The sequence below is a fragment of the Rhinopithecus roxellana genome, chromosome 13 (assembly GCF_007565055.1).
Source record: "Rhinopithecus roxellana isolate Shanxi Qingling chromosome 13, ASM756505v1, whole genome shotgun sequence".
Classification (NCBI taxonomy): Eukaryota; Metazoa; Chordata; class Mammalia; order Primates; family Cercopithecidae; genus Rhinopithecus; species Rhinopithecus roxellana.
The window spans coordinates 108,997,694-109,275,179 of NC_044561.1; the positions used below are offsets into that span (position 1 = coordinate 108,997,694).

The 277,486-nt window shown below is 48.6% G+C and overlaps 5 protein-coding genes across 13 annotated transcripts; 1 reads left to right on the plus strand and 4 right to left on the minus strand.

Annotated features, from left to right (window-relative positions):
- The first annotated feature begins 985 nt into the window (after nt 1-985).
- Nucleotides 986-7,795, plus strand: RAB5IF (RAB5 interacting factor). Of its 2 annotated transcripts, XM_010386579.2 has the most exons (4): nt 986-1,385; nt 2,751-2,854; nt 4,553-4,682; nt 7,251-7,795. In XM_010386579.2, exons 1-4 carry the CDS (start codon nt 1,272-1,274, stop codon nt 7,290-7,292), a joined length of 390 nt encoding a protein of 129 aa, XP_010384881.1. In that variant the 5' UTR covers nt 986-1,271; the 3' UTR covers nt 7,293-7,795. The 2 variants fall into 2 exon arrangements, with proteins under 2 accessions (XP_010384881.1, XP_010384882.1); XM_010386580.2 differs by lacking the exon at nt 4,553-4,682.
- Nucleotides 7,796-9,035: 1,240 nt separating this feature from the next.
- Nucleotides 9,036-44,444, minus strand: SLA2 (Src like adaptor 2). The gene is made up of 8 exons (XM_010386584.2): nt 44,080-44,444; nt 38,742-38,875; nt 31,918-32,017; nt 30,917-31,003; nt 29,971-30,074; nt 10,795-10,944; nt 9,859-9,991; nt 9,036-9,542 (listed from the first exon to the last, which is right to left on the minus strand). Exons 2-8 carry the CDS (start codon nt 38,830-38,832, stop codon nt 9,422-9,424), a joined length of 786 nt encoding a protein of 261 aa, XP_010384886.1. The 5' UTR covers nt 38,833-38,875; nt 44,080-44,444; the 3' UTR covers nt 9,036-9,421.
- A 5,960-nt stretch (nt 44,445-50,404) lies between these two features.
- Nucleotides 50,405-149,789, minus strand: NDRG3 (NDRG family member 3). 2 transcript variants are annotated; one of them, XM_030915606.1, is made up of 16 exons: nt 149,707-149,789; nt 123,993-124,097; nt 106,857-106,892; nt 89,093-89,198; nt 87,883-88,003; nt 84,109-84,171; nt 82,122-82,182; nt 80,082-80,168; nt 72,144-72,200; nt 65,905-66,008; nt 64,860-64,925; nt 64,686-64,737; nt 59,654-59,701; nt 55,461-55,496; nt 55,323-55,374; nt 50,405-52,332 (listed from the first exon to the last, which is right to left on the minus strand). In XM_030915606.1, exons 2-16 carry the CDS (start codon nt 124,047-124,049, stop codon nt 52,151-52,153), a joined length of 1,128 nt encoding a protein of 375 aa, XP_030771466.1. In that variant the 5' UTR covers nt 124,050-124,097; nt 149,707-149,789; the 3' UTR covers nt 50,405-52,150. The 2 variants fall into 2 exon arrangements, with proteins under 2 accessions (XP_030771466.1, XP_030771464.1); XM_030915604.1 differs by lacking the exon at nt 149,707-149,789 and adding an exon at nt 136,878-136,916.
- Nucleotides 149,790-158,969: 9,180 nt separating this feature from the next.
- DSN1 (DSN1 component of MIS12 kinetochore complex) lies at nt 158,970-180,821 on the minus strand. Of its 7 annotated transcripts, none has more exons than XM_030915696.1 (12): nt 180,671-180,788; nt 180,208-180,331; nt 178,129-178,177; nt 177,580-177,684; nt 174,451-174,524; nt 173,244-173,316; nt 170,330-170,417; nt 166,942-167,001; nt 166,472-166,546; nt 163,475-163,622; nt 162,246-162,333; nt 158,970-160,065 (listed from the first exon to the last, which is right to left on the minus strand). In XM_030915696.1, exons 2-12 carry the CDS (start codon nt 180,253-180,255, stop codon nt 159,962-159,964), a joined length of 912 nt encoding a protein of 303 aa, XP_030771556.1. In that variant the 5' UTR covers nt 180,256-180,331; nt 180,671-180,788; the 3' UTR covers nt 158,970-159,961. The 7 variants fall into 7 exon arrangements, with proteins under 7 accessions (XP_030771556.1, XP_030771555.1, XP_030771557.1 ...); XM_030915695.1 differs by having other exon boundaries at nt 177,580-177,900; XM_030915697.1 differs by lacking the exon at nt 180,208-180,331 and having other exon boundaries at nt 180,671-180,800.
- A 6,040-nt stretch (nt 180,822-186,861) lies between these two features.
- Nucleotides 186,862-271,484, minus strand: SOGA1 (suppressor of glucose, autophagy associated 1). Its single transcript, XM_010355316.2, has 15 exons — nt 270,531-271,484; nt 246,558-246,782; nt 236,214-236,372; nt 224,504-224,566; nt 222,159-223,340; nt 219,760-219,900; nt 217,074-217,199; nt 215,607-215,837; nt 212,739-212,843; nt 211,620-211,787; nt 209,755-210,006; nt 203,551-203,622; nt 202,983-203,053; nt 199,357-200,707; nt 186,862-193,909 (listed from the first exon to the last, which is right to left on the minus strand). Exons 1-15 carry the CDS (start codon nt 271,215-271,217, stop codon nt 193,757-193,759), a joined length of 4,986 nt encoding a protein of 1,661 aa, XP_010353618.2. The 5' UTR covers nt 271,218-271,484; the 3' UTR covers nt 186,862-193,756.
- Nucleotides 271,485-277,486: the final 6,002 nt, after the last annotated feature.

Below are 277,486 nucleotides of genomic sequence, written 5' to 3' on the forward strand. Positions count from 1 at the left end.
AAGATGGGCGGATTGCCTGAGCTCAGGAGTTCGAGACCAGCCTGGGTAACATGGCGAAACCCCCCTCTCTACTAAAATACAAAAAAAAAATCAGTGGACCGTGGTGGCGGGCGGCTATAATCCCAGCTACGTGGGAGGCTGAGGCACGAGAATCGCTTGAACCTGGGAGGTGGAGATTGCCGTGAGCGGAGACCGTGCCGTCTCAAAAAAAAATCCACTGTCCAGAAGAGATGTGCCTTGGTCTCTGGACTTACCAACACAGTGCGCCTGGCACCAACTGGAGGGCTTGTTCAAACATCGGAAGGAGCCCCATCCCCAGGGGTTCTGAGTCAGAAGTGTGGAATGGGGGCCGAGAACCTGCCACCCTATCCAGTTCCCAGGTGATGCGGCCGCTGCTGCTCTGGAAGCTCATTTTGTGAAGCACTGACGCAGCACATGGTGAGGACGCTGTATGTGAACACTCAGATATCTTGACACCTAACCCAATTCTTGTATTTGCCGCTCAGGAGTCCCCGGTTGGGTCCACATTGCTATACGGCTTCAGAAACTCATTTCCTCTTTTGGGGTCTCAGGGCTCTCGTGTGCCAAAAGAGTGTGCTGGGCAAGATGAGATGCTTAGGTATTACAGAAGAGTTAACATCTTGAACAAGGCCCTACAGAACTTGCAGGGTTAGGGGAGAAAATAAACGGGCTAAATCCTGCGGGGCAGCTTGGGGCTACCCTGGAGCAAGGTCTGGGCTCAGCTGGCGTGTAGATCGCAAGGAAAGGTAGAGCCGCTCCTGCCCCACTCGCTGCTCGAGGGGCAGCTGTGGCCGACTGTGCGACGCTGACGTCCAGCCTCGGTTTTCCCCTACCTCCTCGGTCTCCACAGCGCCTCCTGGCGCCCATGTCACCGTTCTATCAAGATTGTCCCTTCCCTCACACTTTACCGCGAGCCTGGCAGAGGCTGACGTCATTTCCGCCACGAGTAGCGCGCTTGCGCCAAGGCGATGGTTGCGCTTTCACTCGGACGGCTGCGCGGCTGCCAATTGGCTGCGTGAGCACGTCGGCGAGAGGTCGCACGACACTGTGCCGCCCCTCCCTTCGCGGCGCCTGCTCTGTAGAGCCAGCGGAGCCGGGTAGCTTGGCCAGGTGAGGGGAACCGCGGCGCGCCGCAGGACCGGACCGCTGAGCCTGCAGCCGACCCGCGCCGTGACCCGCGACCCTAGACCCCGACTCCCTTTGGCTCAGCCCGCGCGCCCCAGGCCCGGCCCGGGCGGCGCGACGGGAGGATGAGCGGCGGGCGGCGGAAGGAGGAGCCGTCTCAGCCGCAGCTGGCCAACGGGGCCCTCAAAGTCTCCGTCTGGAGCAAGGTTCTGCGGAGCGACGCGGCCTGGGAGGACAAGGTACGGTGGAGCCCGAACAGGGCGCGGGCGCGAGGAGCCGGCTGGGACTCGGGGAACGGGAAGACTGGCCTGGGCCTGCCCTCTCCCCCGTTCCGGCGCTATCGAGTAGGGCAGTGGGGCGGGTGGCCCAAGGGTGTCAGAACAAACTTGGCGGGCACTGGGCGGACAGCTGGGCTTGAAGCTCCCCGAAGGGTGGCCTAAGGGTGAAGCCCCCTAGTTATGCGGAATTGATGAGGAGTGGGGAGAGGCTTTGTCATCCGCGGGCAGGGCTTGTGCCTGAACGGGGAAAGGGAGCTGAATTCGATTCGGCCTCTGCCTTTTATGTGCAGTAGGGTTTTGAGTAAGTTACTTGTCTCTTTCGAATTAACTAGCACAAACTAACACTAACAGACTTCTACTGAGAATGCTTTCTACGTGCCAGGTGCTCTCCTTGCGGAATCTAAGTCAGAATAGCTCTGAAGTGGGGGTACTGTGGTGCGTTAAAGCCTTTTGCACATAGTGAGGCTCGCTAATCTTGAGCTGTTGTTGCCTGTTGAATGAAAAGGACCGAATACTTTGATAAGCATGAGTCAAGAGGGGAGACTGAGACCACTCACTGGGTGAGTGTGAGGTGTCAGGGTAGAGAAATGCCACCAAATACGTGCGAGAATTGGTTGGGACTTCAGGACGTTCTTACTCGTCCCATTCGGAGGATGCTTCGTAACTCTGCTCCATGATCGGGAAGGGGTAATCACAAACCTCTTGATTCCAGGTAGTTTGGAAAGAGTATTATATTTGCAGTCATTTCTTTGGTTTTCTCGGCTGCTGAAGGGGGATTTTCCTTCCTGAAGTTCCTGTAAGGGGGGATGGGAGGCACTTCCTGAAGGTGCCCTTGCTCTGCCCCCAGCCCTGCCCAACTCTTGCAAAACCTGCAGTCTCTAATCTGCTGTGTCATTTTTTTCTTTTCTTGTGTAAGGACTGGTTTCTGGAATCCAGGGCAGGTCCGAAACCAGTCGTCTTCTGTGTTCTTCCATGAAACTTAAATATGCTGGCACCTGACTCCAGCATTTTTGCTTCTAATCCATATGTGCGGCCAGTAGCACGATTACTATCACAATCATTTCATTACAGGTCATATTATATATGCAGCTCTAGAATTTTAATTTAGAGCATAGATTCTGGAAGTGATCGCTTAATGATGTCTAAATGTATCATTTCTACCACATTTTAGTGTAAGTAAGAGATGAAGCAGGAAGCACATACCGTTGCCTTTGGGGGAAACAAATTTCCTGGATGTGTTTAGCGGAAAGGTTTAACATTCCCCCCTCTGGCTGTACTGTGGCACCCACCCCCAGATAATTCTTGCATTTTCTGTCTTTTCTACAGGATGAATTTTTAGATGTGATCTACTGGTTCCGACAGATCATTGCTGTGGTCCTGGGTGTCATTTGGGGAGTTTTACCATTACGAGGTTTCTTGGGAATAGCAGGGTAAGTCTTGGGTATCTTACATTTTCATGGTATCATTTCTTTTTAAATAGAGGCTTTTTTTCCTGTTATAGGAAAGGCCATTGCTGCTCTGGAGCTGTGTGTGTGTGTGTGATGAATAGAGCAAAGCAGCGGCCCTACCATGGCACTCCTGGGTCTGGTGCACCACTCCTCAGGAGCATCTCAGGTCGGGCAGGTTACCTTCCTGCCTTCCTGAAGGCTGGGCCAGTCCATTCATTCATGGGTCTAAAGTGACCTCCTGCAAGAGGCTATCACATTACTTGTTGGTGGCATGCCCTCTAATTCTGCTGTGACCTTTGTTCCCGTGCAAGTTTGGGAAGTAGGAACTTCTGTATTTGACGACCATTTCCCTTGTGCCTGGCACTATGCTTAATGTGCTAAACCTTGGCTTTGGCAGAAGTTATTTCAGGTCCCTTCATTTTGTTTTTTTGAGATAGGGCCCCACTTTATCGCCCAGGTGGGAGCCCAGTGGCACCATCACGGCTGACTGCAGCCTTGACCTCCTGGATTCAAATGATTTTCCTGCCTCAGCCACCTAAGTAACTGGAACTACAGGCGTGGGCCACAACACTTGGCTGATTTTTTAAAATTTTATAGAGACAAGGTTTTTCTACATTGCCCAGGCTGGTCTTGAACTTCTGGGCTCAAGTGATCCTCCTTCCTCGGCCTCTCAAAGTGTTGGGATTACAGGCATGAGTCAGAATGTCTGGCCTAGGTCCCTCTTTTTTTTTTTTTTTGAGACGGAGTCTTGCTCTGGCGCCCAGGCAGGAGTGCACTGGCATGATCTCAGCTCACTGCAACTTCCACCTCTCAGGTTCAAGCAATTCTCCTGCCTCAGACTCCCAAGTAGCTGGGACTACAGGTGCCCGCCAACATGCCCGGCTTATTTTTTTGTATTTTTAGTAGAGACGGTTTCGCCATGTTGGCTGGGCTGGTCTTGAACTCCTGACCTCAGGTGATCCGCCTACCTTGGCCTCCCAAAGTGCTGGGATTACAGGCATGAGCCACCGTGCCTAGCTCATTGCTGTTCCTAGCCCCGTAATTGATGGTGAGCTGAGAGCAGGAACAGTCATCTTCACATCTGCATCCCGTAGCAGTAACAGACAGTGGATATCCAGAAATGGTCTCCCACGGGGAGCTGTACGGGGGTATGCTGTTGCCTGCTCAACTAGGCTGTGAAGCAGCGGCTTCACGTGTGTTTCTCCCTTAGCCTCCCCCTAGCTGGAGCTACCTGGAGGCCCATGTCAGGTCCTGTTTGGGACAGCTCAGCAGCCATTCTGTCTTACTTCAAGGGGCTTTTGAGAACTATATAATACACACACACACACTATATACTTATATATGGAGTTTCGCTGTTGCCCAGGCTGGAGTGCAGTGGAATAATTTTGGCTCACTGCAGCCTCTCTGCCTCTGGGTTCAAGCAGTTCTCCTGCCTCAGCCTCCTGAACAGCTGGGATTACAGGTACCCACCACAATGCCCTGCTAGTTTTTATATTTTTAGTAGAGACAGGGTTTCATCCTGTTGGCCAGGCTGTTCTCGAACTCCTGACCACAAGTGATCCACCTACCTCAGCCTCCCAAAGTGCTGGGATAACAGGCGTGAGCCACCATGCCTGGCCCCAGGTTCTGAGTCTTCTAATCTTACAGTTTATGTTTGGTACTTGTTCTCTCTTGCTCTAGATTCTGCCTGATCAATGCAGGAGTCCTGTACCTCTACTTCAGCAATTATCTACAGATTGATGAGGAAGAATATGGCGGCACGTGGGAGCTCACGAAAGAAGGGTTTATGACCTCTTTTGCCTTGTTCATGGTATGTGTAGCTGATAGTTTTACAACAGGTACTGTTCATTTCATGAGGTGTCACTTACAGGAGGGGACCCCACTGATTGAGTTACACTATGTGAACAGGGTGCTGTTTTTCTAAAGGCTTCTGAGGCTTAGGGCCATGGCCTGTGTTGAGCCACATCCCAGAAGATGTGGTCTGAAATACTGTACAGTCCCCTGTAATGTGTAAATCCAGGGCCCATCATCAGCTTCTACATCTGATTCTCAACCCTGGCTACATACTAGAAACTAGGAGGGCCGAGCACGGTGGCTCAGGCCTGTAATCTCAGCATTTTGGGAGGCCAAGGCAGGCAAATTACCTGAGATCAGGAGTTCAAAATCACCCTGGCCAACATGGTGAAATCCCATCTCTACTAAAAATACAAAAAATTAGTTGGGCGTGGTGGCGGGCACCTGTAATCCCAGCTACTTGGGAGGCCAAGGCATGAGAATCACTTGAACCTGGGAGGCAGAGGTTGCAGCAAGCTGAAATCACGCCATCGCATTCCAGCCTGGGCAACAAGAGGGAAACTCCACCTCCAAAAAGAAACTAGGAAATATTTTTCATAATAGCTAAAAAGTACAAACAATCCAAATGACCATCGCTTGATGAATGGATAGGATAATATATATCCATACAGTAGAATGTTATTTGGTCTTAAAAAGGAATGAAGTGGCCCGGCACGATGGCTCACACGTGTAATCCCAGCACTTTGGGAGGCTGAGGCGGGCGGATCACAAGGTCAGGAGATCGAGACCATCGTGGCTAACAAGGTGAAACCCTGTCTCTACTAAAAAAATTAGCCAGGCATGGTGGTGGGTGCCTGTAGTCCCAGCTACTGGGGAGGCTGAGACAGGAGAATGGTGTGAACCCGGGAGGTGGAGCTTGCAGTGAGCCAAGATTGCGCTGCTGCACTCTAGCCTGGGAGACAGAGCAAGACTATCTCAAAAAAAAAAAAAAAAAAAAAAAAAAAAAGGAATGAAGTACCGATACATGCTGTATAACATGGATGAACCTTGAAACATTATGCTAAGTGGAAGAATCCAGATACAAAAGACCACATATTGTGTGATTCTATATGCAAAATCTCCCAGTGAGCAAATCCATTGAGGCAAAAAGTATATTAGTGCTTGCCAGTGGCTGGGAGGAGGGGAGTAGCTGATAAAGGAAACAGGCTCTTTTTGGAGTAATGTTTTAAAATCAGTGGTGATGTTTGCACACCTGTGCCCATACAGAAAACTTCTGAACTGTATACTATTATTTTTTTTGACATAGGGTCTCACCCTTTAACCCAGGCTGGAGTGCAGTGGCACAATCTTGGCTTACTGCAGACTCCGCCTCCTGGGCTCAAGTGATCCTCCCACCTCAGTCTCCCCAGTAGTTGGGACTACAGGCGTGAGCCACCATGCCTGGATAGTTTTTGTATTTTTAGTAGAAATGGGGTTTCATTATGTTGGCCAGGCTGGTCTCAAACTTCTGACCTCAAGTGATCCGCCTGCTTCCGCCTCCCAAAGTACTGGGATTACAGGTGTGAGCCACCACGCCCAGCCCGTTTTTTTTTGAGACAGAGTCTCGCTGTGTCGCCCAGGCTGGAGTATAGTGGCCGGGATCTCAGCTAGCTGCAAGCTCCGCCTCCCGGGTTTACGCCATTCTCCTGCCTCAGCCTCCCGAGTAGCTGGGACTACAGGTGCCCGCCACCTCGCCCAGCTAGTATTTTGTATTTTTTTAAATAGAGACGGGGTTTCACCGTGTTAGCCAGGATGGTCTTGATCTGACCTCGTGATCCACCCGTCTCGGCCTCCCAAAGTGCTGGGATTACAGGCTTAAGCCACCGCGCCCTGCCCATTTTTTTAAAAATTATACTCATGGCCTGGCATGGTAGCTCATGCCTGTAATTACAACACTATAGGAGGCTGAGGCAGGCAGACTGCTTGAGTCCAGGAGTTTGAGACCAGCCTGGGCAATATGGTGAAACCCATCTCTACAGGGGGGGAAAAAAATTAGCCAGGACTGGTGGTGTGTACCTGTTGAGTCCCAGCAGGATTTAAAAAAAAAAAAAAACCTTACGTGTCCAGACTCTAATCCAAACCAATAAAATCTTCTGAGAGGTATTGCTGGGGCATCTATATGTTTTTTAAAGAACCAGGAGATTACAATGGGTAGCCAAGGTTTGAGAATCACTGCTTTGATATGCAGCTGACAAATTATGATGGTGTTTTCACACTGGTAGTTGCAGCACCTGCTAGCAGGGTAGTATGCTTTACTTGAATCATTTCCACCTCTGTATCTCAATTCCCTGGGCCTGGGGTTGCCATTTGGTAGGGGAGGAGCTTATCAGGAGTTCCTTTGCAAGTGCAGGTGGGCAGTCCTGGGCTCTGTTAGTAACAGTGTGATTTCAGTGAAATTTTAACTTAGACTCCCCAAGCTGATTGTGCAATGGATAGCCCCGGGAGAGTGCCCCGTGTTTACATTCTCATCTGGCATTTTTGTTTTGTGGAATCAGGGCTTATGTTAACCCAGGTGACCTATGAACAGTGCTTGTCTCCTCACTAGGTCATCTGGATCATCTTTTACACTGCCATTCATTATGACTGATGGTGTACAGCTCCCAGCTGCTCCCTATCCAGTCCAAAGGACCCTCTTGATTACAGCACAGGAACTTGATAGTTGGGGAACCCCAGCCCCTTGGAACTTGGAAGACCCATGTTTCCTGGACCGCGAATCAGTGTGTTGGGCATCAGTGTTTTCTGCAAGGGTTGTGACCTGAAACTTTTTAAAAACCACGCACCTTTGGAGAAGCATTTCTGAATTTATCCGTCACCAACCATTTCTTCTTGGATACCGTCAAGTAACAGCTGTTTGCCAAGTGGAGCTGTCATTTAATTTGATGCACCTCTGGATTCAGATGAAACATTAAATTGTCTTCCTTGATTCTCCATCAGGTGTACAGTTTTTAAACTATCAGTGGCATTTCAAGTCTTCTGAAACAGCATGACTGTATGTGTGTGGTCCATAGCACAGTACAGGCAGCATCTAATAACAGTGTCCATTGTAGAATGTTTTCAGATACTTGAATAAATCAAATCTTTAATTGAGAACCTGTTGATGATACCTGATAAAGCCTTTCCCACCCCACCTGTAGCTTGGGAACCCAGTAGGAACACTCGAGGTGGTACCTCCCACCCCATCCCTCTTTCTTCCACTCCGTGCTCCCTTAGCAGATCCAGCAGACCTCTTTCTCTTTATGGGGGCAGCAGGGAAATCAAGGGCTGGATTTGGTGTAGGCTGTGGCCTCAGTCTTGGCATTGTGGAGAGAGGGCTTAGCACCTTCTGATGCCCCTGCCCAGCACTGAGGTGCCTGGCCTCACTGCAGTGTGCTAGACTTAAGAGGTGTTATTTTGTATTTGGCCACAAGATGGCAAGGCCAGTGTGCTAGGGAATACTAAGCCACAAAATGAAATAGAGATCTGAAAGCTAGGCTGGGTGCGGTCGCTTACACCTGTAATCCCAGCACTTTGGGAGGCCAAGGCAGGTGGATCACCTGAGGTCAGGAGTTCGAAACCAGCCTGGACAACATGGTGAAACCCCATCTCTATTAAAAATACAAAAAAATTAGCTAGGCATAGTGGTGTGCACCTGTAATCCCAGCTACTCTGGAGGCTGAGGCAGGAGAATTGTTTGAATCCAGGAGATGGAGGTTGCAGTGAGCTGAGATCGTGCCATTGTACTCCAGCCTGGGCAACAGAGCAAGACTCCGTCTCAGGAAAAAAAAAAAGCTGGGGCTGTTGTCCTCAGTGGGGGACATTTTGAGGACTTAGACTGTCAGAAGTCTTTCTCTTTGCTCTGGAGGTCAAGTAGAGGCTGGAGCACCTACGATCTGCTGCTACGGTAAGACATCATCTCAGTTTTCCTTTCCCTTCTAGGCCACAGTCCTATCTTCTGAGGTATGGTGGTGGTCTCAACGAGACTTGTAAATTTCCTGAAAATGATTTTCTCACAGAAGCTAGGGGTTGTTTCTACCTTGTGGGTGGGGCCTGGTTAACGGGGGGATGTAGAACGGGGCTCAGCAGGCAGGGCATCCAGATGGTACTGGAAACAAACTCAAGAACTGACTAAGTCAGACCCCCAGGAGGTTTACTCTTTTTTTTTTTTTTTTTTTTTTTTTTTTGAGACGGAGTCTCGCTCTGTGGCCCAGGCTGGAGTGCAGTGGCCGGATCTCAGCTCACTGCATGCTCCGCCTCCCGGGTTTATGCCATTCTCCCGCCTCAGCCTCCAGAGTAGCTGGGACTACAGGCGCCCGCCACCTCGCCCGGCTAGTTTTTTGTATTTTTAGTAGAGACGGGGTTTCACCGTGTTCGCCAGGATGGTCTCGATCTCCTGACCTCGTGATCCGCCCGTCTCGGCCTCCCAAAGTGCTGGGATTACAGGCTTGAGCCACTGCGCCCGGCCAGATTTACTCTCTTTTTGGAACCCTGGCCCTGGTCCCAACTTCTCTGCATTTGGACTAGAGGTCGCAGATGGGATCATGGCACTGGGAGGAGGTAGGTGACTTCTTAGGGCCAAGAGAGGAAAGAGCAAGGGTATAGGTGGGACCCTGGATGCACCTCTGTGTCCCAGCCCTCCCTCACTGAGTGCACAGCCTTGCCTCTGGGGTGTTCAGGTGGCTGGGCTGAATTGGGGTTCTAGGTGTGCAGTCTTGGTTTCCCTTTCGGCCTCTTTTGGGCTTAGGCATCATCCAAAGAGACAGCCTCCTCATTCAGGCTGATGTAGGAGCTGAGGGACTCCCGGAGACCCTCACTGAGAAGAGACTCCTCCCCTGTGGCAACTTCAGAAAACAGGAGGGAGCTGTGGACAAAGGAAGAGAATTGGGTCAAGGAGCCTATTCCTCCTCCCTGCACTCACTACACACAAAAATGCACTGTTCTCAAAACCCCTCACTCCTGATGAGGACCTCATGGGGCTCCCCAGTTCCCTATCAGATCAGCTTCCCCAGCCCCACCTGCCGAGCCTGGGCTCTGCTCCAGGAGTTGAGTCAGTGTGCCCTGGCTTCAGCTGCCAGGTGTCCCTGAGTGTGACAGGTACATTCGGGTTGTGGTTCCCAGGAGTGAGTCCTTCTAACTCTTGGTCCTGCTTTCATGTTTCCAGGAGTCCCCGACTTTACCTGTCCAGCTCTTTCCAGTTGAGTGGTGTCCTCTGTACAGTCACAGGTAGGGGTATATCTTTGCTAGGGAGCGGGCCAGCCCTCTGCAGGACACAGGGCTCCTTGAGGAGGCAGCAGATGTCATCCGCCAGCTCTGAGGAAGAGACCTCCATCCCTGACATGGCCGACTCCACCCTACTTCTCCCCAACAGCCCTCATCCTGACAGCCCTCCACACTTGGCAGGAGGGGGCATGGTTACAAAAGAGTGACAGGACATGAGCCCCAAGCTGTTGGTTTAATGGAGACAGATGCACTCAAAGGTCTTTCTGGGCTAACTTTTGGGAGACAATCACTGTATGATTTAGGGTGAGTTCATGGACCTCTTGAGCTCAAGTTTCTGGTTAGGAAATTGCTTTGGGAAGAAGAACGCTAAGGAATGCTCAGTCTACTACTGTCTACTCCCGCACGGAGTGACCTACAGAAAACGCCTGAGTTTTCACGAGAGTGCTCTTCCCTCTCTGCCCCCTGACGCTGTGCCCAGTGACTGCATCTTCCAGTGTCCGTCGAAGGACCGGCATCAGGAAGTACTAAGGAGAGTCAGGATTGAATCCCACAGAGCAGCAGCTCTGGATCCAGTTCCTGTGGAGAGAACTCCACCTGCTGCCAGGGGCTTTGAATCAGAACCAGAGTGGTAGGCAAGATACTGACCTGAGCCTACTGACCTGAGCCTACAAGATACTGACCTGAGCCTACCTGTGGCTTTTCTGCTAGGGCATGAGGTGAAGACAAGGCTCCCAGCCTGCATTTCTTGGCATGGGGACTGGTGTGAAAATAGGGGAGGCCTCTCTCATGTCTGTCTGAATACTCCATAGCAGGTAAAATATCCGAGGACACCACTGCCTGCTCCTCCCCACAGACTATCCCAGCCTACTCCTGGGGGCAGGGAAAGGCCATACCAGAGTAATGGTCCACCAGGGCCTGGAGTGAGGGGAAGGTGAGGCGCGGTGAGATGTACAGCCAGCCATTGTCAAGGCTCTGGATCCTGTAGTGTCTGATTCGGTCCCAGGATGCAGGGCGGCTGAGGCGGACTGACAGGGAGTAAGAGCCTGAGGAGAAAGAGGTCCGGGGTGGCGCTGAGGCCCTGCTGGGACTCAGCGCCACCCAGGTTGGGAAATGATAGGCAACATGGCCATGGGGCCCTGGCAGAAGGGAAGTGTCTTGGGCAGAAGCAGGACAAAGACTTGCTCTCTCGGTCATCAATAACATGTTCATAATAGATGGGGGTCTTGTGAGGGTGAAATCAAATCACACACAGAGCTCTCAGTACAGGGTCTGGCACCGTGTGAATGAACATTCAGTGTTGGCTGTTCTTTTTTTTTTTTTTTTTTTTTTGAGACGGAGTCTTGCTCTGTCGCCCGAGCTGGAGTGCAGTGGCCGGATCTCAGCTCACTGCAAGCTCCCTCTCCCGGGTTTATGCCATTCTCCTGCCTCAGCCTCCAGAGTAGCTGGGACTACAGGTGCCCGCCAACTCGCCCGGCTCGTTTTTTGTATTTTTTTTAGTAGAGACGGGGTTTCACCGTGTTAGCCAGGATGGTCTCGATCTCCTGACCTCGTGATCCGCCCGTCTCGGCCTCCCAAAGTGCTGGGATTACAGGCTTGACCCACCGCACCCAGCGTGTATTGGCTGTTCTTACAAAAACTCAGGTGGCAGATGTGTTAGGATGCAAAAACACTATCAAGATGCTGGCAAGGAAGTGGAGAAGTAGGACCTCCCACCCTGCTGGTAGAAGAGAAATTAGTGGCCGGGCGCGGTGGCTCAAGCCTGTAATCCCAGCACTTTGGGAGGCCGAGACGGGCGGATCATGAGGTCAGGAGATCGAGACCATCCTGGCTAATACGGTGAAACCCCGTCTCTACTAAAAAATACAAAAAACTAGCCGGGCGATGAGGCGGGCGCCTGTAGTCCCAGCTACTCGGGAGGCTGAGACAGGAGAATGGCGTGAACCCGGGAGGCGGAGCTTGCAGTGAGCTGAGATCCGGCCACTGCACTCCAGCCTGGGCGGCAGAGCGAGACTCCGTCTCAAAAAAAAAAAAAAAAAAAAAAAAAAAAAAAAAAAAAAAAAAAAAAAAAGAAGAGAAATTAGTACAAGCCATCTTGGAAATAGTTTGGCATTAGCTAGATGAGCTGAACATGCACGTACCTTACAACCCAGCAGTTCTACCCAGGCACATTACCTCAGAAGCACACAGGTAAGAATATGCACAGCAGCATTGTTTGTAAAAGTCAAAAATGGGCCAGGTGTGGTGGCTCACACCTGTAATCCCAGCACTTAGGGAGGCCGAGGCGGGCAGATCACAAGGTCAGGAGATTGAGACCATCCTGGCTAACACGATGAAACCCTGTCTCTATGAAAAAATACAAAAAATTTGCTGGGCGTGGTGGTGGGCGCCTGTAGTCCCAGCTACTCAGGAGGATGAAGCAGGAGAATGGCATGAACCCGGGAGGCGGAGCTTGCAGCGAGCCGAGATCACACCACTGCACTCCAGCCTGGGCGACAGAGGGAGACTCTGTCTCAAAACAAAAGTCAAAAACTGCAAACAACCCATTTGTGCTCAAGAGTAGAACTGTGGATTATAGAGTGTAGTACTATACAGCAGTTAAAATTAATAACTGCTACATATATAGGCATAAGGAAATCTTGGAAATAAGCAGAAAAACATTACAGAGCATACATTCAGCCTGATTCTATTTAAAGTTCAAAGACAGCCAACTGACATTATATGTTGCACAGGCACACACGGCAAAGCTCTGAAGAAAAGCAACTGTATGATTAACAGTGCAGCATGAGAGGGGGCTACAAAGGGCTTGTTAGGTAATTTCGGCTGGCAAGTAGGCACATGGATGTCAGTTTTATTACTGCTCCTCAACCTATATGTATACATTACATACACTGATGCATGTGACAGAGTTTTGCCAGTTTTGCATGTTTCATTTTTTCATTTTTTATTTGTGTGTGTGTGTGTGTGTGTGTGTGTGTGTGGAGACAAGAGTCTCCTTCTGTCGCCCAGGCTGGAGTGCAGTGGCACAATCTCGGCTCACTGCAACCTCTGCCTCCCAGGTTGAAGCGATTCTCCTGCCTCAGCCTCCTGAGTAGCTGGGACTACAGGCGCCCGCCACCATGCCTGGCTAATTTTTTGTATTTTTTTTTTTTTTTTTTTTGAGACAGAGTCTCGCTATGTTGCCCAGGCTGGAGCGCAGTGGCTGGTTCTCAGCTCACTGCAAGCTCCGCCTCCCGGGTTCACACCATTTTCCTGCCTCAGCCTCCCGAGTAGCTGGGACTACAGGCGCCGCCACATCGCCCGGCTAGTTTTTTGTATTTTTAGTAGAGACGGGGTTTCTTTTTTTTTTTTTTTTTGAGACGGAGTCTCGCTGTGTCGCCCAGGCTGGAGTGCAGTGGCACGATCTCGGCTCACTGCAAGCTCCGCCTCCCGGGTTCACGCCATTCTCCTGCCTCAGCCTCCCGAGTAGCTGGGACTACAGGTGCCCGCCACCGGCACCAGACGGGGTTTCACCATGTTAGCCAGGATGGTCTCGATCTCCTGACCTCGTGATCCGCCCTTCTCGGCCTCCCAAAGTGCTGGGATTACAGGCTTGAGCCACTGCGCCCGGCCAATTTTTTGTATTTTTAGTAGAGACGGGGTTTCACCATATTTGCCAGGCTGGTCTGGAAATCCTGACCTTGTGATCCACCTGCCTCGAGATTACAGGTATGAGCCACTGCACCCAACCAGATTTTTTTTTTTTTTTTTTTTGAGACAGAGTCTCGCTCCGTCACCTAGGCTGGAGTGCAGTGGCCGGCTCTCAGCTCACTGCAAGCTCCACCTCCCGGGTTCACGCCATTCTCCTGCCTCAGCCTCCAGAGTAGCTGGGACTACAGGCGCCCGCCACCTCGCCCGGCTAGTTTTTTGTATTTTTTAGTAGAGACGGGGTTTCACCGTGTTAGCCAGGATGGTCTCGATCTCCCGACCTCGTGATCCGCCCGTCTCGGCCTCCCAAAGTGCTGGGATTACAGGCTTGAGCCACCACGCCCGGCCCCAACCAGATTTTAATTTATTTTTAGAGCCATGCTCTCGCTCTCTTGCCCGGATGGCGTGCAGTGGCATGATGACGGCTCTCGGGCTCAAACAATCCTACTGCCTCAGCCTCCTGAGTAGCTGGGATTACAGGCATGAGCCACTGTGCCTGGCCATATAAGCACATTTAAAATATTGAAACAGGCTGGGCACAGTGGCTCACCCCAGTCATCTCAGTTTGAGACCAGCCTGGCCAACGTGGTGAACCCTGTCTCTACTAAAATACCAAAGATAGCTGGGTGTGGTGGCACACACCTGTAGTCCCAACTACTCGGAAGGCTGAGGCAGGAGAATCACTTGAACCCAGGAGGTGGAGGTTGCAGTGAGCTGAGATTGTGCCACTGCACTCCAGCCTTGGCAACAGAGCAAGACTCCATCTCAAATAAATAAATAAACAAACAAACCAAGGCTGGTGACAGGCACGGTGGTTCACGCCTGTAATCCCAACACTTTGGGAGGTCGAGATGGGCAGATCACCTGAGGTCAGGAGTTTGAGAACAGCCTGGTCAAGATGGCGAAACCGTGTCTCTACTAAAAATACAAAAAAAAAAAAAAAAATTAGCCAGGTGTGGTGGCGTGCACCTGTAGTCCCAGTTACTTGGGAGGCTGAGGCAGGAGAATTGCTTGAACCCGGGAGACAGAGGTTGCAGTTAGCCAAGATTGCACCACTGCACTCCAGCCTGGGCAGCACAGCAAGACTCCCTCTCAATTAAACAACAACAAAAAAGGCTGGGTGCAGTGGCTCAAGCCTGTAATCCCAGCACTTTGGGAGGCTGAGGTGGGCGGATCACAGGTCAGGAGAGCGAGACCATCCTGGCTAACACGGTGAAACCCTGTCTCCACTAAAAATTCAAAAAATTAGCCGGGCGTGGTGGTGGGCGCCTGTAGTCCCAGCTGCTGGGAGGTTAAGGCAGGAGAATGGTGTGAACCCAGGAGGCGGAGCTTGCAGTGAGCCAGGATCATGCCACTGCACTCCAGCCTGGGTGAGAGAGCAAGACTCCGTCTCAAAATAAATAAATAAATAAAAATAATAAAATAAATAAAATAAAAACAAGGCCAGCAGGCAGAGTGTCAAGCCTGTAGTCCCAGCTACTCAGAAGGCTGAGGCAGGGGGATCACTTGAGCCCGGGAGGCAAAGGTCGCGGTAAGCCAAGATTGTGTCATCCAGTCTGGATGACAGAGTGAGACCTTGTCTCAAAAAAAAAAAAAAAAAATTAAAGGCTAAAAGTAAAAAGATGGAAAAAAGTATTCAGACAACCATAAGTAAGCTAGAATGGCTTATTCTTGAACCTGGTACCGGGAGGTTGCAGTGAGCCAAGATCATGCCACTGCACTCCAGTCTGGGAGACAGAGCGAGATTCCACCTCAATAAAAAATAAATAAAAACAAGGCTGGGCACGGTGGCTCAAGCCTGTAATCCAAGTACTTTGGGAGGCTGAGGCGGGCAAATCACGAGGTCAGGAGTTCAAGACCAGCCTGGTTAACACGGTGAAACCCCGTCTCTACTAAAAATACAAAAATTAGCTGGGCGTGGTGGTGGGCGCCTGTAATCCCAGCTACGCAGGAAGCTGAGGCAGGAGAATCATTTGAACCTGGGAGGCAGAAGTTGCAGAGAGCCAAGATCTCGCCACTGCACTCCAGCTTGGGCAACAGAGCGAGACTCCATCTCAAAAAAAAATAGATAAAATAAAGAAGATACAGAAGAATATAATTTGAGAGACCTTTGAAAAGTATGGCAAGATTAAAACCATAGAAGTTATGGAAGACAGGCAGAGTGGAAAAAAGGATTTGCTTTTGTAACTTTTGATAATCAAGATACAGTTGATAAAACTGTTCAGAAATATCACTTTTTTTTTTTCTTTGAGACAGAGTCTCGGACTGTCGACCAGGCTGGAGTGCAGTGGTGCAATCTAGGTTTACTGCACCCTCTGCCTCCCAGGTTCAAGGGATTCTCCTGCCTCAGCCTCCTGAGTAGCTGGGATTACAGGCGCGTACCACCACGCCCAGCTAATTTTTGCGTTTTTAGTAGACATGGGGTTTCACTGTGTTGGTCAGGCTGGTCTCGAACTCCTGACCTCATGATCTGCCCACCTAGGCCTCCCAAAGTGCTGGGATTACAGTGCCATGTTTTTTTGTTTTTTTGTTTTTTTTTTGAGACGGAGTCTCGCTCTGTTGCCCAGGCGGGAGTGCAGTGGCCAGATCTCAGCTCACTGCAAGCTCCGCCTCCTGGGTTTATGCCATTCTCCTGCCTCAGCCTCCTGAGTAGCTGGGACTACAGGTGCCCGCCACCTCGCCCGGCTAGTTTTTTGTATTTTTTTTTTTTTTTTTTTTTTTTGAGACGGAGTCTCGCTCTGTCGCCCGGGCTGGAGTGCAGTGGCCGGATCTCAGCTCACTGCAAGCTCCGCCTCCCGGGTTTACGCCATTCTCCTGCCTCAGCCTCCCGAGTAACTGGGACTACAGGCGCCCGCCACCTCGCCCAGCTAGTTTTTTTGTATTTTTTTTTAGTAGAGACGGGGTTTCACCATGTTAGCCAGGATGGTCTCGATCTCCTGACCTCGTGATCTGCCCGTCTCGGCCTCCCAAAGTGCTGGGATTACAGGCTTGAGCCACCGCGCCCGGCCAGTTTTTTGTATTTTTTAGTAGAGACGGGGTTTCACCGTGTTAGCCAGGATGGTCTCAATCTCCTGACCTCGTGATCCACCCGTCTCGGCCTCCCAAATTGCTGGGATTACAGGCTTGAGCCACCGCGCCCGGCCTACAGTGCCATGTTTTATGTCAAATCAAATTGGTTGATTGCATTATTCAAGTCTTCTATATCCCTATTGTTTGAGCCACTGCACCCAGCCAGAAATACTACACTGTTAATTGGCGTAATTGTGAAGTGAAAAAGGTCCTTAGTAAACAAGAGATGTAGTCTGCTGTATGGCAAAGTGGTCATGGAGGTGGACCTGGCAATTTTATAGGTTACAGAGGAAACTTTGGAGGTGGTAGAGGTAATTTTGACCGTGGTGGAAACTTTGGTGGAAGAGAAGGCTGTGGTGGTGGAGGTGGCGGCAGCAGAGGTAGTTATGGAGGAGGTGATGGGGTGGAGGTGGCAGCAGCAGAGGTAGTTATGGAGGAGGTGATGGGTGGGAGGTGGCAGCAGCAGAGGTAGTTATGGAGGAGGTGATGTTGGTATCAATGATGGTGAGCCTGCTTATAGCAGCAGAGGGGGCTATGGTGATGGTGGAGCAAGATATGAAAACCAAGGTGGTAGATATGGTGGTGGTGGCGGAGAATATGATGGTTACAATGAAGGAGGAAATTTTGGCGCTGGTAGCTATGGTGGTGGTGGGAACTGTGATTTTAGCAATTATAGTAGACAACAGCAATCAAATTATGGACCTATGAAAGGGGGTAGTTGGCCGGGCCCAGTGGCTCACACCTGTAATCCCAGCACTTTAGGAGGCCGAGGTGGGTGGATCACGAGGTCAGGAGTTCAAGACCAGCCTGGCCAAGACGGTGAAACCCCATCTCTACTAAAAATACAAAAAATTACCGGGCGTGGTGGTGCGTGCCTGTAATCCCAGCTACTTGGGAGGCTGAGGCAGAGAATTTCTTGAACCCAGGAGGCAGAGGTTGCAGTGAGCCGAGACTGTGCCACTGCACTCCAGCCTGGGCGACAGAGTGAGACTCTGTCTCAAAAAAAAAAAAAAGAAAGAAAGAAAGGGGGTAGTTTTGGTGGAAGAATCTCAGGCAGTGCCTATGCTGGTACTTATGGATCTAGTGGTGGAAGTGGTAAATATAGTAGCAGAAGGTTCTAAAAACAGCAGAAAAAGGCTATAGGTTTTTTTTTTTTTTTTTTTTTGAGATGGAGTCTTGCTGTGTCACCAGGCTGGAGTGCAGTGGCACGATCTCGGCTCACTGCAACCTCCTGGGTTCAAGGGATTCTCCTGCCTCAGCCTCCCAAGTAGCTGGGACTACAGGGATGCAACACCACGCCCAGCTAATTTTTAGTAGAGATGGGGTTTCAACATGTTGGCCAGGATGTTCTCGTGATCATCCACCTCATGATCCACCCACCTCGGCCTCCCAAAATGCTGGGATTACAGGTGTGAGCCACTGCACCTGGCCAATTTTTTGTATTTTTAGTAGAGTCGGGGTTTCACCATGTTGGCCAGGCTGGTCTCCAATCCCTCACCTCAGGTAATCCACCCGTCTCGGCCTCCCAAAGTGGTGGGATTACAGGCCTGAGCCATCGCGCCCAGCCAGGGCTACAGTTCTTAGCAGGAGAGAGAGAGCAAGGAGTTGTCAGGAAAGCTGCAGGTTACTTGGAGACAGTAGTTCCAAATGCGTTAGAGGAACTTTAAAAATCCTCCAAAGAAGGAACGATGGTCCATCATCAGAAAAGTTACTGCAGCTTCAATAGGAAACCCTTCTTGTGCAGGACTGTCAGAGCCGCAGTTTGCCAAAAGTGCAGCGATTGATTAATATAATATAGTGTTGTAGCCTTTTCTTTATATCAGGTATATTGCCCTGTAAATTGTGGTAGTGGTACCAGGAATAAAAAATTAAGGAATTTTTAACTTTTCAAATTAAGAAAAAGATAACATGATGACCAAATTGGCTTTTTCCCAGGAATGCAGAGTTGACGTAAAAACTGAACATCACAGCCGGGCGCGGTGGCTCACTCCTGTAATCCCAGCACTTTGGGAGGCCAAGGCAGGTGGATCACGAAGTCAGGAGTTTGAGACCAGCCTGGCCAAGATAGTGAAACCCCATCTCTACTAAAAATAAAAAAATTAGGCCGGGCGCGGTGGCTCAAGCCTGTAATCCCAGCACTTTGGGAGGCCGAGACGGGCGGATCACGAGGTCAGGAGATCGAGACCATCCTGGCTAACACGGTGAAACCCCGTCTCTACTAAAAAGACAAAAAAAAAACTAGCCGGGCGAGGTGGCGGCGCCTGTAGTCCCAGCTACTCGGGAGGCTGAGGCAGGAGAATGGCGTGAACCCGGGAGGCGGAGCTTGCAGTGAGCTGAGATCCGGCCACTGCACTCCAGTCTGGGTGACAGAGCAAGACTCCGTCTCAAAAAAAAAAAAAAAAAAAAAAAAAAAAATTAGCCGGGCATGGTGGCAGACACCTGTAATCACAGCTACTGGGGAGGCTGAGGCAGGAGAATCGCTTGAACCCGGGAGGCAGAGGTTGCAGTGAGCTGTGATTGCGCCACTGCACTCCAGCCTGGGTGACAGAGCAAGACTCCATCTCAAAAAAAAAAAAAGAAAAAAACCCACAAAAAACAAAAACCGAACATCACTTGCTTAACAATAAGGATAAATGTAAAATTAAAATTTATTTACAAAATAAGAACTGAACATTGGCCAGGGACAATGGCTAATGACCGTAATCTAAGAACTTTGGGAGGCTGAGGTGGGAGAATCACTTAAGGCCAGCCAGGAATTTGAGACGAGCCTGGGTAACATGGTGAGAGTCTGTCTTTACAAAAAATTTAAAAATTAGTCAGGCATGGTGGTGCATGCCTGTGGTCCCAGCTACTCCAGAGGCTGAGGCAGGAGAATTGTTCAAGCCTGTGACATTGAGGCTGCAGTGAGCCATGACTGTGCCACTACACTCCAGCCTAGCCAACAGAGCAAGACCCTGGCTCAATCAATCAATAACTAAACATTGGCCGGTGGGGTGGCTCACACCTGTAATCCCAGCACTTTGGGAGGCCGAGGCAGGAAGATCACCTGAGGCCAGGAGTTCAAGACCAGTCTGGCCAACATGGTGAAACCCCATCTGTACAAAAATAGAAAAATTAGCCGGGCATAATGGTGGGCACCTGTAATCTCAGGTACTCCAGAGGCTGAGGCAGGAGCATTGTTTGAACCCAGGAGGCAGAGGTTGCAGTGAGCCAAGATTGGGCCACGGCACTCCAGCCTGGGTGACAGAGTGACATTACATCTCAAAAAAAAAAAAAAAATCTGGCCGGGCGCGGTGGCTCAAGCCTGTAATCCCAGCACTTTGGGAGGCCGAGGCGGGTGGATCACGAGGTCAGGAGATCAAGACCCTCCTGGCTAACACGGTGAAACCCCGTCTCTACTAAAAATACAAAAAAAACTAGCCGGGCGAGGTGGCGGGCGCCTGTAGTCCCAGCTACTCGGAGGCTGAGGCGGGAGAATGGCGGGAACCCGGGAGGTGGAGCTTGCAGTGAGCCTAGATCGCGCCACTGCACTCCAGCCTGGGCGACAGAGCGAGACTCCGTCTCAAAAAAAAAAAAAAAAAAAAAATCTATAACATACTTCATGGGATTATTTTCCATCTAAGATTGGGAACGAAGCAACAATGTTCTTACCACGTCTACTCAGTGTTGCACCAAAGGCCCTAACAAGTGCAGTAAGACAAGAAAAAGAAATGTAAAGTATATGGATTGGAAAATAAAATACAGCTACGTTTACTTACAGATAACACAATCATATACAGTTAATCCTAAGGAATCTGCCAAAAAGCTACTACAACTAAAAGTAGATTTAGCAAGGTGGCCCAGAGTCAATATGCTTTGAGAAGTGCAGTGACCCCAGCAGGGTCTCTGCTTCCTTTTCTTTGTTATCTTTGCCTGACTGAGAGCTCTTTGACCTTTGTACCTTTAATTTTTTTTTCTTTTTCTTTTTTAGAGACAGTTTCACTATGTTGCTCAGGCAGGCTTCAAACTCCTGGGCTCGAGTGATCCTGTTGCCTCAGCCTCCCAAGTAGCTGGGCCTCTAGGTGTGCACCACCACGCCCGGCCTGTATTCTGTACCTTTGAGAAGAGTCTCTTCTTGAACTGTGCTGTAACCCTGAAAAAATTCTGTGGTTGGGAATGGGCTAAATATTTGAAAATAGGCCCAGAAGGCCAACCAACCCAGCTGAGCTAGTGACCAAGACCTTATATCTTTTGCATGGTTCTTGAACCACCCCACCCCAGCCACTGTCACCAGTTACTAGAATCAGAAAGGGTGGCTACACTTGGGATCTGGTCTCAGGGATAAAGAGGTCAGGGGTCATCCATCCCTGATTGCTTCCTCTCTCTCAGCCTCACATCCAGCCCAACAGAAAGCCCTATTGGGTGTGGTCAGAACACACAATAAGAACAGCTAAGAACCGACCACTTCTCACCTGGACAGAGCCTGCTGCAGCTTCCTGCGTGGCTTCCTCTCTTCGCAGCAGGCAGGAGGAGTCAGGTCGTCTCACTCCCCTGCTCAGAATCCTCCCTGTCACACTTCAAGTCAATCCCAAGTCCTCTCCCTGGAAAGGCTCTGTGTGACCTGACTCCCAACTCCCCACTCCCCTCGTCCTGTCTCCTGTGGCCGCCTGCTGAGGACGCACGCGCCTCCCTAAGGCCTGTGCTCACACTCACACCCTGGCACTCTGTGTCCTCTGAACACTGCTTTATTTCCTCTTGGCACTTATCACTCTCACATTCTTTTCTTATTTGTTTACTGTCCACCTTGCCAACTAGATTGTGGGCAGGAATCTTGCTTTTCATACTGCAGAATCTCCGGTTTTCTGAACAGTGCCTGGCACAGAGTCAGCACACAGTATCTGTTTGTTGAATGAATGACTGAGTCTCTGTGATAAACACTCGGATGGAGCCACGATGACAAGCAGTTTTAAAGGAGAGCGCATCACCATTTGCACTCCTACTGTCTGTGAGCACAGATGGTGCTGGGAATGATTCTTGAAGGCCTATCATTGCACGATTTGCAGCAAACACATATTGAGCATTTACTAAGCCCTACCCTGCCCTGGGGACAGAAGGCCCACCCAGAGCCAGCCCTCAGCTGAAGACGGAGTGCTGTGGGGCACACAGGTCCAGGTGACTGATGGGGGAGCAGGTCACTAGGGGTAATGGGGAGGTGACTTTGGTTCTGTCTTTGGAACTGATGCTACAAACGGCCTGAATCTTCCTGTTTGGGGGGCAGTCTCCCCCAGCTCTTCATCCTCTCTCCCCCTCTCAACGTGCATAGGTGTGCGCACCTGCTCATTCATTTATTCAGTAAACATCTGCTGAGCACCCACTACATGCTGGACACTCTGCTCTGGGCCCAGACACAGGTATGAAATCATCACACTCGGGGGAAATAAGTGCTGTCTTGTCAGCACATCCACAGCTAGGATTTTCCTTAATGGTCCTCATTTCAAGTATGTAGTTTCTGTATTATTCTCATCAGACTATGTCCCCAGATTTTTTTTTTTTTTTTTTTTTTTTTTTTTTTTTTTTTTGAGACAGAGTTTTGCTCTTGTTCCTTAGGCTGGAGTGCAATTGCACAATCTCAGCTCATTGCACCCTCCACCTCCTGTGTTCAAGCAATTCTCCTGCCTCAGCCTCCTGAGTAGCTGGGATTATAGGCACCTGCCACCATGCCTGACTAATTTTTTTGTATTTTTAATAGAGACGGGGTTTCACCATGTTAGCCAGGCTGGCCTCGAACTCCTGACCTCAGGTGATCCACCCACCTTGGCCTCTCAAAGTGTTGGGATTACAGGCGTGAGCCACCGTGCCCAGCCATGATTTTGTTTCAGGAAATAAATTTAGCCAGCTGTGGTGGCTCACACCTGTAATCCCAGCACTTGGGAAGTCTGAGGTGGGAAGATCGCTTGAGCCCAAGAGTTCAAGACCAGCCTGGCAACACAGTGAGATCCTGTCTCTAAAAAAATATTTTAAAGTTAGGCATGGTGGTGCACCCCCCTGTAGTTTCAGCTTCTCAAGAAGCTGAGGTGGGAGGATCACTTGAGCCCAGAAGTTCAAGACTGCAGTGAACCATGATTGTGCCACTGTCCTCCAACCTGGGCAATAGAGTGAGATCCTGTCTCAAAAAAAAAAAAAAAAAGCTGGGTGTGGTGGCTCATGCCAGTAATCCCAGCACTTTGGGAGGCCAAGGTGGCTGATCTTCTGAGGTCAGGAGTTTGAGACCAGCCTGGGCAACATAGCAGAATGCTGTTTCTATTCAAAATACAAAAATACCTGGGCCAGGCACGGTGGCTCATGCCTGTAATCTTAGCACTTTGGGAAGCCAAGGTGGGTGGATCACTTGAGGTCAGGAGTTCAAGACCAGCCAGAGCAACATAGCAAAACTCCGTCTTAAAAAAAAAAATACAGGCCGGGCGTGGTGGCTCATACCTGTAATCCCAGCACTTTGGGAGGCCGAGGCGGGCAGATCACGAGGTCAGGAAATTGAGGTCATCCTGGCTAACACGGTGAAACCCCATCTCTACTAAAAATACAAAAAATTATCCAGGCGTGGTGGCGGGCACCTGTAGTCCCAGCTACTAGGGAGGCTGAGGCAGGAGAATGGCGTGAACCCGGGAGGCGGAGCTTGCAGTGAGCTGAGATTGTGCCACTGCACTCCAGCCTGGGTGACAGAGGTTCCGTCTCAAAAAAAAAATTACAGCTGGGCACAGTGGCTCATGCCTGTAATCCCAGCACTTTGCGATGCCAAGGCGGGCAGATCACAAGGTCAAGAGATCAAGACCATCCTGGCCAACATGGTGAAACCCTGTCTCTACTAAAAATACAATAATTAGCTGGGTGTGGTAGCATGCGCCTGTAATCCTAGCTACTCGGGAGGCTGAGGCAGGAGAATTGCTTGAACCCGGGAGGTGTAGGTTGAAGTGAGCCGAGATCGTGCCACTGCACTCCAGCCAGATGACAGAACAAGACTCTGTCTCAAAAAAACCCACAAAAATTAGCCAGGCATGGTAGCATATATACCTGTAGTCCCAGCTACTCAGGAGGCTGAGGTGGGAGAATCGCTTGAGCCTGGGAGGCGGAGGTTGCAGTGAGCCAAGATAGTGCCACCGCACTCCAGCTTGGGTGACCCTGTCTAAAAAAAAGAGAGAGAAAGAAAAGAAAAAAAATAAACCTATTATAGCTACAGAAGAGGTCTTTTCAAGATGCTATGGGAGTTGAGAACAAAGATTGACATAGTCTGGGCAGGCGATAATCTGGGAAGGCGATGGTCTGGGTAGACGATGGTCTGGGTAGACGATGGTCTGGGTAGGCGATGGGCTGAGACGGCGATGGTCTGGGAAGGTCCCATTGGAACGAATGGCGAAGGATGAGTGTGAGTTTGCCGTGAGGAGAAGCAGAGGGCAGGCTTTCCAGATGGAGGGAGGGGTATGTGTAAGGATGCAGTGGTAGAAAGAACAAGGTATGTTTACAGAGTGGCTGGTGGACAGAGGGTCCAGAGGGAACAGTGGAAGCTGTGGCTGGATGCGGGGCCTAGAGGAGGACCCACCAGAAAGAAAGGCAAAGTATAAGTTCCTGATTTCAGAAAGCTCCGGCAGGCGTAGGCAACATCACCTCTGGGACCTCTGGGGTCAGGTATTCCAGTGACGATGCTGGGAGGGGCTATGAGAGATCAGATCAGGAGCTGTGTGTGGGAAGTGGGCCTAGCAGGACCCTCCTGAACCTTCTCTGCTGAGGCCTCTGAGAAGCTTTGGGGATGCTGAATCTTGCACCCTCCACTGTCTGCACCCTGAGGACAAAAGCCATGACTTAGCGGGCCTGACTCAGAGGAGATGCTCAGTAAGTGTTTCCCAACTGAAAGTGGACAGAGGTGAGCCCCACGGGGGCAGGAACGACGTCTTGCTCATCAATCTCCCTTACAGTGCCTGACGCAGAACAGATATACAGCAGGACAGCCAGGTAGGGCTGCTGCTGGGGCCTGTCCCCAACCCTCTGCTGACCTCTGCACAATCCTGTGACCTCCACGAAGTCTTCCAGGCACCCTTCACCGACCAAGATTTGGGACCTGAGTAGAGCCTGGCCATGGCTGTCCCGAGGCCTGTCATATAGCCAGGTATGCCAGAAGGACTTGGGAAGATGGGGTCTTCCCGCTCCGGACTCTGAGTAGTGTTCCTGGTAGCTCACGGCCCCAGATCTTCCTCCTTGGTCCACACACAGGCTTGAAGCCCCTGTGGAATCAGTGCCTTTGGGCCAATGAAAAGCTGATCCTGGCATTGCTCGCTCACTCGGTCAATGGCTAATTCCCATTATATAAGACAAGAGCATACTGTAAAATACATTATCTCTTATTACTTCATTCTGGGTTCCCTAGATTGGAACTCTGTTTTCAAACTCAAGAGAACAGTAGAACCATCCAGAGAGCTTGTCCAAGAAGCAGATTTCTGACCTCTGCCCCCAAAAGTCTGATTTAGTTAGGTCTGCGGTGGGGCCCACGAGTCGACAGTGTCGACAAGTTTCCCTGATGATTTCTGTACACTCAAGTCTGAGAACCACTGTTCTCTGAGGTCACTTGGGCCCCTAGAGTCACTGCGGTGTCAAACCACAGTATAGAAGTTTACACTGTGACCCAGGACACACCTTATAAAAAATCTGAAACAAAAGTTTTATGACACAGTATTTACCCCAACCATGGTCATGTTCTCTGCTCAGTTTCACTACAAACACGCACTGGTCCAGACCCACTAAATTAGTGGGTTCTGACCCTGGCTACCCATCAGAATCACCTGGGCAGCTTTTACAGTGTGCAGGCCACAGCCCTGATCGGTGAGTCAGAAACCCTGGAGGTGGGGTACAGGCATCAGTAGTTGATTTATTGAATTTATTTATTTATGTATTTATTTTTAAGAGACAGGGTCTTGGTCTGTCACCCAGGCTGGAGTCCAGTGGTGTGATCATAGCTCACTGCAGCATCGACCTCTTGGGCTTAAGTAATTCTCCTGCCTCAGCTTCCCAAGTAGCTGAGACAACAGGCACATGCCGCCACACCTGGCTAACTTAAAAATTTTTTTTTTTTTTTAAAGAGATGGGGGTCTCCCTTTGTTGCCCAGGCTGGTTTTGAACTCCTGGGCTCAAGTGATCCTCCTGCCTTGGCCTCACAACATGCTGGGATTACAGGTGTGAGACACTGCACATGGCCCCGAAACTGATTCTTGTCCCACAAATTGACCATGACCTGCAGGAAAACTTTACCTTTCCTGAAAAATTGGCAAATCCTTTTTTTCTTTCCCTGTTCACGTTTTTCATCTTCCTCTTTGATAAGAAGAGCTGCATATTGATCCATCCCCTTTTGGAGTTGACTATGGGGACCTGGATAATTAGTCCCAGTAATTATGTGGATTTTTTTTTTTTTTTTTTTTTTTTTGGAGACACAGTCTCACTCTGTCACCCAGGCTAGAGTGCAGTGGTGCCATCTCGGCTCACTGCAACCTCCACCTCCCAGGTTCAAGCAATTCTCCAGCCTCAGCCTCCTGAGTAGCTGGGATTACAGGCACTCGCCATCACACCCGGCTAATTTTTTTGTATTTTTAGTAGAGATGAGGTTTCGCCATGTTGGCCAGGCTGGTCTCAAACTCCTGACCTCAGGTGATCCACCCACCTTGGCCTCCCAAAGTGCTGGGATTGCAGGTGAGAGCCACTGCGCCCGGCCTTATGTGGATCTTATGGGTCTTTAAAGATCTTCCTGGATCCGGCCGGGCACGGCGGGCTGCTCACGCCTGCAATCCCAGCACTTTGGGAGGCCAAGGTGGGTGGATCATCTGAGGTCAGGAGTTTGAGACCAGCCTGGCCAACATGGCAAAACCCCGTTTCTACTAAAAATACAAAAAAAAATAGCCCGATATGTTGCCTCATGCCTATAATCCCAGCACTTTGGGAGGCTGAGGCGGGTCAATCACCTGAGGTCAGGAGTTTGAGACCAGCCTGAGCAACATGATAAAACCCTGTCTCTACTAAAAACACAAAAATTAGTTGGGCATGGTGGCACGTGCCTGTCATCCCAGCTACTCAGGAGGTTGAGGCAGGAGACTCACTTCAACCCAAAAGGTAGAGGTTGCAGTGAGCCAAGATTGCGCCACTGCACTCCAGCCTGGGCAACAGAGTAAAACTCTGTCTCAAAAAAATAATAATTACCCCGGTGTGGTAGCACACGCCTGTAATCCCAGCTACCAGGGAGGCTGAGGCATGAGAATCACTTGAACCCAGGAGGCGGAGGCTGCACTGAGCCAAAATGTGCCACTTCACTCCAGCCTGGGTGACACAGTGAGACTGTCTCAAAAAAAAAAAAAAAAAAAAAAAAAAATTCATGGATCCATACAGCTTTCTCCTCTATCACTCACACGGTTTTGTCTTTGCGTCTGTGCCTTCTTAGGTAAGGGGCAGAGTGGCCATAAAGGCCGGCCACTATATTCTTGGGGCTGAACCAGGCCAGAGAATGGGCCAGGGGTGGGGCAGCTGAGCACTGAGCACTTCCTGTGGCTTCTCAAGCTCCGGGGGACAGTCTGCAGTGGGGCCCTGCTCCACTCCGCACCGCTGCTGTGGTTTCCTGTTTGCAGCTGCTGTGCTGGGCTGGCCTCCCCAGCCCCTCTACCAGCATATGGATGTATGTGAGGTGGGGGTGCTGATGCTACCTAGAAAATAGCAGGAGGGGCCTCGGAGAGGTCAACCCAGGAGCGCCCAAGGGCAAGGGAGGAGACGCAAAGAAGCTGGAGAGGGTCCTGGGGGGGAGACTGAGGCAGAGAACAAAGGGTCCCCACAGACTCTCACAGTTGGTTCCTATCAAGGCGGGCACCAGGAGGTCTGTCCGCTCCTGATACCTCCTTTCCTGGTCTGTCACTGTGCTTGCAGTGCCAACATTACTGCCCCATGTGGGCCTTTCTTGGGGGCCTGGAGTGAGAGGAGCTGTGGCTGAGTTTGAATCCTGGCTCTGCACTTACTAGCTGTGTTTCCCCAGGCAAACTATTTCTCTTCTCTAAGCCTCAGTTCTTCCATCTGTAAAATGAAGACAATGGGAGTACAATCCCCACATATTGTTTTAAGTCACTTAAAGGGTTTAACACAAATGTGGGTGCTGCTGCTCCTTCAACCTCCCTCCTTGCCTCTACCTTAAGGGACTCGGGCAGCAGCTCAGAGGGAGGCAGGGTCATCAAAGAGACTATCAATCAACTTTGTGTTTTCATTGCAAAAGGCCCTGCACCTGGGGTGGGAGACGTCCCACATTAATGTGTGATGTGGCACGTCCCTACCCCTCTGTGGGCCTATTTTTCAGTCTGTACAGTGGGGAGAGGAGGATCCATGAGGTGACTTCCAATGGGTTTCTAGCTCTGACTGGCTACTGACCCAAGAGATCCTGTCACTGTTTTAACGTTTTGCCAAGAGATCAGAATCATGTTGTGTCTTGGGGAGGGAGGAATCCCGCCTAGTCAGTGCAGGGAAATTCTGTGACTATACTCTATTAAAAATCCTAGTTGCCAATATATTGGCTGAGCCTAGATACCTATTGTGGGCCATTCACATTCACTTTTATTTTTTGAAGATGGAGTCTGGTTCTGTTGCCCAGGCTGGAGTGCAGTGATGCAATCATGGCTCACTGCATCCTGGAACTCCTGGGCTCAAGCGATCCTCCCGCCTCAGCCTCCCAAGTAGCTCAGACTACAGGGAGGCACCACCATGCCTCACTACATTTTAAATTTTTTTGTAGAGAAGTTGTCTCATTATGTTGGCTAGGCTGGTCTCAAATTCCTGAGCACAAGTGATTCTCCCACCTCAGCTTCCCAAAGTGCTGGGATTACAAGTGTGAGCCACAGTGCCCCGCCCGTATTCATTTTTAGAAATGCAGATTTTTGCTCTATTGCTGATAGGCTCTCATGGCAGCAACATGGCAGACAACGGCCAGACTGCTCGACACCAAGGCTAGGAACTCTAGCCCTTCACATCTGGCCTTCTGCCTGCCCCGCCCTCAAGTCATATCACACTTGGCTCTTGGCATTGGAGGGGCAAGCCCTGGCATGACTGTGAATCTCAAACAGAGATTCTGTGCCATGGAACACTGGCATCCAGTGACCTAGGAGCTCTCAGAACAGGGACCATGTCCACCTCCCTCAGCAGAGATGCCTAAGGCCTGACATACACAGTAGGTCCTGTCCTTCCCTGAAGGCTCCCCACATCGTAGGTGCTGGAGAAGCATTTGCTGAATGAACGAACATAGAGTGAATATTACAGGTGCTGCATGATGAAACGCTCCTGCGTTCAGAAACACTTGGGAAATGCCCAGTTAGGCAAGCGCGACGCCTTAAGAAGTCTTGTGTTAACACGGATTATGAACCTCTCAGAGAAGGATGATTTTCGGTATCCTCTAAACTGACCCCCCATCTCCTCTATTTCTAAGCAGGTGGCCCACAGAACACACTCAGAGAGTCCCTGTAATGAATCCTCTCGTCTCCCCCAAAGCACACGCCCAGCACTGTGTCTCTGCTGAGGAGCAGCCCCAGTGCCTTGGGAGAAAACCCAAGCTTCTCAGCCCGCCATCCAAGGCCTCTATGCTGGAGCCTTGCTCACTTCTAACCTCCTATCGTCCTGAGGTGCAGCCCCCTGGCCCACCCCAGCACCAATGTGTCTTGTTGCCCGGGATCCTGTGGGAACATCCTTCAAGTTTCCACTCACGGCCCACTCCTCCATGAAGCCTCCCTTGATTGCTCGAAAGTTAGCTGCCTCTCCTCTGCTTTCATGGCCTGTCTCCATCTCCCCAAGCCTGGGCCCCACATGGCTCATATGGGCAGGACATGGAGCTGGGGCTCAGGAAATCTTAGTTGACTGAGGAGTCAGGCAAAGCCTATTTTCTGGGCTGCACCTGCAGTCATATATCTGTGGGCTCCTTTCTTTCTTTCTTTCTTTTTTTGAGACACAGTCTCGCTCTGTCACCCAGGCTGGACTGCAGTGGCCAGATCTCCACTCACTGCAAGCTCCGCCTCCTGGGATTCCACCATTCTCCTGCCTCAGCCTCCGGAGTAGTGGGACTACAGGCGCCCGCCACCACTGCCGGCTAATTTTTTGTATTTTTGGTAGAGACGGGGTTTCACCGTGTTGGCCAGGATGGTCTCGATCTCCTGACCTCGCGATCCGCCCGCCTCGGCCTCCCAAACTGCTGGGATTACAGGCTTGAGCCACCGCGCCCAGCCAGGGCTCCTTTCTGAGACCTCCACGCAGGGAGGGCCTGGGCTGGCGCTGAGCTTACCCACCTCTCCTGGTCTGGCTCTCCCGGATGAGGAAGGCCCCTCCAGGGTTCCCAGGTAACAACAGCAGTTCCTCAGCTTTCTCCCTGCTTAGGCCCTCATACAGCCACCTGGAGGAGTGAGAGAGAGGGACAAGGGACAGGGTTAGCCTGGAGGAAGAGGGAAGCCAGGATTTTACCACCGCCTCTGAGTGACCCTCACACGGCCCTCCCTCTCTAGGCCTCAAAGTTCTACCTGTTCCACGAAGAGCTGGGCTCAGGGTCTCGGAGGCCCACACCATCTTTGTCCTCCTAGTCCTGGCTCCAGGGTCCTGGCAGGACAAACTCATGGGGACAGCCTCAGCTTTCTCTGCCTGGAGACCTCATTCCCAAGTAACCTGGGCTGGTCCCAGCCTCTCTGCTATCCCTGCTCAGTGCCCGCAGCACCCTGATTCTATCCACTCACCTTTCTAAGCCCCACCTTTCCAAGAGCTGCCCCTGTGATTTTTTCTTTTTTAATTGAGACAGGCTCCTGCTGTGTGGCCTAGACTGGAGTGCAGTGGCGCAATCATGGTTCACCACAGCCTTGACGTTCCAGGCTCGGGCGATCCTCCCACCTCAGCCTCCCTAGTAGCTGGGACCACAGGTGCGCACCACTGTGCCAGGCCCTCACAGGGCATGCTCCCATCTCCTATTTGGACTTTTCAGCGTTTTCCACCATGAGATCCTGGCAACCTCCAAAGCTCAGAGTTCCACACCTCCTCTATGGGCCTTCCCAGGCCCCTCCCTTGGTTCCGACGTCTCACAGGCCAACCTGTGCTAGGATGAGCTGTCTGCCCCTCTTGAGGGCAGGGCCTCGGTTCAATTCTCCTCTATCCTCAGCTTTGCTCAGCACAGAGCCGCGCTTAAAGGGGAGCTCTTGTGGGAAGAGAAAGCAGGAAGCTCCGCAAGGCAGGCCTGGGGTGGGAACTCACCCATGGGAGACTTTGGCCACGTGGACGCTGGGGATGTTGTACTCTCTGCCTGAGACTTCAGACAGCACCGCCCACCAGTCTCCATCCCTGGAGAGAGAAAAGAGTTGGGGTACCTTTTTCAGATGAGCCAAGGCCCCAAGAACTGCACATTCAGGGTTGGCAAGGAGCCTCTCAGGCTGGGTCCTGCAGCCACCTGTCGCCTGTTTCCCAGGCTTCCCTGCACTAGCCTGTCCAGGTAGCTCCTGAGTCAGGGCTGGGGCCAGTGGTAAATGGCACGACTCCAGGCTCCCTGCTACAGGGCACTGCCCACCCACGCTTCTCCCTGTGGGGCTGTCCAGCCGCCTGAAATTCCACCACAGGGTTTCTGTGAGCACTTCAGCAAAGGCTCGTGCTTTTCTACCTGGGGAAGGGCCCCTTCTCCCGGGACAGCATCTCTATTCCTTCCTTCCTTCATTTATTTTTATTTTTTGAGACAGAGTTTTGCTCTTGTCGCCCAGGGTGGAGTACAATGGTGTGATCTCAGCTCACTGCAACCTCCGCCTCCCAGGTTCAAGCGATTCTCATGCCTCAGCCTCCCGAGTAGCTGGGATTACAGGCGCCCGCCACCAAACCTGGCTAATTTTTGTATTTTTAGTAGAGACAGGGTTTCACCATGTTGGCCAGGCTGGTCTCAAACTCCTGACCTCAGGTGATCTGCCTACCTCGGCCTCCCAAAGTGCTGGGATTACAGGTGTGAGCTACCACACGTGGCCCATTCATTTATTTTTAAAGAGAGAGTCTTGCTGTCACCCAAGCTGAAGTGCACTGGCCTGATCATAGCTCACTGCAGTCTTGAACTCCCGAGTTCAAGCGATTCTCCCACCTAAGCCTTCCAGACAGCTGGGACTACAGGCACACACCACCATGCCTGGCTCTATTAGTGACACCTGGGACTACAGGCATGCCCCACCATGCCTGGCTCAATTAGTGCATATTCAGGTACCCAGTGCCCATGGACTTACTCAGAGATGATGGTCAATGGCTCCCCGAGTCTCAGTGACAGCTCGGCTGGGCAACCTGCTGGGAAACTGCCCAGGGCCACAGCTGTGGCCTTGCTTCTCTCTAGATGGAGGGACAGAAATGGTCACCCACTTAGCTAGCCCTGCTCCATGTGTGAGGTCTAGTGGAGTCTGGCCTGGGTCTGGCTCCCAGCATCAGCCCTCCACAAGCACCCTGACGGAGTTCCATCCACTTCCTAAGAGGGCCACCCTGGAATCAAGCTTTTCCAGCAGAGCTTTGCAGGGCCCTGACAGTGCCCAGACAGAGAGAAAGAAAGAAAAAAATTAGCAATTGGGTTGTGCTCCATCAGCACCGCACATAGTCTGAGCGATAGGGCAAGATCCTATCTCTAAAAATTAGGCTCGATGAAGCCTTGACCTCCTGGGTGCAAATCCTCCAGCCTCAGCCTCCTGAGTGGCTGGGACTACAGGTGTGCACCACTACACCCGGCTAATTTAAAACAATTGTTTAGTAGAGATGAGGTCTCGCTCTGTTGCCCAGGACATGATGGCCATGAGGCTCAGGATGTGGTGACCATAAGGCCCAATTTCAAGGTTGGGCCTCAGGCGGCAAGGGCAACCTCAGCACAGGACCCATGCCCTCACCCACCCCAGAGGGCAGCCTGCTCAGGCCAGCCAGACTCCCTATGACTGCCGAGCCTTGTAGCCTGAAAATCCAGCTTTCAGCAGCTGCTGAAGGCCACCTCACTGTACCCTAGTGCCCTCCCTTCTTCCCCGTTGTCCTATCTCTGTAAGGATTCCTGAGACACTTGTAGCACATAAACGCGTTAAGTATGAGAAGCAGCAGGGTCAGCAAGAAGGGTCCATCTGCATCCTAGATGCCCTGTAGGAAGCAAGGTCTTAGAGGACTCTGGTCCTGTAAGATGGAGCTGGGACCCCAGGAAGTGGGGCAGGGGATGCAAACGAGCAGACAAGGATGTGGGGGTTGGGTGGGGGCACCGTGTGGGCTGAAGGGCCTGTGCTCCAGGTGGGCATGGGAAGAGTGAGGCTGATTCTGGAAATGGACTAGTTCCTCCATATCCTCCCAGATACATGTGGAGACCCCTGCAGTGAACCCAGCCTGGAGAGCTCCCCAGGGGTCTCTCCTCTGAGGTCTTTGCAGCATAAGGCCTGGCCATTCCACAGTGCAGGGAAATGTCTGATGCTTGGACAAATGATGCACATCTTGTGACAGGTGCTCTCTGATGAGAATGGGAAAATGTGGCCTGAGAGGGCCCCTTCCCCTCCTGGAAGCCCTGGCCTTGCACCCCTGGGGGCAGCCACCCAGCTGCATACACTACATTGTCCCCCTGAATGGCCTCACTCTGCCTGGCTGACTTACCTTCATCCATTTCCCAACTGAAATATCCCTTCTTCCAGGAAGCCTTCCCTGACCAGCCACTTCTGCACACACTCTTGGTCAGAATCCCTTAAAACATACTGCCACCAAAATCTAAGTTCTAGTTGGTTATTGCTTTAGCACCTGTCCCTGGGGTTCAACTGTCCCTGAAGGCATGGACTGTGCCAGTCTTGTCTACTCGTGTGTCCCCAGGTCCTGTCACAAGGCCTGGCATGTGGTAGATATAAAGTGGTTGCGAGAGGCTGGGCGTGGGGGCTCATGCCTGCAATCTCAGCACTTTGGGAGGCCGAGGCACGTGGATCACCTGAGGTTGGGAGTTTGAGCCCAGCATGACCAACATGGTAAAACCTCATCTCTACTAAAAATACAAAATTAGCCCGGTGTGGTGGCGCATGCCTGTAATCCGAGCTACTTTGGAGGCTGAGGCAGGAGAATCACTTGAACCTGGGAGACAGAGGTTGCAGTGAGCCGAGATCACACCATTGCACTCCAGCCTGGGCAACAAGAGCTAAACTCCATCTCAAAAAGAAAAAAAAAAAAAAAAAAAAAAAGGTTGCAAGACTGACCGGCTGCGGTGACTCACGCCTGTAATTCCAGCACTTTGGGAGGCCGAGGCGGGCACATAGCCTGAGGTCAGAAGTTCCAGACCAGCCTGGCCCATGTGGAGAAACCCTGTCTCTAATAAAAATACAAAAATTAGCCAGGCATGGTGGCGGGCGCCTGTAATCCCAGCTACTCAGGAGGCTGAGACAGGAGAGGCGGAGGTTGCAGTGAGCCGACATTGCACCACTGCACTCCAGCGTGGGCAACACAGCAAGGTTCCGTCTCCAAAAAAAAAGAAAAGAAAATGTGCTTCAATCTGTTTTACTGCAGTGACAGATTAATAGCTTGGTTGGCAGAATTTACTCACAATTTAAATAATTTTTCTTTGAGGTAAGTAAATCTGCTCGGAATTGTCTTGGCTCATCAGTGTTTGCTTGTCAGCATTTTCTGTAACTGAAATAGAAGTGAGGTGACCCTTGTTCTATTAGTCAAGATCTACCTCTAAGGCGTGTTTTTTTGTTGTTGTTTGGTTTTTTTTTGAGATGGAGTCTCGCTCTGTCACCCAGGCTGGAGTGCAGTGGTGCAATCTTGGTTCACTGCAACCTCTGCCTTCCAGGTTCAAGCGATTCTCCTACCTCAGCCTCCTGAGTCCACGCCCGGCTACTTTTTGTTTTGTTTTTTTATTATTTTTTTTGAGACGGAGTCTCACTCTGTCGCCGGGGCTGGAGTGCAGTGGCCGGATCTCAGCTCACTGCAAGCTCCGCCTCCCGGGTTCACTACATTCTCCTGCCTCAGCCTTCCGAGTAGCTGGGACTACAGGCTCCCGCCACCTCGCCCAGCTAGTTTTTTGTATTTTTTAGTAGAGACGGGGTTTCACAGTGTTAGCCAGGATGGTCTCGATCTCCTGACCTCGTGATCCACCCGTCTCGGCCTCCCAAAGTGCTGGGATTACAGGCTTGAGCCACCGCGCCCAGCCTACTTTTTGTATTTTTAGTAGAGATGAGGTGTCACCATGTTAGTCAGGCTGGTCTCGAACTCCTGACCTCGTGATCTGCCTGCCTTGGCCTCCCAGAGTGCTGGGATTACAGACGTGAACCACTGCGCCCAGCCTACCTCTAAGGTTTTAATCGTTCTGAGCCCAGTACTCTTGTTTGAAATGTCCAGCTATAAACTTTGCTACATATTTGTAGGCACAGTGATGTTATTTCTTCAATGTAGGCTCATATACTGTGAAGTTTGCTTTTTTTTTTTTGAGATAGTCCCGCTCTGTCGCCGAGGCTAGAGTGCAGTGGCACGATCTAGGCTCACTGCAATCTTGACTTCCCAGGTTCAAGCGATTCTCCTCAAGGACCTCAGCCTCCTGAGTAGCTGGGATTACAGGCACATACCACCATGCCTGGCTAATTTTTTTTGTACTTTTAGTAGAGACAGATTTCTCCATGTTGTCCAGGCTGGTCTCAAACTCTTTTTTTTTTTTTTTTTTTTTTTTTGAGACGGAGTCTCGCTCTGTTGCCCGGGCTGGAGTGCTGTGGCCAGATCTCAGCTCACTGCAAGCTCTGCCTCCCGTGTTTATGCCATTCTCCTGCCTCAGCCTCCCGAGTAGCTGGGACTATAGGCGCCGCCACCTCGCCCGGCTAGTTTTTTTTTGTATTTTTTAGTAGAGATGGGCTTTCACTATGTTAGCCAGGATGGTCTCGATCTCCTGACCTCGTGATCCACCCGTCTCGGCCTCCCAAAGTGCTGGGATTACAGGCTTGAGCCACCGCGCCCGGTCTCAAACTCTTGATCTCAGGTCTGCCTGCCTTGGCCTCTTTTTTTTTTTTTTTTTTTGACACGGAGTCTCACACCCAGCCTGGACTGCAATGGCATGATCTTGGCTCACTGCAACCTCCACCTCCTGGATTCAAGCGATTCTCCTGCCTCAGCCTCCCAAGTAGCTGGGATTACAGGTACCCACTACCACGCCTGGCTAATTTTTTGTATTTTTAGTAGAGATGGGGTTTCACTATGTTGGCCAGGTTGATCTCGAATTCCTGACCTCATGATCTGCCCTCCTTGGCCTCTTAAAGTGCTGGGATTACAGGCATGAGCCACCACGCCTGGCCTGAAGTGTGCCTTTTTTAGTCAGCTCCATAAAACAGTGTGCTAAGATTTTCACATCTTTAATTATCACATGGTTGAGGAGAGTTCTACATTACAAATGAAAAACTTGAGATGGGGAATTTAGGCGATTTATTGTTTTGCTTTGTTTTTTGTTTTTGTTTTTTTTTTTTGAGACAGAGTCTTGCTCTGTCCCCCAGGATGGAGTGCAGTGGTGTAATCTCGGCTCACTACAACCTCTGATTCCCAGGTTTAAGAAATTCTCCTGTCTCAGCCTCCAGAGTAGCTGGGACTACAGGTGCATGCCACCATGCCTGGCTAACTTTTGTATTTTTAGTAGAGACAGGGTTTTACCATATTGGTCGAGCTGGTCTCAAATTCCCGAGCTCAGGTGATCCACCTGCCTCAGCCTCCCAAAGTGCTGGGATTTACAGGCATAAGCCACCACCCCTAACCAATTTAGGTGATTTAACCAAAGTCCCAGTAGCAAATCTTGCACAAAAGCCATATAAGGCACATGTCCCTAGGCTCTGTCCAGGGGAGCGAGGAAATACACCGTGAAGGAGTGTGATCTTGTTATCTGTCTAGTTGATTTTATGTGTCATTGTGGCTAGGCCACACAACCCAGATATTTGGTCAAATACCAGTCTAGATGTTGCTGTGAATGAGATTGAATTTATTTATTTTTTTGAGACGAAGTCTCGCTCTTGTTGCCCAGGCTGGAGTGCAGGTGCAGTGGTGCGATCTTGGCTCACTGCAAACTCTGCCTCCCAGGTTCAAGTGATTCTCCTGCCTCAGCCTCCCAAGTAGCTGGGATTACAGGTGTGCGCCACCATGCTTGGCTAATTTTGTATTTTTAGTAGAGATGGGGTTTCACCATGTTGGTCAGGCTGGTCTCAAACTCCCAACCTCAGGTGATCCACCCACCTCGGTCTCCCAAAGTGCTGGCATTACAGGCGTGAGCCACTGCGCTCAGCCGAGATTGAATTTAAATCAGTAGACCAAGTAACGCAGATGACCCTCCATAATGTGAGTGGGCCTCACGCAATCAGCTGAAGGTCATAAAAGAACAAGACTGACGTCCTTTGAGGAAGAGGGAATTCTGCCTCCAGACTGTGGTTGGACTCAGGACCACAGAATCAGCTCTTCCCTGGGTCTCCAGTCTGCCCTGCCGATTTCAGACTTACAGCCTCCACAATCGTGTGAGCCAGCTCCTCAAAACAAAATCTCTATACACACACACACACACACACACACACCCACACACCACCTATTGGTTCTATTTCTCTGGAGAACCCTAATACATTATTGAAATCCCAATCAAGGTGTGACTTGAGAAAGGATTTCTGGCCTGTTTGGGGGAACAAGAAATAGACCTGGGGCCATAGTTCCAACATCAAAATACCAGAATTGCTAGGATATTTTTATTGTTCAACTGTCCTAGAAACTGGGAGTTTTAGTCAAGACTATATTAGAAATTCATGGTTACAGACTCAGCATATGCATTGTCTATGCTATTTTTCTACCATTAAGACAGTCCTGGCAAGGGCCAGGCATGGTGGCTCATGCCTGAAATCTCAGCACTTTGGGAGGCCAAGGCAGGAGGATCACTTGACCCCAAGAGTTCAAGACCAGCCTGGGCAACATAGGGAGACTCCATCTCTACAAAAACATTTAAAATGTAGCCAGGCATGGTGACATGTGCCCGTAGTCCCAGCTACTTGAGAGGCTGAGGTAGGAGGATCGCTTGAGTCTGAGAGGTTCAAGATGCAGTAAGCCATGATCACGCCACTGCACTCTGGCCTGGGTGACAGAGCAAGATCATGCATTAAAAAAAAAAAAAAAAAAAGCACAAAAATAAAAAAGACAGCCCTAATGTCATTTCAGGTAATTTCACAGTACCTGTCAGGTCCACTAGAACAGTATAGCAGAACTTTCTACAACAATAGAAATGTTCTGTAATGCTGTGCTGTCTAACAAGGTGGTCACTTGCTACATGTGCTATCAAGCACTTACTTAAAATAAATGTGGCTGGGGTGATGAAAGACTTTTTTTTTTTTTTTTTTTTTTTTTGGTGAGACAGATTCTCACTCTGTTGCCCAGGCTGGAGTGCAGTGGCATGATCTCGGCTCACTGCAACCTCTGCCTCCCGGGTTCAAGTGATTCTCTTGCCTCAGCCTCCTAAGTAGCTGGGATTACAGGTGCCTGCCACCATGACTGGCTAATTTTTGTATTTTTAGTAGAGACAGGGTTTTACCATGTTGGCCAGGCTGATCTTGAACTCCTGACCTCAGGTGATCTGCCTGCCTTGGCCTCCCAAAGTGCGGGATTACAGGCATGAACTACCGTGACTGACCCTGGCCTAAAATTTTAAATTTAAGCAGTTGCGTGTGGCTGGTGGCTACTGCAATGGACAGTGCAGCTCTAGGGGGCTGCAGAGGTGGGGCTGGCCGGCTCGGTGTTTGGATAAACAACTTGTTGAGAAGGAGGGAAGCCTTGGGAAATGCCTGGGGGTCTACCATGCCTCCTGGTTTAATATTCTAGTCAGTGCCTATTGCTTTCTCCTATTTTCTCATTTACCCCATTGTTTACTATTCTTACTGCTAAGGTGGGCTCTATAGGAGCAGGGATCCTGCTGTATGGCTCAGTAGGCAGGGCCTGGTATGCAGTAGGCCCTCAGTGGTGCTTATGCTGTGTTGGAGCTGTTGGCTAGGAAGGCCCACAGAGGCAGTGAAGTCTACTACTGTGTGGGAAGGGCCTGGCTGTCACAGGCCCCGAGGCCTACCTGCTTCCATGGTCACAGGTCCCTGGCCTTGGACAGAGGGACTCAAGCTTGGGCTTGGCAGGGATTTTCTTCTGCTGGGCAGACTTCCCATTATTCCTCAGCAGAGCACTCAGAAGCACATCATCAAGGGAAATCTGAAAGAGACACAGTGATGAGGACAGAGCCGAGGCTTCTGGCCCAATCTCAGATAACTCTCCCTCCCCAGATCGGCCCTGGCTATCTCCTCACAGAGCATGTGAATGACTTCCCTCCGGTAGGGCCAGGCTCCAGCCTCTGAAGGCTTCCTGCACATTGGACACTGTTTTCTCCACATCTCATCTTTTTTATGCCGCAACAGGCTCAACTTTTTCTTTCTGGAGCCCTGCTTAGGTCCCTCCCATGGGCAGTTACGCCCTCTCCTCTCCTTCAGCCCTGTTTGGATCCTATTCTTCCTTCCCCAGGAAGCCTTCCCTGCCCCTAGCCTTTGTTGATCACTCCTTTGACTTCCTATGGCTCACTTAGAACCCTTTCTCTGACCAGGGATCACATTCTGCTATGGGTGGGAGGGGACAATGACAGGACAGTGAGCTCCCTCCAGGCATACCAGGACCTGTGGCTTGGATCAGAGGTCTGCAAGGAGGGCTGGGTGTGGTGGTTCATGCCTGTAATCCCAGCACTTTGGGAGGCTGAGGCAGGTGGATGACCTGAGGTCAGGAGTTCAAGACCAGCCTGACCAATATGGTGAAACCTCATCTCTACTAAAAATACAAAGATGAGCTGGGCGTGGTGGCATGCACCTGTAGTCCCAGCTACTCAGGAGGGAGGCTAAGATAGGAGAATTGCTTGAACCTGGGAGACAGAGGTTGCAATGAGCCAAGATCAAGTCACTGCACTCCAGCCTAGGTGACAGAGCGAGACTCCCTCTCAAAAAAAAAAAAAAAAAAAAAAAAAAAAGAGGTCTGCAAGGGGGATCTGAGCAGGCTTGAGAGATGGTGTCGCAGCAAGCCACGGTGACACGGATACACTTATTGGTGTCACAGGGCCAAGTAAGAGTACCTGTCTCAGCCTCCTGAGTTGCTGGGATTATAGGCCTGAGCCACCAGGCCCCGTACTTTAAGAGGCCAAGTACTTAATCCCAGCACTTTAAGAGGCTGAGGAGGGTAGATTGCTTGAGCTTAGGAGTTCCAGGCCAGCCTGGCCAGCATGGCGAAATCTAGTCTCTATAAAAGAAACCACAAAAATTAGCCGGCTGTGGTGGTACACACCTGTAATCCCAGCTATTCGGGAGGCTGAGGTGGGAGGGCAGGAGGATTGCTTGAGCTTGGGAGGTGGAGTTCACAGTGAGCCAAGATCATACTATTGCACTCCAGCCTGGGCAACAGAGTGAGATGCTGTCTCAAAAAAAAAAAAAAAAAAGTACCAGGGGTTGTATGATGCAGTGATGACTTGCAAGGCTTTGGGGGACTGACTGTTGAGCCACTTCCCCTCTCTGTGCCTCCTTTTCCTCATCTGAAAAATGGGGATAACAACACTCAACATACAGGTCCGAGAGATAACGCACATGAAAACCCTGGCCAGCCCCCTGTTTCCTTTACCACGTCCTGAATGTCACTTCATCAGAGGCCTCTCCTGGGAGCCTCCCCAGGAGGTCTCGCTCCGTCACCCAGGCTAGATTGTAGTGGTGCAGTCCTAGCTCATTGCACCCTTGAACTCCTGGGTTCAGGGGATCCTCCCACCTCAGCCTCCCAAGTAGCTGGGATCACAGGCATTAGCCACCACACCCAGCCTCTTTGCAAGTTTTTTTTTTTTTTTTTTGAGACAGAGTTTTACTCTTGTTGCCCAAGCTGGAGTACAATAGCGCGATCTCGGCTCACCACAACCTCTGCCTCCTGGCTTCAAGTGATTCTCCTTCCTCAGCCTCCCGAGTAGCTGGGATTACAGGCATGCGCCACCACGCCCGGCCAATTTTGTATTTTCAGTAGAGACAGGGTTTCTCCATATTGGTCAGGGTGGTCTCGAACTCCCGACCTCAGGCGATCCGCCCACCTCAGCCTCCCAAAGTGCTGGGATTACAGGTGCGAGCCACTGCGCCCAGCCCTTTTACTTTTTTTTTTTTTTTTTTTGAGATGGAGTCTCGCTCTGTCGCCCAGGCTGGAGTGCAGTGGCCGGATCTCAGCTCACTGCAAGCTCCGCCTCCCGGGTTTACGCCATTCTCCTGCCTCAGCCTCCCGAGTAGCTGGGACTACAGGCGCCCGCCACCTCGCCCGGCTAGTTTTTTGTATTTTTTAGTAGAGACGGGGTTTCACTGTGTTAGCCAGGATGGTCTCGATCTCCTGACCTCGTGATCCACCCGTCTCGGCCTCCCAAAGTGCTGGGATTACAGGCTTGAGCCACCGCGCCTGGCCCTTTTACTTTTTTTTAAGTTATGGGCTCTCGCCATGTTGCCTAGGCTGTTCTTGAACTCCTGGGCTCCATCAATCCTCCCACCTCAGCTTCCCAAAGACCTGGGATTACAGGTGTGAGCCATGGGACCCAGCCTCTTGGGAAGTTTTCATCATTCATTTTAGAGTTTACTTCTTTAATCTGCCACTATCTTGTAACTGCATGAGGACAAGAACTTCTTTTGTTTGCCTATTACTCAGCATTTAGGGAAGCACTCAGCACACATTAACTAAATGAGACTGTTAGCTCTTCGGACAGGTGTCTTATCCTTAGAATAGTTTAAATCCCCAGATTTCCAGGGTAGTGCTGATTTTTCCAAACACTGTATTAAAGTGTTTGGGGAGTGGGAGGCAGAGCTTTGTATTTCTTTTCGGATGGTTTCATTCTTTTCAGTAGGGACAAGGCACAATTACACATTTGGCCCAGTTCAGCTGGTATTCATGGAGTTCCTGCTCTGTGTCAGGCACCTGCCAAGCGCTGGCAGTCCCTGGAGGGGAACCCATGCTCCTTACTCTGGAGGAGCTCACTGAATGGGGTGGTGACAGAGTGGGCTCCTTCCTGGATGAGGATGGGTGTCCATTAATATCATGGAGTGATTTCTGTGGCCTCCTGGGCCAGTCCTGTCTGGGGAGTAAAGATCCTACCTTAGCGGATGGAACAGCCTCTCTGTTCTTCAGCCTCATGTCGTTGACATAGGAATAACAATACCTGGGCCGGGTGCGGTGGCTCACTCCTGTAATCGCCAGCACTTTGGGAGGCTGAGGCGAGCAGATCACATGAGGTCAGGAGTTTGAGACCAGCCTGGCCAACATGGTGAAACCCTGTCTTTACTAAAAATACAAAAATGAGCCGGGTGTGGTGGTGGTTGCCTGTAATCCCAGCTACTTGAGAGGCTGCGGCAAAAGAATTGCTTGAACCTGGGAGGCAGGGGCTGCAGTGAGCCGAGATTGTGCCACTGCACTGCAGCCTGGGTGACAGAGTGAGACTCTCTACCCGCCCTGCCGCAAAACAAACAAACAAACAAACAAACAAACAAACACCCAATACCTGCTTGCTGCTGCCTCCCTATGGGGAGTTCAGCATTCATCTGGAAGGGACCTCTTGAACACAGAATGGGCATATGGCATGGAAATGAGTCCTGACAGCCACTTCCTGCTCAGAGTTTTAGGATCCTGCAGCCTGGGTACACTGAAATGGTGCTGCTGTTCTTGAGGAGGTTTTTTGTTTTTGTTTTACATTATTGGGGTCTTGCTGTGTTGCCCAGGCTGGTCTTGAACTCCTGGGCTCAAGCGATCCTCCTGAGGAGGAATTTTACAAACCCAAGACCAGGAAACCCCAGGGAGAGAACCTCTGGCTTGGGTAGCGTGAGTACCCACTTGAACCTGGTTGGAGCTGTGTGGCCTCAGGCAAAGCATGCAAGCTTCCTGCATCTCATCTGTGAATGAGGTGCACCACAGGCGCCACAGGGCTGTGGGGAGAGTTGCAGGAGTCCGGCACAGAGTGGGTGCTCAGTAAGGCTTAGTTTCCTTTCCCCTCCTTCAGGAAGACCACAGTCACCACCTGCAATAGACTGAGAGACTCCTTCCTGCCGCAGGTGGAGCTGGGGGCTGGGCCCAAAGGCAGAGCCAGGGGAGCTGTACTCAGGCTGGAAGCCTCCCCAAAGTCTCTGCAGCTCCCTTCACCTGGTCAAGGACTTGGTCAGGTCAAGGCCAATAAGCCCCTGGGGGCAAAATAAAGACCATGCGATAGGCCAGCCTAGGAGGAGGCAGTATTAGCCACAACTTTTATAAGACAGCATCTAATCAATAACTACACAAATTTTTGAAAATCTTACTATGTGCCAGGCACTTTCCGGAGGACATGAGGTTATCAGGTGAAAGGAAAAAGTTAGTCAACGGCAGCCGAGATCAGCTCACTGCCCAGAATATTGGTTGTTTTTTTTTTTCAATGTCTCACTTGGGCCCCATTTCAGATACAGTGACCAACTCCCTGAGAGGACAACCTTGTGCTTCTGGTCACATAGCCCATTCGTGCAGGGCTGGGCCTGCTGTCATGTGTATTTTGTGCTTCTGAAGATCATTTTTCAGTAGTGGGTGTAAGAGTGATGAATTTGACCAGGCACGGTGGCTCATGCCTATAATCCCAGCAATTCAGGAGGCTGAGACAGGAGGATTGCTCGAGGCCAGGAGTTTGAGACCAGCCTGGGCAACATAGTGAGACCTCCCCCCGGCCCCCGCCATCTCTACAAAAATATAACAAATTAGCTGGGTATGGTGGTACATGCCTGTAGTCTCAGCTACTTGGGAGCCTAAGGTGGGAGGATCCCGTGAACCCAGGAGTTCAAGGGTGCAATGAGCTAGGACTGCACCACTACACTTGAGCCCAGGGGTTCAAGTCTATAGTCATGATTATGCTGCCGCACTCCAGCCTGGGTGACAGAACGAGACCCCAACTCAACAAAAAACAATAATGAATTTGGATCGAGTTAAAGGGAGATCTCTCCCTTTCTTTCCACTGAGAAATATCACCCTTTTGAGAGTGAGATTTCACTGTAGGCTCTCTAGCTGAACTGTCTTGAGAGATGATAGCCCTCACATTCCTGCCTTTGGAGTCTCACTGCAGCGCAGAGAGGGGCCCAAAGTCACACAGCAAATGTGCAACTGAGATGGGACTAGGACGGGCGTGAAGACAAGCTGCAGGGAAGAGCGTAAGCTCCAAGAGGCAGTCAAAGGTGGAGCAGGTGGGTCTTGGTTCTTCTGGGACCCCCAGAAAACACCCCTCTTTACAGCCACTCTCCCTTCTCCTTCAGCTGTTTTTTTCCCAATGGCAAATAAAGCCCAGACCCAGTCTGAGCCGGGGAGACCATTCTTCCTCACCTGGCTCTAGGCCATCCGAGAACAAAAGCAAGCATACTTACTGGTTTGTCATCACAGGCTTGGGAAGATGGCTCTGCTGAGACGCATGCTCTGGCTGGACAGGTTGGGGCCCCTTCTGGAAGCCTGCCAGTGTCCTTGGTCCTAGGACCCAGAACTCTCTCAGCCTGGAAGGAGCTTCAGAGAGAGGCTAGGTGTCGGTTTGGGTAGCTCAGCATCCGTCTGCAGTCAGCAGTTTGTACAGCAGGGATGGATCAGCTGCCCCATGCTCCTGAGGGATTCTGGATTGGGGAACCCTCCCAAGCACAGCCGAGCCAGGGAAGGAAGGCCCAGGGCCCTTTGAGCTCTGTCACAGAGACACAGGCGTGGGGTCCTTGGAGCTCTAGCTCCGACTGCAGACTCTGTGGTTCTCACAACCACCCGTTTCCTCTGACGGCATCACAGACCATGGAGGAGCCACCTTCCCCGAGTTCCTGTTTCTAGGGGAGCAGCTGCTGCCTTGTCATGATCCTGGAGCAAAAGGTTTTTCTCTGGCTTTGTGGCATGGTCTTGTCCAAGGAACACAGGACTGAGGAAAATGAGCAGGAGTTCCCATGCTGGCCTGACCATAACAATCACTCAACCGGGCTTAACTGTAGTAATTTCTGGGATCTCCCAAACCTTCTAAATCCAAGTCACCAGACAGGGAGCCCAGGAATCTAAATTTTAAACCAAGAGATTCCCTTGACTGCCGAGTTTGGGAAGCAGTGCCTTCTCAACCTTTAGTGTGCATAGAAATCACCTGGAGATCTTGTTAAACTGCAGGCTCTGATTCAGAAGGTCTGGGGCGGAGTTCAATATTTTGCATTTCTAATAAGCTCCCAGGTGACCCCCATGTTGCCAGTCTGGGGACACTCTGAATAGCAGTATCTGGGCAGTGGTCTCCAAGTGTGGTCCCTAGACCAGCAGCCTCAGCGGGAATTTGTTAGACATGCAAATTCTCAGGCTGCATCCCAGATCCACGGAATCACACTCTGGGGGTAGGCCCGGCAATCTGTTTTCATGCTTCCAGGTGATTCCAATGCATGCCCAGGCTTGATTTTTTAACAGGGTCTTGCTTTGTCACCCAGGATAGAGTGCAGTGGCACAATCATAGCTCAGTGCAGCCTTGACCCAGGCTCAAGTAATCCTCCCTTCTCAGCCTTGAGTAGCTAGGACTACAGGTGTGCACCAGCACTCATGGCTAATTTTAACATTTTTTTGTAGAGATGAGGTTTCACTGTGCTGCCTAGGCTGGTCTCAAACTCCTGGCTTCAATTGATCCTCCTGCCTCCGCCTCCCTAAGTGTTGGGATTACAAGCATGAGCCACAGTCCGTGGCCAAGCTTGAGAGTCACTGGTCTAGGATAAAGAATGTGACTCCGGCTGAATTGTCTTTGATCAGTGTGTTACCTTCAGTCCCACCTTTCATTAAGATTTAACCACACCCTCTTGCTGCTTCCCCATTAGGGGGATTAGTACTCCTGGAGACAAAGGGCCCTCTGCACTGAAATGACTCCTGACTCCAGCTCAGCCCATGCAGCCTTTTCTGGGGCCTTGCCAGCTAGAGCACTCCTGCTCAGGTTCTCCATTGATCCTGGGGAAGGCTGGTTTGACTTGTATCTTTGTAGGCACTTGGCATAGCGAGCTGAAGGAGCCCGAGTGGAGGCACACTTCTGCACGAAAGTTCTAATCAGGATGTTAGAATGGGTGACAGCCACTCAGGGACGTAGGCCTTGGCTTGAGCCCACCTTCCCACTCCTGCTGCCAAACAACTCTAATGCCCGTCTTCTTACGACAGGCAAATTTCCAAAACAAGCCTCAAGGTGCAGTTCATGAATGAGGCAGGAAGTAGGGAATCTCTGGTCTCTTCTTAAAACAATCCCACTGCATAACTCTCCTTTTCTACTTAGGGAAGCACCTAAGAATTACAAAATTTAAAATCCTAGGTCTTCCACTAAGAAATATGCACTGGTGTTCCTCCCTGGCTCCTGGCTAGAGCTCTTAAAACCCTTCTAATTTCCTCGGTGACAGAAGTGTTTTCTGTTCTAATGAGGCAACACTTGGTGGGCTCCTGGATGGGGAGCGGTCACTAGAAAGACAAAGCCATCATTATGAGCTTGGAGCTTTCAGTCCCACCCTCATCCTCTGGAGTAGGGAGAGGAGCTGGAGATTGAGTTAATAATTGATAATGCTTATGTGATGAAGCTTCCATAAAAATCCCTAAAGTACGAGGTTCAGAGAGCTTCCAGGTTGGTGACACATCCAGCACACCAGAAGGATGGCACACTCCAACTCCCTGAGACCCCTCCAGATTTTGCTCTACGTTTTTTTTTTTTTTTTTTTTTTTTAAAGACGGAGTCTTGCTATGTTGCCCAGACTGGAGTGCAGTGGCACAATTTAGGCTCACTGCATCCTTTGCTTCCAGGGTTCAAGTGATCCTCTTGCCTCAGCCTCCCGAGTAGCAGGGATTACAGGTGCCCACCATCATGCCCAGTTAATTTTTGTATTTTTAGTAGAGATGGGTTTCATCATGTTAGCCAGGCTGGTCTCGAACTCCTGACCTCAGGGGATCCACCCGCGTTGGCTTCCTAAACTGCTGGGATTACAGGCTTGAGCCACTGTGTCCAGCCTCCTACATATTTTTTTTTGTTTGAGACAGAGTTTTGCTCTTGTTGCCCAGGCTGGAGTGCAATGGCACGATCTCGGCAACTTCTGCCTCCTGGGTTTAAGTGATTCTCCTGCCTCAGCCTCCCAAGTAGCTGGGATTACAGGCATCTGCCACCATGCCCGGCTAATTTTTGTATTTTTAGTAGAGACAGGATTTCACCATGTTGACCAGCCTCGAACTCTTGACCTTGTGATCCACCTGCCTTGGCCTCCCAAAGTGCTGGGATTACAGGTGTGAGCCACCACACCCGGCCCTATATACTTCTTTTTTTTTTTTTTTTTTTTTGAGACGGAGTCTTGCTCTGTTGCCCGGGCTAGAGTGCAGTGGCCGGATCTCAGCTCACTGCAAGCTCCGCCTCCCGGGTTTACGCCATTCTCCTGCCTCAGCCTCCGGAGTAGCTGGGACTACAGGCGCCCGCCACCTCGCCCGGCTAGTTTTTTTGTATTTTTTAGTAGAGACGGGGTTTCACAGTGTTAGCCAGGATGGTCTCGATCTCCTGACCTCGTGATCCGCCCGTCTCGGCCTCCCAAAGTGCTGGGATTACAGGCTTGAGCCACCGCGCCCGGCGCTATATACTTCTTTATCTGGGCATTTACCTGTTGTATCCTTTATCGTATGGTTTTTTTTTTTTTTTTTTTTTTTTGAGACGGAGTCTTGCTCTGTCACCCAGGTTGGAGTGCAGTGGCACGATCTTGGCTCACTGCAAGCTCTGCCTTCCGGGTTCACGCCATTCTCCTGCCTCAGCCTCCTGAGTAGCTGGGACTACAGGTGCCCGCCACCAGGCCCAGCTAATTTTTTGTATTTTTAGTAGAGATGGGGTTTCACCGTGTTAGCCAGGATGGTTTTCATCTCCTGACCTCATGATCACTATATTGCCCAGGCTGGTCTTGAACTCCTGGGTTCAAGTGATCCTCTTCCTCCCAAAGTGCTAGGATTACTGGTGTGAGCCACCACATCCAGCCTCATATCCTTTTTAATAATAAACCAGTAAATTCAGTGTTTCCCTGAGTTCTGTGAGCCATCCTAGCAAACTATCAAACCTGAGGGAGGGGGTCCGATTTGTAGCCAGGGTGGACAGAAGTATGAATAACCTGGGGATCCAGTGCTTGCAACTGGCATCTGAAGCAGGTCTTGTGGGCCTGAACCCTTAACCTGTAGGGTCTGTGCTAACGCCAGGAAGCTGGAGTCATAATTTAGGACACCTACTCCGTGTCTGGGGTGTTGGAGAATTGGTTGGTATGGGAAAAAAGCTCATACATTTGGTCACAGAAGTGTTGGAATTGTTGAGTGTAGTGGAGGAAACTGTTTCCCATACAGCCACTTACTAGTTTTGTGACCATTTACAAACTAGTTATCTCTGGACCCGCTTCTGCATCCATAAAATGGGAATAGCATGTATCTCACTGGGTCAATAGAAGGAAATTTATAGGAAGGCATTAAGGGCCTGGCCTATATATAGATGCTCAATAAAGGGCTGATTCCCACACCTGTAATCCTAGCATTTTGGGAGGCTAAGGCAAGATCACTTGAGGTCAGGAGTTCAAGTCCAGCCTGGGCAACAAAGTGATACCCTGTCTCTACAAAAAATAAAACATTAGCTAGGCATGGTGGTGCATGCCTATAGTCTGTTACTCAAGAGGCTGAAGTGGGAGGATGGCTTGAGCCCAGGAGTTTGAGGCTGCAGTGAGCTATGATTACACCACTACCATCCAGCTTGGGTGACAAAGCAAGACACTGTTTAAAAAAAAAAAAAAAGTCCCAGCGCAGTAGCTCATGCCTGTAATCTCAGCACTTTGGGAAGCTGAGGCAGGCAGATCACTGAAAGTCAGGAGTTCCAGACCAGCATGGTCAACATGGCGAAACCCCATCTCTACAAAAAATTAGCTGGGCGTGGCAGCACATGCCTGTAGTCCCAGGACTCGGGAGGCTGAGACAGGAGAATTGCTTGAACCTAGGAGGTGGAGGTTGCAGTGAGTGGATATCGTGCCACTGCAGTCCAGCCTGGGCGACAGAGCGAGACTCCATGTCAAAACAAAACATAACAAAACAAAAAAAGGGCAACTGAGGCCATCAGATCAATTCCTTCCCATGTCAGCATTCTGTGGACCATTGGCCTGCATTGTAAGGCTTCAGCTTGGTAATCTTTATCTGTTCACATACATTTGTTTCAACTCCTCTGCCAGAATGGGCAGGGTCCATGTCATTTTTTTTTTTTTTTTTTTTTTTTGAGACAGTCTTGCTCTGCTGCCCAGGCTGGAGTGCAGTGGTGCTATCTCTGCTGTCTGCAAGCTCTGACTCCCGGGTTCATGCCATTCTCCTGCCTCAGCCTCCCAAGTAGCTGGGACTACAGGTGCCCGCCACCACGGCCGACTAATTTTTTGTATTTTTAGTAGAGATGGGGTTTCACTGTATTAGCCAGGATGGTCTCGATCTCCTGACCTTGTGATTCACCCGCCTCGGCCTCCCAAAGTGCTGGGATTACTGGCGTGAGCCACTGCACTCTGTGGTCCATGTCATTTTTTATGAGTGCCTCTCACAGATGTAGCACTCCACATGCACTTTTGCTGGCACTTGCCCCTGGGTCATTGAAAACTCATCTGAGATGGTGGTCTCCTAAAATTATTTTTTTTTTTGAGAAGGAGTCTCACTCTTGTTGCCCAGGCTGGAGTGCGATGGTGCAATCTTGGCTCACTGCAACCTCCACCTCCCGGGTTCAAGTGATTCTCCTGTCTCAGCCTCCCGAGTAGATGGGATTACAGGCACATGCCACTACACTCGGCTAATTTTTTTTTTTTTTTTTTTTGTACTTTTAGTAGAGATGGGGTTTCATGATATTGGTCAGGCTGGTCTTGAACTCCTGAACTCCGGTGATCCGCCTGCCTCGGCCTCCCAAAGTGCTGGGAATACAGGAGTAATCTGTTTTTTTTTTTTTTTTTGAGACACAGTCTCGCTCTGTAGCCCAGGCTAGAGTGCAGTGGTGTGATCTTAGCTCATGGCAACCTCCAGCTCCTGGGTTCAAGTGATTCTCCTGCCTCAGCCTTCCAAGTAGCTGGGATTACAGGCACACACCACCATGTCCGGCTAATTTTTGTATTTTTAGTAGAAACAGGGCTTCACCATGTTGGCCTGGCTGGTCTTTTAACTCCTGTCCTCAAGTGATCCGCCCACCTCGGCCTCCCAGAGTGCTGGGATTACAGGTGTGAGCCACCGCACCCGGTCTGAAATTATTCTTGATGGTACAAATATAGCCATCTCTGGAGAAACACAGGCTGGTCTCTTAGAGGAACCCAGATAAGTGGTTGCAGATGATTAAATGAGAAGTGAGACTCCGCAATCCCACACAGGTGGTAGAGCTGTGACGTGGACAACTTTCTCAAGACTTCAGCTTCTCCTCCATCACAAACAATACTGTCAGGTTTCTCACGATTTTTGGCTTCAGGGAAATATAGACACATCAGATAGAATTCTGCATAATTCCCTAGGATTTGATCCTGGCTGGAGTTACTGGCTATATGACCTTGGGCAAATGATTTATCATCAGGCTTCATTTCCTCCTATAAATGGACAGTGTTGCTTGGTGGATAAGCAATCACATGTGAAAATGCCAACACAGAACCAGCATACAGCAACTCGTCCCGCCTTGAACCCCAGTGAATGGCTTGAAAGAAATACCACCAGCAATCAGGTAACAATGAGACATATACAGCTTTATTTAATAATCTGTAAAAAGTCATACTCTGGCAGAGTGATGCATTCCTTATCTCGGCAGAAAGCAGTGTGTCTGAAAAGCCCCTTCCCAAGATTTGGAACTGTGTAACCCTGAGCTTACATCTCAATGCTCCCAAGAGCTGGGCTCTTGCTATGTGGCAGTTGGTCTCCACAGTTCTCACCCTCCAGCAATACTCTCTGTCTTGCTGTGACTCCCTCACTTAACTGTAGACAGGAGGCTGAAAACAACTTTACCTGGACAGGGCTGCCCCTACAGAGTGGCCCTTTCCCTCCTGCAAAAGGGAGTTCACGGGATTAACAGTCTTTCTGATGGCTGGGCAAAATGACTCATGCCTGTAATCCCAGCACTTTGGGAGGTTGAGGCGGGCGGATCACCTGAGGTCAGGAGTTTGAGACGAGCCTGGCCAACATGGTGAAACTCCATCTCTACTGAAAATACGTAACTTAGCTGGGCGTGGTGGCAGGTGCCTGTAGTCCTAGCTACTCGGGAGGCTGAGGCAGGAGAATCGCTTGAACCCAGGGGGCAGAGGGTGAGCCAAGTTTGCGCCATTGCACTCCAGCCTGGGTGACAGAACGAGACTGTCTCAAAAAAAAAAAGACTCTGAGAAATGGGTTCTGTATCAATTTAATTTGGCTTCCATTACATCTACTGAAATCAAGGCCATACTTATTAAACATGATACTATGTTAATGACTGTTCCTCTTCCCCTACCCATTTCTCCACCATCTACATGCTTTTTAGGCCATACCTCTCCCCTCTCTGGGAACTGAGGAATGGAGATACTCTCCATCATAGACCTAAGAGGCACTTCTTGTGGATATGTGGATGTCCAGTATAAGATACTGCAGCGACAGCAGTTTTGCTTTTCAGAGCAGAGGCCTGACATTTTGTTTCCACCTTCCTGTGCTAAGAGAGTCCAGTAATTAAGCCACATTCACTCCTTGGAAAAAACTCTGTGTTGTATCGGAACCTCACCGATGGTTCATGGGCTTCCAGCAGAATATATTCCTCCCTTTTATTTATAGAAGAGTATACAGAAATTCATCTGGACAGAAGGAGTCTCTCTATGTAATAGGCACCCTTCTACTATTGCTCACAATCAATCAATGGTCCAGATGGCAATTATGATTTTCCACATTCCTCAGAGCTGCTCTCTCCTGAAATCACTCTGCAAATTTTGTTGAACAATTTGCAAACAAAAGAGAATGCAGTGGCCTACCCAACCTAGAAATCTATTCTGCCTAATTCCCTTAAAAACACCATTGAGAATGCAAAATAAGTCCCTTTTTTGTTTTTTTGCAGAAGCACTACAAGAAAGCGTGTCTAAAACCACAGAACTATGCACACACAAACAGAGACACACGTGCTCGCACACACACAGAGTTGGGATCAAAGAATCTTATCCGATACATAGTTGGGGGAGCACGGGAAAAAGCTGGCAAGAGGGGAGATGGAGAGATCTGATCGGCTAAAGATGTTGGAATGTTACAGTATGGCATGGAAGTGGTTCCTGGGCTATACAAAAAAGGGGGTGGGCAGGCAGAGAGAATGATAAATCCAGGCTACTAGAGAGAGGTTCAGTGGCCATGCATGAGTTAAAGATAGTAGAGGCCAGTTTACATGGATGAAATGTTATATTATGGAGTGGTCATTTGAAGAAGGATGGACTTGCAATGGTCCAGGGGATGAGCATCTGCTTAGCAGGACACCTCCATGGTCTGGTGTCTGTCCAGGACATCAGGGGACTCACAGGATTCTTGAGTTCCATCTGACTGATTGCTGGTGACAGACCGGCTGAAGGGACTTTCTCCAGAGCCGAGGCTACTCGAGGTTGAGTGGGTTCGTGATCGGGCGAGCCGAGTCATGCTGGCAGATGGTACTGTAACAGAGAACCAAGGGGACTAGAAGGTAAAGCCCCAGTTAGGCCCAGCTAACCTAGGAGTCTCACCAAAGGCTTTATGTTTAGCTTTTCCGACTCATTTACAATGACACCCAGGACAAGATATAGCCATCCCCATTTTGTATTATTTGCTCTAGGTGAGTGGTGATATGTGAGGCCACTTTAATCCTTTAGATCTGGTTGGAATCTCAGCTGATTGTAGTCACCCCAGAACAAGGGGAAACCCTAAGTCCAGAGTATGGCCTCTTAGCTATGCCCACACCATTCAGACAGTGACAGAATGGAGGCTTTGGGAACCCAAACAGGTAACCAAAACCTACAGTGCATGCAAGACTAAACCAAAAGAAAAGAAAGACAAACACACAAGTATGAAGGTGTTTCACAAACACAGTGCAAGCTCGATACAACGAGACTACCATCCGTGTCCACAGGCTACCTTGCTACCAGGGAGGAGATGTGTAGGATGGTGCAGGTGAAGGGGAGGGCGGGTTGGCTTGGAGCTGACATCAACACAGGGATGAGATACAGGTTGCCAGGGATGGAGGAGCTCTGGGGGTAGGTGTTAAACTCAGACTCCTGTTCTGCCACTGCTTGACTCTAAGGTCCTTCCAGCTTGGCTAGGACTGGGCCTTACCTGGCATATAGCCTCCCTGCCTATCGTCCTGGGCAGCAGCCACTCCCCTAGCTGTATTTCAATGCTGGGGTCAAAAGGTGCTATCATCTGCAGAGTTCTCTGGGCACAGGCTCTGACCCTCCTATTTAGAGCCAAGGCTGTCCTTGGATTCCTATGTCTGGAGGTTAATTCAAGGATTAGTAGGTGGCGGTGGAAGATAGGCCCTGCCTATCAAGTTTCAGCTGCTGCTGTGACCCTGGATTTAGGATGACAAGAGGAGGCTGCCCCTTACAACCAGATCCTTTCTTCCTCCTGGGAGACCAGGGCTGGACCTGTAGGCTAAATCTCTTGGGGCGTACTGAGCCACGTTCTATCGGGCTCTCACTGCACAGTAAGACCGCGGACATGCTGCAGCCAGCCAGTGCAGCCAGGAGAGACTGGAAGGCGGGGCGGGGCCAGCACAGAGGAAGGTACCTGACTCGGTGCTCAGGTGACTGAGCTGCACATACAGGACTGGAAGCAGGATGGACACAGGAAAAGGCAGGTTAGTGATCCGAGACTGCCAAGTGGCAACCTCAGCTGCCTGGTAGACACTGACAGAATACTCTAAGCCAGGGATAAACTTTTATCTTAAGCTCCCAGAGAGGAGGTGAGGCTGACAAGATACTTCAATAACATCTCAAATGTTACTTTCCTCAACTAGACAAAGGCAATTGTTTTCCCCTTGCCTATCAACAGTCATCTTGCTTTGGATCAGAAGTGGGCTGGAAGATCAGCTATTTCATAGGAAAAGGATAAGAATGGGATAGGAGAGGGGCTCCTGGTCCTCCCAGTGAGCCACAGAGCTGTGGGTGTGGGCTCGGTTGGTAGCAGCTCACAGGCAAGGATGACAGAGCCACTTAAGACAAGACATACATGGTCTGCCTGGGAGGTACAGGGCTGCACCCAGGGCCCAGCTGCACAGAGCAGCTGACCAGGCAGCTCTCCAATGACCATTATCCACACTAATACCAAAGACAGAGGAAAAATCACCCTACTGGGTAAGGAGCTCTGTGCCTGGGTGAAAGAGTTTTTTTTTTTTTTTTTTTGAGACGGAGTCTCGCTCTGTCGCCCAGGCTGGAGTGCAGTGGCCGGATCTCAGCTCACTGCAAGCTCCGCCTCCCGGGTTCACGCCATTCTCCTGCCTCAGCCTCCCGAGTAGCTGGGACTACAGGCGCCCGCCACCACGCCCGGCTAGTTTTTTGTATTTTTTAGTAGAGACGGGGTTTCACCGTGTTAGCCAGGATGGTCTCGATCTCCTGACCTCGTGATCCGCCCGTCTCGGCCTCCCAAAGTGCTGGGATTACAGGCTTGAGCCACCGCGCCCGGCCAGCTGAGTTTTTCTTAAAACTCCAAGAAAGGAGCAAGTGTAGATAATTCTGTGACCATGAGAAAGCTCAGGGGTCTTACAAGAGACCAGGACAATGGAAGGTGATATGGACACACCCTTGGACTTGCTCTAAAACACTCTCCAAGTTCATCTCCTGGAGTGGAGGAGACTTTACCAAGGATACTGCCCTTTTCTCCTGCGTCTCCGTTTCATTTCTCTTGGTCAGGAGTTATTAACCAGCTGAGTTTAAATGCAAATCATAATTTCAGATCCACAGCTAGGACAGCCTAAGCTGCAGGGGTTCAAAATTGGGCTTTGGAGTCAGACTGCCAGGGTTTGAACATGGCCCTGCAGCTGAATTTTTACCCTTGGTAATGTGCTTAGTCTCTCTGAGCCTCAGTTTCTTCTTCTATAAAATGGCACTAATAACAGAATGACCTCTTAGATTAAGAATATATAGGCTGGGTGTGGTAGCTCACGCCTGTAATCCCAGCACTTTGGGAGGCCGAGGAAGGCAGATCACGAGGTCAAGAGATCAAGACCATCCTGGCCAACATGGTGAAACTCTGTCTCTCCTAAAAATACAAAAATTAGCTGGGCATGGTGGCAGGTGCCTGTAGTCCCAGCTACTTGGGAGGCTGAGGCAGGAGAATCGCTTGAACCCAGGAGGCGGAGGTTGCAGTGAGCCGAGATCACACCACTGCACTCCAGCCTGGCGACAGAGTGACATTCCGTCTCAAAAAAAAAAAACCAAAAAAACAAAAAAACAAAAAACAAAAGAATATATAGTGCCTGATAAAAGTAAGTGCTGAGTGTTAGCTTCTCATAAATATGGACAAATCAGTGTTCCATAACCATTTCAGTTTCTACTTTGCTTAAGGCTAGCTGCCACAGAGGTTATATCTCAGGAATTGTGGGCTCCCAGATGTGAAACTGGTCCCCAATAATCCTAAATTGTTGCTAGATAGAAAGTTGTATACTACTCACTGTAGCCCATTCCCTGCAAAAAGTACTTGAAGGCCTCGGTGAGCTTCCCAGGCTGGGGGGATAAAACAAGAGGGCATTAATCTTCACACAGACAGAGAGGCAGAATTAAATGGGTGTTTAAAAAAAAAATTTCCTTACCTGCACTACCTGGGGCAGTCCCCCACAGTCTGCCATCTAGAAAAGGAAAAATATGCAAGTCAGCTGGGACTTACCCTTAAGAGAATTGCTCTGAACACCCCAAGTCCTTTCAAAGAGAACAAGATCGAATTCTAGGTTTTAACGTTTAACTGCAAGTCATACAAACATTTATAACCTTGGATGAAAATCTGATATCATTATTACATACTTATTTATCAATAAGACTGAAGCCCTGACTTTCAGGCCCATGGTGGGAATTTTCTGTTGAGGTGATAGTGAAGTTAACCACTATTCTCAACCATGAAAAGCACCTGAAGAATGTTCCTTTCAGAGCCCTCAAACAGTGTGACCCTAACTTCTCAGTGCATCGTGCTTTCCAAGTCCCATTTCAACTCTACATTATCTTTCCTCCATGAGTAAGGACACTCAGCCATCAGGAGCTGATACTGATTCAGCCGGCTCGCTCAGTCAGTTACTTTCCTCTAATAGCTGGGTTTGGTAATGCTGCTTTTCACTTCATAAACATTTACAGCTGGTTATTCTCATGCGTCCAAGGATTTCTAGGATATGGCTTCATTAGTGTGTGCTGGAATTACCTGAAGGACTTGTTAAAACTCAGATTCTTGGATTCCTGTCCCAGAGATTCTGATTTGATAGGTTTGGGGTATGGTTCATGATCATGCATTTCTGGCCAGGCGTGGTGGCTCACATCTGTAATCCCAGCACTTTGGGAGGCCGAGGCAGGGGGATCACCTGAGGTCAAGAGTTCCAGACCAGCCTGGCCAACATGGTGAAACTCCATCTCTACTAAAAATACAAAAATTGGCCGGGCGTGGTGGCTCACACCTGTAATCCCAGCACTTTGGGAGGCCGAGGCGGGTGGATCACGAGGTCAGGAGATCGAGACCATCCTGGCTAACACGGTGAAACTCCGTCTCTACTAAAAATATAAAAAATTAGCCGGGTATGGTGGTAGGCACCTGTGGTCCCAGCTACTTGGGAGGCTGAGGCAGGAGAATGGCGTGAACCCTGGAGGCGGAGCTTGTGGTGAGCCGAGATGGAGCCACTGCACTCCAGCCTGGGTGACAGAGCGAGACTCTGTCTCAAAAAAACAAAAACAAACAAAAAAAAACAAAAATTAACCAGGCATGGTGGCACACACCTGTAGTCCCAGCTACTCTGGAGGCTGACACAGAAGAATCGCTTGAACTCAGGAGGCAAAGGTTGCAGTGAGCCAAGATCATGCCACTGCACTCCAACCTGGGCAACAGAGAGTCCATCTCCAAAAAAAAAAAAAAAAAAAAAAAAAAATAGAACTTACAGTTCTAATAAGCTCCCAGGTGGTCTGAATCTACTATCCACAGTAAAGCATTTTTAGGGCATGCTGGCCCCAGGCCTGCTCTCTTTTTTCCTACTGTTACGCACTCTGGGCTCAGATGATATCCTATTCAGGCTGACTGGCTTTTTTTAAAAAGGAACATGAACCCCATGGTTTCAATTCACTAGCATCAAAACTTATTATGAGGAGGGACTACAACTGAGGAGACTGCCACAGAAGACACAGAAGTTTGAGATTAACGAGGGAGAGGCCTCTGAAAATTCTAAGCATAAGATTACAAACAAACATTTAATCTAACAAATATACAAAAAACCAAACCAGCACAGGCTGTATTTTCATGAAGTTTAGGAGCTGAAACCTGATTGGAATATAGAACGGTTCCCACATGCAGAGAGAATACTGGAAGAAACTATTTCCAAGTTTCTCTATCAAACTATATCAAAAATGATTTGAGAATCGGTTCAATCTGCCATAAGAGTTATCCACTCTATTCTATGGTGTTATAGATGGGCATTTTTGCCCAAAAATAACTATGTCTATGGTTATTGTAGGGTTTAGTTTTCTGCGTTTGAATATTGATTCAAACCTGAAGTGAGAAACTAGTTTGAAACTACAAACTTAAAAAAAAAATTTTTTTTAAGAGATAAAGTCTCGCTCTTGTTGCCCAGGCTGGAGTGCAATGGCACAATCTCAGCTCACTGCAACCTCTGCCTCCCAGGTTCAAGCGATTCTCCTGCCTCAGTCTGTGGAGTAGCTGGGATTACAGGCACCCAGCATCATGCCTGGCTAATTTTTGTATTTAGTAGAGATGAGGTTTCATCATGTTGGGCAGGCTGGTCTTGAACTCCTGGCCTCAGCCTCCCAAAGTGTTGGGATTACAGGCGTGAGCCACCATGCCTGGCCCCTCCCCCAAATTTTTAGACCAGCCCATCAATTGCCTGGAGGGCAGAACATTTTGAATGTGGTCACCTCAAAGCATTAACCTCACATTAGATTTTTAGGAACTACAGGCTATTTCTGGTAACAGCACTTCCCTTTCAAACACACTTCAAAGAGAAAAGGAAGACGGCAGAGGTTTTTCAGACTGAAAATGTAGCAGTAAGCAACATATGATCAGCACTGAAATCTACAGTAGTCCAAGTACAAGCTAGAAGGTCAGCTACCTAAACACTTTAGTAGAGGCTCTAGGAAAAGCTAGGTTGAAACAATAACAGGTAGAAATTCTTGCCTCCTATATACTCAAAAGTGGGAGACACTTGATACTATCTCTAGATATTTAGCATAAGAGTTGGTCTGTATTTGCCCTAAGAGAAAGAAAATGCATACACCCTCATCATGAGAATTGTTACTGAAAGCTTCCTTACCAACAGAGCAGGACTTTGCATATAAAGAATTTACATCCATTATGTTAATTCTCACAACATTAAATAATGTTGACAAAGTTTTTTTTTTTTTTTTTTTTTTTTTTTGAGACAGGGTTTCACTCTGTCACCTAGACTGGAGCCCAGCGTCAGGAGCACAAATCCTCGAATTCCTGGGCTCAAGGAATCCTCTTGCCTCAGCTTCCTGAGTAGCTGGGGCCACAGATGTGCACCACCAAGCCCAGCTAATTTTCTTACTGTTTTTGTAGAGACAGAGTCTCACTATGTTGCCCAGACTGCTCTCGAACTCCTGGCCTCCCACCTCTGCCTTCCAAAGCGCTGGGATTATAGGTGTGAGCCACTGCACCCAGCCAAAGTTTTTAGTTACATGGGAAAGGCTATGTCATAAAGTTGAGGAAAACATACAGGGTTGTAAATACTCTCTGACAGGGTGTCACTCTGTCACCCAGGCTGGTCTCAAACTCCTGGACTCAAGCGATCCGCCCACCTCAGCCCCCCAAAGTGTTGGGATTATAGGCATGAGCCACCGTGCCTAGCCCCTCTCTAATTTTAATGATGTAAAAATGTATAGGAAAAAGACAGCAATATTTTACCAGAGGTTTGGGTGATAGGATTACGAATAATTTAAATTTATTTTATTCCATATTCTTTCCTCTTTTTTGCAATGTTTTACAATGAGAACATAGTCAGGAAAACAGCTTTATTTTATTTTATTTGTTTATTTATTTTTGAGATGGAGTCTCACTCTGTCGCCCAGGCTAGAGTGCAGTGGTGTGATCTCGGCTCACTGCAACCTCTGCCTCCCGGATTCAAGTGATTCTCCTGCCTCAGCCTCCCAGGTAGCTGGGACTACAGGTGTGTGCCACCATGCCCAGTTAATTTTTGTATTTTTAGTAGAGATGGGGTTTCACCATATTGGCTAGGCTGGTCTCAAACTCCTGACCTCATGATCCACGTGCCTCAGCCTCCCAAAGTGCTGAGATTACAGGTGTGAGCCACTGCACCTGGCGAAAAGCATAATTTCAAAAAGAGAATGAAGGCTGGGCGTGGTGGCTCACACCTGTAATCCCAGCACTTTGGGAGGCCAAGGTGGGTGGATCACAAGGTCAGGAGACTGAGACCATCCTGGCTAACATGGCTAACATGGTGAAACCTCGTCTCTACTGAAAATACGAAAAATTAGCTGGGGGTGGTGGTGGGCACCTGTATTCCCAGCTACTCAGGAGGCTGATGCAGGAGAATCGCTTGAACCCGGGAGGTGGAGGTTGCAGTGAGCCGAGATCGTGCCACTGCACTCCAGCCTGGGTGACAGAGCAAGACTCTGTCTCAAAAAAAAAAAAAAAAAAAAAAAAAAAAACGAAGAGAATGAGATAACCAAAGAGAGGGAAGCTTTGCTTCTTTCTGGGCAATTATTCCAATGATTAATCTGAAGCATATATAAGGGTTGGAAGTGAGGGAAGAAGACACATTACCTTTAGCAAAGTTGTATTTACAGGGTTCAGGCGGGAATTGCATTCGACCTAAAATTTAAAAAAAAGGAGAAAATAATTTTATGAGTTGCTAGGAAAAAAAATGAAATAGCTCGGCATGAGAATGATCTTGCAAGATCAACAGCTCAGTTTGCAGAAGGCTGAACCAGCCAAAGAGATTACCAAAATACATAATGGGAGATATATTTATATGATATACTTTGATATTTCTGAGCAGATCTAAAAATTGAACTTATCTAATTTTCGGAATCAGTTATGTGTCTTTAAAAAACTACAAGCTGAATCTAAGTCTTCCTACTGACTAGCTATGTAACATGAAAGAAGGTTACCTTACTTCTTTGAAAAATGGACTGGACCGTGAGTCCTCTCCTGCTGGAATCTCTTTAATGGCTTCTGAGCACAACTGGTTCTAATGGCTAAGCCCTGGGCACCTCCCTTGCCTCACTTTTCACCTTTTTCCTTAGTGGGTTTGCCATTCTTTATATCCTCACTCTTTTCCATCTCAAGGTCTTGGCTATCCAGTCCAAAGTTGAACTCTTCTCATTTTTCTCTTATGGAGTCATTTAATTAAGAATCGCCGGGTGCGGTGGCTCAAGCCTGTAATCCCAGCACTTTGGGAGGCCGAGACGGGCGGATCACGAGGTCAGGAGATCGAGACCATCCTGGCTAACACGGTGAAACCCCGTCTCTACTAAAAAATACAAAAAACTAGCCAGGCGAGGTGGCAGGCGCCTGTAGTCCCAGCTACACGGGAGGCTGAGGCAGGAGAATGGCGGGAACCCGGGAGGCGGAGCTTGCAGTGAGCTGAGATCTGGCCACTGCACTCCAGCCTGGGTGACAGAGCGAGACTCCGTCTCAAAAAAAAAAAAAAAAAAAAAAAAAAAAAAAAAAAAAAAAAAGAATCGTAGCCCTGTGCATTCACATGTCTGATATCCTGCACCCTTGTGTTCATGAAGGCAGAGATGTCAAAGAAAATGTTCTGGGGAGACAATCTCGGTTTCGCATTGTTTTAGAGCTATTTTGATCAACTGGATCTCTCCGTTTATATGTTTGCTAAGAACACACATATAAAACCTGTGCTCAGAATCTGGATCCAGCAGGGTGAAATATGTAATACAAAGCAAAATGAAACCACTGCAAACACTTCGCAACTGAGCTGAGTGAACACAGAAAGGAGTGGGATTTCTACAGGTAGATAAAGGGAAAGGGTGAGTGCTTGAGTGCTTCCAGAATCAAGGCAAAAGCATAAGCAAAGCCCCAGGAGTGGGAACGGAACAGCTACCGAGGCAAGTGTGAGGTGAGGTAGACTGTAGGTGAGGCTGGGGCACAGGCTGGAGCTGACTGTGGAAGGCAGGATGCCACAGAAGGTGTCTGAAGTGACAGGATTTGAGTTGTTTTAGGAGAGCAGTGGCCTACATGATAGACTGCAGTAGCAGCAAGCAGTGGTTAAAATTACCTAAGCAAGACCCAGTAATCCAGATGAACTTTTACTCTGGGGATTGCGGGTGGGGGGGTATACAAAACTCTTCTAAAATCAGGGATGATATAAAAGTCAGGATCACCGAATTGGAGTTTTGATTTGCTCTATACAAAGGACAATGCAGGCAGTGACAAACGAATGTACCCATTCACTAGAGAATGTGCATTAACTCTAAAACGTAGAATTTAAAAACTGGATCCCTAACTGCTAGGTACAGTGCTTAGAATACAGTAGATAGACTATAAATACTTTCTGGAAGAAAGAACTCTCAAATCTGGATTTAATATAATCAATCATGCTCTCCTTGGTTCACTACTTTGCAATTTCTACATTATATAAGAAGTCTTGATACCTAGTAGACCAACCAGAATCACTGTGGGTTTTTGTTGTTGTTGCTGTTGTTTTGTTTTGTTTTCTTTGAGATGGAGTCTTGTTTTCTCACCCAGGCTGGGGTGCAGTGGCACGATCTCAGCTCCCTGAAACCTCCGCCTCCTGGGTTCAAGCAATTCTCCCACCAAGGAGCTGGGATTACAGGTGTGTGCCATCACGCTCAGCTCGTTTTTGTATTTTCAGTAGAGACAGGGTTTTGCCATGTTGGCCAGGCTGCTCTTGAACTCCTGGCCTCAGGTGATCCGCCCATCTCGGCCTCCCAAAGTGCTGGGATTACAGGCATGAGCCACAACCACTGTTTTTTGACATCTACTCTCTCCCCGGCTGCCTGAATGCACTCAGTCTTACTCATTTTCATATTCTTCATAGCAGAGTAAACAGGAGATGCTCAAAATATGATGTTGAATGAATAAGTAAGCAAGAATAGTTACTGACAATGACTAGAATTTGTAGAATTTCTTTTTCCTCTTCAATGCATGGATATTCCTCTTAATCCCTACACACTTGTGGGATAAAATGCTCTGGCAGGGGAACTAGGTTTGACTGCGTATGAAAGAGCATCTACTTGTGGTATAGACAGGGCTGCAGAATTCTCATGAACACTGAAGGTGTGGAAATCAGAAAGAGGAAGAGCCCTTATCTACATGGCCAAATTAATACAGTCTTGAAAAATAACTGCAAAGGTTGCTTTAAGTCCACACAGTTTTAAAAAGGCAAATAACTAGATACAAGATGAACAGAAATACTTAGCATTATAAGGAAATTCTGATTAAGGATATTTTCTAAAAATATTTTCCTGTATTAAGTATATATATTCATTTTTAAATGTTTTTGATAGTTTAGAAGCATGTATCTCCACCTTTTTAGCCAGAAAACAGTGACCTTTATAAAGTTCCTTCTTGATAAATTGGGGTCACCTCTATAACCTTTTTACCTCTGGGGAATGTTTTTTGAGGAAGGGGAACTGAGCGTTACTGGCCTCTATGGGAAGTCATGCCACGTATTTCACACCAGACACGGAGTGTTTTACAGGACAGTTCAGGGAGATGCGAATGTATCCTTTCACATCTGCATATTCTCACCCTACAAACATTTCCCCACTCTACAAACCTTCTCAACTATGTCTACACCTCTGATTATTTGTTAGACTTCCTTTCCAAAAAACTTCACTCCATAATGTTTTGCTCTATTTAGGGCAAAGAAATCAAGTAATTTCACAGAGATATTTAGTTAAGTTATACATGCTGTAGGAAACACATAATAAGACATATGAAAAACTATCAACTTCATTTATAATCAAATAAATGCAAATTAAAACAGTGAGATACTATTTTTAACCTATCGAATTAACTACTAATAAAAAAAGATTCGATGCTAGACAGTGTGCAGTGAAACAGGCATGCTTATACAGTGCTGGTGGCAATATACTGGTGTATTATTTCTGGAAAGGAACCTGGCAAAATGTATTAAAGACTTTGTAAAGATTTATAATTTTGGACACATTAATTCTACTTCTGGAAATCCATCCCAAGGAAATAATAAAAGATTCAAAGATTTCCTAAGGATGTCCAACAGTATCATTATTTTTATTTTTATTTATTTTTTTGAGACAGAGTGTCTCTCTGTCTCACCCAGGCTGGAGTGCAGTGGTGCGATCTTGGCTCGCTGCAGCCTCTGACTCCCAGGTTTGAGCGATTCTCCTGTCTCAGCCTCCTAAGTAGCTGGGAATACAGGGGCATGCCACCACACCCGGCTAATTTTTTGTATTTTTAGTAGAGATGGGGTTTCACCATGTTGCCCAGGCTGGTCTTGAACTCCTGACCTCAAGTGATCCACCCACCTCAATCTCCCAAAGTGCTGGGACTATAGGCATGAGCCACCGCACCTGGCCAACAGTAACATTAATAGTGCAAAATCGGAATTAATCAACACAAGAAAAAAGTTAAATAATGGTACACCTAAAGAAATACTGATTCTATAATGGAAAAATGCTATCAATAGTGTTAAGTCAGGCCCCCAAATCTTGTATATTTAATATAATCAGGTCTACATAAGGCAAAAAATAATACTCTGTCTTTAGGTAATAGGATTATGATTTTCCCCTCATCCTTCTATTTTTAAATTTTCTTCATATTTTCTACAATGAGCATATATCACTTTTATCCATGTGCTATGTCCTTCAGAAGGAGGCAGAGGTGGCCTTCCAGCCTGCTGGATTTATGGTGGTAATCTATTCCAGATTAGAGGCTGAGGTTCTCAGAAATCTGACAACAAGTAAATGGTGCTTTAGTTGTACTACTTGCCACAAAGTGAACTACACAACACAAAGCAATCAAGAAAAAAACTGATCCCAGCTAATGAAATCTAATGATGAATTAATTTTCCAAAATGTATGACAAAGAGCAAACTCTGATATGTGCAATCAGAAAGAACAAAAACTAGTATTTACTGACTGTTTCTAGTGTGTCAGCAGTGTGCTACATACTTTTTTTTGAGACAGGGTCTCACTCTGTCACCCAGGCTGGAGTGCAGTGGCGCAATCATGGCTCACTGCAGCCTTGACCTCCTGAGCTCAAGCAATCCTCCTACCTCAGCCTCCAGAGTAGCTGGGACTACAGACTGTCACCATGCCAGCTAATTTTTTTTTTATTTTATTTTTTGAGATGGAGTCTCGCTCTGTTGCCCAGGCTGGAGTGCAGTGGCGTGATCTTGGCTCACTGCAAGCTCCGCCTCCTGGGTTCACACCATTCTCCTGCCTTGGCCTCCCGAGTAGCTGGGACTATAGGTGCCCGCCACCATGCCCGGCTAATTTTTTGTATTTTCAGTAGCGATGGGGTTTCACCGTGTTAACCAGGGTGGTCTTAATCTCCTGACCTCGTGATCCGCCCACCTCGGCCTCCCAAAGTGCTGGGATTAGAGGCGTGAGCCACGGCACCCGGCCATGCCAGCTAATTTTTTTAAAAAAATTGTAGAGTTAGGGTCCCACTGTGTTGCCCAGGCTAATCTCAAACTCTTGAGCTCAAGTGATCCTCCTGCCTCAGCCTCCCAAAGTGTTGGGAATATAGGCGTAAGTCACTGCACCCGGCCTATACGTCTTATTACATTTTGATCTCATTCATCTTCACAGCATGAGGATGTACTTACCACAGCCTCAACTGCAGGTGAATTGTCCCCTACCACCAGTAAAGTAGAACACCTAGGTAGGCAAAGTAAGAGGTGTCACTCAGCAAACAGGCACATAAATTCCACTGAACACCAAATTAGTCTATGAAAGGCAAAGATATTTGGCAAGTCAGCTGAGGAAACTGAGGAACTTACTTTAGTGTTTTTGATGTGTTCTCATTTTGGCCCAGTATGGGTCTTTTGATCTCCAGGTCTCTGCGTCTAGAAAAACAAAGCAGAAGCAATGCCCTTTTTGAGTAAAGTCATAGCAACTCAGGTTATTTTCTGGTCATAAACACCAAAATTTATCAAGGAATGTGAAACTATCTTTTCTTCACACCTGAGAAGGGAAGAGGCCTGTGACTTGGTTCCTGAGTTGCCACTTCAGTGGCATCTGGTACGGAGCAGGAAGGAGGCTCCTGGCTTAACCCTGAAGGACTCTTTGGGATGCTACAAGGAGACAGCCTCAACACCCAGCAGCAACACCACTGAAACTCTCAAGTCCTAAGTGTTTAATTAATTTATTTTTTTGAGACAGAGTCTCAGTCTGTCACCCAGGCTGGAGTGTAGTGGCACGATCTCAGCTCACTGCAATCTCTGCCTCCCGGGTTCAAGCGATTCTCCTGCCTCAGCCTCCCAAGTAGGTGAGACTACAGGTGCCCGCCACAATGCCTGGCTAATTTTTGTATTTTTGTAGAGATGGGGTTTCACTATGTTGGCCAGGCTGGTCTTGAACTCCTGACCTTGAGATCCGCCTGCCTCGGCCTCCCAAAGTGCTGGGATTATAGGCGTGAGCCACTGCGCCTGGCCCTAAGTGTTTAATTTACAGGAATAAATTCCTTAAGAGAAGAGAATGATTTACACTTTGAGGAGGAGGGAGGGGTGTTTTCCTTGTAACTGAGTTTAGCACAGGGTTTAATCTTTCTGATTTCAACTAAAAATAGGGAGGCTCTGTTACATAGAGGAAAGAGCTAGAGAGACAAGGTTCAAAATCTGGCTTCACTCCTTACTGGCTGTATAACTTTGGTTAAGTTGATCCATTTCCTCAATCTTTGTCCATGTTTCTAGAAAGCCAGAAGGGGCTCACATTTTCACCTCAGAGAAGCTCATCCCAAGATTAGATACAGTCCTCTCTCCTTCTCCCGCCCTCCTCTTTTTAGAGCTGTTTACAGTTAAGTGAAGAAATAGGAAAAAACTATACCCATTGTAGGAATTCAAGAAGAGCTGCAGGTTGTATTGGTTGATGTCTTGGGCAATATGCATTCTGTAGGCTTGGATCAGGTCCAGGTTGGCCTGTAACTCTTCCTAGAACAATTTAAAGAAGACATGGGCAAGCTTTTGAGCTCCAGAATAAGTCCATCTTGTTTGGTTTGCATTTTCATTACCACGAGTCAAATCGTGCAGCTCATGATGGGAACTGGGGCAGAGCCTGGGGACTACTGATGTGCTCGTAGGCTGAATGGCTGATGATTTGCATTAGACTGGTTCAGTGTCATATTCTGTGTCAGATGAGGGCAGCAAAGGATTCAAGTACTAGTTGTGGAACTTAGGTCACCTCATCACTCTGAACCCTGATTTCTTTGTGTGTTTTTTTAATGTTCTGCCATTCTTCACAAAAACGGAGATACTATAAAATGAAGACAATAACCAGCTATCTGACAAGGCTGTTTTAAAGATTAAGTAAGAAAAGTTATAGAAACATATAAACCACAAAGTGTAAAACAAATGGAGCGTAACATTTCTTTTTTTATGAGACGGAGTCTTGCTCAGTCACCCAGACTGAGCAATGGCGCAGTCTCAGCTCACTGCAACCTCCACTTCCCGGGTTCAAGCGATTCTGCTGCCTCAGCCTCCTGAGTAGCTGGGATTAGGGACATGCACCACTACGCTCAGCTCATTTTTTTGTATTTTTAGTAGAGACAGGGTCTCACCATGTTGGCCACACTGGTCTTGAACTCTTGACCTCAAGTGATCTGCTGCACCTGGCTACATTTCTTTTAATAACCATAAATCTGTGCAATTAACTTATCTATATCTTCAATGATATAATCAGCATATTACCTATCTATATTTACCACCATTTAATATTATACACTGTATAATTATATTCCATTGTGTTTATGACACTTTATTGATTTAGTAATTCATTATTTATTTTAATCTTTTAAATTTTATTTCAGAGACGGGGACTCACTATGCTGCTCAGGCTGGAGTGCAGTGGCGATTCACAGGCACTATCATAAGGTATTGCAGCTTGGAACTCCTGGGCTCAAGCGATCCTCCTGCTTCAGCCTCCTGGGGAGCTGTGACAACAGGCACACTCAACTGTGCCTGGCTGATTTATTTTAATCTTACTACCAATACTTTTAAAGGCATAAAATACGAGAGAAACAAAATGGTCTATACAGTGAAAAGTCTCCCTCTCCACCACCCACTGTTTAATGGTCACTCTGTTGCTGGCCTTCTCAGATGTCATCTGAGCTACACACATACATCATTAAGCAGTTTTAAGCAGAAAGGAAAATTCTTGCATTGGAGGAAAGAAATAATATCAGGGATAATTAAGAAGTCTGGCCGGGCGCGGTGGCTCAAGCCTGTAATCCCAGCACTTTGGGAGGCCGAGACGGGCGGATCACGAGGTCAGGAGATCGAGACCATCCTGGCTAATACGGTGAAACCCCGTCTCTACTAAAAAATACAAAAAACTAGCCGGGCGACGAGGCGGGCGCCTGTAGTCCCAGCTACTCGGGAGGCTGAGACAGGAGAATGGTGTGAACCCGGGAGGTGGAGCTTGCAGTGAGCTGAGAGCCGGCCACTGCACTCCAGCCTGGGCGGCAGAGCAAGACTCCGTCTCAAAAAAAAAAGAAAAAAAACAAAAGAAGTCTGTTAATCCAGGGCAACGTGTAAAGTTCACCACCAAGCCTTGTTAGAGAAACACAGATATGGAAAAACTTTCTTCACATTTTCACAACCATGTGGATGAAATGAACCCAGAATACAGTTGGAAACTGACAAGAGTCTACCTGAAACTGAAGGGTACGTGAATCACTACTAGAAAAGTTTGTGAGAGCCCCAGTCTCATTCTAAAGATATTATAAGAAAAGTTAATACCAAATGATAGGCCAGGTGTGGTGGCTCATGCGTGTAATCCCAGCACTTTGGAAGGCTGAGGCAGGAGGATCTCTTGAGGCCAGGAGTTTGAGACCAGCGTGGGCTAAGGTAGCGAGACCCCCATCTCTACAAAAAATTTTAAAACTAGCTTAGTGTGGTGGTACATGCCTGTAATACTAGCTACTCAGGAGGCTGAAGGAGGAGGATGGCTTGAGCCTAGGAGGTCGAGGCTGTAGCAAACTAAGATGGCACCACTGCACTCCATCCTGGACAACAGAGCAAGGCCCTGTCTCAACAAACAAACAAATAAACAGACTCCCATGTTTTTAAAAACACAAATTATAGTCCTCTAGACATTGTTCTACACTTGCTTTCCCTTGTAAAGTATGGTAAAGATCATTCCTTATCCGGATATACAGAGCTATCTCATTTATTTACACTACCTGTCTTCCCACATCCTTGCTAGTACAAACGTATTTTTAATTTTATTCTCTTATTGGTGAAGTTGAACATTATTCATGTTTAAAAACCATGTTTGTTTCCATTTCAAAGTAATATAAGCATTAACTTGTTACATGTTTTAAAATTTATTTTTAATTTTTATTATCTTTTTTTTTTTTTTTGTGACGGAGTCTCGCTCTGTTGCCCAGGCTGGAGTGCAGTGGCCAGATCTCAGCTCACTGCAAGCTCTGCCTCCCGGGTTTACGCCATTCTCCTGCCTCAGCCTCCCGAGTAACTGCGACTACAGGCGCCCACCACATCGCCCGGCTAGTTTTTTTGTATTTTTTTAGTAGAGACGGGGTTTCACCGTGTTAGCCAGGATGGTCTTCATCTCCTGACCTCGTAATCCACCCGTCTCGGCCTCCCAAAGTGCTGGGATTACAGGCTTGAGCCACTGCGCCGGGCCTTATTATCTTTTTGACTGGTCAAGAGCAGTAGTGAGAAAGGGGAAAGAGTAGAACAGGGAATTCAATCTGTAACTAACTGTGAACAATCAATTCAGATAATTCCCTACCTTCAGACCAGCCTGGATGCTTAAATTTTAAATGAACTCTTCAGTCTTATGAAAATCCACTGTGGGCCGGGCGCGGTGGCTCAAACCTGTAATCCCAGCACTTTGGGAGGCCGAGACGGGCGGATCACGAGGTCAGGAGATCGAGACCATCCTGGCTAACACGGTGAAACCCCGTCTCTACTAAAAAATACAAAAAACTAGCCGGGCGAGGTGGCGGGCGCCTGTAGTCCCAGCTACTCGGGAGGCTGAGGCAGGAGAATGGCGTAAACCTGGGGGGCGGAGCTTGCAGTGAGCTGAGATCTGGCCACTGCACTCCAGCCTGGGCGACAGAGCAAGACTCCGTCTCAAAAAAAAGAAGAAAAAAAAAAAAAAAAAAAAAAAGAAAATCCACTGTGATCTCATATGTTTTAAATTAAACATATATTTTATATATATATGTAGATACATAGTTTTATATATACATAGTTATATATAGAGAAATTGTGTATATATATATATATTACTCTCTATATATAGTGAGGATGTTCTTGCTTTTTGGAAATTATTAAATACTGGTCTTAGCTTTCCCCTCAGAGGCCTATATGAAGTAGTATTTCTTTTTGCTATGTTGCCCAGGACGGTCTCAAACTCTGGGCTCAAGTGATCCTCCCATCACAGCCTCCCAAGTAGCTGGGACCACAGGCATGTGCTACTAAGCCCAGCTGATTTTTGAATATTTTTTTTTTTTTTTTGAGACAGAGTTTTGCTCGTTGCCCAGGCTGGAGTGCAATGGCGCGATCTTGGCTCAATGTAACCTTCGCCTCCTGGGTTCAAGCAATTCTCCTGCCTCAGCCACCCAGTAGCTGGGATTACAGGCATGCACCACCACACCGGGCTAATTTTGTTTTTTTTGTTTTTTTTTCCCCGAGATGGAGTCTTGCTCTGTCGTCCAGAGCTGGGGTGCAGTGGTGCAATCTCAGCTCACTGCAACCTCTGCCTCCTGGGTTCAAGCAATTCTCCTGCCTCAGCCTTCCGAGTAGCTGGTACTACAGGCATGTGCCACCACACCTGGCTAATTTTTTTGTATTTTTAGTAGAGGCAGGGTTTCACCATGTTGGCCAGGCTGGTCTTGAACTCCTGACCTTGTGATCCACCTGCCTGGGCCTCCCAAAGTGCTGGGATTACAGGTGTGAGCCACCGTGCCCAGCCTAATTTTGTATTTTTAGTAGAGACAGGGTTTCTCCATGTTGGTCAGGCTAGACTCAAACTCCTGACCTCAGGTGATCCACCTGCCTTGGCCTCCCAAAATGCTGGGATTACAGGTGTGAGCCATGGCACCCGGCCAATTTTTGAATTTTTATAAAGACAGGGTCCCATTATGGGGAACCTGCCTCAGCCTCCCAGGTAGCTGGCGCTATAGGCATATGCCACCACGCCCCGCTAATTTTTGTATTTTTAGTATTGATAGAGTTTCGCCATGTTGGCCGGGCTGGTCTCAAACACCTGACCTCAAGTGATCTGCCCACCTCGGCCTCCCAAAGTGCTGGATTACAGACGTGGAAGCACTGCGCCCGACCCCTAATTTGTAGTATATTAATACAATGAACTGCTGCTACACAGTAATATAAAAGAATGAACTACTGACACATGGAATGACATGGATGAATCTTAAGACAGTATGTTGAGCAAAAGAAGCCAGACTCAGAGAAGTAAACACTCTGTTATTCCATTTATATGAAGTTTAAGAACAGTCAAAATTAATCTATGGAGGTAACAGAATAGTGAAAACCTTGTTTGGGGTGGGGAATTATTGAGTGGGAAAGGATAATGAGTAAACCTTTGTGGGGTGATGAAAATGTTTTATTTGTGTTCTGGGTGGTAGTTACAAGAAACTATACATCAGGCCGGGCGCGGTGGCTCACGCCTGTAATCCCAGCACTTTGGGAGACCGAGATGGGTGGATCACGAGGTCAGGAGATCGAGACCATCCTGGCTAACACCGTGAAACCCCGTCTCTACTAAAAAATACAAAAAACTAGCCGGGCGAGGTGGCGGGCGCCTGTAGTCCCAGCTACTCGGGAGGCTGAGCCAGGAGAATGGCGTGAACCCGGGAGGCGGAGCTTGTAGTGAGCTGAGATCCGGCCACTGCACTCCAGCCTGGGCGATAGAGCGAGGCTCCGTCTCAAAAAAAAAAAAAAAAAAAGAAACTATACATCAGTAAATGGTCACTGAGATGCACTTAGGATGTGTGCATTACACTATGTATAAGAATCACCTCAATTAAAGAGAGGGCAAGATGGAGGCAAAACCCAAAGGAGTCAGCTGGAAGAATTAAAGTGGTTGCCACTAAAAAGCAGAATATGGGGTAGGTGGCAGATTCTTTGTAATAAGCCCTGTAGATCTTCTCTACTCTAAAATATATGTGAATTTGTAACTTTGATAAAAATATGATGAAATAAAAGACTATGGACTTTGGACTTAGCCTGACCTGGATTCAAATGTCAGCTCCACACTTACCATCTGGACAGTGGTGGCAAGTTATGTGGCCTCTCTGGTCTTTGGTTTCCCTATCTTAAAATCAGACTAATAGAACCATGTAAAACACAACTTGGTTTGCACATCTAAAGTACTTATAAATAATCAGTACTCGGTAACTGCTAGTTTTCTTCCCATCTGCCATTTTCCTTCAGATAGTATTTTAAAATAAGCAGATTACAATTGAGCACCCACTCTCGTCTCCCTATTCCAGACACCTCACAGCTCTCTGACCTCACTGCTCATTTACTCCATCACTCCTTTGTCGGTCACCCAACTCACTTTTCCCTTTCAAGGGTCCCCCTCACCTACCAGTTAAGCTCCCTCCCCTACCCAGCAATTATGTACACGATAACTGCCACTTTCTGTGAAGACTTCGGTTTCCTCACCAGTTGAAAAACACGGGGCGTGAACAAGATAATCTCTAAGCTTCTTTCAGCACTATTATATCACGGTTTTCCTCCCTGAAATTTCTATTTCTGTGAAGCCTTTCCCAGACCTCCTAATGGCTCTAAAGATGTCTGGGGAGGCATGTGATGTCAAACATTAACAGATGGCATGCTACTTACAGGAACAGGTAGCAGGAGATGCTATCTTCTCTCATAGCTCCACATGTCAACTGCCATGTGGCAATGGGTTAAAGATTCACCTTTGCAGGGCCACATGCCTTTCAGATTACATTGGAACTGTTATTTACTAGGGTCAGGTAAATTCTAAGGCAACCCTTCTTTCCTGAGGTAAAATAAGAATTTGCATGCAAACCAATAAACACAGCTCTTCTGGGTGGAACAGGTACTTACCGGCCCAAAGTGATGAGCCAAAATAATGTCCACAACATTGGTTGTCAGGCCAGAGAGCTGAAAAGATAAAAAACTCTGTGTTAAGAATGTAAGCATATGCAAAAATTTATCAAGCTACCCAATTAAAATGAGTGCACTTTATTATATATGTTATCTCTTAAAAAACAAATGAAAAACCCTTGGCCGGGCACGGTGGCTCACACCTGTAATCCCAGCACTTTGGGAGGCTAAGATGGGCGGACCATGGTCAGGAGATCGAGACCATCCTGGCTAACACGGTGAAACCCCCTCTCTACTAAAAATACAAAAAAGTTAGCAGGGCGTGATGGCAGGTGCCTGTAGTTCCAGCTACTTGGGAGGCTGAAGTAGGAGAATGGCATGAACCCGGGAGGCGGATCTTGCAGTGAGCCGAGATTGTGCCACTGCACTCCAGCCTGGGCAACAGAGTGAGACTCTGTCTCAGAAAAAAAGAGAAGGCCGGGCACAGTGGCTCAAGCCTATAATCCCAGCACTTTGGGAGGCCGAGACGGGCGGATCACGAGGTCAGGAGATCGAGACCATCCTGGCTAATACGGTGAAACCCTGTCTCTACTTAAAAATACAAAAAACTAGCTGGGCGACGAGGCGGGCGCCTGTAGTCCCAGCTACTCGGGAGGCTGAGGCAGGAGAATGGCGTAAACCCGGGAGGCGGAGCTTGCAGTGAGCTGAGATCTGGCCACTGCACTCCAGCCTGGGTGGCAGAGCAAGACTCCGTCTCAAAAAAAAAAAAAAAAAAAAAAAAGAGAGAGAGAAAAACCCCACAATTCAGTGTTATACATTTTCATGGTTTCAAAGAAACACAGAGACGAGAAACAAGTCAGAAAAAACTGTCTCCTTTCCAGGGTGATAATAAAGCCTGCTGTGAAATAGGGGACTGGAAGAGACACTGAACATTCCTTCTTTGAAAGCCTGAGACCTAGACCTCATGGCTGTTTGATATTTTATTCCTGTCTATATTTCCATATTTACACTGGACTTATGGTTGATAAGGACTAACTTAATCACTCCCATGACTTCCAAGAGACAAAAACAACTTTTTTCTCTTTCTTCCAGTTTTTGCTATCTTCATTTCAGGAAATAGGAGGAAATGAGTTGTTTACAGAATGTTCTTGAGTTTTAAACATTTTTCTCCTAATTTTTCCCATTTCAAAATGATGCATCTCACAGTCTAATAAATGCAGCAATCTGTGTAAATCCGCATACTGTAGTCTATTTTCAGAAAAATTTCTAACTCAAATTATGTTGCTGATTCTCGTTAAGCCTTCTTCCTTGGTTTTATGCTGAACTCGTACAGCTGATCAGGGGTGAAGTACTGAATTGGGGGTAGGCATGGAGAAGAGGCGCTAAGGGAGACAGACATGGCTATGCCTGGAGTAGGATCATATAGTCCCAGAAAGAAGTCCCGAAATCTTTGCATAGGTTATCAGTGATGCACAGGTTATGAACTAGAAAATCAGGCCGGGTGTGGTGGCTCACACCTGTAATCCCAGCACTTTGGGAGGCCAAGGCCAGCGGATCACCTGAGGTTAGGAGTTTGAGACCAGGCTGACCAACATGGTGAAAGCCCGTCTCTACTAAAAATATACAAATTAGTCAGGCGTGGTGGCACGCGCCTGTAGTCCCAGCTACTCGGAAGGCTAAGGAAGGAGAATCACTTGAACCCAGGAGGTGGAGGTTGCAGCGAGCTGAGATTGTGCCACTGCACTCCAGCCTTGACAACAGAGCAAGACTCCGTCTAAAAAAAAAAAAAATTGTACCCACATACTAAGTAAGAATTAGGACACATTTGGTTGATTGACTGACAGGGTCTTGCTCTGTCACCCAGGCTGGAGTGCAGTGGCGCCATCATAGCTCACTGCAGCCTTGACCTCCCAGGCTCAAGCGTCTTCTGGCCTCAGCCACCCAAGTAGCTGGGACTACAGGTACGCACCACCACACCAGGCTAATTTTTAAATTTTTTATAGTGACAAGGTCTCACTATGTTGCCCAGGGTAGTCCTGAACTCCTGAGCTCAAGCAATGCTCCTGCCTCACCCTCCCAAAGTGCTGGGATTAGCAGTGTGAAACACTGCACCCAGCCAGGACAAATTTTTAAAAAGCCAGGCTGGCCGGGCGCGGTGGCTCAAGCCTGTAATCCCAGCACTTTGGGAGGCCGAGACGGGCGGATCACGAGGTCAGGAGATCGAGACCATCCTGGCTAACACGGTGAAACCCCGTCTCTACTAAAAATACAAAAACTAGCCGGGCGAGGTGGCGGGCGCCTGTAGTCCCAGCTACTCGGGAGGCTGAGGCAGGAGAATGGCGTAAACCCGGGAGGCGGAGCTTGCAGTGAGCTGAGATCTGGCCACTGCACTCCAGTCCGGGCGACAGAGCGAGACTCCGCCTCAAAAAAAAAACAAAAAAAAGCCAGGCTGTGAGAAGGAATTTCCACAGCATCTGGCGATACTACTGTTAATGTGTTTTAGCTAAGAAATACCTCATTTCTCAAAAATGTAAACATAGGAAGAAATGGATATTTAGAGTGCAGTTTGCTGGTGACTAGAATATTTTAACAGTTTTAATAAAAATATGCTTATCACAGAAAATTATGAAAAAACAATACAAAAGAAATCATGTTTGTTTTCTCTTTTTTTTTTGAGACTGGGTCTTGTTCTCTTCTTCCGTCACCCAGGCTGGAGTGAAGTGGCGCAATCCAGGCTCACTGCAACCTTCACCTCCCAGGTTCAAGTGGCTCTCCAACCTCAGCTCCCAAGTAGCTGGGACCACAGGTGTGCACCACCATATCTGGCTATGTTTCTGTATTTTTAGTAGAGATGGACTTCACCATGTTGGCCAGGTGGCCAGGCTGGTCTTGAACTCCTGACCTCAAGTGATCCGCCCACTTTAATGAATGCTTCAAAGCATTAAAACAATGCTTTAATGAATATTCTGGGTCTGCAACCCTCTTACTAGCAAAGTAATTTTAAGCAAATAATTTCTCTGTAGGATAGTAATAGTACCAATGGATTGTCCTGAGGATGAAAAGGTTAAGTATATCTAAAACATTTGGCTGGGCACGGGGGCTCACACCTGTAATCCTAGCAGTTTGGGAAGCTGAGACGGGCAGATCATGAAGTCACGAGTTAGAGACCAGCCTGATCAACATGGTGAAACCCCGTCTCTACTAAAAATACAAAAATTAGCTGGGCGTGGTGGCATGCATCTGTAATCCTGGCTACAGAGGAGGCTGAGGCAGGAGAATCACTTGAATCCGGGAGACAGAGAGTACAGTGAGCTGAGATCATGCCATTGCACACTCCAGCCTGGGCAACAAGAGTGAAACTCCTTCTCAAAAAAAAAAAAAAAAAAAAAAATTTAAGAACAGTACCAGGTACACAGTAAGCACTACATAGGTGTTACATTAAAAAAAAATTATTATCCATCTCTTTAAATCCTTTTGTTTGTTTGCTTGTTTTTTGAGATGGAGTCTCGCTGAGTCACCCAGGCTGGATGGAATGCAGTGGTACAATCTCGGCTCACTGCAAACTTCGCCTCCTGGGTTCAAGTGATTCTCCTGCCTCAGCCTCCCCAGTAGCTGGGAATATAGGTGTGTGCCACCATGTCCAGCTAATTTTTGTATTTTTAGTAGAGACGGGGTTTCACCATGTTGGTCAGGCTGGTCTCCTGACCTCAGGTGATCTGCCCACCTCGACCTCCCAAAGTGCTGGGATTACAGGAGTGAGCCATCACGCTCTGCCCTCTTTAAATCTTTTTAAAGATCACTAACTACCTTTCAAAAAAGTTCCTAGTTATCGACTTATTGAATCTCATGGTTTGAGTATCAATAAAGCTTTTTTTTTTTTTAAGATAAGGTCTCTCTCTGTCGCCCAGGCAGGACTGCAGTAGCATGATCATGGCTCACTGCAGCCTTGAACACCTGGGTTCAAGAAATCCTTTCCCTGGCCGGGCGCGGTGGCTCAAGCCTGTAATCTCAGCACTTTGGGAGGCCGAGACGGGTGGATCACGAGGTCAGGAGATCGAGACCATCCTGGCTAACACGGTGAAACCCGTCTCTACTAAAAATACAAAAAACTAGCCGGGCGAGGTGGTGGGCGCCTGTAGTCCCAGCTACTCAGGAGGCTGAGACAGGAGCATGGCATAAACCTGGGAGGCGGGGCTTGCAGTGAGCTGAGATCCGGCCACTGCACTCCAGCCTGGGTGACAGAGCGAGACTCCGTCTCAGAATAAAAAAAAAAAAAAAAAAATCCTTTCCCTTCCCTTCAGCCTACCGAGTAGCTGGGACTACAAGCACGTACCACCTTTTACATTTTTGTAGAGACAAAGTCTTGTTCTGTTGACGAGGCTGGTCTTAAACTCCTGGACTCAAGCGATCCTCCTGCCTTGGCCTCCCAAAGTGCTATGACTACAGGCATGAGTCACCATGCCCAGCCAGATCCTTTTTTTTTTTCGAGACAGGGTCTGTCTCTGTCACCCAGGCTGGAGTCCAGTGGCATGATCATGGCTCACTACAGCCTTGACCTGCTGGGTTCAAGCATTCTTCCCACCTCAGCTTACTGAGTAGCTGGAACCACAGACGTGTGCCACCACAACTGGGTTTTTTTATTTTTGAGACAGTCTTGTCTGCTGCCCAGGCTTGGAGTACAGTGGCACGATCTTGACTCACTGCAACCTCCGCCTCCCAGGTTCAAGTGATTCTCCTGCCTCACCCTCCCAAAGTGCTGGGATTATGGGCGTGAGCCACGTGTGTGGCCTAACATTGAATTATTTTTAGCATAGGTGAATTGAATGCAAGTGATGGCAGTGGCTGCTGCCATCATGCTGTGTGGCTGGGGCTGCACACTCCACGGAGCTGGTGGAAGTCCCACCCCTTCTGGGTTGCTGCAGACCCAGGCCTCCTGCTCTATGGAGCAAGCAGGATCCCCGCCCTCCTGGGCAGGGCTACAGCTGCCCAAACTGCAGCTGTGGATCTCAGCCTCCCTGTGCTCTTGGGGGAACCAGGAACAGTGAGGATTTGCCCTCCCAGGTGCAGCTGCAGCCAATGTGCCTTTGGCTTCAGACCTGGGCCTCTGGCTCCGGGAAGCAGGCGGGAGCTGGGCCCCTGCCGAGCTGGTGGGTTGGGAGCTCCCAGGTGCAGTTGCAGCCGCACTCCCAGGCGCAGGACCAGGGCATCTCTGCAGCCTGCACCCTTGGGTGCCCCAGGAAGGACCCCTGCAAGCCCCAGGGCCATGAATGGAGCAGGACACAGACAGAATCCTGGGCAGATGGGGGCGGGGTTCCCGGTAAGGTCCCATCCTCAGGCCAGGGAGGCCCTGAAGGCTGGGGGCTGCATTGCCAGTCACCCAGACCAGAGTGGGGACTTGTGGCACCTCTTCCTGGCCTGCCCATGGCCTCTCATGGACCAATCAGCATGCACTTCCTTCCTTCTGAGGTCCATAAAAGCCCTGGGCTCAGCCAGAGCAGGGTACAGGATGGTCAGAGGATGAAGAAGGTAGAGAGACTGGACAATCAGCTGCAGAGAGGAATACACACTCCATTGAGAGCTACAGAGACGACCTGCTGTCAGAGAGGAGCTACTCGCTCTGCTGAGAGCTCCAGAGACCTGCAGAGAAGTCGGAAAGACTTGCCTGTGGAAAGGAGCCACCCTTTCCAGGGCCTCCTGTCTGCCAAACGCTGAAAACTCGACTGGACGACCTGCCTACAGAGAGAGAGGAGCTACCCATTCCTCTGAGCTGTTCTAACACTAAATAAAACTCTTCTTCACCCTTCACTTATTTGTGTACCTCATTCTTCCTGCATGCAGGACAGGAACTCGGGCAAAGGCGCTATGGCCACAGAAGTTTCTGGCTAGACACCCCAGAGATCCCATAACACGAGGGATATAATTTTTTCTTTATTCCCACTTTTTTCTTTTTAAAAAATGTCCTCTCCCAACAGAATCGCCCATTTTTTACTCTGGTTTGGGGCTGGGACTGGGAGTGCTTATATTTGTAAAGTCATTAGCATTTCCCTTTAGTTTCCTATCTCCTTGAATGGATTTTAGAGGTTACATTCCTTCCTTTTTCAGTTAGCAAACATCAGCAATTCACATGTCTTTGGAATCTGTAGCAAAGATAAGGTGTTGGGGTTCACTGTAGAGTGATTCATTCATTTCATTCAGTAAGAAAGTGAAAATGCAAACTATAGACTAGGAGAAGCTATTTGAGATACATGCACCCAGGACTCACATGCAGAATATTTTTTAAAGTGGAAGCGGAATAAGAGTGAGGGCAAAAGACTTTAACAAACACTTCACAAGAGGATATTCAAGAAAAGATGCTTGACATCACTGCCCCTTAGGGAGATGCAAATTAAAACCCAGGATTGGCCGGGGGCAGTAGCTCACATCTGTAATCCCAGCACTTCGGAAGGCTGAGGCAGGTGGATCACAAGGTCAGGAGTTCAAGACCAGCCTGGCCAAGATGGTGAAACACCATCTCTACTAAAAATACAAAAATTAGCCAAGCATGGTGGCGGGTGCCTGTGATCCCAGCTACTCGGGAGGCTGAGGCTGAGAGTTGCTTGAACCTGGGAGGCAGAGGTTGCAGTGAGCTGAGATCATGCCACTGCACTCCAGCCTGGGCAACAAAGGGAGACTCCGTCTCAAATAAACAACAACAACAACAAACAGGATTATCTATCTATAAGCATAGCTTAAAATTTAAAAGATTATGGCCAGGCGCGTTGGCTCAAGCCTGTAATCCCAGCACTTTGGGAGGCCGAGACGGGTGGATCACGAGGTCAGGAGATCGAGACTATCCTGGCTAACACGGTGAAACCCCGTCTCTACTAAAAAATACAAAAAAACTAGCTGGGCGTGGTGGCGGGCGCCTGTAGTCCCAGCTACTCGGGAGGCTGAGGCAGGAGAATGGCGTGAACCCGGGAGGCGGAGCTTGCAGTGAGCTGAAGTGAGCTGAGATCCGGCCACTGCACTCCAGCCTGGGCGGCAGAGCGAGACTCCATCTCAAAAAAAAAAATTTAAAAGATGATATAATTAAAAATTCTTATTTTAATGATGAAAACTATTTTGGTCATGGAAAACATAAAAACAAACTAATATTACAAATAAAACTGCTTGTTGTTTACTAAAATTAAAAGTACTTATAATATCAAATGTTGGTGATGTGGAGCAACTGAAACTTTCACACACTGCTGGTGTGTAAATGGTCAAATACTTTGAAGACATTTCATTTATTTTATTTTTATTTTTATTTTTTTTGAGACAGAGTCTCCCTCTGTGGCCCAGGCTGTCATGCAGTGGCACGATCTCAGCTTACCACAAACTCCACCTCCTGGGTTCAAGCAATTCTCCTGCCTCAGCCTCCTGAGTAGCTGGGTTTACAGATGTGTACCACCATGCCCCACACCTGGCTAATTTTCGTATTTTTAGTAGAGACAGGGTTTTGCCATGTTGGCCAGGCTAGTCTTGAATTCCTGATCTCAGGTGATCCGCCCACCTCGGCTTCCCAAAGTGCTGGGATTACAGGAATGAGTTATCATGCCTGGCCTTGGTCAAATACTTTGGAAAATTGTTTGACAATATCTACTAAAGCTAAACATACAACTGCCCTATGACTCAGCAATTTCACTCCTAGGTATAAACCCAAAAGAAATAAATGTGTATCTCTACTAAAAGACATAAGGAATATGCACAGCACCTTTACTCATAAGATCCAAATAACAGAAACAACTCGTTCTGTGTATTCACATAATAGGTTACTAAAGTACAGTTAAGGGTAAAAATGTTAAGTATACAGCTTGAAGACTGTTTACCCTTAACTGTATATATACCTCAATGAAAAATTGGTAAGCTGTTTTGAGATGGGCGAAGATGAGCCGATGGACACCTTCATGTGGTACTTACTTTGGAAGCTGCCCAGTCAATCCAGCCTATTGCGCAAGGGTCAACATTAATGAGCACAAGGCCTTCCACAAGCTCTGGATGGTTGAGCTGAAAGATGAGGCAAAGACAACAGTATGAAAGCTACACTCCCAAAGTTCTTCTAAATAGGTGGAACGTGATTGATCAATTCTTTCTTACATGACTTAACGCTTCACATTTGAAAGTAAAACTACAAAGAAGGAGAACATGTGGAAAAATAGCTCTTGAAATCTGACTTAGCATCTGGAAACCAGTTTCTGGTTTTACTATCAAATTACTTATTTTACTATCAAATTATCTTGCCTTGCAAAGATCTATATGCAGTTGTTCAGCTCATGGTGGATCTTTCTCATTGGGAAAGTGCTGTTGGCACAAGCGGCTGCTCCACATTCATATATCTTTGTTCTCAACAGGGGCTTCTAAAGCTTTTTTTTTTCCCCGAAACCACCTGAACAGTTTATATCATCCTCAGAAGACTCTCCTATCACTGAAGAGGTATTGAAAAAAATAATGATAATAATTTCTGGCTGGTCACAGTGGCTCACGCCTGTAATCTCAGCACTTTGGGTGGGTGAAGGGGAGGATCATGATGTCAGGAGTTAGAGACCAGTCTGACCAACATGGTGAAACCCCACCTCTACTAAAAATACAAAAATTAGCCAGGAGTATTGGCGGGCGCCTGTAATCCCAGCTACTCAGGAGGCTGAGGCAGGAGAATCACTTAAACCCGGGAGGCAGAGGTTGCAGAGAGCCAAGATTGTGCCATTGCACTCCAGGCTGGGCGACAGAGCAAGGCTCCGTCTCAGAAAAAAAAAAATTTCTTTAAAACGAGTTCTAGCTCTCTAGCTTATTTAATCAATTTATTTATTTATTTTGAGACAAAGTTTCACTCTTGCTGCCCAGGCTGGTGCAGTGATGCAATCTCAGCTCACTACAACCGTGGCTTCCAGGATTCATGCAATTCTCCTGCCTCAGCCTCCCAAGTAGCTAGGATTACAGGTACCCGTCACCACGCCTGGCTAATTTTTGTATTTTTAGTGGAGATGGAGTTTCACTATGTTGGCCAGGCTGGTCCAAACTGCCGACCTCAGGTGATCTGCCCACGTCAAACTCCCAAAGTGCTAGGATTACAAGCGTGGGCCACTGCGCCCAGCCCCTAGCCTACTTTTTTTCTCTTACTACAGTGATTACATTCACCGTAGAAAATTTGATAAGCAGAGAAATTATAAAAAGCAGAAAATAGGCCGGGCGCGGTGGCTCAAACCTGTAATCCCAGCACTTCGGGACGCCGAGATGGGTGGATCACGAGGTCAGGAGATCGAGACCATCCTGGCTAACACGGTGAAACCCCGTCTCTACTAAAAAATACAAAACACTAGCCAGGCGAGGTAGCGGGCGCCTGTAGTCCCAGCTACTCAGGAGGCTGAGGCAGGAGAATGGCCTGAACCTGGGAGGCAGAGCTTGCAGTGAGCTGAGATCTGGCCACTGCACTCCAGCCTGGGCGACAGAGCAAGACTCTGTCTCAAAAAAACAAAACAAAACAAAACAAAACAAAACAAAACAAGCAGAAAATAAAATTTCACAATTTCACATTATCTTACCACACATCAATCCATTAATATTTTTTTGGTACATTTTCTTCCAGTCCTTTCCTACAGTTATGACAAACTTTATGTTTTGTCATATTCTATTCTATACTAACTTTTTTGTTAACATTATAATGTATGCAAACCATGTATCATATAAAGCTTTTCATAAACTTAATTTTAATGGCTGTACAAAATTCCATTATAAGCAGCACCTAGGAATGGCTTTTTATTGATGATGTACTGTCCCCATTTATGATTTTTCAAGTATTATAAGTACAAAGCAAGGCTTTATACAACCTGCATCTAAAGCTGACAGAAGTTACAGAAAAATTGACATAAGTCCCAGAATACTGCCTGGTCATTTAACACAGCGTAATAGCTGTGACCTAGGCAGTGCCTCAAGCATGTTGAGGCTAATCCTCTATATACTTACTGCAAATCTGCTGAGGATGTAAGCTCCAGCTCCAACTCCAATTCCAATGATGCTTTTCAGGCTGTGAATGGGACATAATGACAAATGACAGAGTCAACTTCATTTGCAGGCAGCACTGCATAACTGAAAGCATATAACCTGGGTTGAAATCCTGGCTCTGATATTTATTAGATGTGAGAATTTGGGCAAGTGCTTTTTTCCTTTTCCCAACTTCTGAGCCTCGGTTCCTTCCCTATCCATAAAACAAGGGTCCCAGCTGGGCGCAGTGGTTCATGCCTGTAATCCTCATGCCTGTAATTCAGCACTTTTGGGAGGCTGAGGCAGGTGGATCATGAGGTCGGAAGATCAAGACCATCCTGGCCAACATGGTGAAACCCCGTCTCTACTAAAATACAAAAAATTAGCCAGGCATGGTGGCGTGTGCCTGTAGTCCCAGCTAAACAGGAGGCTGAGGCAGGAGAATCGTTTGAACCCGGGAGGCGGAGGCTGCAGTGAGCCAAGAGCACGCCACTGCACTCCAACCTGGTGACACAGTGAGACTCTGTCTCAAAAACAACAACAACAAAGATCCCACCACCTACTTTCAAGTTGGTTTTAATGGTTAAATAACATATAACTAAGGCTGGGGGCGGTGGTTCACGCCTATGATCCCAGGACTGAGAGGCCAAGGCGGGTGGATCACTGAAGGTCAGGAGTTCAAGACCAGCCTGGCCAACATGATGAAACCCTGTCTCTACTAAAAATACAAAAAAAATTAGCCAGGCATGGTGGCCTGTGCCTATAATCCCAGCTAAATGGGAGGCTGAGGCAGGAAAATCGTTTGAACCTGGGAGGCAGAGGTTGCAGTGAGCCAAGATCGCACCACTACACTCCAGCCTGGGCAACGGAATCAGACTCCATCTTAAAAAAAAAAAAAGTAATATATATACACATATATATATACACAAACACACATACACACGCACATACACACACACACACACACATATATACAACTGAAACTTGGGAGTTATCCTTGGTAGCTTACTGTCAGTATCCAACCCATCAGCAAGTCAGTGGAGTCCACCTCCAGAATATATCCATCTATCTACTACTATCTACTTCAATCATCCCCAACAGCAGCATCCAGTACCATGCTATCATTATCTCTTGCCTGGACTATTGTTAAGTTTAACTGTTCTCCCTGCTTTCTCTCTCTGATTCCTCTCCAAAGCATTCTCTTCATAGTGAGATGAACCCTTTAAAAAAAATTTAAGGCTGGGCGCGGTGGCTCAAGCCTGTAATCCCAGCACTTTGGGAGGCCGAGATGGGCGGATCACGAGGTCAGGAGATCGAGACCATCCGGGCTAACACTGTGAAACCCCGTCTCTACTAAAAAAAATACAAAAAACTAGCCGGTCGAGGTGGCGGGCGCCTGTAGTCCCAGCTACTCGGGAGGCTGAGGCAGGAGAATGCCGTGACCCAGGAGGCGGAGCTTGCAGTGAGCTGAGATCCGGCCACTGCACTCCAGCCCGGGCGACAGAGTGAGACTCCGTCTCAAAAAAAAAAAAAAAAAAAAAAATTTTAAACAGCTTTATTTTTATTTTTTAGATACAGGGTGTCACTGTTACTCAGGCTGGAGTGCAGGGGTGGGATCACAACTCACTGTAGCCTCAAACTCCTGTCATTAAGTGATCTTCCCACCACTGGGCCCAGCTCAAGGTAGATTTCTAAATCTTCTAGGTCTCAGCGTATGTGCCACCTTCCTAGAGAGGAATTCCCTCACTAGCCTTACTAATGTAGATCCTGCCCTTATTCTCTATCACAACACCCCCACTGACTTATTTTATAAAACTTTATTATTTGTTTGCTTTCTTGTTACCCCACTAAGCTCTAGAAGGACAGTGACTACTGTTTTCCTAACCATCGAATCCTCTGAAACAGACACTAAAGAATTTACCATAGAAAGTCAATAAAAACTGCACGAAAGACTACAGAATGAACCTACCTTAGGTGGGTAAGAACAGGAGGCAGCATTTCGGCCAGCTCATCCATTGTGGGGTACTGATACCTGAAATCCAGAAGGATATCTCCTGAATTAGAAAGTACTCATAATTCCCAGTTACTAGAACAGCTGGAAAGGTACAGAAGTCTTAGACAAAAGGCTGGGCCCAATGGCTCATGCCTATAATCCCAGCACTTTGGGATACCGAGGTGGGCAGATCACCTGAGGTTGGGAGTTCGAGACCAGCCTGACCAACATGGAGAAACCCCATCTCTACTAAAAATACAAAATTAGCCAGGCATGGTGGTGCATGCCTGTAATCCCAGCTACTCGGGAGGCTGAGGCAGGAGAATCGCTTGAGTATGGGAGGTGGAGGTTGCATTGAGCAGAAATCACACTATTGTACTCCAGCCTGGGCAACAAAAGCGAAATTTTGCCCCCCTCCAAAAAAAAAAAGAAATCTTAGATAAAAGCATTTCCTTTTACCAAAGGCTCAAAGGTGGTGATGTGGTACCTGAAAATGATTGTGGCATATTGTGTAACTCTCTACAACTGCCATGCTAAGGAGAAAGTAAAAGAATCCACTATTTCTATATGCTAACGAGCAGCCCTTGGGACCAGAGGGTGCCACATGAAAAGAATTAGTAACAGGGTTCTCTCTTAGGGTGTTTCCAAACCTCTAGCAATCACTTCAGTTGGAGTCCAGGCTCAGTAAACCTCTGTCAGTAAGAGTCAACTCAGAAAGTGGGTCTTGGTCTACTGCTATATTTAGACAACTAAATGCAAAAATAAACAAAGGTTTTCTAGTTATGGGCACACAGTTACAAACCCTTAGCATGAATGCTTATTTGTTTCACTTAGGCAGAGAATAATATAGTTATTTTTAAAAATTTATTATTAAATTTTTAAGAGACATGGTCTCACTCTGTCACCCAGGCTGGAGTGCAGTGGTGAAATCATAGCTCACTATAACCTTGAACTCTGGGGCTCAAGCTATCCTCCTGCCTCAGTCTCCTGTGTAGCTGGGACTACAGGCGCGTGCCACCATGCCTGGCTAATTTTTCAATTTTTTGTAGAGATGGAGTCATGCTATGTTGCCAGGGCTGGTCTTGAATTCCCGGCCTCAGGTGATCCTCCTACCTCGGCCTAACAAAGTGCTAGAACTACAGGTGTGAGCCACTGTGTCTGGCATGGTTATTTTACTGTTTTTGAATTTGGTTCATAGTATGAACCATATGATCCTAAAATGTTCGAGCAAGCCCAGGAACAGACCCAGATCAGAATTCTTAGAAAAGTAGTAAGCATCTGACTGGGAGTGTTGGCTCACGCCTGTAATCCCAACACTTTTGGAGGCTGAGGCAAGCAGATTGCTTGAGACCAGGAGTTCGAGACCAGCCTGAGCAACAGGGCAAAACCCTGTCTCTACAGAAAATACAAAAATTGGCTGGGCGCGGTGGCTCACGCCTGTAATCCCAGCACTTTGGGAGGCCGAGGCAGGCGGATCACGAGGTCAGGAGATCGAGACCATCCTGGCTAACACAGTGAAACCCCATCTCTACTAAAAACACAAAAAATTAGCCAGGAGTCATGGCAGGTGCCTGTAGTCACAGCTACCTGGGAGGCTGAGACAGGAGAATGCTGTGAACCCGGGATGTGGAGCTTCCAGTGAGCGGAGATCTCGCCACTGCACTCCAGTCTGGGAGACAGAGCAGGACTCCGTCTCAAAAAAGAAAAAAGAAAAGAAAAGAAAAGAAAATACAAAAATTAGCTGGACGTGTTGAAAATGCAAAAATTAGCCGAGTGTGTTGGTGCACACTTGTAGTCCCAGCTAGTAGGGAGGCTGAGATGGGAGGATCACTTGAGCCCAGGAGGTTGAGGCTGCAGTGAGCCATGATCACACCACTGTACTCCAGCCTGGGAAACAAAGCAATATCCTATCTCAAAAAAAATAAATAAATAAAATAAAGCGATTACAGAATTGAAGATGGAATTGATCCTAAGATGACCACTTACATATGAGGCAGTATCTGTTCTACATCTGACAGGGAAGTCAGCCCGCCTCTGCCTGAACACTTAAGGGATGGTGTGCTGTGGAACCATTTGTGCACAAAATAGAAAAAAGGAACTGGATCCAAATCTTGCTGGATATAAACTGACCACTGGCCAATTTGCATTATAGAGTCAGAACAGCACAGATTCTGGCACCAGACTGTGTTCAAATCTTAGTTCTGCCACTTATTTGTTATGTAATGTTAGCCATGTTACTTAATTTTTCTGGGCCTCAGTTTCCTCACTTATAAAATGGGAATAATAGTAAACTTATCCCATAGGGTTATGAGGAGTAAATGAGTTAACAAATGTAAAGCATCTAAAGCAGTGTCTGGAACATGGTTTGAGTACTATTTAAGTATTAGCTATTATTTGTCTGCAATTGTCTATTTCCCAGCAGTCACTGGCCAAAGGCAGCTCTGGAGATGAGTGAAAGGAGAGGGGAAGAATTAGCATTCCACAGTGTGTGCGCTCACTCCTCCTAAGGTCTTCTCAATAAGCACACCGTCCAGGGAACAAATAGGTAGGGAGCCTGTAACTCTGCCCTGCAAAGCAGACATAGGAGGAAGCTGAGAGTGCCAAAGCCAATCAATTGGCCCACACCTCTATCTGCCAGGACAGCCTCTCAGAAAAAATAGTTACACAGATAGTCAAATTTCCATTATCAGATTGAGAGTCAAATTTCCATTATCAGGATGGGGAGATGCTCCCAGGAAAGCTCAGAAGTACCTGAATTTGGGCCTAGGTAGTTGGGAGTTTCGAGGAAGGACACAAAAATGACAGTTTTGTTTTGTTTTGTTTTGTTTTGTTTCTGGGGACAGGGTCTTGCTCAGTCACCCAGGCACTGCAGCCTCAATCTTCTGGGCTCAAGTGATCCTCCCACCACAGCCTCCCAAGCAGATGGGAACACAGGTGAACACCACCATGCCTGGCTGGCTAATTTTTAAATTTTTTGTAGAGACAAGGTCTTCCTATGTTATCCAGGCTGGTCTTTTTTTTTTCTTGTTTTTTTTTTTTGAGACGGAGTCTCTTGCTCCGATGCCCAGGCTGGAGTGCAGTGGCGCGATCTTGGCTCACTGCAAGCTCTGCCTCCCGGGTCCAGGCCATTCTCCTGCCTCAGCCTCCCGAGTAGCTGGAACTACAGGCACCTGCCACCATGCCCGGCTAGTTTTTTGTATTTTTAGTAGAGATGGGGTTTCACCGTGTTAGCCAGAATGGTCTTGATCTCCTGACCTCGTGATCCGCCCACCTTGGCCTCCCAAAGTGCTGGGATTACAGGCATGAGCCACCGCACCTGGCCCACTATCCAGGCTGGTCTTGAACTCCGGGGCTCAAGCAATCCTCCTGCCTTGGCGCTCCAAAGTGCTGGGATTATAGGTGTGAGTCACCATGTCTGGCTAAAAAATGACGCTTTCAAATAGATAAGGAAGGGAAAGACAAAGACAGTGAGAAGTAGGTGTTCCAGACACTTATGCCTTGAGATTACAGGAAAGCAGGCACCTGCTACGGAGAGCCATTCCTTGATACGGGAAAACATACAGTTTCCCCCAAAAAACTGTAAACACCAGTCCTCTCAGCCCAAGGAGAGAAAACATGAGGATGGATGGTCAATAAGCATAACCTATAGACTGTAATAAAATCAAAGGGAAGCACAAACCACTTCTCCCATTGGAGCTCAGCCAGTTGCTCTGAGTGCTTATCTCCCAGATGATCTCTTTGTGGCCTTACCCTGTTGGGAAAGAGGGTGCACCTTCCTGCTGGCCTGGGGCATCCACATGACAGACAGCAAAATGCTGGGTGATCTCGTGCATATCCTCAAAGTTAAAGAATGCATTGAAACAGGATTTATCTATAAGAATAAAAATACCCATAAGTCACAGGCTCTCCGTATCTCCTCAATTTTCCTCCACTCAGTCAATGCCTATCATCACCTTCTTTCACTGCTTTTTAACCACCAGTCCACCAAAGTGAGGTGTCTGAACAATCTGTCTGATTCAAGCTGCCCTAAAGGCTGAATATAAGACATCTCATATTGAGATACATATTGAAAATAATTCTCAATTCTAAATAATGTCTGCAAACTAGAAATTACTTTGTTAACGTTTGGTGGCTTCCGATTATAGCACAAAATAATCTTACACCCATAATGCTGTCATTTCTCATGGACATTATTCCTCTATCTCACAAACAGACACTGATTATGTCCCAAGAGCACAGGTGGAGTGAATGTCCTGAGCTGCTCACATTCACCTCATGGGAGTTTGCCTCTTGGCAAAATTGCCAGGGTGCAGGGAGGGGCTGCTGCTTCCACTTCTACCCTCTTTGTATACCTGCTTAGATCACTTCTCATGCCAAGGCGGCTACAAAAGCTTTAACACTCAACTGTAGCCTCAAATGCAGGGCATTTCTGAAAGCCAGAGCAGCGTGAAAGAAAACACATGTATGCAGACTCTGTGTGTCCATGGCTGGGGCCAAAATCTTATACTACCATCTAGAAAAGACCACTTAAAGTCACTGGTGACAGACTCTAGCAAGAACTCTTTTACTAATTCATTGAAGAGCTCACAACAAAGTTAAGTTCCAACTCTGAATTTTCTAACCTGAAACAAACAAACAAACAAACAAACAACAACAACAACAAAAAACAAAGTACAGGCTTGAAAACATGGATTTCAGTTCTACTTTCTTAAGCAATTCATTGTATAATCTTCAATCCTTTAGCAGACCTGAAGGCGAGATATGATTCCAGTATCCCCAAAATATATTCCCCTGCACACTTCCCAGGAACTTTATACCATTAACGAATGTGGGAACAAGGAGGAAAGGTTACCACAGAGAGGGGAAAACCTCTGCTCTATTAGAATATTACTGTTGTTTGGTTTTTAATATACAAAGATCAAGTATGATAAAAAGGGAAGGTGTAAAATCAAATACATACGGTTGAGGCCAATGTCATGATACGTTAGTATAACTGGTCTGTTTCCTTTGGGTAAGCCTCTTATAGTGACGTGGACCACCCCATGAGTTGTTTCTATGTCATGTTCCTGTAACAAGATAACATAAGGTCTCAGAAAAAGTAGAATGAACTTCCCAGGTTGCCAAAGTTTTACAATATCTGCTTTACCGCCATTTCCCACTAGCTGGGGCAGGACACATTAATAAACTACACGTGGCCGGGCGCGGTGGCTCACGCCTGTAATCCCAGCACTTTGGGAGGCTGAGGTGAGTGGATCACTTGAGGTCAGGACTTTGAGATCAGCCTGGACAATATGATGAAACCCTGTCTTTACTAAAAATATAAAAATCAGCTGGCTGTGGTGGCACACACACATAATCCCAGCTACTTGGGAGGCTGAGGCTGGAGAATCACTTGAACCTGGGAGGCAGAGCGTGCAGTGAGATCGTGCTACTGCACTCTAGCCTTCATCTCAAAAGAGTGAGACTTCATCTCAAAAAATAAAATAAAATAAAAGGAAACGGAAGATATGAAGAAGTTGCTGGGTGGCAAGTGAGAGGTTTCAGAGCTTCTGAACACATGTTCAGAAAATTTATAATTAATTTCAGTAGATAATTTCACTAGACCACCTATGTGTGTATCTGCCTAGGATCTCTTCTTTCCTGGGGGCTGCCCTTCTGTGTCATCCACACGTTACAGGGGTGGGTCTTGGCTACCATGTCTGTGGAACATAACCTTATGCCACAGCTTACTGGAGTCAGGGAGGCATCTGGCCCATGCTGGGTCAGTATCTTTCCCTAGGTATTTGTAATTGGAACTAAGAGATTCTAACTTCAGCTTGGCTCTTCTCTTGAAAAGAGGAATCAACTTGGGAGCTTTTAGTAGGCATTTCCACTACTCTACTTTCTGGTGCTAGTTGTGTGTACTTGTAAGTTCTAAGATATCACTGGATTGCCTCTGGTGTAAGCTATATTGGGTGAGTTTGTACCCTCTACTCCTAAAAGATCTTAACCAAGCCAACAAGTTAAAGATGTAGCCACAGCAAAGCTCAGGAACTGAATAAAGCAGACAAAGGATGCACCGAGCTGCTGAGAGTAGATGCCACACTAAGAGTGGTTGGGTGGGAAAAAAAAAGGGACTACAGAAAAGTTAACTGAGATTTATTCTAGTCATGCTCAAGTTTTACATTTCTCAAAAATAAAAAAAAAATTACCATCCTAGCCTAGTGAATTTCTGTTGATGAAGCCTGTATCTATCTCAGAAAGTCTTACATTAGGCAAGACAAGATTCACTCTGACAATGAGAATCCCAAAAAAGGCAAAGCGCTTCCAGTTTAATTTCCTGTCTAATAATGAACCTCATCAGAGCTTTGGTTTCTCTGATGTGGACCACAGAATATAATCTCAAGCTAATTGGACATGAATATATCTCAAATTACAGGCCGTAGGCTGGAGCTGATAGCCATCCCTATCAAATGAAACCATGCATGACTCAATATTTCTGTTATTTTTCTATTACTACTACCTCCTAGTCAAGTATATTCAAAGCCTTGAAAAATGAACATAAGAAATGAAGACTAGAATAAGGTACTGTGTACTGGCTATGAAATAAAGTACAGGCCAGGCACGGTGGCTCACACCTGTAATCCCAGCACTTTGGAAGGCCGAGGAGGGCAGATCACCTGAGGTCAGGAGTTCAAGACTAGCCTGGCCAAAATGGTGAAACCCTGTCTCTACAAACATACAAAAATTAGCCAGGCATGATGGCAGGTGCCTGTAATCCCAGCTACTCGGGAGGCTGAGGCACAAGAATTGCTTGAATCCGAGAGGTGAAGGTTGTAGTGAGCTGAGATTGTGACACTACTGCACTCCAGCCTGGGCGACAGACTGAGATTCCGTCTCAAAAAAAAAAAAAAAAAATAAATAAATAAATAAATAAATAAATAAATAAAGTATAAGGTTTGGATAGGGGGAAGATAAAGAAATAACTTCCTATTTCTGTATTTCTCTTACAATAATGTCAGACTTATTAAAGGACTCACTTCTCGACCCTGGTTCATTCATTAAACACCTATTTGTTGAATGCCACTCCATGCCAGACCCTAGACTGAGCTGTGGGGATACAACAGTAAACCTGAGAAACGTGATCCCAGCCTTCACAAAGATTATGTTCTAGATAGGGAGGCACACAATAAACACAGAAACAAATCCACCCATAATAATAGCTTGTGATAGGTGCAATAAAAGAAACAAATAGAGTGCTATGATAGAAAAGAAGACATTACTTTCACTAAACAGACAGAAAAATGGAAATTAAATTCAATAAAATACTATTTCATACATACCACAATGGCAAAAACTTCAAAGTTAAATAATGCCAAGTAGTGGCCAGGATGCAGAGAAATAAGAACCAACATATACTGTTTGTTTTGTTTTGTTTTGTTTTGTTTTTGAGACGGAGTCTTACTCTATCGCCCGCCCAGGCTGGAGTGCAGTGGCGCGATCTCAGCTTACTTCAACCTCCACTTCCCAGGTTAAAGCAATTCTCCTGCCCATCTCCTGAGTAGCTGGGACTACAGTTACCACCACCATGCCCCACTAATTTTTGTATTTTTAGTAGAGATGGGGTTTCACCATGTTGTCCAGGCTGGTCTCGAACTCCTGACCTCAAGTGATCCACCTGCCTCGGCTTCCCAAAGTGTTGGAATTACAGGCGTGAGCCACTGTGCCCCACAAGAATCAACATATACTGTTGGTAAGGCATATAAACTGGAACAACTACTGGGAGAATAATTTGGTAATTTCTAGTAAAGTTAAGAGGTGCCTACCCTACAGCAATTTTATATATAGATAGAATCTAAGGCTGGCGCCTTAGTTTCTGTAAGTTCTGAGACATCCCTGGATTGCCTCTGGTTTAAGCTGTACTGGGTGTGTTTGTACCCTATAGCCCTAAAGGATCTTAATCAAGGCAATGGTGGTGGCTCACGCCAGTAATCCCAGCACTTTGGGAGGCTGAGGTGAGAGGATCGCTTGAACCCAGTTTGAGACCAGCCCTGGCAACATAGCGAGACCACTGTATCTACACACACAAAAAAAAACATCAGCCAGGGGCCGGGTGCAGTGGCTCAAGCCTGTAATCCCAGCACTTTGGGAGGCTGAGGCGGGCGGATCACAAGGTCAGGAGATCGAGACCATCCTGGCTAACATGGTGAAACCCCGTATCTACTAAAAAATATAAAAAACTAGCCGGGCGAGGTGGCGGGCGCCTGTAGTCCCAGCTACTCGGGAGGCTGAGGCAGGAGAATGGCGTGAACCCGGGAGGCGGAGCTTGCAGTGAGCTGAGATCTGGCCAGTGCACTCCAGCCTGGGTGACAAAGCGAGACTCCGTCTCAAAAAAAAAAAAAAAAAAAAAAAAAAAAAAAAAAAAAAAACATTAGCCAGGTGTGGTGGCATGTGCCTATAATCCCAACTATTCGAGAGGCTGAGGCAGGAGAATGGCTTGAGCCCAGGAGGTGGAGGCTGCAATGAGCTATGATCACAATACTGTACTCCAGCCTGGGTGACAGAGCAAGACCCTGTCTCAAACAACAACAATAACAACAACAACAACAACAACAACTAATCTAAATGAACTATGAAACATGGTCACATACACAAAAGGACATGTGCAGAGATGTACGAGTGACCCTCAAACACAAGGATTAGTGGTGCAGGCCGGGCGCGGTGGCTCAAGCCTGTAATCCCAGCACTTTGGGAGGCCGAGACGGGCGGATCACGAGGTCAGGAGATCGAGACCATCCTGGCTAACACGGTGAAACCCCGTCTCTACTAAAAATACAAAAAAAACTAGCCGGGCGAAGTGGCGGGCGCCTGTAGTCCCAGCTACTCGGGAGGCTGAGGCAGGAGAATGGCGTAAACTCGGGAGGCGGAGCTTGCAGTGAGCTGAGATCTGGCCACTGCACTCCAGTCCGGGCGACAGAGCGAGACTCCGCCTCAAAAAAAAAAAAAAAGGATTAGTGGTGCCAACCCTGCCAACCCACTGTGTAGTCAAAAATCTGCATATAACTTTTGATTCCCCCCAAAACTTAACTACTAATAACCTACTATTGACCAGAAGCCTTACTGGTAACACAAACAGCTAACTAACACGTATTTTTTTTTTTTTTTTTTTTTTGAGACGGAGTCTCGCTCTGTCGCCCAGGCTGGAGTGCAGTGGCTGGATCTCAGCTCACGGCAAGCTCCGCCTCCCGGGTTCACGCCATTCTCCTGCCTCAGCCTCCCGAGTAGCTGGGACTACAGGCGCCTGCCACCTTGCCCGGCTAGTTTTTTGTATTTTTTTTTTTTTTTTTTTTGAGACGGAGTCTCGCTGTGTCGCCCAGGCTGGAGTGCAGTGGCGCGATCTCGGCTCACTGCAAGCTCCGCCTCCCGGGTTCCCGCCATTCTCCCGCCTCAGCCTCCGAGTAGCTGGGACTACAGGCGCCCGCCACCGCGCCTGGCTAGTTTTTTGTATTTTTAGTAGAGACGGGGTTTCACCGTGTTAGCCAGGAGGGTCTCGATCTCCTGACCTCGTGATCCACCCGCCTCGGCCTCCCAAAGTGCTGGGATTACAGGCTTGAGCCACCGCGCCCGGCCAGTTTTTTGTATTTTTTAGTAGAGACGGGGTTTCACCGTGTTAGCCAGGATGGTCTCGATCTCCTGACCTCGTGATCCGCCCGTCTCGGCCTCCCAAAGTGCTGGGATTACAGGCTTGAGCCACCGCGACCGGCCCTAACACGTATTGTGTATGTTATATTTATACTGCAGGGGTCTCCAACACCTGGGCCACAGACTGGTATCGGTCTGTGCCCTCTTAGGAACCGGGCCGCATAGAAGGTGAGTAAGAGCAAAGCTTCATCTGTCTTAAGAGCTGCTGCCCATTGCACTGCCTGAGCTCCACCTCCTGTCAGATCAGCAGTGACATTAGATTCTCATAGGAGCACAAACCCTATTGTGAACTAAGCATGCAAGGGATCTAGGTTGTGCACTCCTTATGAGAATCTAATGCCTGATGATCTATCACTGTCTCCCATCACCCCACATGGGACCATCTAGTTGCAGGAAAACAAGCTCAGGCCTCGCATTGATTCTACATTATGGTGAGTTGCATAATTATTTCATTATATATTACAATGTAATAATAGAAAGTGCACAATAAATGCAATGTGTTTGAATCATCCCCAAACCATCTCCTACCCCCCAAGATGTGGAAAAATTGTCTTCCACAAAACCGATCCCTGGTGCCAGAAAGGTTAAGGACCACTGATATACTGTATTCTTAATAAAGTAAGCTAAAGAAAAGAAAATGTTAAGAAAATCATAAGGCAGAGAAAATACATTTACTATTCATTAAGTGGAAGTGGATCATCACAAAGATCTTCATCCTTGTTATCTTGTTGAGTAGGCTGAGGACGAGGAGGAACAGGAGGGGTTGGTCTTGCCATCTCAAGGGTGGCAAAGGAGGAAGAGGTGGAGGAGGTGAAAGGGGAGGCAGGCACCCTTAATGTACCTTTACAGAAACACATGGTAATTTGTCTGACTTTTTAAGTCTCATTTTTCTAAAAATGTTTCTATACGGTACCAATCCTTCTTCCACTGTTTACTTTAGTTAAATTGTGCGTATCACAGAATAGTTCCTGACATAAAAGAGGTGAAAAGCAGTTTTGAATAACTGGAACCCTTCTGCCAGGCTGTCTAATGTCAATTTGTTTTCTGGCACTGCTGCTTCTACATAGTCCTCATTGCCTGGCACTGGTTCAGAAGCATTCATCTCTATCAAGTTGTCTTCTGCTAATTACTCTGGTGTGGTGTCTACTAGCTCTTAAATTTCTCCAAAATCCATACCTTGAAACCCTTCATCCTATGACCCACTTTTTTTTGGTCATATTCATAATCTTTTTAATGATACTTGATTGGCTCTGTTGTAAATCCTGTGAAGTCATATACAACATCTATACACAGTTTTCTTCGGCAGAAATTTATTGTTTTTGGCTTCCTGGCTTTCAAGGCTTATTTTATATTTTATTTTATTTTATTTTTTATTTTTTTTTGAGACAGGGTCTCATTCTGTCACCCAGGCTGGAGTACAGTAGCGTGATCTTGGCTCACTGCATTCTCCACCTCTTGGGCTCAAGCGATTCTCCCACCTCAGCCTCTTAAGTAGCTGGGACCATAGATTCATGCCACCATGCTCGGCTAATTTTTGTACTGTTTGTAGAGTTGAAGTTTCGCCATGTTGCCCAGGCTGGCCTTCAACTTTTTTTTTTTTGAGATGGAGTTTCACTCTTGTTGCCCAGGCTGGAATGCAATGGTGTGATCTCGGCTCACTGCAACCTCTGCCTCCCCAGTTCAAGCGATTCTCCTGCCTCAGCCTCCCAAGCAGTTGCGATTACAGGCGTGCATCCCCACGCCTGGCTAATTTTGTATTTTTAATAGAGATGGGATTTCACCATGTTGGTCAGGCTGGTCTCAAACTCTGACCTCAGGTGATCCACCCACTTTGGCCTCCCAAAGTCCTGGGATTATAGGTGTGAGCCATTGTGCCTGGCTGGCCTTGAACTTCTCATCTCAAGCAATCTGCCTGCCTTGGCCTCCCAAAGTGCTGGGACTGCAGGTGTGAGCCACCGCACATGGCCTCTGGCTTTTTCTTTCTTTTTTCCTTTTTTTGAGACGGAGTCTTGTTCTATCGCCAGGCTGGAGTGCAGTGGCACAATCTTGGCTCACTGAAACCTCTGCCTCCCAGGTTCGAGTGATTCTCCTGTCTCAGCCTCCCAAGTAGCTGGGACTACAGGCGCGCACCACCATGCCTAGTTAATTTTTTCTAGTTTAGTAGAGACGGGGTTTCACCATGTTGGCCAGGATAGTCTCGATTTCCTGACCTCATGATCCACCTGCCTTGGCCTTCCAAAGTGCTGGGATTACAGGCGTAAGCTACTGCGCCTGGCCGCCTCTGGCCTTTTCTATAACAACAACGGCATCTTCAATGATGTAATCCTTCCAGACTTTTATGATGTTCTATCTATTGGGATTCTCTTCCACAGTATTGACAATCTGTTCCATAAAGTACCATGCATTATGAACCTTAAAGGTGATCTAGAGGCAGAATCAGAAATACCGTGTTTGAGGGCAAGTATACCACTTAGGCACCTTCGGTATTGAATTCAATACTGAAATTCTGGGGTTCTGGGAGGCCAGGGGCATTGTCTGTATCAAAAGAACTTTGAAAGGTAGTCTCTCACTGGCAAGGTATTTTGTGACTTCGAGGACAAAGCATAGATGGAACCAATCCAGAAAAAGGGTTCTCATTATCTAGGCCTTCTTGCTGTACAATCAAAACACTGGCAGCTGGTGTTTTTCGTTTCCCTTCAAAGCTTAGAGGTTTGCAACTTTAAAGATAGGGCAGTCCTGATCATAAACCTGGCCACATTTACACAAAACAGAGTCAGCCCATCCCTTCCTGCCTTAAATAGTCTGGTACCCATTTCTCTTCCTTACTAATAAGTCCTTTGTGGCAGTTCCCCCTGAACCCCCCGAAATAGGGCACTTTTTTCTGCATTAAAACCTGTTCAGGGCTGGGTGTCGTGGCTCACACCTGTAATCCCAGCACTTTGGGAGGCCAAGGCCAGTGGATCACCTGAGGTCAGGAGTTCGAGACCAGCCTGGCCAATATGGCGAAACCCCATCTCTACTAAAAAATACAAAAATTAGCCAGGCGTGGTGTCTGGTACCTATAATCCCAGCTACTCGAGAGGCTGAGGCAGGAGAATCGCTCGCACCCGGGAGGTGGAGGTTGCCGTGGGCCAAGACCGTGCCATTGCACGCCAGTCTGGGCAACAAAAGCGAAATTCTGTCCTAAAAAAAAAAAAAAAAAAAAGATTTAATACTGCATCTTTCCATTTGTTTACATTTCTCTCAACCATGAATGGTGCCATGTATGATCTATAAGTGTGTGCATAAGTTTTAACTTTTTGTAACAGATTTGTGTATATTTTGTTAGTAAATGATAAAATAGACTAATGTCTACATATAGTTTATACAATCATGACATACCTCACTTTTTCTTAATGTTTTCAATAGCTCTAGGTTACACAGTTTGTGAGTTTTTTTTCTTTTATCTTTTTTTTTTTTTTTTTGGAGACAGAGTCTTGCTCTGTCACCCAGGCTGGAGTGCAGTGGCCCGATCTCGGCTTACTGCAACTTCCACCTCCCGGGTTCAAGCAATTTTCCTGCCTTGACCTCCTGAGTAGCTGGGACTACAGGCACGTTCCACCACACCTGGCTGATTTTTTGTATTTTTAGTAGAGATACAGTTTCAACATGTTGGCCAGGCTGGTATCAAACTCCTGACCTCAAGTGATCTAGCTGCCTCGGCCTCCCAAACTGCTGGGATTACGGGCACAAGCCATCCCGCCCTGCTGTGGGTTTTTTCAAATTGCTATAAATCTCCAAAAGCTTTCTGACTGTGTGTGATAGCTCATGCCTGTAGTCCTGGCACTTTGGCAGGCTGAGATAGGAGGACTGCTCGAGCCCAGGAGTTTGAGACCAGCCTTGGCAACATGGTGAGACCCTATCTCTACAAAAATTTTTTTACAAATAGCCAGGCCTGGTGGTGCATGCCTGTGGTCCCAGTTACTCAGAGGCTGAGGTAGGAAAGTCACTTGAGCTACAGTGAGCCGTGTTCCTGCCACTGCACTCCAGCCTGGGTGACAGAGCAAGACCCTTTCTGGAAAAAAAAAAAAAAAAAATCCAATATATGTATTGAAAAAAAGCTATGTATAAGTGGACCTATACAGTTCAAACCTGTGTTGTTCAAGGGTGAACAACAACCTTCTCTATAATGTCAAAAAAAACTGGAAACAACCCAAATATTCATCAATAGGGAAATAAATGAATCATGAATTATTCATATGACATACAGATAAAAATGAACTAGAATTATTAGCATTAATACACACAGAAAATCTTGAAAAAAATGTAAAAGAGCAAGATGCAAAAGGGTATCTATTAAAAATATACCACTTATGACAATTTTTTAAAAAGCAACACTATAGATTCTGTTTATTTATATACATGTGTACACACATATACATACACATATATATTTAGAGACAGGATCTCAGTCTAGTGCCCAGGCTAGAGTGCAGTGATGTGATCATAGCTCACTGCAGCATAGAACTCCTGGGCTCAAGCAATTCTCTCACCTCAGCCTCCCAAGTAGCTAGGACTACAGGCACACACCCCTACACCTGGCTAACTTTTATTTTTTAGATTTCTTGGAGAGACGGGGTCTCCATATTTGCTCAGGCTGGTCTTGAATTCCTGGCCTCAAGTGATTGTCCCAAATCGGCCATCCAAAGCGCTATTACAGGCATGAGCCAGCATAGCCAGCCTACAACTAAAGTATAAAAACTTGGAGGAGAAACAAGGTACACTAACTTTAGAACTTTGTTTCCTTCTGGGAGTGGATAAATTATTAACGAGAACTAAAGGAGGTTTCAATATCTCTCATGTTTTGTTTCTTGAGAGAAATAAAGAATAAAGCCGGGGAGGGAGCAAGAAAAAGGGAGAGAAGGAGAAAGTGTCTGCCATATGGAGTGACACTACAGGCAAATCCAAGTTAAAGAGTGTCCAACAACTTGTCACCTTGACAATCTGGTTGCTGGAACCTGTCTTCTGTCAAACTCAAACCTTCAGTAGGGTCCTGCTTAAAGACTCCAGTTTGGCCACTACTGAGAACTGAGGGAAACACCAGTTTATACTCTGACTCTAAGCATAGCAGGACCTCGCCAAGGCCCGGTAACTGATGGTAACTAGTGGTGGTGGTGGTGGGGTGTGTGTGTGTGTGTGTGTGTGTGTACACACAGGAGGTGGACGGGGATGAGACAGTGAGCTGCCAGGGAAGGTCAGGAGAAGGATGGTAAAAAGGGAGATGTAACAGGTGGGGTAAAAGACAATACTTTAAAAGTAGATGAGGGGGGCTGGGTACGGTGGCTCACACCTGTAAAATCCCAGCACTTTAGGAGGCTGAGGCAGGCAGATCACGAGGTCAGGAATTCAAGACCAGACTGACTAACATGGTGAAACCCGTCTCTACTAAAAATGCAAAAATTAGCCAGGCGTGGAGGCACGCACCTGTAATTCCAGTTACTCAGGTGGCTGAGGCAGTAGAATTGCTTGAACCCAGGAGGCGGAGGTTGCAGTGAGCCAAGATCGCGCCACTGTACTCCAGCTTGGGCAACAGAGTGAGATTCCATCTCAAAAAAAAAAAAAAAGTAGATGAAGGAATAGGGCAAAGTTACTACTTTGTTGCCATTTCATAATCTGGATGATATTCAAAAGTAAAACTGGCTCCTTACAAAATTTCAACTTTTTAGAGATATCTCAGCCCCTACTATGCCATAATATGCCCTCAAGTCATGAAACAACCAAAGTAACAATGGCCAAGAGTCCTAGGCCCTGTTCATTGCCCTACTTGGAGCAGCCCCAAGTTGTCAATGTCTCAAAAAGTTCTTCATTTTCAAAGTATGTGAATGTAAATATGCTTAGCAGAATAAAAAACGAAAAGAAAGGAAGTATTCACCTCCATGGTGATTGGCATGCACATTTTTCGTGACCTTGTGAATGAACAGCTTGAAAAAAACTCCATCTGGCCGGGCGCGGTGGCTCAAGCCTGTAATCCCAGCACTTTGGGAGGCCGAGACGGGCGGATCACGAGGTCAGGAGATCGAGACCATCCTGGCTAACACGGTGAAACCCCGTCTCTACTAAAAATACAAAAAACTAGCCGGGCGTGGTGGCGGGTGCCTGTAGTCCCAGCTACTCGGGAGGCTGAGGCAGGAGAATGGCGGGAACCCGGGAGATGGAGCTTGCAGTGAGCCGAGATTGCGCCACTGCACTCCAGCCTGGGCAACAGAGCGAGACTCCGTCTCAAAAAAAAAAAAAAAAAAAAGAGAGAAAAAAACTCCATCTGTAGATGAATGTGCAGAGACTCTGGCTAAGCAGCTGATTCAATTGTCAGGCCACTGCAGACTGTTGCTACCTTTTTGTCTTAGTCAACTATCATCTGTTTTACAGGCTCTTCATCCAGTTATCTCATCTCCCACCCCAACATTTTAGAGTGTGACTACACAATGAGCCTGTGCTCAAGAGCACAGCCTAAGGGAGCACCTGGTCATAGATCTCTCCCATCTCTCCCAGCAGTTTCTTTGCTTTTCCTTTTCTTTCTTCTTCTTCTTTCATTTATTTATTTATTTTTTTTTTGAGACAGGGTCTCGTCGTTGTCACTCAGGCTGGAGTCCAGTGGTGTGATCATAGCTTACTGTAACCTCGAATTCCTGGGCTCAAATGATCCTCCTACCTCAGCCTCCCAGGTAGCTTGGAGCACACATGCTTGCCACCATACCCAGCTAATTTTTAAATTTTTTGCAGAGATGGAGTCTCCCTATATTGCCCAAGCTGATCTCAAACTCCTGGGCTCAAGTGATCTTCCTGCCACAGCCTCCCAAAGTGCTGGGAATATAGGCATGAACTACCATTCCCCAGCTCTCCCAATACTTTTTGATTATTTATCATCTCCAAGGCTATGCACTTCTTGAACATAATCCCTTTATTCTCCATGTTCATAAAACAACCTGAAATCATAAAGGTCCTTGACATAATTTTCTATTCTGGACTGTCTCTCCCACCTAATGAAAGATGTAGTCTTAAACAGAAGGTCTTTTTAAGGTCAGGCAGGATGGCTCATGTCTGTAATCCCAGCACTCTGGGAAGCCAAAGTGAGAGTATCACTTGAGGCCAGGAGTTCAAGACTAGTCTGAGCAACACAGCAAGACCCCATCTCTATGAAAAATATATATGTTTTCTAATTAGCCAGGCATGATGGCATGTGCCTGTAGTCCTAGCTACTCAGGAGGCTGAAGCAGGAAGACTGCTTCAGCCCAGGAGTTCAAGGTTACTGTGAGCTATAATCGCGTCACTGAACCCCAGCCTGGGTGACAAAGTAAGACTCTGTATCTTTTTTTTTTGAGATGGAGTTTCACTCTTTTTGCCCAGGCTGGAGTACAATGGTGCGATCTTGGCCTACCACAACGTCTGCCTCCTGGGTTCAAGCGATTCTCCTGCCTCAGCCTCCTGAGTAGCTGGGATTACAAGCATGCGCTATCATGCCTAGCTAATTTTGCATTTTTTAGTAGAGGCAGGGTTTCTCCATGTTGGCCAGGCTGGTTTCAAACTCCCGACCTCAGGTGATCAGCCTGCCTCGGCCTCCCAAAGTGCTGGGATTACAGGCGTGAGCCACCGCGTCCAGCCTAGACCCTATATCTTTAAAAAAAAAAACAAAAAGCCTTTTAAGAATGTAAGAGTTTAAGATGTTACCATTATGTGATAACCAACTTTCACTTTTTTCTTGAGTCCTCTGACTTCCATAAATATGTTGACACCGGAATGACACGATCTGACTTGTCCCATATTTCTAAACTTAACTAAATCATTATCATTTCATGCCTGTTACTATTTCTTCCTCTCCCTGGCTAGTCTGAACTAGTTTTGTTATATTTGCGTGACAACATACTCTAGGAAATGTCAACTTTTTTTTTTTTTTTGAGACAGAGTCTCACTCTGTGGCCCAGGCTGGAGTACAGTGGCGCAATCTCAGCTCACTGCAACCTCCGCCTCCCAGGTTCACGCCATTCTCCTGCCTCAGTTTCCCGAGTAGCTGGGACTACAGGCACCCACCACGATGCCTGGCTAACTTTTTTGAACTTTTACTAGAGACGGGGTTTCACTGTGTTAGCCAGAATGGTCTCGATCTCCTGACCTCCTGATCCGCCCGCCTCAGTCTCCCAAAGTCCTGGGATTCCAGGTGTGAGACACTGCACCAGCCCCAGTATTTTTATTAGTATGAACTGTTATTGTTTCCAAAAAGCAGGCTACTGTATGAGACTTGGGTATAGCTTTTGTTATACAAGATTTTTTGTTTCTTTGCTTTTGAGACAGAGTTTCACTCTTGTCACCCAGGCTGCAGTGCAAAGGCTCAATCTCAGCTCACTGCAACCTCTGCCTCCCGGGTTCAAGCCATTCTCCTGTCTCAGCCTCCCAAGTAGCTGCGATTACAGGCGCCTGTCACCATGCCCAGCTAATTTTTTTTTTTTTTTTTGAGACGGAGTTTCGCTCTTGTTGACCAGGCTGGAGTGCAATGGTGCGATCTCGGCTCACTGCAACCTCCGCCTCTCAGGTTCAAGTGATTTTCCTGCCTCAGCCTCTTGAGTAGCTGGGATTACAGGCATGTGCCACCATGCCCGGCTAATTTTGTATTTTCAGGAGAGACGGGGTTTCTCCATGTTGGTCAGGCTGGTCTTGAACTCCCGACCTCAGGTGATCTGCCCATCTCAGCCTCCCAAAGTGCTGGGATGACAGGCGTGAACCACCACACCTGGCTTAATTTTTGTATTTTCAGTAGAGACAGGGTTTCTTTTTTTTTTTTTTTTTTTTTGAGATGGAGTCTCGCTCTGTCGCTCAGGCTGGAGTCCAGTGGCCGGATCTCAGCTCACTGCAAGCTCCGCCTCCCGGATTTATGCCATTCTCCTGCCTCAGCCTCCAGAGTAGCTGGGACTACAGGTGTCTGCCACCTCGCCTGGCTAGTTTTTTGTGTTTTTTAGTAGAGACGGGGTTTCACCATGTTAGCCACGATGGTCTCGATCTCCTGACCTCGTGATCTGCCCATCTCGGCCTCCCAAAGTGCTGGGATTACAGGCTTGAGCCACCGCGCCCGGCCGAGACAGGGTTTCACCATGTTGGCCAGGCTGGTCTCGAACTCCTGATCTCAGGTGATCTACCCGCAGAAGTATAAGCAATCTTTATTTTTATGCTTTTCTAAGTTTTCTAAATTTGTTTCTGATTATACACAAAATAAGTGTTATTTATCTAAAGCAATATGTCATATACACATATAAACTACAGCAGCTGTCCCAACACTCTCTCTCTCTAATATACATATATGCATACTATATGTGTATATATGTATATCATATATATTTATGTTAGAGAGTGTTGCGACAGATGCTATAGTTATCTGTAATATATCTATATAGTGGGTATATATACCCACACACATATACATATATACTCAACATAGTGAGACCCTCGTCTCTAAATATATATATGTAATATTCCATCTCTAAAAATATATATATTACATATATATAGAGAAAGACTGGGGTCTCACTATGTTGCCTAGGCTGGTCTCAAACAACTGGGCTCAAGCAATCTGCTCGCCTCAGCCTCCCAAAGTGCAGGGACTACAGGCGTATGACATCATGCCTAGCTAATTTTTTATTTTTTAATTCTTTGTAGAGAAGGGGGTCTCCTTATGTTGCTCAGGCTGGTCTCAAACTCCAGGGCTCAAGCGATTCTCCTGCATCAGCCTCCCAAAGCTCTGGGATTACAGGCATTAGCCACAGCATCCAGCCTTTCTATTTGTATCAGAACTGAACTAAAAGTTCTATTTCACAAGGCCAGAACATGTTACTATTTTAAAGCTTTACCCAAAGTACCAAGAATTTTTGCCAGACTATTTTTAAGCCTTAATATTACAAAGTGATTCATAATTATATTTCTAAAACTCAATTTCATATCTACAATTATATATATGTATGGAAAAAAATCTCAAATGACATATGCCAAAATATTAACAATATTAACAATGGTGAAATAACAGGTGATTTTTATTTACTTTTTGGTGTTTTCTCATTTATTTTGCAACAAGTATGTAATCCATTATATTCTAATTTTCTTTTCTCTTTTATTCCTTTTTTTCGTTGAGACGGAGTCTCGCTCTGTTGCCCAGGCTGGAGTGCAGTGGCAGGATCTCAGCTCACTGCAGTATCCACCTTCTGGGTTCAAGCAATTCTCCTTCCTCAGCCTCCTAAGTAGCTGGGATTACAGATGCACACCACCATGCCTGGCTAATTTTTGTATTTTTAGTAGAGGCGGGGTTTCACTATGTTGGCCAGGCTGGTCTCGAACTCCTGACCTCGTGAATTCCTGACCTCAGCCTCCCAAAGTGCTGGGATTACAGGCGTGAGCCACCGCACCCGGCTATATTCTAATTTTCTTACTTCAGGGGAGGTGCTGAATTTGATGAAAATTAATACTTCTACACTTTGGGGCAGGAGTACACATGTAGACATATACTATTTCTGGAGTTCTTCACCTTGAATTTTACTGTCACCCTCTCTCTAATGTTTTCCTTCTCAGTAAATTATATCAAATATTAACAGTAATCAAGCTCTACTGGTTCAACCTAGGATCCAAACCATAACTGAAGTTAGATCAAATTAAAAACAATCAAACTCAAACTTGATTGTCACTATTTATTAAAAAATAATGCAACTTACTGTTTTAGAGGAAAGGAGCCATTGCCTATAGTGAATGACTGTAACAGCACTAGGCTGATTATGTTGTATATACAAAGTACCAAATAGTTATTACAAGAGGTTTTTGCAACTGAGATTCAGAAATCTATAACTATACTATAAGCCTGACCCTTCCAAGGTGAGTCTCATCTGTTCTGCCAAGGAACTTCAGCTTTAAGGACAACTAATTCCTTACATTTCAGCTCCGGATACGTCCAGGTGGGAAAGAATGGGCAACAGATCCAGGAAGAATGGGGTTTTTCAATCCCAACCACTCCATGGCAAGTTACAAAACTTAATTCTTAATTTTCTGACTATAAAACAGAAATAAGAAAAACCATCTTGGCCAGGTGTGGTGGCTCATGCCTGTAATCCCAGCACTTTGGGAGGCTGAGGTGGGTGAATCATTTGAGGTCAGGGGTTCGAGACCAGTCTGACCAACATGGTGAAACCCCATCTCTACTAAAAGTTCAAAAAATTTAGCTGAGCATGGTGGTGGGCGCCTGTAATCCCAGCTACTGGGAGGCTGAGGCAGGAGAATCTCTTGAATCCAGGAGGCGGAGGTTGCAGTGAGCCGATATCATGCCACTGCACTCCAGCCTGGGCGACTGAGTGAGACTCTGTCTCAAAAAAAAAAAAAAAAAAAAAAAAAGAAAAAGAAAAGAAAAAAAAAAACCATCTTGTAATATTGCTCTAAGTATTGAAGATACTGTATGTTTATTAGGTACCCTACAGTAGGCACTCAAATTATTATAACTGTTTTGCTTATAAATAGTTCTTTCTTTTGATGCTAATGCTTAGAGATTCCACCGTACTTAACATAAAATGCATATTTGAAAATAACTATTTGCTGGTGGGTATACAGGTTGGCTGAATATTGGAAGCAAGGATGTTGCCAGCACCCTCCTTTCCTGCTAATACCCTCTGGGTCTACTTCATGTCACTTCTGTTACTGCTATGGCATCTATCCCAAAAGTGGGAGGGTCAGGCTATCCAGTTTATAAGGTTTCCATTTCCCTGTACTTATTTCATACTCCTATGTTTTCCTTTTTCTTATTTATTTCTTATTTATTTATTTATTGAGACAGAGAGTCCCACTCTGTTGCCCAGGCTGAAGTGCGGTGGTGTTATCTCAGCTCACTGCAACTTTTGCCTCCCAGGTTCAAGAAATTCTCCCACCTCAGCCTCCTGAGTAGCTAGGATTACAGGCACACACCACCATGTCCAGCTAATTTTTATATTTTTAGTAGAGACGGGGTTTCACCACACTGGCCAGGCTGGTCTCAGACTCTTGACCTCAAGTGATCTGCCTGCCTCAGCCTCCCAAAGTGCTGGGATTATAGGTATGAGTCACTGTGCCCGGCCCTTAGTCCCATTTCTTTCAGGACCAGTCAACAGATAAAAGAGGTAGATGAACTGCTGGTTCATTTTACTGATTTCCAAACTGGCAACGGAGGTGATGCAAAAGCAGACCAGGAAGAACAGTTTCATTTAGGAAAACACTAATGAGTCAAGTTGAATTTTGCATTTCCAAACATAAACCCAAGAGAAATCTGAACATGGTATTCATAACAATTTAGGGAAAGATTTCTTTTAGGGAAAGATTTTACTGTCAGGAAATCTCTCCTCCATCTGCCCCTCTCCTATCTTCTCTGCAGTAAGGTAGCAACCATCCATTTGCCACCTATGACAAATGAGGTTTCCAATATCATGTGAGGAAAAAAAATCTTAATCACAAAGAGACAGCTCTATTCAGTAACCTACAATCATAAAACAGGTACCTGGCAGGCAATTTCTGAACACGACAGCACATCAGTTTTTTGTTTGTTTGTTTGTTTTGTTTTGTTTTGAGATGGGAGTCTTACTCTGTCACCCAGGCTGGAGTGCAGTGGCACGATCTCAGCTCACTGCAACTTCCGTCTCCCGAGTTCAAGTGATTCTCCTACCTCAGCCTCCTGAGTAGCTGGGATTATAAGCATGCACCACCATACTTGGCTAATTTTTGTATTTTTAGTAGGGATGAGGTTTCACCATGTTGGCCAGTCTGGTCTCAAACTCCTGACCTCAAGTGATTTGTCTGCCTCAGCCTCTCAAAGTGCTGGAATTACAGGTATGAGCCACTGTGCCAATGGCCAACAATTGCAAATCATTTTAAGTGAACTTGATCCAATGACCAAATGAACATTAAGGACTCAATATTAGCTGTAAGGAGAGATCCACTTCTACAAGACCACCACTACAGGAAAGGAAACACTGCAGAGATCCTGTGCAGAGCCTCCTTGTTGCTTGTACAGTCCTTACCTGACAGTCAAAGTCCTGGAAGTTTCGTGTACCATTCTGTCAACAGAAGACAGAAAACACAGTCAGTTTCCCCACATGGTTTCCCCACATGTGCAGCAAATTCAGTTCACAGTGCAAGCAGTGCATGTGCAGCCTCTTGGTTGCCATAAAACTGAAATGGTTCTCATCAGAAGGTTTCAGAGGCAGGGAGGGTTATGCACATGTGTTAATAAAGGCTAAATCTTCAGAGGTGAGACTATGCTTTAGTGGGCTCATGAGAAGATAAAGGGAAGGGCCTAGTTTTCTAGCAAGCTTGTAACTTCCTGCCTTCCTACCTAAGGAGAGCAGTGAGAATTTGTAGGAAGAGGGTAAAACGTGGATCACAGTCTGGAAACATACCTTGAACACGCAAGGGAAGTACCTGGGAGGAAAGGAGTTGGAGGCCAAAGCTGAGAAGGGTGAAGGAGAACAGGTGCAGAACCAGGAATTAAAGAAAGCATCAGGAAGAGGACAAAGATATGGATGGATCAGAAATGGAAGCCTTGAAATCTAACAGAGAAGAAAGGCAGTGTTACTGAAGGAAGGAAAGAAAGACAACAAGGTTCTTAACACACTGGCCTGTCTGTTGCATCCTATGAAATCACTGATAGGGAAAAAGGACAAGTCATGGAATCATTTAAAAAGTAAAACATAGTCAAAAAATCTAAGGAGAATTCACCAAGCTTCTAAAAAGGGATTATAATAATGACGATTGAGAAAAAAAAAATCAATGGCAATTAATTCAGAAGCATTTTTCCAGCATTCCAGATGCCAGTATTGCAAGTCATAAGAGCATAAAAAAGGGGCCGAGTGCGGTGGCTCATGCCTGTAATCCCAGTATTTTGGGAGGCTGAGGCGGGCAGATCACCTAAGGTCAGGAGTTTGTGGGGAGCCTGACCAACATGGTGAAACCCACTCTCTACTAAAAATACAAAAATTAGCCGGGTGTTGTGGTGTGTGCCTGTAATCCCAGCTACTTGGGAGGCCGAGGCAGGAGAATCGTTTGAACCCGGGAGCGGAGGTTGCAGTGAGCCGGGATCCTGCCACTGCACTCCAGCCTGAGCAACAGAGCGAGACTCTCCCCGCCAACCAAAAAAAAAAAAAAAAAAACAGTATAAAAAAGGTAACAAGTGGGCCAGGCGCAATGGCTCACACCTGTAATCCCAGCCCTTTAGGAGGCCAAGGAAGGTGGATCACAAGGTCAGGAGTTCAAGACTAGCCTGACCAACATGGTGAAACCCCATCTCTACTAAAAACATAAAAATTAGCCGGGCGTGGTGGTGGGCACCTATAGTCCCAGCAACTCAGGAGGCTGAGGCAGGAGAATTGCTTGAAACCGGGAGGCGGAGGTTGCAGTGAGCCGAGATCGCACCACTGCACTCCACCCTGGGCAACAGAGTGAGACTCCGTTTCAAAAAAAAGGAAAGAAAAAAAAATAGTAACAAGTGATGTATTTGGGAATAAAAGAAAACTTCTACTTGAATTTTCACAAAGTGTAACCCCTTTCCTGAAAAAAGTCTCCCATTATGTAGAAACTGATTTATCATGACTATTTATTCTGTCTCTACAATGACTTTCAGAAAGTTCCTAACAGCTTCCCAAAAGCTGCCCCTCCAGAGATACTATAGATATCTGATCCTCAAAAATACTAAGTAGTCTCATCTCCCTTCAAAATGATCCTCCTAGAAACAGTTCTTTGGGTCCAGGCACGGTGGCTTATGCCTGTAATTCCAGCACTTTGGGAGGCTGAAGGGAGTGGATCACCCAAGTTCAGGAGTTCGAGACCAGCCTGGCCAACATGGTGAAACTTCATCTCTACTAAAAAAACTACAAAAATTAGCCAGGCGCGGAGGTGCCTATAATCTCAGCTACTTGAGAGGCTGAGGCAAGAGAATCACTTGAACCCAGGAGGCAAAGGTTGCGGTGAGCTAATATTGAACCATTGCGTGTCAGCCTGGATGACAGAGCGAGACTCCATCTCAAAAAAGAAAGAAATAGTTCTTTGGGATCCCACCAACTACACTGCTGGCTGGACAAAAGAGAGGTTAAAAAACACAGCCCAGGCTGGGTGGTGGCTCATGCCTGCAATCCCAGCACTGCACTTTGGGAGGCCAAGGCGGGGAGATCACCTGAGGTCAGGAGTTTGAGACCAGCCTGACCAACATGGAGAAACCCCATCTCTACTAAAAATACAAAATTAGCCAGGTGTTGTGGCGCGTGCCTGTAATCCCAGCTACTCAGGAGGCTGAGGCAGGAGAATTGCTTGAACCAGAGAGGCGGAGGTTGTGGTGAGCTGAGATCACGCCATTGCACTCCAGCCTGGGCAACAAAAGTGAAACTCTGCCTAAAAAAAAAAAAAAAAAAAAAAAATTCACAGCCCAGTGTGGTATAAACATCCAAATAAACAAACTATCCACTCCGTAAGAGGGACTATCGGCCGGGCGCGGTGGCTCACACCTGTAATCCCAGTACTTTGGGAGGCCGAGACGGGCGGATCACGAGGTCAGGAGATCGAGACCATCCTGGCGAACATGGTGAAACCCCGTCTCTACTAAAAAAAATACAAAAAACTAGCCGGGCAAGGTGGCGAGCGCCTGTAGTCCCAGCTACTCGGGAGGCTGAGGCAGAAGAATGGCGTAAACCCGGGAGGCAGAGTTTGCAGTGAGCCGAGATCCGGCCACTGCACTCCAGCCTGGGCAACAGAGCGAGACTCCGTCTCAAGAAAAAAAAAAAAAAAAAAAGAGGGACTATCTAGAGCTGCACTATCCAGTATGGTAACCATTAGCCATATGTACACTTTAAATTTAAATTCAATAAAATAAAATCTCAGTTTCTCAGTTACATTAGCCATATCTCAAGTGTTCATACTCTTGGGCAGTACAGACACAGAACATTTCCATGACTACAGAAACTTCTACTGGATAACACTGATCTAGAAGCCAAAAGCTTCTCTGAAGGAATAAGGTTATGAAAGAGCGGCCCTTGACTTTCTAAAAGTGGCAGTAAAGTCACAACAGATTACCAGTCATAGAGACTGTAGATACCACTGAGAACGGGCAAGAGAATGGTAGAGACAGTAAAGTATTATTCCTAACATGAAACTGAATTCACAAAAAGTCTGATACAGTCACAGTATGGAAAGACAACTAAGATACTGTGCAGATGGGACTGGGCAGCACATTTCCAAGGAATGTTGCTATTGATTAAAAGGAGCATAGTGTTCCATGGCTCCCACTAGCCCTAAGAAATGTCTGAGGACTTCTTCAGAGAAATCATTGTGCTTAATTTACAGACAGACTATGAGAAGCAAAAGGAAGGGCGCTCTCATGGATTAGGATAGACGGTTTCTGTAGGATATAAATGGTCAGCCAGTGAGTTTCTGGTTCCTGATTCAACTTGTACCTTCCTCCAAATATAGCACAGGGCCTGGTATAAATCAGGTGATTGATACAGATTCATAAAACAAATAAGCCAATATTAAAAAATTAAATGTTGAGGAAATTCTGTTAAAATTTTGGGTTTAAAAAAAAACTTCTGCTGCATTCCAGCTTAAGATACGTATGGTTAGCAAGAGGGAAAAGAAAGTAGGATACAAAATACTCTTTACAGTTTGACCTTGGCTACATTAAAAATATGTATTTAAAAAGACTAAAAGGCCAGGCACAGTGGCTCATGCCTATAATCCTATCACTTTGGGAGGCTGAGGTAGGCAGATCACTTCAGGTCAGGAGTTCAAGACCAGCATAGGCAATATGGCGAAATCCCATCTCTACAAAAAAATGCAAAAAAAATTAGCCAGGCGTGGTAGTGCAAGCTTATAGTCCCATCTACTTGAGGGGCTGAGGTGGGAGCATCACTTGAGCCTGGAAGGTCGAGGTTGCAGTGAGCTGAGATCGCACCACTGCACTCCAGCCTGGGTGCAAAGTGAGATCCTGTCTCATAAATAAATAAACAAATAAAAGACAAAAAATTAACAACAGCAGCTGCTTCTGCAGAGAGAGTTTGTGGGTGATTATAATTTTCTTCATATTATGTACAATGAGCATGTACTTCCCTTTCTGAAATTAGAAAACTAGAAAAAAAGGGTCTAGCAAACCCTAGAAAAAATACCAAATTTAGTATTTTGTAATATAAGATTTAAAGGGCCGGGCGTGGTGGCTCACGCCTGTAATCCCAACACTTTGGGAGGTTGAGGTGGGCAGATCACAAGGTCAGGAGTTCAAGACCAGATTGGCCAATATGGTGAAACTCCATCTCTTCTAAAACCACAAAAATTAGGCTGGGCGCGTTGGCTCATGCCTGTAATCCCAGCACTTTGGGAAGCCAAGGCAGACAGATCACGAGGTCAGAAGTTCAAGTCCCGTCTGGCCAACATGGTGAAACCCTGTTTCTACTAAAAATACAAAAATTAGCTGGGCATGGTGGCCCGTGCCTGTAATCACAGCTACTTGGCAGGCTGAGGCAGGAGAACTGCTTGAACCGGGACCCAGGAAGCGGAGGTTGCAGTGAGCTGAGATAGCGCCACTGTACTCCAGCCTGGGCTACAGAGCGAGACTCCGTCTCAAAAAAAAAAAAAAAAAATTAGCCAGGCATGGTGGAGCATGCCTATAGTCCCATCTACTCGGGAGGCTAAGTCAGGAGAATCACTTGAACCTGGGGCGCGGAAGTTGCAGTGAGCAGAGACAGCACCACTGCACTCCAGCCTGGGCAACACAGCAGACTCCATCTCAAAAAAATAAATAAGGACCGGCGCAGTGGCTCATGCCTGTAATCCCAGCACTTTGGGAGGCTGAGGCGGGCGGATCACGAAGTCAGGAGATCAAGACTAACCTGGCTAACACACTGAAACCCTGTCTCAACTAAAAATACAAAAAAATTAGCTGGGTGTAGTGCTGGGCACCTGTAGTCCCAGCTACTTGGGAGGCTGAGGCAGGAGAATGGTGTGAACCCTGGAGGCGGAGCTTGCAGTGAGCAGAGATCATGCCACTGCACTCCAGCCTGGGCGACAGACCGAGACTCCATCTCAAAAAATAAATAAATAAATAAATAGATTTAAAGATTAACCTCACCTTTTGAGGAATGATTTATAATGATGTCTAAACAGACCATATTAGGGCTTCAATCTAACACAAGTCCCAGAGGTTCCTTTAGCGATTATTTAGAAAGACTAGGAAAAATCACTCTAGATTGAATTAAAATCTCAGTCATAGAATATAGAGTCACAAATTCTGATTAGCTCTTTGGAAAGCAGCTGTCATTGTATCCATGAATTCTCCTTTCTTACAATGATGTGACCACGACCATGAGGCATTCTGTAAAGCCCTCAGTTCCTGACATGAGCACAAAGGAGCATGCCAAAAGCAGAAAGGCAATGCCCTCAAGAACCTCAAGCTGGCCGGGCGCGGTGGCTCAAGCCTGTAATCCCAGCACTTTGGGAGGCCGAGACGGGCGGATCACGAGGTCAGGAGATCGAGACCTGGCTAACATGGTGAAACCCCGTCTCTACTAAAAAAATACAAAACACTAGCCGGGCGAGGTGGCGGGCGCCTGTAGTCCCAGCTACTCGGGAGGCTGAGGCAGGAGAATGGCGTAAACCCGGGAGGCGGAGCTTGCAGTGAGCTGAGATCCGGCCACTGCACTCCAGCCCGGGCGACAGAGCAAGACTCCGTCTCAAAAAAAAAAAAAAAAAAAAAAAAAAAAAAAAAAAAAAAAAGAACCTCAAGCTATGTCTTATTTGTTGAGTACCTAGCAAAAAACAACTCTGTGTTCTCAATCCTATCTTCATAGCTATACTCCCAGATAAAAGGTACCAATAACGGAGTGAAGACTATTTAGCATTTGTTTTCCTGGCTTTTTATTTTTTATTTTTATTTTTATTTTATTTTATTTTTTTTGAGACGGAGTCTCGCTCTGTTGCCCAGGCTGGAGTGCAGTGGCCGGATCTCAGCTCACTGCAAGCTCCGCCTCCCGGGTTTACGCCATTCTTCTGCTTCAGCCTCCCGAGTAGCTGGGACTACAGGCGCCCGCCACTTCACCCAGCTAGTTTTTTGTATTTTTTTAGTAGAGACGGGGTTTCACTGTGTTAGCCAGGATGGTCTCAATCTCCTGACCTCGTGATCCGCCCGTCTCGGCCTCCCAAAGTGCTGGGATTACAGGCTTCAGCCACCGCGCCCGGCCTATTTTTTATTTTTTGAGATGGAGTCTCGCTCTGTCGCCCAGGCTGGAGTGCAGTGGTGCCATCTCGGTTCACTGCAAGCTCCACCTCCTGGGTTCATGCCATTCTCCTGCCGCAGCCTCCCAAGTAGCTGGGACTACAGGTGCCTGCCACCACACCCAGCTAATTTTTTTTGTAGTTTTAGTAGAGACGGGGTTTCACTGTGTTAGCCAGGATGGTCTCGATCTCCTGACCTCGTGATCTGCCCGTCTCAGTCTCCCAAAGTACTGGGATTACAGGGGTGAGCCACCGCACCCAACCTTTTTTTTTTTGAGAGAGATCCCAGACCCTCTTAGAGAAAGGCTTCTAGCTTCATGAGTAATCACCCTGGAAAATGGGAATGACTAGGTCTATGTGACAATAATTGGCTCCAGAGTTTCTGAATGGGGATCATTAGCCGGTCCTTGACTCAACTGTGGTTAACTGAGGCCATATTATTTATTCTCTGTACTCATTACAAGTTCAATACTAGTCACTGGCGCCATTCTAAAAGGCTGAGTACCTTCTGGGGCCCTTCCCTAGAGACTTCTTTTTTTCTTTTACTTTTTTCCCCTGAGATAGGGTCTTCCTCTGTCAGCCAGCCTGGAATGCAGTTGCATGATCACAACTCACTGCAGCATTGATCTCCCAGGCTCAAGTGATCCTCCTGCTTCAGCCACTTGAGTAGCTGGGACTATGGGCATGTGCTGCCCTGCTTGGCTAATTGTTTTTTTTTTTTTTTTTGAGACTGAGTCTTGATCTGCTGCCCAGGCTGGAGTGCAGTGGCGCAATCTCCACTCACTGCAACCTCCACCTGCCGGGTTCCATCGATTCTCCCGCCTCAGCCTCCAGAGTAGCTGGGATTACAGACACGTGCCACCACAACTGGCTAATTTTTGTATTTTTAACAGGGACAGGGTTTCACCATGTTGCCCAGGTGGTCTCCAACTTCTGGGCTCAAGCAATCTGCCTACCTTGGCCTCCCAAAGTGTTGGGATTACAGGCATGAGCCACTGCACCTGCCCTGTTTCTTTTTCTTTTTGAGACAGAGTTTTGCTTTGTCACCCAAGCTGGAGTTGCAGTGGCATGATCATAGCTCAGTGTGGCCTTGACCTCTGGGCTCAAGCAATCCTCCTGCCTCAGTTTGTTTGTTTCTGATGTTCACAGTATATGGTTCCATTCTAACAAAACTTCTAGAAATTTCAGGCTATGGGTACTTTCTTTTTTCTGTCCATTTTGAAGATGCCATTAATTCCATATTCTGAGAAATTCTTACACTAAGCAGACTTAAGCAGCAGAAAGGGATTCAAGGAAAAAATGAAAACAACAGAATAATTTGAAGAGGAAAAAAGTCAAGGAAAGCCATTAATTATTACTGAAAGTTGCAGTCAAAGTAGAAGCCAGCTAACAGGAGTGTTTTCTGATGGAGCCTAGTGGCCATATGTAGAAGGTAAGTAAAGTAACCCAAAAGGTAAATTAAAGCAAGTAAGCCTCACAGTCACAAGCTTAGAGAATTAGCAAAAAGAAACTAGAACGGGTCAATGATTAAAGTGAATTATGAAAAAAAGAAAGGGGGGTGTGAAAGGGAGAAATGTTTCAAAAACAAGTCATTGCTAGGGAGAAGAGACATGTCATTTCCTAACATGAGATCTGGTCAAAAGGCATAGTTTCAAAAGACAGAAGCAACAGACATAATGTAAAGAAAGACGAGACAGATAAGACCTTAGACCAACTATCAATAGGAAGAGATTTCGGGTGAATTTACCTGTTCTGTGAATGTAAAGGAAAGGTCTGTGTCTGATTCACCACTGTATTCCTGGTCCTAACACTTAATGAGTGTAACAAATATCATTTTGTAGAGCTTATGAACATCTCAAAATAGAGATACTTGATCTGAGGAAGAAACGAATACCAAAGAGGAAAGGTTACATGTAATTGACATGCTAGGGACTAAAGTGGAGAAAGTGAGTTGTTGCAATAGTAAAAGGTTTTAGAAATAAGCTGATTCAAAAAACAAAACAAAACAAAAAAAAACTGTTAAAGAGAATAAAATATGACTGTTTGTATTAAAAAGCCATACACAAAAAAGATAATCCTTCCCAACAAAAAGTAGAAACAAAGATGGGGAATTGTACAAGCAAAGAGTTAGATAAGCTCAGAAAATACTCCGTTTTTCTTTAATAATAAAGATTAATATAATCAATTAGTATAATAAATCAGTGTATTAAAATCATCAGCAGGGCCATGCGCGGTGGCTCACGCCTGTAATCCCAGCACTTTGGGAGGCTGAGGCAGGTGGATCACGAGATCAGGAGTTCGAGACCAGCCTGGTAAAGAGACCAGCCTGGCCAATATGGTGAAACCTCATCTCTACCTAAAAATACAAAAATTAGCAGGGTGTGGTGGCAGGCGCCTATAATCCCAACTACTCGGGAGGCTGAGACAGAGGAATTGCTTGAACCTGGGAGGCAGAGGTTGCAGTGAACCAAGATCGCATCATTGCACTCCAGCCTGGGTGACAGAGCGAGATTCCAACTCAAAAAAAAAAAAATCATCAGCAAATCATTTTCTTTTTTTTTTGAGACGGAGTCTTGCTCTGTCGCCCAGGCTGGAGTGCAGTGGCGTGATCTCAGCTCACTGCAAGCTCCGCCTCCCGGGTTTATGCCATTCTCCTGCCTCAGCCTCCCGAGTAGCTGGGATCACAGGCGCTCGCCACCGTGCCCGGCTAATTTTTTGTATTTTTAGTAGAGACGGGGTTTCACCGTGTGAGCCAGTATGGTCTCGATCTCCTGACCTCGTGATCCGCCCGCCTCAGCCTCCCAAAGTGCTGGGATTACAGGCGTGAGCCACCGCGCCCGGCCTAGCAAATCATTTCCTTTCTTTTTTTGTTTTTAGATGGAGTTTTGCTCTTCTTGCCCAGGCTGAAGTGCAATAGCACGATCTTGGCTCACAGCAACCTCTGCCTCCTGGGTTCAAGCCATTCTCCGGCCTCAGCCTCTGGAGTAGCTGAGGTGGCATGTGCCACCAGGCCCGGCTAATTTTATATTTTTAGTAGAGACAGGGTTTCCCCATGTTGGTCAGGATGGTCTCGAACTCCCGACCTCAGGTGATCCGCCCGCCTCGGCCTCCCAAAGTGCTGGGATTACAGGCATGAGCCACCGCGCCTGGCCCAGCAAATCATTTTCAAGTAGAAATCAGTTCAAACTGGCCGGGCGCGGTGGCTCAAGCCTGTAATCCCAGCACTTTGGGAGGCTGAGACGGGCGGATCACGAGGTCAGGAGATCGAGACCATCCTGGCTAACATGGTGAAACCCCGTCTCTACTAAAAAATACAAAAAACTAGCCGGGCGAGGTGGCGGGCGCCTGTAGTCCCAGCTACTTGGGAGGCTGAGGCAGGAGAATGGCGTAAACCCAGGAGGCGGAGCTTGCAGTGAGCTGAGATCCGGCCACTGCACTCCAGCCTGGGCGACAGAGCGAGACTCCGTCTCAAGAAAAAAAAAAAAAAAAAAAAAAAAAAAGAAATCAGTTCAAACTGATAATCCAGGGATAAGAATGAAAATTCTATATATAGTGCATATATATATATATATATATATATATATATATATTTAAGTATCTATAGCAATCATTACCTTCAAAATATACTAAGAAACAGACTTCATAAAGAAATTTATAAAGAGGTTGGATACTTAGATAAAACTATCTACAATCAGATAATCCCCTGTAGATTGCTGAAAAAGTAGAATTTCCACTCTAAAAATCCCATGGGCACTCTGCTAAGGTGTGGCTAAGACGTGGACCACCTATTGCCTCCTGTAACTGGTTGAGGGTCATCTAGTCTGTAATGGTGGCATGGCAACTTGCTTGGGAACCCATTTCCTGCTGCAGTCCCATCTACAGCAACAGATGACAACAGATGTAACACTCATGTCTTAGTACATTAAGGGACACCCACTCTCTAGTCCACACTAGATGTAGCACTTCATGAATATTCTTTGATGAAAATGTCAATAAATCTATTTTTAATTACAGCTGCTTTTTCTTTTCTCTCTCTCCCCGTTTTTTTTTTTTTTTTTTTAAACAACCTTGGAGCTGGGTGCAGTGGCTCATGCCTATAATACCAGCACTTTGGAAGGCTGAGGCAGGAGGACTGCTTGAGCCCAGGAGTTTGAGACCAGCCTGGGCAACATAATGAGACCTCTTCTTTACAAATAATTTAAAAATTGGCCAGGCATGGTGGCGCACACCTGTGGTCCCACCTACTTAGGAGGCTAAGGTGGGAAAATTGCTTGAACCCAGGTGGTAGAGACTGCAGCAAGCCATGGCCATGCCACTGTACTCCAACCTGGATGACAGAGACCCTGTTTCAAAAAAAAAAAAAAAAAAAAAAAAAAAGGCAGTGGCTCATGCCTGTAATCCTAGCACTTTGGGAGGCCGAGATGGGTGGATGGCTTGAGCCCAGGAGTTTCAACATGGCAAAGCTCGGTCTCTAAAAAAATACAAAACTAAGCCAGGCATGGTGGCAAGAGCTACTCAGGAGGCAGAGGCAGGAGGACTGCTTGAGCCCGGGAGGCTGCAATAAGCCATGATTGTGCCACTGCACTCCAGCCTGGGCAACAGAGCAAGCCCTTAGCACAAATGCTTTGGCTATCTCTGTTGTCCTGGAGGTTACAAAATGTTGTTCCCAGGGTTCTCCCTCCTCTAGTTCTAACATCCTCCTCCCTCCTCTGCTTACATGTTGTGATTAGTAGAAAAGGAAAACTTAAATTGCAGTAAAATTTACCCCACTTTCAGGTGGGTGCGGTGGCCCATGCCTGTAATCCCAGCACTTTGGGAGGCCAAGGCGGGCGGATCACTTGAGGTCAGGAGTTCAAGACAAGCCTGGCCAACATGGCGAAACCCCGTCTCTACCAAAAATACAAAAACTAGCTGGACATGGTGGCAGGTGTCTATAATCCCAGCTACTTGGGAGGCTGAGGCAGGAGAATCCTTGAATCCAGGAGGCAGAGGTTGCAGTGAGCCGAGATCATGCCACTGCACTCCAGCCTGGGCAACAGAGTGAGACTCCATCTCAAAAAACAAAACAAAACAAAAAAAGATTTACCTCACTTTCTACTGTAACAACCAAAACAAAGTACATAACTTATTTCTGTTCTCTCTACTAAACATTTATTCCCCCTTCTGCTATTTCCTCAATTCTTCAGAAGCTAAGTGTGGCCTTCTACTTGTTTTCTCAAGCCTCACCTTTTGCTTTCACAGGGTTCAGTAGTATCTGAACCAATAGTAGGTAGAGGAAGGCAGGGAAAATGAAGCAAAACAGTCTACTCTCCTGTTTATTACAAGGTCTTTTGGGTGAGGAGACTGGAGCAACCAGGTACAAGAGGCAGTAGATGGTGGGAAGAACCCTAGACCCCCAGGTCCAGGTCAAAGTCAGAAGACGTAGCTTCTATCCTGGCTCCACCAACTTAACAGACACTAGCTCTGAACAAGTCACATAACCTCTCAGTGTCATCTGTAAAATGGAGTTAAAATATCTTCAACTACTTACAAGAAACTGGAAGATTAAAATAAGATATTATTTGTGAAAGTGCTCTGAAAATAGTTAAATGCTATTTTAAAAATCATTTCATATGCCCGTGGAATTTCTGCCCCGCAAAACAAAGTACTGGTGGTTGCTTCTTTTCATCACTGGAGCCAAAACAAGTATGGCAAAATTATCCACTTCTTGACAATTCTGAGCCATAGACAAAATTACAGGCATACTAAAATAAAATGGGAAAAGCACCAACAAACGACATGAGACAAGTTAACATAAGCCTTGCTCAAAGCTATATTGAGAATGCCTCCTTACAGTCATCTCAGGACAAATTTCACGGTAAAACGTTGCTTCTAGTCTTCCTTTAGCTTCCTGAAGCCTGGAGGATGCAGCAATGTCTTCAGCAAAAAGTATATTTATAAGGATAACGGACAGAAGGATAAGGTGAAATACTGCACATTTTTAGGCTTCTCCTTAAAGAGACAGGGCAAGCCACAAAGGTGATGCCAAAACATCTATAGGATTAACACAGTGGAAACGGCTCAGGTTTTAAGAGGAGGAAAGACTTTGCTTTCCGTCTGGCTTTGCCACTTTACTAGGCAAACCAGCATTTCATTCGGATTTTTAATCTGTGAAGTAGGAATACTACTATCTATCTCAAAGGGATATTCTGAGAATTAGAGAGAATGTATGTAAAGCACTTGGCACATAAAAGATAATAAATAAATCATACCAGGACAGGCAAAAACAACAACAAAAAAACCCTCAAACCATCTACTTCTATGCAAATCTGGAGGTTTTTCCTCTACACCAGTGGTTCTCAACCAAGGCAATTTTGCTTCCCAGGGACATCTGGCAATGTCTGGAGACATTTTTGGTTGTCACCACTGGGGAGTGCTATTAGCATCTAGTGGGTAGAGGCCAAAGATGCTGCTAAACATTCTACAATGCACAGAGCAGTGTTCCACAACAAACAATGATCCAATCCAAAACATCAACAGTGAGAAATCCTGCCATACAGCAGGCATTCTTTGATACTCAATAGGAGTAAGCTACTTCACCTTTTCTAGCCTTCGTTAACTCACTAGCAATGTGGGAATAAATTTATCTGTGTTCTCTTCCTCATCAAGCTATTGGGAGGTTCAAATGAAGTAATGGATGAGAGGCATTATTATCATTATACCGTTTACCACATACACAAAACCACCCACCTGCTGGGCAGACAGAAGCATTCACGTCCTGGGGAGGGGGAGAGGGAGGCTAATGGGACAGAAGTCTTTGTTTGGAAGTGCCATGATCTAAACAGGGCCTCTTGCCTATCTACCTGCTTGGCAAGAGCCGAGAGAGTCCTCACGAATAGTGATGGTACAGGAACACTTACATCTCAGGGAGACACAGGAGTAAGGTGGAATGTGGGAGGTGGGTAGGAACAGCATAGGCCTATCAAAGAGGAGCGGATAGATGTTAGGAAGTGAGACACTGCTTCGTGTCTTGGTCTACTCCGGCTGTCATAACAAAATCACATAGACTTCATGGCTTAAAAGAACAGAAATTTATTTTCTCACAGTTCTTAAGGCTGCAAAGTTCAAGATTAAGGTTCTAGGCCAGGCGCGGTGGCTCAAGCCTGTAATCCCAGCACTTTGGGAGGCCGAAACGGGAGGATCACGAGGTCAGGAGATCGAGACCATCCTGGCGAACATGGTGAAACTCCGTCTCTACTAAAAAATACAAAAAACTAGCCGGGCGAGGTGGCTGGCGCCTGTAGTCCCAGCTACTCGGGAGGCTGAGGCAGGAGAATGGCATAAACCCGGAGCTTGCAGTGAGCTGAGATCACGCCACTGCACTCCAGCCTGGGCAACAGAGCGAGACTCCATCTCAAAAAAAAAAAAAAAGGTTCTAGAAGGGTTCAGTTTCTCATGACGAATCTCTTCCTGGTTTGTGGACAGCTGCCTTCTTGCTGTGTCCCCATATGGCAGGGGAAGGGAGACAGAAAGAGAACCTCTTTCTCTATTTATTTACTTTTTGAGACAGGGTCTTACTCTGTTGCCCAGGCTGGAGTGCAGTGGCACAATCACAGCTCACTGCAGCCTCAACCTCCCAGGCTCAACTGATCATTACAGCTCAGCCTCCCAAGTAGCTGGGACTATAGGCATCTGCTACCACACCTGGATAATTTTTTTAATTTTTTGGTAGACAGGATTTCCCTTTGTTGCCCAGGCTGGTCTTGAACTTCTGGCTTCAGGTGATCCTCCCGCATCAGCCTCCCAATGTGCTGGAATTATAGGTGTGAGCCCGGTTATAGGTGTGTGCCTGGCTCAGATTTTATTTCCTTCCTCCTCTCCTAGGCACAACATTTTTGGCACAGCCCTCACATATACACATACACAAATGGTACTTAAAGGAGAGAGTTTTCTGGAAATAGGAGGGGAAGCAGCAGGAGAAACCAAATGGAGGTTAAAAAAGCGTGCAGTGGCCGGGCGCACAGGCTCACGCCTGTAATCCCAGCACTTTTGGAGGCTGAGGTGGGCGGATCAAGAGGTCAAGAGATCGAGACCATCTTGCCCAACATGGTGAAACCCTATCTCTAGTCAAAATACAAAAATTAGCTGGGTGTGGTGGTGCACACCTGTAGTCCCAGCTACTTGGGAAGCTGAGGCAGGAGAATCGCTTGAACCCGGGAGGCAGAGTTGCAGTGAGCCAAGATCACGCCACTGCACTCTAGCCTGGTGACAGAGCAAGACTCCGTCTCACAAAAACAGCGTGCACCTGGGAGGCTGAGACAGGAGAATCACTTGAACCCAGGAGGCGGAGGTTGCAGTGAGCTGAGATCTTGCCACTGCACTCCAGCCTGGGTGATAGTGCAAGACTCCGTCTCAAAAAAAAAAAAAAAGGCCTGCAGCTTGCCAAGGGAGAGAGAAGTCTGGTGAAAGATAAAAGAAGGGGTGGGAGTGGGAATGGAGAGATCACAGGGATGAAAATGGGGTGGAAGGATTCAAAAGCAAATTAGTAAACACATAAGAAGTCAGCAGCTCCAGAGGCTGCAGGTGAAGGTCCTTGCCTTGGGCAGATAAAAATAATAAGCAACAGATTACCTCCTGATGTCACCCACACACCCCCTCCCCGTCCCCCCCGTTCATCCATCTTTATCCTCATACTCCGTCAACACTCCCTCAGGAAAGGATGGCATGACCTCACTCACACAAAGCTACAAGAGTATTTCAATAGAGACAATGAAAATAAACCAAAACAATAGAGTGGAAAGGAAGGAATTTCAAGCAGCTGGGCACGGTGGCTCATGCCTGTAATCCCAGCATTTTAGGAGGACAAGGCGGGTGGATCACAAGGTCAGTTTTGTAAAAATACAAAAATTAGCCAGGTGCACGCCTGTAATCCCAGCCACTCAGGAGGCTGAGGCAGGAGAATCACTTGAAACCGGGAGGTAGAGCTTGTAGTGAGCCGAGATTGCACCACTGCACTCCAGCCTGGGTGACAGAGTTAAGACTCCATCTCAAAAAAAAAAAAAGGAATTTCAGGCACATTTACTGAACACTAAAGAACAAGAGAGAAAACAAAACTTTCTTTTCTTTTTTTTTTTTTGAGACGGAGTCTCGCTCTGTCGCCCAGGCTGGAGTGCAGTGGCCGGATCTCAGCTCACTGCAAGCTCCGCCTCCCGGGTTTACGCCATTCTCCTGCCTCAGCCTCCCGAATAGCTGGGACTACAGGCGCCCGCCACCTCGCCCGGCTAGTTTTTTTGTATTTTTTAGTAGAGACGGGGTTTCACCGTGTTAGCCAGGAGGGTCTCGATCTCCGGACCTCGTGATCCACCCGTCTGGGCCTCCCAAAGTGCTGGGATTACAGGCTTGAGCCACCGCGCCCGGCCTCTTTTCTTTTTCTTGAGGCAGAGTCTTGCTTTGTCGCCCAGGCTGGAGTGCAGGCGCATGATCTCAGCTCACTGCAACCTCTGCCTTCTGGGTTCAAGTGATTCTCCTGCCTCAGCCTCCCGAGTAGCTGGGACTACAGGCCTGCACCACCACGCCCAGCTACTTTTTGTATTTTTAGTAGAGATGGAATTTCACCATGTTGGCGAGGCTGGTCTCAAACTCCTGACCTCTAGTGATCCGTCAGCCTTGGCCTCCCAAAGTGCTGGGATTACAGGCGTGAGCCGCTGCACCCGGCCAAAACCTTTCTTTTGGTAAATCATATCACACCAGTGTCTAGTGGTCATCAACTGTGCTGCTCATCTGCTCCTTGTGTAGTTCTCTGACACTAACATAAAAATGTGGTATATGACTGACATCCAGTCCTCCCTGATAAAAACTGTGATACTGACAGAAAGATCACATCATAGACTTGGCAAACTTTAGGGAGAACACTGCACCCAAATACATCACTAGTCATGGATGGCAAATTTTCCTTATTGAAACTGAAAGTCAAGACACTTGGATTCTGAGTCAAACTCCACCCTCATACTTTCTTTTTCTTTCTTTCTTTCTTTCTTTTTTTTGAGATGGAGTCTCACTGAGTCACCCAGACTGGAGTGCAGTGGTGCGATCTTGGCTTACTGCAACCTCCGCCTCCTAGGTTCTAGCAATTCTCCTGCCTCAGCCTCCCGAGTAGCTGGGATTACAGGTGCATGCCACCACATCTAGCTAATTTTTCTATTTATAGTAGAGACAAGGTTTCACCTTGTTGTCCAGGCTGGTCTCGAACTCCTGACCTCAAGTGATCCACCTGCCTCGACCTCCCAAAGTGCTGGGATTACAGGTGTGAGCCACTGCGCCCAGCCCCACCCTCATACTTTCTGCTTAACATTGCCACATTATTTTTTCCCTTAACATCTCTATCTGTAAAATACAAAAATCTCAAAGATAACTTGATTGAATGTGGCTCATGGAAACAAAAGTAGGAAGAAAGAAAAGGGGGGGAACATCAAAAAGATGCTTAAGAAATAGATTTTTTGGCTTGGCATGGTGGCTCACGCCTGTAATCCCAGCACTTTGGGAGGCCGTGGCAGGTGGATCATGAGGTCAGGAGATCAAGACCATCCTGGCCAACATGATGAAACCCTGTCTCTACTAAAAATACAAAAATTAGCTGGGTGTGGTGACGCGTGCCTGTAATCCCAGCTACTCGGGAGGCTGAGGCAAGAGAATTGCTTGAACCAGGGAGTGGAAGGTTGCAGTGAGCCAAGATTGCACCACTGCACTCCAGCCTGGGGACAGAGTGAGACACCATCTCAAAAAAAAAAGAAATAGATTGTTTAAAGTATTCCTTTCATTGAAAGTCAAGCCACATACGTTTTAAGTTACTATTTAGATGATACGGAAAATGAAATACTATCAGAAGAAGAGGCTTGTCCATATTTTAGTGAAAACAGAGAAGTCTTTACCTTGTCATTTAGAAGTGGTTTGATCTCTGTGAGCTGAACATCCTGAAGTTCATCCATGAGGTCAGATGACAAGAGTAGAGGAGTCGCAAGAATAAATTGGTAACTCTGAAACAGAAAAGAAAGAAGTGAAGAAAAAGGCTTAAGTCAGAAGTTGGAAACATAATAGTCACAGTACACCCATTCATTCAAATATGAGACTTACTCTGTGCCATGCTCTGCTCAGGGTGCTAAAGACGCATAGTCACGGCAGACAGACACTAATGTGGTCTGTAGGATTCTTGCTTCCTGGTATTCACACCTTTGCATAATCCCCCCAGTGAGTGTGGGTAGGGCCTGTGGCTTGCTTTTAATCATTAGAATATGGCAAAAGTGATGGAATGTATATGAGTGACTTTACATGATTACATTATATGGTATTTTCACATCTGTCTTGCTGAGGGACACTCTCTCCTGCTAGGTCTGAAGAGGCAAGCTGATGTGCTGTGAGAGGGCCACGTAACAAAGAACTGAGAGCAGCCTCCAGCAGAAAGACAGCAAGAAACTGAAACCTTCAGTTCAACAATCTGCAAGGAACTGAATGCTGCCAACAACAGGAGCCTGGAAGCAGATCCTTCCCCAGCTGAGTGTCAGATAAGAGGCTGACCGACACCTTGATCGCCATGTTGCAGAATCCTGAACCACAGAAACTGTGAGACAATGAATATGTGTTGTTTTAGGCTACTACATTTGTGGTAATATTTTTATGCAGCAACAGATTAACACAATTAATACAATAGTCTTTGCTCTCATGGAGCACACATTTTAATTACTGAAGATGGATAAAGAAACAACATACTCAAAGCTATGCTTGGAACAGACTGAAAGACGGATTAAGCGGGGACAAAAATTGAAGGTTATTACTGCAGGATGAGGCCTTGAATTAGGAATGGCAGTGGGAATGAAGGAGGAGGGAACCAAGGCTAAGCTTACTAATCCTCATTTGGGGAATCACAGAAGTGGATGAAAGGTATGGTAGTCAGCTCCAAGATGGACTTCAACGAGCCCAGTGATCCCTGACTCCTGATATTAATTCACACATATGTATAATCCCCCCAGGGATGGCTCATGTAACTAATAGAATATGGAGGAAGCAACAATAGGTGACTTCTGAAGCTACATCATAAAACACATTACAGTTTCTGCTTCAAGACGCTATAAACTACTAGTTCTGGGGGAAGCTAGCCACCGTATCATCAGGACACTCAAACAGCCCTCTAGAGAGGCCCATGTGGAGAGGAACCAACTTGCCAATGCCAACCTGCTAGCCATGTGCATGATTTACCTTGCAAATGAATCCTCCAGCCCCAGTCAAGAGTTTGGATGGCTACAGTCCCAGGGACATCTCACTGCAACCACATGAGAGACTCTAAGCCAGAACCACCCTACCAAGCCTGCTCCCAAGTTTCTGACCTACAGAAACCATGAGAGATAATAATTTTGTTTTAGAGTGATCTATAGCAATAGAGAACTAATACAGAGGGAGAGCAGAATGGGGAGTTCAGAGAGAAGAGGCAAGTTGGAGAGAGATAGGCAGGGTAATGAATTACAGATTCTTCTTCTATCCCACCATGCAAGAAGCCATGGAGATAGGCTGCAAATACTCAATATTGCAGGTAAGTGATTCCCACCTAGACTTCACAGCTTCAGGCATCATCCTTTTTGTCTTGGCCCTAAACCTATCAAGTCAGGAAAAATGTTAATTCAGAGTTGGGGATTTACACTTAATAACCATTTATTGAGTACCCATTGCACTATGGAAGATACAAAAAGGGTCCCTGCCTCTAAAGAGTAGAGATGACATTGATCTATAAATTGATAAATAAAAAGAAGGACCATAGGAATTCAAAGGAGAAGCAATTATGTCTGATTGGTGGGAATCAAGAAAGCCTTCCAAGGATATTAGTCTAATACATACGTGTGTGTGTGTGTGTGTGTGTGTACATATTTTTTTTGTGTGTGTTTTTTTTTGAGACCTAGTCTTGCTCTGTCCCCCAGGCTGGAGTGCAGTGGCGCAGGCACAATTGTGGTTCACTGGAACCTCCACCTCCTGGACTCAAGCGATTCTTGTGCCTCAGCCTCCTGAGAAGCTGGGATTATGGGCACCTGCTACCATGCCCAGCTAATTTTTGTATTTTTAGTAGAGAGAGGGTTTTACCATATTAGCCAGGCTGGTCTTGGACTCCTGCCCTCAAGCGATCCACCCACCTCAGCCTCCCAAAGTGTTGGTATCACAGGCATGAGCCACTGTGCCCAGCCTAGTGTACTATATTAATCCACTGTTCTGTTTACCTTCCAGAGATAGAATGACATGATTTTGATTTAATTACCTATGGAGAGGGTATGTGTCCCAGGCTACCTTTTAGCTATTATTTGCCAACTCACTGAAATAAATCCTGCTCCCAGCTATGCCTATGTTAGAACAGACTAACAAAAAAGCCCTCTTATCATTTATTCAAGAGACCCAGGGGATGCCTATTGAGAACACTCCTCAGGCTATGAACCCGACATGCTAACTGTGAATATTCTAAAAGTATAAACCACCTAGAGACCACAAGCTTGATGATGTTTGACCTCTCTATAGGACAGTGGTTCTTTTGTCAGATCCCAAGCACCCATATACTTGAATGAGCTACTTAATGCCCAGAAGTTGAATTTTTTTTGTTTGTTTTTGTACCAGTCACATTTCAAAAGGGGATGAGGTGGTTTGACTCTTACACAGTGAGTTTCAGCCAGCACCTACATTCTCTCTTTCACAGTCCCCACTTAACTCTCAAAATACTGGCCTAACTGGAATCTACTCCTTGTTTATTTATTAACACTACAAACTGTGGCTACTTTTTATTTGAACTTTACTATTTATCAGTTGTTTAAAATGGCAACTTAAAACCTTTTCCCGGCCGGGCATGGTGGCTCATGCCTGTAATCTCAACACTTTGGGAGGCTGAGGCTCGATCACCTGTGGTCAGGAGTTCGAGACCAGCCTGGTCAATGTGGTGAAACACCATCTCTACTAAAAGTACAAAAATTAGCTGGATGTGGTGGCACACACCTGTAATTCCAGCTACTCCAGCAGGCTGAGGCATGAGAATCACTTGAACCCAGGAGACAGAGGTTGCAGTGAGCCACGATCTGGCAACTGTACTCCAGCCTAGGCAACAGAACAAGCCTGTCTCAAAAATTTAAAAACAAAACAAAACAAAACCAGCTTGTTCCCTTTTATAAAAGCAGTATGTGCTCACTTTAGAAAATATGGAAATCGGCCAGGCACAGTGGCTCACGCCTGTAATCCAGCATTTTGGGAGGCCGAGGTAGGTGGATCATTTGAGGTCACGTGTTCAAGACAAGCCTGACCAACATGGATAAACCCCATCTCTAATAAAAATAAAAAAATTAGACAGGTGTAGTGGTGCATGCCTGTAATCCTAGCTACACGGGAGGCTGAGGCAGGAGAATCGCTTGATCCTGGGAGGCGGAGGTTGCAGTGAGCCAAGATCATGCAACTGCACTCCAGCCTGGGTGACAGAGTGAGACCCTGTCTCAAAAAACAAAAAAGAAGAAAACACGGAAATCAGCTGGGAACGGTGGCCTACACTTGTAATCCCAGCACACTGGGAGGCTGAGGCGGGCAGATCACCTGAGGTCCGGAGTTCGAGACCAGCCTGGACAACGTGGTGAAACCCTGTCTCTACTAACAGTACAAAAATTAGCTGGGCATGGTGGCAGGTGCTGTAATTCCAGCTACTCGGGAGGCTGAGGCAGGAGAATCACTTGAGCCCGGGAGGTAGAGGTTGCAGTGAGCCAAGATCATGCCACTGCATTCCAGCCTGGGTGACAGAACAAGACTCTGTCTCAAAAAAAAAAAAAAAGAAAATACAGAAATCACAGAATAATGAACAGATAATTTACTCATAGTCCTTCCATCTAAAGAAAGCCATTTTAGCCTATTTCCGCTTGTTCTTTTTCCCAGTTAAATGGTGATTTCCTGAAATTGTTTTTTCAACTCACCTACTTTATTCCCTACTTTAATTCACTCACTAGAAAGCAATGCACTTCGGGCCGGGCGCGGTGGCTCAAGCCTGTAATCCCAGCACTTTGGGAGGCCGAGACGGGCGGATCACGAGGTCAGGAGTTCGAGACCATCCTGGCTAACACAGTGAAACCCCGTCTCTACTAAAAAATACAAAAAACTAGCCGGGCGAGGTGGCGGGCGCCTGTAGTCCCAGCTACTCGGGAGGCTGAGGCAGGAGAATGGCGTAAACCCGGGAGGCGGAGCTTGCAGTGAGCTGAGATCCGGCCACTGCACTCCAGCCCGGGCGACAGAGCGAGACTCCGTCTCAAAAAAAAAAAAAAAAAAAAAAAAAAAAAAAAAAAAAAAAAGAAAGCAATGCACTTCAAGATGGGTATTATTCAAATATGACTCCACATGGGTGGGCCTGTCAAAGGGTCAGAGAAAGGCCTAAGGTGTCCTCAAGTCCAAAGTGACAGGCGTTCACCTAGTGTTCCTTTTTTTTTTTTTTTTTTGAGATGGGCTCTCTTTCACCTAGGCTGGAATGCAGTGGCACAATCATGGCTCTCAACCTCCCAGGCTCAAGCAATCCTCCCACCCCAGCCTCTCACGTAGCTGGGACAACAGGCATGTCCCACCATGCCTTGCTAATTAAAAAAATTTTTTTTAGAGACAGGGGTTTCACTATGTTGTCCAGACTGGTCTTGAACTCCTAGACTCAAGCAATCCCCCTGCCTTGGCTTCCCAAAGTGCTGGGATTACAGGTGTGAGCCACCACACCCAGCCCTATGTAATTTTTTTAAAGATGAAGAAAAATGCAATTTTTACACCAACAAACAAACGAAGACACAAATTAAATGAGAAGGCTGTCCCTATCAGCTAGGCCCAATGCAGGCTCGGGCAATAATGCTGTGCAGGACAATAAGCTGCTCCAGGGTGACTCAGGATTTGGCATCATGTCAGTAGACATTCACCTTCTATGTATTAGGGGATCTAATGCATTCTTCTGGAGACTCCATTTTTGCTCCGCTTTCAATGTCTCAAGCCCTTGCAAGTGAGCAGTTGTATAACATATACAAGAAAACTAAGATTCTGGTGGAAAACTCCATCTCCAGACCCCTCAGCTACACATACAGGTTCCCTCCTGGGGATCTAAGGCCTGCAGTTCCGGCATCTGCACAAATGGTAGGGTTGCCAGATCCCATACTGGTACTAAAAGCTATTAATATTTTCAAAAGGCTAGTAGGGATTTTATAAATTGCAGTAAATAATTTTTGCCTCTTTCCTAGTCATATGAGTAGGAGGGAGGATTGATAAGGAAAAACTAGCCATCTTCAAATTAAGGAAATGAGTCTGATACCAAATGGCTAGAAAGGGAAAGGAGAAAAGGTGGGCACCTACTCTGTCAGGAATTATAATCTCGGCACCTTATGTTTAATCCTCTCTGGTACATTTCTTTCTTTCTTTCTTTCTTTTCTTTCTTTCTTTCTTTTCTTTCTTTCTTTCTTTTCTTTCTTTCTTTCTTTTTTCCTCCCTCCCTCCCTCCCTTCTTTCTCTTTCTTTCTTTCTCCTTCCTTCCTTCCTTCTTTCTTTCTTTTTTTTTTTTTTTTGAGACAAGAGTCTTGCTCTGTTGCCCAGGCTGGAGCGCAGTGGTGCAATCTCAGCTCACTGCAACTTCCGCCTCCCAGGTTCAAGTGATTCTCCTGCCTCAGCCTCCCGAGTAGCTGGGACTATTAGGCACATGCCTCCATGCCCAGCTAATTTTTGTATTTTTCAGTAAAGACAGGGCTTCCCTGTCAGCCAGGCTGGTCTCAAACTCCTGCCCTCAAGTAATCTGCCAGCTTCAGCCTCTCAAAGTGCTGGGATTACAAGTGTGAGCCACCCCGCCTGGCCTAGATATCTTTATTTATTTATTTTTTTCTTTGAGACAGAGTTTTACTCATCACATAGGCTACAGTGCAGTGGCATGATCTCAGCTCACTGCAACCTCCACCTCTTGGGTTCAAGCGATTCTCCTGTCTCAGCCTCCCAAGTAGCTGGGATTACAGGCGCCCGCCACCAGGACCGGCTAATTTTTACATTTTTAGTAGAGATGGGGTTTCACCATGTTGGCCACGCTGGTCTCGAACTCTTGACCTCAGGTGATCCACCTGCTTTGGCCTCGCAAAGTGGTGGGATTACAGGTGTAAGCCACCGCACCCAGCCTTTATTTTTTTTATAGATGAGAAATTTAGGCTCAGATAAGTTAAGTAACTTTTCTAAAATCCCCACATCTAATAAAGAGCCAGGAGTGGTGGCATGCAACTATAGTCCCAGCTACTTGAGAGGCTAATGCAGGAGGACTGCTTGAGCCCAAGAGTTTGACTCCAGCCTGGGCAACACAGCAAGATACTGCCTCTAAATAAGTGAATAATAGGGAAAGGATTTTAAAACCTTTGCTTTTCTCGTTACAGGTTGAGCATCCCAAATTCAAAAATCTGAAATCCAAAATGCTCCAATGGGCTCCTAGAAGACGTGACAAAGGACAGATGGATGGATAGACAGATGGATGGGTGGATGGATACATGGACACATACATACATAAACAAGCTCCAGTGGGTATCTCCCTTGAACATCAAGTCCGTGCTCAAAAAGATTGAGGTTTTGGAGCATTTCAGATTTCACATTTTCAGCTTTGGGATGCTTAAACAGCAAGTATAATACAAATATTGCAAAATCAGAAAAACTCCAAAATCTGAAACACTTCTGGTTCGAGGCATTTATTTTGTTTTTTGGGGGAGGGGGGGTTGGATACACAGTCTCACTTTGTCACCCAGGCTGGAGTGCAGTGGCTCGATCTTGGCTCACTGCAACCTCCGCCTCCTGGGCTCAAGCCAATTCTCCTGCCTCCATCTCCCGAGTAGCTGGAACTACAGGCATGTGCCACCATGCCCGGCTAATTTTTGTATTTTTAGTAGAGATAAGGTTTCACCATGTTGACCAGGCTGGTCTGAAACTCCTGACCTCAGGTGATCCACCGACCTCAGCCTCCCAAAGTGCTGGGATTACAGGCGTGAGCTACCACACCTAGGCTGTTCAAGGCGTTTTGGATAAGGGATACTCAACTCACATACCATAATGTCTGTGCCAGGCCCCATCTACTGAATGTAGGACCCTGAGCAAGTTTTTTTTCTCTTTACCCACCCTGTGGCACCTCCTTGAGGTAAGAGAAGCCTAAAGCAATCCTATACATACCAACAGTGACTCAGACACCTTAGAAATGAAGCTCTGAATCATCACACCAGGACAAGAGCCCTCACTATCTTAGTAGTTATAACACTAAGGGCACAGAGGATGTGGAATGAGTAGAGAAAAGAGAAATGAAGTTCCAGCTATTACTTGGCAACCAGTTTCAGAGGCGAGGGCTATTTCTCGCTTGTTAGAACAGCGCGCCTCAAAATCTATCACCTGAGAATCTTGTTCAGGCTCTCAGATATAATCAGTTTTAAGTGATAAAAATCTAACATGTGCCCTCATCACTGAGGAGAGGTGGAGATAATCTGAGGTGAGGAGATGAACTGAAAGGCTTATTATTAGCAACAATCTTTTTTTTTTTTTTTTTTTGAGACAGAGTTTGGGTCTGTCACCCAGACTAGAGTGCATTGGCACAATTTTGGCTCACCTGCAACCTCTGTCTTCCAGGCTCAAGTCATTCTCCCACTTCACCCTTCCAAGCAGCTGGGACCACAGGCACACGCGACCACGCCTGGCTAATTTTTGTACGTTTTGTAGTGTCAGGGTTTCACTTTGTTGCTCAGGCTGGTCTCGAACTCCTGAGCTGAGGCGATCCACCCACCTCAGCCTCCCAAAGTGCTAGGATTACAGGTGTGAGCCACCATGCCCAGCCAATTAGCAACAATCTTCAATAGACAGTGAGGATGGGGTAAAGAAAGACTCCATTAATTTGATTTTGTCCTGCCTTCTTCCAAAATTTCAGTAAACTAGATGGAACTTTTATTTTTTATTTTTATTTTTTTTAATTTTTTAATTTTTTATTTTTTTGAGACGGAGTCTCGCTCTGTCGCCCGGGCTGGAGTGCAGTGGCCGGATCTCAGCTCACTGAAAGCTCCGCCTCCCGGGTTTACGCCATTCTCCTGCCTCAGCCTCCGGAGTAGCTGGGACTACAGGCGCCCGCCACCTCGCCCGGCTAGATTTTTGTATTTTTTTTTTTTAGTAGAGACGGGGTTTCACCGTGTTAGCCAGGATGGTCTCGATCTCCTGAGCTCGTGATCCGCCCGTCTCGGCCTCCCAAAGTGCTGGGATTACAGGCTTGAGCCACCGCGCCCGGCCTATTTTTTATTTTTAAATTTGGGGGCCGGGTATGGTGGCTCACATCTGTAATCCCAGCGCTTTCAGAGGCCAAGGCGGGCGGATCATCTGAGGTCAGGAGTTTGAGACCAGCCTGGCCAACGTGGTGAAACTGGTGTCTACCAAAAATACAAAAATTAGCCAGGCATGATGGCGCGTGCCTGTAATCCCAGCTACTCAGGAGGCTAAGGCAGGAGAATCGCTTGAACCTGGGAGGCAGAGGTTGCAGGGAGCTGAGATTGTGCCACTGCACTCCTGCCCGGGCAATAGAGCGAGACTCTGTCTCAAAAAAAAAAAAAATTGTTTTTTATTTTTTGTTTTTCTTTTTTTTTGAGACGGAGTCTCACTCTGGTCCCCCAGGCTGGAGTGCAATGGCATGATCTTGGCTCACCGCACCTCTGCCTCCTGGCTTCAAGCGATTCTCCTGCCTTAGCCTCCTGAGTAGCTGGGATTACAGGTGCCTGCCACCACGCCCGGCTAATTTTTGTATTTGTAGTAGCGACGGGGTTTCACCATGTTGACCAGGCTGGTCTCGAACTCTAACCTCAGGTGACACGCCCGCCTTGGCCTCCCAAAGTGCTGGGATTACAGGCTTGAGCCACCGCGCCCGGCCAAAAAATTGTTTTTTTTTGGAGACAGGGTCTTGCTCTGTCACTCAGGCTGGAGTACAGTGGCACCATCTTACCTCACTGTAACCTTGAACTCCTAGAATCAAGCAATCCTCCCGCCTCAGCCTCCCAAGGAGCTACGACTACAGACATACACCACTATGCCTGGCTAATTTTTGTTTTTTCGTAGAAACAGTCTTACTATGTTGCCCAGGCTGAGATGCAATTGTTTAAAGACTCAACAGGTCCAATCAACTAAAATGTGAATATACTGGAGTACAAAATAGTTTGCAGAAACCTTGCTGAAAGGTAACAAGGGGCTGTTAGGCTCCTGAAATTACCAAATGTCAAAAAAAAAAAAAAAAAAGAGAGAGAGAGAGAGTGGGAGCTCTGGGATATAAAGTTCGTAAAAATAGCACAAGGTTGGCCAGGACACACAGGCTCATGCCTACAATCCTAACACTGTGGGAGGCCAAGATGGGAGGATTATTTAAGGCCAGGAGTTCGAGACCAACCTGGCCAATATGGTAAAACTCCGTCACTATTAACCATATAAAAATTAGCCGGGCGTGGTGGTAATTCCAGCTACATGGGAGGCTGAGGCATGAGAATCGCTTAAAACTGAGAGAAGGAGGTTGTAGTGAGCCAAGATCGCACCACTGCACTCCAGTCTGGGCAACAGAGGGAGATGCTGTCTCGACAAAAAAAAAAAAAAAAAAAAGTAGAAAATAGAACAAGGTCAGAGAAGAGTTAGATTTTGCCAAAGTTTTCAGTTAGGGAAATAAAAGAATTATGGCACAATGAATGAAAATGAGTGAGCTTAAAGTAACAGAGAAACTGATTTGTTAAAAAGAAAATCAATTTCAGTCAGGAATCCAAGAGAGACCCGAGGACAGCTGGGAGTGAGAATGAGGTAAGCCTCCAAATGATCACCAAACCAGAGATAAGGAGGTCTGTAGGCCTGGGCTCTTCTGAAGGACAACTCAGTGATGGAAAAGAAAGAACCAGTAAGAGACAAAGAAAAAATATTCAGAGATGCTAAAAGGCAGAAATACAATGTCAAATAATTCAAGGGAGAAGAGAGATTTACACAAAAGTGGAGGAAAACTGTCAAATGCTGAAGAAAAAGGAGGAGGATGAAGACTATGAAAGGGCCATTAACTTTGGACAGTAAAAGTCAGTGGTGTCAAAATCTAGGAAAAATGAAGTTCCGTTCTCCATGCTGAAAAGTCCATGACTATGTAGACCACTTTTTAGAAATACAGAAATTAGGCCAGGTGCAGTGGCTCATATCTGTAAACCCAGCACTTTGGGAGGCCGAGGCGGGTGGATCACGAGGTCAGGAGATCGAGACCATCCTGGCTTACATGGTAAAACCCTGTCTCTACTAAAAATACAAAAAAAATTAGCTGGGTGTGGTGGTGGGTACCTGTAGTCCCAGCTACTCGGGAGGCTGAGTGAGGCAGGAGAATGACGTGAACCCAGGAGGCGAAGCTTGCAGTGAGCTGAGATCGCACCGCTGCGCTCCGGCCTGGGCGACAGAGCGAGACTCCGTCTCAAAGAAAAGAAAAGAAAAGGCTGGACGCGGTGGCTCAAGCCTGTAATCCCAGCACTTTGGGAGGCCGAGACGGGTGAATCACGAGGTCAGGAGATCGAGACCATCCTGGCGAACACGGTGAAACCCCGTCTCTACTAAAAAAATACAAAAAACTAGGCGGGCGAGGTGGCGGCGCCTGTAGTCCCAGCTACTCGGGAGGCTGAGGCAGGAGAATGGCGTGAACCTGGGAGGCGGAGCTTGCAGTGAGCTGAGATCCGGCCACTGCACTCCAGCCTGGGCGACAGAGCAAGACTCCATCTCAAAAAAAAAAAAAAGAAAAGAAAAGAAAAGAAAAACATAGAAATTAGTTGGCACAGTGGATTAAATCTGTAATCCCAGCACTTTGGGAGGACGAAGTAGGAGGGTCACTTGAGTCCAGGAGTTCAAGACCAGCCTGAGCAACACAGTGAGACCACATCTCTACCAAAAATTAAACAATTAGCAGGGCTTGATGGTACGTGCCTGTAGCATCAGCCACTCAGGAGGCTGAGGTGGGAGGATCGCCTGAACCCAGGAGGTTGAGGCTGCAGCGAGCCACAACTGCACTGCTGCAGTCCAGCCTGGACAACAGAGTGAGACCCTGTCTCAAAATAAATAAATAAATAATAGAAATATAGAAACTAACATTTCTGAATTGAAATGCAAGCAAAAATGTCACCAGGAATCCAGGAGAGACACACACTGGGAGGGGCTTTAAAAGATCAACAAGATCAGTGACTTTCAAGTTGTACAGCAAAACTCTGAAATAGAAAACAGAAAACATGTAGAGGCTGTGATTGAAGTGGTGGTGAGACCACTAGGGCTCTGCAGAACACAGTTTAAAGCCTGATAATACAGAGTGCAATCCTTTGTTCACTCAGAAAAAAGACACGCAGAGACACATGGATTCTTCCAGTAACGGAAAGAGCCTGTAAGCACATCAGATGTGGATTCTAAACCTAGATGGGCACCTACATAGCTCAATGGCGCTAAGCAAAGCATTTTCCCTTTCTGGGCCTCAGTTACCCCATCTGTCAAGGGAAGAGATTGGGCAGGATGACCTTTTTGAGTCCCTGACAGGGTTGGCATTCTGTGATCCTGAAGCTCCCTGTAAAAGTAGTACTTCACATTCTTCCCCAGCATGAGCCTTACTACATCCTAAGCATTTCCCCAGGTATTAGCCTAGTGAGGGTCAACCACTTGCTGGGGATCACTCAGCAAATAAGCAGGAGGGTACACTTGGCCTGACCCTGGGGACATGAGGGTCTCAGCTTGTATCTCATTCTGCACTGTGTACATTTAGTCAGAGGAAGCTCACTGAGATTTCAAGCACTTAAAAACATTGCTTTTGCCAGGTGAGGTGGCTCATGCCTCTAATCTAGCACTTTGGGAGGCCAAGGAGGGTGGATTGCTTGAGCCCAAGAGTTTGAGACCAGCCCGGGAAACATGGCAAGACCCTGTCTCTATAAAAAATACAAAAATTAGCCGGGTGTGATGACGTGTGCCTCTAGTCCCAGCTAGTCAGGAGGCTGAGGTGGGAAGACTGCTTGAGCCCAAAAGGTGAAGGCTGCCGTGAGCTGAGATTGAACCGCTGCACTCCAGCCTGGGTGACAGAACACGACTCGATCTCAAAAAAAAAAAAAAAATATATATATATATATATATATATATAAATAAAATAGATTTCTTTGTTAGTTTAATAAAGACAATAAGAACAATAAGAAAGTTACTGGCTTTTGAAACTGCAAGCTGTCTTGTTTTATAGCTTTTTCCCATGACCATGTTTGGCCTTTGTCAGGCCTTGCCAGGATGTGCTGACACCAGGCCACTAGCTAGTATTCTAGGGGCAGAGTCGATCACTTTTGATTTTGGCAAGACTGCAGACAGACAACCAAAACAGAATGAAGGCAACAAACAAAGGAGGCACACTGGAGAGAATAACCTGGAAGGGGTCAGCTGGAGCTGATGCTGAAGCAGTTATGGTTAGAAAGCCACAGAAGTGGCTAGGGGACCAGCTGGGAAGGTAGTCAGCAGAGCTCCTAAGCAAACAGATTCACATCCTCTCTCTTTATACCTTTGAACAGTGGATATATGAGTAATCATTACAACACTTCCCAATTTACAGAGCACCTTCACATTTAACATCTCACTGGAATATCATGATGGCACCGTGAGCTAAAACACTGAGGCATTGCCATCATGGCTATTACAGACATGAAGAAACTAAGGCTTAAAGAGGTGACATGGCCGGGCATGGTGGCTCATGCCTGTAATCCCAGCACTTTGGGAGGCCAAGGCGGGCGGATCACCTTTGCAGTGAGTCGAGATCGTGCCATTGTACTCCAGCCGGGGTGACAAAGTGAGACTCTGTCTAAAAGAAAAAAAAAAAGAGGTGACATGGATTGACCAAAATACCACAACTAATAAATGGCACAGCTGGAATTGAAACCCAGATATTCTTATCCCAAATGCTCACTTTATGCCCTAAATCACACCTTCTCCCAGGTCATCACAAATGAAAAGACAGAGAGTGAAAAGAAGAGAAATTCAGAATTGAGAAGACTGCCTCACCACACCCACTCCACACTGAACATGTCTTTCTCTCTGCTTAAGCAGTTAGGATTAGGCCACAGGCTCTAGGATTAAGCCCTGATATGTAGTGAATAATAAGAAAGCACAGATGGAGGACTGGAATTAGTCTTCACCCATTAATTCAATTAAGTGGGGGAGATAAGGTCTATAAACAAATTGTTACAGTTCAAGGCAGTATACATATAAGCTTACGAACTGGACAAACTCAAAGGCAGTTTCTCAACCTCGGCACAACTGACATTTTAGGCCAGATAATTCTTTGTTGTGGGAGGTCTGTCCTGTGCATTGGAGAATGTGTAGCAGCATCCCTGGCCTACGATACTAGATGACAGTGGCACACTCTCCCAACAGCTGTGACAACCAAAAATGTCTCCAGATAATGCCAAATGTCCTCTCTGGGGCAAAATCACTACCAATTGAGAACCACTGCTCTAAGGGTTACAGAGGTTTACGGCATAATTGAGGCAATGCAGCTTGTGGGTGCTGGGAAGAAGTTTCATGGAGGAGGTAATATCTGAACTGCACCTTGAGAAACAGAGAAAATTTCTGTAGATGAGAATAAGAATAAAAGAAGAAATTCCAGAAAGGGAGGATAACTTAAAGGCAAGGAGATGAGAAAGCACAAGGTCTGCTGGAAATAGGAAACAAGGATAAAAATGACAGCTGGAGGCTAGTCATGGATAGCTATCCATCAACTAATATTTACAAGATATACATACATAATGAGATAGCCAACAATACACCATATCACACGTTTAACAGTATACAAGTCACCCCAGTGGCACATGTTGAGCCTCTCCAATCTGAAAATCCAAAATCCAAAATGCTTCAAAATCCAAACCTTTTTGAGCACTGACATGATGCTCAAACTAAATGCTCAATGGAGCACTCGGATTTCAGATTTTCAGATTAGGGATGCTCGACTGGTAAGTATAATTCAAATATTCCAAAATTGGAAAAAATCCAAAACCTGAAACACTTCTGGTCCCAAGCATTTTGGATAAGGGATACTCAACCTGTATTTACATGCGTCCCACTCTCTGAAGGATTGAATGTTGCTTGAGTTATCATGTTTACATTGCAGCTAGTGTTTGGAACATACACTCAGAGCTAATGAAGCTCTAAACCTATGCAGAGGCAGGAGAAATAACTAAGGACTAGGACGGTCAGGAGTTTCCCAAGGGAGGGGAGAACGATGGGCCCTGAAGGGATATGTTTTGAAAAGGGGAAGGCAGGAGAGACATTACAGGTGAGGACATCAGGTTTGGGAAAGAATGAAAGACTATACATTCAGGCAGGGCACCTGTAATCCCAGCACTTTGGGAGGCTGAGATGGGAAGATCACTTGAGGTCAGAAGTTCAAGATCAGCCTGGCCAACATGGTGAAACCCCATCTCTACTAATAATACAAAAATTAGCTGAGCATGATGGTGCATGCCTTAATCCCAGCTTGGAATGCTGAGGCTTGAACCCGGAGGGTGGAGGTTGCAGTGAGCCAAGATCACACCATTGCACTCCAGCCTGGGCGGCAGAGCGAGGCTCTGTCTCAAAAAAAAAAAAAAAAAAAAAAAAAAAAAAAAAAAAAAAAAAAAAAGACAATACATTCAGCAGACACCAAGAACAATGTAGCTGGGAAAGAAGACAAGCTGCAGATGCAGAAGTAGGCTGGTTCAGAATGCAGAGCACCTGAGCTGGACTTTACCACACAGACAACCCCTGAAGGTTTCTGAGGAGCAGAATGACACAGAAGCTTAACTTTTTTTTGTTTAAAACTTGGTCATGTTGTGCACGTAGTTATCTCAGCTACACTTAAACCTGGGAAGCAGAGATTATCAATGACTCAGCCTCAACCTTAAAGATCCAATTTAACTGGGCTAATGTAGGGCCTGAGTATTGTTTTTAAAGCTTCACAGGTAATTCTTACATGCAGCCAGGGCTAAGAATGACTGGTTTACAGTAATGCCCTCATTCTCCAATGAGAAAAGAGGCTCAGAAAATTGAAGTGATTTCTGAATTCACGCAGCCAGCTAGGTGTGGAGCTGGAACTAGCATGTGGATTCCTAGCTCAGCTCTGAAAGAGATCCCAGAGTACTGGGCTAAATTCCATACTTCAGTCTAGAAGATGCACAATTATCTGAAGACTTGGCTCTTAAGTTTCCTCAGTGTTAAAGCCTGAATTAATTTAATCATAAAACTATTGACTTAAACATCCCCTCAAGTGTCTACGGTAATGGATGCTGGTTACTATTGCTGTCTCCTGGGGGCCCTTAGGAAAGCAAAGGATCTCAGGAGACTCCCCCAGGAAACCAGATAAACAAGCCAAACCACCCAGCTCCATGGAAGACTTTTAAAAATACAGCTCACTGAGATTTTTCACTGCATAAAGGAAAGTCTGGGTACCTCTTCGCCAGAAGAAATACTCTCAGAGACGCTATCCCCCCTATCTCCATAAGCTAAGGGGTGGGGAAGGATGAAAGGCAGCTACTTAAGTAGCTCATATGCTCACAGATCCTCACTGTAACAGGAAGTACCCCTGCTCATCCTCAGGCCTAGATAAGAGCCATGCACACCCCTCATATTTTCCTGAAAGGAAGAGGGCAGCAATCCCTGCAATAGGCCCACCTTCCTGTTGTGTCACTCCTGGGTTCTGGCAGCAGGTGGTAAATGAGAGGTTTGTAGAGACTGCCAAACTGGGAATCTGAGTCTGTCCTATATGTTAATTCTATCCATCCCAGGGTCCTGGTATAAATAACTGCTAGAACAAAGCAAGATCCATCTAGAAGCCTTCTGGTTAATCCCAGACACCCATCGGCCAGCAGAAGTTTTAACACAGGAGTCATACTAAGGTAACTCTAAAACCAGAAGCACAACCCCCTGCCTTCCACTCCTGAAGAAGGCAACTCAGGACATGAGGAAAGCTACCACCAGCAAAGCCCTTGGGCGTGCTCTTAGATGGCTCCCGGTTCCTGCCAGCTGTAAGGCGGAATCCCTGAAAACAATTTGTACTTTAAGGCAGCCTGAGTGAGGTAAAGGACAAACAAGAGCCCTAAAATGCAGTACATAATACTCATACTAGCCAAATTTATTAAGCGCTTACATTATGCCAGGTACCGTGATAAGCACTTTATCGACTCATGATTTCATTTTGCTTCCCAACATATTTAGCTAGGTACTGTAATCCACCCCATTTTACAGATGAAGAAACTGAAGCTCGGACAGGGTGTTGTAATTTGCCAAAGGTCACACAGCTAGCAAGCAGCAGAGCAAGGATATGAACCTGAGCAATCTGCATCCTGACCTCTATAACCAATTTTCCCTACTTGATGCCATCTGATCATTAATCCTTCTAATGCATACTCTCAGGTTAGGTTACTGGAGCTTACCAGGATGTTACTATAAAATAATTCCGAAAATTGTCTGGGCACAGTGGCTCACGCCTGTAACACCAGCACTTTGAGAGGCTGAGGTGGGCGGAGTTTGAGACCAGCCTGGCCAACATGGTGAAACCCCGTCTCCACTAAAAATACAAAAAATTAGCTGGGCGTGGTGGCGGTCACCTGTAGTCTCAGCTACTCAGGAGGCTGAGGCATGAGAATTGCTTGAACCTAGTGAGTGGAGGCTGCAGTGAGCTGAGACTGTGCCACTGCACTCCAGCCTGGTGACAGAGCAAGACTCTGTCTCAAAAAAAAAAAAAAAAAAAAAAAATTCTGAACGTTGAAAAGCCCCATACAAAATTTAGGTACTGTTATTATCATCAGTACTTTAATATGAGACTTGTACCTATCTGGGGGTATTGGAAATGCAATACACCCTGCGGACTAATCATCCAAAGTTATATTTTAGTGAACACCCTGGTTAAAACCATCCCAACAAAATGACTTAAAAGCAACACTTTCTCCCAGCACTTTGGGAGGTTGAGGCAGGATTTCGAGACCAGCCTGGCCAACATGGTGAAACCCCGTCTCTACTAAAAATACAAAAAGTAGCCAGGCGTGGTGGCGGGTACCTATAATCCCAGCTACACAAGAGGCTGAGGCAGGAGAATTGCCTGAACCCGGGGGACAGAGGTTGCAGTGAGCTGAGATCACGTCACTTCACTCTAGCCTGGGCAAAAGAGCAAAACTCCTTTGCAAAAAAAAAAAAAAAAGCTACACTTCCAAAAGTTAAAAAACGGGGCTAGGCATAGTGGCTCACACCTGTAATCCCAGTACTTTGGGAGGCCAGGGTGGGCGGATCACTTGAGGTAAGGAGTTTGAGACTAGCCTGGCCAACATGGTGAAACCCCGTCTCTACTAAAAATATAAAAATTAGTCAGGTGTGGTGGCATGCACCTGTAATCCCAGCTACTCGGTAGGCTGAGGCAGGAGAATTGCTTGAACCTGGGAGGCAGAAGTTACAGTGAACTGAGATCATGCCACTGCACTCCAGCCTGGGCCACAGAGTAAAAACCTGTCTCAAAAAAAAAAAAAAAAAAAAAAGGAACCAGCCAGAGTGGTTCATGCCTGTAATCCCAGCACTTTGGGAGGCCGAGACGGGCGGATCACGAGGTCAGGAGATCGAGACCATCCTGGCTAACACGGTGAAACCCCATCTCTACTGAAAAAAATACAAAAAACTAGCCGGGCGAGGTGGCGGGCACCTGTAGTCCCAGCTACTCGGGAGGCTGAGGCAGGAGAATGGCGTAAACCCGGGAGGCGGAGCTTACAGTGAGCTGAGATCTGGCCACTGCACTCCAGTCCGGGCGATAGAGCAAGACTCTGCCTCAAAAAAATAAAATAAAATAAAATAAATAAATAAATAAATAAATAAACAAACAACCATATCTGTTTTGAAAGCACACATTTCTGGAAAGATTACCACATGATGATTACAAATTAAAGGAAAAGCAGACATGATTTCTAACCTTTCTTGAGCAAGAGTCTCACTATGCTGCCCAGCTGGTCTCAAACTTCTGGGCTCAAGTGATCTTCTCACCTCAGCCTGCAAGTAGCTAGGATTACAGAGACTGGCATGATTTCTGATCTTAAATTATTATATGAAATGGGAAGGCCAGGCATGGTGGTTCACGCCTGTAATCCCAGCACTTTGGGAGGCCGAGGTGGGCAGACCACAAGGTCAAGAGATCAAGACCATCCTGGCCAACGTAGTGAAACCCCGTCTCTACCAAAAGTACAAAAATTAGCTGGGCGTGGTGGTGTGCGCCTATAGTCCCAGCTACTTGGGAGGCTGAGGCAGGAGAATAGCTTGAGCCTGGGAAGCAGAGGTTGCAATGAGTCAAGATCATGCCACTGCACCTCCAGCCTGGCAACAGAGCGAGACTTCATCTCAAAAAAAAAAAAAAAAAGAAAGAAATGGGAAGCAATTTCATGTTATCTTTATGAGCTACATATAATTTTTCTTACTCTAATTTATTGGGTTTATGATTTTCTTAGGCCATCACACTAGTGGTACCCCCAAAATGACAGCTATTGCCCCAAAACTAAAAACAGCAGCATCTTTTGAAAAAACACTGCAGGCCGGGCACGGTGGCTCACACCTGTAATCCCAGCACTTTGGGAGGCCAAGGCGGGTGGATCATGAGGTGAAGAGATTGAGACCACGGTGAAACCCCATCTCTACTAAAAATACAAAAAATTAGCCGGGTGTGGTGGCGGGCACCTGTAGTCCCAGCTACTCAGGAGGCTGAGGCAGGAGAATGGTGTGAACTAGGGAGGCAGAGCTTGCAGTGAGCTGAGATCGCACCACTGCACTCCAGCCTTGGTGACAGAGTGAGAATCCGTCTTAAAAAAAAAAACAAAACAAAACAAAAAAAAAAACACACACACTGCAAGACTTACAATAGAAAAACGTAAAGTAATAAAATTAAGTATAAAGAGTGGCTATATCCAGAATATTACTTGATCAATTGAAAACCCCAGACTATAGACCATGGGTACTTTTAGGTAATAAGGGGATTATTGTCAAATGCTATAGCTAAAGCCTGGCGGAAACCACCACTGTACTTAGAAAATTAATCTTCATTTACCATATTAAATCTCTAGGGAAGATAAAAAGTGGCACCTCCACACAAAAAGACTCCATATAACACATTGTTCCCAAATCCAGGGAGAACATCAGCTCCATATCAATAACATTAATTAATGTTTGCCACTGTAATTAGTGTTTATACAGAATTAAATTCAGAAGGCAAAGAAGCTGGATTCCTCCAAAGTGCACCCCATTGGGCCATCAACAACAATTTTTTTTTTTTTTTTTAAGACGGAGTCTCGCTCTGTCACCCAGGCTGGAGTGTAATGGTGTGATCTCGGCTCACCACAACCTCTACCTCCCAGGTTCAAGCGACTCTCCTGCCTCAGCCTCCTGAGTAGCTGGGACTACAGACGCATGCCACCATACCCGGCTACTTTTTGTATTTTTAGTAGGGACATTTTGCCACGTTGGCCAGGCTGGTCTCGAACTCCTGACCTCGTGATCCGCCCGCCTCGGCCTCCCAAAGTGCTGGGATTACAGGCATGAGCCACCACACCTGGGCAACAAATTTTTATTTATGACTGATAAAATGTCAAATTCTGTCAGTTACTATGAGACATATTACAGAACTTTGAGTGGACTACTAGCCCTTTCACTGAAGAGATAAAATCAAAAGACATAATACTACCCACTTTTGTATAACATTAAAAACATCCTTCATATATCAGTTAATTTCACATGAATGAGAGAACAATTAATTGTAGGTAAATATTATACATTAGTTTTATAGAATTAGCACTGTGATTTTTAAAAATTCATTTCCCAAAGAAAGCTCTGAAACCTGGTAAACATCCATAATCAAGCTAGCTAAGTTTTTGTGTGCTATTTTCAAGCTCTATTAAAAAAGAAATGTGGGGGGGGGGCATCTCTAGAAGAAACAATTTGACATCCAGTTCTGCAGTAAATCCAAAATGTTATCAATCTTTGTACTTGAAAGTACTTTTTGATGCACCCCTTCCTTTCACCATTCCTATCCAGGCTTGTCTGTTTTCTTCCAGAATCTCCCATTTGGCCTTTTTTTCCTTCCTTCTGTCTTCACTTCTTACCTGGATTTGCTCATTCATTCATCATTTACTAAGTGCCTATTATCAGCCAAGCACAGAGCTAGACCCTGGTCCCTGCTCTTAGGAAGCTTACATGATACTAAGTAAAGCTGTTATCTGCCCATCTCAATCACCATCACCAGCCTGCAAGTTTCAGCAAAGGCTTTGCATTTCCAGAAGCTAGCAGCATCTGGCATATAGCAGACACTCTAAAAATGTTTGTTGGATGACACCAGATTACTTTAGCAAGGTCTTTTTTTAATCCATAAATATTTTACTATATATCTTCAAAAAAGATTCTTATTTTTCTTTCATTTTTAAAACACAAATGCTTTATGTGCACAATGCAAAAATAATACAGAAAGGTAAAAAAGTAAATTTCCCAAGTCTCTAAATCCCACTCCCAGAAGTGAGGACCATTAGAGCTTGGTATGTATCTTTCCAGAACTCTCCTATGTCAGTATACCCTCACATCTGACACACATGCACTTTTTTGGAACAAGTTATTTGACAGTTTCTGACTCTAGCTTCTCAACCTTCTAATCAAGTGGTTCTCAAAATGTGATCCTTAGACTAGCAGCATCAGCATCATCTGGGAACTTGTTAGAACTGCAAATTCTCGGGTTCCACTCCAGAGCTAATGAATCAGAAACTCTGAAGGTCAAGCCCAGGAATATGGGTTTTAATAAGCTCTCCAGGTGATGCTGGTGCACACTAAAGACTAAGAACCACTGCTCTAAGCCAGCCAAGCCAATTTTTTTACTGTCCGTTAAACATGGTAGGCATTGCTATCTGGTCTGTTTCATCAGCCCCTGATTCAAAATGTTTTGCTATCCATTTAATTAATTCTGACCCTATCCACCTGTCAAAGCCCAGAAAATCAAAGTGGTCTCACCACCACATCTCATACTGATCCTTCTTGCCCCCCCTTCCCCAGCTCCCATGATACAACTAGTCCCTCTACCATACAATTTAACAATTATATATATGCTGACTTCAACATTAGAGAACAGTGCTTTACTCTTCCCCAACAGACCATAACTTCCTTGAACACATGAATCATGTTTCTGTATGTCTTCTCCCACCCCTGTTCTAAGCACATAAATGGAATCTTAATAGAGTTGCTGGTTAATGTCTTTAAGGATGAATTCACTGAGAAGAAATACTGATAACCCTTTAGTGGCTAAAAAGTCTGGGATTTCAAGTCGTAGCCCCAGTTCTGCGACCGTGGACAAGTTCAATTCTCAGGATGATGTCCCCCACCACCTTTCTTTCTTAGCAGCGCTTGAAAATAGCACACAAAAACTTAGTTAGCTTGATTATGGATATTTACCAGGTTTCAGGGCTTTCTTTGGTAAATTAATTTTTTTTTTTTTTTGAGACGGGAGTCTCACTCTGTGGCCCAGGCTGGAGTGCAGTGGCCGGATCTCAGCTCACTGCAAGCTCTGCCTCCTGGGTTTACGCCATTCTCCTGTCTGAGCCTCCCGAGTAGCTGGGACTACAGGCGCCCACCACCTCGCCCGGCTAGTTTTCTGCATTTTTTTTTTTTTAGTAGAGACGGAGTCTCACCATGTTAGCCAGGATGGTCTCGATCTCCTGACCTCGTGATCCGCCCATCTCGGCCTCCCAAAGTGCTGGGATTACAGGCTTGAGCCACTGCGCCCGGCCTGGTAAATTAATTTTTAAAAATCACAGTGCTAAGTGAGAAGGTCAATTAATGACTCAATGCTCCTTTTCAGCCTGAATAACATACAATTTTATGAAACACCCCATGTAGGAATATCTTATTCCATTATAGTCTAATATTGCTTTGCTTATAACATTAATATGGGAATGTTCAGATTTGATTTTAATACAGTTAGATACAATGTTTCCCAATTAGCTAGTAAGCTCTCTCAACAGGACCCTGTTTGATTCAACTGTGAATCTTCTACCATATCGGGCGCCATACATCCATACCTTACCCATAGTTAATATATTTACAGAAAATTATTTGGAAAAACTCTTTTAGAAGCTTTATTTAAATAGAGAATCTATGCACATATCTGCTGCCTCCCAAAGGACTCTTTTGAATATTTGTTATTATAAATTCCATGTAATGATATACAGTAAAAAGTGTGATTACTTTGATACAACCGGGGCAATCAGCCACAGAAGGCAAAAGAATGTAAAAATGGATCTCTCATGCATTTAGGGACAGACTAAAAGGGTATAAGCCTCAGGCTATCCTACTGCAACATGCAAATGAAAACTGCCCTGTACATGGAAACAGCATATACACTGTTGGGGATAAACAGGCATTTTTCCCTGCTCAAAAGTAACAATTCAGAATAAAACAAAAGCAGTCGGGCTCGGTGGCTCACGCCTCTACTCCCACCACTTGGGGAGGAGGAGGCAGGCGGATCACCTGAGGTCAGGAATTCAAGACCAGCTTGGCCAACATGGTGAAAATCCGTCTCTATTAAAAATGCAAAAATAGCTGGGCATGGTGGCGGGCACCTGTAATTCCAGCTACTTGGTAGGCTGAGGCAGGAAAATCGCTTGAATCCGGGAGGCGGAGGTTGCAGTGAGCCGAGATTGCGCCATTGCATTCCAGCCTGGGCAACAAGAGGGAAACTCTGTCTCAAAAAAAAAAATAAAATAAAATAAAACAAAGCAGCTCGGCCGGGTCTGGTGGCTCACGCCTGTAATCCCAGCACTATGGGAGGCCGAGGTGGGTGGATCACGAGGTCAGGAGATCGACACCATCCTGGCTAATACAGTGAAACCCCGTCTCTACTGAAAAAAAAAACAAAAAAATTAGCCGGGCGTGGTGGCGGGCACCTGTAGTCCTGGCTACGCGGGAGGCTGAGGCAGGAGAATGGTGTGAACCCGGGAGGCGGAGCTTGCAGTGAGCCGAGATTGCAGCACTGCACTCCAGCCTGGGGGACAGAGCGAGACTCCATCTCAACAAACAAACCAAAAACAAAAACAAGAAAAACCAAAAGCAGCTCAACTGTGAGTGCACGTTCGAGTAACATAAACAGGCTTTTCTGAGTCTTGCTCTGTCGCCCAGGCTGGAGTGCAGTGGCGCAATCTGGGCTCACTGCAAGCTCCGCCTCCCGGGTTCACGCCATTCTCCTGCCTCAGCCTCCCGAGTAGCCGGGACTACAGGCGCCCACCACCACGCCCGGCTAATTTTCTGTATTTTTATTTTTATTTTTTATTTTTATTTTTTTGAGACTGAGTCTCACTCTGCCGCCCAGGCTGGACTGCAGTGGCCGGATCTCAGGTCACTGCAAGCTCCGCCTCCCGGGTTTACGCCATTCTCCTGCCTCAGCCTCCCGAGTAGCTGGGACTACAGGCGCCCGTCACCTCGCCCGGCTAGTTTTTGTATTCTTTTTAGTAGAGACGAGGTTTCACCGTGTTAGCCAGGATGGTCTCGATCTCCTGACCTCGTGATCCGCCCATCTCGGCCTCCCAAAGTGCTGGGATTACAGGCTTGAGCCACCGCGCCCGGCCAATTTTCTGTATTTTTTTAGTAGAGACGGGGTTTCACCGTGTTAGTCAGGATGGTCTCGATCTCCTGACTTCGTAATCCGCCCGCCTCGGCCTCCCAAAGTGCTGGGATTAGAGGCGTGAGCCACCGTGCCCTTCCCAGAAACAGGCTTTTTGATGCAAGACTCTTATCTGCAAGTTTTCAAAAACGACACGGTGGATGGAAGCCTTTGAGTGGCAAATGGTGATGACAGGTTGAATCTAAAGGAAGGGACAAGCAAAGAGAAACTGAAGGGCAGGAAGGAGGAACAGAAGGGCAGAACACCACCATTTGAGTAATGAAAAGGGGCAGTGGAAATTCACTGAGTCCTTACCAAGGATCTACTGTGAGCCAGGCATCTGGAGCTGCAAAGATGGACCATGCCCTCAAGGGGCTAGAAGTCCGCAGGGTAAGACTGAGGCTAAGACCCTGTTTTGTGAATGTGTAATTCTAACTGGGAAAATCAAGCAGGGAAGGCTTCACAGAGAAGGTGGTGATTTAGTGGAGCCTTTGAAATGTGGAGGAGGATTTGCTAAGGGAGAAAAACGACAGTTTGAGCTAGTTATTTTAGGGGAGAAACATTCACATATTTTTATAGCTGTTCATTTGGAACTTTAAATCATGGGAGACTTCTTAAATTCAGCACCACTCTATCAATGTTCTCTTTCCCTTCTTACTTTATCTTAAATACTGAAATGTTCAAGCCTAACCTTAGGGCAGAACCAGAAAGCCCCGGACAGAAAGCCCCGGAATGAGGTGAGTGCTAGCCAAATCTGCTCTGTCACCTCCAAATCCAGCCTGCCGAGCTAGCCCAGTCAGCCCATTCAGCCCAGTCCTGCTCTCTCAGCAGCCGGGAAAGGACGGCTAATAATATCCCCTGAGGGCCAGGGTAAGGGAGGGGGGCGCGGGGCAGGCGGATCTGGATGCCAGTAGGGAAGGATCACTCTTGTTCTGTCAGTAAGCCACCAAAGGAGAGCTTCCCTGCCTCCTAAGCCATGGGGCTCCTACCTGTGATAGGGAGTCCAGCTCTGCAGGAAAAAAAAAAGGGCTTCATGACAAGGAAGGGGGCAGCATTTGGATTGGGACATGCTGAGGTGGTTATGCGAGGTTATCTTAATAAAATGCTTAGCAAGATCCCTGGCACACAGCAAGCGTTGGAAGAATGTTAGCTCTTATATTAATAACACTATTATTATTACAATAACACCTCAATTGTACTCTGACAACAAGAAAATCTTTGTGCAGCCTACTTTTATGACGTTCGAGAGCAACTTCAGAGATGACAAGTGATTTCAAAATTTTTTCAAAGGTACGAGATCAAATTCCAACCGCACTGGCCTGAGAGCCCGAGACCGTGAGTTGAGAGCTGACCCTGCCACTTGTCAGCTGCGTGACCTTGGGCATGGCACTTCACCTTTCCGTGCCTCAGTTTCCTCGGCTGTTAAGTGGGGCTAAGAAGCCTCTCCCCGGTAGGGCAGTCGTAGGGTCCCGTTAGAGGATGCCCTCTGCTGCTTTGGGGCCGGATGGCTGCAAGGGCTGCTCACGGTCCCTCTTCCAAGCATCTGGGCTCTTGGAGCGGGCGAGGTAGATGGATAACAACCCCAAGGCCCACCGAGCTCTGCTACCTGCAGAGCCGGAGCGAGAGAAGGGTTCGCGCCTGCGGGGGGCGTCCCTGTGACCTAGGGCGTTGAGCCCAGAAGGAGGCTCTCTTGCAGCCCGCACGCTGTCGCCGGCGGTCTGGGCTCGGGGAGCCGCCGAAGAAAGCCGGGCTGACCTGGGTCCGACGGGCGGGGCGGGGCAGAGGGGCCCCGGGGGTACGGGGGAGGCAGGCAGCACGGGCCCCCAGGGCCTCGCCGTGCCGCGGAGATGATACCGGGAAGGAACAGGGCAAAGGAGCGACGCCCCCGCATGCGGCGCCGCGCGCCCCCCGCGGGCCCGGCGGAGGCGCTCACTCACCTGAGGCGCGGGCACCCGCCGTGAGTGCAGCAGCGGCAGCGGCGGCGGCGGCGGCGGCGGCGGCGGCGAGAGGGGCGGAGGAGGTGCTGCGGCCGCGCAGGCGCGCCGAGAACGCCAGGGCCGCTCATGCGTGCTGTGGCCGTCCACCTCGGGAACTACCGAGAAGATGGTGGCTGAGCCGGGAGAGGCTGGCGGCGCCATCTTTGATGTAGTTTTTCTTGCTGCGGAGTTTCCTCAGGGAAGAATCTCAGATTTTGGAGGTGCTGGGCGGGAGGGCGGTTGACCGCTGCGTCTGGAGCGCTTCCCTCCGTTCTCTGAGTCGCATTTTTATGAAGTCCCTAAAAGCTCTTGCAGAGTATGGCATTCTCCTTTTAAGGTGACCTAGAGCCATACCCAAGGTCACAGGGCGCCTAGCACAGTGCTGGGCACGTGGAAAGAGCTTAGTAAATTTTTGGTGAATGAACATAGTAATTTAAGAACTAGAGTCCAAGACTCGGCTCCGAATTATCAGTCCTCCATTGTATCACCCCTATTACAACTGTCAGCCAAATCATCTACTTTCTTGAATACAACATTAGAGATGGAATTTTTTTTCCCAGGATGATTGCAGATATTAAACTTAATGACCCAACAATTTAAACAACACCAACATATATAGGACACACTCTCTTCCTCTATTTATTATCTATTATTTCTTTCGCATTAAGTACTACTGACTAAAAGTTGTTTTTTGTTGTTGTTTGTTTGTTGTTTTTGTTTTTGTTTTTGTTTTGGGACGGAGTCTCGCTCTGTCGCCAGCCTGGAGTGCACTAGCGCGATCTCGGCTCACTGCAACCTCTGCCTCCTGGGTTCAAGCGATTCTCCTGCCTCAGCCTCTCGAGTAGCTGGGACCACAGGCGTGTGCCACCAGGCCTGGCTAATTTTTCTATTATTAGTAGAGATAGGTTTTCACCGTGTTGGCCAGGATGGTCTCCATCTCTTGACCTAGTGATCTGCCCGCCTCGGCCTCCCAAAGTGCTGGGATTACAGGTGTGAGCCACTGCGCCCAGCCCCTCCCCACTCCCCCCCCCCCTTTTTTTTAACCAGAGCCAGTGGCACCATCTCGGTTCACTGCAACTCTGCCTCCCGGATTCAACTGATTCTCCTGCCTCAGCCTCCCAAGTAGCTGGGACTACAGGCGCACGCCACCATGTCCGGGTAATTTTTGTACTTTTTTTTTTTTTTTTTTTTTTTTGAGACGGAGTCTCGCTCTGTCGCCCAGGCTGGAGTGCAGTGGCCGGATCTCAGCTCACTGCAAGCTCCGCCTCCCGGGTTTACGCCATTCTCCTGCCTCAGCCTCCCGAGTAGCTGGGACTACAGGCGCCCGCCACCTCGCCCGGCTAGTTTTCTGTATTTTTTAGTAGAGACGGGGTTTCACTGTGTTAGCCAGGTCTCGATCTCCTGACCTCGTGATCCGCCCGTCTCAGCCTCCCAAAGTGCTGGGATTACAGGCTTGAGTCACCGCGCCCGAAATATATTCTTTTAATTAAGGCAAACTGAACAAATAAATATTACCGAACATCTCACAGGTCAACAATAATATTGTTATTCATCAAGCACACTTCCTGAACCAAATTTAGTTGGAGGGAAAACTAACATTAATTGACTACAGCCATTTATTATATGGTTTATGTTTGTTAACATTTACTGAATTCAAATTAGTTCTAGTTTACCATCCACTATGTATCCATATGTCCTTGGTTAGATGATTAAGTCTCTCCATGCCTCTCCATGCCCCAGTTCCTCATCTATAGTCACACACCCAGAAATAGAAGTTACAAGGTTGTGGCAAAGACTGACTGATAATATGCATGTAAAATGCTTAGAGTTCAGTAAGTATTATTTTTCTTTATTCTCTCCTGTTTGGCTGTTGTTGAAGATACAAAACATACTTCTTGAGTTTGAACAAATCCTTATAAGCAAAAAATGCAATACAATGTAATAAATAAAATGAGGGAGGGTATAATCATCTTTAGAGAGATAATCTATCCCCATTTTACAGATGAGGAAATTGAGGATAAAATGAAAATTCACAGCCCGGCGCGGCGGCTCACGCTTGTAATCCCAGCAGGCCGAGGTGGGTGGATCACGAGGTCAGGAGATCGAGACCATCCTGGCTAACAAGGTGAAACCCTATGTCTACTAAAAATACAAAAATTAGCCAGGCATGGTGGCACGCACCTCTAGTCCCAGCTACTCGGGAGGCTGAGGCAGGAGAATGGCATGAACCCAGGAAGTGGAGCTTGCAGTGAGTTGAGATTGTGCCACTGCACTCCAGCCTGGGCAACAGAGCAAGACTCCGTCTCAAAAAAAAAAGAAAAAAGAAAATTCACTCCAACTCTCTCCATTATACTACTTTGTTTATGAAATAGTAGGCAATTAAGAGCATTTCTCTGATTCTTGAGATACAGATAAATAGAGATAGATATAGACGAGGGTCTCACCATGTTGCCCAGGCTGGTCTAGAACTCTTGGACTCAAGCAATCCTCAAACAAGCCTAGGCCTCCCAAAGTTCTGGGATTACAGGCATGAGCCATTGTGTCCTGCCCTCCTCTGATTCTTAAATGTTGGATTTCCATGAGACCATCCAAACTTTCCCTTCTTGCTCTACTGTGGACTATATCATTCATTCTCAAGTCATCAATAACTAGACATCAGCAACTCTCAAATGTTATTTCCAGTACAGATTTCTCCACCCAGTTCTCCACCTGTGTTATTTGACAGACCAGTTGATTTCTCCATTTGGTATCCCAAATAGAACTAGCTTTCCCATCTCTAACTGCTCCATCATCTATCCGCTGTTCAAGCTTCACCTTCTGCAGCATACTGATACCACTAAACTTTTATATTATTTAATCCTTATAGCATCCCTGTGATACAGGTTCTATAATTCTCTCAACCTTCGAGATAAGAGATTAAATAAATTTCTCAGTTACAGTTAATGAATGGCAGAAGGGCCTGATGCAGTGGCTCACGCCTGTGATCTCAGCACTTTGGGAAGCTGAGGCGGGTGGACCACGAGGTCAGAAGTTCCAGACCGGCCTGGCCAACATGGTGAAAACCCTGTCTCTACTAAAATGCAAAATTTAGCTGGACGTGGTGGTGCACGCCTGTAATTCCAGCTACTGGGGAGGCTGAGGCAGGAAAATGGCTTGAACCCAGGAGGTAGAGGTTGCCGTGAGCCAATTGTGCCACTGCACTCCAGCCTGGGTGACAGAACAAGACTCCATCTCATAAATAAATATAAATAAATGGCAGAGGTAGGTGTTTTTTTGTTTTTTTGTTTTTTTTTTTTTTTTTTGAGACAGAGTCTTGCTCTGTTGCCCAGGTTGGAGTGCAATGGCGCAATCTCAGCTCACTGCAACCTGCGCCTCCTGGGTTCAAGCGATTCTCCCACCTCAGCCTCCCGAGTAGCTGGGATTACAGACGCCCACCACCACGTCCAGCTAATTTTTTTTTTTTTTTTTTTTTTTTTTTTTTTGAGACTGAGTCTCGCTCTATCGCCCAGGCTGGAGTGCAGTGGCCGGATCTCAGCTCACTGCAAGCTCCGCCTCCCGGGTTTTACGCCATTCTCCTGCCTCAGCCTCCCCAGTAGCTGGGACTACAGGCGCCCGCCACCTTGCCCGGCTAGTTTTTTGTATTTTTTTTTAGTAGAGACGGGGTTTCACGGTGTTAGCCAAGATGGTCTCGATCTCCTGACCTCGTGATCCACCCGTCTCGGCCTCCCAAAGTGCTGGGATTACAGGCTTGAGCCACCGCGCCCGGCCTTTTTTTTTTTTTAAGCAGAGACAGGGTTTCACCATGTTGGCCAGGCTGGTCTGGAACTCCTAACCTCGTGATCCGCCCGCCTCAGCTTCCCAAAGTGCTGGGATTACAGGCGTGAGCCACCGCGCCCGGCCGAGTTAGGTTTTTTTTTTAAAACAGAGTCTTGCTCTGTCGCCCAGACTGGAGTGCAGTGGCACAATCTTGGCTCACCACAACCTTCGCCCCCTCTCGGGTTCAAGCGATTCTCCTACCTCAACCTCCTGAGTAGCTGGGATTACAGGCACCTGCCATCATGCTAGGCTAATTTTTGTATTTTTGAGGAAATGGGGTTTCACCATGTTGGCCAGGCTGGTCTTGAACTCCTGACCTCAGGTGATCCACCTGCCTCAGCCTCCCAAAGTGCTGGGATTACAGGTGTGAGCCACCATACCCGGCTAGAGTAAGGTTTTTAACACCTAGGTTCCATGTCTATGTTCCAGACACTGTGGGCAACAGCAGTCTCACCCCACTCGTCCAGTGCCAACACCCAGCACAAGCTGTTATTTCTCTCCTCGACGCCTGCAATAACCTAACTGGTCTCTCACACCCACAGCTTGCTTGCTTCTGTCTTTTCCCCACACCGCAACTAGAGTAATCTTTTTTTTTTTTTTTTTTTTGAGATGGAGTTTAGCTCTTGTGGACCAGGCTGGAGTGCAGAGGCACGATCTCCGGTCTTCCTGTTTCAAGTGAGTCTCCTGCCTCAGCCTCTCAAGTAGTTGGGACTACAGGAACGCGACACCACGTCCAGCTAATTTTTTGCATTTTTAGTAGAGACGGGGTTTCACCATGTTGGCCAGGATGGTCTCCATCTCTTGACCTCGTGATCCACCCACCTCAGCCTACCAAAGTGCTGGGATTACAGGTGTGAGCCACTGCGCTTGGCCGAGTAATCTTTTAAAAATAAAGTTCTGATCCTCTCGCCCTTTCTTGAAACCTTCTAATAACTTTCAATTATACTTGTTTCAGGCCAGTCTTCTGCTGGTGCCCAGCACTGCTGCTTTATTTTTATTTATTTATTTATTTATTTATTTATTTATTTATTTATTTATTTATTTATTTATTTGCGATGGAGTCTCGCTCTGTAGCCCAGGCAGGAGTGCAGTGGCGCGATCTCGGCTCACTACAAGCTCCGCCTCCCGGGTTTACGCCATTCTCCTGCCTCAGCCTCCCCAGTAACTGGGACTACAGGCGCCCGCCACCACGCCCGGCTAATTTTTCTTTTTACTTTTTAGTAGAGACGGGGTTTCACCGTGTTAGCCAGGATGATCTCGATCTCCTGACCTCGTGATCTGCCCGCCTCAGCCTCCCAAAGTGCTGGGATTACAGGCATGAGCCACCGCGCCCGGCCTTTTTTTTTTTTTGTAAGTGTCCTAGCATGCTCCACTCTCCTCCTCAAGCCTTTGAAAATTGCATCTCCTGGCCGGGCGCGGTGGCTCAAGCCTGTAATCCCAGCACTTTGGGAGGCCGAGACGGGCGGATCACGAGGTCAGCAGATCGAGACCATCCTGGCTAACATGGTGAAACCCCGTCTCTACTAAAAAATACAAAAAAAAAACTAGCCGGGCGAGATGGCGGGCGCCTGTAGTCCCAGCTACTCGGGAGGCTGAGGCAGGAGAATGGCGTAAAACCCGGGAGGCGGAGCTTGCAGTGAGCTGAGATCCGGCCACTGCACTCCAGCCTGGGCGACAGAGCAAGACTCCGTCTCAAAAAAAAAAAAAAAGAAAGAAAGAAAAAAAGAAAATTGCATCTCCTTTTGCCTGAAATGTCCCATTTAACTCCTTCATCTTTCCCAAGTCAACTGAAATATCTCTTCTGCAGAGTTTTCTCTTGGTCCTTGTGTTGTCAGCAAACTGAGCATCTTGAGAAAGAACCCATGTAGTTTTGCTCTTTGCTCGTCCCGCCAATCCTAGAACTGTGTATGGCATACGGCAGGTCCTCGGTAAATATATAAAAGAATAAAGAACAAATGTAGGTCAAAGCAAGGAGATGTCATCTCTCATTAACTGGCACTTGCGCCAAGGTTTAAGACTTAAGATTAAGACTGGGTGTTTAACTGAAATGGGATTTGTCCCTTTAGTGGGATCAGAGAATAAGAAACATTTTATTTTGGCTGAGCACAGTGGCTCACACTTGTAATCTCAGCATTTTGGGAGGCTGAGGTGGGTGGATATCTTGAGTCCAGTTTGAGACCAGCCTGGGCAACATGGAGAAACCCCATTCCAACGACAGTACAACAGTTAGGTCAGGGCCAGGCGTGGTGGCTCACACCTGTAATCCCAGCACTTTGGGAGGCCAAGGCGGGCAGATCACGAAGTCAGGAGATCAAGACCATCCTGGCTAAAACGGTGAAACCCCATCTCTACTAAAAATACAAAAAAATTAGCCAGGCATGGTGGCGGGTGTCTGCAGTCCCAGCTACTCGGGAGGCTGAGGCAGGAGAATGGCGTGAACCTGAGAGGCAGAGCTCGCAGTGAGCCAAGATTGCACCACTGCACTCCAGCCTGGGTGACAGAGCAAGACTCCGTCTAAAAAAAGGTTACCTCAGGTGCAGTGGCTCACGCCTGTAATCCCAGCACTTTGGGAGGCTAAGATGGGTGGCTTACCTAAGGTCAGAAGTTCAAGACCAGCCTGGACAACATGGTGAAATCCCATCTCTACTAAATATATAAAAATTAGCTGGATGTGGTGGTGCATGTGTATAATCCCATGTACTCAGGAGGCTGAGGCAGGAGAATCACTTATAGCCAGGAGGCAGATGTTGGAGTGAGCCGAGATGGCACTGCTGCACTCCAGCCTGGGCAACAGAGGGAGACTCCTCTCAAAACAAAACAAAAATTAGTCAGATGTGGTGGTGCACACCTGTAGTCCCAGCTGTTTAGAAGGCTGAGGTGGAAGAATTGCTTGAGCTCAGGAGGTTGAGGGTCCAGTGAGCCATAAGCGTGCCATGGCACCTACTGCCTGGATTTATTTATTTATTTAGTTAGTTAGTTAGTTAGTTAGTTAGTTTTTGAGCCAGGGTCTTGCTGTTGTCCAGGCGGGAGTGTAGTGGCACAATCATAGCTCGCTGCAGCCTTGAACTCCTGAGCTCAAGGGATCTTCCTGCCCCAGCCTCCTGAGTAGCTGGGACTACAGGCATGAGGACTATAGGCACGCACCATCAAGCCTGGCTAATATTTAAACTTTTTGAAGGGACGGGGGTCTCACCATCTTGCCTAGGCTGATCTCGAACTCCTAGTTTCAAGTGATCTTTCTACTTCAGCCTCCCAAAATGCTGGATTACAGGTGTGAGCCACCATGCCTGGCTAGAATAAGAAACATAAGTAATAAATTAGATGGTGGGTTTTTGTGTGTGTGTGTGGCTTTTAATTTAATTTAATTTATTTAATTAATTTATTTTTTTTGAGACAGAGTCTCACTCTGTCGCCCAGGCTGGAGTGCCGTGGTGTGATCTTGGCTCACTGCAAGCTCCGCCTCCTGAGTTGACACCGTTCTCCTGCCTTAGCCTCCCAAGTAGCTGGGACTACAGGCACCCGCCACCACGCCTGGATAATTTTTTGTGTTTTTAGTAGAGACAGGGTTTCACCATGTTAGCCAGGATGGTCTCGATCTCCTGACTTCATGATCCACCCGCCTCGGTGCTGGGATTACAGGAGTGGGCCACCGCGCCCGGCCCTTTTTTATTTTTATTTATTTCTTATTTTTTAAATTTTGAGGTAGGGTCTCACTTTGTTGCCCAGGCTGGAATGCAGTACTGTGATCATGTCTTGCTGCAGCCTTGGCCTTCCAGGCTCAATTGATCCTCTCACTTCAGCCTCCCAAGTAGCTGGAAATACAGGTATGCACCACCACTCTCAGCCAATTTTTGTATTTTTTGTAGACAGGGTTTCGGCATGCTGCCCATGGCTGGCCTCAAACTCCTGGGCTCAAGCGACCACTCACCTCAGCCTCCCAAAGTGCCTGGCCTAGTAGGTGTTCTACTGGTAATTAATGCAGAGGTATAGCTCAACACTACTGTTCACTTCAGCATCTTGGCAAAGAATCCATTTTCTGTTAAACCCTCCTACTCTTTTTTTTGTTTTGTTTTTTGAGACAGAGTCTTGCCTTTTCGCCCAGGATAAAGCAGTGCCCATGAGTGCAGTGGCACGAGCTCTGCCTCCTGGGTTCAAGTGATTCTCCTGCCTCAGCCTCCCAAGTAGCTGGGATTACAGGTGTGTACCACCATATCTGGCTATTTTTTTTTTTTATTTTTTGTAGATATGGGGATTCACCATGTTGGCCAGGGTGGTCTCGGACTCCTGACCTCAAGTGATCCACCTGCCTCGGCCTCCCAAAGTGCTGGGATTACAGGTGTGAGCCACCATGCCCATCCCTCCCCTTTTTTTTTTTTTTTTTTTTGAGATACAGTCTCACTCTGTAGCCCAGGCTGGAGTGCAATGGCACGATTTCAGCTCACTGCAACCTCCACCTCCTGGGTTCAAGCAATTCTTCTGCCTCACCTTCCCGAGTAGCTGGGATTACAGGTATGCACCAACACGCCCGGCTAATTTTTTTTTGTATTTTTAGTAGAGACGGGGTTTCACCGTGTTAGCCAGGATGGTCTCGATCTCCTGACCTCGTGATCTGCCCATCTCGGCCTCCCAAAGTAATTCTTGTATTTTTAATAGAGACGGTGTTTCACTATGTTGGTCAGGCTGGTCTTGAACTCCTGACCCAGTGATCTGCCCACCTTGGCCTCCCAAAGTGCTGGGGTTACAGGTGTGAGCCACTGGGCCCTGCCCTCCCTTTTTTTTGATATGGAGTCTTTTGCCCAGGCTGGAGTGCAGTGGTGTGATCTTGGCTCACTGCAACCTCCGCCTCCCGGGTTCAATCAATTCTCCTGCCTCAGTCCCCTGAGTAGCTGGAACTACTTAACTGGTACATGCCACCATGCCCAGCTAATTTTTTTTTTTTTTTTTTTTTGAGACGGAGTCTCGCTCTGTCGCCCAGGCTGGAGTGCAGCGGCCGGATCTCAGCTCACTGCAAGCTTCGCCTCCCGAGTTTACGCCATTCTCCTGCCTCAGCCTCCTGAGTAGCTGGGACTACAGGCGCCCGCCACCTCGCCCGGCTAGTTTTTTGTATTTTTTAGTAGAGACGGGGTTTCACCGTGTTAGCCAGGATGGTCTCGATCTGCTGACCTCGTGATCCGCCCGTCTCGGCCTCCCAAAGTGCTGGGATTACAGGCTTGAGCCACCGCGCCCGGCCGCCCAGCTAATTTTTTTTTCTAGTAGAGACAGGGTTTCACTGTGTTGCCCAGGCTGGTCGTAAACTCCTGAGCTCAGGCAATCTGCCCGCCTAGGCCTCCCAAAGTGCTGGGATTATAGGCATGAGCCACCGTGCCCAGTACTCCTGTCTTTTTGTTTATACACTCAAAACACAGACAAAGACAAGGGAAAGCTTTTAATTATGTGCAAGTTTACAATACAGATTATAAACAAAGAGAACAATGAATGGTAGTACTTAGTTCTTTCTTGTCATGAATCTAGGATTTAGGAGGTCAACTCAATAATAAAAACGGAAGCACATTACAGACAACAGGATATAGAGAATGAGTGGTATTTCCTTCAAATTGAACATCTTGTGACGTGACATATATATCCCAATGATGCAAACAATGCTCAAAACTTTTCCTTTTTTTTACAATTTTTAATTTTTTTTAAAGACACTGTCTCACTCTGTTGCTCAGACTGGAGTGCACTGGTGCAGTGAGAGCTCACTGCAGCCTCAACCTCCCGGGCTCAAGCAATCCTCCCACCTCAGCTTTCTGAGTAGCTGGCACTACAGGCGCACGCCACCACACCCAGCTAACTTTTTGTATTTTTTGTAGACAGGATTTCACCTTATTTCTCAGGCTGGTCTTGAACCTCTGGGCTCAAGCAATCCACCCACCTCAGTCTCCCAAAGTGCTAGGATTACAGGCGTGAGCCACTATGCCCAGCCTCAAAACTCTTCTACCTAAAATCACCTTCAGAGCCATGCTAGAAAATTAGTATCATTCCTTTACAACCAGAATCCAAGTTGGCCACTAAAATGTTTCCTTAGACTTGGTCCTAAATGATTTTTGGATTATTTCAAAACCTGAAAAACACCTTCATAGGATAAATATAAAATAATGGGCCACTGGATCTGAAGAGCATTTCAAAAAAGAAGTTTGAACTTTCAAGCATTTTGTACATTCCTGGGAAAAACGTCTATACAATATTCATTTGATGTACAAATTCCATCACTTTTTAGAAAAAAGTCAAAGTGCTCTATAGTCAGTCCAGCCAGTTATCTTCAAAGGCAACAGAGCAGAAATCACGCAGTCACCACGTGCTGGGGCACTCTTCCCATTCCTCTCCTCTTGGGCACCTTGTGGCAGGAAAGCTCATAAGGTCACTGACAAGATCCAGATCCACGTGTGGCAGGTGGGTTCTGCAGCTGAAGCTTCAACAGTTTTCGAGCTGGTGAGGGATCTAATTGTTGCATGCTTCTCTTCCCTGCAGAGAAAAGAGGCCAAAAAAAATAAATTTCAATTGAAATAACATAACATTTATTGAAAACTTAATGTATGGACATTGTGCCAGACATGGAAGGGCATTACAAAGACAAATAAGAGAGTCTCTGGCCTCAAGGAGATGACAATTTGGTAAGAATTATCATCTTACCGCAGCTGGGCAAAGTGGCTCACGCCTGTAATCGCAGAACTTCGGAAAACAAAGGCGGGAGGATTGTTTGAAGTTTGAGACTAGCCTGGGCAACACAGTAAGACCTTGTCTCTACAAAAAAAAAAAAAAAAAAAAAAAAAAAAAAAATTAGCCTAGCATGGTCCTAGCATGATCCTCCAGCTACACAGGAGGCAGGAGGATCAGCTGGGAGCCCAGAAAGCTGAGGCTGCAATAAGTCATGACTGCACTCCTGTATTCCAGCCTGGGCGACAGAGCAAGACCCTATCTTAAAAAAAAAAAAAAAAAAAAAAAAAAAAAAAAAAAAAAAAGGGTGGTTCATGCCTATAATCCCAACACTTTGGAAAGCCAAAGTTGGTGGATCACTTGCGGTCAGAAGTTCAAGATCAGCCTGACCAACGTGGTGAAAACCTATCTCTACTAAAAATACAAAAATTAGCCAGGCATGGTGACACATGCCTGTAATCCCAGCTACTCAGGAGAATGAGGTGGGAGAATATCTTGAACTCAGGAGGCGGAGGTTGCAGTGAGCCAAGATCATGGCGCTGCACTCTAGCCTGGGCAACAGAGCGAGCCTCTGTCTCAAAAAAAAAAAGCCAGCCACCACTAAATTCACAATACAACATGATCAGTAAGAAGATGGAGGCTGGGCGCAGTGGCTCAAGCCTGTAATCCCAGCACTTTGGGAGGCCGAGGCAGGTGGATCACCTGAAGTCAGGAGTTCGAGACCAGCCTGACCAACATGGAGAAACCCCATCTCTACTAAAAATACAAAATTAGCCAGGCGTGGTGGAGCATGCCTATAATCCCAGCTACTCAGGAGGCTGAGACAGGAGAAATCACTTGAACGCGGGAAGCAGAGGTTGCAGTGAGCCGAGATCTCGCCATTATACTCTAGCCTGGGCAACAAGAGCGAAACTCCTTCTCAAAACAAACAAACAAACAAACAAACAAACAAACAAACAAAATGATGGTCAGGCGCAGTGGCTCACACTTGTAATCCCAGCACTCTGGGGGGCCAAGGCAGGAGGATCACTTGAGCCCAGGAGTTGAAGACCAGCCTGGACAACACAGCCTGGACCATCTCTACAAAAAAATTAAAAATTTAGCTGGGTGTGGTGGTGCACGCTTTTAGTCCCAGCTACTCTGGGAGCCTGAGGTGAAAGGACTGCTTGAGCCTATCAGGTTGAGGCTGCAGTGAGCTGTGCAGTCATTGCACCACTGCACTCCAACCTGGATGAGAGCAAGGGTGAGACTTTGCCTCAAAAAAAAAAAAAAAAAAAAAAAAAAAAAAGAAAAGAAAATTAAGGTATGTATAACAAATAATTAAGGGCTGAGAGGTCAGGAAAAGCTAGGGAGGAGTAATGTCAGTGTCACTTAGTGAATTCTTGAGAAATGAGGACGGAAAAAGCAATGGGTGGGTATTTCTTAAGTCTTGGATTTACCAGAACAACAACATATTTCATGGGGATTTAATTCTCAGTCTACTGTGCTTCTTTTTTTTTTGAGACGGGGTCTCGCTCTGTCGCCCAGGCTGGAGTGCAGTGGCCGGATCTCAGCTCACTGCAAGCTCCGCCTCCCGGGTTTACGCCATTCTCCTGCCTCAGCCTCCCGAGTAGCTGGGACTACAGGTGCCCGCCACCTTGCCCGGCTAGTTTTTTGTATTTTTTAGTAGAGACGGGGTTTCACCGTGTTCTCCAGGATGGTCTCGATCTCCTGACCTCGTGATCCGCCCGTCTCGGCCTCCCAAAGTGCTGGGATTACAGGCTTGAGCCACCGCGCCCGGCCTACTGTGCTTCTGTAGAATTTACATCTAGAAATTTCCTATCAAATAGTATGTATCGATAACATACTATTTATTGTGGGGAGAAAAACAAATCACCTCATATAGGTCTTACTCTCTTGGACCATAGGCTTTGAAGGACAGTTTGTATCCCAAAAGCTATCAGATGGAAAACAGCCCAAACTCTGGTCCCCTCAAGAGACAAGCTTACCGAGCTGTACTGACACCTTCTGGAAGCACTGGGTACTTTCCTCCATAAAGGCCTGCAGCTGTTTCACTGATCCTTGCAGCTCATCCATCTGCAGAAAAAAGACAGCTGTGAGCTGTAAAGGTCCATGGCTTCTTAGATGTTCCTCAAACCCGACAAGCAAGCTCTTGCTCAGGAGCTTTGGGCTTGCTGTTCTTTCAGCCTGGAATGCTTATGCCAGATATTCTGTTTGTTCCTCCAAAGTCACACCACATTCTTCTCCAGGTTGCTCTATGCTCCAGGAGGCTGACCCGTGTAACCTCTACCAACAGGATGCCTAAGTGGGAAGGAGCTGAACGAGTCATCTTGAGTTGGCTCTCTCAAATCAGCTAACTATGTGACTTTCTCCCATTAGGTGCCACAGTAACTGCTACTCCCTCCTCCCTTTCAGGCCTAGGGGGAGTAAGAGCTCTGCTGCCTATAAGCCCCAGGTTACTCCACTAACCCTTGTGGTTCTCCAATACTCATATCTTTCTATTTAGCTTTTTTGAAAATAAACTCTTATTGAATTGTCCTTTCAAATGCCATCTGCTTGCTGTTAATACCTGGATTGACACAATACTATTCCCTCAAATGTCCTCATGGTTCATTTCCTTCAAGTCTGTTAAAATGGCACCTCAAAGGGGCCTTCAATAACCTTCCTATATAAAATAGCAACCCATCAACCTCCCTATACTGTCCTTCCCTCTTACCCTGCTTCATCAGCATTTACCACTATATATTCATTTTTTTATTTTTTTATTTTTTATTTTTTTGAGACAGAGTCTCGCTCTCACCCAGGCTGGAGTGCAGTGGCACGATCTCGGCTCACTGCAAGCTCCACCTCCTGGGTTCAGGCCATTCCCCTGCCTCAGCCTCCTGAGTAGCTGGGACCACACGCGCCTGCCACCACGCCCGGCTAATTTTTTGTATTTTTAGTAGACATGGGGTTTCACCGTGTTAGCCAGGATGGTCTCGATCTCCTGACCTCGTGATCCGCCCACCTCGGCCTCCCAAAGTGCTTGGATTACAGGCGTGAGCCACCGCGCCCGGCCTGTTTATTATTTTTTAATTGTCTCTCCATATTTTCCCAAGGTAGAGCTGAATATACTTATTCAACTTACACTTATACATATTCTCCAGGTCTTTTAATTTCCAAGGATTACAAGGTGGCAAGCTGGATAACTCAACCAAATAAACATGAGCCCACTTACCACCAACTCCATACAATCAAAGACTTTGCTCTGGTTCTGTAATAATTTCTGGTAGTCAGGCTTTGTATTAAGAACTTCATTCTGAGAAGATCCACGATATGTGATAGGTTCCACTTTGACCTCACTAATTTTGGCCTCAGTTGATCCTCTAAAAACAAAACAAAAGTGCTTTCAAGGGATTTTGTAATTATTTTCTGGAAGAGATACCAAAGATTATCCTATAAAGCTGAATCAGTATTCCTCAACTCCACACTAGGTATAGGCTCTCTTAACAGGAAGTTTTTTTTTTTTTTGAGACTGAGTCTCACACTGTTGCCTAGGCTGGAATGAAGTGGCGTGGTCTCGGCTCACTGAAAAACCTCTGCCTCCTGGGTTCAAGCGATTTTCCTGTCTCAGCCTCCCGAGTAGCTGGGATTTCAGGCGCCTGCCACCATGCCCAGCTAATTTTTTGTATTTTTAGTAGAGATGGGGTTTCACCATGTTGGCCAGGCTGGTCTCGAACTCCTGAACTTGTGATCCACCTGCCTCGGCCTCCAAAAGTGCTAGAATTACAGGCATGAGCCACCGCGCCTGGCCTTAACAAGAAGTTCTGAAACAACTGTCTAGTATTCATGTCTTTATACCTCTGGACTCCAGGAAATGCTGGAAGCTTCCAGTCAGTTGAATCCACTTAATAGTAAGGTCCATATACCAGAAAGACTATACTTGGGAGAGTGAAGCCAAAGTTTGCTATCCTAAAGTCAGGGCCTATGATTGTTTACCAAAACACACTGGCCTACCTCAATTATCTAAAATAACTGAACAGGACTGAGAGTTCATGAAAACTGATGAACAACAACTTTTTTTTTTTTTTTTTTTTGAGACGGAGTCTCGCTCTGTCGCCCAGGCTGGAGTGCAGTGGCCAGATCTCAGCTCACTGCAAGCTCCGCCTCCCGGGTTTATGCCATTCTCCTGCCTCAGCCTCCCGAGTAGCTCGGATTACAGGCGCCTGCCACCTTGCCCAGCTAGTTTTTTGTATTTTTTTAGTAGAGACGGGGTTTCCCCGTGTTAGCCAGGATGGTCTCGATCTCCTGACCTCGTGATCCGCCTGCCTCGGCCTCCCAAAGTGCTGGGATTACAGGCTTGAGCCACCGCGCCCGGCCGAACAACAACTTTAATAACAACAACTACTACAATTTACTGAGTGCTAAGTAGGTGCCAGACACTACTGGGTACTTTACATTTAACCTAATTTGACACTCACAATAACCCAATGAGGAAGGTACTAATATCATCCCCATTTTCAAATGAGGAACCTCAGGCTCATTCAGGACTAAGTGATTTGCCCAAGATCACAAAACTAAGGAAAAGTTAGAGTCTGAACAGACAGTCTGCTTCTAGAACCATTCCTTTTAACCTATAAGCTTTGCCACAAAAGTTTTTTTTTTTTTTTTTTTGAGACGGAGTCTTGCTCTGCCGCCCAGGCTGGAGTGCAGTGGCCGGCTCTCAGCTCACTGCAAGCTCCGCCTCCCGGGTTCACGCCATTCTCCTGTCTCAGCCTCCCGAGTAGCTGGGACTACAGGCGCCCGCCTCGTCGCCCGGCTAGTTTTTTGTATTTTTTAGTAGAGACGGGGTTTCACCGTATTAGCCAGGATGGTCTCGATCTCCTGACCTCATGATCCGCCCGTCTCGGCCTCCCAAAGTGCTGGGATTACAGGCTTGAGCCACCGCGCCTGGCCAAAAGTTTTTATATGAAACTGGCATCTTACACATTATCTTTCTTCATAAACAGAGTATGTAAGGGGTGAAAAGTAACTGATAACCATCATTACCTGGACTGGGGAAGTTTTTCAAACCATGGTCCTCAGAGACCCTCTCTACTGAGAGGCCACTTCTGCAATTAGGGTTTTGACTAACATTTTGTCGTTGGGATTCTAGCTGAGATTTTATTTTGAAAAAAAAAAAAAAAAAAAGCTTAAAACCATGGCTTAAATGTTCATCTAAATCAAAATCTAGCATTTTCTGGCCAGGTGCCGTGGCTTACAAATGTAATCTCAACACTTTGGGAGGCCAAGATGGGCAGATCACTTGAGGCCAGGAGTTCATAACCAGCCTGGCCAACATGGCAAAACCATGGTGTGGTGGAGCACGCCTGTAATCCCAGCTACTCGGGAGGCTGAGGCAGGAGAATCGCTTGAACCCAGGAGGTGGAGGCTGCAGTGAGCTCAGATCGTGCCACTGCACTCCAGCGTGGGCAACAGAGCAAAAAAACAAACAAAAAAACAACAAAAAACACCCAGCCCAGCCTGGCCAACATGGTGAAATCCTGTCTCTACTAAAAATACAAAAATTAGCCAGGCATCATGGCACACACCTGTAGTCCCAGCTACTCAGGAGGCTGAGGCAGGAGAATTGCTTGAACACGGGAGGTGGAGTGAGTTGAGATAGCACCAGGCACTCCAGCCTGGGCAACAGAGCGAGAGTCTATCTCCAAAACAAAACAAAACAAACAAACAAACAAACAAAACACCTAGCACTTTCCTACTTTTCCTCTACCTTCAAGACCCAAAGATCCTCTCTTTCCTCACATCCTCCTCATCACCCACTTTCATGTCTTTCTGTTTCCAAGAAGGCCCTGGCCAAGGGCATCCCCCAAAACATGCAGCTCATAGGCCATGTGCTCATTGAAGCCCCTTGATTACTGTTCTTGGCCCAGGCCCAGGCTGCTAGGTACAATGTAGAGATATGCCTGTCTCCCCCAGGATATGAAATGATAGCCAAGGACACAGAACAGAAGCAATTGTGTTTTGGACCAAAAATAGTGACACCAACTCTTCCTTCCTCTCACTCACTTCCCGTTTATGGTCAGAGAGTGCTAATACACACTACAGAATTTGATGAGCTTATTGGCCTGTGAGAAAGGATTCATCTTTCAATTTGTACTAACAGAACTGAAATAAACCCCAATCAAACTCCATAAGGTTTTTAAAGACAGTTTTTACAGTTCATAGATCTAACCTGGACAATATCTCTTCAGCCTCCTGCTGGTAGTGCACCAAGAGCTGATCCCAAATCTGACGTTCTAAAGAAAACCTGTAAGAATCAGGAAAAAAAATTCAGTTAATTTTTATAATCTTATTCTGAATCACTCACAGTAACAATAAGTATGTTAGGTGTACAATCTAGATGTAAAATGTGAGTTGAAAGGTCATTACAGGATTAGAAAGCCTGACCAATTCAGAGGATATTTAATCATACCAAACCTCAGTTCTTCAAGTCAAATTAATATTTGTGTTCTCTAGATTCCATTCTGTGAAACGGATCATTAGTAGAGTCCATAAAAATCTCAATATGAGCCTTCTAACTTCTAGTATTGGTGCACTAATGCTGACTCTCCAAATACAATGCTTACTATTCATTTTTTCCAAGTTAGTTAATTTCCCCAGATAGGAGAATGAATTTAGATTTTCTAACAAAGGTTAACTTACTTTGTTATGTATTCCTTCATCTCAGCCACAGATGCTTCCAGAGAAAAATCTGATGCTTTTCTGGAAAACAGATAGGATTATGACATAAATCTTTCAAGAAATATTTGCTTTAATATAATCGCTTATAAATTATTTATTTGATACAGAGTTTCGCTCTTGTTGCCCAGGCTGGAGTGCAATGGCACAATCTCGGCTCACTGACCCTTCTGCCTCCCTGGTTCAACAGATTCTCCTACCTCAGCCTCCAGAGTAGCTGGGATCACAGGCATGCACCACCACGCCCGGCTACTTTTGTATTTTTAGTAGAGATGGGGTTTCTCCATGTTGGTCAGGTTGGTCTCAAACTCCCGACCTCAGGTGACCCGCCCGCCTCAGCCTCCCAAAGTGCTGGGATTATAGGCGTGAGAAACAGCGCCTGGCCGGTGGCTCAAGCCTGTAATCCCAGCACTTTGGGAGGCCGAGACGGGTGGATCACGAGGTCAGGAGATCGAGACCATCCTGGGTAACAAGGTGAAACCCCGTCTCTACTAAAACTACAAAAAACTAGCCGGGCGAGGTGGTGGGCGCCTGTAGTCCCAGCTACTCCGGAGGCTGAGGCAGGAGAATGGCATAAACCCGGGAGGCGGAGCTTGCAGTGAGCTGAGATCCGGCCACTGCACTGCAGCCTGGGCGACAGAGCGAGACTCCGTCTCAAAAAAAAAAAAAAAAAAAAAGAAACAGCGCCTGGCTACAGCCTCCCAAAGTGCTGGGATTATAGGTGTGAGAAACAGCGTCCGGCTATTTATTTATTTTTGAGACAGAGTCTGGCTCTGTCACCCAGGTGGGAGTACAGTGGCTCAATCTCAGCTTGCTGCAACCTCCGCCTCCCGGGTTCAAGTGATTTTCCTGCCTCAGCCTCCAGAGTAGCTGGGATGACAGACGCCCACCACCACCCCCAGCTAATTTTTGTATTTTTGATAGAGATGGGGTTTCACTATGTTGGCCAGGCTGGTCTCGAACTCCTGACCTCATGACCCACCCACCTCAGCCTCCCAAAGTGCTGGGATTACAGGTGAGAGCCACCGCACCCAGTCTTTTATTTATTTTTAGTAGAGATGCAGTCTCTCCATGTTGCCCAGGTCTCAAACTCCTGGGCTCAAGTGATCCTCACACCTCAGTTACAGGTGGGAGCCACCATGCCCAGACTCCCTTACATAATTTTTGTCTTTCAAAAAATACTTAATGTTGGACTCTATTTCACTTTTCCACTAGGTAATAGCTTTCTTTTTTTTTTTTTTTTCCTGAGATGGAGTCTCGCTCTGTCACCCAGGCTGGAGTGCAGTGACGCTATCTTGGCTCACTGCAAGCTTCGCCTCCCAGGTTCATGCCATTCTCCTGCCTCAGCCTCAGGCGCCCACCAACATGCCCAGCTAATTTTTTGTATTTTTAGTAGAGACGGGTTTTCACCGTGTTAGCCAGGATGGTCTCGATCTCCTGACCTCGTGATCCGCCTGCCTCGGCCTCCCAAACAGATGGGATTACAGGTGTGAGCAACCGTGCCCAGTTTGCACTAGGTAATAGCTTTCTAAGCTATAGGTAATAGCTAGGTAATAGCTTTCTAAGTGGTCTCTTTATATTCTGTTTTACTTATCAATTCCAATTCACATCATGGCCAGATTAACCTTTTTTTTTTTTTTTTTTGAGACGGAGTCTCGCTCTGTCACCCAGGCTGGAGTGCAGTGGCCGGATCTCGGCTCACTGCAAGCTCCGCCTCCCGGGTTTACGCCATTCTCCTGCCTCAGCCTCCCGAGTAGCTGGGACTACAGGCGCCCGCCACCTCGCCCAGCTAGTTTTTTGTATTTTTTTCAGTAGAGATGGGGTTTCACCTTGTTAGCCAGGATGGTCTCGATCTCCTGACCTAGTGATCCGCCCGTCTCGGCCTCCCAAAGTGCTGAGATTACAGGCTTGAGCCACCGCGCCCGGCCCAGATTAACCTTTCTTAAAATATTTCTCTAATTTTTTTTTCCTTGCTTAAAAACTCCGTGTCTCTCGGCCGGGCGTGGTGGCTCACGCCTGTAATCCCAGCACTTTGGGAGGCTCAAACGGGTGGATCACCTGGGGTCAGGAGTTCAAGATCAGCCTGGCTAACATGGTGAAACCTCGTTTCTATAAAAATACAAAAAATAAGTCCAGCATGGTGGGGCACACCTGTAATCCCAGCAACTCGGGAGGCTGAGGCAGGAGAATTGCTTGAGCCAGGGAGGCGGAGATTACAGTGAGCCAAGATCGCGCCATTGCACTCCAGCCTGGGCAACAGAGCAAGACTCTGTCTCAAAAAACAAAAATTTAAAAAAATAAATAAATAAGCCGGATGCGGTGGCTCATGTCTGTAATCCCAGCACTTTGGGAGGCCGAGGCAGGTGGATTACTTGAGGTCAGGAGCTCGAGACTAGCCTGGCCAATATGGTGAAACCCTGTCTCTACTAAAAAAAAAAATACAAAAATTAGCCAGGTGTGGTGGTGGGCACCTGTAATACCAGCTGCTTGGGAGGCTGAGGCAAGAGAATTGCTTAAACCTGGGAGACAGAGGTTAGTCAGCCACGATTGCGCCATTGCACTACAGCCTGGGTAACAGAGCAAGACTCTGTCTCAAAAAACAAAAATTGAAAAAAGAAAAAAAAGCTGGGCATGGTGGCTCACGTCTGTAATGCCAGCACTTTGGGAAGCTGAGGTGGGTGGATTACTTGAGGTCAGGAGCTTGAGACCAGCCTGGTCAGCATGGTGAAACCCCATCTCTACTAAAAATACAAAAAAATTAGCCAGGCATGGTGGCACATGCCTCTAGTCCCAGCTACCTGAGAGGCTGAGGCAGAAGAACGGTTTGAACCCGGGAGATGGAGGTTGCAGTGAGCCAAGATAACACCATTGCACTCCAGCCTGGGGGACAGAGCAAGGTTCCAAACCAAAAAATAAATAAATAAATAAAAAGAGAAGATGCTGAATAAATGTTTGTTGGTAAATGAACAACTATCTAATTATAACAAAAGTCCTAACTCTTTTTTTTTTCTTTTGAGACGGAGTCTCTCTGTCTCCCAGGCTGGAGTGTAGTGGCCCAATCTCGGCTCACTGCAAGTTCCACCTCCTGGGTTCATGCCATTCTCCTGCCTCAGTCTCCCGAGTAGCTTGGACTACAGGCACCTGCCACCACGCCTGGCTAATTGTTTTTTTTTTTTGTATTTTTAGTAGAGATGGGGTTTCACCATGTTAGCCAGGATGGTCTTGATCTTCTGACCTTGTGATCTGCCCACCTCGGCTTCCCAAAGTGTTGGGATTACAGGGGTTAGCCACAGTGCCTGGCCAAAAGTCCTAATTCAATCATAATTTAGGACAGAAGGGGAACTGCTCTTACCCATTTGAATGTTCAAAACATTTTTGTAGAGTTCCATCAGTTTCCAGTCCGTCTGCAAAATGTTTCAATTCTTCAGAAAGAGAAGATGCTAGACAGAACAAATTTACGTGTCATAAAATAAAGAAAATATACATTTTCACAGTGAAATGCTGACAAAGGTATATTAAGGTAGTCTCAGCTCTAGGGTCTGCTGTTACATGTTGGTCCTCAAGCCCGCCCAAAAGTGTGGAGTTAAGTATGTAGAAAGATTGTACCTTTTTTTTCTGGCAGGTACAGATAAAATGAAAGACAACTCATTTTTATCTATTTATTTAGACAGACTCTCGCTTTGTCACCTCGGCTGAAGTGCAGTGGTGTGATCTCAGCTCACTGCAACCTCCATCTTCTGGGGTCGAGCAATATAACCCCCGCCTCAGCCTCCCTATTTGCTGGGAATACAGGCAGCACCACCATGCCCAGCTAATTTTTGTATTTTCTGTAGAAATGGGGTTTTACCATGTTGCCTAGGCTGGTCTCCAGCTCCTGGGCTCAAGTGATTCACCTGCCTCAGCCTCCCAAAGTCCTGGGATTATAGGCGTAAGTAAGCCACTGTGCCCAGCCTTTATAATATTTATGATGCTTTGGCCGGGCGCGGTGGCTCAAGCCTGTAATCCCAGCACTTTGGGAGGCCGAGATGGGCGGATCACAAGGTCAGGAGATCGAGACCATCCTAGCTAACACGGTGAACCCCCATCTCTACTAAAAAATACAAAAAATTAGCCGGGCGAGGTGGCGGTCGCCTGTAGTCCCAGCTACTCAGGAGGCTGAGGCAGAAGAATGGCGTGAACCCGGGAGGCGGAGCTTGCAGTGAGCTGAGATCCGGCCACAGCACTCCAGCCTGGGCGGCAGAGTGAGACTCCGTCTCAAAAAAAAAAAAATAAATAAAAAAAAAAAAAAAAAAAAAAAAAAAACATTTATGATGTTTCTATAAATGACCTGTGAAAAAGCAGTTTAAAAGGTGTATCTGAGGCTGGGCACAGTGGCTCACACCTGTAATCCCAGCATTTTTGGAGGCCAAGGCAGGCGGACCACTTGAGGTCAGGAGTTCAAGACCAGCCAGGCCAACATTATGAAACCCTGTCTCCACTACAAATACAAAAATTAGCTGGGTATGGTGGTGCACGCCTGTAATCCCAGCTACTCGGGAGGCTGAGGCAGGGGAATCGCTTGAACCTGGGAGGCAGAGGTTGCAGTGAGCTGAGATGGTGCCACTGCACACCAGCCTGGGCGAGAATGAGACTCTATCTCAAAACAAAAAAAAAACAAAAAAAACTCAGGCAATAGGCAAGAGGGTAATAAGAAACAAGGAGGCAAATAAAAAATTATGGGCATAGCCAGGCATAGTGCTTGTAGTCCCAGCTACTTAGGAGGCTAAGGCAGGAGGATTGCTTGAGCCCAGCACAGCCTGAGCAACATAGTGAACCTCCATCTCTTTATTAGAAAAAGAAAACCAGGCTGGGCGCCGTGGCTCATGCCTATTATCCCAGCACTTTGGGAGGCCAAGGTGGGCAGATCACGAGGTCAAGAGATCAAGACCATCCTGGCCAACATGGTGAAACCCAGTCTCTACTAAAAACGTAAAAATTAGCTGAGAATGGTGGCGCGTGCCTGTAGTCCCAGCTACTCGGGAGACTGAGGCAGGAGAATTGCTTGAACCTGGGAGGTAAAGGTTACAGTGAACCAAGATTGCACCACTGTACTCCAGTTTGGCAACAGAGCAAGACTCTGCCTAAAAAAAAAAAAAAAAAAAAAAAAAAAAAAAAAAAAAAAAAAAAAAAAAAAAAAGGAAAGGAAAGGAAAGGGAGGGGAGGGGAGGGGAAAGGCGGGAAGGGAAACCAAAAAGGCCAGGCACAGTGCCTTACTGCTATAATCCCAGAACTTCGGGATGCTGAGGTGGGTGAATCGCCTGAGGTCAGGAGTTCGAGATCAGCCTGGCCAATACGGCAAAACCCTGTCTCTACTAGAAATACTGGGTGACAGAGCGCAACTCCATCTCAAAAAAAAGAAAAAGAAAGCAATAAATATTTCTGCAAGGATACACAAGAAACTGGTGACCATAGTTACATTTGGGGAGAGGAACTGAGACGGGGTCAGAGTGGAAGAGAAGATTATTTTCCACTTTCATACCACCTGAGCTTCATAAGCATATATTCTTGCAAGCTAAAAAAAGTGGGGGGCTGGACACAGTGTCTCATGCCTGTAATCCCAGCACGTTGGGAGGCCAAAGTGGGCAGATCACTTGAGGTAAGGAGTTCAAGACCAGCCTGGCCAACATGGTGAAACCTCTTCTCTACTAAAAATACAAAAATTAGCCAGGCATGGTGGCTTCCAGCTACTCAGGAGGCTCAGGCAGGAGAACTGCTTGAACCCAGGAGGCAGAGACTGCAGTGAGCCAAGATCACCCACTGCACTCCAGTCTGGGCAACAGAATGAGACTCTGTCTTTAAAAAAAAAAAAAAGGGGGGCCGGGTGTGGTGGCTCACGCCTGTAATCCCAGCACTTTGGGAGGCCGAGGCGGGTGGATCACGAGGTCAGGAGATCGAGACCATTCTGGCTAACACGGTGAAACCCCGTCTCTACCGAAAATACAAAAAAATAGCCAGCAGTGGTGGTGGGCGCCTGTAGTCCCAGCTACTCGGGAGGCTGAGGCAGGAGAATGGCGTGAATCTGGGAGGCGGAGCTTGCAGTGAGCCGAGATCGCGCCACTGCACTCCAGCCTGGGCGACAGAGCAAGACTCCACCTCACAAAAAAAAAAAAAAAAAAAAAAAGGTGGGGGAGCTAGTTTTATAAGGCAGCAGCTTCTGTAAATGGGGATGCTGTGAGCAAAGCTTTGACTGCCCAGGGTCAAAGCTCACTTATCTGTTAGCAACTTACCTTTGGCTCTAAAACTTTCAAGACTGAAGCCCTTAGTGTCCCTTAGGAAAGGTTCAAGTTTCTGAATAGAGAACTAAATAAAGAAAAGCATTTTTAGTACAACCACCAAAAATTTCCAGGCCAGTCCTAAATTTATGTCACTTTCTGATGTTTAATAAATATGAAACTAAATACTAAATATGATTTAATTTTTACACATAAGACTTTTCACAGAAACAAATAAATAGATAAGAAAAAAAACAAAAACAAAAACAAAAAAACACCTCTTTGTTGACCAGGCACAGTGGCTCATGCCTGTAATCCCAGCACTTTGGGAGGCCGAGGCAGGCGGATCATAAGGTCAGGAGATGGAGACCATCCTGGCCAACATGGTGAAACCCTGTCTCTACTAAAAATACAAAAAAAATTAGCTGGGCATGGTGGCGTGTGCCTGTAATCCCAGCTACTCGGGAGGGTGAGGCAGGAGAACTTCTTGAACCTGGGAGGCGGAGGTTGCAGTGAGCTGAGATGTGCCACTGCACTCCAGGCTGGTGATAGAGCGAGACTCCGTCTCAAAAAAACAAAAAACAAACAAACAAAAAACTCTTTGTTGCTTGGACTATAGATTTTGACTTTCCGTTCAGGAAAAAAAAAAAGGTTATTTAATTCATACAAATTACCTGCTTATCTAAACTGATGTAAATACCTGGTAACCACATAATACACAATACAACTTAAAAAAAGTCTGGGCGCGGTGGCTCACACCTGTAATTCTAGCACTTTGGGAGGCCAAGGTGGGTGGACTGCCTGAGCTCAGGTGTTCAAGACCAGCCTGGGCAACACAGTGAAACCTCGTCTTTACTAAAATACAAAAAATTAAGGGCTGGATAGGGTGGCTCACGCCTGAAATCCCACTACTTTGGGAGGCCGAGGCAGGCGGATCAGGAGGTCAGGAGATCGAGACCATTCTGGCCAACACAGTGAAACCCCGTCTCTACTGAAAGTACAAAAATTAGCTGGGCGTGGTGGCACGTGCTTATAGTCCCAGCTACTCAGGAGGCTGAGGCAGGAGAATCACTTGAGCCCGGGAGGTGGAGGTTGCAGTGAGTTAAGATCACACCACTGCACTCCAGCCTGGGCGACAGAATCAGAATCCATCTGAAAAAAAAAGATGGTCACAATAGCAGTTAACAAACACAAAAACATTTCCCAGCTACAAGAACCTCACCTGGAAACTGGAAAGCAGGAGACAGCCAAGCCGTTTGCTTTCTGCTAAATCGACACTGATAGACCGGCTGAGCTCTAACATAAAACATAGCCACATTTAAGGAGCTGGATAGTTACATAGTTAGCAACTAACAAAACTAAAAAGTATCCTCCCTCTTGATAAATCCAACTTAAGGCAAGAATGGCCTTCTTTAGTTAAAGACAGAATTCTAATTTTTGCAGGATCACTGAGGAATGAAGTTAACCCATTTATGCACCCAAACTTAAAAAAAAAAAAGTTATAGGAATCTTTGTATTGGCTGGGTACGGTGGCTCACGCCTATAGTCCCAACACTCTGGGGCCAAGGCATGGGATCACTTGAGACCACGAGCTGGAGACCAGCCTGGACAACATGGTGAAATCCTGTCTCTACTAACAATAGAAAAATCAGCCAGGAGTGGTGGCATGTGCCTGTAATCCCAGCTACTCCAGAGGCTGAGGCATGAGAATCAAAAGAGCCCAGGAGGCAGAAGCTGCAGTGAGCCGAGAGGTTGCAGTAGCTGGGACTACAAGCAGGCGCCACCATACCCAGGTAATTTTTTATATTTTTAGTAGAGACAGGGCTTCCCCATGTTGGCCAGGTTGGTCTTGAACTCCTGGCCTCAGGTGATCTGCCTGCCTTGGCCTTCCAAAGTACTGGGATTACAGGTGTGAGCCACCGTGCCTGGCCACATTTGAGCATTTTTATAAGACAGGCACTGCAGGCCGGGTGCGGTGGCTCAAGCCTGTAATCCCAGCACTTTGGGAGGCCGAGACAGGCGGATCACGAGGTCAGGAGATCGAGACCATCCTGGCTAACACAGTGAAACCCCGTCTCTACTTAAAAAAATACAAAAAACTGGCCGGGCGCGGTGGCTCAAGCCTGTAATCCCAGCACTTTGGGAGGCCGAGACGGGTGGATCACGAGGTCAGGAGATCGAGACCATCCTGGCTAACACGGTGAAACCCCGTCTCTACTAAAAAATACAAAAAAAAAAAAAAAAACTAGCTGGGCGAGGTGGCGGACACCTGTAGTCCCAGCTACTCCGGAGGCTGAGGCAGGAGAATGGCGGGAACCCAGAAGGCGGAGCTTGCAGTGAGCTGAGTTCTGGCCACTGCACTCCAGCCTGGGCGACAGAGCAAGACTCCGCCTCAAAAAAAAAAAAAAAAAAAAAAAATTATGTCCATTTGAAAACAATTATTACATAGCAAAGGAATTTTGCCTTGTGAATTATGAGAGCTACATGTCTTTTTGCCCTCTAGGTTCAGCTGGTTGTGTTTTTAAAGTTCTTGTCTCTTCTCTTAATTGTCACTGCTGTTAGTCAAGAAAAGAGGATACTTTCTGCCTATAACCAAGGAAACCTGGCAGGTTGCCAGAAATAACTAGGCAATAACCAATCTTATTACATTGGTGCTTTTCTGTTTAAGTCTAAATGCTCTGGCATAGAGCTAAAGGTAGGGCTAATCTTGGGATGCACTGATATTTTCTCAGCACATCTAAGGACTAAAGTACATGGGCCTTGTGGCAGCAATTTTCTGATGTGCTAAGTGGCTATCTTTACCCAGATTTCCTTCTGTGCATCAGACCACTTGGAAATGGGATGATACCTTAAAACTAATCACAACAGCTTAACATTTCAGGGCTTACTATCTGCCAAGTACTGTGTTATGTAAGATAGGTACTATTTCACCTCCAAGCTGCTGATGAGGACCTTAAGGCAAAGAAGGTTAAGTAATTTACTCAACACCACAGAGCTAGTAGTCTTCCTGAAATATGCAAGCCTTTCCACGTTATATTCTGTACTTTGATGCTTACTAAGATATAGTTACTATTGTAAATTCACACAAAATGACACAAATCACATTCTGCATAGCATCCCTAAAAACTAAGTTTTTTATTCTAGATACACACACACACACACACACAGAGAGAGAGAGAGAGAAAGAAAGTGAGGCGGGGTGGGGGGTGCAGCAAGGGAGGAGGGAAGGGGGGGTAGTGAAAAAGAGACAAAGTTTTTGAGAGACAGGGGTCTTACTTTGTCACCCAGCATAGATTGAGTGGCACAATCACAGCTCACTGCTGCCTTGAATTCCTGCACCCAAGTGATCCTCTTGCCTCAGCCTCTCTCCAGTAGCTGAGACTACAGGTACGTGCCACCATGCCCTGCTATGTTTTAAAAAACTTTTTGTAAAGATGGGGTCTAGGCCGGGCGCGGTGGCTCAAGCCTGTAATCCCAGCACTTTGGGAGGCCGAGACGGGCAGATCACGAGGTCAGGAGATCGAGACCTTCCTGGCTAACATGGTGAAACCCCGTCTCTACTAAAAAATACAAAAAAACTAGCCGGGCGAGGTGGCGGGCGCCTGTATTCCCAGCTACTTGGGAGGCTGAGGCAGGAGAATGGCGTAAACCCGGGAGGCGGAGCTTGCAGTGAGCTGAGATCCGGTCACTGCACTCCAGCCTGGGCGACATAGCGAGACTCCGTCTCAAAAAAAATAAAATAAAATAAAATAAAAGAGATGGGGTCTTGCCATTTTGCCTAGGTTGTCCTCAAACTCCTGGACTCAAGCAATCCTCCTGCCTCCCAAAGTGCTGGGATTACAGGCATGGCCCACTCTAGTTATTTGTATGTGCATCTTCCCTGAGATATTTTCAGTTACAAAGGCTAAAATCAGGTATCAACCCAACTATCTTCTGCTCCACTTTAGGGTATGAGACAGAAAACCACAGAAAGAAATCTTTAATGTCTGTCATCCTAGCAGGTGAATATTGAACAATTAGAAATTTATTTGTGGCAGCTAATAACATAAGTAGTAAACCAGGTGCAGTGGCTCATGCCTGTAGTCCCAGCTACTTGGGAGGCTGAAGTGGGAAGACTGCTTGAGCCCAGAAGTTCAAGTCCAGCTCAGACAGCACAGCAACATCCTGTCTCTTAAAAAGAAATAGCAGTGATACTGAACATTTACTAGGTGTTTGATATCAGTACTTATAAAGTAGCAAGTCATGTCTATTCTCCTACACTTTCTGCCATACCTCACTGCCTCTTATCTGAGCTGGAACCTGTCTCTTATCTGAGCTGGAGCCTCACTGTCTTGTGTATACAGCACCCCACCTGTGATGCCCTGGTGAATGGGATGCAGCGACTTCCGCCGGTTCGTTTCTTTCATACTTGATCGCCGCCAGGATTGCCTCCTGTCTTGGTAACTGGCAGATTGTTCTTGAGGAGACAAATGAAGGGACTTCAACGGAAGTCTTTCCTGGTGGCTGAGATCACAATTTTCCCCTTTTTTAGGGCTACAGCCAAGGTGAATTCTTTCCTCTGAAACGCCTTGATGCATCTCCAGGGAGGCAGATGTTTTAGTAAACACTTCCACAGGACTGAGACTTGATTCCAATTGATGATCATGAGTCTTAGACATCACTGGTCCTTTTTCTAGCATTTGTTATAAAAAAGTCAAAATACAAAATCAAACCTGCCACAACTATTTGTGCAAAAAAGTGGAAAAAGTAAATGTATGCCCCTAGATCGTGGAAACATAAATAAAGTATCTCTGCAAATTAGTATGTGATTCCAAATCCACCAGGAGCCAGGAAAGATTTAGGTATAGCTCAGAAGCCTGAACCCAAGGTAAGAGGTACTGAATTTCACTATAATACTTACCATCTATGATCTCTGATCTAGTCACTGAAGTCATCCTAGGTGGGAAACTCTGAAAATAGGAAAATGAAGTGATCTGTTCTTCACATTTCAGCTGCAGTCTCAGTGGGGCTTTCCAGCCTCTCCGAGCTACCCTTGTCCACCTTCCTGACAGAGAATATCAGCAGGGGCCATCACCTCCTCTTCTGAATTTCTGTATACTTTATTGCTAGAAATATTCAAATCTCCCTGAACACACACGCTACCTTACTTCCCAGTTACTTTGTGTTTAACTAGTCCCTAATTCCATTGATGACATTATGGTCTACCTGGTCTTCCAAACTAGAAAAACCACATCATCCATTACTTCTTTTTTTTTTTGAGACAGAGTCTCGCTCTGTCGCCCAGGCTAGAGTGCAGTGGCCGGATCTCAGCTCACTGCAAGCTCCGCCTCCCGGGTTTATGCCATTCTCCTGCCTCAGCCTCCCCAGTAGCTGGGACTACAGGCGCCCGCCACCTCGCCCGGCTAGTTTTTGTATTTTTTTTTTTTAGTAGAGACGGGGTTTCACCGTGTTAGCCAGGATGGTCTCGATCTCCTGACCTCGTGATCCGCCCATCTCGGCCTCCCAAAGTGCTGGGATTACAGGCTTGAGCCACCGCGCCCGGCCCATCCATTACTTCTTATTCTTAGTTTTCCAGATCCAAAGTCCTAACTGTTCTATAAACAGTTTCTAAATCTTTTCTCCATTCTCACTGTTACTGGTTTATTTATTATTTTGAGACATGGTCTTGCTCTGTTGCCCAGGCTGGAGTGCAGTGGCGCAATCTTGGCTCACTGAAACCTCCTCCTCCCCAGTTCAGGTGATTCTCCTGCCTCAGCCTCCTGAGTAGCTGGGATTACAGGCGTGCACCACCATGCCTGGCTAATTCGTGCATTTTTAGTAGAGAGAGGGTTTCCCCATGTTGGCCAGGCTGGTCTCAAACTCCTGGCCTCAAGTGACCAACCAGCCTAGGCCTCCCAAAGTCCTGGGATTACAGGCGTGAGCCACCACGCCCAGCCTCACTGTTACTAGTTTAGTTCAGGTCTCATAATTTCTGGTCCCTCCCACTATCTAACAGTCTCTCCACTAGTTTTTCTGCCTCCAGCTGCCCCTCTCCAGTCTATTCTTTGTTTTTGTTTTTTTTTGAGGTGGAGTCTCGCTCTGTCGCCGAGGCTGAAGTGTAGTGGCACAGTCTCAGCTCACTGCAACTTCCACCTCCCAGGTTCAAGCAATTATCCTGCCTCAGTTTCCTGAGTAGCTGGGATTACAGGTGCCCGCCACCACACCCGGCTAATTTTTGTATTTTTAGTAGAGATGGGGTTTCCCCATATTGGCCAGGCTGGTCTCAAACGCTTGACCTCAGGTGATCCGCCTGACTCGGCCTCCCAAAGTGCTGGGATTACAGGCCTGAGCCACCATGCCCGGCCCAGTCTATTCCTTAGACAGCTGCCGGGACTCTTCCAAAGTGTACTCAACACCTTAGGTAAACTAGCCCCAATTTACCCATTCCTGCTCTCTCCTCCCACTCCTATTCCCTGTATTACTTCTGAATCTTTGCACGTATGTGTCCTTCTACCTGTTAAACTTATTTATCCTTCCCAACCTAGCTCAAATATGAAGCTTTCACATCACTTCTCTTTTGCAGAGTTGGTGGCTACGCCCCTTGGCCTTCGTAGCATTGGCTATAAAATTTGTTTACATGTCTGTCTCCCCAGCCAGGCTGTATTTGTATTCCTAGTGCCTGTCATGAACAACTGACTGAAGAATGCAGGGATGTGACCTAGGCATCTCTTCATCGTCCCCCCCCGCCCCCCAGCAGAAATCCGTCTGTGGGGGATGCTAAGTAAAAAGATATGAATACATGCAGAGGAACAAGAGAAAAACATAACAAGGAGGGGTCGCTCAAGGATCTGAATCCTCCACAGTCCTTATAATCGTATCACACAGATCCAGACTGGGATAATAACGATTGTATCACACAGATCCAAGCTTAGAAAAGCAACAACTGTCAACTATTAAATGCTTATTCTATGCTAGAATCTGTGCTACGTAAGCGCTTTACCTGCATTGTTATTCCACTTAATCCTTTCCACAACTCCGTAAGCACCATTAACTCCACTTTGCAGACAGGGGAACTGAAGTTCAGAGGGGCAAAAAGCCTGGCCCAAGCTTGTGACACAGCCAGCCTGGGGGCAGAAGGGAAATTCGAACCCAGGCCTGTCACCCCAGGCCTCTGCCCAGTCCTCACCCGTTTCTGGAGCCTAGACCCCTGGCTCAGCATATACGTCTCTAATGGGGTTAGTAAGGGGGACTGCCCTCGGGTTTCATTTCACCCGGGAGGAGGTCGCAGCACCCCCGGGGCCTCCCAGTGTCCACGGTCGGGGCCGGGGGTGCGGCGGGTCGAGCTGGGCCGAGGAGTACAACGCCAAAGAGATGAGTGCGGCGGCGGGCGGGGCCCCATCAGAGAACAAGCCTGTGACTGCCTGACCTCAGGGCGACGCCCGTCCAGTCCGGAGCCTCCGTACCTGAAACACAAGGCCACGGGTCGCTCTCCACAGCCCCAGGTCACTCCTGGACGCCTTGCGCCCCCGCAGCAGATCCTCCCTGGTCGGGGTCAAGCGGTCTCCGCCTTCTACGTCACTGTCACCGCCTCCGAAACTCCCGCCAACCAAGGGCGCATGCGCGACCGTCAGCTTCTCGGCCACGCGCGCGCAGAACGCCTGCCTCTGAGGATGCGCATGCGTACACCGCCGTCCAACTCTCCTGCCAGCTCCGCTCCTCTGGTCCAAGTCCTTTAGGTCCTGTCCGGCTATGTCATCACCTCTCTCCACCACCCCGCCCGGGGAGTCCCTTTCTGGAACCCGCCACACTATCGTGTCCTTTTGCGCCCGACGGCCCCAGAGCCCGTCTAAGATGGGGGAAACAGAGGCCCGGAGAGATTCTTGCCGGAGGAATGCAGCGCCTCAAAAGGCATCTGATGGCCTGTCCCCGTCTCTAGGCTCTGGTTCCCACTCCCTTTATCTCCTTAACTCCCAAAATGTGGACCGTGACTCTCCCCAGGGGGGACTGGAGCTCTGAGCTCAGTTTGCCTCACAGTCTATCCCACTCCTGCTCTAGGACTTTTTCTCTCTCATTTCCAGGCCACCCCCTCAAACGGCTTGCTTTACTTGCTTGGTGGAGGGGGGGCCTGCCCTCGGGTTTCATTTCACCCGGGAGGAGGTCGCAGCGCCCCCTCGTGGTTGCAGTGTCCACGGTCAGGGCCCGTGGGTGCGGCGGGTCGGGCTGGGCCTAGGGGCACGACGGGGACAGGGCATCAGATGCCCTTTGAGGCGCTGTATTCCCAGGCGCTCTTCCCTCTGCCTGGGAAGGCTTTTCCTGCTTTTCCTGGCGACATCCTCCCAATTTTTTTGTATTTTGAGACGGAGTCTCACTCTGTTGCCCAGGCTGGAGTGCAGTGGCGCGATCTTGGCTCCCTGCAACCTCCGCCTCCCGGGTTCGGGTTCAAGCGATTCTCCCGCCTCAGCCTCCCGAGTAGCTGGGATTACAGGTGCCCACCACCATGCCTGGCTAATTTTTGTATTTTTAGTAGAAACCGGGTTTTGCCATGTTGGCCAGGCTGGTCGCGAACTCCTGACCTCACGTGATCCACCCACCTCGGCCTCCCAAAGTGCTGGGATTACAGGCATGAGCCACCGTGCCCGGCCACATCCTCCAATTTTAAGCCTCAGCTAAGGAATGATTGATTTCTCTCCAAGCCTTCTTTCTGGCCTTAGGCTGAAAACCAACTGTCCTTTCTGTGCTCCCAGGAGCCCAACCTGTGCCTGCTCCACTATCCCATGCTGGCCTAGGAGGTTCCAGAGAGCTGGCTGCTTCCTCAGCACTCAGCATGACGCAAACAAAATGTCCCCTTGGATGTGCACAGTCCTTTCTTTCACAGGGAAACTTCCAAATATTGAATTGTAAGTAGCCCATGAAGTCCAAAAGAGGGGTTGGAGAGAGGCAGCTGGAGCTGACTGTGGTCATCCTTCCATAGCAGTTGTGGTCCTTGGAAAAGTTTTCTGGCAGGAGACAAAAATCTGCCTGCCTGAAATTTCCACCCTGTGGTTCCAGCCTGCTGGCTGCAGCAGCCATTCTGAAAGCAGAGATTTGCCCTTGGCTCCCTGAATATCACTTTCTGGGGTTGAGAGGTACCCAGTTCCTTTTATGTTTGCCTGCCTCTTAAACTCCTCTCTGTCAATGTGCCAGGAAGAGAACTCAGTGTTCCTTCCCAGCTAGGGCTGGCCATCCTGGGGCACAGTGAGAAAATGATTTCATGGAATCCAGACCCAATACATCTTCTACATCATTTCCCTGCTTTGAGTTGTTGCATGGCTCCCTCCTGTCCACAGCAGGCACACATTTTTTTTTTTTTTTTCTCCTATAAGGCACTGTGTCATTAGGCTGGGTGTGGTGGCTCACACCTCTAATCCCAGCAGTTTGGGAGGCTGAGGCCTGCAGATCACTTGAGGTCAGGAGTTCGAGAGCAGCCTGGCCAACATAGCAAAACCCCATCTCTACTAAAAACACAAAAATTAGCTGGGCATGGTGGTATGCACCATAATCCTCATTACTTGAGAGGCCGAAGCAGGGGAATCACTTGAACCTAGGAGGCCGGGGTTGCAGTGAGCTGAGATCATGCCACTGTACTCCAGTCTGGGCAACAGAGCAAGACTCCAGCTCAAAAAAAAATAAGGAAAAAGAAAAAAGGCACCGTGTGATCTGACCCAGCCTCTTCTTTCAGTTCCCCAGTTCTGCTCTGCTCTCTTTCTACGAGGCTTTTTTTTTTTTTTCTTTTTTGAGACGGAGTCTTGCTCTATCGCCCAGGCTGGAGTGCAGTGGCCAGATCTCAACTCACTGCAAGCTCCGCCTCCCAGGTTCACGCCATTCTCCTGCCTCAGCCCCCAAGTAGCTGGGACTACAGGCGCCTGCCACCTCGCCCAGCTAGTTTTTTGTATTTTTTTGTAGAGATGGGGTTTCATCGTGTTAGCCAGGATGGTCTCGATCTCCTGACCTTGTGATCCACCTGTCTCGGCCTCCCAAAGTGCTGGGATTACAGGCTTGAGCCACTGCGCCCGGCCTCTACGAGGCTTCCACACATGCTATTCCCTCTCCCTGGAACCACTTCCCCTCAGTCTCCTGCCTACAACACACCACCATGGCCTTCATCTGGTCAACATCTCAATTTGAGGTGTCATTCAGATGTCCTTTCCTCTGTGAAGCCTTTCTTGTTTCCTCTGGGCTGGCTGAGCACCCTGGGCTCCCCCTGCCATTGACATTTGACTTCGTATCTACCAGGCCCATCCATTGTATCCTCAATACCCAGCACATGCCTGGCTGTTATTAGCCCCTCATAAAAGGGATACATGAAAGTATCATATAGCCAGCTTCTAAGATGGCCCCCAATGATCCCTGTTTCCTGGTGTTCATGCCATTGCGTAGTCCCCTCCCACGCTGAAGAATGCTGGTCTATATAACCAATTAGATATTGCAGACATTATAGTCTGTGACTTTTTCTTTTTTTTTTTGAGATGGAGTTTCGCTCTTGTTGCCCAGGCTAGAGTACAGTGGTACGATCTTGGTTCATAGCAACCTCTACCTCCCGGGTTCAAGAGATTATCCTGCCTCAGCCTCCCAAGTAGCTGGGATTACAGGCATGCCCACCACAGCCAGTTAATTTTGTATTTTTAGTAGAGACGGGGTTTCTCCATGTCGGTCAGGCTGGTCTCGAACTCCCGACCTCAGGTGATCCGCCCGCCGGCCTCCCAAAGTGCTGGGATTACAGGCGTGAGCCACTGCGCCCGGCCTAGTCTGTGACTTTCAAGGGTTAGCTATAAAAGACATTATGACTTCCTCCCTGCTCTCTCACAGATCACATGCTGTGGGGGAAGCTAGCCGCCATGTTGTGAAGGCATGCAAGCACGCCTACAGAGGTCCACATGGTGAGGAACTGAGGCCTCCTGCAAACAGCCAGCATTGTCTTGCCAGCCATGAGAAGTAGCTACTTTGCAAATGGATCTTCCAGTCCATCAGTCCATCAGGCATCCAAATGACTGTAGCCTGACTGACAACTGACTGCAACCTCCTGAGACCTTGAATCAGAACTACCCAGCTCCCAAATTCCTGACCCATAGCATCTGTGGGGTATAAGAAATGTTTCGGAATAATTAATTACATTTCAATAGACAATTGACACACATCTAAAAGTATCTTTTTTTGCATAAAATTGTTTAAAGTCTTTTGTGGTTCAATTCTATTTTTCTTCTTTTTGAAGACTGCATTTGTTTCTCAGTGTTCACATCACACTGTGTGGGAGACACTGAAGTATCAGCAGGCAGCAGCCAGAACACCCGGTGGCCCCTCCCAAGTGACTTCAAGCCAGCCAGCTGGCTGTGGCACTCCCTGGGCTCCCCACTTCCCAGGCAGCTGGGAGTGGGGAAAAGTTAGGTTTCAAATCCGCTGGGGCCCCCACCTACCTCATTAGAAAAATCAGAGAGGAGGCCAAGTCCACAGCAACTGTTCATATGACATACTTTATTTCCAATCTACAACCATTAAAAACGCTTTATAAGTTTACACTGTACAGTTATTCTCATGTCTGAAATAAGACACAGGGGCAGGGAGAGCTGGTGGATTGGACTGCAGTTGTCCTAGCACCCGATCCATCCTGGGAAGGAGCCTTTTGAAGACAGAAGTGGAAAGGAGAGAACAGTGGACAAGAGAGGTGGACAGTTGGCCCAAGGATGCCCTTGGTCCCTTCCCTCCCATGGGCCTTGCCCTGAGGGTCCCCCAGGGCCCACGACTGCAGGACCCTCACCAGGAAACCAGGCTGAGTGGGAAGGGGGTTCACAGTATTGGCGGGGGCTGGGGAGGGGCCAGGATGAAGAGGAAGGGCAGCTTCTGGCTCTCTTCCCAGCTGCTGGCGGTTGGAGCTGTTTTTTGGCACTGTCTACAAGGTATCCCTGGGGTTGGGAAGAGGAGGAACTGGGGATTTCGGATTCTTTCCTTGTGGAGTTAAGATTTCTTTCCATTTGAAGAGGGGCTATCTGGCCTATGGTGAGGTTCGCAAGGGATAAACAGTCAGGGTCTTCTGCCTCCTGCCTCCCCAGGACTCCCACACCCTCCCTGGCTGGCACCATCCACACAGCCTTTTGTAAAACCAAGACAAGTGCAGGAGCAGGGAAAGAAATGACGTATGCTTTCTCCAGGCCCTCCAACTTCTCTTCCTCTTCCGAGAGGAGCGACTATGGGGTTGGTTTTTGTTGGTGGTGATTCCCAATCTCAGGAGTCCAGATAGTCCAGATGAGGCTGGTGTTTTCCACCTGTTCTTGGCCTAGCCAGTCCCAGTCCCTCCCCAGGCTATACTAATGGCTAGCCCAGATCAGCAGTTGGCATATTCTTATGCATGTCAGAATAATCTGGAGGGCTCCTTAAAACCCCAGTTTGTAGGGCCCCACTCCATAAGCTCTAATTCAGTGAGTCTCGTGTGGGGCCAATAATTTGCACCTCTATCAAGTTCCCAGGTGATATCCCTGCTGCTGGAATGCAATATAAGAACCACTGGCTAAGAATGGTGCCCACAGTCACCTCATTCTCAGCAACCTGGTGCCTCCTGGGCAGCACTAAGGAGCTGGGTCACAGCTGGCAAAGCCCAGCCTTGGGGCATGACATCACCTGGGAAGCTGCTGGAAATGGTCTTGGGGTGAGTCCCCCGTGCAGAGAAGTAAACTAAGGCACAGAGATCAGTGGCAGAGCTGAGAGGAGCCAGGATACCAGGGCCCAGTAGAGAAAGGATGGGGTTGCAGGACCCTACAGCAGGAGGGGTGCTCTAGGGCCCACAGGACCATCCTGGTGCTCATCACAGGATCACAAGACTGGGAGGGTAGGAGAAGTAAAGACACCTGCCCAGACCTGGGCCAGGTTTCCAGATTGCCAGCTGAGGCCCCTCTTCTTGGGAATGGTTTGAGTAGCTTCCAAATAAAGAGTGACAAGGCAGCCGGCCCTGACTGCTTCAGCCCTTCAAAGATGTTTAGAGAAAACTAAAGGTCCCTTTCTCAGGGCATGGTGTCCAGAAAGCTGGTGAAGGGCAAGAAGGGAGGGGAGCAGGGCCATTGGGATAGACAAGCAGCAGAGGAGGCTCCAAGGAGGGTGAGGAAGGAGCAGCAGGGCTGGCAGTGGAGAGAAGCCCTGAGCCGGAGACCAGCATCATGTCCTCACTCCCCTTAGGACCTTGGGTCTGTGGATTTTGCAAACTGCAAATACTGTTGGGTTGGGAGGGGTAAGGGGTAGAGTCGGGGTGAACTGTAGATTCTGCCAGGACAAGCAGCTCTGAGAATGGTGAGGTCCAGAGGAGAATGGAGAGGATGGTTGGATACTGAATGGACAAAGAGATGGATCGATGACCAGAGACAGGGAGAGAAGAACCTGTCAGGCAGCACCTGCTTTACAACCAAGGCCATCTGGGACCGGGCAGGGCAGAGGAGGAAAAAGGAGGGATCCAAGCCCCCCCGCCCACCACCACACACACGCCCACTGCAAAGTGCTGGGGCTGCTGCTGGCAGGCTGCTTACAGAGAAGACAGCGTGGCTCAAGGGTGGGACTCAGGGGTTGCTGGGGAGGGGTGAGCCCAATGAGAAGGCCTGGCAGGGCTGGTGCCTCCTGATGCATCAGAGGAGGAGGCTTTTTTTTTTTTTTTTTTTTTTTTGGTGTGAGAAAACACAAAATAAATAAACACAACCAGGACACCACCACATTTGAGAGCAAATATCAGAGCTGGGAAACCACAGACAAGACAGGAAGGCTTCCCTGGTAGGAAGCAAGGGGACGGGAAGGGAGTTACTGAGGTTACAGGAAAATCCGCAGGAGGGAGCAGTGCTGGGAAGAACATCCTGGGAGGACTGAGGGCTGAATACTACAGTGAGCCCCGGACCCAGAAGAGGAAAATCTGGCATGGGCCAGGGCCACTCCATCTGCTGGCAGGAACCAGCCAAGGAGAAGAGGAGGCAGGAGGACAAGAGGCTTTGGAGGGAGATGATAAAGAAAGAATGGGTAAGTGGTAGGAAACAGACTGAGCCCAGAGAGAGGAAGGGGCTAAACCAAGATTACAGAAAGTCAAAGCAGTGTCTCATTCACTACTGGGGATGCAAGACCTGTTGGGAGTCAGGAAACCTGGGTTCTGGTCTTGGCTCCGCCTGTGGTTTGCTGTGTGACCTTGGGTGAGCCACTGCCTTCTCTGGACCTGATTCCTCATCTCAAAAAATGAGGGGGCTGGACACAAAAGGACAAATACTGTATGATTGTACTTAAAAGAGATACCTAGAATAGGCTAATCCACAGAGGAAAAAAAAAGTAGAATAGAGGTTACCAGGGGCTGGGGACGGGGGAATGGGGAGTTATTGTTTAGTGGGTACAGAGTTTCAGTTTGGGATGATGAAAAAGTTCTGGAGGTGGTGGTTACACATTGTGAATGTACTTTAAGCCACTTAGAAATCTTTAAAATGGTAAATTTAATGTTATGCATATTTGGCCATAATTTTTTAAAAAAGGAAGGGGTTTAGACCAAATTACGTTATGGCCTCCTTGCTATTCATGAAGACTAGTGAACAGGGTAAGGAGGGTATTGTCCCCCACCCCAGGGCCAGGGCACTGAAAGGCTGGGCTGGGGACACTAAGTGTGGTCAGACCACTTTCCATGTGTGTAGAACCTTACACTTTTCCAAGGGGACTCACAGGCACAGTGTTGCAGTTGGTCCTCACTACAGTTATGTGGGGTGGGACGTTATCCTCACTTTATAGATGGGGAAACTGAGGTATAGATTAGCCACATGATCTTGCCAAGGTCATTCACATCGGTGGATTATTTATTTTTTTAAGTAGTCACCTGGAAAACATCCTTGCATCTTAGGTTCACCCGTTGACTCACCAACTGGCTCAGTGGCCCTTGATGAAAGGATACATGCTATAAATTAATAGAAGAGTTCATCTCCTGGGGCAAACATGCTTGCTTCCCATAATTGGATGATGAAAATTATAAATCTTGATATGTTTCTCTTTTTACCATGGCTGCCAGGAAACTCAAGAATAAAATTTAATTGCATGATTATGGGAATTATACCAGTTAGATTTAGATAATAATTTGTCTTTTTTTTTTACTTCCTATTTTTATTTTATTGAACCCCTCTGACTACTGTCAATAGCCTCTAATCCTTTTTGAAAATCCTGAGTAATAAAATCAGTTTGGTTGGGGACTCGATCCCTTAAGTCCCTGCTCAGGGCTTAGTGCTCTTTTTAAGATACGGCATCATGTTTATTGGTTAAAAGGAAGATGAGGCTGGAGGTGGTGGCTCATGCCTATAATCCCAGTACTTTGGGAGGCCGAGGTGGGTGGATCACCTGAGGTCAGGAGTTCAAGACCAGCCTGGCCAACATGGTGAAACCCTGTCTCTACTAAAAGTACAAAAATTAGTCAGGCATGGTGGCACGCACCTGTAATACCAGTTACTTGGGAGGCTGAGGCAGGAGAATTGCTTGAACCAGGGAGGTGGAGGCTGCACTGAGCCGAGATGGCGCCACTATACTACGGTCTGAGCGACAGAGCAAGACTCTGTCTCAAAAAAAAAAAAAAGAAAAAGAAAAAGAAAAAGAAAAAGGAAGATGACCTGGCACGGTGGCTGATGCCTGGAACCCCAGCACTTTGGGAGGCTAAGAAGGGCAGATCGCTTGAGCCCAGGAGTTTGAAACCAGCCTGGGCAACATAGGGAGACCCCCTGTCTCTAAAATAATAATAATAGTAATAATAATAATAAATAATAAATAAATAAATAAAATAAAAACTAAATTTAAAAAAACGTAAAAAAGAAAGGTAGCCTAATAATCAGGGCCAAGAACACCAATGGTGTGGCCAATAGTGCCTAGGATCCCCCTGGGAGGGCTTTTGTTTTTTGAGACAAGACTTGTTCTGTTGCCCAGGCTAGAATGTAATGGCACAATCTCGGCTCACTGCAAGCTCTGCTCCCCCCGGGGTTCAAGTGATTCTCCTGCCTCAGTCTCCTGAATAGCTAGGATTACAGGCATGTGCCACCACACTTGGCTAATTTTTGTATTTTTAGTAGAGACGGGGTTTCACCATGTTGGCCAGGCTGGTCTCGAACCCCTGAGCTCAAGTGATCACCCGCCTCGGCCTCCGAAAGTGCTGGGATTACAGGTGTGACCGCTGTGCCCACCCCCCAACCCCAGGAGAGTTTGTTAAGCATGCAGATTCAAGGTGGGGCCCAGGAATCTGCATTCTGAATATGCCCTCAGAGAATTCTGCTGAATGGGGACCTCAGATCACCCTCTGGCATACACAGGCTCAGTGATCTGGAATGGACTTGTTTTATGCCTGGGTTGGCCAGCAGCATATTCTGGACCCACAAAAAGCCCCCAATAGGGCAGTGGATTTGCACAGCAAACAGGACAGAGTTGGACTCAAGTTCTCATCTAAACTCAGTGTGACTTCTTGTGCTCTGGTATGAGAACTGTGCCTCAGTTTCCTCATCTGCAAAATGGGTGCACTAACCCATGTCCTGCCAAGGCTGCCTCCACAAGTTGTCCCTGAGAGGTCTGAAGGAGATGTGGGGTGGGACACTATTTCTTTTTTGAGACAGGGTCTCACTCTGTCGTCCAGGCTGGAGTGCAGTGGCGTGATCTCTGCTCCCGCAACCTCCGTCTCCTTGACTCAAGCGATTCTCCCACCTCAGCCTCCTGAGTAGCTGGGATTACAGGTGTGCACCACCACACTCAGCTCATTTTTTGTATTTTTAGTAGAGACAGGGTTTCAACACGTTAGCCAGGCTGGCCTTGAACTCCTGACCTCAAGTGATCCGCCTGCCTCAGTCTCCCAAAGAGCTGGGATTACAGGAGTGAGCCACCGTGCCCAGCCAAGGGACACATTTTCTAAATAGTAAAGTGCTTTAGGTGGGATGTGTAGGGGATGATGATGACCATTATTATTACTATTATTAAGGAAGAAGTAGTGGGAGCTTGGGGGGTCTGGTGAGGCTAGAAGCAGGGGACATTCTAGAGAGGAGGGGAGAGGGAGAAAGAGCCTGGACACTGGGTGGGCCAGAGAAGAGGCTGGATGATGAAACCATAAAAGTGCATGTGGGTGGACGTGATGGAATCATGTCAGCACAGGGTGTAAGAGAGTCAGGTCTTTGAGCCCTTGGCCTTGTCACATCGGAAGCCAACTTGTAGAACAGTGCCCCTGGGGACGCCTACAGGTGGGATCCATCTTGAGTTCAGAGAAAGCAAGACCTCCTAAGGTCAGCCTTTGGTGGGAAATAAACTGGGGGAAAGGGCTGGCACAGGGTCAGGGAATTGGATTCTGATGTCTCGTGCATGCAGGTCTAAGAGCCACTGATGCACCAAAATGACTTGATTTGCATTCCAATGAAGTCATCATTCCGAAAGGGGCTGATTTGGCTCTGGAAAGAGGTCAGACATATGAAACATGAGGTTTCCCAGTTTAGGGCCAATCATGCCAACTGGTCCCCCATTTCCCGCAACCAACTGGTGCCAACCCCATGGACCCAAGCCAAGTGGTCTATGGGGGATTGGGACCCGAGGGTTCCTTGGGACTTTGGTTGAAGAGAGAGTGGAGATGGGGAAAAGAGAAAGAAGGATAAAGGAGGAGAAGAAAGGGGCTAGCAGTAAAAGGCAGAGAGGCAGGAGGAAGGGGGAGAAAGGGTTCGAGAAGGGCAGCATTCCTTCTTGGGACCCCAATTCTCCAGGGAATCCCCACTGTGGGTCAGGCAGTTTTCTGCTTTGGGAATGTTACCAAGACTTAAAAGGCATTTGAAGAAGGAAACAAACTTAGAAATTACATTCCAAAAGAGTAGAGAGTTTTTACAAACCAATCCCCCCCACCCCAAAAAAGAAAACACAACCAGTTACCAAGTAAAATGCTAAAAACCGAACCAAACCAATATTTACATGTAACGTTTTCAACCCCATCCAGCCCCACGTCCGGAGGCTTCTGCAGGAACAGTGATGAGTGGCCTTGCACAGTGGCATGCAGGAAGTAGAAACTGGGGCTTTACGGAAAACCAAGGTCTGGCTGAGACAACGAAGATGGCAAGGACAATCTTGGATAGTATGATGGTAAGGCTGAGTGGTCCATAGGTCTTGGGGCTCATGTCCCACGGGGATTTCTCCCCGAGGCTGGCTACGCAGCCTCCCTGGCTCTCTGTCGCTCTGGGAGGTGGCAGAAGGCCTCTGGTGACATGTGGCCTGATGTGAATCCCCTCACCTGGAGATAACCTTGGCGGGCCCCCCTGACCTCATGGGTGAGAGCAGCAGCATCCCAGAGTGGAACTGGCCCACAGCTCCACTGGCTGCCTGCTCTGCCCACACAAGTCACTGGGGCATGGAGGAGGTGGCTGGTGGGACTGGCATGACCCTGGTGTTCAGCCTGCAGGGAAGGGAGATGCAGGACTTGGGGTAACTGGTCCAGGTGATCTCGAATGGATGGGTCTGGGAACTGGCAGGTGGAGGTGGGAGTGCATGGGCGCCTCCAGAGTCCTGGGGGCAAATCAGCAAAGCTACTGGCTTTTGGTCTTCCTGATGGGCAATTCTGCAGACAAGCCGATCCATCCTGGTGTTTCCACTCTGGGTCCCCAGTCAGTTACAGGAAGGCTGCATGTCTATGCGTGTCGGGGGAGCATGTGTGCAACCAAAAGGGGTTCACCGGCACCAAGGGGAGGCCATGGGAGGCACTCCCCAACATGTTGCAATGAGCCACGTTGAAATCCAACCAATAGCTCAGGCAGCTCACGGAGGACATGAGAAAGGGCAGGCAGCAGAGCTGGGGCAGGGAGAAGAGCCGTGAAAGGCCATAAGGCTAAGGAGAGAGGCTGGTGAAAAGGCTGACAGGCTGGTGAGAACCGAGGCAGGCTGGGAGACACTCAGGTTTATGTGCAAAGCTGCGATAAACAACATTATCAAAGTTCAGTCCTGTTTTCCTGCGAGTTCTCATTTGGGAAACTTGGAGGGATCTCCAGGCTCTTGATAGAGCCTTAGTAATCCACATTCGACTCATGAAGAAAGGTGTCAGAGGGAGGGAGGGAAATGAGACAGGCCATGGAGAATGTCTGGGGAGTGGTGATGATGGCCATCCAGCCCTCCACTTAGTCAGTGAGTATTTACAGACTGACAGCTGGGGTTGGCCAAGTACCAGGCATTGAGTAATACGTAGTGTTCTGAGGCCACATGGCCAGCACTGTTGGGGTACAGGGCTCCAGCTCTGTTGAGGGGCCCTCCAAAACTGACCAGGAGACCAGGTCTCCAAACCTGGCTGCCAAGCTGCCTTGTCCACCCGGGGGACCCCGTGCCTGTCCATGCCGTTAGAAGCCCCATGTTGTCCCAGTGGCAAGAACGCATGTTTCAACCTCCAATAAATTACCTTAAGGACTTTGGGGTAAATTAAATTATTAAAATAAAGTAAATCACCTTAAATATTTATAGTATGAAAAATTCAAATAAACAATCTAGGCAAGATATGTGTTTCCAGGCCCCAGTCTACTGCTGTGTCCTGGGCTCTGGCCTCTCGGTGTTCTCCTGGGCCTGACCTGGCCAACCAAGAATCTCTTACTGGGAATATCTTTGCCCCCCACCAGCTGCAGGATGTAAACACAGTGGAGATGTAGTGCCTCCCCCCTCTTAGGGTGCTAGGGAGAGGCTTCTGAGATCGAGATCAAGGTGGTGTATTCAGGCATTTATCTATGCACCAGGTCTTGAGACTGACTCTACCTATTTCTGTCCTCAAAGGGTCTGCTGGGAATGTTGGGGTCCCAAGTCACTTTGGCAAGGAAGGCAAATGCAATCACTTCCCAACCCTGAGCCCTGCACATTTCCACTTTGCCTCCCAGCTCTTGCTGCATCCAGGCTATGGGCAGGGAGATCCAGGGCTCCAGGACTCCAAGCAGATACTTGGCCCTGGCTACTGCCCTATCATGCCCCCTAGTGTCCCAGCAATCTAGAGCAGTGGAGCTGGGAGGAGGAGGTGGTGGAGAGGAGGTGATAGTGGTGATGCCCAGCACTGCTCCACCAGGAACCCAACATGGAGCCCTAGAGCAAAGCCTGTTCTTCTCAGCAGTGTCTCCTCCCGAATGAAGGGGTGGATGGTCAGCAGGAAACATCTCTCTGACTCCTTTTCCCCAAAGGCATGGCCAGACATGTATCCTTCTTGGGCTCTTCCAAGAGGGAGGCATGGGTAGAACCAGGCAAGGCTCTCTCTTAGGACCCAGGGATCGGCTCTTGACGGATCTCTCAGTGGATGCTTGGGAAGCCCAGTTTTGGTCTCTCTCCCACTCACTGCCTTCCCCTGGGAAGTCGGGAGCTAACCACCCAGGGGCCAGCAGGAGACCCGGCTTTACCTTGATGTGAAAGCTGCATTCTGGCAGTGGCATCGCTGCTGTCCCTCTAGGGCCAGGCAATGCTGAGGACACAGCCCCTCGCCTCACCTCGTCTCGTCTCCGCTGGTTCCCTTCTGCTATCCAGGGGCTTGGCTGGTTGAGGCGGGGAATTTGGCTGCTCGGTCACTCGCTGGGGGGCAGTGCCCTCTCCTCCCCACCCCAGCTGGACTCTGAAGGGTGCAGCCTGCACTTGGAAGGAGAGTGGCGGATGGCAGAGCGGGACGAACGGGCGAAGCAGGAGGTGAGAGACTGGGTGCTACAGTCACAAACAGCGTCCTAGGAAGAGGGAGGCAGGAAGTCAAGAGGAGCCAGGAGATATGGGCCACCGTGCGCTGGGTGGTGAGCCAGGCAAGGAACTGAGACTCAGCCATAAACCAGTTCCCAAGGGCTGAAGCTCCTCACTGGACCAATTTTTTCTTTCTATTGTTCTTCTCCCATTAGAGCAGTAATGGATATTCATTGTAATATATTCTAGGCTATACAGAGAGGACAGTGGACACTGTCCATGGTCCTGTACACCAAAGAGATTCTCAACATACATTTACCAAAATGACATCTTATTTTGCAACTGTAAAACATGAACACTTTTCTGTCACTAGGTATGTCTAGATTTCCTTCCTTTTTATCACTTTTTTTTCGTTTGAGACAGGGTCTCACTATGTTGCTCAGGCTGGTGTTGAACTCCTGGGCTCAAACGATCCTCCTGCCTCAGCCTCCCAAACTGCTGGAATTAGCACCTTTGGGTGCTCATGCCTCCCAAAGGCATGAGCCACCATGCCTGGCTGATCTCCTTCTTTCTTAGTGTCTCTATACCATTTCACCAGATAGAAATAACTGATTTATGTACCCAATTCACTTTTTAAATTTTTTTATTTTTTGGACAGAATCTTGCTCTGTTGCCCAGGCTGGAATGCAGTGGCACAATCTTGACTCACTACAACCTCCACCTCCCGGGTTCATGTGATTCTTGCACCTCAGCCTCCCAAGTAGCTGAGATTACAAGCGTGTGCCACCACGTCTAGCTAATTTTTATATTTTTAGTAGAGATGGGACTTCAGCATGTTGGTCAGGCTGGTCTCAAACCTCTAGTGATCTGCCCACCTCGGCCTCCCAAAGTGGTGGGATTGCAGGCGTGAGCCACTGTGCCTGGCCCAAATTCACTTTTGATGTACATTTGGGTAGTTTCTAATTTTTTACTATTACCAATAAACAGAAATAATGATCAAAAGTGCTGCTGCTGGGCGTGGTGGCTCATGCCTGTAATCCTAGCACTTTGGGAGGCTGAGGCGGGTAGATCACGAGGTCAGGAGATCGAGACCATCCTCGCCAACATGGTGAAACCCCATCTCTACTAAAAATTAGCTGGGTGTGGTAGCATGAGCCTATAGTCCCAGCTACTCAGGAGGCTGAGGCAGGAGAATCGCTTGAACCCAGGAGGGGTGGAGACTGCAGTGAGCTGAGATTGCACCACTGTACTCCAGCCTGGGTGAAACAGCGAGACTCCATCTCAAAACAAAACAAAACAAAACAAAACAAAAAAGTGCTGCTGGGCAGCTGGGTATGGTGGCTCACACCTGTAATGCCAGCACTTTGGGAGGCTAAGGCCGGCGGATTACCTGAGGTCAGGAGTTCGAGACCAGGCTGGCAAACATGGTAAAACCCCATCTCAACTCAAAGTACAAAAATTAGCTGGGCATGGTGGCACACGTCTGTAGTCCCAGCTACTCGGAGACTGAGGCAGGAGAACTGCTTGACCCCAGGAGGTGGAGGTTGCAGTGAGCCAAGATCACATCACTGCACTCCAGCCTGGGGCACAGAGTGAGACTCCATCTCAAAAAAAAAAAAAAGAAAAAAGTACTGCTGGGCTAGACCATGTGGGAGGCTGAGACAGGAGGATCCTTTGAGCCCAGGAAGTCAAGGCAGCAGTGAGCTATGATTGTACCACTGGACTCTGGCTTGGGCAACAGAGTGACACCCCATCTTTTCAAAAAATAAAAAGGCCTGGGCGTGGTGGCTCACGCCTGTAATCCCAGCATTTTGGGAGGCCGAGGCAGAGAGATCACGAGGTCAGGAGATCGAGATCAGCCTGGCTAAATGGTGAAACCCTGTCTCTATTAAAAATACAAAAAATTAGCCGGGCGTGGTGGTGGGTGCCTGTAGTCCCAGCTACTCGGGAGGCTGAGGCAGGAGAATGGCGTGAACCCAGGAGGCAGAGCTTGCAGTGAGCTGAGATCGTGCCACTGCACTCCAGCCTGGGCAACAGAGTGAGACTCTGTCTCAAAAATAAATAAATAAATAAAAAATAAATAAAATAGAAGTGCTGCGATAGAGCCAAGCTGCTTGGTTAAAATCCCAGCTTTGCCAATTACTAGCTGTGTGACCTTGGGAGAGTTACTTAACCTCTCTTGAGCTTTGATTTCCTCCCCTCTCTCTCCTTTTATTTTTCTTTGTATTTATTTATTTATTTATTTTTGAGATGGAGTTTCGTTCTTGCTGCCCAGGCTGGTGTGCAATGGCACAATCTCGGCTCATCACAACCTCCGCCTTCCGGGTTTAAGTGATTCTCCTGCCTCAGCCTCCCAGGTAGCTGGGACTATAGGTGTATGCTGCCATGCCCGGCTAATTTTTTGTATTTTTTAGTAGAGATGGGGTTTCACTTTGCTGCCCAGGCTGGTCTCGAACTCCTGAGCTCAAGCAATCCACCTGCCTTGGCCTCCCAAAGTGGTAGGATTACAGGTGTAAGCCACCGTGCCTGGCCGCTTTTTTTTTTTTTTTTTTTTTTAATGTAGAGATGAGATCTCACCATGTTGCTCAGACTGGTCTTGAACTCCTAGCTCAAGTGATCTGCCCACCTCGGTCTCCCAAAGTGCTGGGATTAGAGACATGAGTCATTATGCCTGGCCAAAAAAGGAATAAATATTTAAGAGATGTTTTAAAATGTCAGCCAGCTAACTGAGAGTATAGAAAAGCAACGCACTCGCCACACATTGCTGGAGACTGCAGAAATGGCACACTTTTGAAAAACAATTTGGCAGTATTTAACAAATAACTTTAAAACATTTATATTCGTTTTTTGTGGAGACGGAGTCTCACCTGTCACCCAGGCTGGAGCATAGTGGTGCCATCTCGGCTCACTGCAGCCTCCGCCTCCTGGGTTCAAGTGATTCTCCTGCCTCAGCCTCCTGAGTAGCTGGGACTACAGGTGACCGCCACCACACCCGTCTAATTTTTGTAGAGAGAGGGTTTCACCATATTGGTCAGGCTGATCTCGAACTCCTGACCTTGTGAGCCGCCCATCTCAGCCTCCCAAAGTGCTGGGATTACAGGCACGAGCCACTGCGCCTGGCCACATTTATATTCTTTCATCCTTTAATCTCATTTCTGCAACTTACACCTAAGGAAATAGTCTGAAATGTAAAAAAATGATTTTGTACCAAGATGTTCACCACAGCATTATTATTATTATTATTATTATTATTATTATTATTATTTTTGACATGGAGTCTCGCTCTATTGCCCAGGCTGGAGTGCAGTGGCATGATCTCAGCTCATTGCAACCTCTGCCTCCCGGGTTCACGCCATTCTCCTGCCTCAGCCTCCCGAGTAGCTGGGACTACAGGCACCTGCCACCACGCCCAGCTAATTTTTTTTTTTTTGTATTTTTAGTAGAGATGGGGTTTCACCATGTTAGGCAGGATGGTCTCAATCTCCTGACCTCATGATCCGCCCGCCTCAGCCTTCCAAAGTGCTGGGATTACAGGCGTGAGCCACTGCCTTCGGCCTACACTGCAGCATTATTTACAATAGGGAAAAACTAGAAACCACCTAAATGTACAATAATAGAAAAGTAGAATGTTTACGTCCATCACAGCCCATTCCACACATAACCCTTCTCATGTCTCTGTGCCCCCACTGAGTCCACAGCAGACCACATGGTACCACTCCCAGCCACAGCTGACTGGACCAAGGCGTACACTTGCCTCTAGCTACACCAATCAGAGCTTCCTTCTCTCAGAAATATGGAATTGGGAGAGGGATTTGTGTCATTGTCTCCCAGGGGCTTAAATTGGAAAATGTTATAAAGCCAGAGCTGGGACAGCCCACCCTGTCCTTGTGCAAATGCAACAGACAGAGAACGAGAGAAAAAGGAGGAATATGATATCAGAAAGGGTGAAGCTTAAGAGAGAGGAGAGGAAGACAGGGAGAAGCTGCTGAGGTCATTAGGATCCTACTCTTGGGTTTTATAAAATATGCTATCCTTCAAATACATTTCCTTCCCTTTCTGCAAAGTTAACTTATGCACATTCTAACATTCAAATAATGCTCACTAACATTTAAATAAGGTTTACTAACTAACTTATAAGAAATTGATAGCAGGAATGGGGTGTGCAGCAAAAGATTCTCAGAGGAAATATGAGCACTTAGATGTGAAGTCTTGATGGGGGTGGGGGTATGCCCGCTAATGTTTAACAATTAGTTTTCCCGGAGTGACAGGAGGAGCCCTGATTTGTAGTGTTTACTAATTTTTATGCTGTAAATCCTCCCACTGCGGCCAATCTCAAGGTACCAAGGTCATGTTAAACACAGAGATAGGGTTGGGCGCGGTGGCTCACGCCTGTAATCCCTGCATTTTGGGAGGCCAAGGCGGGCAGATCACCTGAGGTCGGGAGTTCAAGACCAGCCCGACCAACATGGAAAAACCCCATCTCTACTAAAAATACAAAATTAGCCGGGCATGGTGGCACATGCCTGTAATCATAGCTACCTGGGAGACTGAGGCAGGAGAATCACTTGAACCCAGGAGGCAGAGGTTGCGGTGAGCCGAGATCACACTATTGCACTCCAGCCTAGGGAACGAGAGCGAAACTCCATCTCAAAAATCAAAAAACAAAAAAACCACAGTGATGCTGACAATTGGCTCCCACAAGCCAAACAAGCTGGCTCCAACACACCACCGGGTTGCAAGAGAGCAGTAATGCCCCCTCCCTGGAGGGGATGCTGGCAGTCTCCGATGGGTGGTGCAAAAGCTGCTAGTTAAGCCATGCTTACTAGTCTCTTGGAATTCAGACCATGTGACCATCAAGTGTGTGTTGTTCCAGGTCTGGGACCTTTCAACTCTATCCCCAGACCATCATAAGAACTTCCTGGGACACATGGCCATATCCCTGAATTTTTATTTTATTTATTTTTATATATATATAAAAAAAGATATATAAATAGATATAAACATATAGATATATTTATTTTATATCTATGTATATATAGATAGAAATATAATCTAAATATATTACATTTATATTATATCTATATAATTTTATATCTATATATGTATATATAAATATCTATATACATATATAGATATAAAAATATATAAAAAATATATATATATATTTTTTGAGACGGAGTCTTACTCTGTCACCCAGGCTGGAGTGCAGTGGCACAATCTCAGCTCACTGCCGCCTCCGCCTACTGTGTTCAAGTAATTCTCCTGCCTCAACCTCCAGAGTAGCTGGGATGACAGATGCACGCCACCACGCCTGGCCAATTTTTGTATTTTTAGTAGAGATGGGGTTTTTACCATGTTGGCCAGACTGGTCTCAAACTCCTGATCTCAGGTGATTCGCCCGCCTCGGCCCATACTTCTGAACTTAAAAACCCAAAGAGCTTGGACCTTATATAGTAACTCCACCTACCAAGAAAAAGGACAGATCCCACCCACCTACCTCACTGGGAAGGATCATGGCTCCGTCTCCGTCCCGGAGGACACCATCCTTCCCCACCTGGGGGAGCATGGTGAGTCTGGCCTCCTCGCTGCTGCCTGACTTGGATGCTTTCTTGTTCAGGATCCTGGCTACACCCTCCGGCTGATGGTAGCTGGCTTGGGAGAGGGGTTCTGGCTTCTTGGTGCCCTCCTCTCCTGCTGCCGAGGTGGGGCTTGGTGCCCGGCCGCACACATTACGGAAGAACTCCTGCACAATGCCATACTTGGGAGGCTCGGGCTTGGCCCGCGTCTCAGACATGCCCAGTTTCCAGACAGACTCTGTGCTCCCTGAGTGCTCCACCACACTGAAGAGGCTGGAGAGTCCATCATTGATGTTTCTCAATACAGGGCTGTCCCGCGTGGTGGTGGAGCGGGCCCAGGCCGAGCCGTTCTGCTTGCCCTGGTGCAGGTTCCACAGGCTGCGGTCCTTGCTGCTATCCAGCTTGGACACAGACCGCCTCTGGAGCTTTGGCGAGCCATACTTGGGGGAGCAGCAGGGCCGCTCGATGCGTGAATGAACCTTGTCCAGGGAGGAGGAGATCTGCTTGCTGCGCACAGACATGAGTGAAGAGCTTCGAGGTGACCAGGCCTTGCCGTGGAGGCTGCTGCGGGGTGGGTCAGTCTGCAGGCCCACGCTGACTGTACGGATGGTCTGTGTGCCCACACTGGCCAGGCCCACCGTCTGGCTGGACGTGCTCTTCACTTTCCTCTCCAGCGAGCCGGAGCGCATGGCCTGGCGCACGCAGTTGGTGATCTCCTTCATGTCATCACTCATGTTGCCTGACATCTCGAAGTCATGCAGGGCCGCTGGGAAGCTAGGCCCGGCCGCTGAGGGGCTGCTGGCTGAGCCTCCGTCCAGGCGCTGCCGTGAGAAGTTGCAGAGCCATCGACCATAGGAGCTCTCAGCCAGCCCATCAGCCTCGGCCGACTCTTTGGGCTTGGCTGTGGTGAAGAGGAAGCCGGGCTCAATAATGATCTTGCCCTCTTTGTCATGAACCACAGGGACTCCCAGGCGCCGGGCCACTGGGGGGCTATAGTAGACTCGGATGCCTGTCTTGTCGGGAGCTGTGTAGCTGCGCTGCATCTGCCTCCCTGGGGGGTCCTGGCAGGCCAGGGCACCCAGGTGGTTACAGTCCCTTGATGAGAGCCCAGGCTTCTCTTTGGTGTCTTTCTCTGGATCCCCAGGCTCAGAACTCACAAAGCCAAAGGCAGGGTTGTTAGGCAGCTTCTTGCCCCGGGCGTCTCCGCCAGCAAGATAAGGGGAACAGTCAAGCAAACTTTCAAACTCAGACATGGAGGAAACAGATTTGGTTCTGCAAAGGGCAGAGGAGGAAACATGGTTATTAGTGGAAATAACACTGAGGACACACTCTGGTCTACCACCCTGGTCCGTGTGCTGCGCAAGGGCAGAGACCAGGACTGTCTTGTTCACCTCTTGTAGAAGATGTTGTTGGCGCCCAGCCCCACATTCTGTCTGCATTTTCTTTCTTTCTTTTTTTTTTTTTTTTCCAGACAGGTCTTGAAATGTAACCCAGGCTGGAATGCAGTGGTGCAATCACAGCTCACTGCAGCCTTAAACTCCTGGGCTCGAGTGATCCTCCCATTTCAGCTTCCAGAGCAGCTGGGACTACAGAGGTACACTACTACATCTGGCTAATTTTTTTTTTTTTATTTGAGACAGAGTCTCGTTCTGTCACCCAGGCTGGAGTGCAGTGGCATGATCTCGGCTCGCTACAACTTCCACCCTCCGGGTTCAAGCGATTCTCCTGTCTCAGACTCTGGAGCAGATGAAATTACAGGCGTGCGCCACCACGTCTGGCTAATTTTTATATTTTTAGTAGAGGCGGGGTTTCTCCATGTTGGCCAGGCTGGTCTGGAACTCCTGACGTCAGGTGATCCACCCGCCTCAGCCTCCCAAAGTGCTGGGATTACAGACGTGAGCCACCGAGCCCAGCCTAATGTCTGGCTAATTTTTTAAAAATGTTTTGTAGAGATGGGGGTCTCCCTATGTTGCCCAGGCTGGTCTCAAACTCCTGGCCTCAAGCAGTCTTCCTGCCTCTGCCTCTCAAAATGCTGGGAATACAGGCATGAGCCACTGCACCTGGCCTCTCTCTGCACTTTCACGTATACACCTAAAACTGCATACTCTGAACTGCATACTCCACCATTCTCTACCTGATGGCTTTTTTCCTGCCTGTGGGATCATACTTGGCTGTCCTCCACATAGAAGAAGCTAGACCCAGCACTTTGGGATGCTGAGGCAGGCAGATCACCTGAGGTCAGGAATTTGAGACCAGCCTGACCAAGATGGTGAAACCCTGTCTTTTACTAAAAATACAAAAATTAGCCGAGCGTGGTGGCGTGTGCCTGTAACCCCAGCTACTCAGGAGGCTGAGGCAGGAGAATCGCTTGAACCTGGGAGGCAGAGGTTGCAGCGAACTAAGATCGTGCCATTGTACTCCACCCTGGGAGACAGAGCAAAACTCCCTTTCAACAAAAAAAAAACAACCCAAACCAAAGCTAGAAATAGCACAGAGTTAATGAGTTAATGCCCCTAAACACAGCCCTCGACAAACAATAGGTGGGATATGGTGAACAACTGCCCCAACCTCTTTGTTTCTTGGGCGGGATGACTCTAAGCTGCACGTTCTACTCTGGCTCCCTGAGTTCCTCCGACAGCCTGAACTCCAGTTGCCCGTGGGATAACCTGGTTGAAGCTCCTTTTTTTGGCTGCCTTCCCTTCCCTGTCTCACTTCCAAGTGTTTCCTGAAATTCTGTCCCAAATAAACCATTTGCACTTAAATCCTTGTCTCAGAGTTTGCTTATGGGGGAACCCAAACTAAGATGCCATGAAGCTCCTGGCACACATATTGCCTGAATCACTGAACATGCCAGGCATATGGAAATGCATGTGTCAGACCACTCTGATTAACCCCAAGAGGCAGCTCATATCATCCCCACTAGACAGAGATGGGAAGTACTGCTCAAGGTCAAAGTCATAGAGCTAGAACTGGCAGGGTTGGCATTCAAACCTGGCCCTCTGGCTCCAGCCTGTCCTGCCTGCCTTGCTTCTGGGCTGGTCTGATGGCAGCTGGGGGTTCTGCTTCCCTGACTCCTTTCATGGGTTTCCTAACAGTGGAGACGTGGTCCTTACAGTCTTGGGGTGGGGGTCTCCTTGGCCACAGCACAGGGCTGGGCCCAAAGGATGCTGCTCACTAATCCCAGAAATGGAGGTCCATCTCAACTCTCCTCACTCCAGAGACAGGAGAAAAGAATCCCAAGAGGAGCTAAATGGTTTGCTTCCTTCCACCTGTGTTCCAATCCCAGCCTCAAACAACACGCAGCAGCCTGGAATTCCCACTGCCCCAAGCTTTCCAGCTCCTGAGTGGTTCAGGTTCCAGAGAAACCATATCCCAGTGCTCTCCCAACTCGGGTGCAGGGGGTGGTGGTAGTAGGAAGAGGGCGAAGGGGCAGGGCAGGGCTGCAGCAAAAGTAGGCAGCATGGGTGCAGGGCCCAGCAGGGAGCGAAGAGGGGTGAGGCTGTGGGGCGGGACAGAGAGGCAGAGCGGGGAACCAGGATGCAAGCACCTCTTTAACCCGTTTCCTCCAAGCTCAACTTCGGAAACAGCCTCCTTGTCATGGATCTTCTCACTGCGTGTCTGTCAAGGAGGAGAGACAGGAAGGGTCAGTTCTGGCCACGAGAGCACTAAGGGCACGGAACGCGAGACCAGCCTGGACCTCAATGCCTGAATCTCCTCATCTGGAGAGCAGGAACGACGTCATCATTCTAGCATGGTCAGTTTCTGACTGCACTGCATCTAACTCCCCCACCAAATATGATCCAGGCTGGGCCAATCAGAGCTCAGGAGTGACCCACCCAAGGAAAGGGACCACTTAGAATTTAATCCAAATGTGGTGACTGCAACAAAGCATCCAGTGGCCCCTGCTCAGCTGGCGGTGGGCTTGTCTTCTCCCTCCTCAACCCTACTCCCTCAGCCCAGAACCATGAGATACAGACTCTAGGGCTGAGGGGCCCAAGGTGCAAGGGTGTAACCTGTGAGACAGGGTTAGCAACTTCTGACACGTCCCCCACGAGCAGGGACCTTTATGGTGTAGCCAGGGGCCAAGATAACACGGCAGCAGCCGCCCCACTCACCTCCTTCCAGCTGTTGTCCTGCTTCTCCAGCTCCGAGTGCTTCAGGACCCAGGGGTCGGCAGCCTTCTGCAGCTGGGCAATGGCAGAGAGGGTGGGTCGGTAATGGGCACAGCTAATATGCAGAACCCCGCTCTAAGCAAAGCCACTCCCCAGACTCTACTCTGCAGCCCACATAACCTACATCATGGACCAGGGGCCACCTTCTCAGTGGGTAGCAGCTCAGAGCGCGCCCCTCCGCCTGGTGGATTTGGCAAATGATAATAAAAGCAACTACTTGCAGACATCCTTCTAGATGTCATTATACCTAATATAGTAACAGCCATTACTATGTGAATTCATCATACAATTCACAGAACAGCTAGACCAGCTAAGCAGCAGCTACATCCCATCAGAGTGGCAAATGTAAGATCCAGGCACCCCCACTGCTCCATCCACAGTGGCCGTCATTCACGGATCCCAGCACTCTTTCCCGCTGGGCCTTGAGGGGCCTCTGCTTCCCTCCCCTCTTGGAGGTCCATTACCTCCAGGTGGCTTGTGATGGAACCCATCTCCTATGCACACAATAGTTAATTTTTTTTTTTTTTTGAGACAGAGTCTTACTCTGTTGCCCAGACTGGAGCGCCGTGGTACGATCTCAGCTCACTGCAACCTCTGCCTCCCAGGTTCAAGCGATTCTCCTGCCTCAGCCTCCAGAGTCGCTGGCATTACAGGGATGCACCACCTCGCCTGGCTAATTTTTGTATTTTTAGTAGAGACGGGGTGTCACCATGTTGGCCAGGTTGGTCTTGAACTCCTGACTCAGGTGATCCGCCCGCCTCAACCTCCCAAAGTGCTGGGATTACAGGCATGAGCCACTGCGTCCGGCCGCATTAGTTAATTTAATTCTCACAGAAACTGTATATGGTAGGTGTTCCTGTAGTTATTTCCATTTGGCAGATAAGAGGATCAAGACTGAGAGAAGAGGTCGGGCAGCTGACTGAGTGAATGATCGTAACAACAGTGTAGCACTTCCCGTTGCTGGTGACTCCATCTGTACCATCTGGCACTACAACCTTCTCTGGAGGACTGCCTTGGGCAACCAGGACCCAATCACTGCCAATGACGGACAAAGACAGGGGTCCAGAAGACTGGCCCTAAAGGTGGACCCCTTGCCTTAAGGTGGACCAAACTGTGGGGTGATTTACTGTTTACACTCCTGGGCACGTCACGGGGTCAGGCCGAGGGCAAATTTCATCTGAAAGCATATCTTACATGGTTTTTTCCCCTTCCCCATCCTGGCTCCATCCGTTAACAAATCACTTGCACACAGGGTAACCAATTCATCTTGGTTTGCCCAGGACTTTCTCAGTGTTTGTATTGAAAGTCCCATGTCCCAGAACCCTCAGTTCTACTAAAAAAAACTAGGAGGCTACGGCTAGGACTATTCTAGTTTTAAAAGTCACAGTCTCGGGAATGCCCTCAGTCCCAGGCAAGCCGGCATGGGTTGGTCACTTTACTTGTACTTGAATCCATGTACAAAAAAACCCCACAAAATGTGGGTCTACAAAAAAAACCCACAAAAGTTGTCCGGCATGGTGGCTCACGCCTGTAATCCCAGCACTTTGAGAGGTCAAGGCAGGTGGATCACCTGAGGTTGGGAGTTCAAGACGAGCCTGACCAACATGGAGAAACCCTATCTCTACTAAAAATACAAAACATTAGCTGGGTGTGGGGGCGCATGCCTGTAATCCCAGCTACCCGGGAAGCTGAGGCAGGAGAATCGCTTGAACCCATGAGGCAGAGGTTGCGGTGAGCCAAGATCGTGCCATTGCACTCCAGCCTGGGAAACAAGAGCGAAACTCCATCTCAAAAATAAATAAGTAAATAAATATACAAAAGTTATCCAGGCATGTTAGAGTGTGCTCCCAGCTACATGAGAGGCTGAGGTGGGAGGATCACTTGGGCCTGGGAGGCAGAGCTTGCAGTGAGCTGAGATGGTGCCACTGCACTCCAGCCTGGGTGACAGAACAAGACCTTGTCTCAAAATAAGGAAAGAAAGAAACTAAGAAAGGAAGAAGAAGGGAGGGAGGGAGGGAGGGAAGGGAGGGAAGAAATAACACTAACATCAGTGAATAGCAATGACAGATGAAGACCACAGAATCAAACCAAGTCCCAGACAAGGGTGGGCTTAGGAAGCACTTTGATTCTTGTGGTTATCTCATTTTATTTTCCATAGCTGCCCTGAAAGATGAGAAGGTCAAGTATGGTCATCCTTATTTTACAGATGAGGCCCAGAGATCAGAGGTGACTTGACTGGGGTTGTACCTGGTGGAGCCAGGTAAGGACTGGGGACTCCTGGTCAGAAGCTCTTTCCCACCAGCCACTCTGCTACTTTCACCAGTCTGGCTTAATCGTCAGTCCAGTGTAAAGAATGCTGCTTTGGGGGATTTGGTTTAAAGTGCAGGAGGCAGAGGAATGTCAGAGAGACACAAGAGGCTGGAGCTAGAGGGCCGGCAAGTCCCTGATGTGAAAACAACAGCAGGACATGGAATCTGTGCCCTGATGAGCTGACAAGCCATGCCTGTGGGCTGATATGCCCCCAGGGATGACATGAAGCTTGTTTCATAATTTCAAAATCATTTTAGAAATATTTTGTTGTTAATAAAATAAGAAGGAATTATCCTTTTTTTTTTTTTTTTTTTTTTTGAGACGGAGTCTCGCTCTGTCGCCCGGGCTGGAGTGCAGTGACCGGATCTCAGCTCACTGCAAGCTCCGCCTCCCAGGTTTACGCTATTCTCCTGCCTCAGCCTCCCGAGTAGCTGGGACTACAGGCGCCCGCCACCTCGCCCGGCTAGTTTTTTGTATTTTTTAGTAGAGACGGGGTTTCACCGTGTTAGCCAGGATGGTCTCGATCTCCTGACCTCGTGATCCGCCCGTCTCGGCCTCCCAAAGTGCTGGGATTACAGGCTTGAGCCACCGCGCCCGGCCGAAGGAATTATTCTTTTACAAACAGGAATTTGGTTTGATGGTGCAAACAGATGCATGCATCTGACCTGCTTTCCACATGGTACCTGGATTGTTCTGGAACTTGTTAGTCATCCTGCCATCCTGCACTCCCCAAGCACAGGCTCCTAGCAGGTGTGAACCTCACAGGAGCTCTGTCCCTGCAGGAGAGTGGGCATGGCCCAGGACCAGGAACTTTCCAGGTTTGGGAGTTCTGCCAGATTCGGGTCCTCTCCCTTACTCATTTTATGACCTTGGGCCAATCACTTTGCCTCAGTCTCCTCATCTGAAAAAAGGGTTTCATGAACATGACCTTGCAGGGCTGCTGAAGTACTGAAGACAACATTAGGAAGAGGAAATACCTAAGATCAATAAACTCATGAAAAATGCTCACCTTCAGTAAGTCAGAGAAATGCAAAGTAAAGCAATGAGATAGCATTTCACACCCTAATTTGGGCAGACGTTTCAAAGGCTGGTAATCACAGGAACTGGCAAAGATAAAGCAAAAAGGGCCTTCTCGTCCTTCTAACTGTGCAGCTGGTGGGAGGGTCCACGGGCAAAGCTTTTCTAGAAGGCGGCCTGGCAGTTACCATCAACTATAAATGCTTATGCCCTTGGATTTAGCAATTTCACCTCTAGGAATCTATCCTACTGAAATATTCATGCGTGTGCAGAAATATATGTGTGGAGATGTTCACTGAGGCACAACTTGAACTTTTTTTTCTTTTTTTAGATACCTTCGTATCTAAAAAAAAGTCTCACTCTGTTGCCCAGGCTGAAGTGCAGTGGCACAATCACGGCTCACTGCAGTCTTGATCTCCCGAGCTCAAGCAATCCTCCCACCTTGGCCTCCCATGTAGCTGGGACTACAGGCGCACACTGCCACATCCAGCTTCAGGTCACAACTTTCGATAGTGAAAAACTGGAAACAATCTAGATTTAATCACTGTAGATAACAAATCATAGTATCTCCCCACTGGGAACACCAGGCACCAGGCACACTGAATGAGGTAGGCCTCCGTATTCTTTTGTGAACAGCTCTCCAGGAAAGAGGCAAAATATAAATAAATGGACATTACAACTTGATCAATGATTTAAAAAGAAACAGAACAAAACCCTGTAAATGTAAATTTAAATAGCAAGAAAGGCCCAGCTACCTGGGAGGCTGAGGTAGGAGGATGGCTTGAGACCAGGAGCTCAAGCCCAGCCTGGGCTATACAGTTAAGACCTCATTTCTTAGTGTGAGCCACTGCACCCGGCCTAAAAAAACTTTTTTAATTAATAAAAAATGACAAGAAATGGAGGGAGTAGGTTGAAATATGCCTTTGTAATATTTGAACCTTATATAAAGATGAAGTCTTGGTTTATGTAATTAAAATTAAAAGTAAGGCCAGGCCGGGCGTGGTGGCTGAAGGGCCGGGTGCGGTGGCTCAAGCCTGTAATCCCAGCACTTTGGGAGGCCGAGATGGGCGGATCACGAGGTCAGGAGATCGAGACCATCCTGGCTAACACGGTGAAACTCCGTCTCTACCAAAAAATATAAAAAACTAGCCGGGTGAGGTGGTGGGCGCCTGTAGTCCCAGCTACTCGGGAGGCTGAGGCAGGAGAATGGCGTGAACCCAGGAGGTGGAGCTTGCAGTGAGCTGAGATCCGGCCACTGCACTTCAGCCTGGGCGACAAAGCGAGACCCTGTCTCAAAAAAAAAAAAAAAAAAAAAGTAAGGCCAGGTGCGGTGGCTCATGCCTGTAATTCCAGCACTTTGGAAGGCCGAGGTGGGCGGATCACCTGAGGTCAGGAGTTTGAGAGCAGCCTGGCCAACATGGTGAAACCCCATCTCTACTAAAAATAAAAAATTAGCCGGGTGGGGTGGCACGCGCCTGTAGTCCCAGCTACTCGGGAGGCTGAGGCAGGAGAACTGCTTGAACCCAGGAGGCAGAGGTTGCAGTGAGCCGAGATCGCACCTCTGCATTCCAGCCTGGGCGACAGAGCAAGACTGTCTCAAAGAAAAAATAAATAAATAAATAAATAAATTTTTTTTTTTTTGAGACAGAGTCTCGCTCTGTCGCCCAGGCTGGAGTGCAGTGGCTGGATCTCAGCTCACTGCAAGCTCCGCTTCCCGGGTTTATGCCATTCTCCTGCCTCAGCCTCCCGAGTAGTTGGGATTACAGGCGCCCGCCACCACACCCGGCTAGTTTTTTGTATTTTTTTTTAGTAGAGATGGGGTTTCACTGTGTTAGCCAAGATTGTATCCATCTCCTGACCTCGTGATCCGCCCGTCTCGGCCTCCCAAAGTGCTGGGATTACAGGCTTGAGCCACCGCGCCCGGCCAATAAATTAATTTAAAAAAAATAAAATAAAAGTAAGGCCGGGCATGGTGGCTCACACCTGTAATCCCAGCACTTTGGGAGGCTGAGGCGGGAGGATCACTTGAGGCCAGGAGTTTGAGACCAGCCTGGCCAACATGGTGAAACCCTATCTCTACTAAAAATGTAAAAATTAGCCAGCCATGGTAGCACACGCCTGTAATGCCAGCTACTGAGGAGGCTGAGGCGCATGAATCACTTGAACCTGGGAGGCGGAGGCTGCAGTGAGGCAAGCATGCACACTGCACTCTAGTCTGGATGACAGAGTGAGACTCCGTCTCAAATAAATAAATAAGTAAATAAAAATACAAGTGAAAGAAAGAGAAAAGTCAAAATCAAGAGTGGAGCAGAGCAGCATATGGTAGGTGGTGGCTGGCTGCATGAAGTGAACTATAATGGGGAGTGAGGGTCAAAGATTGCTTTTCCTTTCCTCCTTCTTTTGATTGGAGGCCTCCCAATTTTCCCATGGGAACCACTCTTAGTTCCTCCCTCTTGGTTCCTGAGTTTGGGTGGGCTCCAGGGATGGGCGCATGACCCGTATCTGGCCAATCCACTGTACTTGCTAAGCTGTAAGATAGGAGCATGAAACTAACGGTGACCATATTTGGGAATAGCTTGCTTAAGAGTAAAGCTAATACAGAGGAAAGCAGGCCTGACAGGCAGAGGCAGAGAGGAAGATCTAGTTCCCACTGCATTCTCTAAGTGCCTGGATCCAGCTATACCCGAAGAAGATGCTGTGCCAGACCTCACTGGACGAGCACCTACATCCAGCTATACCTGAAGGAGTTCCTGCTTCTGAATCATTTCTGTAGCAACTCTCCCTTGCGGGTGGAAGCCGCTTGGCAGGGGTGGGCCTCACCTGGCTTAGGCGGTTCTGCAGCTCCTTCACCTGCTGCTCCACCTGCTGCTTCTCACCCTGCAGCCGCTCCACCAGCTGCAGCTTCTCCTGGCTCCAGTTGCGCTCGCTGATCTGCAGCTGCCGCGTCAGCTCCATGACAGCGCTGTAGGACTCAGCCAGGAGGTGCTGCTGCTCCTCACGCTCCCTCTGTAGGGCTGCCTTCCAGTCGGGCCCTGCCCGCTCCCCAGCCCCCTTCCCCGCCTTCAGCTCCATCTGCGGAAAGAAGCAGACTGAGCAGCTGGCAGCAGGAGGCCACTCCTCTCGGCCCTCCTCTCTCCTTCCCTCCCAGGTGCCAGTAGGGGAAAAGGGGAGAGGTCCCTCAGAAGACCCCTCACCAGGGACTAACCCAGCTTAGTCCTCCCCACTCAGAACTAACCCCTAACCCCTCCACACAATAAGGGTTTGAAGAGTTCTTTCTATAAGCCAAGCTCTGCTGTGGGCTTTTCAGGTATGATGTCAGTATCCTCATGAAAACTCTGCAAGGTTACTAGTGGTCGCTCCAGCAAGATGGTTTTCTTGGCCTCAGACCTCAGGATGGCAGGAAGGGGAATGTGCAACCTTTAGACTCAGTGCCCCCCATTAACCCCCATGGGCTGGACAGGTTCTTGGTGGGAGGAGCACCTGAAATGCCCAGGTCTTTGGGGGCAGCAGGTATAGTGGACAGTGCAGATGGAGGGAGCTGTGAGAGCTGCAGAGAGGGTTAGGAGGGGAGAGTAGTGGCCCCAGGAAGCAGCCAGGAGACTGTGAGCAGTGGGAAGAAGGTGGAATTGGGGCCAGGCATGGTGGGTCACGCCCGTACTCCCAGCATTTTGGGAGGCCGAGGCGGGCAGATCACTTGAGATCGGAAGTTCAAGACTAGCCTGGCCAACATGGTGAAACCCCATCTCTACTAAAAATACAAAAATTAGCTGGGTGTGGCGGTATGCCATCTATAATCCCAGTTACTTTGGAGGCTGAGGCAGGAGAATCGCTTGAACCCCGGTGGCAGAGGTTGCAGTGATCCAAGACTGCACCACTGCACTCCAGCCTGGGTGACACAGTGAGATTCCGTCTCAAAAAAAAAAAATAAATAAATAAATAAGGAGGTGGAATTGGGGTCACAGGGAGCCAGGGGTTAGAGGTTTGGGAGAGCAAGGACCAGTCTGCCACTTATTAGCCGGGTGACCTTGGGAGATAAATTTAACTCATCTGTGCCAGTTTTGTCATCTGTCCAGCAGAGACCATTGGAGTGCCTGCCTCCCAGAGGCTGCTGCTGCCTGGAAAGACTGTTTGCGGCAGGGGCAGGCTGGATGGAGCTGGAGCCCGAGCTGTGGGGTCAGCGCATTCTCTCTGAGTGGGAGGAAGCCCACCCTCTCACTCTTCAGGCCAAAGGAGGCGGCAAGTCACCCTCAGGCACACAGCAGACGCCAAACCCAAACCCCCAGGGCTCCTGGTTAAGGCTCCTTTGGGCACGCTGGGGAGTTGAGGGGGGCCCCCAGTTTGAGTGGAGGGAGCAAAACAGAGCCAGGCAGTGGGGGCTGAAGGACTGCTTATGATGAAAGGAAGGAGCAAATGAAGACAGCAGGCAGTGGGGGTGCGCGCCGGCCTCACCTGTGAGCCCAGGGTGTAATTCCTCACCTTCCTTCCCTTCCCCCGTGACTCCCATTCCCCACCGTTTCTGATACCCTTGCTGTGTGACTTTAGGCAAGTCTCTTGCCCTCTCTGGGCCACAGGTGAAGAAAAGGGGTTCTTATTCCTCTAGGAGCATGGCCTGGGCATCCTACTCCGATCTGACAGCTAAAGGCTTGGGTGAGAGGGGAGAGGCCTCTGACAGGTGGGGGGTTCACCTGGGTGGTATGGCCCTTGAGCTCTGCCCGCTCTGTCTCCCAGGTAGCCTTGGCCTTAGCAAATTGTTGCTGAAGCTCCATCAGACCACGGCGTTCATCCCGGAGCAGCCAGCACAGCTCCTTCAGCGTCACCTTCATGTCGGCCAGTGTCTTGATGTACTCATTGGGCTGCAGACAGAAGGCAAAACCTGAGTCAAGAGCCTCGGGGGGTAGGGAGGGGAATCTGGCCTCAGAGAACTCACCTAGGAGTCCAGCTTGGGACTCCACGAGGCCTCGGGCAAGTCCCACGGCCTCTCTAGGTCATCTCACCTATAACATGGGAATGACAAGCCCAGCCCTGGCTACCTCCTAGGCTGACATGAGTCCCAAATCTGACACCAAGAAAAAAATCCCTGCAGTTACAGTAATAATTATTCAGCCTAACTCTGAGCTGAATCATCTGGCTTCTTCAAGGCTCTGCAGCGTCTGGGCCGTGGGTCTTTCTCCTCACTCAGGATCCTCTCTGACACACTGCAGGCCAGATGTGGGGTCTAATTCATGCAGACTCCCTCAGTTTGCCTGACTCGGTCCCAAATCTTCTCTCCTGGGTCCATGCCCTCATTTCCCATCCCTATCCCAGTTCACCGTGTGTGACCCTGGGATCCTGACCCCACTGTTCTCTCTGACTTATAGCTTGGTTTGAAGCTTCCTGACCCTAGACCACAAGGCCCCTCTTCAGATGCCTCTAGCTTGATGTCCTTACCCTCACCATGTACCTCCCAAGCCATACTCAATACCAAAACACCTTGCCACACCTTAGCACACACAGTTCTCTTGGTCCAGAATAGTCTTTCCCCCATTCTCTATTAGGTAAACTCCTGTACATCCTTCAAAACCCACCATCCATGACCCCTTCACTGTGATGCTGTCCCCTATACTGCAAAGAGAATTACTTGCTGTCTTGCTTATGACCCCACAGTTCATCATCTGGATTCTGTTACTGCCCTGGGATGACCAGGCAATAACCTTCTGCAACTCCAGTGTCCAGGAATGGGGTCAGAGAAAGCAGTAGGAATTGATCACTGAGCAGACAAAGGGATGAATGGACACAACAGGATTGCGAAGGGGCTGGAAACACACCGTGTTCTGGGTCCAGCTGTCCCCCGTGCAGGCCTTGTTATCAGAATGCTGAGCGTTTATCTCCTCTTCCTCCATCAGCAGGTACAGCTCCTTCATGCTGTTCACCTGTTTTTTAAAAACCATGCTTAACTGCAGGTGGGAAGTTTTCCCAAATTTTAATTCCAACCTTGGGCACCATGTAGGTCGAGGAGCATGGCCGGACAGTCAGGCCCTCCTAGCCTCCCACGACATCTATTCTGCCCCAAAGACCAGGAAGCATCCCTGAGAGTCACTCTGAAATAACCATGTTGACAGGCTGGGTCAAGGCAGGCACTGCGGTTGAAATGAAAAGGCCACGCGCACTCCCACAATGCTACATAAGGGTGACCAAAGGTTTGGGCAGACAGAAGTGACCTTGCTGGGGGCTTGGATTTATTGCTGATGGATTCTGGGCAAGAGTCCAAGGCCAGCCAAGGAGATCACGGACCTAGTTCAGGATGGAAATAAGGCAAAAGGGAATGAGTCATCTTCTGTGCTCAAGCAATCCTCCTGCCTCAGCCTCCCAAAATACGGGGATTATAGGTGCGAGCCACCGTGCCCAGCATGATTATGTTTATATCTTATTAATTATGCCTATTTTGGTAAATGTACATATTTCTTAATTATAGGCATATATGTTATGTAATTTTCTGTGTCTATATTTTTTGAGACGGAGTCTCACTGTGTCACCCAGGCTGGAGTGCAATGGCATGATCTTGGCTCACTGCAACCTCTGCCTTGCAGGTTCAAGAGATTCTCCTGCTTCAGGCTCCCAAGCAGCTGGGACTACTGGTGTGCACCACCGTTCCCAGCTAATTTTTGTATTTTTAGTAGAGATGGGGTTTCACCATGTTGGCCAGGCTGATCTCTAACTCCTGACCTCAAGTGATCTGTCCACCTTAGCCTCTCGAAGTGCTGAGAGATTACAGGCGTGAGCCACCGCACCTGGCCAATTTTCTGTTTATACTCTATTTTTTCCTTTCCTAAAGTAAGTTTCTCTCTCTTTTACTCTAGGATATGGAAATGGCTAGAAAGGTTTTCACCAAATGTGGAGGGTTCAAGTCAGACAAACTGACTTAAAATATGGACTGTGTGGCTTGCAGGTCATTCCCTCAAACTGGGCTTCATCCAGAGGACTGTGAGACTTCCAAACAGGTGAGAGGGCTCCTATGTTTCCAAACGTCACAGAAGAGACAGCTTCAGACAAGAGGCCCAAGGCTGATGCTCCCAGGGGCGGCCCTGTGTCAGGTACTGAAGGGCCAGGGCAGCAGGGTGTGGGCCCATGGAATGGCGGTAGGGACTCTCTGAGGCCCTGGGGAGGAGCTGGTGGCCTTCGAGAATGATGAGCTCCACTGAGATAGGGTGATGCAGGGTCTTGCTATATACTCAGGTCTAACTGTCATGCCTGGCTCCTAGGGCATCTGGGCTCCTCTAGAGTACCCTTGATGGCGTACGTGGCAACTTGAGGCATGCCAATGCTCCCTATTTTATCTGGAAAGGGGCCTACAGACAGTAGCCTGGACGAGGAGGTCCAAGCCTAGGCTAGACTCGAGGTACCTGAACCCAAAAGGACAAGGCCAAAGTGAGCAATGTCAACTAAGATGAGTGTGACCAAGGTCTGACATCCTTGTAAGTCCCCTTCTCCTCCCTGCTGCTGTGCTGATGAGAGGAGACAGGGGCTTTGAGCAGCAGAGGGTCCTGCACAGACTGGGGCACAAATGGGCCAGGTGGGTCCTTTCTAAGCTTCATACATTCCCAAAGCTCTGCCCCCACACGTTTCCTGCCACATCCTAATACCACCTGTACTATCACCAGTGTTTTTAAGCCAGCCTACTCCCTCTTGTTAAATAAACATATCTTTCGGCCGGGCATGGTGGCTCATGCCTGTAATCCCAGCACTTTGGGAGACCAAGGGGGATGGATTACTTGAGGTCAGGAGTTCAAGAGACCAGCCTGGCCAACATGGAGAAAACCTGTCTTTACTAAAAATACAAAAATTAGCTGGCTGGGTATGGTGCCACGTGCCTGTAATCCCAGCTACTTGGGAGGCTGAGGCAGAATTCCTTGAACCTGGGAGGTGGAGATTGCAGTGAGCCGAGATTGTGGCACTGCACTCCAGCCTGGGTAACAGAGTGAGACTCTGTCTCAAAAAAAAAGAAAAAAAAAAAAAATTCTGAGAAGGGGCCCAGGGGAGCCTCCCAGGGCACTGAATAAAAATGTATACCTGTACCTGATGCTACCACAAAACTAGATTCCTACATTCACCTCGATATTGCTGCCTCTGAGGACTCTGTGTTAAAGACCTGCCAGCCCCAAGGATCCTTTCTGCTATTGAGGCCGGGACTAAGCGTGTCATCTTCCTCATGGTACCCCCAGCAAGCACCCTCCACATGCCCAGTAAAGAGCAACGATGGCCAGGTGTGGTGGCTAACACCTGTAATCCCAGCACTTTGGGAGGCTGAGGCGGGCGGATCACATGTTCAGGAGTTCGAGACCAGCCTAGTCAATATGGTGAAACCCCATCTCTACAAAAATTAGCAGGGCATGGTGGCAGGCGCCTGTAATCCCAGCTACTCGGGAGGCTGAGGCAGGAGAATTGCTTGAACCCGGGAGACAGACAAAGATTGCAGTGAGCCAAAACTGCACCACTGCACTCCGGCCTGGGCAACAGAGTGAGACTCCATCTCAAAAAAAAAAAAAAAAAAGGAGCAACGAATGCAGGGAAGGAAGCCTGCATGCCGATGGCAGGTATGCGAGCCTAGGAGCTGTGTCAAATCCAGCTGGGCGTCCCTTCCCTGTCCCTCTCTCCCCAGCCCACACTCCCAGTCCCAGTCCCAGGCCCAATCTTACCTCGAGGAAGTCATCCCCCTCGCTGGGCAAAACCTTGCCCTGCCGCCAGCGCTTGAGGAACCACCTGAGCTTCATGAAGAGCAGCAAGAAGTTGTGCTTGAACTGCTGGGACTCCTGCACCAGCATGTTCTTCTCCTGGCTCCAAAATTTCTGCTCCAGCCTCCGCTGGAGGCTCAGACTCTGCAGCTCAAACTCCCGCCTCAGGAGCGCCCTCTGCTGGTCCTCTTTCAGCTGCCGGGGGGACAAGAGCTTGAGCAACCCCAGGGCCCTGCCCTCTCCCCGACCCCTTTCTGGGCCCCTGGACAGGGGCAGGGAGGAAAGTCTGGGTGGTGCCTGTGAGTGATCCCTGCCGGGGATCCCACCACGCGTGGCGCAGTCTATTCAGATGAGCACCGCCCTCTGCTACTGCAGCCACAGTGACACATCACTGAAGGAGCTGGGATTTGACCCTCGCTCTGACTAAAAAGCCATGACATCATATACTGAGCACCTCCTGGGAACCAAATGTCTCACGTGAACTCTCATGTTCAGTGAGGAACCTGCGAGGGTGAGCAATGATAGCAGGGAGGGGTGACGTGTGGAGAGCAAAGGGCGTGCCAGGGTTGAGGATGGCTGATGACTAGGCAACACCCTAGGAAAAAATGCAGAGTCACGGCTAACAGAGGGACCTGGATTAGAGGCCCAGCCCCGCTGCATTCTGGATGTGCAACCCTGGACAGAGCACTCTGGCTCTCTGGGCATCAGTTTCCCCATCTGCAAAACGGTGATAAGGGAGGGCACAAGGATTAAAAGACATAATGGGTGGAAAGTGCATTGGACAGGCCCAGCACACAGAAAGGGCTTAACAAATGTTATTCCAGAACTATTATCTTGACTAGAAGCCAGGTCTGATGAGGGCACCATTTCATAAATGGGAAACTGAGGTCCTGAAAGAAAACAGGACTGGCCCCAGGTCCCACAGGCAGCCAATGTAGTCCTGTTACACAGCTAATGCACAATGGCACGTGCAATAACATCCCAGCAGGGCAAAGGGGCTGAAGACTCAGGTTTCCCTTAATTCTTTCATTCCTTTTTTTTTTTTTTTGAGATCACTCTGTCACCCAGGCTAGATTGCAGTGGGACGATCTTGGCTCACTGTAACCTCTGCCTCCTGGGTTCAAGCGATTCTCTTGCCTCAGCCTCCTGAGTAGCTGGGATTACAGGCGTGCACAAGCATGCCTGGCAAATTTTTGTATTTTTAGTAGAGGCGGGGTTTCACCATGTTGGCCAGGTTGGTCTCAAACTCCTGGCCTCAAGTGATCTGCCTGCCTCGACCTCCCAAAGTGCTGGGATTACAGGTGTGAGCCACCACGCCCAGCCTCCCCTGACATTCTTGACTTCAGAGGGCCCATAGATCCTCAAGGCCTCTGCTTCCAGCTCAAAGAGGCTGTAGGAATAGCTGCCTGGAAAGTGCTGGGCACCACGCACCTGGACCATTTTCTGGTTGAAATTGTCAGCCTCCTCCTTTCGCAGCTGCCGCTCCTGGGAGAGCTGCTCTTGCAAGCCCCGGAGGCTGTCGTGGGCCTCAGCCAGCACCAGCTGCAGCTCCTTGATCTGCGGTGTGGACAGGGGACACAGATAATGAGGAGGGAGAGAGAGAAAGAAGTGGATAGAAATTGGGATCTCAGGATGACAGTGGTAGGGGAACGATGGGAAGTTGGACCCAAACTGTCCAAATACAAATCAGGCAGAATGCCTGTCCTCACCTTAGAGGGTCGTCATGATGATTAAATGAAAGAGTACATATCAAATCTGGCTTTTGTTACCAGTGGAACTTGATCTTTTCTCTTTGAATTTATCTTAATAAGGTACTGGGGAAACTAAGTTTGATTCACAAAGATGTTCACTGTTTCATTGTTTATAATTCCAATATTTTAGAAACAACTTAGATATGAAATGATGGGACTTAAAAGACGTTTAATGGATCTATACATATGTAACAATCCATTCAGGGGTACTCTTAAGGACAGTGTCCTTATTTTATGTATGTTATACTTCAACAGAAAGTAGAAAAACAAAACCAAAAAAGCTATAGACTTCCATAGAAAAACATATAAAGGACATGGACACACACTAAATGTAACCAGTGGGAACTATGTGAAGACCTTCTGACCTCCGACCTTCACCCTCCCTCCCCTCCCTCCTTCCCTCCCTCCCTTCCTTCTTTCCCTTCCCTCCATACCTCTTCTCTCTCTCTCTCTCTCTCTCTCTCTCTCTCTCAATGGAGTTTTGCCAGACTAGAACGCAATCTTGGTTCACTGCAACCTCTGCCTCCCAGGTTCAAGCAATTCTCCTGCCTCAGCATCTCGAGTAACTGGGATTACAGGCGCCCGTCATCACGCCTGGCTAATTTTTATATATTTTTGGTAGAGACAGGATTTTGCCATGTTGCCCAGGCTCATCTTGAACTCCTAGGCTTAAGCAATCTGCCTACCTGGGTCTTCCAAAGTGCTGAAATTACAGGTGTGAGTTACAGTGCCTGGCCCCAGAACTCCTACATAAAACATTCCTAGGTATGGCAAATGTCCCTCTGTGAAAGTAAACATTCATTATATGGTCAATAATATGATGATTTGGCAGTAGAAGGCACAGTGACTTGAGGTATATCTTCTATATCTGTTTTGCATTAAAAATTTTTGCACGGCTACATACCATCTGCTCCCTGGTATCCTCCTTGAACTCAGTGTTCAACAGCACTAGGCAATTATCACTGCTCAATAAAGAGTGGCTGAATGAAACAAATAATTGAATGTGTGCAGGAAATTATTTTTTCTACAGGTAAGCCTATAGAATAGGCCTATTTCCTGGCAGGGCACGGTGGTTCACGCCTGTAATACCAGCACTTTGGGAGGCTGAGATGGGAGGATCACTTGAGCCCCAGAGTTTGAGACCAGCCTCCTGGGCAACATGACAAAACCCTGTCTCTACTAAAAATATGAAAATTAGCTGGGCATGGTGGCACACGCCTATAGTCCCACCTAATCAGGAGGGCTGAGGCATGAGATTCATCTGAACTCAGGAAATGGAGGTTACAGTGAGCCAAGATCATACCACTGCACTCCAGACTAGATGACAGAGCAAGACTCAGTCAAAAAAAAGAAAAAGAAAAAGAATAGGCCTATTTCCTTTTCTTGGAAAATGAGAACTAAGTTATCTCAGTTTTTTCTCTTTTTGCCATGGCTTCCAGGAGGCTCACTTAGAGAGTCTGATCCATCAGCTTCAAGTGAGCTTCTCCTTCCTACATAGTCATGGGCTGGCCTTCCTGGGACCAGAGTTGTCTTCCAAGAGATGCTCAGAAAGGTGCTCAGGCTGGAAAATACACAGGACTCTGCAAGGTTCAGGGTTTCAGAGATACTCCACCCAGTCCATAAGAGCCTTTTCCTGCTTCAGGCTCATTATGAAGAGCAAGGAGAAGCTCAGTAGGCTTAGAAGGGGCTCAGAACTACCCAGAATTCCCTGAGGATCAAAGAATCCTAGCAATTCGATAGCCACCATTCACTCTAACCCTCCCATGTTACCGATGGGGAAGCTGTGGCCAGAAGGTAGAAACCTGTCCACAGTCACACAGGAACACTGGCAGAACTGAGACTTGAAGTCAGGTCAAGTCTGAATCCCACAGATGTGTCATTATCATCATAATCATCATCCTCCTCCTCATCCTCACCCAATGTGGGCCAGGCCTTAAGCTATGGCTTTTCATGTATTTAATCCTTTCAACAACCCTATGAGGCACCTTCATTCTACAGGTGAGAAAATTGAGATCAGAGAGGTAAGAGGACTTATCCAAGATCTCACAGCCAGTAAAGAGTGGATCCACAATTGAAACTCAAACTGCCTGAGTATAGAGACTGCTGCCTTCCTGCTACATAAATGAGTAGTTCCATTAAATTACATAAATTGTTAAATTCCCAGTGGAATTTAATACAGAAAAAAATAGTTTATGAAGATGAGTTTATAAGTTTCCTTGGAACACGCCATGAGAATATCCCAAACTTCCTTATTTCCCCAAACCCATATCCTCACCAGCTAAGTGATATATGCACCACTCTGCTTTTGACAGGCCTCAGTCACTTTCCTCCTACCCAATCCCCTGCTTGCTCAGGCCTAGACCCACCTCAGAGGCATAGGAATCATTGTCTTCAGCTCGGTAAGGCCTGAAGCTCCGGCTGAGGTCAGGCTTAGAGTCCAAGTCACCAGTGCGGAAGGCCTCTCGGATCCTGGGTTCCCATTCCGGCAGGTCCCTGAAGTCAGGTGGCTGCACCCAGAGGCACAGGCAGAACAAACCAAATATCACCATGGGGAGGGGCCCGAGGGGTGCCAGAAACACCCACCCCAGGCCTCTGCGCTCCCTAAGACACTTGAACCACCCATCTGAGGGCTAGGACCCTGGTAGATTCGCCTCTGCAACCCACACCCAGCCCTGGCTGGGGCACTGCTGCCATTCAGTGAATGCTTGCGGAAAGGATGAATGATTAGGTCAGTGCGAAGTGATTTTGTGAATGTGTGTCTTGTGCACAAACCTTCTGAGTCAGCCCCAACTGTCCTATCACATGTGTGACCTCTGTTCATCCCTCTTTCAAGAAGAACCAAGAGGGAGAAAACAGAGCAGTCTATGGGCACAGTGGCACATGCCTGTAATTCCATCTACAATTTGAGGCTGCAGCAAGCTGTGATCATACCATTGCCCTCCAGCCTGGGCAACAGAGCAGGACTGTTTCTTTAAAAAAAAAAAAAAAAAAAAAAAAAAAAAAAAAGGCAGTGTGCTTGCTTAAACAAGTAAGATGAAACTGGATCAACAGGTCTTGAGTTAAACAAATTATGGCACATATCCACTGTATAGTTGTTAAAAAGAAAGTGCTAAATATCAGAAGGGCGCGATGGCTCACACCTGTAATCCCAGCACTTTGGGAGGCCGAGGCAGGTGGATCACCTGAGGTCAGGAGTTCAAGACCAGCCTGGCCAACATCGCGAAACCCCCGTTTCTACTAAAAACACAAAAATTAGCCAGGTGTGGTGGTGCAGGCCTGTAATCCCAGCTACTTGGGAGGCTGAGGCAGGAGAATCACTTGAACCTGAGAGGCGGAGGTAGCAGTGAGCTGAGATCGTGCCACTGCACTCCAGCCTGGGTGACAGAGTGAGACTCCGTCTCAAAAAAAAAAAAAAAAACAAAAAAAAAAAAGAAAAAAAGAAAAAAAGAAAGTGCTAAATCGCTCTCTTTCCCTGGAAATGAAAAGTTCCCTGCCATTGCTCTGAGGATGAAAATCAAATCTCCCCCATGCTCAGTGCAGTCCAGCTTCACGTTGTCTCTTCACTCAGCACCCTGGACACACCACGCTCCTTCCGCCTCTGATCTGAGCTGTGCCTTTGTACAGGCTATTTCCTCTGCTGAAAACACTGTTCCCCCAGCCATTCATCCCTCTGACCTCTGGTCAGATCAGAGGCCCTCCCTCAGCACAGGGTCTAGGTCAAGTTCCTTGTTCATAAAACCATGTACCTTTCCTTCAGATTCCTCTCTCAGTGTCTAATTGCACATTCACTGACATGATATTTTGGGTGACTCTGCCCCACTGGATGATAAGGGCCATGAGAGGGGGAATCATATCTGTTTTTGCTAATCATGACACCTTCAGCAGTGAGCACAAAAAGTGTGTGAACAACAGACAAGCATCATAAATGAGCAAACTGATACACTGTGTAAAAAATATAAGCTGTATAGTAACAATAGATATAAAACAATCATCTGGGTGGAAAAACAAATATATGATACACATGTAGACAATGATTTAGATGGGTAGGCAGCCAAGGATGAAATATTTTAGATCCACTTCACTAGACACACAAAAATATTGACCATTTAAAATGTGACTATCAGGCCATGCACAGTGGCTCACACCTATAGTCCTAGCACGTTGGGAGGCTGAGGCTGGTAGATCACTTGAGCTCAGGAGTTCAAGACCAGCCTGGGCAATATGGCGAGATCCCATCTCTACAAAAAAATTTTTAAATTATGGCCAGGCACAGTGGCTCACGCCTGTACTCCCAGAACTTTGGGAGGCAAAGGCGGGCCGATCACTTGAGGTCAGGAGTTCGAGACCAGCCTGGCCAACATGGTGAAACCCCATCTCTACTAAAAATACAAAAATTAGCCAGGTGTGATAGAGGGCGCCTGTAATCACGGCTACTTGGGAGGCTAAGGGAGTAGAATCGCTTGAACCTGGGAGTTGAAGGTTACAGTTAGCCAAAATTACGCCACTGCATTCCAGCCTGGGTGACTCCGTCTCAAAAAATAAAAAATAAAAATTAGCTGGGTGTGGTGGTGCTCACTTGTAGTCCCAGGTACTCAGGAGGGTGACGGGTGAGAATGGCTAGAGCCCAGGATATCAAGGCTGCAGTGAGCTGAGATTGCACCACTGCACTTCAGCCTGGCCAGCAGGGAGAGACCCTCTCTCAAGAAAAACAAAACAAAACAAAGGAAAAAAATAAATAATAGGATCTGTGCATGAGACACCTTACCTGAAAGTCTGAGCCAAGGTCTTTTGCCAGAAGAATCTCCTTGGAGAGCCCCTGGGAGCCCAAGGGGGGCAGTGATGAGAAGGACTCCTGCTGCTCCTTGACAGAGTCCCCAAGGACTGCGTCTGCCTTCCGCGTGAAGGCGTTCAGCTCCTGCTGCAGCACGCTCAGGCGCACCAGGATGGCATGGATGAGCTTGGTGTCCCTGGGGCCCTCGCTGTTGTCGGGGGCCTCGTGCAGCCGGAAGTCAGCACACTCATTGTCCAGACACAGTCGGAGGCTAGCTGAGAAGCCATTGGCATCAGCCACCAGGACATCGATGGCCTTACTGACCAGGGCAGCCTGCTCCCTCAGCCCAGGTAGCGCCTCGGCCTCCCTGGCTCTGCAGAGTCGGGCCGCATGGGACTCGTGTGTCTCGCCCAGGGGAGCAGGCACACACTGGGCAGAGTCCCCGGCCTCGGCGTCCGTCTCCAGCATGGGCCGCGTACTCTGGCAGGAGGCGAGGTCACAGCGCTGGAGGTTGGAGAGGAGCACCCGGTTCTCGTACTGCAGCTTCTTGACCTTGCCGCTGAGCTCACCGATCTGCAGCTTGGCGGCCGCCAGCTCCTCCTGCGAAGGTTCGCTGAGCACAGAGCAACTGTCCTCCGACAGCGCCACGTCCAGCTCGTGCTCCGAGCGGAACTTGGCCAGCTCGTTCAGCAGCAGCTTGTTCTGGTCCTCAAGCTCGGCAGAAGAGCGCCGCAGCAGCTCAGCCTCCTCTTCCACGAACTGCAGGTGTCGCCGCAGCTCTGCCAAGCTCTCCCCGCACTCGCCGCCACCCAGCGCGGAGAAGGCCAGGCGTGCCTCAGGCCCCCCACAGCCACCTCCGTGATCCTTCATGTCGTCCATCTCAGCCCGCAGGCCTCGGTTCTCCACCTCCAGCTCCACGATGCGGCGGCTCAGCAGATTGGCTTCCTCCTCCACCAGCTTCAGGTGCACCTTCAGCTCGGTCTCCCGAGAGTGGGGGGCATCGGCCAGCTCCTCCGCTGACAGTGCACTGTCCAGGTCCCCATAGAGCGACCGGTACTTCAGCAGCTCCTCCTTCATGCTGTCATTCTCCTTGGCAAGCTTAGTGAGCTTCTTGCACATGAGGGCCGACTCCTCCTTTGCAAAGTGCAGCTGGCATTTCAGGTCTGCACTGTCCTCCTGGGGCCACGGGGACAGACACAACCCAGGAAGGTTAGTGCTGAGAGGCTCAGTACCAGCCACGGCATTTTGGGGAGCACTATGTGCTGGGAACACAGGGGTGAATCAGACACAGCCAGACCCTCAAGGAGGTAAGGGTCCGGGGGAGATGTAGAGGGGTAGACGTTGAAATGACAGCAAGGATGGGGCGCCACACATAGCCTGGGAGTCCAGGAGCAGGTGACATATTGATGAGCAACTGCTGCTACTACAGCTTCATCAGTAAAATGCGGCAGTAACATTACCTCCCTCCCAGAGCCACAGAGGGGATTAAATAAGCTACGGATGAAAAGGGCCTGGCATTCTGACAATCCCATACCACTAGGAGCTAATGGTATGTGGCCTTTGCTGCATAGTACTTTATCCAATCCTTCTAATGAACCCCCAAGACAGGGATAGATAGGGAATGGAGCCCAGAAACTCAAAATGACTCACCCCAATCACATGGCAGTCAAGTGGCAGAGCCAAGATTCAAGCCTTGGTCTCCAACTCTAGACCTTTGGATTTGACTGTAGGGCTGCTTGCTAAGTTCCTGGCTGGGGTGGGGAGTGAGTATCTAAACATCTAAGAACCATGGGCTCAGGATGTGGTTTTGGGAAATAAAGTGGGCAGTGAAACTAAGAAAATGAGCAAGGGGGCTGGGCGCAGTGGCTCACAACTGTAATCCCAGCACTTTGGGAGGCCGAGGCAGCTGGATTGCTTGAGGCTAGGAGTTCGAGACCAGCCTGGCCAGCATGGTGAAACCCTGTCTCTACTAAAAATACAAAAATTAGCCAGGTGTGGTGGTGCACACCTGTAGTCCCAGCTACTTGGGAGGCTGAGGCATGAAAATCGCTTGAACCTGGGAGGTAGAGGTTGCAGTGAGCCGAGATTGTGCCACTGCACTGCAGCCTGGGCAAGAGAGTGAGACTCTGTCTCAAAAAAAAAAAAAAAAAGAAAGAAAGAAAGAAAGGAAGGAAGGAAGGAAGGAAGGAAGGAAGGAAGGAAGGAAGGAAGAAAGGAAGAAAGGAAGAAAAGAAAATGAGCAAGGGGAGGACAGGGCAGAATATGGGATCCCCAGGCCACTTAGAGTCAGGCTCAGGTCTTCAGAATAAAACCTTCCTACGGGGGCTGCTGGGAATTACCTGCACTGAAGGCTTCTTATCGGCCTTCCCCAGGGAGCGGGTTCCTCTTTTCTTCAAGGAATGCTGAAGAGAGAATTAAAAAAAAAAAAGTCAGGACTGAAAGCTCACAGGGTGATGCACATGCAGATAGCTGTCACAGTGCCCAGGGTCCAGGGAGGGCCCCAGTCCCCAGGCCACCCCAACCTGACGGCATTGACTGTTGAGTAAGAGGAGCCCTCCAGATCACCCAGTGAGCAGCAATGGGAGACAGGCCAGAAACACTGGAGATGATTCTGAAAACACCTGCTCAGGGCTCCTCCCCTGTAGCCCATTCCCATGTGTGACCCAGTTGGCCTCGGCTAAGACTTGGAAAGCTGTGTTTCTGTTCTTGCTTGTCTTTCATCAAAGGATTTCCTGAGCACCTATCATGCGCCAGGTAGGTAGGTGTACAGAACACAGCAGTGAACCAGGGAGGATGTTGTGGTGCTTTGCCCAGATTCCGCTTCGGAACTGAGACACTCATTGCCAGAGCTAAGACCTCAAAGCTGAGTACCCCTCCCAGTGGCAGCCATTGGTTGAGGGGAACCACCTTGTCCAAGGGCAGGTGCCATCCGTGGATGGAGCCCACATCCAGGGACGGGTCCATGACCTCTTGCCTCAGCTCTACAGGGAGGGCCATCCTAGCTCCAGAGCTCCCCATGGGATCTACTGGGATCACTGGCGTAATTCAGGTTCCAGCTCTGCCTCACTCCCTGTGGTGTTGTTCCCAAAGAGACTCTTCCATAAAGCTCGGTAGGCAAATCTCCACCTCAGAGAAAATCCTGTCCTCGTGAAACTGACACCTAGTGGGAACTTTAATTTAGAATGAATACTAATGGATAAAATGAATATGAGGGCTGGATATGGTAGCTCATGCCTGTAATCCAACACTTTGGGAGGCTAAGCCAGGAGGATTGCCTGAGGCCAAGAGTTCGAGACCAGCCTGGGCAACATAGCAAGACCCTGTCTCAAAAAACAAATCCAGAAGCTGGCCAGGCATAGTGACTCATGCCTGTAATCCCAGTACTTTGGGAGGCTGAGGTGAGAGGATTGCTTGCGTTGAGGAGTTTGAGACCAGCCTGGGCAACACAGCAGGACTCTGCCTCAAAAAAATAAGATGTTTAAAATCCAGAAGCAATAGAGGAAAATATAGATACATTTGATTACACAAGCAAATTCTGCATGGAAATAAAAACACCCTAAGAAAAGTAAAAACATAAATGACAAACTCTGAAAAAATATCTGTAATGTATAACACCAACAAAGGGTTGATACCCTAAATATGGAAAGAGTTTCACAAACAGAGCATTAAAAGAGTTTCACAAACAGACCTGTAGGAAAATAGGCTAGAGATACGAAAACCAGTTCACAGGAAAAGAAAGGCAAATGGATCATGGCACACGAAGATATCAAGGCACAAGAAGATATTCAACCCCGCTCCTGTTAGATAAATGCAAATTAAAATTACACCGAGATACCGTTTCTCACCTATCAGACTGGCAAAAATCCAAATATCTGACGACATATTCTATTGCTGAAGCTATGGAGAAACAAAAAGGTTCATAAATTGTTGGCAAGAATGCCAAATGGCACAAGCCCTACAGAGGGAACTGGAGGAAATGTTACAATAACAATCACTGAAGTTTCTCAATGTTTAAAGAGGTCATTCAATTAGATGCACGATTCTATTGAGCACTTCCTCCCAAGAGAGGAGGGGTGATTCATGGTGGTGGTGTATGTATAAAATCATGCTTACAGGTTGTTTTGACTTTTCAAGGTGGGCTGGTATATTTCTGAAAATGGCCCCAGCTGATTTGGATACACGCTTGCTCCCATGCCCGCCTCTCACACCCCATCCCTGAAAGTGACAGCCACTGATCTAATCCGAGTCCCATTTTTCTGAAATCAAGAGAGGGGCAGGGACTTGTCCAAGGTCTCACAGCACACCCACAGCTCACCTGGGACCAGTTCTTGACATAGCTCTTAATCAAATTCCAAAGAGTTGGTAGGAAAAAATGTGTCTTTGCTGATGAGGGCCAGAGTGTAGCTAGCACAGTGGTTCTCAACCTGGTACACATGAGAATTACTTAAAAAAAAAAACAAAAAAAAAACTCGTGGTCTAGGGTAGGTCTGAGACGTCAGTATTTTTTAAATGCTTTCAGGTGATCCACTGTGACAGGCAAGGAGAGCTCCAGATGGACCCTTAAGTACAGAGTATCTGAGAGCCCAGTCAAATCCTAAAGAGACCTTTTGAAATGCAAATGAGGCAGGAAGGCAGAGGCTGATATTTCAGGCGCTGGGTGCCAAGAGCCAGGAGCCAGTATTTGAGAAGTGCTGCCCTGGGAGCTTTCAAAAGCTGGAAGGGAAGAGGAGGAAACAGGGCTATGGGTCAGAAAACGAGTCCTTCCACAAGAGCCAGGAGGCAGCAGACAAGTGCAGCCAGTGGGGCCCTGGACAGGGCACACAGAAGCAGACCCCGTGCAGAGTGCAAGGTGGGGGCTCTGGGCTCAGACCATCAGGCTATGGAACGATCTGGGCCCGCCTATTACAAGCTGAGTGGGAAGGGCTGTGGCCTCAGCTGGGAGTTGAACCCTGGGGCCCTTGCGACCCTGAGTTTATGATCCCTGGGTGAACCCTTTCCTCTCCCTGAAATTCCATTTTCTCATTTATAACATTGGACCATGGATTGGGTGACCAGAGCCCCGCCAAGGACCGCAGACTCCCTGGAGGAAGGAAGTGAAGTGACAGAGAGGAGAACCAGGGGTCTCCACAGGTACCAAGGGGTCAGGCATCACATGTGAATGAATGAGATCACCTAAAAGCCATTCAAAGGACTGAGCGATCATGAGATTCACTGACATGGGAAAGTCTCCCAGACACTCTGTTAAGGGAAAGAAGTAACCAGCAAAACAAAACCTATAACCCAAATATGTCCACTAACTTTAGAATGGATAAAAAAAAATGTGGTCTATCCACACAACAGAATATTTACTCAGCCATAGAAAGAAGAAAGAGGCTGGGTGCAGTGGCTCACGCCTGTAATCCCAGCACTTTGGGAGGCTGAGGTGGGCGGATCACCTGAGATCAGGAGTTCGAGACTAGCAACATGCAGAAACCCTGTCTCTACGAAAAATACAAAATCAGCCAGGCGTGGTGGCACATGCCTGTAATCACAGCTACTTGGGAGGCAGAGGTTGCAGTGAGCCGAGAGCGTGCCATTGCACTCCAGCCTGGGCAACAAGAATGAAACTCCGTTTCAAAAAAAGAAAGAAAAGAAAGAAAACAAAGAAAAGAAAGAAAAGAAAGAAAGGAAGAAAGAAATGGCTGGGTGTGGTGGCTCACGCCTGTAATTCCAGCACTTGTGGAGGCGGATGCGGGTGGATCACCTGAGGCCAGGAGTTTGAGACCAGCCTGGCCAACATAGTGAAAATGCATCTCTACTAAAAATACAAAAAATTAGCCGGGAGTGGTGGCAGGCGCCTGTAATCCCAGCTACTAGGGAAACTGAGGCAGGAGACTTGGTTGAACCCGTGAGGCAGTGGTTGCAGTGAGCTGAGATCATACCACTGCACTCCAGCCTGGGCAACAGAACAAGACTGTCTCAAAAAAAAGAGTTTCAAAATCTATAGAAACCTGCATTGTATGAGACTAGAGAAAGGCCTGGAAAGATACAAAGCAAACTGCTGATGCTGGGTCCGGCTGAGGAGTCGAACTGAAGGCTTTCTTCTATAATGTAAGGGTTTTATTATTTCTATTATTTTTGAATAGATAACAAAGTCACATGGTTCAACATTCAAAAAGTACATAAAAGAATATAGTGAACCCAGTCACCCAGTTATCCCGCCCAAGGCAACCAACGTAACTAGAGCGCTGCAGCTTGTCCTTAGAGGTATGCTAGGTATGCATCTGTGTGTTTTTCTAATGATATTTTTGCTTCACTGAGTTTGTATTACTTTTTTAGATAAAAAAAAAAATGCATATTCTGGCCAGACGCGGTGGCTCACGCCTATAATCCCAGCACTTTGGGAGGCTGAGGCGGGTGGATCACCTGAAGTCGGGAGTTCAAGACCAGCCTAACCAACATGGAGAAACCCTGTCTCTACTAAAAATACAAAAAAAAAAAAAAATTAGTGGTGCATGCCTGTAATCCCAGCTACTTGGGAGGCTAAGGCAGGAGAATCACTTGAACCCAGGAGGCAGAGGTGGCAGTGAGCTGAGATGGCGCCATTGCATTCTAGCCTGGGCAACAAGAGCGAAACTCCGTCTCAAAAACAAAAATAAAAACAAAAACAAAACAAACAAAATGCATATTCTTAGCTGGGTGTTGTGGCACGTGCCTGTAGTCCTAGCTACTTGGGAGGCTGAAGTGGAAGAATCACTTAAGCCTGGGAGGCAGAGGTTACACTGAGCCAAGATCACATCCCTGCACTCCAGCCTGGGCAATAGAGCCAGACCTTGTCTCCAAAAAAGAAAAAAAGCATATTCACATTTACATTTAAATACACATATATGTATACATAGAAAAACTTATTGGAAGTATATGCACCTCCCCATCCACACAGAAATTCCCTATGGCTTATTTGAATCTTCTAATCTTTTTCTGCTTGCTAAGTATGTACTACTACCTATTGTGGGGAAGGGAAAAGTCATTATAAAAGGTTTTTAAAATATACTTTCCCCAAGAAGTCACCGAACACCTTTCTAGCAGGCAGAGAAAAGGTGTGAATGAGCTGAGTGGCTTGAATCTCACCAGAAAGCAGGGCAGTGGGCAGAGGAGACGAGTTCCACCCTTTTCTGTGGGGCCTGACACTTCCTCCACCTTACCTAAGCCATGTGGGTTCCCACACAGCCCTGCCATTCTGGAGGGAAAACAAGGCGGACTCAGAGTGCACAAAGACCTTCCTCCCCTCTGCAGGGCAGTAGCTGGCCAGGCGGCTGGGGGGCTGCCACCCCTCAAGAAAGCCAGGGCCTGTCAGAGCCCCTTTGTGGAGCCCCCAGGGATGAAGTCAGTCTCTGCCCAAGAGGCAGATGTTCTGGCTCTGGGCCTTGAGAGGGTGGAACAGGGCAGGGTGGTGCCTGGACACCAGCAGGAATGCAGTCGCAAGGCCCGGGGACATGCCCAGCCCCGAGGACAAACTGTGGCCTGGCATGCAACAGGGGCTTCCCCACTTGCCAGCAACTCATAAGGCTGTCTTTGAGCAGCCAGGGTGGTGCCTCCAAGCATCCCTGGTCTACAGGCTTCTAGGAGAAGCCTGAGCTATGTTCTCCCTTGTCTTTCCTTCAGCCCAGGAGAGAGCTGCCTGAGCACGGCTCTGGAGGGGCCTCTGCACTCAAACACCTTCCTGCCCCACTTTGGCCAAGAAACAAAGGCCAACCTTCCAAGGAACAAAATGAACCTTCTGCCAAAACAGCGGGGCAGATTTTCACCAAATCTGGAGGAGATGTTTGGAAAGGTCTCACTGAAAGCATAGACTGTGCTTCAGGTACAAAATTTACTCTTGATTTTTTTTTTTTTTTGAGACAGGGTCTCACTCTGTTACCCAGGCTGGAGTACAGTGGCATGATCTCGGCTCACTGCAACCGCTGCCTCCCAGGTTCAAGCAATTGTCATGCCTCAGCCTCCTGACCAGCTGAGACTACAGGCGTGCACCAACCACATCTGGCTACTTTTTTGTATTTTTTGTAGGAACTGGATGTCACCATGTTGCCCAGGCTGGTCTCAAACTCCTGAACCCAAGTGATCCACCTGCCTCGACCTCCCAAAGCGTTGGGATTACAGATAAAAGCCACTGTGCCTGGCCTACTCTAGATTCTAGAAGGAAACCAGGGTTGGGGGTGCACCTCAAAGATTTAGGCTCATTCTTCCTCCAGAGTGGCTGAAATGGCCACAGAGAGAGGCCATGTGACTCTTGGTTAGGGAGAGATCATTTGGGGAAGAAAACAAAGAGTGGTTTAAACATTGGCCCCAAATCAAATGTCACAAGGACAGATGGAGCCAACTGCACGTGAAGATTGGCAACGTAGCTGCTCTTTTCCCGGGCAACTGGCAGCTCTAGACAGAGAGCTCCTTGCCAGAGGCAGCAGAAATATATTTATTTAACTAAGGCAAATGCTTCTCCAGACCCGCAGCCCTCACGGTGGTTGTGGCAGTAACGAAAATAATAAGTCCTTAGTCTGTGTTAAGCACTTTACTTGCTTGTCTTGTTTAATTTTCACAAACATCTCTGAGAAGTAGGGATAATATTCCAATTTTATAAATAAACAAACTGGGTTGGGTACGATGGCTCATGCCTGTAATCCCAGAACTTTGGGAAGCCGAGGCGGGCAGATCACTTGAGTCCAGGAGTTTGAGACCAGCCTGGGCAACATAGCGAGAGACCCCATCTCTTTAAAAATTACAAAATTAGCCAGATGTGGTGGCGTGCACCTATAGTCCCAGCAACTTGGGATGGTGAGGCGGGAGGATCTCTTGAGCCCGGAAGTGTGAGGCTGCAACAAGCCATGATCGTGCCACTACACTCTAGCCTGAGTGACACAGCAAGACTCTTGTCTCCCCCAATAATAATAATAAAATAAATAAACAAACTAAGCACTAGAGCAGTTATATCATTTCCCCAAAGGTTACAGTCACTTGCGACTAAGTGCCAAAGCCGGAAAAAAGGTAGAACCGGGCTTTGAACTATCAGCCCCTTCCTAGCCCACCAGGTAGGAAATCTGGATGAGAAGGCTGTGCCAGGGAGGGAAGCAGTCACTGGAGTGGGCAGCCTCTTCCAGGATTCTGAAGACACGACAGGGTCCTAGGAAAGCAAGTGTGGGGCAAGGAGTGTAGGAGCAACACCAGAAAAGTCAGTGTGAGTTTGGGAGATGTGGAGTCCTGGGTTTGAATCCCATCTTTGTCTTTCCCCAGTCGAGTCTACATCCTGCGGTTCTACTCCCTGGATCTACACAAGAGAACACACACAGAATCTCAGAAATGCGCACATGAATGTTCCCAGCAGCATTATTCATAGTAGCCAAAACAACCCAGATAAATGGACAAATCTAATGTGGTTATATACCCACACAATGGATGATTACTCAGCCATAAAGAGGAATGAGGTCCTGCTACATTCTTCAACATGGATGGATAAACCTTGAAAACCTGATGCTAAGTAAAAGAAGCCAGTCACCAAAGACTCCATTTGGATGAAGCATCCAGAACAGACAAATCCAGAGACACAAAGCGGACGAGTGGTTGCTGGGGACAAGAGGGAAAGGGGGAGTGGGGAGTGACTGTTCACAGGCATGAGGTTACTTTTTGGGGCCATGGAAATGTTCTGGAATTAGATAAAAGTGACGCTACACAACATCATGAATATAATAAAAATCACTGAATTGTACACTTTTTTGTTGTTTTTATTTTTATTATTATTTTTTCAGACAAGGTCTCGCTCTGTCACCCAGACTGGAGTACACTGGCGTGATCTCGGCTCACTGAAACCTCCGTTTCCCAAGCTCAAGTAATTCTCCCACCTCAGCCTCTTGAGTAGCTGGAACAACAGGCTTGTGCCAACATGTCCAGCTAATTTTTAAAATTTTTGTAGAGATGGGGGTCTTACTATATTGCCCAGGCTGGTCTCAAACTCCTGGGCTCGAGCAATCGTCCTGCCTCGGCCTCCCAAAGTGCTATGCCTGGTCTGAATTGTACACTTTTTTTTTTTTTGAGACACAGTTTTGCTCTGTTGCCCAGGCTGGAGTGCAATGATGGGATGTCGGCTCACTGCAACCTCCAGCTCCCGGGTTCAAGCAATTCTCCTCCTATCTCAACCTCCCAGGTAGCTGGGATTACAGGCGCCCACCACCAAACCCGTCTAATTTTTGTATTTTTAGTAGAGATGGGGTTTCATCATGTTGGTCAGGCTGGTCTCGAACTCCTGACCTCAGGTGATCCACCCACCTCAGCCTCCCAAAGTGCTGGGATTACAGTCGTGAGCCACCGCACCCAGCCTGAACTGTGTACTTTTAAATGGTGAATTGTATGATACGGGAATTAAATCATGATTTTAAAATTGCCAACAAACAGTGGCACCTATAAAATAAGACAACCACACCATGTCCATGGGAAGGTGCTTGGAGGGTTAAATGTGCTGGTGTGGTCAAGACTTGTGCGGTGCCTGGCACAGAGTGAGGGCTCAGACACAGCAGCTATACCATAATAAATCACGTCAACACTCGTATTGGCTTTCTGCCTAAAACACAAGGAGGGGTGTGACACTGGAAGAGGGGTAGCTGGGCAACAGTGCCACTGCAGCCCTCGGCCAGGGCCTGCCACCTCCCTTCTCTCTAGCAGAGAGCTGTCTCCATGGCAACCACATCAGCTCAGGCCAGAGGCTCCTGTTCCCAGCCGGGTGACAGCACCACTTCGGCAGCCTGTCAGGATGGCAACGGCAGATCGTGATGATGGGACTGAGGCTCTGGCAGAAGAATTGCTCAGGGACCCTCGTCTCCATAGAAACCATGTCAGAAAAGAGAGGGAGGAGGGAGAGGATAAACAGCAAATAATAAACACAGGCTCCCGCCTTCTGCGCACAAGCCTGGGACACCACAGGGCATGTGAGGAGAGCTAGACCAGCCTCATTGACAGCAGCCGCAGAGGGATGTGAGCCAGTGTTTCTTGAGCACCTACTCTGTACCAGGCACCACAAAGAGCTCTTTACAAGTCTAACCTCTTTTAAAATTTCACAAATAAATTCCAAATACTTTCTTTTCTTTTTTTGAGATGGAGTCTCGCTCCGTCCCCCAGGCTGGAGTGCAGGGGCGCAATCTCGGCTCACTGCAAGCTCCGCCTCCCAGGTTCACACCATTCTCCTGCCTCAGCCTCCTGAGTAGCTGGGACTACAGGCGCCTGCCACCATGTCTGACTAATTTTTTTGTATTTTTAGTAGAGACGGGGTTTCACCATGTTAGCCAGGATGGTCTTGATCTCCGGATCTCATGATCCGCCGGCCTCGGCCTCCCAAAGTGCTGGTCTTTTCTGTTCTGTTCTGTTTTCCTCCCTCTCCCTCTCGATGCAGGGTCTCACTCTATAGCCCAGGCTAGAGTCCAGGGGTGCCACCATAGCTCACTGAAGCCTCAACCTCTTGGACTCAAGCAATCCTCCCACCTCAACCTCCCTAGTAGCTGGGACTACTGGCATGCACCACCATGCTTGGCTAAATTTTGCATTTTTTATAGAGATGGGGTTTTGCCACGTTGCTCAGGTTGATCTTGAACTCCTGGCCCCAACCAATCTGCCCACCTCTGCCTCCCAGAAGGCTGGGATTACAAGCATGAGCCATCATAGCCAGCTTCATTCCTTCGTAAGGTTGAAGAGTTTTCCATTACGCATGTACACTACACTATGTCCATCCACTCATCCGTTGATGAACATTTGGGTTGCTCCTATCTTCTGGCTATTGTGAGTTATGCTCCTCTGAACACGGATGTGTAAATATCTCTTTGAGTCTCCGCTTTCAATTCTTTTGGGGATATACCTAGAAGTGAGAATGCTGGATCATATGATTGTTCTGTTTAATTTTTGAGGAACTGCCATACCATCTTATTCTTTTAAATTTCTTCATAGTATTCCATAGTTACATAATCTTATTAATGATCCTAAACAACCTCATAGGCTACATACAGTTATCACCCTGTTTCATTTATTATTTATTTATTTATTTATTTGAGACGGAGTTTTGCTTTTGTCACCCAGGCTGGAATGAGTGCAATGGCGTGATCTCGGCTCACTGCAACCACCACCTCCCGGGTTCAAGAGATTCTCCTACCTCAGCCTCCCAAGTACCTGGGATTACAGGTGCCCGCCACCACGCCCAGCTAAATTTTTTTTTTTTGTATTTTTAGTAGACACAGGATTTTGCCATGTTGACTAGGCTGGTCTCGAACTCCTGACCTCAGGTGATCCACCCATCTCGGCCTCCCAAAGTGCTGGGATTATAGGCGTGAGCTACTGTGACTGGACCCCTTTTATTTATTTATTTTTTTTTTGAGACAGGGTCTCACTCTGTCTCCCAGGCTGGAGTGCAGTGGTACAATCTCACCTCACTACAGCCTCCACCTCCTAAGTAGCTGGGACTACAGGCAGGCACCACCAAGCCTGCCTAATTTTTGCATTCTTTATAATAGAGACAGGGTTTTGCTATGTTGCCCAGGCTGGTCTTGAACTCTTAGGCTCAAGAGATCTGCCCACCTTGGCCTCCCAAAGTGCTGGGATTATAGGTGTGAGCCACCATGCAGGCTTTGCTTGTTTGTTTGCTTATCCTGATGTCACAGATAAAGAAACTGAGACTTAGAGAAGGGAAGTGGCTTCAGGGTTCCAGCCACATCTCTGCTAAGTACAGGCTGGGTGAACTCAGGCAAGTTGATCCTCCTGGAGCCTCAGTTTCATCACTTGTACTGTGACCTTAAGATGCTTTCAGAAATTGTCTCCCCTTTTCACTATCAAGGGTAGCAGCAGCAAGACGGTGTGAAGAGGGTGCTCTGTGTTATGGGCCAGGCAGTGGGAGCGGGCAGCTGAATGAAGGGAGGGGCTAGCCACCCTTAGCAGCAAACGCCTCCTCTCCCTGCACACTGAGAGGGTATGGCACATCACACCAACACGCCCAGTGGGAAGGATGGCTGGAGGAATGTTCTGGCCTCAGGCTGTGGTGTCTCAGTCCAGGGACATTGGCAGGCTCGCCCTTGGGGGAGGAAGGCAGGCAGCGCCTGCAGCGAGGAGTGTGCCCTGGAAGAATGCACGATCCTCATACCTCATCAGCAGGCAGAGAGCTAAGGCCTGGCTCTGCCTCTAGGGCCAGAAGCCACCCCAGACCATTTGGAACACAGACCCCTGGAACGGGGGGATTCCAGCCTTTAAGGGACACCTAGGTTGATGGTTTCTAGCTGGCATTCTGCAGAACCCCCTCAGCCCTGCATGACCTTGAGGTCATCCCTCCCTCTCTCAGGGGCTGTTTGCTCATCCATAAAATGGGCATGACTGCAACCTTGCTAGCATGAAAATGTTTGAGATAAACTGTCAAGCAGGGCGCATAACACACTGTATACCCAACACACAACAAGAGGAGGAGGTCTGCCGGGGGAGGAACTGGCATGAACAAAGACAGACAGGATTGTGTCTCACGGTCACATTGAGGAAGCACCAATACCCCAGAGACACCGGCCTGAGACCCAGCCCCTGCACTGACTTCACACCAAATGGCAGACCTGGCAGTCTCTTGCAGCCACTCCACACGTGCGTTATTCCTGTTGGTCCTCACAATGACTCAGGGCACCACTGCCCCATTTTACAGGTAAGGAAACCGAGGCACAGAGGGCTGAGCCCCATGCCTGACATTGTTGCATGTTTTCTCAGTGAATCCTCCCACAGTGGCTGTGGTTCTTTGATGAATGACTCTCTCTCGTTACCCTGTGAGCTCCCTGAGGACAGGAACTGGGTGTATTTTGTTCACCATAGTAACCTTAGTGTCCAGCACACAATTTACACAGTAGGGGTGCTCAGGAAATGCATGCTGGAGGAATGAACGAATAAACAACCTTGCCAGGGAGGCATAAGCTGCCCATTTCCCACAAGTGGGGGCTCGCAGAGACGCTGGCTTGTGGGGGCTTGCATACGCCCGCCTGCCCTAGGGTGGCCCTGCTGGATGCATGAAGTCCTCACCTCTCTCGGTCGCTCCAGCTCCGTCTGCAGCACCTGCTTAGCCAGCTCAGTCTCGATGAGCCGCTGACGAAGTTCTTCATTCTCCTCCTCCAGCCGCGCCCGTTTCTTCTCCACCACCTCGAGTTCCTTATGCAGCCGCATGGAGATGTCCTTAGAGACCTGTGCAGGGGTGGGCGAGAGAAGGCTGTGAGGAGGCTGAGGAGAGCCCCCACTGCAAGTCCCATTGACCACCTGACATTCACAGCAGGGCAACCCCAGAGACAGACAGGTTCCTATAGCATCACTGCCACGCTGCAGACGAGCAAACTGAGGCACAAAGAGACCAAGAAACTCATGAAGGAAGCAGCAGAACCAAAACCCAAACCTAGGTACCACAAGCTCCCAGTGTCTGTATCACAGCACAGCCCCAGAAAGCTAGGAAGACCCTATTCTCAGGAATGCCTTTTCATTTACCTGGGGCTTTTTTTTTTTTTTTTTTGAGACAGGGTCTCACTATGTCTTCCAGGTTGGAGTGTTGTGGCGCAATGATGTCTCACTGCAGGCTTGAACTCCAGGGTTCAAGCAATCCTCTCACCTCAGCCTCCCGAATAGCTAGGACTACAGGTATGCATAACCACACTTGGCTAATTTTTGCATTTTTTTGTAGAAACGGGGTCTCAGCCGGGCATGGTGGCTCACAACTGTAATCCCAGCACTTTGGGAGGTCGAGGCAGGTGGATCACCTGAGGTCAGGAGTTCGAGGTCAGACTGGCCAACACGGTGAAACCCCATCTCTACTAAAAATACAAAAAATTAGCCAGGCGTGGTGGCAGGTGCCTGTAATCCCAGCACTTTGGGAGGCTGAAGCAGGAGAACTGCTTGAACCAGGGAGGCAGAGGCTGCAGTGAGCCGAAATCATGCCACTGCACTCCAGCCTGGGCAACAAGAGTAAAACTCTGTCTCTAAATAAATAAATAAAAAGAAACAGGGTGTCACTATGTGGTCCAGGAGAATCTTCAACTTCTGGCCTCAAGGGATCCTCCTGCCTCAGCCTCCTGAGTAGCTGAGATTATAGGCATTAGCTACCGTGCCTGGCTACCTGGGCTCTTCACACTTCCAAAGCCTCTCCCAGCCACCTCTTACCCAGTCCTCACAAAAGCCTGTAGGAGGGCCAGAAGCTTTTCTTAAAGGGAGAAGACTGAGGAGCCGGGTACAGTAGTAGCTCACACCTGTAATCCCAACACTTTGAGGGGCTGGACACGGTAGCTCACACTTGTAATCCCACACTTTGAGAGGCCTGAGACAGGAGGATCGCTTGAGCCCAGGAATTCGAGATCTGCCTGGGGAACATAGCAAGACCCCACCTCTACAAAAAACCCAAAAGTTAGCTTGGCATGGTGGCACACACCAACAGGCCCAGCTACTCAGGAAGCCAAGATGGAAGAATCACTTGGGCCCTGGAGTTCAAGGTTGCAGCGAGCTATGATTGTGCCACTGCATTCTAGCCTGGGCAACAGAGCAAGACCCTATCTCCTAAACACAAAACAAAACAGAGAGGGGATTAAGCTGCAGTGGAAACCCAGAGCAAGATGGGCCCAGACCACTGAATCCCATCTCTGCCAGTGACCAGCCTGTAGTCCTGGGCAAGTCAATTTCCCTCTCTGCACCTCAGTCTCCTCAACTATAAAGTGAACACAGTAATAACAGGATCAAACTTACAAGCCTGACAAGATAATTGAACCAGCTACTGCACAAAAGCCTTGGCCTGGGGCCTGCACAGTGAGTTTTGGGTGACTGGTGGCTGCTGCTCCAAGGAGCTGAAGCCCAGAGAAGGGCATGATGGCTGGAGGTCACAGTGTGACCCTGAGACCTGTATCTAGTTGTCTGGGATGTAGAACAGGCCCGAAATGACAAAGGGCAGGCAGATGTCCAAGTCATCCCTACAGAAAGAAGATAGAGGAGCTGCAATCTCTGATCCTGGTCCAGGACTCTGTAGCAACAGCACCCCATTCCTGGCAGACACCCTCTGTTCTGTTCCCTGCTGGCTGGTTGAGGGAGGTCAGGAAAGGAGGCCTGCAGGGATGAGGATGGAAGGCTCTTCTGAGCTGGGAAATTGCAACCAGACTTCATCACTGTGTAGGCTGGGAACTACTGTTTGGTGAAGACTTACTGCATGCCAAACTCACCCATCTTCACCCCAATCTTACCCCCATTTTACAAGGAAACTGGAGGTCAGAGCAGAAGTGACTCGCTCAGTGTCATGCAAAGCCAGTGTGGGCTGAGCTGGGCTGGAAGCCCCAGGGGTTTGGCTGAGGGGCCGGTATTGCCCAGGGTCTCCCAGAGGTGCCCGGGTTTCTCTAGCAGGAACTCCATGTGGGGCAGAGAGCCCAGCGCCCTGTGCCTGCTGGTCTCGGAAATGACTGTGATGCCTCCTCCCTGCCGGAAGGGAAGAGGGCCCTCCCTGGCTCTGTCTTCTGCCTGGGCCCAAGCCCAGCTCGGCACAGACCCCTTGGCAGTGTATGAGTCAGGCTAGGAAAAACAACGACCGAAAGGAAACCAGGCATGGCCTCTCCCTCCCTCCACTGCCACTGCCTCTTTCTGCCCCTGAGGATCTCGTAGGACAGCCAGGAGCGGGACCACGAGGCTCCTCCCACAGCCTCTCTGGGCACCAGATCTTCCTCATCCATAAGTGGGGAGAACAACCCCTCAGTATCAGAACAAGGGCTTTGCAGATTGGAAAACTAGATTCAAGCCCATTCCAGCATTTACTGGCTATGTGACCCAGTACAAGTTATTTAAACATGGTCCCTGGTTTGGGGCTGGTTAGGTCACCCAGTAAGCCCCTGTCCTGATCAACTCTCCATTCACTCACTCACTCCTCACTCATTCATCCTGCTTAAGCACTTGAGGCAGGAGCGGTGGGGTACAGAGATCAAGGCCGCAGACGTACTTGGCCTCATTCACATCTATGTGTCCCAGCAGCAGCACAGTGTCAGGCACACACTAAGTGCCTAATAAATGCTTGTTGGATGAACAAATAAATCCAAGGGTCCAACAAGTGAAAAGAGAGGGAGATGAACAAGTGAATGACTGAATATACATGGGGAGTGGCGGCTGCCCTCAAATGCCAACTCCACCCACTGTCTGGGAAGGGCTGCACTCCTGGCTGGGGTGAGGGCTCCTCTCTCAAATGAGCTCCCATCTGGGCCAGCTCCTCTCCACCTGCGGGGATGCTGTGTCTCCACCATGTCCTCCACCTGGGGAGGCTACCAGTTCCCATCAAGAAGTCACAATCCATGTGGATTTCTGGATCCTCTGGGGTTCATGAACAACTCTGTGAATTTCATCCCCTCCCATCCCCTCCATGATTCCCCAGTTCTCTTCTGCCCCATTCTCCTTGGAATCCCTTTCCTATTTACTCTCTTCCCCTGATGGCTGCTGTATCAAAAGAAAGCACAGGCCGGGCACGGTGGCTCACGCCTGTAATCCCAACACTTTGGGAGGCTGAGACGGGAGAATTGCTCGAACCCAGGAGACGGAGGTTGCAGTGAGCTGAGATGGCGCCACTGCACTCCAGCCTGGGCAACAGAGCAAGACTTTGTCTCAGAAAAAGAAAAAAAACAAAAACAAAAAAAACCACAACTCCAGGCAGCCAGACTAGGAGGCAGGAGCACTGTGGCCTGGCTTCGTCCCTGCTCCTCAGTGAGCCTCAGTGGTCCTGGGACCCCTCGGCCCTCACAATTGATTCACAGAATCAGTTAGCACATTCCCCGGGCGGGGGGGGGGGGGGTCACCACGTGCTTTTCATCCCATTGGGAAGCACTTTGATTATTATCCCCATTCTGAGGCTCAGAAAGGAAAGGTCACTTCCCAAGGTCACACAGCTAGGAAGGCTATAGAACCAAGGTTTGAAATCGAGTGGGTCAACTCTGAAGTCTCACTCTCAACCTGATCCTGCCGTATAGGCCCAATGCGTGAAAACACATTACATTAACATCAACAATAAAAGTATTAATAATAAACCCCAACAGTGGGCTTACTGTGTCAGGCGCTTGAAGGGCCCCACGTGTCTGTCTCATTTGATCCTCCCAGCTACCCTCAAGGTAGGCGGGTTGAGATGCTAAGGGAGGCGCGGCAGCTGCGGCTTCCGGAAACCAGGGCAAATCCCCAAAGCACAAACAAATGCACTCAGCCATGAAGTCACTGTTTACAGCACTAGGGCCTGGCTCCTGCCAAGTGCAACTAGCAGCCTCCAGTCCCTGCTCCCCAGGCATCAGGCCCCTCGGCTCATGGGCCTCTGTCATCCTGATCCTCAGGGAGAGGGATGGGAGCTCTCACAAAAGAGCAGCCCCTGGCCGGGCATGGTGGCTGATGCCTGTAATTCCAATACTTTGGGAGGTCAAGGTAGGAGGACTGCTTGAGGCCAAGAGTTCAAGACAAGCCTGAGCAAAACAGGGAGACTCCCATCCCTATAAAATTTTTTTAAACAAGCAGCGCATGACGGTGTGTGCCTGTAGTATCAGCCACTTGGGAGGCTGAGGCAGGAGGATCCCTTGAGAGCCTTGAGACCCTTGAGGTCAAGGCTGCAGTGAGGGGTGATCGGCCACTGCACTGCAGCCTGGGTAACAAAGCGAGACTGTTTCAAGAAAGAAAGAAACAAACAAAGAAACAAGGCCGGGCCAAACAAGGCAGGGCGCGGTGGCTCACGCCTGTAATTCTGGCCCTTCAGGAGGCCGAGGCCAGCGGATCACTTGAGGTCAGGAGTTCGAGACCAGACTGGCCAACACGGTGAAACCCCGTCTCTACTAAAAAAAGACAAAAATTAGCTGGGCACGGTGCTATAATCCCAGCTACTTGGAAGGCTGAGGCAGGAGAATTGCCTGAACCCGGGAGCTGGAAGTTGCAGTGAGTCGAGATCATGCTACTGCACTCCAGCCTGGGTAACAGAGCAAGACTTCATCTCAAAAAAAGAAGAAAAAAGAGGCCGGGCGCGGTGGCTCAAGCCTGTAATCCCAGCACTTTGGGAGGCCGAGAGGGGCGGATCACGAGGTCAGGAGATCGAGACCATCCTGGCTAACACGGTGAAACCCCGTCTCTACTAAAAAAAAAAATACAAAAACTAGCCGGGCGAGGTGGCGGGCGCCTGTAGTCCCAGCTACTTGGGAGGCTGAGGCAGGAGAATGGCGTAAACCCGGGAGGCGGAGCTTGCAGTGAGCTGAGATCCGGCCACTGCACTCCAGCCTGGGCAACAGAGCGAGACTCTGCCTCAAAAAAAAAAAAAAAAAAAAGAAAAAAAGCAAGAGCATCCCCTGGCCAGGCAGCATTCTGGACTCCGTGTGGCTGAATCCTCCTACAAACCCCAGGAGGGTTGGAATGTCACCCCCACTCTATAGATGAGGAAACTGAGGCTCAAAGAAGGGAGGTAACCTGCACAGGTCACCTAGGAATTAAACCCAAAGCCAGAACATTTTCTCCAGCAACATCTGTATCTGAGGAAGGGGGTGTGCTCCTCGTGTGTCCTTGGCTTCCTACAGGAGTCGTCTCCTGGTGTGTCCTTGGCTTCCTACAGGAGTCACTTTAGATAAGAATTTAGATCCCAGATTCCCTGGACCTGAACTCCTCGTATCCAGTCTCAGCTCCTGAGGGGTCCTGGGAATCTGCATTGTGAACAAGCTCTCCTGGTGATTTTTATCCATCCAGGGAGGCTGAGATCCTGGCCTACCCTCGCCCCCAGACTACTAGTCTACTACTACTGCCAACCAGTCCTACTAGTCTACTACTACTGCTAGTCCTACTGACGTAAGTATACACAGTAAGTATAAGTTCTTCTGAGCAATAAGAAAACCACAACCAGACCAGGCGCGGTGGCTCACACCTGTAATCCCAGCACTTTGGGAGGCTGACGTGGGTAGATCACCTGAGGTCAGGAGTTAGAGACCAGCCTGGCCAACATAGGGAAACCCCATCTCTACTAAAAATACAAAAATTAGCTGGACATGTGGCACATGCCTGTAAACCCAGCTACTTTGGAGGCTAAGGTAGGAGAATTGCTGGAACCCAGGAGGCAGAGGTTGCAGTGAGCCAAGATCACACCACTGCACTCCAGCCTGGGTGACAGAGCGAGACCCTGTCTCAAAAAAAAGAAAAAAGAAAAAAGAAAAGAAAAAACAAAAAGAAAACCACAACCCAATACATGTTTATTTCCAGACCTAGTATTCATTACTCTCTTCACTTGAATTATTTCATCCTCACAAAAAACTCTAGAAGGGAGGGACTCATTTTATCTCCATTTTCCACACAAGGAAACAAGCTCAGAGATGTGAAGGAACTTACCCAAGGCCACACAGCAAACAAGTGGCACAGCGGCTCTCCACCCCATGACCTCACCCTCCTCATGCTGGGCAAAGGCCCCACCGAGGTTCTGTAGGTCCTGTCAATGGTGAGGACCAGCACAGAGGGAGAGCCTGAGGGTTGGGGGGGGCACTGAGGCCTGTGGTTTTATTCATGACCCCCCACCCCCACCCCACCAATACCCCTCTGCTCCATAAAACCACTGGAGCTCAAAAGCCCTGAAGATTCAGCTGGTCAAAAGCCACATTTAACAGAAGGGGAAAATGAGGCACCAAGCTGTAGGGGCCAGTCAGGACATGGCCCAAGGAGCGGGCAGAGCAAATCGGGGGAGTCCAAGACGATGCCAGAGAAGGCAACATTCTGATAATTTCCCAAAACCCCCTGAACGACCCCAGCACATGGGGCTCAGGGTGGTGACCAGAGGAGTCCATCCAGCTCAGGCCCCAGGCCGGCAGATGAGCTCAGCGCTCCAGCTGCAGGGTGGGGAGGGGAGGGAGGGAAGGAGCAAGAGGGATGCTGATTGGCTAATTCAAATCCCAACAGAAAGGGCCCCTCCTCTCCGCCCAGACTCCGGAGAGCCACACACCCGCTCCCTACACCAGCTCCCCCCACCCTCCTCCCCGCCCCTGCCGCCGCCGCTGCTCTGGCCCCACCCACGGAAGCGCCGCAGCCCTGCAGCTCGCTCCAGGTCCAGCCTCTCCTCCGCCCCTTCCTCATCTTTCTGAAGTCTGACATTTTTTTGTGTCCCTCCCAGAAATCCTCCACTATATAGGCCCAAACGCAGATTCCTCTGAGCTTCTCCAGCTATTCCCTCCCCCTCCCCACCTCCTCCCTCCTGCCTTCCCTCACCACCCCCCACCCCTCCCAACCCAGTGATTGGAATCTGAATATGCCTGGGAGCTGCCCTGTCAAGTAGAGGTACGCTTTGAACTTGGAAACTAACTCACTCTTTTTTTTTTCTTTTAGAGAGAGACAAGGTTTCGCTCTGTCTCACAGTCTGGAGTACAGTGGTGCAATCATAGCTCACTGCAACCTTTAACTCCAGGACTCAAGCAATCCTCTGGCCTTGGCCTCGCGGATAGCCGGGACTATAGGCACTTACCACCACACCCCGCTAATTTTTTTTTTTTTTTTTTTTTGAGACAGAGTTTTGCTCTGTCACCCAGGCTGGATTGCAATGTTGTGATATCAGCTCACTGCAACTTCGGCCTCCCAGGTTCAAGCGATTCATCTGCCTCAGCCTTCTGAGTAGCTGGGAGTACAGACCTGTACCACCATATCCTGCTCATTTTGTATTTTTAGTAGAGCTGGGGTTTCACCATGTTGGCCAGAATGGTCTTAAACTCCTGGCTTCAGGTGATCCATCCGCCTTGGCCTGCCAAAGTGCTGGGATTACAGGTGTGAGCCACCACCCCCAGCCTCTGCTAGTTTTTTTTGTTTTTTGTAGAGACAGGATCTTGCTATGTTGCCCAGCCTGATTTCCAACTATTGGCCTCTAGCGATCCTCCCACTTCAGCCTCCCAAAGCGCTGGGATTCTGGGATTACAGGCATGAGCCTCCACCTCTGGCAGAGACATATCCATTGGTTGTCTCGTGTGTAGAATAGCACTACAATCCCACTGTGCACCAATAAGACCACAGGAGGTGCCAGCAGCTTCCTGGAGCAGGCACTCCTGTTTACTTCCCCTGGCCCTGCTGGCCTCTGAAATCATGGCTCTCCCTGGTCCCTTAATGAAGGTTTTTCTTTTATATTCCACTGGAAAGGCTACAGGGCTTGAGTTTGCCAGTGTCTTCCAACAGAAGGGACTTCTCCCCAGGTAAGTAAGTGTGTGACTGACTCCCATCCTGCTGCTCCCCTGGGTCCTCACAGGGGCCATCTTCTGCCACCTTCCTCTCTACCCCTTCCTGGCTCAGGCCCACTTCTCCCTTAGATCTTCGCTCAGAAGTCACCCCTGCAGGAAGCCTCCCTAGGACCCCATCCCAGCTCCTCCTGTCACTGGATCACACTGGGCTGAGTTCCGAGGGCAGGGGGCCGGGCCTGGGGGCCCCGGAGTTCTCACCACCAGACCAGAGCTTCCGAAGACAGGCAGGGGGACATCCCACCTGCCAACCTCCCACCCACCCTTCCCCTGCTTCCTGAAGCAGACAGCAGTGAGGCCAAGCTGGGAGCTTGAGAGGCTGATGAGCCTGGGCTCTGCCACCAACACACTGAGCGCTCCTTGACTTTGGGCAGGTATTGCCTTTCTCTGAACCTCAGATTCCTCATCAAGAAAACTGAAATAATAATAACAGCTAACATTTCTGAGTCTTTATGCTGGCATTTTACCCACATTCTTTCTTTTTTTTTTTTTTTGGGAGACAGAGTCTCACTCTGTCACCCAGGCTGGAGTGCAGTGGTACGATCTCAGCTCAGTGAAACCTCCGCCTCATGGGTTCAAGTGATTCTCCTGTCTCAGCCCGAGTAGCTGGGATTACAGGCAGGAACCACCACACTCGGCTAATCTGTGTATTTTTAGTAGGGATGGGGATTCACCATGTTGGCCAGGCTGGTCTCGAACTCCTGATCTCAGGTGATCTGCCCACCTCAGCCTTCCAAACTGCTGGGATTACAGGCATGAGCCACTGTGCCCAGCCCACATTATTTCATTTAATCTTCATAGAACCCTGTGACACAGAGATTGCTGCAAACCTATTTTACGGATGAGGACACTGAAACAGGTGACTTTGCTCAAAATAATAAAGTTCAGATATATTGGAGCCAAGATTTAAACCAGGCTTGACCAACTCTAGGCCTTCACTACTTTTCTTTTTTTTTTTAATTTTTTTTGTTTTTTTTGAGACCGAGTCTTTGTCACCCAGGCTGCAGTGCAGTGACACGATCTTGGCTCAGTGACACGATCTTGGCTCACGGCAAGCTCCGCCTCCCAGGTTCACGCCATTCTCCTGCCTCAGCCTCCTGAGTAGCTGGGACTACATGTGCCTGCCACCATGCCCGGCTAATTTTTTGTATTTTTAGTAGAGACGGGGTTTCGCTGTATTAGCCAGAATGGTCTTGAGGCCTTCACTACTTTTCATTAACATAATTAAGGAACCTCTGCCTGGCACCATGGCTCATCCTTGTAATCCCAGCACTTTGGGAGGCCAAGGCAGGAGGATCACTTGAGCCCAGGAGTTTGAGACCAGCCTGGGCAACATAATGAGACCCCATCTCTACAACATATAGAAAAATTAGCCAGGTGTGGTGGTGTGTGCCTGTAGTTCCAGCTACTCAGGAGGCTGAGGTTGGGGGATCCCTTGAGCCCAGGAGGTGGAGGCTACAGTGAGCTATGATCACATCACTGCCTGATGCCTAGGCAACAGAGCAAGACCTTGTCTCTGAAAAAACAAAGAAAAGAAACCTCCATGGAACTGTGCAGGGACAAATTGGAGCCTAGCACCAGGTGTGTGGTTGATAATAAATAGTAGCTTCTCAGCTGGGCGCAGTGGCTCATGCCTGTAATCCCAGTACTTTGGGAGGCCAAGGCAGGCAGATCACCTGAGGTCAGGAGTTCGAGACCGGGCTGGCCAACATGGTGAAACCCTGTCTCTACCTAAAAATACAAAAATTAGCTGGGTGTGGTGGCAGGGCCTGTAATCCTAGCTACTCGGGAGGCTGAGGCAAGAGAATCGCTTGAACCCGGGAGGCAGAAGTTGCCGTGAGCCAAGATCACACCATTGCATTCCAGCCAGGGCAATAAGAGAGAAACTCTGTCTCAAAGAAAAAAAAAAAAAAAAAAAAACAAACCAGTAGCTGCTGCTAGTAGGAAGGATTCATATTATAATATCATTTTGGGGCACCCTTGATAGAAGCCCTGTGGATTCACCAGGAATTCCTACTTAGATGAGGAAACTAAGGCCCAGACAGGTAGTAGAACTTGGCCACGGACACACGGAAGTGACATGCAAGGCCAACCTGGGCCTCACTTAGACTTGTGGTCCCATCCCAGCAACAAGAGCACCCGGGCCCAGGCTGACCTTGACATCCTGCTCCAGACCACGGATAAGCTCGCCGTCCACCTGGCCAGTCTGGGCGGCACGGAGACTGCGGCGCTCGGCTTTGCGCAGCCGGTATTGCAGGATGCGGCAGGTCTTGCTGGCCTGGTCCAGCTGCTGTCGCAGCTCCTGCAGCTGATACACGTCCTCCTCCATGTAGACGTCCCGCATCTCTAGCATCTCAGCCCGCAGCTCCTCAATCTCGTCCTGTGGAGGGAAGGAAGGGTCAGGATACTGGGCCCACAGTAGCAGCTAGGAGGCCTGAGTGCTGACCACACCTAGTGCTGAACGAAGCACAGTGGGGGACCTGGATGTGGCAGGCTGAATGACAGACCTCCAAAGATGTCCATGTCCACATTCCCAGAATCTGTGAATGTTACCTTACGTGGCAAAAGGGACTTTGCAAATATGAGTAAATTAAGGATCCCAAGACAGGGAAACAGAAGCAGAGGCTGGAGGGAGATGCTTTGGTGCTAGAGGAAGAGGCTGTGATGATGGAGGAAGGGGTGTCTCTAGAAGGCAAGGAAAAGGATATTGCCCTGGAGTCTTCCCAAAAAATGCAGTCCTGCCCAAACCTTGACACCTCCAGGATCAGAGGATAATAATCTGGTGTTCTTTTTTTTTTGAGACGGAGTCTCACTCTGTTGCCCAGGCTGGAGTGTAATAGCGCGATCTCAGCTCACTGCAACCTCCTCCTCCCTACTTCAAGCGATTCTTCCTGCCTCAGCCTCCCAAGTACTTAGGATTACAAGTGCCCACCACCACACCTAGCTGATTTTTTTATATTTTTAGTGGAGATGAGGTTTTGCCATGTTGGCCAGGCTGGTCTTGAACTCCTGACCTCAAGCGATCTGCCTGCCTTGGCTTCCCAAAGTGCTGGGATTCATTACAGGTGTGAGCCACTGCGCCCAGCCTGGTGGTCTTTTAAGCCACTAAATTTGTAGTGATTTGTTACAGAAGCAACAGGAACACACTGGGGAAGCAGGAGATGCCATTTAAGAAACATGGATGAAGCCGGGCACGGTGGCTTATGCCTGTAATCCCAGCACTTTGGGAGGCCGAGGCAGGCAGATCGCAGATCGCGAGGTCAGGAGATCAAGACCATTCTGACTAACACGATGAAACCCCGTCTCTACTAAAAATAAAAAAAAATTGCCGGGCCTGGTGGCGGGCGCCTGTAGTCCCAGCTACTCAGGAGGCTGAAGCAGGAGAATGGCATGAATGCAGGAGGTGGAGCTTGCAGTGAGCCGAGATCGCGCCACTGCACCCCAGCCTGGGCGACAGAGCAAGACTCCATCTCAAAAAGAAAAAAGAAATATGGATGAGCATCAACTATGTAAGTACGAGGCCCTGTGCTAAGCGCAGGGGCAGGGAGGGACAGTGGGTCCAGCCCCTGCTATATATTCTGTATGGAGCCCCAAGTTTCACCAGGAAGATACACAGTAAACCAGCAAATAATAATAATAACAAAAAACACCTGGCTGGGCTCAGTGGCTCACATCTGTAATTTCAGCACTTTGGGAGGCCGAGGCGGGCAGATCATTTGAGGTCAGGAGTTTGAGACCAGCCTGGCCAACATGATGAAACCGTCTCTACTAAAAACACCAAAAAAAAAAAAAAAAAAAAAAAAAAAAAAAAAAAAAAAAAGAGCCAAGCATGGTGGTGTGTGCCTGTAATCCCAGTTACTCGGGAGGTTGAGGCATGAGAATCACTTGAACCCAGGAGGCAGAGGTTGCAGTGAGCCGAGATTGCACCATTGCACTCCAGCCTGGGAGACAGAGTGAGACCCTATCTCCAAGAAAAAAATAAAAAATAAAAAAACCTCAGATACTATTAAGTGCTATAAGACAAAACCAAAACGAAACCAAACAACGTGAGTTATATGACAGAGTGATAGGGGAGGGTGCTATGTTAGGGGACGTGATCAGGGAGGCCATCTCTACAAAAGAGACATTTGAGCTGAGACAAGAAGGAACAGCCAGGAAAGCTAGGGGGAGAGGTTATTCCAGGCAGAGGGATCAGTGCGTGGCAAGGCTCAGAGGCAGGAAAGATACAGCAAGGTACAGCAAGGTGTGTGTGTGTCAAGGTACAGCAAGGAGGCCAGGGCAGCTACTGGGTTAATTTGAGGCTGAGGAAACTGACAGGAGTCAACCACCTGGGGCTTTGAAGGGCAAAATAGAATCTGGGTTTGGGGTTCGCTTGTTTTGAGATGGGGTCTCACTCTGTCACCCAGGCTGGAGTGCAGTGACAAAATCTCAGCTCACTGCAATCTCTGCCTCCCAGGCTCAAGCCACCCTCCCACCTTAGTCTCCCAAGTAGTTGGGACCAAAGGCACACAACCCCACATCCGGCTAGTGTGTGTGTGTGTGTGGAGAGACAGGGTTTTGCCATGTTGCCCAGGCTGGTCATGAATTCCTGAGCTCAAGCAATCTGCCCAGCTTAGCATCCCAAAGTGCTGAGATTACAGGCATGAGCCACCATGCCTAGCCTGGGTTTGGGTTTTAAGCAGAGAGGGTAAGAGTATGACCTCACTTCCTCAAGGCAGCTTCTGCTACCGCTGTCATCAGCTTCCAGCTGTTCCTCACTTCTCCTTTGTAATCGTTATTAGCAAATCTGCAATTCTATGTTTAATAGTTTGTCTCCCAGCCAAACCATGAGTACCTGGAGGCCATCCCATTTGGCCTAGCAGGCAGTAGGCTCCCAACAAATATTAACTGAATGGGTGCATGCATGTTTAGTTAGGTCAAAAACAACAAAAAAGACATACCAATGTGCAACAATCATTAGATACTAAGTGGGGAGGGAAGTAGAATTACGCAGAAGAAATGCATAATTATTATGTCTCATACAAATGTGCAAACCCAGTCACAAATGGGAATAATACTTACTCTTAGTGTGACCGAATGATTTAAATAAGACTGTATACTAAGAAGGGAAACTGGCCAGGTGCGGTGGCTCACGCCTCTAATCCCGGCACTTTGGGAGGCCAAGGCAGTCAGATCGCCTGAGACCAGGAACTCAAGAGCAGCCTGGCCAACATGGTGAAACCCTATCTCTACTAAAAATACAAAAATTAGCCGGGCATGGTGGTGGGCGCCTGTAGTCCCAGCTACTCGGGAGGCTGAGGCAGGAGAATCGTTGGAACCTGGGAGGCAGAGGTTGCAGTGAGCCAAGATCATACCACTGCACTCCAGCCTGGGCAGCAGGGCCAGACTCTGTCTCAAAAAATAAAAAAAGAGAAACAGAGTCACCAGGGATGAATGACCTGCTAAAAGCACCCCTGAAGAGCCAGGGGAAGCACCAAGGATGGCGGTGATGGAAGCAGGGGTTGGGGGGTCCAAGGGTCAAAAAGGCCTCTGCGGGCCCTGGAGAGGGCAGATCTGGAGAGCCGGATTCCTCAGCCCTCCCTACCTGCCTTTCCCCAAAGGAAATGGAAAGGAAGGGACTGGGAAGTGGGGTCTCATATTCCTCCCTCCTCATGCTGCCACTGGGAGGAGGGAGCGTCCACTCTGCTCCCGTCAGAGGGACACCTCTGGCTTCTGTCCGAGCACCCCTCACTATACCCCTGCTGGGGCTGGGAGGAAGGGGGGATCTGACCTTGTGCCTGGGAAAGGAACAAACATGGGGGTCTCTCTCTTCATTCCTGCCTGCCCAGAGGGCGAGGACAGCTCTGGTCTTCCAATGGTCAGCCTGGTAAGATGGCTCCCTGTGAGGAAGGGGGTATGGCTGGGGTTGCCTCTGCCCCCTGAGGCTGGATGGATTTAATTCAGGGTCAGGGTTAGGGAGCCCTACCCTCCAGGCTAGTTCTCAGAAGCTGGGGAGGTTTTCCTGCCCATTGGTTTGACTCCTGGGGCTGCAGAGGAACAGTCACTCGGCCAGGCCCCCCCCACCCCCATCCTCATAGACACACAGACTCACCACCCCACCAGCACACCACGTGGACAGAACCAGGGTGGAGAGGAGGAAGTGGAACAGTAAATGATCACACCAGTTAAAAAATGAGGAAGTGAAGGATCCACGCGCTGTTTCAGGCAGCCGATGCAGGAAGCATGAAGGAAAGAGAACTCAGGAAGTGCAAGCCAGTCGGGTAAATCCAGACTAGGCCAGCCCCCAGAAGGATCTGTGTTCAAATCCTAGCCATGCCGATCACCAGCACCTCACTTATTCTCTCTAGAAAGTTAAAATGACAGGATATGGTGATGGAAAGAATATGAGGGTCTGAGTGGGCCCCAAGCTCCGGCTGAACCTAGGGGAAATGCACACAACCCTATGATGCTGGGCTACATTAACAGATGCATGACATTCAGATCACGGGAGGTGACGTCTCTCACATAGATCACACCCACAGCGCTAGAGTCATTTTTGGAAATCACTTTTTTTACCTTTTAAATAACTGATTTTCTTATTTATAAAACAGGGCAGGCCGGGGGCGATGGCTCACGCCCGTAATCCCAGCACTTTGGGAGGCCAAGACCGGCAGATCACGAGGTCAGAAGTTTGGCCAACATGGTGAAACCCCATCTCTACTAAAAATACAAAAATTGGCCGGGCGTGGTGGCTCAAGCCTGTAATCCCAGCACTTTGGGAGGCTGAGACGAGCGGATCACAAGGTCAGGAGATCGAGACCATCCTGGCTAACATGCTGAAACCCTGTCTCTACTGAAAAATACAAAAAACTTGCTGGGCGAGGTGGCGGGCGCCTGTAGTCCCAGCTACCCGGGAGGCTGAGGCAGGAGAATGGCGGGAACCCGGGAGGCGGAGCTTGCAGTAAGCCGAGATCGCGCCACTGCACTCCAGCCTGGGCGACAGAGCGAGACTCCGTCTCAAAACAAACAAACAAACAAACAAAAAAAACAAAAATTATCCGGTTGTGGTGGTGCACGCCTGTAATCGTAGCTACTCAGGAGGCTGAGGCGGGAGAACTGCTTGAACCCGGGAGGCGGAGGTTGCAGTGAGCTGAGATCATGCGACTGCACTCCAGCCTGAGCAACAGAGCAAGACTCTGTCTTGGAAAAAAAGCAAAGTAAAATAAAATAAAATAAAGCATTGGCATAGCACAATGGCTCACCCCTGTAACCCCAGCACTCTGAGAAGCTGAGGCAGGAGGATCACTTGAGCCCAGGAGTTCAAGATCAGCCTGGGTAACATAGTGAGACCTCATCTCTACAAAAAATAACAACAACAACAATAGTAATATATTACATCCAAATAGGCCGTGACTTTAAAAATGGCTATCACTGGCCAGGTGCAGTGGCTCACACCTGTAATCCCAGCACTTTGGGAGGCTGAGGCGGACGGATTACCTGGCCTGGTAGTACACCTGTGGCCCCATCTACTTGGGAGGCTGGGGTGGGAGGACTGTTTGAGCCCAGGAGGTTGGGGTTACACTGAACTATGATTGTACCACTGCACTCCAGCCTGGGCAACAGAGCAAGAACCTGTCTCTAAAAAAACAAAAAAACTAAAACATGATCATAGAGACAGTTGTGAAAATAGAGAAAACAGGCCAAGTGCAGTGGCTCACGCCTGTAATCCCAGCACTTTGGGGAGGCCGAGGCGGGCGGACCATTTGAGGTCAGGAGTTTGAGACCAGCCTGGGCAACTTGGTGAAACCCTGTCTCTACTAAAAATACAAAATTAGCCAGGCGTGGTGGCAGGTGCCTGTAATCCCAGCTACTGAGGCAGGAGAATTGCTTGAACCCAGGAGACGGACGGAGGTTGCAGTGAGCTGAGATCATACCACTGTACTCCACCCTAGGCGACAGAGCGAGATTCTGTCTCAGAAAAAAAAAAAAAAAAGAGAAAGGAAATATAATCCGTGCATAATTCCAATACCTGAATCACAGTGGCTCTCAAAGTACAGTTCCTGAACCAGTAGCATCAGCATCACTGGTAAATTTGTGAGAAATTCTCATGTCCCAACCCAGACTTGCTAAATCAGAAGCTCCTAGGGTGAGCCCCCCAAGAGATTCTGATGAAGGGCATTTCCTTCTAGCCTTCCCCGCTACCCCCGCTAAAAGGGCAAGAGTCAGATCTCTGAGGACAAGTCGCCAAGCCAGGGCCTGACACAGAGCAGGATCTCAGTAAGCATCCTCTGAATAAGTGAATGAATGAATGATAGTTCTCACATGAGCAGCTGTCTCCCCAGGGCCTGCCCTTCACCACAGTCAATTTGTGACAGCTCAAGATGTTGCATTCACGCCAGTTCCATCTCTCCAGGGGGGCCTAGGCCTCTCGGGGGGCTAGTCCCAGCTGCAGGCAGAATGCCCGTCAGCCCCTGCTGGCACGGCCCCACGTGAGAGGGTGAGCTGACAAAGGCAGGCTTGTGGCCCCAGGCTGGGTCTGCAGGGACGTGGGCGGGAGAGGCTGCCGAATGCAGGACTTAGGCAGGGGCGCTGAGCTTTCAGGGCCCCAGGTGGGGCTAGGAGAGGGGCTGCTGGAGCTTGGGGAGGGGACCCAGAGGGCAGGCCCTTGTTCTGCTCCAGAGATTCACAGTCCTCAGGGAGCCTAAGAATGCTCTGGGGCTCTGCGGTCACGCAGTCTGGGCCCCCATCCCAGGAGAGCTCTCCAGTGACAGATCCAACTGAAGGAGCTGGGGGTGGGAGGCCCTGGGAGGTGGGGGTGAGGAGCACAGGCTTCCCAGCTCCTTCACAGACAGCTCAGTGGTTCTGAAGAGCCTCTCCCAGCTCCCAGACCCCCAACTGTGTAGAAATGGGGAGGGAGAGGCCCAGCTCCACTGGACTCAGTAGGCCTTGTGGCTATAGAACAAAGTTGTAGACATGGTGAAACTTTGTCTCTACTAAAAATACAAAAATTAGCCAGGTGGGGTGGCTCACACCTGTAATCCCAGCTGTTTGGGAGGCTGAGGCAAGAGAATTGCTTGAACCTGGGAGGCAGAGGTTGCAGTAAGCCGAGATCACGCCATTGCACTCCGGCCTGGGCAACAGAGCGAGACTGTGTCTCAAAAAAAAAAAAATCCCCTCAACACCACCGGGGAAACCCCAAGCCTCATCCTCTGCCAGACAACAAAAGGGCACAGTGCCTGGTAGTGCCCACCTCAGAGCCTTGGGACCCCTGACCCTCAGCCCCACCACGGCCTGGCCACCTCCTTCAAGTTGACCTCTTCACCTTAAAGGCTACTCTTGAAGCTAACCCAGATTTTTTAGCTGGACTAGAAACGGGGAATAGGAGCATGGGGGAGGATGGGAGACCAGGGCACCCACACTGCTGCCAGGATAGGCAGTGCTTCCCTTTCTAGAGAATGCTTTTTTGCTCTGATTACACAGTTAATAGCTGTTTTTGGAGAAATCTGAAGAAGGTAGATGGCTTTCTATCTCTTCTACCAGTTTTCACCAGCTTCTGCATCAGGTTCAGCCCCTGGTCTCCTCCCTACTCCTGCCTTACCCCAGCCCTCCAGCATCCAAATAGGCTGTGACTTTAAAAATGGCTACCACTGGTTGGGCGCAGCAGCTCATGCCTGTAATCCCAGCAATTTGGGAGGCCGAGGTGGATGGATTACCTGAGTTCAGGAGTTCGAGACTAGCCTGACCAACATGGTGAAACTCCATCTCTACAAAAAAACACAAAAAAATTAGCCAGGCGTGGTGGTGAGTGCCTGTAATCCCAGCTACTCGGGAGACTGAGGCAGGAGAATCGCTTGAACCCCAGAGGCAGAGGTTGTAGTGAGCTGAGATCGCACCACTACACTTGAGCATGGGCAACAAACACAGACTGTTTCAACAAACGAAACATGGCTACCACCTATTAGGAGGCTCACTAATTACCAGGTCCTAGCACAGGCAGTACGTGCATTATCGGTTGACAGTTTAATCCTCTTACCAACCCTGTGAGGTAGGTGCTGAAAATGTTCCTATTTTGCAGATGAGAAGACGAGGCTCAGAAGCTTCGCAGAGCTGCTTGAGCAAGGGACCTGTGGTGCTGGATTCCATACCTGCCACGTGGCCCTGGGTCAGTGCGTCATAACTGTGCTCTTCCAGATTGTTCAGCTATTCCCTCTGATAGAACGGCCTTTGCCAGGCTGACTCCCGACTATCTCATCCTTCCAGAACATTTCTTCCCGGCAATCTGATTCAAACCCTACACTCTGAAATCTATGGTCCGTTGTACTGGTAGTTTTAGGTTGTATTTGTTTTCAAGTCAGTCTTCCCCAAGAGCTAGGGAGAAGGGCTGGGGCTGGTTTGTGTCTAGTCCCCAGCATCACCCAGGGCAGGCAGTGGTACAGGCAGGTACCGTCACTGTCTATGTATAGATGTAGGAATTAAAGAATGAGTATGGGGCCAGGCGTGGTGGCTCACGTCTGTAATTGCAACACTTTGGGGGGCCAAAGAGGGAGGATCCCTTGAGCTCAGGAGTTCAAGACCAGCCTGGACAACATAGCGAGACCCTATCTCTACAAAAAAACTTAAAAATTAGCCAGGCATGGTGGTGCGCACCTGTAGCCTCAGATAGGAGGCTGCAACAGGAGGATCACTTGAGTTTGGGAGGTTGAGGCTGCAATAAGTAAGGATTGCACCACTACACTCCAGCCTGAGTGACACAGAGAGAGTCTGACCCAAAAAAAAAGAAAAAATGAATATAGCTTCTGTCCTGCCCAGTCCACAACTCCAGGCCAGCTGCAAAGAGTTAGGAAGACAGAAGTTCAAGACCAGCCTTGGCAATGCAGTGAGTCTCCGTCTCTACAAAAAAATAAAAAATTTAAAAAATTTAGCTGGGCATGTGCCTGTAGTCCCCAGGAATCAGGAGGCTGAGGCAGGAGGATCACTTAAGCCCAGGAGTTCCAGGCTGCTGTAAGCCATGACTGCACCACTGCACTCCAGGCTGGGTGACAGAGTGAGACCCCTGTCTCTAAATAAAAATAAAAGAGGGAGAGCCTAGGCAGATCAGAACTAGTCTCAGATCTCTATGCCACCAAAGGAGGGTAGGCAGGGTCTGTCTGCACAGGGAACCTCCTGCTCACCCACCCACTCCCTGCCCACAAAGTGCATCTCTGTCCACCCCCTGCCAAACCATGAGCTCAGCCTGCAGGAAGCAGCGTCTCAGAGGCAAACCTGCTCCCCTCGATGGACTGATTCCCAAGAATCCTGGGAGAATTGTCCAGGAAGAGCCTCTTGGTCCCGGCTGGGCCAGACGGCCAAACATGAGCTCACACTACTGCTAATAATAGCAAGATCTTGCACAGCAGCAGAGGGCTTCACAGTTTACAAAGACATTCCATCTGAATCATCTCACAGATCCTCACTGAAACCCCCCCAGTAAGGAGAGACAGGAACCATCATCCATATTCTACAGATGAAGAACTTCAGAGAAGCACAGGGAAGATGGGTCATGCCCAAGCACATGCAAATGGGCAAGGGGAGGGGGTGAGACCTCCAATCAGGACTCAAACTCCAACCACTGACTTCAAGATCTTTCTTTGGAACCAGAACTCAGGGAGTCCACGAACTTGGAAAATCACATCTTTCTTTTGACTGACCTCTAAGTAAAATGTAGCATTTCCTTCTATTCTGGGCCTATAAACAAACCATCATTATATGAGTAATACCTGTGACTTTGCCACCAAAAAAAAATCACAGATATTTTCATATCATATAACAATTGCTGCAAAAATGTCAAAATATTATTTACATTCATCAGTAGTTTGAAATTATGCTAGTTAGATCTGTCATCAGAATTTATGAGTTAATAAGCACACATATTACTATGTTGTAATTTAAAAATACTTTTATAACTGTATTTCAATAGAGTTGGTTTCCTTTTTTTTTTTGAGACGGAGTTTTGCTCTCGTTGCCCAGGCTGGGGTCCAGTGGCGCGATCTCAGCTCACCACAACCTCTGCCTCTGGGGTTCAAGCGATTCTCCTACCTCAGCCTCCTAAGTAGCTGGGATTACAGACATGTGCCACCAAGCTCAGCTAATTTTTGTATTTTTAGTAGAGACGGGGTTTCACCATGTTAGCCAGTCTGGTCTCGAACTCCTGACCTCAGGTGATCCACCCGCCTCAGCCTCCCAAAGTGCTGGGATTACAGGCATGAGCCATCGCACCCAGCCAAAATAAGATATAACTTTAAATGTTTAAAATGAAATATAGGCAGGAGAAGCAGAGCTCCGCTTTCAAATCACACTTTTTACTTATTTATTTTATTTTTTGAGACGGGGTCTCACTGTGTCACCCAGGCTGGAGCACAGTGACTTGATCACAGCTCACTGCAGCCTTGACCTCTTGGGCTAAAGTCATCCTCACACTTCAGCCTCCTGAGTAGCTGGGACTATAGGCACACACCACCATGCCTGGTTGAATTTTGTATTTTCTGTAGAGAGGGGGTCTTGCTTTATTGCCCAGGCTGGTAAATCACATATAAGTGTTCTAAGAAAGATTATTTTCTATGAGAAACCCACACAGATAAAAAATGATTTCACCTTTGTACACTGAGGACAGCAGGGGGAAGTTTAGATTTGGGGCCACTGGAACCTTCGCACGTGGCTCCAGATGCATGGCTATGATGGAATTGGCCTGCAGCAGCTGGGGAGCTATGGGGCTGGAGATGAAAGTGACTGAACACCTGGACCCTCTGCAGAAACACAGCAAAGTGGCAGCATGTGGTCTGAACCCAGCAGCAGCTCCCAGCTGGGAGGACGGGAAGAGAACCAAGGGGACATGAGATTCCTGAAGGCAGGAGCAGGTTGCCTCTTGCCAGCCACCAAGGAAGAGACTTCCAGAGCGGAAGTCCCTCAGCTACCTCCCACCCAAGAGTCAGCCCCTAGTGTCCCTCGGGAACTCTGATATGATCTCTACAGACCACATTCTAGAAACCCTAGATATGCCAAGGCTGGCTCAGGGGTGGGAAGCTGCAATCTGAGCCCACCTAGCTCCCATGGGACTCTGTACTGCCTGGGCCTCCTACTCCACACCTGTTTCCCACCTCAAAAGCCACCTCCAGCAGAGCGCGGTGGCTCACACCTGTAATCCCAGCATTTTGGGACGCCAAGACGGGCAGATTACTTGAGGTCAGGACTTCGAGACCAGCCTGGCCAACATGGTGAAACCCTGTCTCTACAAAAATACAAAAAATTAGCCGGGGGTGGTGGTGCACGCCTGTAATCCCAGCTGCGCAGGAGGCTGAGGCAGGAGAATCGCTTGAACCCAGGAGGTGGAGGTTGCAGTGAGCCGAGATGGCACCACTATACTCCAGCCAGGACAACAGAATGAGACTGTGTCTGACAAAAAAAAAAAAAGAAAAAAGCCACCTCCACCAAGAAGACTCCCTGACTGCCCCAGGGCAGAGCCCTTTTGTTTGAACAATTACTGAGTACCTATGGTGGGCCGGACCCATCACCAAATTATTGGATTTAATCCTTATGATGGGCACTCTGCTCCCAACTAATTTGTACAGTGAGTAATTTTTTCTAAAACCATGTTTAAAATGTGGTTAAAACCGTTTAAGGCCGGGCGCGGTGGCTCAAGCCTGTAATCCCAGCACTTTGGGAGGCTGAGACGGGTGGATCACGAGGTCAGGAGATCGAGACCATCCTGGCTAACACGGTAAAACCCCGTCTCTACTAAAAAATATAAAAAACTAGCTGGGCGAGGTGGCGGGCGCCTGTAGTCCCAGCCACTTGGGAGGCTGAGGCAGGAGAATGGCATGAACCCGGGAGGCAGAGCTTGCAGTGAGCTGAGATCCGGCCACTACACTCCAGCCTGGGCAACAGAGCGATACTCCGTCTCAAAAAAAAAAAAAAAAAAAGCTGTTTAAAATTCTCCAATGATCACCAAAACCTGGGAACCACCCAAATGTCCCTCAGCTGGTGAATGATAAACTGTGGTACGTCCACGCAATAGAATACTACTCAGCCATGAAAAGGAAAGAACTACTGACACCTGCAACATGGAGGAAGCTCACATGCAGGAAGCTTAGGGAAGGAAGCCAGACTGAGTATGCTATACACTATATGAGTCTATTTTTGACACTCTGGAAAAGGCAAGGCTATAGAGACAGAAAACAGTCCCAGTGGTTGTCAGGGTCTGAAACTGAAAGAGGAACTGACCTCACAGGGCGCAATTTGGGGTGTGAAGGAACTGTTCTGTATCTTGGTTGTGGTGGTGGCTACAGAACTGGATGCATTTGCCAAAATTCATTTTATTGTATATATTTGTACAACTGTATATATTGTATATATATGCCCAGTACACCTGACCTAAAACCCCAAAAAGCAAAAAGCAAAGCAAAACAAAACCTCCAGTGACTTTTCATCACACACAAAAGAAAACCCAAATCCCATCATAGGGCATACAGGCGCTGTCTGGCCTGAGTCCTGTTCACTTCTCCATCTTCATCTCCCTTGAGACTCCTCCTCTCACTGGCAACACAGCAGCCACTTGGGTCTTAGGCAACCAGCAACTGCCTCACCTGTCCCACCCCAAAGCCTTTGGCCTTGCAGTTTCCTCTGCCTGGATTTCCCTGCCCCCCATCTCTGCACTGCTGGCTTGCCTTCTGCCTCAAGTCTCCACTGAACTGCCACCTCCTCTGAGAAGCCTTCCATGCTCCTCCAGTCCCATTACGTCCATCTTAACCCCTTTTTCTTTCTTGGCATATATCACAGGTTTATTTGTGATATTCATCGTTTTATTTGTCTGTTTGCCTGCAGAATGTCAGTCTCTACCACTAGGATGTGATGTCAGGAGGACAGAGCCCAGCACAGTGCCTGGGACACACAGAACAGCTCAATAAAGAGGTGCTGAATGAATAAACAGGCCCTCAGAGGGGAGGAGAATCCCCCTGTTCTACTCCCCTACAGAAAACCACTTCTAGTCCGCGCTCCTGTGTCTGAATCTAATTCCTTGATTCTGTGAAGCTAATGCCCATGGGTGCTTCGGACCCCAGTGGTAGGGCTCAAATCCCAGCCCAGCAACACCCAGGCCACAGCCCTGCCAGATTCCAAACCTTACCCAAATGTACCACCTCCTCCCCAGGTTCCAGGGGCCCAACAAGCCCTCTGATGGGCAGACCAACCCAAAAGAATGACAGAGCTAAGCTGAGAGGCCCAGAACCCTCACTCTGCACAGCAGCAACCACACTACAGAGGAACAGGAGCCTCCGCCTGGCCCGCCTGCTCCCACATTGCCCTGGCCACCATGGTCCCTCCCTCAGGCCGAGGCCTGGGCTGCCTCCCATCTGCCACCCTGGCTCTGGGCCACTCGTCTCCTGCCCGGGCCCAGGCCACTCACCCCAGCCCCGGAAGGGCTGCTTTGCGGAGTGGGCCGGCAGTAGCCACAGGGGCGGCATGCCAGCCCCACCCAAGAGGCCAGGGCAGCCATCTGCCATCCCTTCTGCCAGTCCCCCAGGAGTCTGTCAAGGCTCCAGATGAGATCATCGCACTTGGACCCCAAAAAAGGGTATGCAAAAAACTCCGCAGAGCTCCACTTCTCAGCTCAAATGCAAACACTCTGGGCACAGCAGCAGGGGAGGAAACCCAAGGACTCCATCCCTTCATACCCAGGGACACAGAGGCCTCGAGAAGGACAGGGGACAATGCCACAGTCCGTGGAGGGGATAGCACTGAGTGGGCGGGGGGGGGGGGGGCTCTGGGCACCTGTCTCCCACTCCAGAGCTCAATCTAGCTTAGCATCCTTGGAAAGAAGCTGGGGTCCAGTTTTGGGGGAGTTGCATCAAAAAAGGTCCTGATGAGGCCGGGCGCGGTGGCTCACACCTGTAATCCCAGCACTTTGGGAGACTGAGGTGGGTGGATCACTTGAGGTCAGGAGTTCAAGACCAGACTGGCCAACATGGTGAAACCCCATCTCTACTAAAAATGCAAAAATTAGCCGGGCATGGCAGCACATGCCTGTAATCCCAGCTACTTGGGAGGCTGAGACAGGAGAATCACTTGAACCCAGGAGACAGAGGTTGCAGTGAGCCGAGATCACACCACTGCACTGCAGCCTGGGCGACAGAGTGAGACTTCGTCTCCGGGGGAAAAAAAAGGTCCCAGGAAAAGAAGGCCAGTACACCCAGCGTGGAATTGCTGTGCCACACAATTTCCCCACTCCAGCCGACACGGAGACTGCTTGGCCCTGGAGACCCACTGCATCCTGCTCCTCTGGTTAGGAATAATGAGGGAAGACTGGGGCCTGGACCCACCTCTCCAATGCCAAGAAATAAGAGGAGATGCTCCCTGTGCACTTCCCCTCCCCGCCAGGCAGTGCACAATCTCTCACTGCAGTCCAAGCAATCCCCGATGGGAGAGGAACCTCAGAGAGGTCAAGTGTGTTGACCAAGACCACACACAGTTAAGTGGCACAGCCAGGATTCAGGTCCAGCTGGAGCTCCTATAAGCTGGACCAGACAGTCTTATAATGAACAATGGTGACGATAACAATAGCTAACATTGACAAGTGTTTAATGTGTTCCAGACACCGGACTGAGACAGAAAGGCCATTATCTCTTGCTCAGTGATGAACCTTAGAGGCAGGCGCTATGATTATCTTATCCCCACTTCACAGGTGAGCAAACGGAGGCCCAGGAAGATGAGGTCTATGCAGCCAATCAGGAGTGAGCCTCCCAGATCCGTCTGGTACAGCTCTGCATAGGAGACTACAGATGCTCTATCAGGGAGGGGTGTGTGTGTATGTGGTGGTGGTTGTTGGTAAGGAGATGCCCAGAGACCACTGCCCACCAAGGCCACATCTGGCTTGTCATTGTTGTCACTGTCCCATTCAAGGCCTTACCTGACAGAGCAGGGAGATATCCACAGGCCCTGTGGCCTCTGGGCGTTCATGTCAGGAAGCGCCTGACAGTTTCCTCCCATCCTTTCCATGTGAACAGGAAGGAAGGCAGCATTTGGACCTGGATGTGTTTAAAACATCCCCCAAACACCCTCTGGGTTGCAGCGAAATCTCTAACTCAGAGCAGGGGTCTGAGGTCTTTAGGGATAGAAGGCAAAACTCCAAAGATAGTGGCCTAAGGCCACACAGCCTGAAGCTCCAGAACACCGCAGCACTTTACACCCCTGCCATTCCCCCTGCCTGGCATCCTGGAGAGAAGCACAAGACCCCAGTCTTGCCTCTTGCCACTTACAGGCTGCATGACCTCTAACTAGCCCCCTAACCTCTCTGGGCCTCAGTTTCTCCCTTTGTAAAAGGGAGGAGCTAAGTACCCTGGAAGGTCCCTGCCCTCATGCAGGGCAAGGTGGGGCGGTGGAGGCATGAAACCTGTCATTACCCCATTAATAATCTAATCACCATCATGGTAAATGCTCCAAAGGAAGCTCCAGGGAACTCCAAGGCGTCTGACACAGGAGGCTGGCCTGGGGAGTTGCTGCTGGGGCTGAGTGCTCTAAGGTGGAGGAAGAAACTAAGGGAAAGAGCCAGGAACTGCAAGCACAAAGGCCAGGTGGGAAGAGCACGGGACAGAGGCTGGGGTGTGTCCAGCACCCGTAGAGCTTGGGCTGGGCAGGGGTGGGCGAGGCTGCGGGAGGCAGGACCACACAGGCTGCTCCACCATGAGGCAGGGTCAAGGAGAGGCTGGAAGGGGAGAGGCTGGTGCAACTGCCTCAAGCCCAGAAGATCCAAAGCAGGCCTGGGCCCCAAGCAGAGTAAAGATGTTCAGCTGACCCAGCCTAGCTAGGGAACCCCAGACTTTTTTCCATAGAGGCTGAGCTTTTCCTTGTGGCTCAGGCAATGAGAGATGATTCACCTCCATTTGAGAATGAGGGGCCCCCAAAGGTGTCCTTCCATTAGCAAATGTGTATCACCAGTTACTAAGCCGGTGGCACTAGCCTAGGTCATTCAGGGAAGAGTGACACAATGTCGTGGGGGAGGGTAGGGGGGAGACACAGACAGGGAGATATGTTTAGGGGTACCCAAAATGTAGTGCAGCTCTGTGCATACCACTCAGACTGATGCCCTAAGCCAACACCCACGGGGGGACACCCAGAGCCAAGCACAGCCCCTGCTGTCAAGGACCCAGCTTAACCTGGGGTCACCGGGATCACACCAGGGCCAGATAAAACAGGCAAGCGCTTGGCTGTTGGGTCCTTCCGAGGAGCCAGACCTCCCTAATGGGACCTGTACATGCACTCTTTCTCTTATGGAACCCTCATGGCAACATGCGCGGCAAGGACATCTACAGATGAGGAGACTGAGGCTCAGAAAGGGAAAGCTCAGAAAGGAAAAGGCAGAGCTGGGATTCGAGCCCAGTCAGCTTGGCTCCAGATCACAGTGCTCTCTCCCAACCACCCTGGACCTCAGAGAAAGAAGGGCTGGCCTGCTGCTCCCACTCGCTCCGACCCCCTGCTGCACCCCACTGCTGCAAAGCAGGCAGATGCAGTGCTGACTGAGGCCTCCAGTGATGCCAGGGTCAGCCTGGCATGGAGCACCCCAGCTCCAAGTTCCTTCCGGCACCAAGGGGAGTGAATGTGACCACGGATGAGGTCATGCATGTGGGGACTAGGGGAATGACCTCAGTGAAAAACTTGGCTGCTGGGCAGGCCCTTGCCTTGAACTTAGCTGCACCCTTCCCCTGGGGGACTCTCTCTGTCCCGGAGGCTATGCAGGACATGGGGCCTCCTCTCCTCCTCTGTGCCACGATGGTGCTAGGTGCACAGAACACCTGAGCTCTCAACCTCCCAAGCGCCCCACTAGAAAGGATCATATCCCATTTTACAGGAGGAACACGGAGGCTTGATGAGGGACTCATGCAGGGACAGCATGCACAGGGAGAAGGTGACACAGTGAAGTTTGGCTCCAGACTTGACTCCAGAGGTGGAGTTTGCCCCTGAGACCACACAGCCTTGCTCTCCTCCCTCCCCAGGCCTCTCTGGCAGGGCAGGCCTCAGGCCCAGGGCTGCAGACACATAAAAGGAGGTGGCTGCAGGTTTGCTGCAACAAGACCCCTCCCAGCAAGGTGCTCACACGGCTTCGTCCTGGCATTCAGTGCCCATCCCAAGCCGGCCCAACTCCCCTTCCCAGACTCTCCTCAACCCTGCCAGCTCCCACCACTCCCTCTAGCGTTTCCGTTTCAAGCCTGTGGTCCACCTCCAGGCCCTGCCTACTGCCTTTCACTTAATTGCACACATATTTATTGAGCTCCTACAATGTGGCAGGCACTGTTCTAAGAGCTGGGCACAGAGACAGCCACTTGAGGCTAACTCCCCAGCTCCAAGGACACCTCCTCCTCCAGGAAGCCTGCCAAGCCCCTTCTCTGAGCTCCCATACCTCCTCTAGCCACCTCTACCCTGGAATCCATCATTCCCCAGCCAGAACTGGGCACCCTTTACAGATGGGAGTGGCATGGCCCTCTGCAGCCCCCAGCAAGGGAACAGGAGGAGAAGGGGGAGATAGAGCCAGCAGGAAATTCCAAGGAGATTAGAAGGGAGTTGCCCCCTGGCAGTGTTTCTTCTGTGGGCAGCCTGACAATCAGTCCACTTCACTCAGCCCCACTGGCCCTGGGCATCAGGGACCTGGGGGACCTCAGTGCAGCTTCTTCTGACTTCAAGACCTACCAGCCCCCATCCACCCACCACCCAGGATCCCAGGACCCCCAGCTCCAGAAGGTTACAAAGTCAAGCCCCTGGCCACACTCCTCAGCGTTCCCAGCAGCCTTGTGGAAGGAAGCCTACAGAGCCACTAAAAACAGTTTAGTTTGTACACATTAGCTCCAGGGAGACACAGACCAGGATTTCCTGTTTCTGTGTGTGGATGAAATGTCACAGCCCGTGTGTGTATGTGTGTGTGTGTGTGTGTGTGTGTGTGTGTGTGTATGTGTGTCTAGGTTCCCTGGTTTGAGAGCCTCTGGCTCCTGTTGGCAAATGCTACATGCCTAATGTTTGCATGCCAGACTGTGCCGTGTCCCTGCTGATGTGCATGTGACTGTGTGTGCTGTGTGTAAATGTCTGCGTGGGAGTTCCCTTGGTGGGTGTCTGTAAGCCTCGGGTAAGTGTGCAAGTCTCTGCTGTTCTCTTTGTGGAAGAGGCAGGGGAGGTACCTGGGTGGTGAGCTTGTGCCTGGGCCAGCCTGGCAAGCGTAGATGTGTCAACTTTCGTGAATGCTAGTGTGTGTGTATAATGTCTGCGTGGGTTTGTATCCCCGCCTTCATGTGTACTTCTGATGAGTCTGAGTGTGTCTGCAGGATGTCAGTCTCTGGGGCATATCCGGGTGTGTCTGGGGGTGTAAGATGTGTATATGAGGATGTGTTTCTGACCTGGGGGTTGCAACAGGGTCTCAGCCTGTGTGTCTGTGTGGTGATGCGTGGGTGTGATGGAACGGGAGTTGTGTAGCTGCTTGGGTGTGTGCACTTCTCTGAGTGAGCATCCCCTCTAATATGTCTGGAAGTGTGCTTCTGAAAGCATCCAACACCAGCGAGTCACTGGGTGGGTCTGTGAGACATGTGCCAGTGGCTGTGTGTCTCTGAGCTTGAGCTGTGAATACATATATGTGCATTTGTATGTACAAGAGAGAGTGTGCCCAGGGACAAAGGCTCAGCCCCTGGGAGGCTGAGGCTGGGCCTCAGGATAGGGAGCAGCCAAGAGTTTTGCTGACTGTGGTAACCTTCTCTCCTCCACCCAGTGACAGACTGGAGTCCTCCCCTGTAGCTCCTAGGAGCCAAGAAGAGAAGAGCTACATGCAGAAGCCTACTACATGGTCACTGGGTCCAGACACCCAGCACAGGGCCTGGTACCCCGGACTCACTGGGGAAATACGTGTTGAATGAATGAATGAATGCCTGGAGAAACAGACAAGGGAACGGCAATGACTGGGAAGGACACTAACATTCACTGTGCACTCTATCTGCATCCTCACACTGAAAAGGGTCCTCACGGCCCTGGGTGGGCAAGCTTGTCCCCCATATTACAGAAGAAGGAACAATCTCACACATAGTGCACACATAAATGTCCTCCACTAACCCCCCCTCCCCCAGGCTCCAGGCCCCCAGCATGCCTTAGCCTAGAGCCTGGCCCATGGCAGGATTCCTCTCACCAACCTGTGTCCCAGCCTAGACACGCTAGTTAGCAACCAAAAGCTCACTGCTCTGGTCACACTACAGAAAGAACAGGCCCAGAGTTAGACCAACCTGGGTTGGAATCCTGGCTATGTAACTTAGAGCCTCCATTTACTGATCTGTAAAATGGCAAGTGAGGATGGATTAGGTGCTTCCTCCAGGCCCTTCTGAGCTGACACCTAGACTGGCTGCACTTCAAACACTCACATCTAGAATCACCAAGGAGGGAGCCCACACACACGGCAGGGAAGGTGATCACACCTTCCCATCCTCCCTGGGGCAGCTACTGATGTATCAACATTCTAAAACTAAGGAAATCCACCCTCCTGCATTCTCCCAGTTCCTCCAAGAATGCAGACACAGACCTTCTGTCCGCCCACTGACTATGAATAACAATTCCTCAGGCGACTTGGGATTTCACTGCTAGCAAAATGTTTTCTTGTCTATTCATACTTCCCTGATTCCTGATGACAATCATATGAGATTGTCCAGGCTGGTTCCATCACCTTTACTTATTTCTTTTTAAGACAGAGTTTCACTCTGTTTCCCAGGCTACAGTGCAGTGGTGCGATCTCGGCTCACTGCAACCTCCGCCTCCTAGGGTCAAGTGATTCTCCTGCCTCAGCCTCCTGAGTAGCTGGGATTACAGGCACGTGCCACCACGCCTGGGTGATTTTTGTATTTTTAGTAGAGATGGGGTTTCGCCATGTTGGCCAGCCTGGTTTTGAACTCCTAACTTCAGATGATCCGCCCGGCTCGGCCTCCCAAAGTGCTGGCATTACAGGCGTGAGTCACCGCGCCAGGCTCCATCACCTTTATTATATAGACGAGAAAAAAAGCAGCTCAGAGAAGCCAGGTAACTTGCCCATGGCCACACAGTAAATGGGAGAGTCAGGTTTCAAAGTCAGGTCTTCAGGCTCCAACTCTCAGATTCCTCCATCCACACCCAGTGGGTTCCTACATGTCCTGGTCACATGGTACGTGCTTAATGGTTAGTGGTGATAAAAGGCTGGAAGACCTCAGATCACCGGGTCTTTGAAGGTCACAGGTGACGTGTCTGCTCTGCAGTTAAAGCTGCATCTTAGCATCCTGGAACCTCAGTAGTTAATAACCTTCAGACTTCCTTGGCTAGAAGGGACCCAAGGTCAGGCAGCTCAGCTGCAGCCACCACATCAATCTCCCTCTGAACCCTCCTCAAGCAATCATTCCACAAACCCTCTGTCTCTATCCAAGCATGAAAGGTCATCCGGCCTCTTTCTGAATAATTAAAGTGACAGTGAGCTCACTACCTTCTCTGTAGAAGCTCCTTCTATCTTCTCACTGGGAGAGAGCTGCCCGATTTATCCTTTCCTCACTTGGGCCCCAGAGCAGGCCACACCAGACTGGAGATCACCTAAGAGTCCTTCCCAGTTGACAGTTCCCAGTGACCCCTACAAGGGGGAGGTAAGCCCGAGCAGGGCCATCCACCAGACGTGGTGGGACCTCCTTCAACTCTGCTCCTGCAGGCGACATTCTGGGGATTTGGAGTCCTTTCCCTTGTCCTCAGTTTCCGCATCTTAGAGGCAAAGTAGTCCAGAAAGGCAGGAAACACATCAAGAGTCTAACACGCCTATAATCCCAGCACTTTGGGAGGCCAAGACAGGCGGATCACGAGGTCAGGAGATCGAGACCATCCTGGCTAACACGGTGAAACCCCGTCTCTACTGAAAAATACAAAAAACTAGCCGGGCGAGGTGGCGGGCGCCTGTAGTCCCAGCTACTCGGGAGGCTGAGGCAGGAGAATGGTGTAAATCCGGGAGGCGGAGCTTGCGGTGAGCGGAGATCAGGCCACTGCACTCTAGCCTGGGGAACAGAGACTCTGCCTCAAAAAAAAACAAAAAACAAAAAACAAAAAAAACAAGTCTAACACATGCTGCCGGGCGCGGTGGCTCACGCCTGTAATCCTAGCACTTTGGGAGGCTGAGACGGGTGGATCACCTGAGGTCCGGAGTTCAAGACCAGCCTGACCAACATGGAGAAACCGCATCTCTACTAAAAATACAAAATTAGCCAGGCGTGGTGGCATGTGCCTGTAATCCCAGCTACTCCGGAGGCTGAGGCAGGAGAAAGGCTTAAACCCAGGAGGCAGAGGTTGCTGTGAGCCGAGAGCACGCCATTGCACTCTAGCCTGGGCAACAAGAGTGAAATTCCGTCTCAAAAAAAAAAAAAAAGAGTCTAACACACGCTTACTCCAAGCCCTGGCAGCCTAGATTCCCGGCTCTGGGACCCGGAGCAAGTCTCTTCCCCACTCTGGCCACAGTTTTCCCATCTGTGGAATAAACAAAACACCTCCAGTAATAACCCCTCTATGGTCCATGTTCAGTCTCTGGATTTTGACCCTGCCTCTGTGAGGTTGGCGGCTGGGATAAACAGATATCCAGACAAGTTAAGGGGCTAACCCAAATGTATACACAGTGAGAAGTGGCATGGGTTGGCCTTGCTCTCCTCTCTCACCCACACTCCTTCCCCTCTCTGGCCTCAGCACTGTTCTTGAACTCAGCAAGCTCTTTCCAATTTCCCTTGGCCTGAAATCTCCTTATCCCAGCCCCCACCTTTGTGTGCTCCTGGTAAACTGTCCCCTTCACCCTCATTATGATCTGTGTTGTGATTTCTTGTATGACTATTGTTTAATTCTGGTCTCCCCCAAAGCTCTATGAAAACAGACACCTCACCCTCTCTTGTCCATGGCTGTATCCCAGATCTGTGCTAGCACACAGCAGGTTCTAAATAAACAGCTGGCGAATGAACCAATGAGGGGCCGGGAGAAAGAGCCCAGCTTGCCTTAGGCGATGAAGAGGATCTATTCCGCCCTCACAGAACCCACAAGAGAACAGGCTAGGTGCACATGGAAACGTGTCCCATGCCACTGACAAGAGCAGTGATCGGAGGCTTACTACATACCAGGTGCTCTAATGGCGTTTGCAGGCATCAGCTCATTTAACCCTTGAGATTGGAAAGCGTGTTACTGTCACATTTTTACAAATGAGAAAGCTAAGGTCCAGGGCCGTTAAGTAACTTGCCAAAGATCAGGCAGTCAGGAAGCGACAGACCCCAGACCCAACAGCAGCACGAAGCCTGAGCCACTGAATGAATAGTGGAAATTACGGCTCCATGCTGGCCCAGACGTGGGATGTCCCCAGCTGGGCCCTGGCCCCTGTGAGATCCCGGGCTCAACCCCCAGCCTCCTGAGACTGTTTTCCCCTTTAAACAGTCATGGGTGCCTCAAACAGACTTTGGGTCGGAGCCTGATGACTTCCTGGGATGGAGAGGAGCCCATGGGGATGGGTGCCTAGGAGCCCTGAAGCAAAGCTCTGCAACCCATCCCCCCTTCACCAGAGTAAGTAGCAGGAACTGGGAGGCAGGGGTGGGGAGCTCAGAGTTTCAGTTAAGGCCAATTCAGGCAGCACTCACTGGAAGCAGCTCAGAGCACCAAGAGGGCAGGAGCAAAAGACCCTTGTCCTGGCTGGTCGCCTCCCTCTTCCTCCTCACCTTCCACTTACCCTCTCCTTACCACCAGCTTCTGAAGACTCTAAGAGCCGACTGAACTCTCAGTTGCCAACACCGAACCGGGCCCTTGGGAAGACATCCTCCCATTTAACAGATGAGGAGACTGAGGCCTGGCTTGGGGAAAGGTGTCTCTTGATTCAGACAGACCTTGTCCTTCCATACTACAAGCATTTACAGAACTCAAGCTGGAGAGCAGATCCCAGGGAAAATGGGGAGACAGAGACACAGTTGAGCAAGACACCAACACTCTAACGTGGGAGAAGCCCATTTGGCCAGAATAGCCACAAGGAAAAGTTAAAAGCTAAGTGCTGCAGGGCAGACATAAATCAGCAGCACGCTGTGAGCTCCACGGCCAGGGGCACTCTGGGTGTTGTGCCAGGCCATTCACTGTCAAGAGTCGGCAACATTTCAGCCTCCTCCAAAACCGTGCCCAGCTAGTGGCAGGAGAGCTCAGGAAGCTTCTAGCCTCCCAGGGAGAGGTCAACACGTGCAAACTGGGCTGTCCCTAAAGTTGCCACAGCACCAGGAAGCGTGCAGATGGAGCCTGGCCAGCACCCAGTAGGTGCTCACATCCACTGAAAAAGCAAAGGCAAAGCCTGCTGTCCGGGGGAAGCCCTGGGGTCCCCACATGGCCACAGGGAAGGCCCCTTCCAGGTGGGCAGCTGCCCTCCTCTCACTGGGAACATGGAAAGGCACTGGCCACAAGGGGCCAGTGGAGCTGCTGTGTGCACAAGGTCTGCCCCAGGGAGGGCAAAACACACTCCTGGGATTTAGGAAGCTGCCTCTGAACCGGTTCTCCCACGACATCATCCTCCAGGCTGTGGGACCGTTAGGCTGGGCGGAAGTGGACTCCAGCCAAGGGGATGTTCCCAGATGTCATGCTTTCAAACTGGACCCGCCCAGAAAGGCAGGCAGAGACAGGCCTGCGCCCGGGAAAGCCCTGGATAACGACTCAGGGTGGCATTCAGGCCTCTCCTGGGCAGGGGATGGCCACAGGTTTCCCTGGCGGCAGTGCCCACCAATTTCGTCCCAGGAAGGAGAGCCTGGGCGTGGAGGTTCTGGGCAGCTGAAGGCAGAGATTCATCCCTTCCCTGCCTACCCACCCCCAGCCCAGCAACGCCCCCCAGAACGCTCCAAAGCTGTTTTCTCAAGTCCCCGCTCCCAGGTTAGGGCCCTGTGGCCAGTTCCAAGGTCTTTTTCAAGAGCACGCTTCCCAAATAAAGTTGAGGCGGTGGGGAATGAGGGAGCCCCAGATCCACCTCAGAGTGGTCCCCAGAGGGCTTGGGCCTCTTTCACCGGATTCTTCAGTGGGAAGGAGGGCCGGCTGGTGCCTCAGGCCCGCGGGACTGTGACAGCCGGTGCCCCCCGCGGTCCCCCTTTCCCCCCGGCGCCCCCACCTTGAGATAGTCGTTCTCTGAGCGCAGCTCCTCCAGCTCCCGCACCAAACCGCCGGGCCCGCAGTCCAGCATCTCCTCGGTGAGGTCGGAAAAGGCGAGCGAGGCGCTGAGCGGCAGGCGACTGCTGCCCACCGACGACGCAGCCACCGACGGCTCGTCCGGGGAGGCGGGCGGCCGCGGGGGCTGCTGCGCCGAGGGCGCCGGCTGGGCCGGCTGCCCTGTGCAGACCCCCGCCGGGCCCCCGGCCGCGGACTCAGCGTCGCTGCTCAGCGCCAGCTCCAGGCCCAGCAGGCGCGCTTCCTCCGACGCGCAGTCCGACACCTCCGAGCTGCTATCCGTGAGGCTGGGAGGTGGCGGTGGCGGTCGCGGCCCCGCACCCGGCCGCGGACGGCCCTTGGCACGGACCCCGGTGCGGACCCCGGCCACCCGCGCCCCCGCGCCCCGTGCCCCGGGCGCCACCGCGCGCCCCTTCTTGTCCGGCCGTGCGGAGGACGCGGCGCTGCAGGCGACGGCTGCGCCTGGGCCTGGGCCGCGGCGGCCCTTAGCCAGCGACCAGCCGGCCACGTCTTTGGGCCGGGCCGGCGACGGCGCGCGGTGGCTCTTTTTCCTCTCCGGGGCGGGCGCGTGTGCGGGCGCGGGCTGGGGACCGCAGCCCCGGACCGGGGGCTCGGTCGCCGGCGCCTCCATCGCGGCCTCCCTCGGCCTCAGCGAGGTGCGCGCATGGCCCAGGCCCGCCCGGCCTCGACGTCCCTGGGGAGGGACCCGGTGCGGCTCCGGTCGCTCGGGCTGCGGCTGCTCTCGGCCCACCTCGTCCCCGACACCGCGTCTCCGCCCCAAGCCCCGCCGCGCGGTCTCTCCGCTGCTCTGGGCTCGGAGAGTGCGGCCCGACCTCCTCCAGGCGCCCCGGCTCCGGCTGCGGCTCCGCCCGGCGCCCGCCCCCTCGGCCTCGCCGCGCCCCCGGAGCGCGCCCGGGCCCCCGCCGCCCGCACGCCGATCGCTCCCTCGGGCTCCAAGTCCGGCTGCGGCCCGGGCCCCGGCTCCGCCCGGCGCGGCCCGCCCCCCGCGCAGCCCCGCCAGCTCCCCGCCCCGCCGCCTCGGCTCGGGGGCGCGCGGTTCCGCGAACAAAAGGCGGACGCGGCGAGAGCGGCAGGGAGGGACGCAGGCAGGGAGCGAGAGAGGGATCTGCGAGGCAACAGCGACCCCCTCGAGGGTCAGGCGGGCGCGGGCAGCCGCGGCCCGGGCTCCCTCCTCCTCCGCTCCGCCGCCTCCTTCCCTGCCCACCCGGGGAACGCACCCGGCGGAGGCGCCCCTGCGCCCGGCGTCCGGGCAGGACGCGCGAGAGCGGCGGGAGCCGGAACTCCCGGGCCGAGGCCGCGCGGACCTCAGTTCGCAAGAGCCCGCATCCATGCACGCCCAGCGCGCCTCGCCCCTAGCCCGGTGCAGAGCGTGCGCGAACTCCGCCCCCTCAGCCGGCACCGCCGGAGCAGCGATCCCATCGCACAGATGCGTAAACTGAAGCCCGGGGTGCAAGCGCCAAGCTCACGGTCTAGGCGGTGCCGATGGGACCCAAAGCTCACACCTCCTGGGCGCGCTCGGCCTCCCCCTGCCTCAGCTTCCCTCCCCTGTCGTAGGGACCGTGGAGCCCTGCGTGCATGTCTGGCTCGCGCTCCTTGACCGGCGAAGGTTACTCCCCATGCGCTCCCCACCCGGGTTTCAGACTATGTAAGGCTAAAATGTAAGCGACCCGTGGCCGGGCGCGGTGGCTCATGCCTGTAATCCCAGCACTTTAGGAGGCCGAGGCGGGCGGATCACGAGGTCAGTAGTTCGAGACCAGCCTGACCAACATGGTGAAACGCCGTCTCTATTAAAAATTCAAAATTAGCCGGGCGTGGTGGAGCATGCCTGTAATCCCAGCTACTCGGGAGGCTGAGGCAGGAGAATCGCTTGAACCCGCGAGGCGGAGGTTACAGTGGGCCGAGATCGCGCCATTGCACTCCAGGCTGTGTGACTTGCACTCCAGGCTGTGTGACAGAGCTAGACTCCATCTCAAAAAATAAATAAATAAATAAATAAATACAAAAATAAAATGGAGACGACCCACTACCAGATGTCAGCCTAGCGGATGCTTTGGAAGGCGGTTTTGGCCCCGGTGGGGGCTGGCATGGGCTGGGATGGTTGCCCTGACACCACACGTCCCCACGTCCCCACCAGGAGCATCGCAGGAGGACTTGAGCTCTGATGGGTGTGTTTTCTTTCCTCCGGGCGTCTGGGCGTCTCCTTGGCTCCTGGCCGTGTTGATTTTCCCGTGTCTCTCACACCTTCCCCAGCCCCCACGCCGCCTCACTGCTACACCCCATCCCTGAGCCACCGCAGGGCAAAGCTGGATTGAGTCCTTTGCCTCACAGATGGACCCTCGTCCTCAGGACGCCCCACACCCCTTGCGACCAGGAGGGCAGGACTGTTTTTGCCCCTCTGCAGCCTCTTCCTCCTCCTGTTCTCTTCTCCCCCTCCTATTTATCCCCTGCTCTATTTTCCTCCTTCTTCTCCCACCTTTCCCCTTCCTTCCCCCCTCCTTTTCCAAGTCTTCCTTTTCCTCCTCTTTCCCCTCTTCTTCCTCCTGCCCATTTTCTCCTTCTTCCTCCCCCAATCCCCTTCCTTCACCTCTGCACCTGCCTGTGACACAGCAGGCACCAGGTCCACTTCTTTGTCTCTGTCCCACCTCCCCCACACGCAGTGAATGCACTCCTGGGGCATCCCCTCTCTCCAGAGGCACGACTCTATCTGGATCCAGGTGTGTGACTGCTCCTCCACACCAACGCTAAGTGCCCTCCATGCGGCCAAGTGAGGAGCGGGCACTCAGCAGGCTCTTGGCAAATACTTCCGCAGGGGCATCCCCACCCTTCCTGGCAAGACACCAACTCCCCTCACCCCCCACTGACTGTCTACAAACCCTGTTTGCACAGGCACCAGGTACACTGAGGGACGCAGTGGTGGGCGTGTCAGTGCCTGACCTCGTGGAGCACACAGTGTGTGTGGGGGACCACAAAAGACTCAGCACAAACAGGGTGGCATGGCATGGCATGGGGGGCAGGAGTGTTGGAGAAGGATGTGGGAGCCGCAGGCTAGTGACCCAGGGCAGGCCTTCCCACATTCCGGGCCTCAGAGTCCCCAGCTGCTCTGGTCTAATGTAACAGATGACAGGATCCGTCCAGCTCAGATGCCCCTGGCTCTAGTAGGCTGCATCTAGTCTGGCACAGAAAGGTGCTGTAAAGCTCTTGGAAAGCGAGTCCTCTCTCTATGCTTCAGTTTCTCCCCCTATGCAGAACATGGACTTGGAGGTGTTGGGTGGTGTGAATGCAGGGACATAGCAGACCAGGCTGGCTCAGCCACTCCTGACACACCCTTGGTCACATCAGTGGTCCTGAGATTAAAGTGGCCTGCATCTCTCTACTAGGGTGGGGATCTGAGTCCTGGCTCTACCATGTATCCTCTCTGGGCCCAACACTCAAGGCTGGCCAGGGATGGGCCTGTGACTCCCATCTGCTGTGAGGTTCTTTGGATTTGGGGAGTCAAGAATCTATATTGCAGACCCAGGGAAGCCTTGAGAACAACAGGGCCCTGGTGGGGAGGGTTTAGGTGGGGCTGATGTAGGGACTCTGGACTCAGGGTCAGTTCAGACCAGGGATACCACAAAGGAGATGAGACTTATTGAGAGTCCAGAACTGGCTACATTGTAGACAGGGTGACCATCCTTGCTGCCAGCACATCCTGCAGCTGCGTGACATGTGGCCTCTCTCTGTGTGCCGGGCTCTATGCTCCACATTTCGGTAAAGGATCTCCCAAAGGTGAAGATACTCTTTGTAGCTGATTAATATTTTCCAAAGGGTGTATCTCATCCCAGTTGCTCTTCTTACAATGTGACACTGATGCTCCTCCGATTAAGCAGCACGGTCTGTGTGCCCCCAACTTGAATCTCAGCAGATCTTGTGACTGCCTCAACCAACAGAGTATGGCAGAAGTGTTCATCTGTGACTTCCAACATTAGGTCATAAAAAGCAACATGATTCCACCCAGCTTGTTTCTCTCTCTCTTTCTCTCTCTCCCTCTCTCTGGCCACTCACCCACCATGATGGGAGGAAGCCCAGGCCTCATGGGGAGACCGCACGAGGTGATCTAGCTAACAACTCCAGCTCTGGTCCCCACTAACCACCAGACATGTGAGAGAGTGAGCCTGTAGATGATTCAGCCCCCAGGCTTGGAGCCGCCCCAGTGGACAAGTAGAGCAGAAATGAACTGTTTCACCAACCCCGCCCAAACTGCAAAATAAATATTGTTGTTTCAGCCACTAAGTTTTGGGGTCGTTTGTTACGTAGCACTGGGTAGCTGGAATGCGTGACCAATACTTATACAGCTTGGAAGTAGGAGGGCCGGGATTGAATTGAACCCAGGACTGCCCGATTCCAGAGCCTGTTGTGGTACCCAATTGGGCTGCGAAGTGCCCAGTGCAGGCACATAGTGTGTGCTGCAGAAAGCTCTACTCAAAAAAGACTGAAGCATTACACTGTAAGAATTATACAACATAAGAAGTGAAGATGCTGATTACCCAAGTGGAAAAAAGGTTTCATTTCTCCCATTCAAGCTGCTAAATTGACCAATGTGATGAAAACTGAATGGAGACTCACTCCTGGAAAGCTTCCAAGAGGTGTGTTTTTTCTTTTAGGCTAAAGTTGTTTTGTTTTCTTTTTTTTCTTTTCTTTTTTCACTATACAAATGAAAGAAACAAGCAACTCTGGCTATGGGAGAATTAGAGGAACCGGTCGGGAAACCTCTTTAAACAGGGGAGTCAGGAAGGCCTCCTGGAGGAGGCAGCCTTTTTTTTTTTTCGAGATGGAGTCTAGCTCTGTTGCCAGGCTGGAGTGCAGTGGCGCAATCTCAGCTCACTGCAACCTCTGCCTCCTGGGTTCAAGCGATTCTCCTGCCTCAGCCTCCCTAGTAGCTGGGATTACAGGCAGGAGCCACCACGCCCAGCTAATTTTTGTATTTTTAGTAGAGATGGGGTTTTACCATGTTGGTCAGGATGGTCTGGATATCCTGACCTCGTGATCAGCCCACCTTGGCCTCCCAAAGTGCTGGGATTACAGTTATGAGCCACAGTGCCTGGCCCACTTCTGTTTTCTCAATGAAGAATGCAGTTGCCAGCCATTCAAGAGTAAGGGAAAGAAGAGATCTCAGAGAGTGAAAATCAAAACTTCCGGCACATGTCAGAGAGTGTCTGGTCATCTTATACTGACCTGAGTTTCAAAGGGGAGCCAGTCAGCCCAGTGAAGACTGGGTGTATTCCCTTTTAATCATTTTCTCTTTGCTAATTTCAGGTTTGTTTTGCATAGCTGAAATCTTACTGCCTATGCAATTTTGTATCCTGCTTTTTCACTTAATAGGGTAGCAGAAGCATATCCCCATACATTTATAACACATTTATAAGCTCTTTGCAAACATCACTTTCATATTTAGAAATAATCCACTGGGCCGGGCGCGGTGGCTCACACCTGTAATCCCAGCACTTTGGGAGGCTGAGGCGGGCGGATCACAAGGTCAGGAGATCAAGACCATCCTGGCTAACACGGTGAAACCCCGTCTCTACTAAAAATACAAAAAAATTAGCCGGGCGTGGTGGTGCGTATGCCTGTAATCCCAGCTACTCAGGAGGCTGAGGCAGGAGAATGGCTTGAACCCGGGAGGTGGAGGCTGTGGTGAGTCGAGATCATGCCATTGCACTCCAGCCTGGGCAACAAGAGGAAAACTCTGTCAAAACACACACACACACACACACACACACACACACACACACACACACACACACACAGAGAGAAATAATCCATTGAACTGATGATGTTCCATGAATCACCTCACCTTTCCCCCTTTTATTGGACACTTAAATTGTTTCCTGGATGACTAATGCAGTTCTGAAAGAGGCAGCATGAGGTCTGGTCGAGAAGGCAAATTGCCGGTCGCAGTGGCAGCACATATAGTCCCAGCTACTGGAGAGGCTGAGGCAAGACAATGGCTTGAGCCCTGGAGTTCTGGGCTAGAGTGTGCTATGTTGATTTGGTGTCTGCACTAAGTTTAGCATTAGTATGGTGACCTCCCCGGAACAGGGACCACTAGGTTGCCCAAGGAGGACTGAACTGGCCCAGGTCAGAAATAGCAGATCAAAACTCCCATGCTGGACCATGTGCGGTGGCTCATGCCTGTAATCCCAGTACTCTGGGAGGCCAAGGCAGGTGCATCGCTTGAAGTCAGGAGTTTGAGACCAGCCTGGCCAACATGGCGAAACCCTGTCTCTACTAAAAAAATGCAAATTAGCTGGGCATGGTGGCACACGCCTGTAGTCCCAGCTATGTGGGAGGCTGAGGCAGGAGAATCGCTTGAACCCAGGAGGGAGTGGTTGCTATGAGCCAAGATCATGCCATTCCACTGGATGACAGAAGGAGACTCCATCCAAAAAAAAAAAAGAAAGAAAATTTAAGATAGGCTGAGTGCAGTGGTTCACACCTGTAATGTCAACACTGGAGGCTGAGGTGGGAGGCTCACTTGAGACCAGGAGTTCAAGACCAGCCTTGGCAACATAGTGAGACCCTGTCTCCACAGAAATAAATACATAAATAAAAGAAATTAGCAGGGCATGATGGTGCATGCCTGTAGTCCTAGCTACTCAGGAGGCTGAGGGAGGAGGATTGTGTGAGCCCAGGAGACTGGCTGCACTGAGCTATGATCATGTTACTGCACTCCAGGCTGAGTAACAGAGCAAGAACCCGTCTCAAAAATAAAGTAAGATAAATAAATAAATAAATAAAATAAAGATATAAACATATAAAAAGAAGGTAAACGTCAAGGCAGAGTCCAGACATCTGTCAGGCCCTCTGGTATCTGGAATTCCATCAGAGAAGTTGCTGTTG

Bases quoted from the DNA above. Each gene is read 5' to 3' on its own strand.
- RAB5IF (XM_010386580.2), top strand. From the start codon at position 1,272: ATGAGCGGCGGGCGGCGGAAGGAGGAGCCGTCTCAGCCGCAGCTGGCC. The intron at 1,386-2,750 runs GTACGGTGGAGC...TCTTTTCTACAG, and splicing joins ACGCGGCCTGGGAGGACAAG to GATGAATTTTTAGATGTGAT. The intron at 2,855-7,250 runs GTAAGTCTTGGG...TCTCCTCACTAG, and splicing joins GGTTTCTTGGGAATAGCAGG to GTCATCTGGATCATCTTTTA.
- SLA2 (XM_010386584.2), bottom strand. From the start codon at position 38,832: ATGGGAAGTCTGCCCAGCAGAAGAAAATCCCTGCCAAGCCCAAGCTTG. The intron at 30,075-30,916 runs GTGAGTTCCCAC...TCACTCCTCCAG, and splicing joins GTGGCCAAAGTCTCCCATGG to GTGGCTGTATGAGGGCCTAA. The intron at 9,992-10,794 runs GTATGGCCTTTC...TCTCTTCCTCAG, and splicing joins CCTGGTGGACCATTACTCTG to AGCTGGCGGATGACATCTGC.
- NDRG3 (XM_030915604.1), bottom strand. From the start codon at position 136,904: ATGGCACGATCTCGACTCACTGCAAAG. The intron at 72,201-80,081 runs GTAAGTACCACA...TTATCTTTTCAG, and splicing joins TTGACTGGGCAGCTTCCAAA to CTCTCTGGCCTGACAACCAA. The intron at 55,375-55,460 runs GTAAGGAAATTT...TTATCCCCCCAG, and splicing joins GACTGCCCCAGGTAGTGCAG to CCTGGGAAGCTCACCGAGGC.
- DSN1 (XM_030915695.1), bottom strand. From the start codon at position 180,255: ATGGTGCTTACGGAGTTGTGGAAAGGATTAAGTGGAATAACAATGCAG. The intron at 178,178-180,207 runs GTAAAGCGCTTA...TCCTATTTTCAG, and splicing joins TAAGTGGAATAACAATGCAG to AGTTTCCCACCTAGGATGAC. The intron at 162,334-163,474 runs GTAAGTGGGCTC...TTTTTTCTGCAG, and splicing joins TTGATTGTATGGAGTTGGTG to ATGGATGAGCTGCAAGGATC.
- SOGA1 (XM_010355316.2), bottom strand. From the start codon at position 271,217: ATGGAGGCGCCGGCGACCGAGCCCCCGGTCCGGGGCTGCGGTCCCCAG. The intron at 217,200-219,759 runs GTGGGTCTAGGC...TCCACACCGCAG, and splicing joins ATGATTCCTATGCCTCTGAG to ATCAAGGAGCTGCAGCTGGT. The intron at 215,838-217,073 runs GTGCGTGGTGCC...TCCCCCCGGCAG, and splicing joins TCAACCAGAAAATGGTCCAG to CTGAAAGAGGACCAGCAGAG.